A 286,639-nucleotide genomic window follows, 5' to 3' on the forward strand; every position below is an offset into this window, starting at 1 on the left:
TTTGTTTAGGTCATTGCATCATTAATTCAAGGGGTTAATTTTGTCACTTCCAATGTCTTGTGGAATGGAGAAATTGAAGTCTTCTTTTGATGTGGAAAGATTTTTTTTTTAATTCAAGCAGAAAGTCATTTTGGTCCTTAAATTTGTGCATCAACATCTATTAACTCATACTCACTGAATCTTAAGACAATGATTTCTATGTTTAGGTAAATCAAGGACAAAATTGTACAAAATAAACAAATTCATGGATCAAAATGATCAAATTTTATTTCTATTTAATTTAAAAATAAAAAGTATATTGTTCTTGATTGACCTAACAATAGAGAGTATTAATAAAAAATAAAAACAATGATTAAAATAATTGAGTGTGAGTTAATTGATTTTAATGCATAAATTCAGAGACTATGATAACACTTTATCTTTTTAATTCTTATTTTGAGAAACTGATATTGTTAAATATTGCATTATTATCTGCACCCTATGACCTAAACCTTGAGCTCTCCTCATGAATTCCTTTAGGTTGAGCTTTTTGTAAAGGTGGTTAGGGTCAATAAGTTTAGTAGTAGAGATAGGTCAAATTTACAATAATAATTGAGTACTAATGTGTCATAAAATAACTTATAAATAAGGGTACTAGTTATTAGCAGCTGTACAATTTAGCAGGCTTTCAAAAATATATTCTTACTCTTCTATATCTAATTGAATTTCTTCAATTAAATATCATATTCTGCCTATTTCTTTAATTAAACATTATATTGTAGTCAAAATGTCCTTTTTGTGATTTCCGTATTGACACTCTTCTCTTGTGCTCTACTACTGCTACTGCTGCAGCTACCTCTTGATTTATTGCTTACCTACTTCTTCTACTTCTAATTTCCGGGTTATATATTTTTACGGTTATTGAACTATTTTTTTAACAAAACAGTTAATAAATTTTAAGAAATTATAAAACGGTTATTTAAAAGAAAAATTTACAAAATAGTTACCAGATTATAGTTTTTTTAATAAAACGGATACCAAATTATAAATGTGAATGAGGTAAAATTGTACATCCATACAGTAAGTCGGTTACTATTTTATAAAAGAAATATAGATCGATAACCATTTCATAATTTTTTATAATACGATAACCGATTATTAACGTATGCTTATTTTCTGAAACAGAAGCAAATGGGTCCAAAGTGCCTAAGCTATGAGAAAATATCAGAAGTAAGCTCACCAATTTTGTCCCTCAAGAAACCTAATTTAGAATTTACTTTGGGAGTTGAAGGTCATATAATTAAGTGATCACAAAATGATCATGATATCCATGGGGGGGCTGGCTGAGGCTTTATGTAGTGAAGAGAGAATCAGGTGAGAAAATAAGAAAAGAAAAAGAGAGAAAAGTAAAAGAAAAAGAGAAGCAGACAAGAAAGCAAAAAAAGAGTGGAATATCTTTCTAGTCAAGCTCTCTGTGTCATCATTTATTATATTCCTACGTAAATATCAAATCTAATTCATTTTCTTTTTTACTATTTTCTGTTTATATAGAAAGCAAATGATCTGAAAAGAAAAACAAAATAGTTTTTCTTTTCCCACTTTTGAGGTAATACATTTTGAGAGTTGTTGTTCTTTGCTTATATTTTATTTTGATGACTGTATTATATTTGGTAACCAAGTTTGCATTTAAGTGACAACCGAATAATTTTTTTTTTTGGATAAATGATAGATATATTAGCACAACCTCAAAATGAGGTTGGCAAAAAACGAAACGAGAAACAACTAAGCATTGTTACAGAAGAAATCTATACAACGAAAAACATCATTTCCCGAGTAGCTGAAACTTTGGTTTTTAACCCTGTAGAACTCGACTGCTTGATGAATGCATACGATGAAGAGTGACTGAATATTCGATTGCTCATTATGCGTTTGTGGCAATCGGTTTTTGATATTTATGTCAAATTATGTAAACATAATAAGTCAAGAATCGATTTGATTTTTATGTGTTTATTGATCCAAAAACACTTGTTGTCACTTCAATGCAAGTTTACCCAATCGATATGAATTAAAGTATACTCACCAAAATGAAATATAAGAAAAGTATAGCCATGGCTAGAATCTAGTACAAAAAAGAGGGCTTTAGCCATTTTAAAGTATGAAGTGATCCTTAATACAGTGTAATGGAGCACATTTACTTTTTAAAAAATTTGTTAATTTCACCAATGATAATATTTGAATAAAGGGTTTACGCAACCCTTAAATTTGTATCGCATGGTCAAATAAATAAATTTTAACTTTTTGGGTTAATTACATTTCAAATTTGTATTTTCAGAGTCAAATACATTAATTTAGTCAAATAGGTCCCTAAATTTGTGTCTCATGATCAAAAAATCGATGTTTAAGGTATACAATTTTGGGGTTCCTTGATCGATATTAAAAGAGTTTGGTGATCTAATTGACTGATAAAATTAAAATAACTTATTAATTTGATTCCGAAAATACAAATTTAAGACCTAATTAACCTATAAAAGTTAATTGTATTTAGTTGATTCCTAAACACAAATTTTTAAACCACGTTGATTTTTTGTTTGGATTATTTAGACGCTCTTTGTACATCCATTCCAAGATATTCTCACATTTTATATACTTTTCACTTTACGAACCAAAAAAGGGGAGTGGCTCCCCTCAAGTTCATAATCCCTTCTATTTTTCTCAAGTCCATTTAGATGGACGACACATAAGCAAATATCATTTTGCTTATGTGTCATCCATCTAAATGAATTTGAGGAAAATAAAGGGGATTATGGACTTGAGGGGAGCCATTCCCCCAAAAAAGTATTGCAAAGCCTTTGAGAGTCCGGAAAAAGGCTCAGATACAAAAGCATAATTGGTAATAATAATATAAAGCTGGTAAAGCCGTTCGTGCTTTAGTTATAAATAAGAAAAATATATAATATAACATATTTATTTTAATATTTAAATTGTTGATTGTTTTAAATATTATGTAAATTTCTTTTAAATTAACCATGTGAATATGAGTTGTATGTAATAATTATTCTTTAAAGAATATAACTAATAAAATATACGTTCAAGTTATATTTCAATTGCATAATAAAATTTCATTCTATTAAAGGCACACTATACGCTATAGCTGATGATCAGCACATGCATGCATGGCGATACATTCAATTTTATATCAGATAATGCCGAAATTCTAAATCTTTGATGTCATTTAAAGAATATTATTATTTGCAATGATTAACTTTATCATTACATTCAATTTAGTATTTGGATAAAGTTTGGACTGTCATAATTCAGCTTTACAAAAAGAAGATTGCATCCCGCAATCTGTAACCATGCACCAAGGAAGCTTCTTTGAAAGTCCCATTATCTATAGTAAACCCTAATTACTTCACCGGGCAAAAGTTATTGAAGTAGTAGTTTATTTAAGTGTCATTGGTAGCTATTAGAGATTATCCACCATTTGTTTATAATTTTCAATTAATTTATTTCCTCTTATAAAAATTATAGGTGTAGACATTGTTAAATAGGTTATTATGTTTTTTATTATATAGGATAATATAGTCGTTTTTTTCTTTTTCCTTTTAATAATCGGGAAGGGGTGAGCGCTTATGGAGGATTTGAACTCACGACTTAATAATTTTGCCGTTCAGCATTTGAGATATAATTCATTGTTAGTTCTCTTTTTTTTTTATCTTAGTCTATACAACCGACCCTCTAATGATTAATATATACGATGGATTAAAAAATTATTATTAGAATTATTAATTTATTGAATACTTCATAAGACATAATATTAAAATTGATTCCCTGAAATTTTATTAATTATTAAAATTATTAATTTATTGCGTATTAATTATTAGAAAGTCTAATGTGTATATATATATATCATATTTTGTATTGTTTAATGGTTAAAGTTTTCTATTCTAATTTTGGCCTCCATCTACTTAGATATCTTTTTCTTTTCTATAAATTGTAGATTCAATCTTGGAGTTTTCTTTTTGGTTTCTCGCCTTTTGTGTCGGTTGATCATTTGTTTGATTACACGTCTATTCCGGTTGCTCGTCTTTGGTTGTGCGTTTGTTTAATTGCTCGTCTTTTCTATTGGTTACTCATCTGTTTGGTTGCTCGTCTTCTTTTAGTTGCTTGTCTCTTGGATTTTTCAATTAATTTGTGTTCTCTATTGACAATTCTCTTAGTTATGGATGAAAATACAGATGATTCGCTTCAAGCATTTAATGTTCAGTTAAATGGTAAACATTATTTATATTGGGGTTATTCAATGAAATAAACAAAAGTAGGGATATGCTTCATATGCTTTTCTTAAGCCTAAGGATTGCACAACGATTATATATGTGACATTAGTAGATAACTTGGAGATAGATAATTCCAAAATCATTACTTGAATCAATGATTTTGTTAGGCATTTGATAGATACCCAGTTAGCAAAATATGAGACAACTAAATAAGTTTGTGATCGTCTAGTTAGACTGTATACACAGTCTAAGTTTCAAAACAGTACCAGTTGGAATTTGAAATACGTGTTCTTCACTAGAAACATATGAATATTCAAGTTTTATAATGCTATGATATATTTGTGGGAGCAATTGGCCCTCACATAATATGCTTAATTACGAGTCTTTTGGGATTTATAATGAACCAAGAGAGGAGTAGAGGTTGGTACAATTTTTAATGGCTCTTCGTGATGAGTTTGAAGACTTCGAGTGCCCATTCTACATCGTCATCCTTTTTTGTTTTGTACGATGAATACTGATCTTGACAACATCCTTTCTGGCTTTGAAGTAAACTTATCTGATCGGATAATTCTGCAAGTATATAAAATCTGATACATCTTATGGGGTATGGCAAACCGGATTTTGAGTTGTGAATCGGAAGATTAAAATTCTTTAATGCGGAAATAATAATTTAAAGGAGTTAAGAGTTTAGGGATTGACACAAGAGATTTAGAGTGGTCAGATCACAAATCGATCCTACTCCACTACTTAATCAAAGATTGAGATTTAGAATCCACTAAAAAAGATTCACAAGAAGTTTTCTAAGATAACTTCAAACTTAGTGTTTTATAGCTAAACACCAACTATGAGATTTTTCAAAGTTAATCTCTAACTTACAAGGGTTGAGTTTTCTCAAAGCTAAACTCTAACTCACACTTGATTTTCTAAGGCTAATCAAGAACCCACAATGATTTAAGAGTTTACAAGCTTACTCCAAAACTACAACAAAACAAATGTAAATTTTAGATGTGTATTTGTTGTTTCAAGGTGTGGAAATCATTAGCCTTGAAACATTGCAAATGAGTTTATATTTATATCCAAAGAAATCCTCAAACAAAGCACTAACAAACAAAATAAATCTTGCTCTCAGCAAAAATATCTCCCCCGAGATGAAAATATAACAGTTGAGATATTTGAATAGGCCAAAAACCTTCAACGGCTAGTGCCACGTGTTAACGCTTCATTGGGTCTTCAAAAATATATGTTGGATCTTCAACGGTCTCATTTATCGCGCCCGAGATGTATTTGTCGAACCCATGATTCGTTCCAACGGTCGACTAGGATTTTGTCAGCTCTAATATCTCCCCCGTGATATTTCTATCTCCCCCTTGATATATATCTCCCTCGAGATGGTCTTTTCATCACGGGCAAGATATGCTACTGGACAACTTGCTATTCAAAAACTCGATTTTTGCTAGAGAGCCCCGAATTGACTTTTAATTGTTCCTATGAGTTCCTATACACTAATGAACAAGATTAGATCATTCATAGTTGATTGTCAAAATCAAAATAAAGGAGTTTAAAAGGACAAGGATCCAACAAAATCAATTATAGGCGTAAAGCGGTTTGGTTAAGTTTATTTGGGTTTGGTTTGAATGGTTGGGTTGTTTTAAGTTTTAGTTTTTTTTAATTGTATTATTGGGGGTATTTTAGAATTTTTGGGGTTTTTGGTGAGGTGTCACCTGACACCTAACATGGCCTGACATGAAGTCAGAATTTGTTCAGTCTGACATTTGAAAATCGCTGCCACGTCACCCTTTTTTAACAAAAATCGATGATTTTGGTTTTAGGAGGTTTTGTGAGCGCCGCCACAAAGATCAGGGGGTTTAGCGCCCGTAGCCCTTAAACTCGGGGGCAATGGGTAATTATTATCCCCCGTTTTTAGTTTTTTCCAAATCCATACATGATGTTTAGATGATACTCATTCATTGGTGTAATTTGCTGAGGTGAAAGTCATTTTTCAGCTGCCATCTCGGCAAACTATAATTTCGTGTATGAATTCGGAAAAAAAATTAAAGTTGGTGTCCAAATATGATACTTTTTAAAAGACGTAATTAAATTTAAAAACGTGTAAAGTTGGTGTATTTTTATGATATTAACACTAATATAAATTGATTACTTTCTAATCATGTAATTATTAGTTTGTATAAACCGTTTATTATAAACGATTAATTATTAGAATTAAATTAAGTAAGAATCAGATAAAAAAATTCAATTTAACATATTTTAATTAAATTTATTCTTATTTTCTTCATTAATAATGGAGTCTGTCTTCTGATCCGGTGATTTAACCTGCAAAATAAGGTAGAAGCTAACCGGACGGTGGTCCGATTAACTCTCCGATGCTAAAGTCAGTTTAGGCTTTAAGCAGCGTTTTTAATATATGAATGTCATTGTGTGTTTAGGCATACCTCAAACTCTTTATATAGTAGTTGATCGTATACCTTGTAGAGTCGGAATAGGAAAGTGAATCCTATTTAGTAGGGTTTCACTCTGATTGGGAGTATAATTCCTTATTCGAACATGAGTCCTATTTACGAACGTCTTCCTAAATAGTCTCGTCTTATTAAGTTAGAGGTTATCTTTCTAAGCTGGAGTTTGTATCTAAATAGAAAAGATATTCGAGAATCATTGCAGATCTATTATCTACCTGAATTCCAGGGTCGACGCGCTTTGTCCGACTCCTCAGGGATTCGGTTTTTATCCTCGTGATCGAGATTATATATTCCAATCGAGGCAGAAATCATAGATTCAGCCACCAGTTTTGTCTGGCTTACCCCTTTGGCGGGAGTCCGATATCATTTAAAAGTGGATCTCCTGCGACTCGGCTCCATAGTTATGGTAGGATTCGGTATCCCTCAATTGATGATGAGTAAATAAAAAACATTACCATTGAAAATCCTTCAAAATAATTGCTACAAAATGATACAATATAGGGCAAATGAATATAAAAAGCCAAACCTTGTATGAACGTTTCACCAAAGTTTAAATTTTTCAATTTTATCCAATTTATCTTGAAACGCAGGATTTCGTTCTAATTATGTTCAACTACGCGATTTTGCTTGTGTGGCATGCCACATCAGCAAAATCGCGTAGTTGGACATTATTGAAACGAAAACCTGCGTTTTTTGACGATACATATAAAATTGAAAGGTTTGAATTTTTGTGAAATTTTCATGAAAGATGTGGCCTTATTTAATTATTTGATTTAAAATATAAATGTAATTTTTCAAAAAAAAAAATTCGTAATCTAAACTAGTTTTATAAATGGTACGTTATTTTCTTAAAATGTTATCAATCATAAATTTTAATTGAGAATTGTAAAAAAAAAGACCACACAAGTAATTCTTTAAATTTAATAATCATGGTACCTGATCCAAATTTTTCATAAGAAGTAACCAAATTTTTCATAAGAAGTAAGTATATGAAAATATTTATGAGGAAATAAAGTCATATAAGGAGAAAATAAAAATATTTTGACACCAAAAAATATATAAAAATATAAATACATTTGGTTTTTTTATATTATTTTAAGAGTATAAAAATTATATTTTTTTTGTGTTTTAGGGATCATTGAATGTTTATAAATAAAATTATTATTACAAAACTAATACTACTATTTAAAGAAAATTATGAGTACAGGGATGATGGAGCTTTGTATGTGATTTAATAAAACAAATCTTGCAAGCTTTTGGCCTGATCATCCTATAGTGCAAGGACTGAGGCCACGTTCTTCTTATTTGAGTTATGATGGCACTTGACAACTTCTCAAGTAAATAATCTAAGATACTAAATTCATTACGCTATCTAAACAATTACATTTATATATCAGCCCTACTTTCAAGAGATAGATTTTCGGAGCAGTAGATGCATGCACATTAAAACCACTAAAGAATTACATCACACAACAGCATAGTGCTTTGCATCGTTTTCTTTGATCCCAACAGCAGTAGATGCACATGGATACATACAGGTCAGCTGAAGGTTTTAAATGAACGGTGGATCCAAATTATACTAGAGGCACCTGAACTGAAGGTAGGATCATTGGAGTTCCAGTACGGCGGCCAAAGTGATCAGGTGAAGCTGCAGATAAGCTACAAAGATTAGAAGATCAGATAGAGGTTCTTTATTTGTTTTCCAAATATGCATATTGACTAAAAGTCTTTGTTCCTGAAAAGCATTTTGTTTTGTAATATCAAACTTCTATTCTTGTCCTCATATATATATATATATATATATATATACCCAAATTAGTTGTACAGTTAAAGAAAAAGTGGGACCATATATGATATTTGCCCGAGTTTATATATGTTATAGAAACATAAATTTGGTTCAAACACTACAATTTTTTAATGTTAGTGTTAAGTTTTTCTGAAAACTCATTGTGAGGTCTTAGAGTGAGCTTAAGCAAAACTCTTGCAAAGGTTACTTGTTTGTATGATCCTATCAAATATATTTTAAAGTTTAGAATTCGCCAAGAAAATCTCAGGTTTTTTATGAACGCGTAGGACACATTAATTATATGATGATTAAGCATGACCCGGAAAAATACTTATAGTTTGTGATTCACCTAAGAAAACATAAACTATGTGTGCACTTGTTAAAACATTGAGTGTAACTTCTAGCTGAGCTAGAGAGAGGGAACGTGTGAAAGTTTTCTCTGTACCACAATAAGAGTGTGTATGTTGTTCTCAAATTTCTAATCGTCCATCAATCATCATTGCCATAACCTGCAGGTCAAAGATTTTGGTTTTGAAGACATGGAATTCTTTTATGAATATATACTTCCGCAAAGCATAATCCAGGGCTTAATCTGACCCGAACATGATTTCATTCTATTCACCAATGCCGACATCAGAAATGTTGCCTACTGAATTCATCTGAAAAATGATAAATCTAAAAAGTGTTAAATAACAACATTTACTGCTAAATGAACACAAACAATAAGGAAGCTTTGCTTCACCATAAACTCTGCTTAAGGAAGTTGCAAGAAGTTGAGACCAAAGTAAGATGGAAGTGTTAGTCCGACGCTACCATTAAGTTGCATGGGATCACTAAATATGAGAGTTGAGAGGTTTTGATGAGTAGAGTGAAAAGTTTCTCTAATATGAAACAATAAACAAACAACCTATATTCTTATAAAAAAAGTCATCGTTTACAAGTCACGGAAGTGAGTTATTCTGAAATATCATTTTTTGGTAATTTGCAAACAAACAAATTTTCACTTGGAACCTTCAATTTGCTTTTGATAACACATTTTCTCTATAATAATATATTATTATTATGAAGTATATATAAAATTATGACAATAATACATAATATTCTACTTTTCTAAATTTTCTCTATTTTAAATTTATAATATACAAACATGCTCATACCAGTAAACATGATAGTATAGTCGTTTTTTTCTTTTTCCTTTTAATAATCGGGAAGGGGTGAGCGCTTATGGAGGATTTGAACTCACGACTTAATAATTTTGCCGTTCAGCACTTATATCATTTGAGATATAATTCATTGTTAGTTCTCTTTTTTTTATCTTAGTCTATACAACCGACCCTCTAATGATTAATATATACGATGGATTAAAAAATTATTATTAGAATTATTAATTTATTGAATACTTCATAAGACATAATATTAAAATTGATTCCCTGAAATTTTATTAATTATTAAAATTATTAATTTATTGCGTATTAATTATTAGAAAGTCTAATGTATATATATATATATATATATATATATATATATATATATATATATATATATATATATATATATATATATATATATATATATATATATCATATTTTGTATTGTTTAATGGTTAAAGTTTTCTATTCTAATTTTGGCCTCCATCTACTTAGATATCTTTTTCTTTTCTATAGATTGTAGATTCAATCTTGGAGTTTTCTTTTTGGTTTCTCGCCTTTTGTGTCGGTTGATCATTTGTTTGATTACTCGTCTATTCCGGTTGCTCGTCTTTGGTTGTGCGTTTGTTTAATTGCTCGTCTTTTCTATTGGTTGCTCATCTGTTTGGTTGCTCGTCTTCTTTTAGTTGCTTGTCTCTTGGATTTTTCAATTAATTTGTGTTCTCTATTGACAATTCTCTTAGTTATGGATGAAAATACAGATGATTCGCTTCAAGCAGTTAATGTTCAGTTAAATGGTAAACATTATTTATATTGGGGTTATTCAATGAAATAAACAAAAGTAGGGATATGCTTCATATGCTTTTCTTAAGCTTAAGGATTGCACAACGATTATATATGTGACATTAGTAGATAACTTGGAGATAGATAACTCCAAAATCATTACTTGAATCAATGATTTTGTTAGGCATTTGATAGATACCCAGTTAGCAAAATATGAGACAACTAAATAAGTTTGTGATCGTCTAGTTAGACTGTATACACAGTCTAAGTTTCAAAACAGTACCAGTTGGAATTTGAAATACGTGTTCTTCACTAGAAACATATGAATATTCAAGTTTTATAATGCTATGATATATTTGTGGGAGCAATTGGCCCTCACATAATATGCTTAATTACGAGTCTTTTGGGATTTATAATGAACCAAGAGAGGAGTAGAGGTTGGTACAATTTTTAATGGCTCTTCGTGATGAGTTTGAAGACTTCGAGTGCCCATTCTACATCGTCATCCTTTTTTGTTTTGTACGATGAATACTGATCTTGACAACATCCTTTCTGGCTTTGAAGTAAACTTATCTGATCGGATAATTCTGCAAGTATATAAAATCTGATACATCTTATGGGGTATGGCAAACCGGATTTTGAGTTGTGAATCGGAAGATTAAAATTCTTTAATGCGGAAATAATAATTTAAAGGAGTTAAGAGTTTAGAGGATTGACACAAGAGATTTAGAGTGGTCAGATCACAAATCGATCCTACTCCACTACTTAATCAAAGATTGAGATTTAGAATCCACTAAAAAAGATTCACAAGAAGTTTTCTAAGATAACTTCAAACTTAGTGTTTTATAGCTAAACACCAACTATGAGATTTTTCAAAGCTAATCTCTAACTTATAAGGGTTGAGTTTTCTCAAAGCTAAACTCTAACTCACACTTGATTTTCTAAGGCTAATCAAGAACCCACAATGATTTAAGAGTTTACAAGCTTACTCCAAAACTACAACAAAACAAATGTAAATTTTAGATGTGTATTTGTTGTTTCAAGGTGTGGAAATCATTAGCCTTGAAACATTGCAAATGAGTTTATATTTATATCCAAAGAAATCCTCAAACAAAGCACTAACAAACAAAATAAATTTTGCTCTCAGCAAAAATATCTCCCCCGAGATGAAAATATAACAGTTGAGATATTTGAATAGGCCAAAAACCTTCAACGGCTAGTGCCACGTGTTAACGCTTCATTGGGTCTTCAAAAATATATGTTGGATCTTCAACGGTCTCATTTATCGCGCCCGAGATGTATTTGTCGAACCCATGATTCGTTCCAACGGTCGACTAGGATTTTGTCAGCTCTAATATCTCCCCCGTGATATTTCTATCTCCCCCTTGATATATATCTCCCTCGAGATGGTCTTTTCATCACGGGCGAGATATGCTACTGGACAACTTGCTATTCAAAAACTCGATTTTTGCTAGAGAGCCCCGAATTGACTTTTAATTGTTCCTATGAGTTCCTATACACTAATGAACAAGATTAGATCATTCATAGTTGATTGTCAAAATCAAAATAAAGGAGTTTAAAAGGACAAAGATCCAACAAAATCAATTATAGGGGTAAAGCGGTTTGGTTAAGTTTATTTGGGTTTGGTTTGAATGGTTGGGTTGTTTTAAGTTTTAGTTTTTTTTAATTGTATTATTGGGGGTATTTTAGAATTTTTGGGGTTTTTGGTGAGGTGTCACCTGACACCTAACATGGCCTGACATGAAGTCAGAATTTGTTCAGTCTGACATTTGAAAATCGCTGCCACGTCACCCTTTTTTAACAAAAATCGATGATTTTGGTTTTAGGGGGTTTTGTGAGCGCCGCCACAAAGATCAGGGGGTTTAGCGCCCGTAGCCCTTAAACTCAGGGGCTATGGGTAATTATTATCCCCCGTTTTCAGTTTTTTCCAAATCCATACATGATGTTTAGGTGATACTCATTCATTGGTGTAATTTGCTGAGGTGAAAGTCATTTTTCAGCTGCCATCTCGGCAAACTATGATTTCGTGTATGAATTCGGAAAAAAAATTAAAGTTGGTGTCCAAATATGATACTTTTTGAAAGACGTAATTAAATTTAAAAACGTGTAAAGTTGGTGTATTTTTATGATATTAACACTAATATAAATTGATTACTTTCTAATCATGTAATTATTAGTTTGTATAAACCGTTTATTATAAACGATTAATTATTAGAATATCAGATAAAAAAATTCAATTTAACATATTTTAATTAAATTTATTCTTATTTTCTTCATTAATAATGGAGTCTGTCTTCTGATCCGGTGATTTAACCTGCAAAATAAGGTAGAAGCTAACCGGACGGTGGTCCGATTAACTCTCCGATGCTAAAGTCAGTTTAGGCTTTAAGCAGTTTTAATATATGAATGTCATTATATGTTTAGGCATACCTCAAACTCTTTATATAGTAGTTGATCGTATACCTTGTAGAGTCGGAATAGGAAAGTGAATCCTATTTAGTAGGGTTTCACCCTGATTGGGAGTATAATTCCTTATTCAAACATGAGTCATATTTACGAACGTCTTCCTAAATAGTCTCGTCTTATTAAGTTAGAGGTTATCTTTCTAAGCTGGAGTTTGTATCTAAATAGAAAAGATATTCGAGAATCATTGCAGATCTATTGATCTACCTGAATTCCAGGGTCGACGCGCTTTGTCCGACTCCTCAGGGATTCAGTTTTTATCCTCGTGATCGAGATTATATTCCAATCGAGGCAGAAATCATAGATTCAGCCACCAGTTTTGTCTGGCTTACCCCTTTGGCGGGAGTCCGATATCATTTAAGAGTGGATCTTCTGCGACTCGGCTCCATAGTTATGGTAGGATTCGGTATCCCTCAATTGATGATGAGTAAATAAAAAAACATTACCATTGAAAATCCTTCAAAATAATTGCTACAAAATGATACAATATAGGGCAAATGAATATAAAAAGCCAAACCTTGTATGAACGTTTCACCAAAGTTTAAATTTTTCAATTTTATCCAATTTATCTTGAAACGCAGGATTTCGTTCTAATTATGTTCAACTACGCGATTTTGCTTGTGTGGCATGCCACATCAGCAAAATCGCGTAGTTGGACATTATTGAAACGAAAACCTGCGTTTTTTGACGATACAGATAAAATTGAAAGGTTTGAATTTTTGTGAATTTTCATGAAAGATGTGGCCTTATTTAATTATTTGATTTAAAATATAAATGTAATTTTTCAAAAAAAAAATTCGTAATCTTAACTAGTTTTATAAATGGTACGTTATTTTCTTAAAATGTTATCAATCATAAATTTTAATTGAGAATTGTAAAAAAAAAGACCACACAAGTAATTCTTTAAATTTAATAATCATGGTACCTGATCCAAATTTTTCATAAGAAGTAACCAAATTTTTCATAAGAAGTAAGTATATGAAAATATTTATGAGGAAATAAAGTCATATAAGGAGAAAATAAAAATATTTTGACACCAAAAAATATATAAAAATATAAATACATTTGGTTTTTTTATATTATTTTAAGAGTATAAAAATTATATTTTTTTTGTGTTTTAGGGATCATTGAATGTTTATAAATAAAATTATTATTACAAAACTAATACTACTATTTAAAGAAAATTATGAGTACAGGGATGATGGAGCTTTGTATGTGATTTAATAAAACAAATCTTGCAAGCTTTTGGCCTGATCATCCTATAGTGCAAGGACTGAGGCCACGTTCTTCTTATTTGAGTTATGATGGCACTTGATAACTTCTCAAGTAAATAATCTAAGATACTAAATTCATTACGCTATCTAAACAATTACATTTATATATCAGCCCTACTTTTAAGAGATAGATTTTCGGAGCAGTAGATGCATGCACATTAAAACCACTAAAGAATTACATCACACAACAGCATAGTGCTTTGCATCGTTTTCTTTGATCCCAACAGCAGTAGATGCACATGGATACATACAGGTCAGCTGAAGGTTTTAAATGAACGGTGGATCCAAATTATACTAGAGGCACCTGAACTGAAGGTAGGATCATTGGAGTTCCAGTACGGCGGCCAAAGTGATCAGGTGAAGCTGCAGATAAGCTACATAGATTAGAAGATCATCAGATAGAGGTTCTTTATTTGTTTTCCAAATATGCATATTGACTAAAAGTCTTTGTTCCTGAAAAGCATTTTGTTTTGTAATATCAAACTTCTATTCTTGTCCTCATATATATATATATATATACCCAAATTAGTTGTACAGTTAAAGAAAAAGTGGGACCATATATGACATTTGCCCGAGTTTATATATGTTATAGAAACATAAATTTGGTTCAAACACTACAATTTTTTAATGTTAGTGTTAAGTTTTTCTGAAAACTCATTGTGAGGTCTTAGAGTGAGCTTAAGCAAAACTCTTGCAAAGGTTACTTGTTTGTATGATCCTATCAAATATATTTTAAAGTTTAGAATTCGCCAAGAAAATCTCAGGTTTTTTATGAACGCGTAGGACACATTAATTATATGATGATTAAGCATGACCCGGAAAAATACTTATAGTTTGTGATTCACCTAAGAAAACATAAACTGTGTGTGCACTTGTTAAAACATTGAGTGTAACTTCTAGCTGAGCTAGAGAGAGGGAACGTGTGAAAGTTTTCTCTGTACCACAATAAGAGTGTGTATGTTGTTCTCAAATTTCTAATCGTCCATCAATCATCATTGCCATAACCTGCAGGTCAAAGATTTTGGTTTTGAAGACATGGAATTCTTTTTTGAATATATACTTCCGCAAAGCATAATCCAGGGCTTAATCTGACCCGAACATGATTTCATTCTATTCACCAATGCCGACATCAGAAATGTTCCTTACTGAATTCATCTGAAAAATGATAAATCTAAAAAGTATTAAATAACAACATTTACTGCTAAATGAACACAAACAATAAGGAAGCTTTGCTTCACCATAAACTCTGCTTAAGGAAGTTGCAAGAAGTTGAGACCAAAGTAAGATGGAAGTGTTAGTCCGACGCTACCATTAAGTTGTATGGGATCACTAAATATGAGAGTTGAGAGGTTTTGATGAGTAGAGTGAAAAGTTTCTCTAATATGAAACAATAAACAAACAACCTATATTCTTATAAAAAAGTCATCGTTTACAAGTCACGGAAGTGAGTTATTCTGAAATATCATTTTTTGGTAATTTGCAAACAAACAAATTTTCACTTGGAACCTTCAATATGTTTTTGATAACACATTTTCTCTATAATAATATATTATTATTATGAAGTATATATAAAATTATGACAATAATACATAATATTCTACTTTTCTAAATTTTCTCTATTTTAAATTTATAATATACAAACATGCTCATACCAGTAATGACATACTAAGATCATCAATGCTAGAAACAGCACGGGTTTGGCTCCTCCGCCTTGAGCGACGTTTACGACTTTGATGGCTACCACCAAATTTCAATCTTCCGGTGTCTCTGTAACGATTCTTCTCATTCTGATCAATAACACATTCTGGCAGTGGCACGGAATACCTTAAACTATCATAACAATACGAATAATACATAAATCGTTGACGAAATTGCCGCATTGCCGCACGTTGTTTGCGAGTGATGGTGGCGTAATCGGCGGTTAGCATTCGAGCATTGATCTCGTAACAGCCAGAAGGCATTGGAATTTGTTGGATGGGATCGACAGGGCAACCTTCGAGAACGAGATCCTTGTACTCGGACACAAATGGTGCATACTTGTAGTTCACTTTGTGTTTCCCCCCTGAGGTTGCCCAATTTGAGGCATCCCATATTGTGGCATATAGGGACATTGGCTTTGATGGATACTCGCTGCCCATTGCATCATTGCGTATCACCTCTCGGATCGGAACATCGTCGATAAAAAATCTGAAAATCGCAAAACATAAAATATATATGGTATTAGCTATTTACCAATGTCGTGCATCAACATTTAAATTATTATTTTATATGAGAATACAACTAACTTATGCATGGTTGATTTTTTTATTGATTTTTAACTATAATTTTATATTTTTAAAATATATAAAACAAATTCTTTGCATATATCTTTACTTTATGAAAATATTATCAAAAATATCATTTGAAAATTTCAAGAGGAAGTAAATATATTAAACTTCCAAAAACGGAGAACAACAGATGCAAGCGGGAGGAAAAACACTCCAATACGCAACATCAGAAAAAGAAATTGAAACAATTATAATTGTTTAAATATTTTAAAGTTATTTATTCTAATATTTTGAAACATTCTTTTTACCATTGGTGAAAATAATATTAACCATATTTATCGTGATTATTTTCTTTAAATCAATGAAAAGTCAATAAAAATCAAAAAAGTTAGATTCTCATTTACATTTACATAGACAACTTATATCAAATATTTGAAATATTATGCAAATAAATTTTAAATCAAACTACTATCAACCATTAGATCAAAAGTTTTTATTTTAAAGATTATACTAGCTAATTTGTATATAACTTTATATGTTATATATTAATAAGTAATAAAAACATTATAGTACTACGTTCTTAAAAAGTGATGTTGTAGAATAATCCTCGAATATTTAAATTTAAATTTCGGTTAATTTGGATCATGTGCCATTATTAGTCCGCTCAGCTAATATCTTTGATTGGGGACCTAAACCGTTTAGATCAGTGGATGCTTGGTGGGATCACGTAGAATTTGAGAAGTTTGTTGATGATAGTTGGGCCACGGTCTGCACAAGAAAGCTGGGTTTGACAAGCAAACTGAAAGAGTTGCGTTACCTGATTAAAGCTTGGAACCAAGACACGTTCGGAGATCAGAGAAAAAAGATCAAAGAACTTACGTCTATGATTTTTGAGAAAGAAGCGCAGATTGACCTTCAGAGATGCACGGAAGAGGAGAAGGCTATGTTATGGAATCTCAAATCCGAGTTATGGACAGCAGAAAAAAGGAACGAATCAATGTGGATGCAAAAATCAAGGCTGCGATGGAGTACAGCAGGAGACAGAAATACAAAGTTTTTCCATAGTGTTTCTTCTAAACATTATAGAAATAACCACATTTCGACTATCCAAGTGGACGACTCAGCTTTTTCTAAACCTAGTGATATTCGATTTTATATTAGAGATTTCTTTAAATCTTTGTATAGTGCTAAAGAGGGTGTGGATTTTGACATCACGGGGTTATCTTTTGAGAAATTAACTGATATTCAGGCTAATGGTCTTGTTCGAGCTTTTAGTCATGATGAGATATTCAACGCTCTTTCATCTTGTGGAGAAAAAAAGGCTCCGGGTCCAGACGGATTTAATTTTTACTTCTACAAAAAGGCGTGGACAATTATGAAGAAGGACTTCTTGGATTTCTTTGATGATTTTTACGTCAAGGGTGTCCTGCCTAAGGGGATAAATACTTCTTTCATGGTTTTGGTTCCTAAAGTGGCAGGTTCGGCGAGTATTTCAGATTATAGACCTATAAGTTTGGTTAATGGCTTCTTTAAACTTCTATCGAAATCTCTTTCTCTGAGGTTGGCTCCTATGCTTAATAAGGTTATCTCTGGCAACCAGCATGCTTTTATAAAGGGCAGAAGCATCTTAGAGTGTTCTATGATTGCTAATGATCTCATTCATTTAGCAACAAGGAGGAAGGATAGTTTGCTTGTCCTTAAACTTGATTTTCATAAAGCGTTTGATAGCATTGACTGGACTTACTTGATGTCTGTCATGCGCTGCATGAACTTTCCGCAAAAATGGTTGGATTGGATGATGGTCTGCTTATCTACAGGTACGACATCAGTTTTGGTAAACGGAAGTCCTGTAGAGCCGTTTGTATTGAGGCGAGGAGTAAGGCAAGGAGATCCTATATCTCCTTACCTATTTTTAATCGCGGTGGAGGGTTTAAAATGCCTGCTTGATAAATCGGCTGCTCTGGGATTTATTAATGGCTTCCGCTTTTCTACAGACTATGAGCCGCTCTCGATTCTTCAGTTTGCAGATGATACGTTGCTCTACATTCCTTATGATATAGATCAGCTGCACAATCTGACACGGATTCTTCGCTGCTTTGAATTGATTTCAGGATTGACAATAAATTTTCATAAGAGTTCCATTATGGGAATTAATGTTTCTGAGATTGATTTACTAGTTGCGGCTGAAATAGTGGGGTGTAAGATTGATTCTTTCCCTATCAGATATTTGGGTCTTCCTCTATCCAACCGAAAATTATCAATGGGGACATGGGACTATGTTATCGAACGGTTCAAGGGTCGGCTAGCTCTCTGGAAAGGAAATCTTCTGTCTCCAGCTGGGAGACTGATTCTAATCAAATCAGTTCTTTTCAGCATACCGGTTTATTTTATGTCAGTTCATAGCATGCCGAAACAAGTTATCAAGACGCTGGAGTCCTACATGTCTCGTTTTCTTTGGAAAGGTAATATTGCTAATCGAGTTCTCAGTAAAGTTTCTTGGGCGAAGATTTGTCGGGATTATGATACAGGAGGCTTGGGAATTACTAATCTTCTCATTCGAAATCAAAGTCTTCTCTTTAAATGGGTGTGGAAGTTGCGGATTAACAGAGATGGTTCCTTGTGGTTCAATATTATCTCGTCATGCTCAGAGATTTATAGCTGGGACAGTTTACATAATGGGAGCGTCAGAAAGTTTTCTTATGTTTGGAAAGGAATACGGAAGTGTTGTTGCATGGATACGGCTGCCTGGAATACCTTCATCACCAATGTTAGATATGAAATTGGTATCGGTAATTCTGTTTCCCTCTGGAGCGATAATTGGATGATAAATGGTCCAGCCTCTTCTCTATTTCCTCGGCTATTTAATCTGTCTAACCAGAAGCAAGCTTCTATCCGTGATATATGGAACTCAGGTTGGCGTTGGCGTAGGCGATTGCGCAATGCTGAATCTTCTTTACTACAGGCATTTCAAGATTTGTTAAATCATCTCGATGATAACTTAACCCATGCGGACAGTGTTCGCTGGAATTCAAGTTCTGGAATTTATTCTCCTTACTCTTTTTGTAAAGCCTGTTCTATTATGCTTGGGAGAGCAGAAGTGGATTTGAATTCTGTTGTTAGCTTAAGGGATTCTACTGCTGCTGCTTTACTTCCTGAACAACCAGCTCCTATTTTTGATGAGAACAATGTTGCAGCCCGTCGTTCCTCATTATTGATGGAGCTGACACGATTTGGTAGTGAGACGGATTCAGATTCAGCAAGGGGAAATGTGGCAATTCATCATTCAACTGCGAGGAACTTTCATAATGGTGAGGAAGCTAATTTTCTGAACAATGATGTTATAAGACCTGCTGCTGCTATTTATCGTGTTGGTGATGATGGTGTTGAGAGATCTTCTGTCGCTGCTGTTGTTGAGAATGCGGCTGCCGTTGCTGGTTACTATGATGAGGAGGAGATGCCTGCTACTTTCAATGCTGCCGCCGCTGTTGATATTCTGTATGAAGGGTTAGAGAGACCTGCTGCTGCTGATTCTGTTCATTATACTGGGGATTTTGGGTCTACTACTGCTGCTGATTTTGGTTCTACTGCTGCAAATCTTGGTTCTGCTGCTGCGGATTTCTTAAGACCAGCTAATATGGAGTCTCGTGATATACCAGGCATTGTGGATTTACCATTTAAGCAAATCTGGAAATCATTGGTTCCTCCTAGGATTAAATTCTTTATATGGCTTTCTCTCCACAATAGTATTCCTTCTCTCGATTTCTTGGCGAGACGTTCGATATTACATGTGGATAATTCTCTTTGCTCTATTTGTGGGGTTGTGGAGACTCAAGATCACATTCTTATACATTGTGATTTTGCTAGAAGTGTGTGGTGTGCTATTATTGAGAAGATTGGAGTAGCATGGACTTTTCCTAGAGTTTTTTCAGATTTCTGGATTCAATGGAAGGTCATCGTTGGCAGAGGTGATTATAAGATTCTTTGGCAAACATTATGGTTCTTGGTGGTATGGGAATTATGGAAGTGTCGGAATGAGCGTATTTATTCGAATTCAATAGCGAATAAGGAGTCGCTTATTTTTAACTGCTTTTCTCAAGCAGTTTTTCATTACAAAATTTGTAATAAGGATTTTTGCTACTCCAGTTTGGATTTTTTTAGAAATCCTCATTGTATTTTGTTTTCGGACTCTTGATTTTGCCATTTCACTATTCCGTAGCCTCTAGTGTGCTTCCTTATGTTGCCACTTCTTGTGCGAAAGTTTTAGTGTTTTGGTTTTGCCCTTTGTGGCTTTTTTAATATATTTATTCATCAAAAAAAAAATGTTAAAACTTCGTTTTAACTTTAAATGAAACAGGAATAAACTAATATAAAATTTTAAAATAGAAGAATGGTAAGATAATAATAAGGGATAATGTAAAAAAAAAATTATAAACTATACATGTTTTTTTAATTTAATCCAAATTTTAAAATGTCTCAATTCTATGTAAAAAGTTCCATTTTTTCTCAATTTGTTTCACGGGATCATAATATGCTCAGGTGGCGCTGTCAAAAATGATGCCCACCTCAGTAAAATCACACCAACTAATGAGTGTCATATGTATCGAATTGAACAAAAATGCAACTTTTTCATACAATTGAGCCGTTTTAAAGTTCGTGATTAAATTGAGAAAGTAGGTATAGTTTATTAATTTATTTATCACTCCTAATAATAATGAACTTCTAAAATGTTGGTTTTGCTTTTATTTTTTATTATTTTTCTTTAATTTTATTATCTTTATTAATGGAGATTAAATTCATTGTTAAGAATAAGGTAAAAATAGATGAATACAAAGAACAGATAACACCATGAATAAGAAACAGGAACAATATAAATTAGTTAAAAAATAACACTATTTAATTTAAAAAAATTACCTTAATTTATTATAGTGCCTATCATTAATAAATGTAGTTTTGTTATTTTTATCATATACATAGTTTAAAGAAAATAAATAAAAAATTGGATATTTATTTAAATAAAATTCAACAAACAAATAAATTAATATTGTCATGCATGATTAAGGGATCGAAATTGGTAACATTCAGATACATGCATAATATTCCAAAACTTTTTAAAGAACACAATTCAAGTTGGAAACTTCCTCCGTTTGCCTAACGACTTTATTTATAGCCATGATTAAGACAAATCAGCAAGACTAAATTTGGTCATAAATAAAAAAACTAATTTAAAATCCTTTCAATTTTATTAAATATAATAGATTATGCTAATAAATATATACTCTTCTTTATAAAATAATTTTTTAATTTAATTTAATTTCATTTTTATTTTAAAAAACTAATATAAATCTATTGAATGATCTGTTATATTTAATAAAATTCTGATCAAAAAATGTTTACGAGAAACAAAAAAAAGAGGATGAATAAAAAATAAGGCAACTTTTTAGAATAAATTGGAATTGTATTTCATAATATTTGACAAAACGGTTGTCCACTAGTTATCCATTATATTAGCATCCCACACGCAACTCCCATCTTTTCTCTCCCTTTATTTGACTGTCTCTTGTAAAATTTGTAAATTTAAATAAACCTAATCGATTTTTCTTACTATATTGATACCTATATGAATTTAGATAAATATCATTTCAATTGGTTAATTTTACATTAAAAGAATAGCTTTAAATGCATCAAATATATAATCTTTTAGTAATATTTTTATTTTATTATTAAATTCAAGACAAACTCGAGAAATCAAATGGCATTCAATTTCGAACTGGATATTGTATAACACATAAGAATTTAAGCTCAAATTTGGCATAGCTCAAACTCGCCTGGTTCACAACCATAGATCAAGCATTCTCATTATCATCAACATTAATAATTTTAATTTTATTCAATTAATTTATTCTAATAAAAATTTACGTTTCTAGCCTGAAACTTTTTATCTTATTCATTGATCATAATTAAAAATCAATTAAATAATAATAAGGATGAAGAGTTTAGAGGGATATAGAATAAATGAGGAGAAAAAGACTTACATAATTTTATGGTGTGTCCAGAGAATGCTGTATCTATGGAATTCTTTAGAGGGATCGAACCATAATCTATATCTTTCTTCTCTGCCATGGCCTGTGCTTCCATTACCATACAAGTTTGTCTGAAATCTCCATGGTTTTCCTGGTATGTTTCCTAAGAACTCAAAGTCTAATTCGTCGTGATTCTTCTCGAACACTTCTTGATTTGATGTCTGCAGTTCAATCAATTATTAATATGCCTAGTTCAACAACTTCTTAGAGGTATTTATAGTAATATAATTTATCATCCACACACTTACGGATTATTTACACTAACTGTTTGTTTATTAACTAATTCGAATTCTAATTGTTTCTAAATGTTTATTCAATAATTTGATTATTCATACCAGTATTCATGCGTTGTTTTCATCAATTTTATGCCAACTGGAGTTCTATATGATCGTCGTGAAAATAGAAAAGAAAGCAAAAAATAAATGAGAAAAGAAAAAGAGAATGATGAATGAGTTACGTAGAAGGCAACACATAAACCGGCTGTATAATCTCCGGGCAACTTGATGTTAGCGCTGAAGAATCCATATTTGTACATTCTCGATGAAATAAAACCCGAGCCTGAAAATAAATTTATTTATAAATCAAACTCAAACTCAAAATCAAAGTATATTAAAATGATCAAGATACCGGTGAAGCGATCGAGAAGCAATCGGACGCTTCTGGCGTTGGGAGAGCGAACGAGATTGGAATCTCCAAAGAGAGGACTGTAACCTTCATCGAAAGAAATGGTGGAGACGTTGAAATCTGCATTTGCGACGGCAAATATGAGATTGAAGAAGATGAAAAAATATTTTCTGATGATCATTGATGATTTTCTCAGATTACAAATCAATCTTGTCTTCATTTCCTGACTTCCTATTTATATATCAAACAAACAAGCTACGTTAAGGAGGTGCAATTGTATTATGTGTGTACGTTAATGCCCTTTGTAATCTTCTTGTATTGCCAATTTGAGATGATGTGTGTTTTAAATTTATTGTGTTTTTTCTTTCATTTTGTCATTCAATATAACAAACTCAGTACAAATGAATGGATAACTTTTTTGAAATATTGTTAAATTCTCAATTGTAACCTAAAAATCGACTGACTCCCCACAAAAATTAATACATTGACTCTTAAAATCATCAACTTTTGGAAACCGGCAATTTATTATCCAAAAATATTACTATTTTTATAATCTATTATGGATTAGTATTAAATTAATTATTCATAATGGTGAAGTGATGTCATAAAATAATCTACTATATATATATAAAACGGGTTTTTTTCCATGATTTGAGAAATTGACACTTGGCATGTTTCTATTCGTTTTGAAAAAATACTCTTAATAATTTACACATTTTTTAGCACCTAAACCAAATTAACCATGAAACACAGGACACCTTCTAATGACCTCACTAAATATTACTTACGTTACTGCATGATTTTAAAAGACATGAATAAATATCAAGAGAAGGTTTCATTTTTTGCACTTAACATTTTGATAATCACCTCCTTCAGAATTATAAATGCTTTTGCAATAATTGACCAACTTCTTAAATTGCTTACGTTTTAAAATTTCCTATAATACTATAAATATCACAATAAGATGCAAACTTTTGTATTCTAGCTCAAAATCTTTTTGTGAACAAAATCAATTCTTGCATTTCCTTGTAATATCGCATATATAATATTGAAAGAAGCCCAAGCAAATTGCTGAGAATAGCTCTGATCAGATGATTCTTTATAAGCAGGAGCCTCCTTAAAATTTGTTGCTTCATCATTGTATGTTAACATACAACGTTAATTGCTATTCCACAAGCAATTAACGGGAAATCAATACCAAAATCCGAGCATTACCATTGAGTTGAGGACATTCTCATCTGTGTTTATGAGAGTTTGGGAAGCGAAAAATGAGGCATAAAAGATGAGGTCTATCTTTTGTATTATTTTTATTTGTTCTTCATTCTTATATTTGTTCATTTTTTCAGATTTTGTTTTATGATACATCGTCTTATTACTATTCATTCATTATTATATAGGTTAAATATTTTTGCGGTGAAAAGTTATAAAATGGTTATCAATTTTTTTTTATATAAAACACTTATCTTTTTGTAAAACAACTATAGCTCAATAACATTTTTTGTAATTTTTTTTATAATAATAGGAATTGGAAGATTTTCTTATACAAACGAACACTTGAAAAAATAATTAATAGTTCGGTAAACATTAAGATATTTAACCCATTATTATCTTCAACAACTTTAGCCATTTGTTATTTCACTTTTTTATCATTAAAAATTATAGTGTATAATTTTATTAATAAACGTAATAATAGATGTATTACATTTAAATTTAAATATTTTGAATAAAATATATATAAATTTTTAAAATAAACAATAGTATTTCTACAATAGATGAGAAGCAATTGATATCCTTTTTCATGTACAAAAAGCAATAAATTTATCCAAAAAAATAAATTAAACCACTAAATCTTTCTCATTTTGGCTCATAAAATGATTCAATTAATTTCTTTCAAAAGTTTATAGTTATTTGCATTCTTTTTTTGTTATATTTTAATTGTATAAATAAAGAAAAAGAATAGAATTTACGACGGTTTCTTGCAAGAGTCTGAATTGAAATTTCTGGAGTTTATAATGCATAATGAAAGAGAAAGATGAAGCAACAATTTCTATAATTGAGTTAAAGATTATACTGCTGCTCATATATATATTGATGATCATGATGATGTAAAGAAAAGGTTGGACTAAGAAGAAAGGGCACAACAAAAAACCAAATTGTTATATCAAATGTTTCAAATGGACTGCTTCTATTACATTCATATGAAATTGTGCATTATGCATTGTGTTAATGGGGAAAAAATTCATAAATTAAAATTTAATTGATGATAAGTAAATAAAAATTTATCGGAGATGTATATTATGCTAAAAATAATAGTAGCATATCAAATATATTATAAACAATTAAATGAAAGATTAACAAAAAAAAAACATAAACCATGGTACGGGGATTATATATAATAGGTCTAATGGCAAAAAAAATCCAAACCTTTACGATTTGTTGCAATTATATCCAAATCTTTTAATTTTTGCAATAATATCCAAATTGCATGTTTTGGTTGCAATAATATCCAAATTGTATTTTTTGTAGCAATAATAGTCAAATTGATGGCTAGACTTGTTGTTTTTAATTAAGATATTAGACTATTATTATGTTTTGATGTATAATAATATAGTAAAAGTCCCAAAAAATGACAAAATACTCAAAAAAATTCACATAAAAAGTACAATTTGGATATTATTGCAACAAAATAATGCAACTTGGATATTATTGCAAAAATTAAAAGGTTTGGATATAATTGCAACAAGTCGTAAAGGTTTGGGTTTTTTTTGCCATTAAGCCTATATAATAATATAGAATTTTAGATAAGAAAATATTTACAAGGTGGTACCAAAACAATTAACTAAAGGAATAATATTTCATATTTTAAGATTATATTTTGTTATTTTTATTATTGTAAATTAGGGTACTTTCGATGTTAGTTGTTGGCGTTTAAAGAAATATTTAAATTTAGTTTTGCATGTTTTTTACGTTTTTATTTCTTTAAATTGTAATTCCACTTCTTTTCGGTGATATTATCATACACTTGGAGACTAAAATTGAATTTAATTTGGACTAATATTTTTCAGGCAAAATTTTATCCGAAATCATCTATTTTTTTTCAATAGCACACCGAGCTTATATATAAAATCACAAATCTTATTCTGTTTTGCATTTCTACTTTCACATGTACTATAAATTGAAAATTTTGAACATTTTATTACCTTTGAATGAAACCAATAAAAACAACTAAACACAAAGCTAATCATATTCTATCTATTTGGGCGGCGGCGGGGTCGAAATAGAACCGTGGCAAATTTAATAAAAAAATATTATTATTTGAAATTGAGGGGAAAAGGGTTTTTGTTATATTTATAATATTAAAAGTTATTTAAAGTATATGCTATATATGGAGAATTTATTTATATTTTTTTGAGTGAAGAAAGACCAATTTGGTGCTTTAAGATACAACTGAAAGTTGAAAATGTAAAATAGAGTAAAATTGACGATTTTACAACATTCAAGTACAATTGAAAAAAATAGTATTTTTAAGACATTTTATTTATTTTTTTAATAGTGTGAAAGTCATAAAATATTTAAATAAAAAATAAAATTAATAACACTAATTTTTTTAATAAGAACGTGCAACGCACGGGCAAACGCTAGTTAAATAACTATGGCTAGTACAATTTGGAGTGTTTTTTCTATTTTTGTCAAAATTTATAATTAGATTAAAAATAAATTATGATAAAACCTTTCCATATACCATAATTAACAATTCGATATATATTCTATATTTTCAAATCTTATTTAATGATCTCTTTTAATTCCGTTAACTATTACACCTCTCTGATAATTTTAGCACTTACTTTCAAACAATTTAATATCCCATTTTTAAAACGATCTAGCCCCTCACGTTTAATTTTGTTAACGATTCGGTACTTCATTTTTAAATAATTTCGTAACTCGCTCTTAATTATATACACGATTTGGTGTACCAAATTAACAGAAGAGCCTAATAGTTAACGGAATTGAAAGTGGATGACCATTAAGTAAGATTTTTAAATAAGTGGTATTAAATTATTAATTATGATATATATAGGGAACTCAGAGTAATTTGCTCAAAATATATTTATCCAATATGAGTTGTTATAAAAGAAAAAGGATTAATCTATTTTAAGATTCCTTAACTTTATAAGTTTTATTTATTTGATCCCTAAATTTTCATTTGATGTTATCCGATCCTTTAATTTTTATATTTTTTATTTATCTGGTCTCTGAACTTCCATTTAGTCTTATGAGTTCCTGAACTTTAATTTTTCTATTCTCAAATCCTCAAAAATATAAAATTAAAGGACTAGATAAAAAAAAGGCTTATCCCCTTAAAAACCCCTCACCTTTTACCTCCAATTCGTTTGCACCCTCACATTGCAAAACCACCAAATATTCAAGCATTAATTTGATCTCTTTTCACTTGAAAAAATAGGTTTATTTTTCTTTTAAATAAAACATTAAGTCCTATTTTAAAATATATGTTAAAATTTAAAGAATTTATTTGAATATTTTTCAAGTGAAAAGAGGTCAATTTAATATTTGAGGGTGCAATTGAAAGTGAAAGGTCGTAATTTGGGTATATTTGGTGGTTTTACAACGTGGGGGTGCAAACGAATTGAGTGTAAAAGGTGGGGAATTTTAAGGAATAAGCCTAAGAAAAACATAAAATTGGGGGATTATATAAAAAAACAAATATAAAGTCAAGGGATCAGATAAGTTCAAATGAAAATTTAAAAACCGGATAAATAAAACATGTACAGTTAAAAGACCAGATAAATGTAAATAAGAGTCTAGAGAAATCTGTGACTTTAAAATAGGTTAATCCAAATAGAAAGCATAAGTAAGTATTTGTATTGGGCTAAAGCGGGTTGGGTTGTGTTTGATAAGCAAAAAAGCTGCCCTGTTGTGTATATTGTTTGGTTGGAGAGAAAATAAAAAAGGAAAAGGGAAGAAAGAATGAAGATAACAGTTGGTGAAGTTATTCCGTCCACTTCTGTTGCTACCGCCGCTGCTGCTTCTGGTTTTAGACAACACCACCACCACCACCACCACCACTTCCATTTCTCCTCTTCCTCTGCCCTTTTTAACGTAACTTTTCTATGCCTTTCCCTTCTCTGTGTTACATGTTCTGATAACATAGTTTTGGTTTGAGCTAAAATTATTGTATGCTGCTGCTTCTTTTCATTGCTCTTTAAATACTTATTTATCTGCTTAGACTAAATTTTGCTGATTGAATGTGCTCTCTTTCTTAATATCTACCTATGTCTATGTCTTTGCACAACTGGGTTTTCTACTAATCTCTAAATTCTTTCAATTCTAAATGAGGAAGCAATGATTATAAAGGAAAAGGGTTATAATTTATGCTCATAGTTTTACTAATTTTAGTTTCAAATTATGTTTTTTAGTCCTTTATTCATTCTTGAATTTCGTAGAGATGCTCTTCATTTGGCTTGCCAAGGCAAAGAATTGGAACGAGTAAGTTCCGAGATAGAGGGTTTACTGTGCGAGCATCCGGGGATGCTTTGGATCCTGTTCCTCCTCTTCAGTTTGAGTCCCCAGTTGGTCAGCTTTTGGCACAGATATTGCAAACACATCCCCATCTTCTCCCTTCAGCTATCGATCAGCAGCTTGACAATCTTCAAACTGACCAGATGGAGGAATCTCAAGATCCCCTTTACAAGTCAGTACCTAATGCTCATCTTTCATAGTTCAAATTTCATTTTTTTGTGCAATTTTTTATTAAACTCACTCAACTATAACAATGAATTGACTAATAGAATATATTATGGAGAACTACATAGGAAGCCTATCTTGACCAAGCCCTTTTATGAGGTGAATTTTAATACTTTCCTTGAAAATCTTAGGCAAACCCTTTACTGCTTAGTTCATGAAAAAATTGACTGTGTGGCGTCTACCATGGAAATTTTGTTCCTCCATTAATTAAATAATTTATACGTTTGCAAGTCAAAGTACTGGTCAGATTGCTAGTATGACTTCTGCTGCATCATTGTTATAAAACTACAATAATAGTTGATCTTATTCTTTGTTTTTTCCTTACCATCAAGGATATCCCACCTAACCTTCATGGATCCATCTTCCATGTATACAAATCGACAATAATAAATTACTGGTAGATTGAGATATAAAAGTATGACTTTCTATCGCGTTATTCTTAGGATGAGCAAAGAAAAATGTACTTGTAAGTTATCTTATTCTTTTAACCACATTTTTTATGCAATTGTAGCCTAGCTTTTCAGTATCATATACAATTAAATCATAAAAATAGTTGTACATCGAAACAGTGCATATGTTGATACTTTCTTTAAACTAGTATGCATGTAAAACTAATTTGGACCCATCAATAAAGATTGATGAAACTAGCAATTTACTTGATTGTTATAGTCTTAATACTTGTCAAACTGAAAGAAGAATAAGAAACTACAAAGTAGCTAACTAATTTTCTTTTTTCGTCAATAAACCAAAAGGAGTCTTAGTACACTTAAAGAACAAAATACATATGCCTTAGTAGTTAGTAATAGAAACAACTTCGCTAACAGAAGCTGATTACAATAAAGAAACATCCCCAACAAGCACAGCTTATCAACTTTCTATTTTGTTTTATTTATTTATTTTGTAATATGTTTAGTAAAGTAGTCAGTTAGTTGGATGCCTGAAACAATAAATATCGTGGGAAATGGCATTCCAATTTTAGATTCTACTGCTCAATGGATTGTGATTAACAAAAACATAACAGACTATCAGTTGATTCCATTTACTGATTGGAAGAGACTGAATGAATATTTTGTTCACTGTTACTTATTGTGTTCTACAACAATTTAATACTTATTTTACTCATTGAAATATGTATAACCTGTACTAGTGAGATCAGTAAAACTTCAATAGTGTTTATTGATCTATTTAGTATGCTTCCTTGATTCACCTATAACACATAGGTGCTGGTCATGAATAAATGTTGTGTAGCAGTGTAGGTGATTCATGGATCATAAGAAATTAAAAGACACCAATGCTCAGACTTCAGTTCCAACACATAAAAGGACTGTTGCCTTTGCCTCTCCTCCATGACTCTGGTTGTGTTGATCTCCTTCAATTGTGATAAAGGAAGATATAGTTACCCTTAAGCTGTCTTAAGTGTGACGTTTTCTGTATCAACTCATGTCTGTTCTACTCGGTAATAATCAAAACCTAGAAATGATTGGATTCTTAGTTGAGTTATGGCTAATATTATCAGACTATGAACCCGGAAGACCTTTTTTCAGTTTTAGTTACACTGGACGTAGTAAGAAAGCATCTTGAATTCAAGAAATAAATGGTCAACTTTGTCCTAGTTTTGTGGCACATTTCAATTACTTGTTCTTTGAAGGGTAGATTCCACACAAATTTATTCAAGTTGAAGCAATATTACTCTGGATTCTTTTGGAGTTGCCAAACTTTAATTTGTTCAATTTTGATTGTACAAAATTTCTGTTTTACTCTGGTGAAGTCGCAAGCTCCAATTATGATGGAATTAGCAGCTGATATGGAAACTGGACATGATGTAGTTTATTGAAATTGTGCATAACATTTCATGAAATTCAAGCAAAATTCTCATATTAAATATCTTTAAGAAAATGTAACCTTCTGTCTACTCATGTTCAGGCAGCACGCCACATGCTCGGTCCAGCCACTATTTTTACTGGAATCCGAGCTATTAATTTGATCACAAAACTTAGTCTTTAGGGACTTATGATTGAATGACTCGACATATGTGACTCCAATAGAGTTTAGGTTATGCTTTAGTGATCACGGTTGTATTTTCTTTCATCTGACTAAAAGTTAGTGAATTTGATTGCATCATAAAAGGTCAGAAACCATATAGAACCAAAGTTTTAAGAAGTTTATTTGTTTGCTTGCATTATCTTTGTGAGTAATGAAATAAGTTATATAACTAAAGATTCTTTTGTTTTCTGTAATTAGGAGAATAGCTGAAGTCAAGAAGAAGGAAAGGCGGAAGACACTGGAGGAGATCATTTACTCATTGATAGTGCAGAAATTTTCAGATAAAGCCATTTTAATGATCCCTAAAATATCTGCAACCTCAGACCCAACTGGACGAATAGATTTCTGGCCAAACCAGGAACAAAAACTAGAATCTGTTCATTCCCCTGAAGCTTTTGAAATGATTCAGAGCCACTTAGCTCTCGTACTGGGAGATCGAGGAGTGGGACCCCTTGAGACCATTGTTCAGATTAGCAAAATAAAACTCGGAAAGCTGTATGCTGCTTCTATAATGTATGGATATTTCCTGAGAAGAGTTGATCAGCGGTATCAACTTGATCGAAGCATGAATAGCTTACCGAAGGATTATGATGAAAACAGGGCAAATCCGATGAGGCAGCTTTGGGATCCTGAATCCTTGATAGTTATTCAACCTGAAGACGGAGGTGAAGGAAAACCATATAGACTGAGGTCATATGTGATGTATTTGGATGCCGAAACTCTTCAAAATTACGCGACGATAAGATCCAAGGAAGCTATGTCTTTGATTGAAAAGCAAACTCAAGCTTTATTTGGGAGGCCTGACATAAGGGTTTCGGAGGATGGTTCCGTAGATACTGCGAATGATGAAGTGCTGTCCATCACTTTCTCAGGATTGACTATGTTGGTATTGGAAGCAGTAGCATTTGGATCATTCTTATGGGATGCAGAAACCTATGTTGAATCCAAATACCATTTTGTTAACACCTAAAATTATTATTTTTCGCAGTCTGAGTCTGTAATTATAGTGCGCTAGCTTTGCCTTCTGTTCTGGCTGCTAAAATGTTAAATATTTAGTTAGACAGATAGGTGGGGGCATGAATCTGATGTCGTAAATACGAAAATTCTTATTAGATTATGCACACAAGGCTTATCATTCAATTGAAACATTACAGTATTTCCTTGCGACCTTAGTAGGGACTTCTTTAGTAGGTGTTTCTGGTTCAAGTTGGTTATAAATATTGTTTATGCAGTAGTTAATTATTTAGGATTTTAGAGAAGTTAGATTGTATTTAAATTTGTTTATACATGATTACTTTCATTTTAGATTTTAGATTTTTTTTATTTCTCTGAATGTTGAGTAAGAATTATGGCTAAAAGGATGAAATTCAAAACTACTGTATCACACATGCCATTTGGTCCATATTTAGAGCTAGAGATGTGGAAATCGCCCTATTCCAAAGCCTACAAATAAAATACTTCAAGGCCTACAACTCTAAAACCAACAAGTCCCTTGCTACTAGAAATGCTAAAAATTGAACATTATTTTCTTTGGTACTTGTTACAACTTAATAACAATTTTATTTCAATATTAATCCAAATGATTGTCTATGAATATATATTTATTTTTCTTTTATTTATTTGATGATCGCTTTGATGCATTTACTTCCATAGCATGTTTGACATTAATTACACTGAACAAATCTAAGATAATCTAGGTATTGTCTGGAAAGGATGTGATATATTTCTTCTTCGAGAAACTTAACCCTTGAAAGCAAGGAAACGAGAAAAAGAAAGAAAGAAAAACGATTAAGGAATAGTTTCTCGCAGTGTTGTCAGGATCGGCCTTCTGATTGAGCCTCTCACTCTTGAGCTTCTATTCTCATCGGATCGGGTTTGATAACATTGTTGTCTGGTGACATTCAAAATCTTCAAATATGATGCAAGGAAAGGGTTCAAATATGAGGAAATGAATTAAAAAGGTGCAACTAATGAGGATATTTGGAATAACATCACATGCTCCACCTTTGCGCATTGTCTTTAATAGGGATTAATGTCTGATAATCGCTATGAGACAAATTTATACAAAATTATCTTTCAAGCAAACCACGCATCATGTTGGTCCATGGGATATTCAAGAAACACTTCGGCACACCTTTTGCTTGTGTTGAACGTTGCATGGGATAATCAAGTTAAGAATACTATTTTGGAGAGTTTTTTTTAAAAAGAAATAAACTCAACTAATCTTTTCAACAATTAACTTTTGACAATTGCACTATGTTTTTATTTTATTGTAGAAAAATAATTTGATTCCAGCTAGTAGATATAGCACTTTCAAAAAGAAAATAAAAGTTGAAAGGTAGCAAGAATAAAAGGTTTAATTACTTAAAATTACCTAACTTTTTTCAATCAAAAAATACTTATCAAAATTGGCTGCAATTGATAAAATTGAAAAATTAATCATAAATAAATAGAAAATTTGAAAAAAGTAGACCATGTTTTGAAAAAAAAATTGAATAATTACCTATAATTGAAATATATTAATCGAAACTATGCCAAAATTGACGTTTTCAAATTGGTGGGACCATAAATAGAAACATTCAAAAATTGATATTCTTCGGTGATCATACCTTCAAAAAGATGTGGCTTTTTTATAATGTTTCGTGTGTTTATGTTATTTAAGTCAAAATCCCAAAATCTTATGCTAATTTGGCTTATTTTTAGTCAAAGAATTCGATTACTTTACAAACAAGAAAAGAATGGTAATTTAATAGTTTTGCAACAAATATTAAGATTTCATCACTTGCCTTAGGATTAGTGAAAAACAAAAACTCCAATTTTGGGTATCTCAATTTATGATATTAATCCACCAAAGGCCAATATCTAAACGAGCTCATCATAGAATCACTAGTTTGAAAAGATATCCAATTATGTTAAAAAATGACCACTACTTAGCAGGTGTTAGTACTTTAAATTCTGCAAAATCTATACAAACCTTGTTATCATCATCAGCAGCAGCTTTCCTGTTTCCCACTATGCATCCCCACACAGCACCTCCAACTTCGGCACCCGCCTCTCCAACAACATTTAATACACTTTGGCTTACAGCATTCCGAGCATTTGGGTCGACTAAAACACTTTATGCACTTTGGTATGAAACATTTAGGGCATCTTGGTCGCCATACCTTAAACCTACAACACTTCTTAGAAGTAGGAGTTCGGGACCTTGGTCTTAGTCTTAGATTTTGCCGTATTTTTTTTAGCCGGGTTTTTGTGGTTATACTCTCCATTTCTTGAATAAATTTGCTAAGATGACTGATATAATCAGGGTATAATTCCAAGTTACAATGCCCGCCTCCTTTGATCCACAGTGGCTCATATGGTTCTCTAGCCAATTCCCATAGTCCACTGCCATGTAACCAATTCACGACATCATCCTCCGTACCCTGGAAGAGAACATGAACCTTTTCAACATTTCCTACGTATAAGTTATGATCAAAGTCAAACAGAACAAATTCATTGAAGTATCACAGTCAATTACAACGAGCACGTATGCCATATTTGTTCACTTGAAATAGCTCAGAAAGATGATTTGAATCCAAAATAGTTATATTGTTTAGGTACAGCATTCCAATTTTGCACATTGGAAAGAAAAAGCCATCTAGATGTTAAATCATAAATATTTAAGAAACTTTTGTTGTCATAGAGATCTAAATGACCACCAAAATATATCAACCATGTCATTTGTATACCGTCTATATTAGATACAGGACACCAGAAAAAGAAAGTAATTATCATTTTGAAAATTCGAAAAGGTCGTCATTCATGCATAATAATACAAAAGAGAGTTAGGAAGAGTTGGACATGGACATGCAACGAATATGAGCATGCGTGCAAAGATGCAACAATACTTTAGATTCTTTGAACAATACTTTAGATCCTTTTAATTATTTAACTTTTCAAATTTTCAAAGCTGCTCTTTGAAAAAAGCAGGTAAATAGATGCTTTTCCAAAAAGTATGTTTCCTTAAAAGCAAGTTACAAAAATCAACTAATTTAAAGTAATTCCAAAAATACTTTTTTACTCCCCAAACAGCAATATCAAACAGAGACTCCTAGCGAGAAAAGAAAAAAAACAGCTTGGTATCGGTCACTCTTTTAAAATGTTGATTTATACTTTTGAAAGAATGAGAAATGCTTAAGATAGGTATGAATTAGAATGAACCTTCAAGAAATCCAACAACTCTTTTCAGCTAACTTTGTACATTTTGTTTAAGATATTTGTAAATGCATGTTGTCCCGTTAATATACATACAAAATTTTCCCCGATATCCAATTAGCAATTTTTTTTAGTTAGGAATTATTTTCATTTCAAATGACCAACATCTTCAAATCCCTTGAACAAAACAAATACTTTAAGACTTCCATAACATAACTTATTGGAAAGTTACAGTCTCAGCAAGAAAAAAGATCCACATGATGACTAAGCCATAAATCTTAAAGACTATTCACAAGCAGTTGAATGGCATAACTGCAACTTCCAAGAAATTATGACATTCTAATAGAAACACATAAAGCAATTCTTGCAGAGAAAAATATAAACTAATGCGAGTCCTTGAAAAATAATCAAGGGTGTAAATTTTTTTATCTAACACGGTCAATAATTTATTGCATAACCAGAAATTAGCATATCAAGGAAAACATTCCATGTAGATACACCAAAAAGAGTGAAAGGAGAAACTTACATGTATCACAAGCACAGGGCATTTTACCGCCTTAATTTTGTTTATGTTCTGCAATTTTAAGAGAGAAAGTTGTAAACCAATGGCAGAGATAGTATTAACACATGCATGATGCTCATTTAGTCATTTATAGCGTCGAGCAATGAGATTTTATATAGTACACTGATATGCTCATGGGAAACACATGTTTCACGAGCTACATCAACCAAGATGACTCGCTCACCTTATATATGTCAAAGCAACACGCAAACTTTACATGGCAGAGCACACGAAGACCGGAGAGAATAGCACTATGCAAAACTACGCCTCTCAGCCTTGGCAACTTAGCTGCCAAGTGCAATGTTGGACCACTACCGACCGACTGACCATATAATATCAAGTCTTCCTGACTAACTCCGTACTCTGTCTGAAGACATTGATAAACAGCCTCGATATCTGAGTAAGTATTAGATTCACTGGGCTGCACATCACAAATCACAACCACAAAACATAGTTAATCACTTCAGTGACCTAAACCAAAGAATTAAAAAATTAAAAAAAAAATCTGCAATTAGTAAAATTGCTTGAATGTGTAATGTAGCTAGCCCCATGATTCCGTAAATGAATGTCTCCTTCGGATATCCCATTTCAGACATTATGCTAAACTGTAACATAGTTAATACGAAAAATGTCCAACACGAACCAAAGACCATATTCTGAAACGTCACAGATATTCGTAGGCAATTAAAAGAGTTCCTAGTGAGCCCCGGATGTCAAAGTTTAGATATATGAAAGACCAAGATTGAACATTCATAAAAGAAAGATGAAGTTTTGATTTCATATGCTAACAGATCAATTGCAAACCTCCCCAAAAATCCGAGAAGTTGGCAGGATGAGAGTAAATTACAACTTGGTTTTTCTATCCAAATAACTTTCCTAGTTGCAGAACATTTGCATCACATGGACGGCTCAATCTTTCTAGAGTGTTACAGTAAAATGTGAGAAATGATAGGCTTACCTTACCGGTAGAGGCTCCATAACCGGAATAATCATATCTGCAATCACAAAACAACCCACTTATGAAAATAAAACAAGTTTCAGACTTTGGAGTAAAATCAATAATTGTGAAGAGAAATTTAAGAATGTGTTTTCAAGATCTGATTTATAAAATGAATGAAGTTTATATATGAGAAGACAAGAAGAGAGCCCAAAAAGGAGCAATTTTACCAATGCTATCCAAATAAATGCAATTTACTTTTTATGAGAGTAGTAAATGATAAGAAGGAAGAGCAAGAAAAAGAGTGGTAACATTTTAAAAGAATAAAAAAACAAATTTAAACTCAGCAACTAATGCTTAATGAAACCCTAATCAGCAATCACAGATCTAAACCCAAAAAGCTTAAAAAAAATGATAAAATAAAAAAAGAGAGAGAGAGAAACCAACCCCATAATATTAACTCTGAGGTTGATCTTGAGCTGAACAAAGAGATCATAAAGGTGGCCAAGGTCAGCAGCATTTCCATGAGAGTACAAAAGAGTGAGCCTGGCATAAGGATTTTTCAAGTAGAAAGCAACAATCTTGTTCCCTTTTTGAGTGTCGATTAAAAGAACATCAAATGAGTTATCATTAGGAAGAGGAAGTGGCATGGAAGTGGAGGAGGCAGATGAAGAGTGCACAGTGAGCTTGCCATTTTGCTTGTGGTTGATCTGATAAGTGGGTGGGGAAGGAGGAAAAAATGCAAACTTTGCAGCTAACTGAGAAAACATGCACCCCATTCACTTCCAATACTTAGTTAATTAATACATTTTGGGTTTATGTTTTGGATAAGCTTAACAAAGAACTTTCATGGTGAACTGATGGGTTAGTGTAAGCTTAAGTGAGTGTTGAAAAGTAACTTTTTAGAGAGAAGAAACTAAGAAAGGGAAAGTGTAAGTTCAGAAGGAAACAGACAAGGTGGTGTGCCTGTGTATGTAGAATTCATTTTCAACTAAATATTTTAAATTCATTTCATGAGCTTAATTAATTTAATATTTTTATAATTTTATGAATAATTGAATTGCGTTCAACTTAATTTTTTAATTCTTGTGTCAAGCTTCATAAATTTTTATCAAATTCGAATCAATTTTTAAATTTTTTAATGTTAAAATAGAAATTAAAAGCATTTTAACTTGCCATGACTAGATTATCTTTACTATATTAAGAGAAATTTATGTAATTATTGTGTAGTTTTAATATTTTACATAAGACTTTGTGGGATATTTAACATCATACAAAGTCATCTTAGAAATTTTCTTACACTCGCCATTTCTCGTATATCACTTTTATATCATTATAGTAGTTTTTAAATTTCAATTTATTTAATCTCCAATTAATTTTTTACACTCACCTTTACCGTTAGATTAAGTAAAATTTAGGCTAAATTATTTTAAAACTCCTGTATTTTGATATTTTTTTAGAAAATTTCTTCTATGAAATTATTTAATTTTTAATTATATAGATAGTTTAAATATAACTTACAATCTGAAGATAGTTTCTATTGTTCAAACAAAAACTAAATCTAAATATTATTTTAAGAAAAACTAAATATTTTGAAAATTAACTCGTGAAATTTGAAGGAAATTATATTAAAAATATAAAAGGGTTAAGAGTGTGTGTGGTGTTTTGAATAAGAGAGAGAGTATGTAAATTGTAACGTGTGGTAGTTGATGTGGAGTGCAGTGCATGACTTCATAGCTTGTCAGTAGAGAAAGAGTCAACATACACTCCAAAAGGCATCAACATAACTCTTTTACATTTACTCTACGCCTATTTTGGCACTTTTTTGCCTTACTCTCGTGCGGAACAAAAATTATTTCACGTTATACCATTTTATTTTATTTTTGCTACACCGTTATACCATGTTATTTACTCCCTCCGTCCCAATAGAGTTGTCCACTTTAAGAAATTTTTTTGTCCCAAAACTCTTGTCCACTTTCAAAAAGTAACAAACTATTACACTCAATTTTTTTATATTACGCCTATTTAAAATCCATTGATGAGTACATTGTAAGTGGGCCCTATATTAAATAGGGGTATGACAAGAAAAGTAAGAAAAAATTTATAAAATCCATAAACAATAATTGCTTTTCTTAAACTATGTGATAAAGGTAAAGTGGACAACTCTATTGGAACGAAGGGAGTATATAATAAATCGATGATATATTAGTCATATAAAAAAATTATCTATCACAAAAATTTATTGATTTGTTATAAATATGACATAGAACGATCAATAAAATAAATCTTATAAAAGTATACATTTCTTTATAATCGTCTATTCTTTTTAAACCAAGAATTTCAACCTTTTGGACTTTTTGTTTTTTTTTGTTGGAAATTACCTTAACTTTCTTTTTGTTTTAGTGGGACATAATCATTCTATAACTTCCCCAAATTCTCAATCACCTCATGCTAATTCTAATCATGCTTAATAATTCTCTTTTGTTTGCCTCTGCTCATTATCTTTAACTCAATTTAAATGATTTAAATTTGGATTATGGGCTACATTTTCTACATGCCAGGGACAAACTGACAAATTTGCGAAATTAGAGTAGGATCGAAAAAAAGTTATAAGATCAGAATTTTTTAAGGTATTAGGCCTTAATTTAATTATATTTTTCATATCATATGCATGTTTAGAAGGGTGACTACATAATTTGATAAAAATAATATTGAAAATACTCGTGTGATGAATGGATTCCATATCCAAAATCTTAGATCTGGTAAACGGTGTTGGATGATTCATAATGGAATTCAATACGCATTATATTAGAAAAGATACCTAGTGCTAATAAGATGGCGATTTCATTTTTTTCATGTTACTCGATAGACTAACTACGTGATTTCAAGTCACTATAGACGAGAGATGCAGTTATCATAGCCTAAGGTTACGCGACATCAAACATGTTGACCTGCACCGCCCTTTCATATTTTCGACTTATTGAGATTACATTTTTTTTCATGTGCCCTAATATTTTTCTAGTTTGCTCTCTTTTTTATCTTCTCATTTTTTTACCTTTTGTGGCTGTAAAGGTAGCAGGAAGTGTTTTTCCCTTTTGAAATTTATGTCTTTGATGTGTCCATTGTTTAATTGTAATTTATCTCAGAGGTCTTGAAAGATTTATCGAACTATTTTATTCTGATGTATAAATTTATGTATTATCCTGCATTTTATACTTAACTTGGGCCTCATTTGGGACTTCTGGAACGTTGACGGTCATATTGAATCATAAGTTGGATCATAGAGGTCCTATTAGGAGAATGAATGAATGCTCAAACTGTGATGATCGTTCATATCAAATCCCTCTATTTGTCAAGATTTTGTTATCTCATGTTGTCAATGAGACCCTGACCTCTAACATTTGTTTTTCAGTATACATAAAAAGTAAATGATGCGTGTTTTCACCCATAATTGGATGAGTTTGAAAATACAGTATTTACGACCTATTTGAGGCATTTGTGAACGTTAAAAAATTGATAGATATGCAGATTTAAGGATTACTGGGACCATAAAAAGTGAGAGTTTGTTTGGCTGCCGGTATAGGGGTCGGAAAAACCATATTAATTGATGATTAACTGATTCGTTAGGATTTTAGACCTTTTCAAGAGAAAATGATTAATTTTGAATAACAATGGGCGAGCATATTGTGATCCTACCCATCATAACATTGATATATGGATTCAGGATTGACTCAGGATCCTCATATCGTCCCAAATACTTTGTAAAATATTGATCGAAATAATAATTTTCTTCAATCCAAGTAATCAATCAAGCGACTGAAATTAATTTTGATTTAATTAAATAATCTGCATTCCATCCTACCATGATGTTCTAATATTCTGAAGCCTTAGAAAATCATCCCGGAATTAATATCCTACCCAAATCGGCATATGTGCTGCTTCATAACAGACAAGCATGCGTTTAAAAAAGCAAGAGGCACACACCAATTGACGGGGTGTGAGCTTGTCCATAACAAAGAAGTGAATTTAAATGTGAATTTGATTGATTAGCATGAAAATATTGATTGAAAACTGATTCAACCACCTTCCTTAACTCATTGAAGTCGGAGGAGATCATTTTATCTCATTAACTTATATTAAAATTCAAATCCCATTCAAACAAGCTAGTGTGCCAAATGTGGGAACATGCCGATTGCTGAGTATCAAGCATCAGGTCATTAGCACGGCGCAAACATGTGATAGTTTTGCGCAAATTTCATTGCAACTTCAGTTTTGATACTACATTTTACCTTTCTGAAAAGATTTTCTCAAATGATATTGCACATTACAATAATTGTTATATATATATATATATATATATATGATAAACTCCTAAAGTTTATGTATTTAATTTAGGTATAAATAACCCCAAAAAAACAAAATCGTTGATTTCATTTAATTTTGTGGCTGAGGTGAGACATGAGAAAGAACAAAAAAATTGGTGTGCATGATCCTACTACCAAGACAACACGAAAGAACAAAATCTCTTTTCTAAAACAACCAGAACCTAAATCGGAAGAAAAACCAATGTTCCTGCATATCCTCTTAATCTCATAAGAAATTGTAAGACTAAAAGAATACCTATTAAGCAATTGGCTCAAAAGATGTGATCCCATACAAATATAAAAACTTTGAATGAATATACACATTATCGTAGAAACTTTCGACTTACTAGGAATTATCTGTACATGCCTAACTCCTTCAAGAGCTCCTCTATGGTCATCAATTCAGCTATCAAGCTACTGCATAGCGCTTCATCTTTTGGCTTCAAAAAAAAAACGTACGCAGACAAAAAACAGGTTGAATTCTATATGTTTGTTTTTGAGTTGCAAGACTTAACATACTACTCCAATATATGTAAGCTTCACTTTTAACATATAAAAGAGTCCGTTAAAATATGATATCAAAATGAAAACATCTAACAGTTGTGCAAGTGTTATATCCAGTAGAATCCTTAAGAACCAAAAAAAAAAAGCAAAATAACTCACTTTTGTCGAGCTTAAATAGAAGATTCTAGAGAGTAGAGGTGCAAAAACCGATCTAACAAATTCGATTTGGTTACTTTGACATTATAATGAAATTTCTTTGGTTCCATTCAAAACAATAAAAAAACCAGTTCATTTAATTCACACCGAACCGATAACCCGAACCAGCCGGTTCAATATGATTAGAATAGATTAAGATATTTAAATCATTTGTAAATTCGATTTAATTTGATTTTAAAAATATCTAAACTTTGGTTTGGTTCGAACTGAATGCATACCCATAGTAAAAACACTGTCCTTTCCAAACATGTGATTAACAGAACAATAATTAATTGAATCTTTGCACCTTCCAAACACATTCATGTGCCAGTCTCTTGTGCAATGTCAGACACACACCTTCCAAACACATAATAGGATAAATAAAGTTTAGATGCACAGCTACAAATATAAATCTGCATCAAAAGACTCTTGCGGTCCTTTTATTCAATTATTAAAATTCCAGACAAATTTCTAAAGAGCTGAATTTTTAGCAAACCCCATTAGGAGGAGAAACAAAGCAAAGAACCTAGTGGAAGTAGGATAATTTTTGACATGTCAAAATGATTTTAATAGAACTTGCAACACAACAACTTGGCAAAATCTCTCATGTGGCTGATGAATTCAGGTGTTTTGTCTTTGGATTTCTAAACCCAGACGAATAACTGAGCGTAAAATTGTAACCATACAACTGAACCAACTATTAATCAAACTGAATCAAGTCAATTCAGTTATTTGGTTTTAATTGAAAATTTCTCACCCAAGTTTCAGAAGAAAAAAATAAATCTCACCCCTAAGCATAAGGGAGCGCATGATTTGTACCCTATCTAGAAGGATCCTAATGATGCTTTATAATGCACCTTTCTCCCAGTTAGAAACCTTTGTGTAACTCTACCAGATCAATTACCATTAGCTGTGACGCCTGTCATGACTTGCATAGTTCTGCTGAGGCTAAAGGGATTCTTTCAGGACCATCAATGGCATTAGATCCTCATCCCAACTTTATATGTTTTAAGGAAGAAGAGATTACCTAATTAAGCATATAGAGGTTAACTAATTCCATGGTTGTGACAGTAAGACTCTAGAAGTTGATGCAGCCAGTCCTCGTTTGCCATGTATTGCAGATTTAAGCACATTGTATTGCTCAGCCACAGAACCGTATAAAAACTGTGCATACGCCTCCGCAGCCTGTTCCACAAAAGCAACCCATTTAAAAACATCGGTACTACAACACAGAAGTGCTTCTATTTCTTTAAATAATAATAATAAATAGGCTTACAATTGAAATTATCATATTAGTTCAAATATTGTACAGGTACACAGAAGATTGGTTTAAAATAGAGCAAATGAATCATATGTCTTATTTTAAACAACTTGTACTAACTTTTGCAAGAAAGGAATAGTTTGCTGGTCTGAATTATTTTGGTTAGTGCAAGATAAATGGATGCGGAGTATCTCTAAGGATGATTACCTTACCAACCAATGATACTTGCGAGGAATGGCTGAGAGCGATTCCCACTTATTTAGCAAATCAAGACTTCCATTGATATATATTAGTGTATATGATCAATTACTGTTAGTATGTCAAAGAACTGATGGAATGTTTAGAATTCTGTATTTTTTGAGGAAGGGAATATTTAATCTATTTAATCAAACGTGCTGAGCAGTAAGATCAGTCAATTCAGGCCTGTTTTATGACCGTCAACACTCAGCAGAACATATGAAGAACTGAATGTTCTGCTACCTATAGTCCTAACAACAAAGTTCAGCAAACCCAATGAGAACAAATGGCGGTAATGAGTTATTTGATTTGGCTTAATTATCAGATTGAGATAGCTAAATTCTAGATTCTCTCAAGTCCTGAGATCTCCTCCTTATAGGAATCCTCTATACTAAAAACTATTGTGCGAGTAAAATCACTCGTGCCTTAAATTGTTATCTCATTTTTTCATAAGCATTGCCTCTTACAGGAGATAAAGAAGCTTATTGGTAAAGGATATGAATTATGCAGTCTTGATGCTCAAGTGTAAAAAGGTATAAAAAAGAAATGCAGTTATCGCATTGTTGTTTTATCTTTCTGTCAAAATATTTTTCAAATTCAAATCAAATTGCTTACAAGTATGAATTATAGAACTCTCATCAATCTTTGCATTTAGTAGGAGAGAAACGTTCTAATAATTGTGAAGCAAACATACAAAATTATCTACTCTTCATGGCGGCAAAGTTCATTCTTACAGTAAGTAAATAACTCGCTCAAAAACCACGTTTCCACATATATGAGCACCTAAGGAAAGCCTTTCTTGATAACAGCTAAAGGCATTTACTTATTCTATCATCTTCACTAGGGTAAGAGCACATTAAAAAATAAACTAGCTACCAGGTAGGCAATACTACAAAATTTTGATTTCTAGATAACTGCACATGGGGAATATTGCCACTAAATATCAGTTAGTTTGTCAATGGAAGGAAAACTAATCCATATGATAAAAGAAAGCATGACACAGTATAGATATTTAGTTTCTTACCTGTAATACTTCTTTCACGGTAGTTACCATATTTAAATGAAAACTAAGATTCATAACTTTCAAGGAATGAGATAGAGGGATAACATGTGAAAATGTGTATATAAAGAAAAGCATAACAGGCGGATTAACTATAACCAACCTCCTCATGATTTTCACAAGCAGCAGCAATTTCAGAGAAACTCATTTTCGGCGCGATTGAGAATCCAGTTCCATGATAGGAGATCACTCTTCTTTCTCCAATTTCCTTTTGCACCTGAACATCCCAAGGAATTAATGTGTAATGCTGGGGAAAAAATTAAAAAGCTAGGAAGCAAACCAAAAACACTGACAAGAGAATCAGCACAAGAGGGATATACACCTCAGCTGGAGGAGGCATAATGTCATGGCATAACAATGCTAATGGATATATATGTCCCGGAACACCAGAATGTTCAGTAAGCCTTCTCATGTTGTCCACTGTTGAAGCATCAAAGTACGCCTGCCACTCTTACATCAGCATCGGTGAGTAAAAAAGGCATCATAAAAAATTTTATTCACGTCAATACATCAAATTTCATTGTATTCTGATAATTTGAGATCTTTCTACGAAGATAGGAAGTAAGATCTATAATCACTATCCAATAAGCAGGAAAGTGATTCCTCAGAAGCATGCATCAAGCATGTTCAAATAGTGCATTACTAACATCTTTAAGCAAAATTGATGATATTTAAATTCAGATCAAGAAAGAAAAGACTAATTCAAAAGAAGCGGTGAAGTTAATTCATCTACCCGCCCAGGATATAGTAGTGCCTTGCCCCAATATTATGAGGAAAACAGAAGAAAACAAATATGGACAATTTGGTACTTCATATATGCCTTTTGAGCATACTCTTCAACTGGAATGCTGAATGTAGCAGCACTAGCAAGGAAAAGAATATGCATGACACAATTTTTCGCCACAAAAATGCTACAATTAGTCTCCTTCTGCAGTCATTTAAAACTATATTTCTTATAAGCTAAACTATGAATTGAACTCCATACTTATAACTAATCAGAAGACTCTGTCCATTTTTCAAGTGTGGTTTGTATTCTTACAATCCTGGTTACCTGGAAGGCTGGAACGTAGTTTTCCTCAGATCATGGCATAGGTACAGGAACATGGTACATCACAATACGAAAATCGGGTACATGGGAGGTAGGCTTAGTTGGTATGTCAATTCGAATACGCAGTTTGTGAAGCGCACTTGCTCTGGTCACCTGTTATATTAATACTTAAGTTCTACATCTACATAGAGTATTGTTTTAAGAATTTTAGTTATTGTCGTCAACTTTGTAGAAAATCAAATTAATAAAAAAACTGTATTCAAAATGAGTAATTTGATTCATATACAAATACAACAATACTTTCATAAACCAGACATAATACTCGGACCCTGTTGATTAAAATTTCATAATAATTATTCTTTAAAAATAAGTTATTATCATTACTATCAGTAAAAATATTATTGTAATTATCATGAATTAAGAAAATTATATCCTTGGTTGTTTTCAATTACAGTTCTATTGCAACTTCCAAAAATAAAACAACAATAACAGAGTAATTAGGGACCTTATAATTATTGTCTCCACCTTCAGCTAATCTTCTCTATTGTTTTGACTTGCATTTCACACTTCCACTTTTCTCTCACTTATTTTCCTTTCTTCTACTTCAATTCAGCAGTTAGGGTTTTATCATCTACTCTCTCTATTACTCCAACACATTTATAGAAGAGCACAAGTAAATACAGCAAAAACTGAAAAGAGCCAAGTCTGTAAATCGCACTTGTGAGGATCCAAATTGTGTACCAGCACAATCTAGAACTCCAGTGAGCCATGATCTGGAATGTGCGAGCCGGATCACGGTTCCTTAGGGGAGTAGCAAATAAGGTAAAAGTCTGACAAAACAAAATTCCAATACAGCAAGCACAAAGATTTATTAAGGGAAAGATAAAACAATTGGTTCTTTGGTCTTCATTTTTTACATTCGCCAAAAGATCAACAAAAAATGTTCAAACAAGAAATGTTGGTTGTATGGGTGAAATCTAGGGGTGTAACCGAGTCAATCTTGCTCGCGAGCTACTCGAAACCCGGCTCGACAAAACTGACTCGAACTCAAATTTTTAATGCTCGTTTAGTAGACGAGTCAATCTCAATTTTAGTGATACTCGACTTGGAAGCTCGTGAGTAAACTCGTTTATATATTTATATGCTAATTTGATATATTATTATTTTAATTTCAAACTTTAAATATTTAATTATACATTTTTTTTAAAATAATATTAATATAGATAATTTAAATTTATTTTTATATATAAGGAAATAAAGTATTTGAACTCTATTCAATTTTTAAATAATTTAGTTTTGACTTAAATTTATTAAATAAAATGAGACTCGATTAAACTCGTTAACCTTGTGAGCTTTTGATAAGATCGAGAAATACTCGATATATAAACTCAAAACTTGACTGGAAAATAAACGAGTCAATCTCAATCTTTTCAATACGCGACTTGATTTGACGCGTTTTACACCCTTAGAGAAGTCCATAGAGCGAGGTCCGTGTAAGAATTCTAGAAAGTATAAAGGAACAACCCTATATTATTCACACCTCTATGTAGTGGCAAAACATCTCAAATGATTAAAAGGAGCTGGAATATATATTTTTTATCGTAATATGAAAAATGATATAACATAAGAATAAGATTAAGTGTTTTGACTTCAACTAATTCCAAGCAAAAGAAAAGAATTGATTATTAATTGTTCGGGCCATTCATTTCACACTGATAAATAATGTGTTTACTGAATTGAAGTATAGACAGTCCCGTTCTATATGTCAATATTCACAGCAAGAGAAAATTTATAATAGCTGTAAGAATCCAAAGTCTATCCCCAAAAGAGTTTGTGCATGTGTTAATTTATCATGCACCAAACAAATTTGTTGCGAATTCTGACTGTAACAATTAATCAAAATAAAGATTTTACAAATCATTATTTTCAGAGTAGACCCATAATTAGATGTGATGACACTTACGGACTTGACCAGTTAACATATTTTCGATAATGCTTCATATAATAAGAAGTAAGCTATGGTGCACAAACACAATCAAACTCCAGAATTACAACAAACCAATAGCTATGAGAAAACAAGTACAAAAGAATCAAACTTCGGGATTACAATAGACCAGCCTATGAAGAACCTGCAGCTATTTAAACCTTCTCCAAACAAATGATGTCGAAAATGACAAGTTGAAGTTTAAGGACATCTAAAAGCAACATAACTCTTCATTTTCAAGAAGCAAATGCGAAAAGATAAAACAATTGAAAGAAAATGGATTTGTACTTACAGGAAACCATTCTCCTGTCAAAGAATCTGGGCGGTCCCTTCCACCACTAGGAGCAATCCAAATAATTCGTGACCCATCCCTGTATTAATGGGATATACATTCAAATGATTCTCATATAGAAGACCAGTAAGTCAATTTGAGCACATTAACCAATGAAGTGTATGCCAAATTTATAAATTGCATGACAGTTGCAAGTGGCAAGCATGATAGAATTTTATTCAGAAAGTATTTTATGGTTTGGTGATATCAAAATGGTGTCAAACAAAAGTCAAGTAGCAACCATAGTTGCTAAAGGCAAGAGGCGTTCCGAAACGGGAAGGGGTTCTAATGCCCTGGCACGAGGTGAGGTGTGTGCCCTCGGAAGAAAGACGCCGAAAAGAAAAACCTTCACACTATAAAGTTCATAGAAATCAAAAATAAATAATATAATCATGTGTCATATGTATTCTAAATGTGAAATAAAAAAACATACACAAATAATGAACTTAAGTAAATTAAAAGTTTTCTAAACCTATATTGAGAACTAAAGATTACCATCATCAGATTTCTAAAACTCGCCTCATGAATGAGGCGCTTAGAGGCGTGTGCCTTTGAAATTTCAATGACCTTAAGCCGGGTGAGGCATCGAGGCTGTGGCGCCTCTCACCCGAGGCCTGCCTGAGTGCGCACCTTTAACGACTATGGTAGCAACATCAATTGCATAATTGCATTTACAGATAATGTACTACTGCTTTCATTACAAAATCCATATATTTTGAACACAGATATAGTAGTTATACTTCTCTTGTTCGTCTATTTTTCTTTTAAATTATGTTTCTTTCCTCCACTATTTCAGTCTAAAGTTACATTTATAATGCCAAGTCCAACACAGAAAATGTGAGCAGGAGTAGCTCAGCCAAACAATCCTTCTGATTCCCAAATTGTATTTACATAAACAAATTATTACAATCCAAGCCTACAATGTATTCATAGTTAAACATTTGACTGGTACAAGCACTTTTCAATCTTGAAAAAAGATTACCACATTGACTGAACTTGATAGCACATACTTACCCCTCGATTTTGTTATTTAAGGCCCCATCTACAGTGCCCGTCGAAAGATTTTGACTTTCAAATAATAGAGGAAGAAAATGATGTCAATGAACACTGTATCTGTTCTGAATTATATTAGAGGGATCCTTTTTAACTCCCAGTCATCCATGAAATCTTCTTTTATATTTTTAAACCATTTGTTTACATGTCTATAGAAATACTAAATACACGAGCCATTTTTTTATAAACTGCCAATAGAAATACTAAGTATACGAGCCAGTCATTTATATACGTCCAATAGATATACTAAATATACAAACCATGTAAGACAACAAAATATACATGAACAAAATAGTGGAAAAAATTAAACCAAAAACGGATGACCAAGGGAAACAAGGTGCTTTTAAATTCCATAATAGCGTGACATTCAACCCCACTATTTCATTGTACCCTCACTTATATTTTTGTAAACTTAACATAATGGTTATAGGCTGGTAATCATGTAATAATTTAAATACCTTAAAATCATGGCCATCTCCTTTAAACTTCGAATGTTCGCTTTTCTCTTCATCTTAGTAAGCTTAGGATCATCACCCATGTGCTTTTTCGAGTATACACAGATGAGATTCCTGAAATCATGCAAAGTTTAAAATTACTAATATGGACCTAATCATTTGCACCATAGAGCAACAAGCGTTGAAAAGATCTAAATGCTTTGCGAGCACCTTCCCATGCTGAATGGCTTGCATAGAGGATCTGTCACAACTCTATCACCTGCTATGTATATCTGCAATAGAATAGAAAACATTAGTTATATAAGCATTTCAAACAAGAAAACAGTTGTATAATGTAAGCAACAAGTGTGAGCCGAAAGGGCTAAGATTTACCAGGTTCTCAGCAATGCGAGGGTATGTTTTTTCAAGCAACAACGCAATGACAGCTGGATCTGCTTCAGTTTGGTGGTTTGACATCAATATAATATTGTGTCCCTGCAATTAATGACATTAAAGTAACTATTTGACTCAAAATTTCTATTTAGCGGATAAATATTCAATTTCTTCACAATTGCTAGTAAAAATTAGGGTACATAGATAAAGATACCTTCTAAAAGACAGTAGCTAAATTAACATAAAATTAACATCTTGAGAATCAAATATATTGGGCTATGGTTTCTTAAAATTATTATTTGAATTAGATGAGAATGATTAATTATAAATGGATAGAGTGCAAGAGTCCATATGCATATGAAATAGGTTTGAGTTCAACTACAACCAGTATGACTAGACCTAATCATTTAAATAGTTGGCTCCTCATCATAATTGTAAATGGATAGTTTTTTGTATTTTAGCAATGTAGGATATTTTAACACTCCCCTTAGCCCTGGTCACGGGCCGGTTTGGATTTGAAATCAGCCCTGTCAAAACTATTTCACTCAGCGGTTTTGTGCTTGTCCACAGTTGTTAGGATACATGAAACAGCGTTCAGAACCAACACCGTCGGTTCACAAACCGTGGCCAAGGCTACTCCCCCTCAAGTGCAACCAAGACTGTACATCAGATTGTCACTTGAAAGGAAATTAACATAGCGAATAACGGATAGCTGGGTCAGATCTTCTCTAGTACCATATTAATTGTTCAATTTCTGATAATTTTAGACAAATACACAGATTATTCATAATCTTAGTGTGATGCAAAGGGATGTCATCTAGAGATGCCATTAAGAATTCTCATGTTGTCGATCCCTTTCTAAAATGGAAGGGGGGGAGGGGGAAAGAGAAGTAGGACGCCGAATATATATGCACATAAAATGAAGACGAAAAAAATGAAGATAACTTGATTCTTTATCCTGTCATGCTTAGTATAGTATTAAGTAATCAATACATAAAGACATGTTTAATATGTATCTAGGAGAAAATAAAAATGAAGACTGGTTGATTATTCAAATAATCTTAGTGTGATGTAAACGGATGTGGCTCTAAAAACAAATGTGGGTACCTGCTCAAGCTTTTCTTCCACTTCATGGAAAATGGAAACATTGCCAACATATGAGTTCCTATAATCAATATGGTTTAAAGGTAAGGATATCATTAAATTTAAAGAAAAACAATGACAGAAAGAGGATAGACCACATCTGAAAGCCATAAAATAAATCAATCAACTTCGATAAAATTAAACATGTGAGATTGTTATGTGACACATAAGCAAGAAAGAAATATGCGGACTCCGATCGTAACATTCTGTGCATTAATTGCCATAAAAAGGTTAATTAATGCAGTTTCGTAAGGAATATAATCAAAACTGAGTTTTAGTTGATTTGATTTGATACAGTTAAATAAGGACATTTAACGGGTGCTTGTTTCATATGACCACAGCGACAAATCAAATTGCTGTTACATCACTAGATAAAACTGCTAGTAAGTTGTAAACACAAGAGAGGGATTTCCTTATTCAAGAGTAATAAGTATCAGCAAATTGCTTAACCTTATTATTAGAACTGTTAACTAACAAAAAGGCAAATCCATGATTACCTCCTTATATCCATCAAAAAGAGCATTGTCCAGTTAAAATTGACTTAATCAACCAAGCTAATGGATTTTGTAAATCTTAGCCGGACCAGTAAAAGATAACACAATTTTTTTAAAATTACGTTCAGATTTTCAAATCTTAAAACAAAGCCAAAAGTAGTACTGAATTTTCATTTTCCAAAAGTTTAAAGTTTTGTGATGTTTTGTATATGAAATTAAGCGCGAAAACAAAAGCTCATTTGCTCTTAGCAAGAACCACACGTAATTCAGAAACCATATAACGACAGCGCCAGTTTGTTTCAGAATGCACAGTACCAGCATAGTTCAGTGCCTTGATATATAATAACAGGTCTTTTGGATAACGTAAATCTGGAAACCAAATATACCAAACCAACTGAATGCATTTACTTCACCAGAAGACAAGTTCAATGGTTATGAAATTCCTATTTCTCTGAAGCGTCAATTTATCTTGAGATAACTCGACATCTTAAACATTCATCAATATCTTAAGTTATTGCAATTATGTCAAGTCAGATATAAAATTGATGCTTGACTATTTGAAAGGGACATAAAAAGAATGTGAAAACTGTAAATACAAATTTCGCAACAAGATCTGGACAAGCATGATTTGATTATGATATCCTCAAAAGAAAACTAGAATAAACAAAGAAAAAATGCCACCTACATCATGCTTAGACACTTGTAATAGCATAAATAGTCTCTCCTTAAATTCTACATTTCGACAAAAAAGACTTGGACATTAAGTTTAAGCATTCCTTACTCTCTTAAGCTTAAGACCACTACTTGCTGAACACATCAAATATACCATTGAAACTAAATGAACAGGGAAAACATAACAGTCCTCGACTCACCTAAAATCAAGCAGGGGACGGATATAATTTTGACCAAAATTATAGTAGTCAAAAGGTTCTCTCAATGCTTTGTGAAAAGATGAAAAGACAAAAGGATCCTGAAAAAGCGCTGCACCAATTCACATAAGTTGTTCATACGAAAAAATAATAGTACCATCTGATACTGAAGCATCTTGATGAAGTATATGCAATCCAAATACCTCAACATCCATTAACATTCGATCCAATGCAACAGCCATATTTGACACTATAATCTCTTCTGCATTTGAAATTCCACTTTGAAAAACCTGAAAAGCAACCCTGTGAATACCATGAACTACATGAACAATAAGAGAATTCCAGGAAAAATGTAAAATGCAATAACTAACATTAAAAGATATGCCAAAATCCTAAATAATCTTATCTTTCATGGACAACTTCTACAAAAAAACTTGAAGCAATTAGGGACCTGCTGTGCAGGAAATATAAGGAAAAGTTTTGTGATGAATACTGTAAGGCCAAAAAATAGTTGACTAATTGTATAGGAAATGACAGTTTGAGAAACTTTTACCCTGACAACAATGCATTAAAATTTACAATAGGAGAAGATGAGGAGTTATTCCGACAAGAGTCCTTTAAAGCATATGAAAGTTTCCAATATATATAAAGTTTGAAAAAGAATAAAGAAGAAGAAAGAAGAGAATATCATTTTGAATGAATAAAGCCATTAGTACATTACCACCGAGTCTTTGCAGAATAACAAATCAAATAGCATCCCTTGCTTTGGGAAAATTGGCTATTTATTGCTTAATATATTTGGTCCATGGAATGATAAGGATTGACAGCCAAAACTCAGAGCACAAGAATGATGAGAATCAACCAATTTGAATAAAAGAAAATCAAAATTAACCAAAGTTCTTTCCTTCAAAAGTCTAAAAAATAGAAACACTGAAGTCACTAGGAGAAGAAAATTTCAAAGAAACAAAATGTAAACAAGTGGAAAAAAAGCATCAAAAGGACGCAAATATGGAATCAGAACATTACAGGCAGCAACACTTTTTATGAAGGCTAGAAAAAAAAAAATTAGAAGATGAGGCATGTCTTCCCAAATATTTATCCCAAAGAAAATGAGAGATTTATGGGGGAAAGGAACATGTTACTAATGAAAATTTGATTTCCATTAATGGGCATCACTAAATATACATTTCATGAGTACAAAAACTTCTGCTTCTGGATTCTACCAGAGCAATAAAGGAGAGAAAAGAATGAGATTGCCAAAGACCCAGCATATGTTAATAAAATTAATAAGAGTAATGCACAGAAAACTAAATGAAACTAACTTTAGTTGGCAAGATGATGACTCATAAAGCTGAGTGAAAGATAAGTCATCCATTTCTTTAATTACTTATTTTGACATAGGTTTTAATGCTATAATGCTATTACTCAAACTATCATATGTTCAGGACTAAGACATGTCGTGCGTGACTCTCTTGTGAAAGAGAGATAAGAATAATTGGACACTTCTTCTCATTTGTTCAGATAATATGAAGATATCAGGAGCGTCAAAAAAGATATGGGCACTTGATACATGGTTCCCTGTCTTTAATAGTGAATGAGAAGATTTGAAACGCTGAAAGCCATAAATAATCTAGCTGATACTTATAAGACCTTAGGCATCTCATGTCAAGAAGCTAGAGTAAAATTGCATCACAATCTAAAGTATGGAGATTGCAGTATTTACTATTAGCTAATCTCAGCGTTAACCACTACAGTTACATTTTCCATATAGCAAAGGTAAACCTGAACTCTTGTGGCATTGAACACAGGCACTAGACCTAATAAACTTCTAAGCGAAAAATAAGAATTAACTATCCTAAGCAAACAAAGGCACAAATACGACTTTAAAGTGAAAACGAAAGCTTCTAAAGACGTCTAGTTTACTTTCCCAAAAAGAAATTCTGAAAAATACAAAAGAACACCTGGATCCTAAAGCTCTAAAATACTGGAATAGCTGCTGGCTTATTTAAATGGACATAAAATAAAACTATAGAAACCATAAAAAGTTTTTCAAAAATCCCAAATAAAAAATATAATATCTAGACCATGATTCTGAGTCTCTTAATTTTTTTTAATTGTTGATCACAACAAGAAAAGGAGTACACTTCATTTCATAAACAAATGCTAAGAGGAAAAAGCAAGCGAAATTTATATAGTCACAAAAAGAGTCAGAGAGAATACTAATCAGTAGTCTATCCCATATTAGTATGCAGGTTCAGAAATCGAATGCTACTAGAACATACATTAATGTGTGCACTAAGAGTATGTGTTTCAGGTTTAATATTTACTGCATTTCTATAATTCTGTAGAAGAACTTCCATCCCTGCTGCAACATTTAAAGGCAATCTTCCAGCCTCTGCTTCCTCCCTAATTCCGGTCAGCAACTCTGCAAAGATTTTCAACATAAGCAAACCAATTAACCTCGTGTTGCCGTTATACACACAACTAATCAATTTATATTATAAGCGAAGAGAAATTTAAAAAGAAACCGACTCATCTCTGTCACTACACATAAACAAAAACACAAAACAAGATCAAGATGAAGAAGTAAGAATAAGCAGAGCAATATGTATGATTGAATGTAAGAGTAAAAACAAAAACCTTGTTCAGTTGTAGCATCAAGAAAAGTAGGCTTATTAGTATTACTATCCTTCTTCGGGTTCACATTATGCGGAGAAGAAAGAAGAGATTCTTTATCATCGCCGTCGTGGTTAATAAGTTGAGGGATTGGATTAGCGTTGAGAGGAGACGGAGAAGAAGAAGAAGAGGAAAAGAAACAAGGACAAATAGACCTGGACTTGAGTGATGGAAACGATAAAGAAGAAGAGTGGAAGAATATAGAAACCCTAGTTAATGGCGGTGAGAAGAGAGCAGGAGAAACAGTGTAAGCTATCATCTCTGTTAATACTCATAAACAACAAAATCAAACAATTTTCAATTCTTCTTCTTATTCTTATTGTTATCTGTTAGTAGTTAGTATTTTTCAAGAAAACGGTGGATGTGTGTGTGTTTTTGTTCGCTGCTTTCTTTCTTTCTTTTATCTTTCCTTTTTCGGTAAAACCCACTTTTAACCCATAAACTTGTTAAATTTAGCGTTAATTACAGTTACAATGTGAATTTCGAAATTTGGCAATATCAATTATCGACTTTCATTTTTGGGGAAATCGAAACACCGGACAATCATACAACAACAAAAGTATCGACATGGGTATATATTATTATGTCCACGTCAATATTTTTTTACCGCGGTATTCTGATTTGCCGAAAAATAAAAGTCGCTTTGTCAAATTTCAAAATTTATAGTGTAATTACAAATCACGCTACAATTTGTAATTTGATTTACAATTAATCTTTAAATTTTTCATTTGCACCTTTTAACTTTAGTTTTGTACTATATGTAAGTTTCAAAAACATATGAGTAAAACATGACCAATATAATAATATTTCATTATAATTGTCAGCCAGTTCAATGGTTGGTTCAGAGAGAATTTTAAGTTAATAAAACATGATCATTTTGATAAATTAAACGATATGAGTAAAACAGCGTCGTTTTACGGCCCGACTTGTAGCTTATATAGCAGTCTGGTATCACTTAGACGGCCATTTTGGAGTGTGTATGCACGCAACAGACGGATATCCAATTAAGTAGCCAATTGTTGGAAAAATAGAAGTTCGGAAACTGGAGAAAGGCGAAATTAAAAACGAGGGACGGGATATATAAAAGTCGTATAGTATAGGGACCTAAAATATGTTTAGCCAATTTTAATCTATTTATATCCATGAGCATCAAGTTGATCGGCGATGTGGCATTTCAACTTAAATCCCTAAATCGAAATAGCAAAGTAACCTATGAGCACAACAAACAGTGAAAACAAATAAAAATCTCAGAATGCAGAGATTTTGCACCAAGTTCCGATGTTTCGCCGAAAAATCAATCAAAACTTCACTCATCTCCAGTCGCCAACTACACTCTTCTCCCCAGCTTCTTCATCAGCCTCTCCGTTTCACATCTGCTACTCATAAGTGGAGCCTTAATGCAAATTTTATCCCAACTCCTGTCAACTTCCCACTCGCTTCTTCCGGATCCCTTCTCTCTGTACGTTAATTGGTTTTTCTTTTTTATTCTTTAACGTGATTGTTTGCCGTTTATTAATTGTCTGTAAACTGTTTGATGAAATCTCATAGAGAGAAGAAACATTAGCATGTTTTTAATTTGTAAATTTGGTAAACTCTGAAGAGTTTTATTAACTTGCAAGTCTTATAAACAAGTAGAAATGTTACAGCTTCTATTCATTTTACTTCTATTGGACTGATTTAAGTAGCTTAAGTTATTCATGTGGCAGTCATCAACATTATCCTAACACATTCATTTGATTTGAATTTAGTTAGTTCAGGTGCGTCATGTTTCGTCAAGAGAACGGAAAAAGAGGAGGAAGCCCATGACACCAGTTACCTCCAAAGTCAAGAAAATCAAAATGAAGTCTTATTCGTAGGTTTAATCAATTTAGTTACTCTCCTTGCTTTGATATGTAGGCACTTGTATATCTCGTCAAATATTTGATTCCACTTATATTGTTCAGGTCCTACAAGTCCAGATTTCGGACAATGAAAGATGGATCTATCCGCCGTTGGAGGGAGGGCAAGAGTCATAATGCGCACCTGAAGGTATGGTTCATATGTTTAAGGCACGAGTCTTTTCTTCTTAGTTTTGTGTGAAATGCAGCATGTATTTTGCAACATGCATCCCTGAAAGAATAAGTTGACAGATATAGTTCATTATCTCGATTGTTTAAATAGTGAGCTGATTCTACTTCCCTTGCCATATAGTATTAGTTTCTCATGTATGTAGTAGAGAGGATGGTGATTACCACCTAACTGCTCCTCCTCTTACATTATACGTGTCTATATTGGCATGACATATTACCTCCACTGTATTCCAAGAACAAGGTTAAATTGCTCTTATATTGTTTGGTGTTAAGAAATTTTATGAAGTTAACTTTTTAATATTATTCTTTGAGCGAGTAAATTTGTCTACTATCCTTGCTGTGTCTGGGTTTAAGGTAACTCTGCAATATCTAGTATTGGGTTTTATTTGATTAAGTGTCGCATATGAATTCAGGAAGATATTGAGATTTGAGCTGGACATAAGAAATGTTGGATGTAATTAAAAAATTATGCTGGGGTGAATAAATTAGGTGATGCAGCAGATCTTTTTTCTTCTATTCAACCCCTTCTCATTGTCATGCAAGCAGAGATAGCTCCAATTATGTCATAGATAATGGGCCTTATACTAAAACCAACCTTCATCTAAATCCCCATTCCCAATGACCACCTAAGTTGACCCTAACTTGCAAAAAGGTAAATTTTAGTTTGGACACATGATATAGACAGAAATATTCAATGTGAGTTTGAACTAAATTAACTACACTAAGATCAATTGTTGCATATTAGTCTGCGGCTGCTTTCTGGTTGTCACTGTAACCAGAAAAAAATTGAAGCTCATAGAATCTTTTTTTAATTTATTATTATTAAAATTATTTTATAACTTCTCCATATCATAGTAATTTACAAGTGCAAACAACTCCTTATGGTAGGAAATTTAAGTGATTTTTATGGAGAGGATCGAGAACTAGAGAGAAATTTTAATGTTTTTCTTTCCTGCCTTGTACCTCGGGGAAAGCCTCCGTCTCTACTCAAAGACTTTGCACAGATTCAGTATCATAACATTTCTGAAAGTTTTTAAAAAAAAAATTTGCTTAAAATTTCTTTGTGGAATAATTCTTGGCTAGCTGCAAGTCTTTGGACAATGCTACAAGTTTGGTCATTACATGTGCATGACATTGGCATAGATTCAACATGACTTTGACCATTTTATATTCATTTAGTCACTTCTCCGTGCATCTTCTCGTTAGAAACAGGCTTGATTGCCTCTTCTACGACCTGCACCATATCCAAGCATAGGATGCGAACTGGAATAGATTCCGAAGATGTAATTTAGGAACTAAAAAACCCTACATCTACTTACGGATTTCTTTCTTTATGATACAAATTGAGAAGTTGAGATGAAGGCAGCAAAAATATATTGCAGAATTGTACTTATTTGTAAGCCCGAATAAAGATGGAAGAAAATAAATATACAAGGGTCATATAAAAGCCTCAAACCAGAACTAGGATTTCACTAATAAGATGAATCCTACAAAAAAAAAAGTTGTCCTGGATAACTTTTTTGTACTGAATGTGACGTTAAGCTACTGCTGTTTTAAATTACAGTATCATGGTATATTCATGACCTTTGTTTGACTTACCCATAAACTATATTGCATGTAAGTGGAAATGCTGACACGAGAAAATGTTGAAAAGAAAAATGGCGAAATAAAATAATATTTTTTGTAAGAATATGTTATGAATACAAACTTTTGAAGTTTCAAAAGGTTTCGAAAATGTAGTACTCGATAATATTCCGTGCAATATAGGCCATAAAGGAATAGTCGGGCTACACAGATGCTATAATCAATTTACTTAGACGAAAATGGCATGCCCCTGCATCATTCTCATATCCTATCTAATACTGATAATTATAGTTAGTAGTTTTTGTAATTGAAAATTCCTTGCCGAGAAGTCCTTTCTGCTTGTAATTGATATATGTTGGTGTTCAATGCAGTCGACGAAAGCAAAGCGTAGACTCAGAAAACCTTCAACAGTTCCAGTAGCATATGCCAAAGTTATGAAGAAACTTAATTTCTGTGGTTGAAGCTGTCAGCAGCTGTCAGCAATTATCTGACTTGAGGAAAAAAAATGTTGGAGAATTCGTATTAGCAACAATTTGAGCCTGAGCCGGAAGAAATTGTAGCACTGATGTTCTGAAGCTGTGAGCCTATTGTTTGAACAACTTACGGCTTATAATAGGTGTTAGGCTGCTTTACTGTCTATTAGGTAATAGATTGACTGCATGACAAGTTCTAGTACTGGATAAACTTTTTGGCTTTAGCAGTATAATTTGGTTAATAAATTTTGTTGGATTGATGGTGGTGAAGAGTTCAAGATTGTGGTTAATTAAATTGACCAAATTTTTTAAGCCTTTTTATATATTTTTAATAATTATTCTTTATCGGATAATATTTTTGAACTTCTAATAATTTAGTTGATTCTGTTATTGATGATTCAGTTCAATTTTAGTCGAAGTGACAGTACATTACTAGCTTGGTGTATGGACAGAGCAAAGAGGATAGAAAGCGTAGATGATATGAAATGCGTTTCAGGTGTTGGCCGGAAGATGGCATTGTGGGAGGCTTAAAGAAGCGTTTCATCATTAGACATTATCCTTAGTGAGACTTCTATTTGTAGCTGCATAAGCATTACACGAGAGATTAAATTTATTTGAGTTTTTGGCATTTGAACTTTTTGAAGTAACTATTTGAATGTCTGAACTTTTAATGTTTTAATTCTTTAAAAAAGTTCACCAAACAAATATTTTTCATACGAGTTTACCACAATAGTCGACTGAAAAAATAATACTCCAAAATTGTAAATTAATAGTATATCAAAGAACAAATTACAAAAGCAATTGTAAGTTGCCATGCTACAGCCACTATCAAAACGATAGATAATAAATAACCCCCTCACCAAAAAATTTAATTATTCCAATTGATACACTTCCAGGATGAGGTAATATCAATCTTCTTGTAAAGCTTTCATCAAGTACAACCGGCTAAAGCTTTGCCCAGTAACCCTGCATGCATTGTTAGATGATGAAGACCAATTAGTCCCAAAAAAACAAACGTTACAGAATTTAAGTTCTGAAACATGATCACCCTTGGAAACTAAATCAGACTTCTCGCCCTTAATTGAAATAATCATATTTCATTCTTTGTACAGAAGAGATCAGAAAATTATAACTATGCAGCAAGAGGCACTATCTACATAACTATCTCTTGCCAAGAACGATTTGAAGAACTAGACAAAAATCCATCATATAAACCTTCATGTTCTAAGCATCAGTTAAAATAAATGAAAAACTATGCAAACCGCTGCATCAGAAAAAATTAATGGAGCAAGATACTTGTGTATTTATCTACACAAAGGGCATGGATAAGGACAATAGGATGTAGGACTTACGTACAAGCATCGTCATGGGAACAAGTCAAACATCACTAGTTAGAAAAGTACTAGTTCGCAGTAAAGGATATTCAAGGCAAGTCAAAGGACTAGAAAGAAATTGATAAGTAGAGGAAATAGACTCAGATAATAGTCCAAATACAATATGTAAGAAACCTAAGTAGCCGTAAACAAAGACAGCAGAAATTATCCGACATTTGACAAAATAAATACTTGGCTTCCTAGCAAAAAGAAATGTCAGAAAGAGACAGTTTCTGTATATAAAACATACCCATTAATTTGGTTGCAAAAGTTGGAAATTTGATTTGTGATGAGGAAGCTATCCAAACGTGATGGTTCAGGTATTGGCTTGAAGACGGCGTTTGAAGGATCTTCCTCAGGCAAAAGCTCCTCTCCTGCAGCTTTACGTGCCATGTTCTCTGACCTGCAACACCATAATGTCGGATATAGAAATTTTACACTTAGAAACTATAAACTAATGAACATATAAGAAGAAACATATTGTACCACTAATGTTGCATCAAAGAAGATCATATAAGGAAAAAACTATGCTGTATCATTAATGTTGCATCAAAGGGAAATGCTAAAAAAGAGAAGTAAACAATAGCCAACAAATGAACAAAACCAATGCTTCAAAAGTTCATACAAATACAGACCGATTAAAAAACAGCATTTTTCGCTTAAACGGATGAGCATTGTTCCAAATTATATTTTCAAAATTCAGATAGACTAGCACAATGTCAAATTATCAAGCCTGCATAATAACCCTCCTTCAAATTCCTTCAACATTATGAAAAGCTAAATTACAATAATTAGATATTCTAAGACAAGCATCCCTTGATGAAAACTGTTCTTATCCTAAAATAAATACACATTACCTTCTCTTCTGAAGCCAAGCTTGCTGCTGAGCTTGTTGCCGTGAAAGATTCCGATAGTAAAATTGGAACTGCAAGAGAATGGTAATTTGCACATTATTTTACAGGTCACTGAAAGCTGGGATATGAAAAAAGAAAAATACTAACCTTCTGCTGTTCAATTGACAATTCATCCATGCATTCGACCAAAAATTCGACATTTCTCTCCAAAAATGGACTGGTTGATAATTGGAGGCGATCATAATCACACTAATACAAGAAATGAAAGAGGAAAAGTAAAACTAATAGAACCAACATTTACATAAAATTTGTCAAAAAAAAAAGTTGATAGCTTACTTGGGTGACAGGTGAATCAGCCTCTTGCTCAGTCATGAAGGCGCTGATAAGCGCAGAATTTGAAACCTTGATCTGTAAGAAGAGGAAACTATTATGAAATGATATCATAAGATAAGCCTTCTTTCAGTAGCATTAAAACGCACTATTAGTTAACAAAATAAAGAGCTAAGTTATTCTTCAGGATAGGTTTCAAAAGCTTACAGGAATTTCCTCAAAGATATCAACCCATGACAAGTTTTTCTCTCTCAGCCTATGGAGCAAAAGAAGCATTAAGACAATATATGTTCACCATTTTAATAACCATGCCATGTCAGAAACAGAAAGAATTATACTCACTTCTCCCCAGTAAAATTGTTAGTTCGGTACAGATCCATGAAAGCATCAGAAAGCTTCAAGGCCTTGAGAGCTAAGACACCTTGATTGGATCTTGAAGGATCATATATAATACAAACACATCGACTAATATTTTCCTGCAATTACCAACATATAATCACTGAAATTATAAACAAAATATGACATGGAACATTAAGCCAATCAAAGAACTGAACGACTATGAAACACGTGTATTGAATAGAACCAAATATGTAGGAATTACATTTTTTTTAACTCATTAAAACCAGGACCAACAATAAATGATTAATACAATATTCACCAAAGCCTTGTGGCAAATACTGGTGAAATTATCTTCAATTGAATTACCGACAAAAGCTAAATCAGAATTCCAGTGTCTATTTTGGTAGCAAGAATACAATTCCAATTTCCTTAGCCATCACAGTAGCTGCAATAAATATAATTTGGGGGCCAGTATTTAATTGACATTTAAAATCTAAGAAGTTGATATTAAGGTAGATGTCTAGATTTATCCATCCGCAGAAAAAGTATGGGATGAATATGATGACATTAAGTTAGGATCATGACCTTGCTAAATTTCATAACTGCAACAAGTGGATGCTAAAGCTAAAGATTTCCAATAAGCAAACAGCAAAAAAGTATGAATTTTGACATATAAGGTTTAAGGGAAAAGGGAAGGAGCAGTGCATCAAGTCAGCTCAATAAACTGCATCTTATTTCATTCTCTTGATTACTTGCCTATTTCAATGACTGTTTCGCAACAACTCATTACATATGGATGGACCTTCAGAGTTCAACAAATTTATTAAAAGATATTGCATCTAGGCAGCTTTAAAACCTTCATCTTCCCATCTTACTAGGGAGAAAAGAAGCCTTATGAAACTACTGTTTCCTGACTAGAAAATAAAGTTATAACGCCTTTAAAATTAAAGCTCATGCTGAACCTTTTCAAACCAATTAAAATACTTTGAAGAAGACATTTTAAAAAACCATATTTGGCCAGTTAGGATTTTCTTTTGATAAACTAATCTGAATCCTAAGTAGAAGCACAACCTGTATATGTCTTGCAGTACAATACAAAACCTTATTAGATGTCAAGAAATTTTACATATAAACATGAAATTTGGATAGACATAGTTAAAAAAATAGAAATCAAAGGATTTGAATCATTTGGCATAGTCATCACCGTTTAGAAGTCTTTGCTTAGAATTACTCCTCAGAGTTTAGTTTTCACAAAGAGCATTTTCTTGAGTTTCTGAACATTGTATCAAATCCTTAGGTCCAGAACGGGCGAACCTCTCTGAAAATGGCTATCAATCAGTTCCTAGAAAATTAAAATCACAGAACAGCCCTTCGTACTTGGAAAATTCTTGCCTGTCTTGGGTTTATGTCAATTCACATACACAAGATTTTTCCAGTGTATCAAGATAGTTGATGCTATGTGAGTGTGGTCTATGAGAGCCAAGACGAAGCAAGAAATTCCATTTTCCCCTTCTCTCTACTTACTGTGGCAATGTGCATGTTTAAGAAAATTCAAAAGCATTGCTACGTGCAAATCTTAAATAATTTTTAGCACGTCAATCCCAGCTTACACATGGACAGAAAATCCATACTTAAAATATTGGTGTTTCCTCAATTTTACTCGGCATTTGAACTTTAACCAGGATTTTCAATCATATAGAAAGAAAATAAGCAAAGAGAAAAATTGCATTGAAAAGGAAGAAACCACTAAAAATGAATGCATTCACAAACATGATAAAACCCAGTAGTACCTGATAATTCATAAAAGTTTCGATCAATTCCACAGTTTGGAAAGACCCTAACAACGTTGATTGATACCTGAAATTAATTTGAAAAGAAAAAATACAAAATAAATTCCAAGTGCAATCATCAATAACATCAGCAAAGAAAAACATCATAAATTTGACATACCAGCCAACAGTGTTATTGTCAACATTAACTTCCCTTAAGCATCTCATCATTTCAAGCTGGTAATTAGCCCCATCAGCTTCAATCTCTTCATCCTCCTCTCGAATCTATTTCGGCATTATAAGAGTAAATAATTCAAAATAAATACAAACATAAACACCAAAATAAAAACAGCCAAAAAAACAAAAGAACTAAAATATCATATTTAATTTTTAAAGATTGAAGTAAAAAAATATAGAGAGTACCGGGAAAGGAAAACAATTGGTAACTTCAAGAACACTGCCAACATCCAAACCAAGAAGCTGACCAGTTACTAAAGCTGGAGAAAATTCCTTGCAGTGCTTTATAATCTTCAAAATTACCTGTTTCCCGTTAATCCAAATTTATAATACAGGATCAGATAAATCTTCTAGGGTTTATTAATTAAGATAGTAAAAAATAAAGAGTGAATTACCAGTCCTTCGATCTGAACGACACGAAGAGGAGGAGCAACCTCCTCCGTCGCCGCTACTTGAAGGAATGACCTCGGAACACCTGTAACCCCCAACAAACAAAAAATTAACAAAAAATTCTACAAATTATATAATTCATAGATGGATGTAAATACGCATACATACTGGTGGTGTTGGGGTTGGTGTTCGCCATTACTCTGAAATTCAACAAAGCGTTTCTGAGCGAGACCTAACCAACCTGTGCTGCGTCGGGTTAGTGAAATAGAGAAGAAGAAGATGACGCAATTAGGGTTTATGTCCAATTTAGAACCAACCTACGTCGTTTTTGGAGTTCCAAAGTGTCGCAGCTAAATGGGCAGGACTCGACTAAAAAGTTTCATATACAGTCCTACCTGTAAAAATATAAAATATATTTTAAAACATCTATATTTATAAATCTAATATTAATATTATATTATATTATAAAAAAACTAATTAAATACACTTTATAATTATTCAATTTAAAAAAATTATATTCAGTTCAAAAATATCAATTTGGAGTAAAATAATTTTCAATATCTTTTTATATTAGAAATGCTTCACTTGCTTTTGCTTTTCATCTAATAATTTCCCTTGAAATTTTTCAAACGAACAAAAAAATCATTATTTGATGGTATTTCGGTTTTTACCATTGGAAACTTGAGTAAGGAGTAGCTCTTTTTTTGTTTTTTATCGATTTTGAAATTGAAAAACAGGGGCCTACGACAATGACAGAACGCCCCGAATAATCGACCCGTTTTCCAAGCATAGTCTCACGAAATCTTCCTTCTTTGCCTTCAATTACTCGGCCATCTCTCCGAAAGATAATTTCTATTTTACTTTCTTATTTTTATTTTGCCGAATAGAATAGAAGCCATCGGAGTTGATATCATCACTGTACTATAAACAGATATTTGGTATGGGTCGATAAGTCTATTTATATATCTAATAGATAGATAGATGCAGGATCTAGCATGACCATTTGTGAAGTAAAAAACGACGCTTGACCCCCTAAAATGGGAAAGGGTGGTCATAAGTCATATAGAATCAATTTATGAATTAAGATTAGTGTTGCCCCAAATAAATCACCAATTGTTATATATTTCTTTACAAAAAGATCTCTAATAATTAATATTTCTATAAAATATATTTTAAATTTTATTAATTATTAAATAATAGAATTATTAATTATCAGACGTGGAACGAAGTTGTTTTCTTTAATTTTCTATTAATTATTAGAATTATTAATTTATTGAATATTTACTATTAGAAAGTCTACTGTAGTTAAAGCTGAGCAGGAACCAAACCAGACCGAAAAATTAAACTGAACTGAACCAAAATTCGTTGTTTGGTTCGGTTTTTTGGTGAAAACATTTTGGCTCGGTTCTTACTTTAGGTACAGTTTGGTGAATGGTGTTCGGTTTGGTTTTGATGTATGGAAAACCAAAAAATCGAAAAAACTGAATTAGCCGAACTTTGATATAAAATATATATATTTTTTAAAAATAATGTACTTATATCTATATATTTTTTATCTTTAAATCTTAATTATTGTTGATATAAGTTATAATCATTATTTAAACATATATGGAAGTTTACTAAACTCTAATTATTTAATATTTGAATTAACTTTAATATAAAATAAAAAAAGAACCGAACCGAAATTTTTGAGTCAATACAGTTCGATTTTTTTATCTCCAAACTAAAAGTTCGGCTCTATTCGGCGTGAAAATTTTTCAAACGAAAACCAAAAAAACCGAAAATTCCAACCGAACTGAACGGACTGATCCTCACCCCCTACATATAGTAACCTAAAATTAAAAGGAAAAACGACTAATTTGGCGTCCAAAATTTCTCTAAAATGACAATTTAATATTTAAATAACTATTTAGTATTTAAAACACCCAAAAAATGGAAAACATGTATTTTTATTTTGTCATATCATATGTTGTTTTTTCGGTTTAGAAACTAATAAACTTAGAAAATAGAACAAACTATAATGTGAGTGAAGTCGGGGTCCCGCCTCCTACTTTCCTCCAAGCCGTTGTTTGCCTGTTTACAATATGAATAATAATACTAATTAATTTTCACTAACCTCAGCTAATAACTAATGTAGAATAAAATTTTCTCTGTTAAAAAAATAGAAGAATTATCATTTTACCTCCTTAACTTGAGATCAATATCAAAAATGATAAATTGCAATAATTCGATAAAGAATCGACAACATTATACGATTAAATCATTAGATGAGAATGTGATAATAACTCTTTAAATAGAAATATTTAAATGTTAAATTAATTAAAAATAATTATAATAATTATTTAACCTAAATTTATTTATAGTTAGATTTCAACCTAAATCGTTTTATTATAATTTTTTGGCTAATTTAAACTACAATTTGCACCACCATCCTTCTCCCCCCGTCATCACTCTTGCGCTAATATTGATGTCGCTTTACCCCAACTCGTATCGATGTGGTTGTGCTGCTAATGTTGTTTTCGATATTCTCATTGATGGTGTGATTGTTATTATTATCATTGACGTTGATGTTGCCACGATTATTGTTGTTGTTGTCGTTATTGTTGTTATTTATGGCCTTTTAGTGGTGATGATGGCGGGGCATGGGTTAAAGTGGGAGATGGATTATAGTAACGACTGTATAAGATATAAATTAGTTTATAGAAAAATTAAAATTAATTATGATTAGCTTTAGTTTAAAAATCAACTATAAATCTTTATATATCTTTTTTCTTTTTACAGAACACCTAAAATCATTTATTGCCCAAACTACTGAAAGAAACACAATCAAGCCAAAATATAACTAGAATCACTCAAGATTCATTATAAAACTAAGCAAAGCAAAAGAGCTATAATTTATAAGAATTGATTGATGTTTCTCCAAATTCAGCTTAGCCACTATAAATTTTTTAATTTGCTTCTGAACATGATCTTTCTCCATGCCATTTTATTAAAGATCAAATTGTTTCTAACTTTCCAAATTTGATAAACAAATGATGCAAAAATCAATATATTCACATCTTTAAGGCTAGATTTACCATGTGACTTTCTGCACATCCAGCTGATAAGAGTCTCTACCAACTTCTGATATTGCCTGGAATTTTAGTAGCATGCTGATCACTTTTCCACACATTCAACACTTCTCTACTATCAAATAAAAAATGCTCTAAATATTGAGAAGTTTGAGTTTCATTCTTGATATTACCCGCGTATTCGATAACCCTCAGTCGTACTTACGACTTAACGAATACTGCTCCTCGTATTCGCGAATAGTGTAACGTTCTTAATCAAATTCTTACTTATTACATTAACATCCATCTCTATATTGTTTTATATCCATTTCAAGACATTTGACTGAGTTCTATACCGTATCAAGCTATCAGAAGCCAATTTTCAGTGGCGCACGTATTGCACCCCTGGTGGTGCACGTCGTGCCCCAACACGACGTGCTGAAATTTCAGAAAGGGCACAACATTTTTGACGTCTCCGGACCGTTTCCGAGGCCCCAAATCATTCCAAATTCATTCCAAAACATACCTAGATCATTTAAACACGTTGTAAACACTTTTATCAATTCAAAATCAACCGTAAACGTCTCAATTCCGACATATACAAATCAAACATAGTCTTTTGTAAAAACAGCCCCCATTTCTTCATTTTTCGTGGTAAAAACATATAACTCATCTTGTTTTGATGCTCGGGGGAGGTAGAGGCTTGAATTCCGAAGAGATCGACGCGAAAATCGTCCGAAATGGACGTCGAACGGCGAAACGGCGAGCGAACGATAATGATCGATGGTTTATAGCTTCTGGACTCTTCCTCTTCTTCTGATCAATTCTTTCAAATGAAACCTATATATATTTATAGTTAAAAGTTCGTTTTAGTCCTTCTTTTCTTTCTTTGTTACAAAATATCTTTTAAATTTTTCTTTTGTTCGATTTAGTCCATAACTAAATCAATTAATACTTTAATCATAACTTATACATATTATTTATATCCAATAAATAATACGACCCGGATTTATATTTTCCCGTCAAAATTTATAATTTTCATTCTTGAGGCGTAATTGACTAAATTACCACTTTAGTCCCTGAACTTTATTTTGGAACTTTTCTTGACATTTTTTCTTTTAATTCTAATTCTAACTTTAGAACTGAAATATAACATTAAATTCTTCACTATAATCTTTTCCGAAGCCGACCTACTAAAACTTATTTATCTTAATTTCTCGGAAACCCTTCCGATATTGCCACTCCGTCATCTCAAAACTGGACACGTGGTCCAATAAAATAATTGAATCTTTTGGGGTATTACAATTACATCTCTAAATATTATTATTAAACTCTTCATCATTATTTTGTACTTCTTATGTCTGAGAAATAGATGTCTATATTTATAACTATAATAAAGTCTTACGAACAAGGCTAAAAAGACTGAGAATTTCTTTATTTGAATATATATTTATGGCTAATAATCACCCATGGCCCCTGACTTTTGGGCCTGTAATCACTAAATCCCCTAATATTTAAAACGGTTCCTAAATCTCTTAATTTTTGTGGCGGCGCTTTGTAAGCCCCTTGAGACCAAAAATCGCCGATTTTCTTAAAAATTCATAACGCTGGAGTGATTTACTTGTGTGAGAGACCAGCAAAATCTGCTCCTATGTCAGATGTCAGTTAACACCTTAGATGTGAGCCGTTTTGAACAATTACAGGATGTGAAGTGAGTCAACCTTGACCTTAGGGGCTTATTTATTCTTTTAGCCGATCTTAGCGCCGGTCTCGGCCCATGAGATTGGGTCGTGACAATTAATCATAAATTTTAAAAATTTAAATTTATACCTAAACTCTTAGACATGTTAACCATAGTTTTCAGTTCGATTTTCGATTTTGGTTTGATTGGTTACTGCCTCGTGCTCATGAAGTTCTGGTTTGATTTTCGATTTTTAGTTTTTGTTTTATGAGCTACCTATACTAGTTCGCACTCGTGAAGTTTTTGGTTTTGCCTTCACAAATTATCCTCATCGTCATATTTCAAAATTATTCAAGTTTTGTGCTTACCAGCATGGTCCTTCGTCGCTAGAGAATTATATATAAAGTTGGCTTAAGAGAAATTTATGGTTCTCGAGGATGAACACCTTTTTCTTCGTAAACTGGCCTTTGAAGCCTTCCGCCCATATCAACTTTGCATTCGCGATATAGGAACTTCGCACCCATATGATATCTTTTAGCCTTTAAAATAGCTATGCCCAAAGAAGTTCGCGTGGAGGACTTATACTTTGCATCGCCAACTATACTTCATTTCATTGGGGCGAGGAAGACGTCTTGCATGCTAATTTTGCCTTTCGTGTCTGTGAGGTTCTTCTATATACTTAGACATTTTCAATTACAAGACTTCACGTTGGTGGCTCGATCTTCACGGTTGCGAAGTAATGATCTGTGAGCTTTGGAAGTTTTAATCCAAAAACTATCTTTCTCTCACTTAAGTCAAATACTCGACTCTTACATTTCTGCTCCTCAATTTGATTTCATGTATCTTTTTAATCTTATACATTTAAATGAAATATCCGAATGCACATTGTTGATTGGGATATCAAAAAAATAAAAAGTGGATTGGATTATAAAATACACCAATTTTTGTTGAGTCCGTTTATGCATATTTACCTTTATTGTTTTCTTACAATAAACTGTATATGACTCTTTAGTTAGCTCTAAATTTTAGAATCAATTTGCACCATCTAGAAAGATCACTACCTTAACATGGGATCAATAATCTAATTAATTATTGGTATAACTATTGAATTAACTCACAAACTATTCAAAATTGACTACAATATATTTTAAATCGATTTGATATAATCGACTTGAACTCGAATTTGTGCTGTTGGAAACAATTATCATGTTGAATCGATATTAAGATACTCGATTCGAAAAGTTTGATACCTTACCGAGATTCAATTAGATTACTTGTTTTTGTTTATTTTTAAAATTATACACACTCATACATAAATTAAATTTTTAATTTTTTTATACATATAATACAATCGAACCGAATAAATCTCGATTCTCAATTATTTTACTGAATTCAAGCTCCCAAAATAAATTTCGTTTAAGTCGAGTTGCAAATTTCATATTTAAAATTAAGTTGAGGTTAAACTTGACAATATTTCAATCCGACTGGATTACGATCCTAAATTAAAGGCATATTACATGAATTAAAATATGAGTTTGCATGTAAGTTGTGGCCCAGTTGGTACACTCACAGAACTGAGGAATTTGCACAAAAAACTCTTTTTTTTAAAAAAACTTATTTGTTCTCAGTACCTCAATTTTAAAAATTTATTTTTTACTTTATTTTTCTATTGTTTTTAGCTGTACTCTCAATTAGCAAAATAACTTATTTGCATTTTTATTCTCCTTTTCACGCACATCTTCTTTTTTCCTTTTTTTTCTCTTTCCTCATTCCTCTTATTCTTCTTCTTCATCTTTGCAACTTTTTTTCTCTTTGCAACTTTTTTTCTCTCTCTTTCTTTTTTCTCTTTCTTCTCTCTTATCTCTTTTTTCCTTCTTATTCTTCTTCTCTATTTTTTTTACGTTTTTTTTATTTTAATAAATTTTTTAAACAAATTCTATCTATAAATACAAGATAAAGAAAAATTCATTATGAAAAAATCGATCTAATTCGTCTCAAAAAATTGAAATAACGAAGTTTTATGACATCGCCATCGTTTTTTTGCAGAATTTTTTTTTCTTCTTCTTATTTCTATGTTATTTTAAATTATTGTAGCATCATTTTCTGGAGTTTTTTCATTTTTTTTTAAAAATTGTCATTTTCTTCATTAATGATATTTTCACCTTGTTTTCAAACGTTTTTTAAATTAATTTTAAAAATCGCTTGAAACTGTTTTATACTATTTGAAATTTTTGTAAACGGTTTGAAACTGTTTGTTTGAAACTGTTATTTTTAGATTGTTTGAAAGTGCTTTTTAGAAACTGTTTTAAACTGTTTTAAACCTTTGTAAACGGTTTGAAACTCTTTTTTTGAGACCGTTTGAAAGGGTTTTTAGAAACCGTTTTAAACTGTTTGAAGCTGTTTTTTTTGAAACTGTTTGATACGTTCTAAATTGTTTGAAACCATTATATAATTTTTTTAAATGATATTTTTTAAACTGTTTGATACGCTTGTAAACGGTTTGAAACCGTTTGAAACTTTGTTTGAAACTGTTTGAAACCATTTTTAATAGATTTTTAATGAGAACAAATAAATTAAAAATTTGCAGTTTCCTTTGTTTTTGGAGAAAGTTATGATCGTTGGATTTGAATTCCAAGTGAAATTTGAAGCGATTTGATTACAAATTAAAAATTCGAGCGGATTGGAAACTAGGTTTGAAACTAACAATAAAATATTAAGAAATAATAATAAAATCGCATGAATTAATTTCTTGAAATATTTTGAGCTGAAGATTAAAACTGATTTATTGATTTGTTAAGTTTTTTTAAGAATAAACTGAAAAAGATGAAGAAAAAAAGAAGAAGAAGAAGAAAGAAGAAGATGATGAAGAAGAAACGGTGATGTAGAATAAATATGAAATATATAAGCAAAAGAGAAGAGTAAAAAAATAAACATACAATACGCGGAGATAGACAAATAAAGATGAAGAATCATGATTAACAAATGCTAATATTTTTTCTTTTTAGATATTTTGCTAATTCTCTCATTCCATTTCTCAGAGGACAGGGGTTCGACCCTCCCTCTGCCAGCCAGTGGACTGTTTACTAACATAATTAATCTTACTAATTCATGCTAACAATTAAAATAGGTCTATGCTAAAAACAAAAAATAAGGGTTTAAAGATTAAGGACAAACTTTTATGATATGTGTATGAGGTTGGAGGTTCGACCCCCAACACTCACAGGCAGTGTTGTTACCTATTTAAAACATGTCTAACAGTAATTAATTTCACTAATCTTCGCTAACAATTAGAGTAAACTATCTTTGATAAAAAAAAAGGCCTAATGCCTCAAAACCCCCGACCTCTTAGCCCCTTTTAAATTCTATCCTGACGTTGAAAACTGTTCAATTTTACCCTATTTTGCATTTTTGTGTTTCAATTGTACCCTAAAATATTAAATTGACGTTTTTTTTTGTTTGGAAAAAAATTAAAAAACGTTCTCCATGTCTAGCATATATTAATTGTATATGTTGAAAATTTATTTAGATTTAGTTAAATTAATTAAAAATTTAAATTAGTTTTAATTTGATTATAATTTTTAGTTAGTTTTTAAAAATAAAAAATTTATTTGTACTTTTTTGAATGGAAATAAATTTAATTTAATCTTTAAACTTAGTTAATTAAATAATTTTATCATTTAAATAAAAAAATTGAAAAATTAGAGTACAATTAGAATGAAAAAAATTCAAAATAGGATAAAATTGATCAGTTTTCAATGTCAGAGTTGAATTGAAAAGGGTTAGAAAGTCGGGTTTTTTTTGAAGTATTAGGCCAAAAAAATTGTAGTTTGGCAACAGAATTAAAATAAGACAGTATTGTTGAGTTGAAAGAGAGAGAGCGCACTTAAATAAAATGAGTGACACTAATGCCAAGTATTTGTATCTGCTCAACAGAAATCAACACTCCAATTCACAGTTCACACTCTCTCTTTTCGCATTCTTCTTTGTTTTTTATCTTGTTGTAAAAATTTACATGCAAACTCAGAAAAAGAAAACAAATCAAAAGAAAATAAGATAGGAGTGTTGTCGTTGTTGTTGTGAATCAATGACGAAATCCAAATCTTGTTTATCTCTAGCTTTACTTCAAACTCAAACTCAAACTCAAAATGAAACCCAAGAAGCGGTTCCTTTACAAATTCATTTTCCGTTGAGAAGATCTCCCAGGCTTTTTACCATTCCTCAAATGCGCAATGTACCTTTCCCAAACCCTAATTCTCACCTCTATTTCCCTCACCAACCACGCTCTTCTTCTTCTTCTCTTTCTCCTAAGCCCTTATTAATCAAACAAGCTAATTCTCATCGAAACGTTTCGGACAGTCCCACTAGAAGAACCTCTCCTCGAAACGTTTCGGCTCCCAAGGTTTGTTTGTTCTTGAAATGTTTCGTTTTGTTACTGCCTTGTTTGGCTGCTATGTATTTGTTTACTCACTATATTACTCATTTCTTCTATTAATGCAGAGTCACAGTCAACGTCAAAGCTTCACTTCCAGGTAAATTAAATATCCGTGAATTGTATGTTTCTTGATTTTCTCTGTCATTATATGTACGTGCTATTCAATCCACTGTATTATTATTATAATTGTTATTGCTGTTTTTTTGTTTCATTATAGAGAAGATAATGGATTGAAAACATCTCCTAGACTGTCCTCAGCTGCTAATAGAAGTGAAAACAGCTGCTCAAAAGCTACATTGTCAGTGAGTAGTAATTCCTCAAGAAATCACGGTTTTAAACAAAGGGCATCTGTCGAATTGAAAGCGAAATCGTTAATTTCATGGCATGCTGATGATAGTAATACAAATACAATGCCTTTGCTTGAAGCTTCTCCCGATATGTATTTGATAAAATGTGATGCAGCTGGAGAAATTGAATCAAGAAGAAGCTCAGGGAACTTGTTTTGTGTCGATGAGACTTTGAGCTTGAAAGCCAAGTTTGATTGCTGTGGACTGTGTGATTCTTTGGATGAAGGAAAACCCTGTAAGAGGGTTAAGACCATTTCTGATAATGTTGATATGGGAGTGAATGACGACGACTTGAGGCTGTTTACCTCAACAAACAATTCTTCTGTTTGTGTAGAGAATGGTGAAACAGGGTGTAGTTTGATTAAGTTACCTGAAACAGTGAAGAAGCATTCTCCTAACTCTAAGAATAAAAAGTCAGGTAAACATGTTAAGAACCAACGAGTCTGTAGCCTAATTGGAGATCCTGTTCCCAGTGAAGAAGCACAAGAGAAGTGGCAGTGGCGTTATGAAATGAAGGTAATACACCTTCCTCTTCTTCAAAATGCGGAAACTTCCCTGTATTAGCCATTTATGGGTCATAGAACATGATCATTAATTCATTATTCTACGTGGGTTTTCTTTGGTTGAAATTTCAATCTTCATTATTCATTAACTATCACATGGATTAGCTATCTTATAATTTCAGCTTATGTTTGAAAATTGAAAAATACATAACAATATTCAATTTACTTGATGTCCTTTTCTTGAATATATTTATTTTGTTAATAAGTGAAGAACAACTATTTCATGACATGGAAAATGTTTACCATTAAACCAAACTTGTATTCCTAACGCCAAAACTAAATTAGTAAGAAATAAAAACAATGTCTAGCTTATTTAACTAGGATTTATTTATGATAATATAATTGCAGCTAATTTTCATTCTAAAAATATATATTTTTGTTGTGTTACTTGCAAAATCGACCTCATCAGTCGGCTGCTGTAATATGTGGTTATGGCATGCATTTCTACAAAATGAGTGGCAATTGAAAATACTCGGACAGTAAGACATACATTTAATCTGCTCTATTTTCTATACATATGGACCATAGATAGAATATAAACATAAGAAAGCAGTTCAAAGAATGAGTGCGTCATTTGAAGGTGAAAATGATAAGACGAAATGCTAGTCAAGATGATTTTACCATGTCTAGTAGAGACTAGTGGATGATTGGTACTGTGATCAAGTATGCCCCGGTTATAATAATTTAAATGACACATGATGATCACAGTTGGAGAGTAAAGAAGTGCATCATTGCATCTTATTGGAAATCCAGCCCCAAATTTATGGGAACGGAGAAAGGGTTCCATTTAGCTAATCTTGACAATTGGGGTGGAGTCTAAGTCTAAAATAAGTGAATTGATTGAAATGTTAAGTTTTGGAATTAACACATGAAAATTATTGCTCAACATTTTGCTCTTAATTTTTTTTTTTACTTTTTTATTTATTTTCATTTTAGAGTTCTTGAAACCAATTATAGTGAAGGTGCTGTTTGCTTGTGTGACTTGGTCTTCTTGTGTTTATAGAAATCCAAATTTGTAATGGGTTTGATATCTATTTACTTGACATATATTTTATACATACAGACACTCAAATTCGGATACAATAACACCTTTATTTTTATGTCTTTGGTTCCTCTGCTTCCTTATCTAAACTTTATATGTAACTAAAAATTGAAGAATGTTACGCTTATGTTTTGGTAGTAACTAATTCCAATAAGATTGGAGTGGTCAGAGGACTTGTTTTGTCTGTTTGCTCTCTCTAGAGTTGCATCCTTGGTCTTGGGTGCTAATTTGATTGAAAATTTCCACCAAATAATATTTATGGTTAAGTTTAAATTAAACTTATTCCTAAATGCATCTTCATCAGAGTTCTCTAAAAGATGCACATAGTTGAGCGGATCTTGTAGAATGAAGCTCTATACCACAGAAAATCAAGTGTTATTTTAGCTGAATGAATATGATGACTTCCTTCCACTTTTTGCAATTAGCAAAAGAGAAATAATGTGAGTAAGAATCACATAAATAATGAATGTCAAAACTCAAAAAGAATTTTCCAACTGCTTCCACCTCTATTCCAAATTTAATATTGAAGTAACAACGGATGTATTCTTTTTGGAGTCATATGAAGTTTATATGATAACTTGTTTCTCTATTGATGTGTGTTTGTGATCACTTGTTAATTGCATGAGAATTATAATATTTTTCCTCAGTTGGCAATTTAGTAATCCTCCAAAAGGATTTAATGCTGATCAAATTTAAATTACTGCTTATTATATATAAAGGATGTCTCCTTCTCTTTTCTAGTGTTTCATTAATACTAATGACACAAATGTTTGCAGAGTCAAAGATCCAAATCTCGAAGGCTCGTTTTAAAGTAAGCAACAATTTGTGAGCCTATCTCCATTGCTGTTTATTATTAGTTATTTCTTGTTTGACTTTTTTCTTCTATCATTTGTCTTTGCTTTTTTCACCCCAATCAATATTTTATTTTTCCTAGTGATGATGATGATGAAGATAAGATTGTTTGGAATGTGGAATGTCATTACACTCAAGCTGAAATTGATGGGTCTGTTTTTAGTCTTGGAGATTGTGCAAGTGTGGAGGTAACCCTCACCGAGTATCCTTTTTTCTCATGTCATTTCACCTATTCTTGTATTTTTTGTTTTCTATTTGCTATGTCATAATTTTATGTTTGCCTTTTGTTTTGATGTTATATGATACCATGGTGTATCAAAATGCTCTTAAAAAATGACGTTTCGAAATAGAACATATGCTTTAGGCCATAGGTTCTTGTAGGTCTTTCTCTATTTTTTCAATTGAATTTCTTTTATTTTTTAGTAGCAAAAGTTCATGGAATAGTTGATGGCATAGCCATAAGAAGTGGAAGAAAAGGAGACCTTGTGAAGAATTCTCGTGCAATGTGCATTTTTCTGTTGTCCTGTGTTCTACATCTCTTTTAAAACACAATGGGTGAAGAATTGTCAATTTGTGCTTGGAATGACATGATTAACTCGGATGATTGCTTCTTGGATTTTGTTGCTAGTTGGGCTCTCAATATTATATTCTACATGGTTGCGCTGATACCAGGACATTGTGAGAACTGAGAAGAATGATATATGTTGAGCACACTTGGCATAGCATATGATTAAATCCCAAGCTTGACCTTGACACCTTGTGCTAGGAATTTCCTTTTCCCAGTTTTGTCTTGAGTTGAGTTTCTTTTTTGTTTTCAGTTGATTTAAGAAATCAAAATAGTGGACAAACTTATGCCCTGTTTGCCTGGTCCAATCCTTTGATGTGACCTCTCCACTTATCTTTGGTATTATCTCTGTTCCCCTTGAGATAGAGAAGAAAAAAGATAAGCTAGATGACTTTGAACTTTTAGAGTTGAATTTTTCCTCAGTTGGCTGGAGTTTGCATCTAGGAACTCCCAAATGCTGAAGATGTGGAATTCTGTCTTTTGCCCTTCTAGTTTGATGGATATTTGTTTTGCTAAAGAAGAAGACGCCTTCAATTCCTTTTCGAAGAGTTAGTTAAATTATTTTTGGTGATAGTGATAATGAAATCATAGTTGGAGACTCACCTAATAGCTTGTGTTTTTGATGGATAGATTACTTAATATGGTATGAAAAGCCCCTATGATCAAAAGGTCTAGAATTTGATCCTTGGTAACTCCATATGATTAATTATAGATTTGAGCGTAAGATGAGTTTGTGTGTTTGTTCACATTTCAAAGCCCAGTGGCATGCGAGAGTTTCTTTGAAATAATAAATTCATAGTTAAAGTCTCACCTAATAGCTTGAGATTTCGAGTTTACTTTTTTTGGAGTTATCAGGTCAAGTTCATCCTTTAGTACCTGCCCTGAATTTTTTTTTGAAGTCTTTGCTTATCTGCTACTAGTTTGCTTGTATGTTTTGTCTGAATTTATGGCTGCTCTGGAATGCTTTACTTGTTTATCTGCTAAAGTATGAAGAAAAAATGTTCTGTGTTCATCCTTGATTAATACATTACAGAGCATATGAACAAGAAAAGAATACTGGTTATTGAAGAAACATAATGATCAAAATTTATTTGAAGTTAGTTTCAATGTGATTGCAGTTGAACTACCAAAAGATTTGAAACTCTCACGATTTCTCTAGTTTTATTACCTGGACCATTATTTACCTGTATGATAGTGCCTTCAAACTTTCTAGAAAGATGTGTTTTCCTCCATCCCTTTCTAATTTGATTCGTTAATTGTCTTTTTTTCTTTTGCAAAATCAACAAATTGTATTAACTGACAGTTATTCATCTAAAAACTTCCAATTCATGCTGTCTGATTATATGAAGACTTTGAGGGTCCTCTCCCATAGATGACCCGAACCCCACCCAATTTGAACGCCTCCCCTCCTTCCTCAATCCTCCCAACCCCCAAGTACTATATGAATAGTCCATGAGGAAGGCAAAATATGCTGAATAAGCTTAATGAATAAATTCAGTGAGCTGTCTAAAGGACTTTAATTTTTTTTTTTTGCTTCAGGGTGATGGAGGGCTAATGCATGTTGGCAGAATTATTGAGTTTTTCAAAACAACAGATGGAGAAGATTATTTCAGGGTCCAATGGTTTTACAGAGCTGAAGATACAGTGAGCAGCATAATTTTGTGGTTTACTTGTTTGGTCAATTTCTCATGGTTACATTGTAATGCTTTCCTTCATTTGTTTCCTCAGGTTATAAAACAAGAGGCTAGTTTTCATGACAAGAAGCGATTATTTTATTCAAAAGTAATGAATGATAATCCAATAAATTGCATTATTTCAAAAGTCGATGTTGTACAGGTATCATCTATGGTATGGTTCAAGCCCGGCTCTATCTTTTTTGGTAGCTTCTTTACGTTTCTGTACTATCTTGTAATGCTTTTGAGATATATCTTCCCAAGCATAGATTCTTTATAATGATTTGATGTTAATGCATCAGTAATATACACTTTTCAGAAAGGTTCAAAGGCTTCTGTTCGTTCATCTGATTTCTATTTTGACATGGAGTACGATGTGGATTATTCCTCATTTCAGACATTGCTGATTGGTAAGTAATTTTGTCCGGTATGATTCCAAGTTTTTAATCAGACGCAATACACGTTTTTCAGTTTCTAATGAGTTCTCCAAAAATCTTACCCAAACATCTTACCGTGGTATACTTTTTTCTTTATATAAGGCCTATTTGTTTTCAGTTTTCTTCCCTATTTTTGGTTTCTACTTTTCAAATTTAAAATGCTGATTTATGGAAAACTAGAAAACTCCTTGTTATGGTTTTCAATGCTGTGTAGACTTCCAAATATTTTAAGCTATCAAATAGGGATTGCCAAGAATCAAACTCTAGACTTTTCAATCATAAAGGCTATGATACCATGTCAAATAACCAATTCATCCAATAGTTGAATGTGTTTCGTGAGGCTCCAATTATAGTTTTATTATCTTAAGTGTCCCAAAGGGAATTGGGTAGGCTTTGTGGATCCTTTTTTTATTTTCTGTCAGTGCCGAGTTTTTTTGTTGATGTATTTGTGACGGCCCAATTTTGGTCAATACAGCATTTGAGAATTTAACTATTTGCGACAGCATTCCTCTCGTTAATCTCCCCCGCACAGTCCTCTATCTTCTAAAATGTTTTTGTTTCTTGTCATATCTTTTGCTATCTCATTCTGTTCGCTGTGACATTCTCCATCTGACTCCCCATCAAATGACTTTGCTCTTCTTTACTTCCTATTATTCTCCACTTGATGTAGTCAACTTGGTCTCGGTATCTTAGGTCTTTATCTTTTTTGCCTGATAGAGAATTTGCAGTGATAAGGGTGGTTATGCTCCTCCATCTCAATCACTCTGTTTGATTTCTGCTGACACATATATCATTGCAATAAATGACCTTTTTGAAGATATGCAAAGCATATTGAAATTTAGTCCATTACTGGAAATAATTCATGGTTGTTTTTTGGTGCCTCGTGTACAATTTAATAGAGGTCCCCGAGTTAATAATGCATGTCCATTCATTTCAGAAAGACGTGTATTCTATGGCGGCCGATTCAATATCTTGTTGTGGGATGATATGGATGGAGGGTGAGGAGTTATCTAGTTAAAAGCAGTGTGATCAGATGCTCGTTCAGATCTACTTAAAATGATTCATCTAGGGATGTTGTTTGTTATCATTTTCATGTCAAGTTAGTATCTGGTAGAATTATACGGGAGTTAAAATCTCATTTATGTTACCTTATCATCCTTAGGATGGTGGATACACCTGAATTGGTGTCCAAAATGAGGTTTTTGGTTTTCAAATTATATTGCTTTCTTGTGAAGACAAGGGTTTGACTGAAGGAGCTAGCTAACACAGCATGATACTAACAAGCACCTTAGAGAAGTTTTAGTTTGTCTGAAGAAGTACAACAATTATTCAAAGTTTGGTATGTTGTTGATGCTAGAAGCAGAGTCCCATCCCTCATTATGATTGTTCTCTGTTTTCTTTGTCCAATATTAGATGACAGTTCTGAAAAGTTAGGCTTATTTGAATTTATTAACGTTGACTCACAGCTCATAAATCTTTAAGATTGAGTTGTGTGAAAGACTAAAAGTTCTTCAGAAATGCTGATATTCTCAATAGGATTATCTATGCACCTTGACCTATAATTATTGTTTGCCTTTTCATAACTTCAGGATATTCTTTTGCTTTTGCACTTCTGGAAACATTTATGTAATTTCATGGTTTTACATTTACTTCAATAAAAAGTACTGAAAAACTATAGGTTATAGAGAAGCTTGTGATGTTTCTCAGCTCTCATTTTCTATCTCTTCAGATGATTCTATCAAGCGGCATGACTCAGTATCACCAAATAGGATTAAGACGGTTGCCAGAACAGCTAGTGATTCGTCATTGGAAAATATGCCCATTTGTGAAAGTTACAAAGCAGAGCTGGCTCTATTAGATCTATTTTCTGGTTGCGGTGGAATGTCAACAGGGTTGTGCCTTGGTGCCAAACTTTCTTGTGTTGATCTTGTAACGGTATGCTATTTGTACAGGAAAAAAAATTAATTTCTTGGTTTGTCATCCTTGAGCTACTTCCAACATTTTCTGTAGATTTTTATTTGGCTTCTGCATTTTGGTTTAGAGATGGGCCCTTGATAGTAATAAGTTTGCATGTGAAAGCCTGAAGTTAAATCATCCAGAAACAAATGTGAGTATGCCCAAAATTATCTTATGCATTCCTTATCTAATTGCAAACTTTTCAATTATTCAGTCATTATATACGACGCAATTATCTTCTCGTATAGATCAGAAATGAGGCTGCTGAAGATTTTCTTGAACTATTGAAACAATGGGAAAAGCTTTGCAAAAAGTATGCACTCAAAGACGTAGAAAGGATGCATCAGTCAAGATCAAATACCTCAAGTTCAGTCAAAGAACCTGATTCTCTCGACGATGTTAACACTACACCAGGTGAATACGAAGTCTCGAGACTAGTTGACATATGTTATGGCGATCCTAATGATACAGGAAAGCGTGGACTGCATTTTAAGGTACCTGATGAAAATGCCATGTTCTGTCAGTTTGACTGTACCTGCATCCATGATTGAGAAACATATGGCCCTTATTTGCTGTTATCGACAACTCTGACCTGATCAATATAACATTCCAAGTGATTGTTTACCATTTTGAAGCCAAGGGTCGCCCAGTCCATCTAAGATGTATCAGTTGACCTTTTGGATATCTTCTTTAGGACCTGTATGATATATAACTGTATGCTGATAAGAAAAGTATCCTATCTTACTGGATAGCTGTTGATATTGCAAGTTAAGGTAAAAAAATGTAATATGAAGGGGTTAACCAGCTTGTAATATTATATATCATAAGTATCCTCTCTCATTACAAACTATTTTCATTTAATGTCGTATTATCTCTTAAATTAACTTTATGCTGCATTTTTTGAGCTTTTTCATTCTCTATGCTGGTGTACACCTAGCCACATGTACATACAAACGTCAATGGATGGAAATTCTTTTCCTTAATTATTTATGACAACCTTTAGGTCAAGAGTTTTAGCTTATTATGAGCATTTGTCTGTTGTTAGTTACAACCATCTAAGAATCTGTATCCTGGTCAATAACTTGTTCATAATTTTACTTTCTGAAAGTCAATCTAACATGTTAGTTTTTAATATATTTAAATATTTTTTTATATATTTTCCTACCAATATTGCTGTTCGCGATGTTGATTTTCCAGTTGTTACTGTATTGTTAGGTGCATTGGAAGGGTTATAGCACAAGCGAAGATACCTGGGAACCAATTGCAGGCTTAAGGTATGCTCCTTGCATTTTTAGTAATTTTCTGCTTGAGCTGTAGCACTTTTTCTTATTATACTTCATATATATATATTAGTGATTGTCAAGAATGCATACGGGATTTTGTAAGAAACGGGTTCAAGTCCAAGATCTTGCCACTTCCTGTAAGTTTTCATATACTGATGATACAAGTAGGTTGCAAACCAATTATGTGTTTATTCACTGATTTTGAATCTTCATTTAATCAATTCAAGTCCAATGATAAAGCAATTCAAAAATTTACATTAGCTTGCAGTCGGTTTCTCCTAATCATTTTAATTCTGCCAATTGTAGCCAAATTAGAACTACAAATTACAATTTTCCCACTTGGTCAAATAATAATATTCCATTTTAACTAAGGCAAATGATGTGGAAAGATTCTTGTCCTCTTTGCTTCCTCGCCCTTTCCCCTCTCACTGTCCATTTGTGTCCTTTTTCTCGTTTCTAAGATTAGTTTACATCTTGGCACTGAACTTTCTTGATGCTGAGGAAGCCTGCATGTTGGCTGTCTACATTTGGGACAATAACAATGTGAGAGGGCTGAGATTGCATCTATAATGCAGAAGAATTTTCTTGCCATTTACATATGCTTCCAATAACATGAGCATCACTGAGACCTCTATGTCCTCCATTAACAAACAACCTACCCTGCTTCCATGTTGATTTTCCTCTGTCTGTTAAGGTGGAGAATCTTGATAGGTGTTGCTTAGTTTTTTTTTTGTTTTTTTGGTTGTTGCAGAAAACTAATAAAATACCCATTTTTAGATAATGACAATGGAAATTTAAATTGGCTTTTACAATCGATAGATAGGTTCTGTTGATGCATTTGCGAGACTGAATAGGCCTGGTTAATTTAATCTTGACCATTGGGGAACATGGAGACTGCTATTTTAAATTTAGATTTAATTTAATAGTTGAAATATTGGATATAATTGTGACATCACAAAAACGTTTAGATATTTTTCAAGTCATCAGGTCATTAATTTATTTATTCCAGGGTGATGCTGATGTGATTTGTGGTGGACCTCCATGCCAAGGAATTAGTGGCTATAATCGCTTCAGAAATGTCAATTCTCCACTTTCTGATGAAAGAAATCGTCAGATTGTTGTCTTTATGGACATAGTGCAGTTCTTGAAACCTAAATTTGTGCTGATGGAAAATGTTGTTGACATTCTTAAATTTGATAAAGCTTCTTTTGCAAGATATGCGTTGAGTCGTTTGGTACATATGAAGTACCAAGCAAGGCTTGGAACCATTGCAGCTGGCTGTTATGGCCTTCCACAGTTTCGGCTGCGTGTTTTCTTGTGGGGAGCTCATCCCAGTGAGGCAAGTTTCTATTTTATATGTTTCAATTAAAATAATGGAACTTGCAGGGGTTGGTTTACAAAATCTAGTATCATTTTGAATCTTTCGGGGACTGTTTACCATATCTCAAATCATTTCTTATAAAAATAGGAAATAAATTTTGGCCATCTTGTTGTAGTGTAAATTAAAAGCTCTGCATCATATGTGCTATCTTTGTTTCTTTTCTGACCAGTAGATATAGAAAATACTTCATTTTTCATTTATACTATTGGTACTTGCTGTTTAAAGAAGATGAACATAGTACTCTATCCTTAATCACGTTCACATATGTTAAGCTAAGCTGCTTGGAATAGTATTCAAATCTGCTAGGAAATAAATTCAACAAAATGTTTTTATAAACACTCCCTTGTTTTTTTTCTATTCCATATTTCATTGAACTTGTCCTCCTACAGAAATTGCCCCAGTTTCCACTTCCTACACATGATGTTATTGTCAGATATTGGCCTCCGTCTGAGTTTGAGGTATCAATTTTATTTCAGCAAGTTTGCAAGATCATGGTAACAAGCATTCTATACCTATGTGATTGATGATTAATTAAATATTTGTGCTGCAGCGGAATACTGTTGCCTACGACGAAGGCCAACCTCGTGAATTAGAAAAGGCTCTAGTTCTTGAAGATGCCATTTCTGATCTTCCACCTGTAACTTCATCATACTCTGCTATATTTTAATTTTTTGAACTGCTTAATGCATTTTATAGGTGTTAAGATAATAAAACAATAATTGGAGACTAGCCTAATAATTTGAATTTTTGGGTGGATTACTTATTTGATAACAAGTTATTAAACTAAATATTGTAGGTTACAACCCATGAGACCCGTGAGGAAATGGCATATGAAAAGCCTCCAGAAAGTGACTTTCAAAGGCTTATACGATCCACAGAATATGGTAATGTATTCTATTCGTTGAAGAATGATTATTTTATCTTAACTATAACTTGTGCATTACTGTAATATTCTAAGTCTGGGTAATGAAATATAATTCCGTAGTTTTCATGATAAGCCAGTTTTAGATTTTGCAGAGATGCAACTATAGTTGGCTGTTTCTAAACCCACAATTGTCCTTAATTTAAATACAAGAAACGAAGTTGTATAGATCTACTGCTGTTTGTGTAATTGATATGACCTCTTTATTATGTTAGATGCAGGTCTTGACATTTTTTTTGCTTTGCTTGTGTGCTTGAAATCTGGATTCAATATCGCCAACTAATGGTATGCATACATAAAGGAGTAGCTCTGTTACCAAATTAAAATTTTAAGATTCATAATGCTTTTTAACCCAAAAAAATAAACTGGCAGATTGGAGCCTTTTTTTCATGCATTTCGGCACAATCATTAACCAGTATACATTTGATAAATAATTGTCTACTCATTGAATTGCTTGCGCCCTGTTCTATTCTTCATAATTATGCTATCCATGTCTTTGAAGTATTTATATATTAAGGTTTATACTTAACAGAAATGTCAACTGCATTCACTTTGCAGCTTACCATAATAGTTTTTGCAGTATACTTGCTTAGACTGGAATCAATGATAGCCTACATTATTTATGTATTTGAATATTATTTTCCCAGTGCAGAACAGTAAGATATTAATAGAACTCAGCGAAAATTATTACACTTCTCTAGAAATGGCATTGCTAATGTCAGCTTTCTGATTTTTAGCTTCAGGAATATTCAAATCTTTCTGCATGTTTCTCTGCTAAATCTGTTGTACTGTAAATAAGCGGTCATGTAAATGGTGCTCTCTGGAAATTTTTCCCCCAGACATCCTTATGAGCAAACATCAGTTGTATACTTGGAATTTGGTTAGTTATGATTAGATATTGAGAAAGAATTACCAGGTACTAACCATAATTGTTTTTCTTGTTTATTTTTGGCTCTCTATGGCTGTTTAGATACGACCGCTTCTTCATCAAGAGGCAGCACAAAAGTGAACAATCTGCTTTATGATCATCGTCCATACACATTGACTGAAGATGATTGTGCTCGAGTTGGCTTAATTCCTAAAAGAAAGGTTGGATAGACATAAACTTGTTAGATTGGTGATTTGTGCTTTAATACCTACTTTTTTTTTAATATAGAATATTTGTAGGGGGCCAACTTCAGGGACCTCCCTGGCGTAGTTGTAGGACACGATAATGTTGTCCGGCGGGATCCAACAAAGAAGAAAGAACTGTTACCATCTGGAAAGCCACTGGTGAGTGTTTTATTTCATGTCTAATTTTAGAAGCAAAGCAATGGGATTTTTTCACTGAATATGCATTTCCAAATTGAGAGTTGAGACAATAAAAATGTGTTAGATTATGAGCTCTTGTAAAGACAATGCCGCACTGTCTTTTACTTGTACCCAGTTTTATAAATTTACCTCAAGAGGTAATATAGTAAGAAACGAAACGTATCTACTTAACAATTTATCTCCATGTACATGCACACACTTTTTAACAACCCAAAAAAGGAACACTTGTTCTATTCAATGAATGTCATGCCCCTGACCCTGGTAGTAGAATTCAATGAATGAAACCTAGTATCCTTTCTGCATACTATTTGAGATAAACTGCAGCTGCTTCAAGCTTGTGCATCTTCAGGCAAAAAAAACTCTACAAAAATGAGCTTTTGCCAGCCTTAGACTATCTGGTCAGTGTCAAATGCATATGCACTTCCACTTGTTCACAAACCAACACATGAGTGTAACCTCTAGATAATTGACATTGATATCTGGAACAAGAGCAACTTGTATGTCTTCTTTCCTGCATTGGTCATCACAACCAAGCATTTGTCTCTGTCACTCCATTTTGCAACTGGTTGCTATTCATCATCTGTTAAATCTTTTTATTTGGGGCTGACCCATGTTAAATACTCATAAGTATTACACAGTGTTGTAACCTGGTATTTTGAAATTAATTCTATATCTAAACCTGATCCAGTTTTCCTGTTGTCATACTTAAATTTATCAGTTGCAACATTTCTCTATCTCCACTTTCCATGGCCTTCTATGCATTGCAACCCCTATTTTATTTCCTTTCCCCAATTCTCACCACTTATCCAACCTGATTTTTTTTTTTAACATTTAGAAGATCAATTTTTAAATCAAAATTCACGGGCTCTGCTCTTCATCAATTTTTGATTTGAAACCTGTAGACTAAAACTCCAAATGACAAGGATTGATTCTACCTGTTTTTCTTTCTTGGTCAGAAAATCCCTAGGTATTTCTTCTCCTCTGCTAGAAAGGAAATTCCCGCCTCTATTAATTAAATATGTTTTTTTCCTTTGTTTCAGGAATTTGTGTTTTGATTTGCTGTTAAATTAAAATAGAAAAATTATTCTTTAACTTCATGTTATTTGCTTGTGAGAATCAAATTCATTAAGTTTATCTTTTGGTGTGGGTATTTATTTTTTCTGACTTGTTGCACTCCATAACATATGAATCTGACACAGAATTTGGATTAGATTCCACTTCATTTCTCTCCTTTTGTCAATGTTAGGTCCAATGTTTTCAAACCTGGTCTAGTCATAGAACTGAATAAGCAAGAAGGTTAAGAACTAGAGGTTCAACTAGGCCTGAAATGCAATTTATTTGAATAATAAATTTGTATTTTAAGTTTACAAATCCGATATATGAATTTGGAAACTAGAGGTTAAGGATTAGAGTTCAACATGGATTAATGAAAACTAATTTGAGTATGATATTCTTACAGGTACCAGATTTTGCTTTCACGTTTGAGCAAGGAAAATCCAAAAGGTTTGTTCCATAGTCCTTCTGATTTATAACATTTATTTGTTCAAACTCAATCCAATAACCTTAACTATGTATAGGCCATATGCAAGGTTATGGTGGGATGAGACAGTGCCAACTTTAGTGACTTACCCAAGTATTCACAGCCAGGTACCTCCTTGCTCTTGTCATTAGATATTGAGTGATGCCTAGATACTGTCATGAGTTCTTAATTATGTGCATTTGTAGGCAATGCTACACCCGGAGCAGGACAGAGTCCTCACCATACGAGAATGTGCAAGGCTTCAAGGTTTTCCTGATTACTACAGGTTCTGTGGGACGGTTAAAGAAAGGTATAGAAGGACTCATCTGAAATGTGATCTTTTTCTTTCTTTCCGTCAAAAGCAGGTTGCAAAGGTAGATCTTTTAGGTTTCTTCCAATTAGGAAACAGATATCATTGACTAACCAAGTCTCTGCATAAGCTCTCATAATTCTAGAGAATTAGAAACGTTGGACATGAACAAAACCGTCTCTTCAGTGTTTAGAATCAAAGTACCCATGCAGCTTGAGCCTGACAGGGTTTAAACCATTAGCTTCATAGCGGTTCCGTTGACTTAATTGGAGAAGAAACAGCAAATGGGAGCTCAAAATTTAATTTAAAGTTCATTTTAACATTTAGTAAAATGCTAGTAATTATACTAAGCTATGTCGAGTTACTAAGTTCAAAACTGGTAAATAAAGTTCGGTATATACAATTCATAACCAACCTTGTTTTGGCTAACAATTTTTAACTTTAAACTAGAAGAGGTATCTTAATCCAGCTTGGTAGGCCTTAGGCTGAAACTAGTTGGAACTAGTGACTCTCAGGTACTAGTGCTCTGCAGTGAGACTATTTAGATGACGAATATTTGGTACAATATAAACATCTTGGGCTATCAGAAGGAAAGGGAGAAGAGAAGTTTAAATTTCATACTTTTGGTTGTATTATTCCTTTGGTACAAGCATTGTAAACTAGTAATTCGTTTTTCTTGGCTTCAAACATCTATGCTACTTGTACTTTATGCAGGTATCGTCAAGTTGGGAATGCAGTTGCTGTTCCCGTAGGTCGAGGTTTAGGATATGCACTAGGGATGGCATTCCAAAAGCTCTGTGGGGATGGACCACTGATGACCCTCCCACCTAAGTTCTCACATTCAACTAATCTCCAATTAGCTACATCCTTGCTTCAGAAGACCGATTAGAATTGTTTCATTCAGCCTACAATTCATCTCATTATTTGCAGCGAGGACATAAAGCGTTCATGTACATTGTACACTAGCTCTTCTGTTCATGATAGCCGAGCCTGCTTTCTGTTCAGAGCAATGTAACCAAGAAGATGTGTACAATTTTTTTAAGTTTGTATGTTTGCGGTCATTAAAGCAAAGTTGTAACATTCTTTCGGGTGACTTCATTGTCAAAAATATTTCCGGGGGAAAGTATAAATGTCACAGGAAAGTTGATTGAATAATTGTTTCCAGCAAGTTTGTAGAGGTGCAAAGGTTGATGTATAAGTGAAGGGCGAAATAAGGTGATAATCAATCAATGACAGTTACTCGCCTCTTTAAAAGTCTATAACTTCTTACAGTAATAGATCTTCATTGATTTGATGTTTCTCAAGCATAGTTGCTTTTGATGTGCCATTGTCTCTACGTAGAAGTATTTAAGTATCTTCTGTTACTGACAATCAGATTAAAACAGCAAACTTTTGGTGATCTGTGTATGTTTATTGAGATTCAAAATGAGAAACTAACTGATATGGAGTCTAGTATGTGCCCTTAAGGCTTTTTCTTTCTTTCTTTCTTTCAATGATGTTTCGACTGACTGACGGTGAATTTTCATCTTAAACTTGTAGTTACTGATGCTCAGGCTACATATTTCAAAAGAAATTTCAGACTCTACTTTTTCAGCCAAAAGATTTCATTTTTTTTTGTTTTGCTGATAATAACCAGATATTAACATTTTTGGAATTGACGGACCCAATAGTTTGAATTATTTTGTAAGATGTATACAGGCATGACGACTCCCTCTCCCAATTTGTGAAAAGAGAGGGCTCGCCTGCATCATTTATCTCATATTTGCTTCGAATAGCTACAAATAAAAAATGGCTTCAATCGAGTCACAACAAAGAAGCGAAGTAAGGCATTGAAATGCATACTGGTTCTCAAAGAAGGGACCAAAACATATTTGACTTGTGTCCCAAGAATTCCTCAGCAGAGAAAAAGTGTTAGATTGGTTAGCTATCTCGAAAGAGAATTCTAATGTTAAATCATTTTTAATGCTAATCACTTTCAAATCCGCCTAATATCATATATGTGCCAAGTTAAGAAGGTTGGGTTATACATTACAGACTATAATAAGTCTTCTTTTTCCCTATATCATCTTGTGTTCTTCTATTCCTTGTAGTGGTCAACCCAATTATAGTATGAATTTTATTTAAAATTATAACTTTTTGTAATATATATAGTTGTTATGCTGTTTATCTTAACATGTGTATCAAGTGAGATGGCTTTCTCTCTAAAAAAATTCTCTCCTTTATCTTTAAATTTTTATTCATCTTCATCCTTTAAAGGATGGGAGAAGGTGATTATCCGATTTCGATCGGAAATCACATCTTCTCCGGCCATAAATAATAAATAATATATAGCTTTAATTTTTATTTAATAAAATCTCTACGCTGTGTATTTATCAATATTTATAAAATTTAAAAAAATTAGCAGTCTATTTGTAAAATTCAAAATTTAGTTTTACAAACCCAAAAAATAAAATCTAAATTTAGATTCTTTTAATAAATGATGTAATTTTGACTTAAATAAAACACTATTAAGGTCATTAGAATCACCTATCTCTATTATGAGAAAGCATCTTGAGATCCAATTCAGAGCCCCTTAGAGAAAGTATGTCATAGCTACTTTTTGTATTTAAATCTAAAGCCATGGGATGTTCAATCTTATGCTTAAAATCTTTATTTTCTTCAACATTAACACTACCCTTCATATCAAGTGATGATAGGCTCTTCTGGGCTTTCTCTAGTAAATCTTGCAAGTACTTCCCTTGTGCTTCTATTCTCATTTGTACTTTCTTTTGCACCTATTTTGCAAAACAATTTAAAGTTTGTTAACTGAATACTTTCTTTAAAAATGCTTTTTTTTGTCAATTAGTATTGGATTTGATCATTTATACTGATTAGATCAAATTAAAATAAATGTTAATTGCAAAATAAATTGTAAATTCCAGCGTATTATGCAATTCTAATACGAGCTTTTAATTTTCATAATTTAAAACATAAACTATTAAATTTTTGCAATCCGAAATACCAATCAATTTTTCAATAAAAATGCAGATGTGGACATTGGGGTATATATTACTTTCACTGTCTTACGTCCATATCATCATTTTTAACAAAAAATTGCTTTGTATTCTGAATTGTAAAAAGATAACAATTAGTGTTTTAAATGGCCAAAAAATTTATGTTAAAATTGCAAAATATGTTAAATTTCATATTTTATTTTATAATTATCCTTTAAAATAAATGTAGAGTGTAGTTGACCAAACACATGGATAGCTTGATCATATTTTGAACTAGTTACTAAAAATTATAAGCTCAAAAAACTAATAGATGTTTTTTAGGTTCACCAAGTTAAAGTCATGATAGTTGTACCTCAAGCTGTTCTTGTAATCTTTTATGTGCTTCAATCTGGGACTTCAATGACTCAGCAATTTGTATTTCTCTGGTTTGGATGAACATAATCTTATATGATTAGTTTTAATGTAAAGAATATAAGAAGTCATAGATAGTGAAGTAACATTTATCAAATAAATTAATTGCTTCCATTTTCACTTTTATAGTCTAATTACATTACATAATAGAAAAACAAACATATATTATGAACATTAGATATTTAAAGGCCAAATACAATTTTATCCCCCAAAATTTATTTTATGGGTTAGTTATACACCGCAATTTAGATGATAGCTATTCCATTGATTTAAGTTGTATAAATGATCATCTGAAAATGGAAGTAAGCAAATGCAAGTATTAAAGTGCTAAAGATATTCAAGTTTAGGGACACAAATTATATTTAGCCTATTTTATAATATACCAATCGCATTCATCCACAATTCGATTATACTTTACTTGATCTTGATCAATTAAATTAAATTTATTTAATAGTACGATATGAATTTATGGATTGAAATAAGTATTCTTTCATAGTTTATTATAGTTAAGTTTATTACAGTAAAGTAAGAAATGAAGCATGTAATTCATTGAAAATATAGTAAAATAATGGGATAGCAAGGCATACATACACTTGTTGGTTATCAATTGTAGATGAAGTGGGATTTGTTCCTAATGAAGAAGAATTGCTGAAATATCCATTGGAATCCCCTAATACATAATAATACACTATATCAGTATTTCATAAATCAAAACGGAGCAAATTAATAATAAAACTATTTTGTTAATAACTTTTTGAAAAATTATTCATAAATAAAAGAGATCAAACCTTAGGCAACCAAATCCAATTTTGAACAAATGCGTTATATTAACAAGACATTAACTGATTTAAAAATAAAATAAAAAACAAGACATTAATTGTTATTGAATGTTAATCTACCTTTAAAAGAAAGCTACAAGTAAAATGACAAACATATAAAGGGAAAATAATTATTTAGTTTCGGAAAAAAAAAAATTTGACAGTTTGCTCTGTCAATTTTATATATCCTCGCAATTATATCAAAACAATAAACTAAAAAAAATAAGAAATCTATAATTAATAAAAATAGAATATTTCTTGGTCACTAATTTATTTTCACGATAGATTAGTTCATAATTGAAGAAGAAGTCATAAAATTCTAAGAAATAATCTATTTATTTTTATAAAATGTGCATATTATTATTTTAAAAAATATAATCTTTTTAATATGGACTAATATATCATAAAAATAATGTAACATATTGAGTTCTACTTTAGTTTCATTAATTAGACTCTTTATTTTTTTTCATTTGCATTTCAAATAAATTTATCATGGTTGACAAATCAAACTGCCAAAATAATTTTTTATAAATATTTCTATCAATTTAGTCATAACTATAAATAATATATTGCCTAAATATAATTATGGTCATTTTTGTGATATAGTAAAATTTTGTTTTAAAAATGTGATAAACCAACTAACAAAGTACAGAGAATAACAGTAATGATAATCAGGAAACTCCTTCTGGGAGTAAACCTGTAACTGTTGCTAAGGGCAAAAACAAAGTGGTTAATCAGGCTAAATCTATAACTGTGCTGGGCAATCCAGGTGGGAATAGGTTGGGTTTGAACGTAGGTAAAAGTAATGTTGTGAATGAGATTACTGGAATAGGAAAGATAGGTGTGATTGGAGACAGGAGGCCTGCAAAGAACAATGTTCCCCCTGATAAGGGAAAATGATTGGTGTGTGGAATATCAGGGGTCTTAATGACCCTATTAAGCAGTTAGAGGTGAAGAAGCTTATTAGATCAAATCAGCTCTCTCTAATTGCTATAGTGGAAACCAGGGTTCGTGAGGTAAACATTAAAAAAGTCTGGGATTGTCTGAATTTGCAGGGATGGAGACTTGTTAATAATAATGAATGCTGTTTATTGGGGAGAATCTGGATTATGTTTAAGCAGGATATTTGGTCAGTGAATGTGTTGCATAAAACTGATCAGATGATTAATTGTGTAGTTGAGAACAGTAGTAAGAAGTTCAGGTGTACATTCATTTATGGGGCAAATGATCACCTGAAGAGAAGAGAATTATGGAAGGATTTGTGTAGTATTGCTATGAATCAGGAGATAGCTTGGGTGATCCTTGGTGATTTCAATGCTATTCTCAGAGATAGTGAGAGAATTGGGGGTAATTGTGCTAACCAGAATGATTCTGAGGAATTTCAGGCTTGTGTTGATAAAGCAAACCTTCTGGAATTGAAATGGTCTGGTAACCTTTACACTTGGACCAATAATCAGGATGCTTCTAGCAGGATTTGGAGGAAGCTGGACAGAGTTTTAGTGAATGAAGAATGGTTGAACAAATTCAACAATACAGAGGCTAGAGTTCTCAATTCAGGTATTTCTGATCATGCCCCTGTCATTATTGATTTCAATGAGGCTGTAGTGAATAGGCCAAAACCATTTAGATTCTGCAATATGTGGACAGAATGTGATGAGTTTTTGAATATGGTGAGAAATGTGTGGAGTAAACCTATAATAGGTCATCCTATGTTTAGAGTTGTTCAAAAGCTTAAATTGTTGAAACATGACTTAAAAGACCTTAATAAGGCTAAATTTTGTGATATTTCCATTCAAGTGGAGAGGGCTAGAAAAATGCTAGATGAAATTCAAGGCAGAATTCAGAATAATCCCCTAGAACCTGACCTACTAGATGAAGAACTGGCAGTTGGGAATCACTTGAAAAAATTATTGAAATGGGAGGAGGCTTTCCTAAGACAAAAATCTAGGGTACAATGGATAGAACTTGGTGATTTAAATACTAAATTTTTCCATAAAGCTTTGAAACAGAGGAATGCTAGCAACAAGATTAACCATCTTAAGATCAATGGTAGTATAATCACTGATCAAAAGGCTATTGCTAGTAACATTGTGGAGTATTACAGGAGTTTGTTTGGCACCAATAATACTAGGAATGCTAGTATAGACAATGTGATTTTATCAACAGGGAAAATGGTGTCTGAGGAGGATAGTATGAACATGTGTAAGCCTGTGACTGATGTAGAGATTAAAGAGGCTATGTTTGGGATTGGCAGTGATAAGGCCCCTGGTCCTGATGGATATAACAGTTTATTTTTCAAGAAGAGTTGGGAAATTATAGGGGTGGAGGTCTGTAATGCAGTTAGGGACTTTTTTGAATCTGGCTGTCTGCTGAAGCAGATCAATACCACTGTCATAACAATTATACCAAAAATAGAGAATGCTGAGACCTTGGGGGACTTTAGACCAATCTCTTGTTGCAATGTGATTTACAAATGCATAACAAAGATCATCTCAGCTAGAATGAAGAACTGTCTGGAAGATATTATTGACAAAGCACAATCTGCATTTGTACCTGGAAGGAAAATTGGTGACAACATCCTGATGGCTCATGAGCTTGTTCACAATTATCACAGAATTAATGGGAAGAAGGATTGTGCCTTAAAAATAGATTTAAGGAAAGCTTATGACTCAATAAACTGGGATTGTATTGAGGAGGTGTTGCTGGGGTTGAGATTTCCTGGAAAGTTTATCAAGTGGGTTATGCTGTGTGTTAGAACCCCAACCTTCTCTGTGATGATAAATGGCTGCCCTGAAGGTTTTTTTAAAGGAACCTGTGGAATCAGACAAGGGGACCCAATGTCCCCGCTACTGTTTGTCCTAGTAATGGAGTACCTGTCTAGAGAATTGAATGAAGCAAGTAGCAGAGGGTTTGATTTCCATTCAGGGTGCAAAGAGCTGAAAATTAATCACATGTGTTTTGCAGATGACTTATTTATTTTCTGCAAAGGAAATATGAGAACCATTAATCAGATTGATGGGATTTTGAAACATTTCAGAGATGTGTCTGGACTCCATATTAATGCTAACAAAAGTAATATCTACTTCAGTGGTGTTGAGAGGAGCATAAGGGATAATATTCTGCAGGCTTTGGAGTTCAAGGAGGGTAATCTACCTATCAAGTATTTAGGGGTTCCCCTAATTAGCAAAAGACTATGCAAAGAAGACTGTAAGGGTCTTATTGAGAAGATAACTAAAAGGGTCAACCACTGGACTGTGAAGCACCTCACTTATGCTGGGCGCTTACAACTCATTAAATCTGTTATGTTCAGTATGCAGGTTTATTGGGGATCTAGATTTATTCTGCCTCTTTCTGTTACTAGGGGTGTTGAGAAAATTTGCAGAAACTTCTTATGGAGAGGAGTACCTGAGTACAAAAGTGGTAGTTTGGTGGCTTGGGAAGAGGTTTGTAAACCTAAGAATGAAGGGGGATTGGGAGTAAAGAATTTGGTTCTGTGGAATAGAATTGCAGTAATGAAACATATTTGGGATCTTGTGGCTATTAAAAAGTCAATGTGGGCTCATTGGGTAATTAGAAATAAGCTGAAGTTGCTCAGTTTTTGGGGCATTACAAAGCCATTCAATGCCAGTTGGAATTGGAGGAGCTTAATCAAGCTTCGAGATGAGGTGAAATCCTGTTACTGTTACAAGCTTGGTAAGGGAGATATAATGTTCTGGCATGATCCTTGGGTGGATGGATGTTCTTTATTAGAACTGTATCCAAGTATGGTGATTGAAGATACTGATGTACCCTATACAGCAAAAGTAAAAGACCTTTGGAGGAGGGGTAGATGGAATTTGCCAGACCCAATGGATGAGATTACTGAAGAGGCTTGGGAAAGAGTTAAGAAGTTCAGTGTGAGCTCAATGGAGGATGTAGTGGTTTGGAAGCATAGCAAGAATGGGGCATTTAGTATTCAGAATGCTTGGAAGATCTTTAGACCTGTATCTGGTAAGGTCTCTTGGTGGAGATTAATTTGGAGTCCAGGGCTTGTTCCCAGACATAGCTTTATTGTCTGGCTGGCAATCAAGAAAAAACTGAGAACAAAAGATAAATTGAAAAGATGGGGCTGTGTAGGAAATGATAGTTGTGTGTTATGCGGTGATGAAACTGAAACTATTGAGCATCTGTTCTTTAGTTGTCAGGTCTCTACAACAATATTTCAGAAGGTGCTCCAAGCTTGTTTGATTAACAGGAATGTATTGGTATGGAGGAGAGAATGCTCTTGGTTTTCTAGAAGAGCTGCAGGTAAAGGCTTAATGGCAAGATTAAGGAGAGTAGCATTTGCGTGTTCAATTTACTATATCTGGAAAGGGAGGAACAGAAGTGTATTTGAAGAAGAAGCAGTGAATGTTGCAATGATACTGAGCTGGATTCGTAGAGACATGCTTTTGAAAATGTATAGCAGGAGGGATAATTCTCAGAGGTTCATGCAAGTTTATGAAAACTGGCAAAAATTTTGTTAGCTAGCATACTTCTTTGTATAGATAGGGGAATACAGGAAGTCATTTGTAAATAGATATATAGATGTCTGAGTTGGTAGTTGATGCTTAAGGGCAGTTTGTTTTGTTTGAATTCTGGCGTTTTGGGCCTTTTTAATCAAATTGGTGTTTACCAAAAAAAAAAAAAAGATCCCAACAAGTTATAGTTTTAAGACTCTTCAACGATTCAATTCAAGCATTAAAAAGGATTATATTTGAAGAATGAAGACATAAAGATAAATAAAGACTATGAATGTTGATTGTAACATCATTTCGCCGTAATGATGTATGCATTATAAACGATCTAAAAAAGTTATACAATTATTATTATTCAACTCTTTTATCCCAAAAAAAACTCAAAATTGTTGAAAGTAATTTGTACTGACCAGTGTTGTCTTGAAATTGCTGCTTCCTAGCTTGTTGCTGTCCCATCCTATATTTCTGCACATCGTAAATTATAAAATTGTGATTTTGTTTTTTGGAAAAAAGGGAAAGGTCTATTATGCCCTTCACCTGTAAATGGCTCTTTAAATGGAACAGTGTCAAACCCTTTAATCCCATCAGCTTCAGCACCGACTTTGGAGTTGCTTCTACCAAAACCCAAACTTTCTATCATTTTCAATCCAACTGGTTTCACCATTTCAATCCACTTATATACATATGCATCATTAATTTAGTCTACAAATTCTCATCTAAAATAAAAATTATACATACGTAATCAATTTTTAAGAAAAAATTAGAAAAATTTGATTGTCGCGTGCCAAAATTTGGCTTCTACATAGATATTTTGACCGGAAAAATTTTCTATTGAAAAAATATTAAAATATGATAAAAAAAATATTATAATTTGATAATCAAAGTAAAATAAAACGAAAGTTCGGAATCAATTATTTGTACGGGAAAATATAGAAAGGTGAACATACTATCGGGGCCGCCAAGTTTGGTAACAGCGTCAACGAAACGATGATGAAGATCAGGAGTCCATCGCAGCCTTGGCTTGGGGTCTCTGCTCATCATCACCACTCCATTCCCATAGTTCCCTCCAAATGCCTCCATACCCATAATTCTCTCTAATTAAATGTTTGTGTTTATGAGTCAGAGACAACTCTATTTTGCCTTTTCTTCAAAAGTTCAGGATTCATGTTAATCTATATATATATTGAAAATTTTAATTTGGTTCAAAATCTGGTACCAATTTTTTTATTATATATATACTTTTCATTTGTATGAAAATGGTGTCATAGTTTTTAATTTGTATGAAATGATATTATACGTTGTACATGTACGACGAAATGACGATCAACGCGACAATATAATATAAGAATATATATTTTCATTCTATATCATTATAAATCGGATAGGTAAAAATTAAATTTGCAATATCAGTTTAATATAATTGAGATGTAAATATTAAATTACAAAATAAAATAAAGTTTGGGTACTAGTTAGATTTTTAATCTGGTATTTTTAAATTGTAGAATAGATCATAGTGTGTGAGAAGAAATCTTGCAACTACAGAATATACATTTGGGTCAATAAAAAAAAATTATATTGAGGAAAATAGAGAGAAGAGCCTTTTGACAATCTATGTGCTCACCATGCATGTGCATCTCTAAAATAATTTAGCTATAATATATATATTAATGGTGGTGTTTGTATCTTTTTAAAAGTAAAATTTTACTATTTATTTAAATTAAAGTTGACTTTAAAATATATATGTATTTTTGATTATTTTTCTGTCATCACAAGAAAAAACAAAATAAATTTCATATCGATTAATTTTATCTATCATAATAACAAATAAAACGATGACCGTGTGTATGAATGATAAGCTTATAAATATAAAATCAAAATAGTAATTTCATCTTTAATTTTTATATTTATTTTTAACTTTAAAATAATAATATAATGTAAGCCTCACTTAACAGTTTTGCCTATTGAATAAATGATTATTTGATTTAATATTAGAGTTTCTATGATCAAAATATCTGGAATTCAATTTTTTATTTCTCCATTCAATTAATTTAAATGGTCAACTGTCAATTCTAGAGTTTCATATGACTAGACAATTAAGCAGTAAGCTTCCTATGAAACACGATGTTTTATTTTGTAAATTAATTACAAATAAATGTATAGAATTTAAATAAAACTGTAATTATATACGAAGTTCTCTTTTTACATACAACTGTAGTAGCTACATTAGTTAAAATTGCCATAATTTGAAAAGGTGATCAAATCAGAAAAAATAATGGTTAATGAAAAATCAAATTTTGAAGGGAGGTCATGGAAGTGTAATTTCATGCCACAATTGTAAACCTGTTTATATTTAAATTTTAATAAATATTAGATGACATAAATTGTATGTGTCAAGTTCAATATTTGCGTGGGGAAGTATGTAAGGCGACAATATTATTTCCAACTATGGAATGAGTTGATTATTTGACAGTTGGTATTTTTTTTCTTTTTGAGAAAAAAAGTTGGTACTTCAATAATTAGAATATAATAAGAAAAATTAATTTGTATATTTTTAGAAGTTTAAATATCAATTTAGACATTAGTACTAGTAGTATAATTTTTCAAATTCTTATCTTTAACTTGGTTCAATTTTATAGTCAAACTCATAATCTGACCAATGCATATGGAAGACAAAAGTTTATATATTTATTTTCATTGTAATTAAAAATAAAACCATCACCGTTTTAAAATTACAAACTGTTTAAATGAATGTTATAAAATATCGTTCGATTAGTTAAAATTAAATTTTTATTATTTTTGAACTTTTATATAGAGATTAATGATTAATTTTTTTAGCAGTGCATCTTACATAATTTACAATTTAAATGTTAAAATAATAAAATGGCCGATAAATTTGATAAAAAGTGTAAAGGGTGAAGAAGATAGGAGCAAAACTCGGCGGCGAATCTGAAACAACATCATCACAAATTCTATATTTTGGATAAGACATTTTACATTAGATCTCCTTGTAACCGTAGGATGAGAAAAGAATCCAAATTTTATGACAATCCAACGGTAACGCATCCAATGAGACAAATGGAAGAATTTCTGAATTATTCATAAAAAAAAATTAAGGTATAGACAAAAAGGTGACAGCGTGGAATATTCGGCGGTGAACAGGCGGAATCGAATATTCGAAGAGGCACATGGGGGACCCGCCAATTGCGTAGATGTAGTTTGAAAACTCAAAATATAGCCTATTATTTCTTTTGTTTTGTTTAGATAAATAATGAGTTTATTATCTCAATTATAAAGCTGTGATTAAAAGCTTAAAAGACACCAATATTTAATTATACTAGTCTCGCTTTGCGTGCTATGCACGTGACTTGTAACGTGACTCGTCAATTTATGAATTATTATTTTTAAATAAAATTAAAAAAATTAAATTAATTATTTTTTGTAGTTTTAGTGTTTTACACATAACTAATAAAGATTTGGACAATATTAATTGCGTTGCTAGTGTAGTCAAACCAAAAGATTGATATTCCTATTAATTTGGAAAAAATTAGCTATTTTTTCTATAATTAATTAGTATTCTTATGTCATGATACAATTTTATTTTAACTAAAACTCTAATTATAATAATTTTTAGTAATTAATTAAATAACTAATTTGTTAATGACTATAAAACCATTATTTAATATAAATTAAAAAGGATTATTCTGTAAATTTGTCTGTCCCCCCCCCCCATCCGTGCTTTTATATAAAACTCTAATTATAATAATTTTTAGTAATTAATTAAATAACTAATTTGTTAATGACTATAAAACCATTATTTAATATAAATTAAAAAGGATTATTCTGTAAATTTGTCTGTCCCCCCCCCCATCCGTACTTTTATATATAGTATAGATTTAAAAAAGAAGAAGTAAATTACTATAAACATCGTTTCTGAAATAAACAAAATTTTGATTGTTGTCCTTGAAAAATTTCACTACTTTGCAAATCGAAGTGAAGCCGCCGTTTCGACCTTAGTGTACCCATTGTTAAAAATTCTTTTATTTCTTGTTTTCACAAATCGAAGTGAAGCCGCCGTTTCGACCTTAGTGTACCCATTGTTAAAAATTCTTTTATTTCTTGTTTTCACAAATTCCAAATATGATAAGAACCAAATCGTCTACCATAAATCTCAATATCTCATGTGAGAAAGAGAATCCTAAAATTGAAAAAACTCTAGCACAAAAGAGGACAAAACCGAAAGGATACGAAGAAGTTTAGGTTGTCTTTCTCATGAGAACATAATAAGCAACCAGAATTTTCTTGAGAAATAATACCTTTGACGAATAGAACCGTACTAGAGAACTTCCATCTCTTGCCAACAATCACAAGAAAAAGAGAATGTGCGGAAAAAGTTTGAATTTTCAGAAGCTGAAACTACGGCATTGCCGAGTACCATAGATTTCCCAAATTCTCAAGGAGAGAGTGTCTCCAGCAACTACAGAAACTGTTTGCATCATCCCTGTAAATATCGGCGGCGAGTAACTCTCTCTGTTATTCCAACATATCAAGTCATTATCTAATGGTCTCGGCATTAAAAAAAATATGAAACTATACCTCTTATGTTTATCTTGGAAATAAATAATTATGTCCCTCTTAACATATTTAATTTAAGGGTTAATGTCATAAAATTTCACCAACTTCACACGTTTTCTCATTTTAATCACGTAGTTTAAATTTTCTCATTTTCATGCACGAACTACCACTTTTCTCAAATTCATGCGCGGTGCTGAGGTGTCACGGCTCTATTGGTGTAATTCGCTGGGGTGGAGGCCAATTTACACCAATGAATGAGTGTCATCTCAACACCGTGCATGAATTTTAGAAAAAGTGGTAGTTCGTGCATGAAAATGAGAAAATTTAAATTGCGTGATTAAAATACTAGACTGCTCGCTCGTACATTTCGAATCCATCACTAATTATCTCTAAATATTTAATGTTAGTTACAATCAAGTGAGATATTATACTATTTAATTTTAAGTTAATATTCAATTTTAAATTTAAATTAAAAAATATTTTTTAAACTGGCCGAAAACTTGAACTGGAATCGAATTCAGAACCGACTAGTTCTGAACCGCCCGCCCCAAAACCATCTACAGGGCGAGGTTGGATCCATTTTCTTTTTAACCATGATCCGGTCGAACCACTGGGTTGCGAATCGTAGCCACCTTTATATTTAATTATGTATCAAAAAATAGATTAAAGCTGAGAGTTGAATGTATTTATTTCAACTCGTAAAATTGACTATACCAAAATATTTAAATTATTTTTAAAAAGATATTTGATAAAATAATTAAAATTACAGATATAAGTAAAATATCATACTTATTTACAATTCTGGACGTCTATAGACTATAAATTATTAAGTTATTCTAAAGATTTAAATAGCAATTTACCCTCTCAACTTATAAGAAATAGGCAATTAACATATAAATTAACTTCATGGGCAGATCAGACACGAACTTGAAGATTATAAGCAATTAACCCATTTTGACAAATCAGCTTATAAGTTGAGAGGGCAAATTGTCAATTTAGAGAACAATTAGCTTATAAGTTGAGAGGACAAATTATCAAAATGGGGTTAATTGCTCAAGATCAACAAATTCATGATATTTACTCATAAAATTTTTATGTGTTAATTGTCCATTGCTTACAAGTTGAGGGGCAAATTGCTACTTAAGTTTATTCCAAATAACAATCATAAGAGTGAAAAACGACACAACATCCATATAAGCATACAACATATTTTATCACATTTTTTGTTAGGCTGAATACATAGTTTGACCCCTGAACTTGTACCCTTTTACCCATCTAACCCCTAAACTTAACGTCTCACCTATCGAACCCCTGAACTTGTTAAATAACCCGATTTGACCCCCGAACTTGATAAATACGTAAACATTGAACCCCTCCGTGCACAATTTCTTCTAGAATGTTTCAAGTGACAGGTGGACTCGAAGGGTTCAATATTTACAAATTTATCAAGTTCAGGGGTCAAATCGGATTATTTAACAAGTTTAGAGGTTCGATAGGTGAGACGTTAAGTTTAGAGGTTAGATGGGTAAAAGGGTATAATTTCAGGGGTCAAACTATGTATTAAGCCTTTTTTTTGTTATCAGACTATAATTAAAATAAAATTCTTCAAATCAAACTAAAATAAACATCTAATTTTTTCAATTAGAATTAATAGAAAATGAACAAATTTAAATTTATCAAATCATTAGGCCTTTTTAAAAATGATTTCCCTTTTGGTGATGGACTTAAAAAAAAAGATCTCACAGGTTTAAAATGGTCAAAATAAATTCATAAAGCATGATTTCGACCTTAATATAGGTTGGCATTTTCAAGCTAGACAGCCTTTAAAACCTTTTCTAAGAGCAGTTTCATCTAAATTTCTTCCTATGAATACAAGCTTGTTTATTCTCTTCTCATCAGCACCCCATTGTTCGCCCGGGCAGCCATCTAATGTAGAATGCACTCCCTGATATTAAACAGGGCCATAGCAAATATACGAATAAGAATTCATATAGATACACATAAGTATAGTCGTATTACTGAACGCATGATAGTGAAGGAACCAACCTGAAAAATATAACGTTGATCAGAACCCGTCACGGATAAGACGCCTTTCATCCTGTACAGATCCTCGCCTTTTTCTTCCATTAGTCTTTCAAACCAATCATCAACCTGAGCCATTGATAGCCAAATAAGATAGGATGCAAAATTGACTCGATTTATATACAGGAACATTTGTGCTGACACCAGCACTTAACACATATTAATATCAGGGTATGCTTGGATAATACATCTGAAAAGTTTGCATACAGTCTTATAATTGACCTACAACTCAATTTGTTACTAGAAAGCACACAGAACTGCAGATTCATTCTAGCACAGAGAAGAAGATTGTTTTCTCAACTATTTGGGATGCCAGATTTATAAGAATTTAAAATATTTCAAACCGAACAGTTTTCAGGCCATTTCGGTTTTTTCAGTTTGGTTTATACTAAAACTAAACTGTATTTTTTTACTTTTAAAACCAAACCGAACTAAACCCTTAATTGTTGGTTCTGTTTTTTAGTTTGATTCGATTTTTGGACACACCCTAAATGTCAAGCACCATAACTCATCAAAATACAATGCCTTGGCAAACAAGCTGTTCTAACAATGTAAATTGATCATTCGTAGAGATTGTGAAAAGAGAAAAGAGAGCATATCAAGTAATAGATGCTTTACCTCATCAAGATCCAGGATTCCCTCAGAGACAATGCTGACACTAGAGACAGAAGAGTCATGCACATGGTCGTGATGAGATTTGTGTTCCGTATGATGATGCTCCTTGTGATGCTCTGTAATATCAAATCTTAAGTAATCAGCAGTCAGCACACATTGGAAATTCTAGACACGCCATTTCAGTCACCATTAAATGTGATGAGATTAACTATATTTCCTAAACTGTGATGTATATATATTATATCTTTGAAAAAGTAATGGTTATCAATTGGAAATTGAACTCTATGATGCTTTATGAGATGATATTTTCAGACATCATTTGATAAAAAAAAATATAGTGATGGGATTCAATGTTATTATTTTGATAATTTTCAATGCTTGAATATGTTATCAAATAATAAGTTTTGATCCTGAACAGTTTTAGGATGACATGTTGAGATTTTATAGTATAAAATTTTATTATATTTTTTTTCATTTGCTAGTCATTATGATAATTTGTATATATGTTAACAAGATTATTTCAGAACAAAATTATTTCAAAAAACTGTGACATAAAATAATTATTTGAATGATGGTTCAAACTAAATTCAAATAAAAAATTATTAAACCAAACCCAATGAAACTTGTTGGTTTATTATCAATTTGATCTAGTTTCGATTTAAAAAATCATCAAACTAATATAATTTGTTTGGTAAATTGATCACATCAAACCATGTACACCCTAGACAGACAAACTATATCACTTATGGACTGCATCAACATAATATTTAAGACACGCGAACTTCTCCATTTACCATGTTAAAATCTAGTGTATTTCAAGTTCCTTAAAATTTCAGTAAATCAAAGGGAAAGGAATATAAAATTACATGAATATCCATGTTAGTATTCACGCATGCTCGTTCATGAACCAAAGCAACTCTATAACTTTCAAAAGTGTAAGTTAGCGTGCAAAAGAATAGCTACAGATCTAGTTAAAGAGACAACAGCCGGGACTAGTCAGTTTTGGCCAAAATCTATCACAAAGGATATTATGATAAGGGATCTTCATAAAAGATGTTAAACCGTAAACCAGAGGAGAATGTTTGAAAATTAAACATAAGTAGCAAAAGAAAGATCATTGGAAGATGAGAGTCATTTGCTGATATCCACTTCGCTTGAAGGTCAAATTCATATTAACAACAAAATTTATAATGAATTACAAGCTATATTTCTGACCTATAGGTAAGCATAGACGGAGAAACTAGCAGAACAAAAGGAAATAAAACATACAAAGGAAAAAAGAAAAAGAAAAAGGACCTTCTGCTGTCTCATGGTCATGTGTTCCAGAACAGGAATTTTCCAAATGAACTTCAGAATCAATTCTGCACAATTTAGAAACAAGAAAGTAATTTCGCATTAAGAAACAATGTAACATTATAGACTCGTATAGTTCACAATATTGATTGCACAATCAAGAACATTGAAGCCCTCATCAACAGATAACTACAATAAAAAAAAGAGAATGGTGAACGTCAGAAAAAAAAGTTATGATTGAAACAAAATCATTGCAAGATAAGGAGATGATGAGATAGCCAGGTGAAACAAGGAAGCAACCTTTCAAGATCATATCCTCCAACTCCCAAGACAAAGTCCATGTCAACAGATCCATATTTGGTCAACTTAATTGGAGCTATCCCATTTATATGCTGAAAAAAAAATATGCAAGTTGAGAAATTCAAAGGCACTTTCAACAGAATAAAGAAGTATATAACTTTTGAATTTGCACTCATTCACTCTGTTCGCTATGTGGAAAAAATAAACTTTCCTCTTTTCCTATTCATCAATTACTCGGCATAATATAAACTCCAAAAAGGTTTAAAGTTTTTCTGCTGTATACCCTAGCGCCACATTTAATTAATCAAATAGGTACCAAGGATCGAATCCAGCAATGTTAGCCCATATTCAAATATCATTTATGTCAAATTCATGATGATGCTTACACAGAATTTTACCTTAATTCTATTTTTTAATCTTTGTAATTCAGCTTCGGACACCAAATCTATCTGTCAAAAGAATAAACGAAAGTAAACTCGTGAGCATTAAATATTATTCTGTCAAAAAACTAGGACACAAAAACATCATGAAGTAGAAGTATAGACACAGCAAAAGCAATAATAGACAATACACCAATACTATCAAGGAAAATTTTGATGTCTACCTTGTTCAATATAATACGATCAGCATAAGCAATTTGTTCTACTGCCTCATTCACCACAAATCTTGGTTTAACTTCATTCAAATGTTGCATGGCATGTTTGCAGTCAACCATAGTAACAACTCCATCCAGTTTGACATGACGAGAAACTAGTTCATCTGAGCAGAATGTTTCGATTACAGGGCCTGGCTTGGCAAGTCCTGGGAAAGGGATCCCAGTTATTAATGAACAAATCAAACTTCATGTACAGTATGAAATGTGGTTGCGATATCAATTGCAATTTTTCATTGAGTATCAATGCTAACATAAGAATGAGAAGGCCATGTGTAAAATGCTTCCCGGGAATTGAACGCTACTAAAGTCCGGAAAGGGATAAAATAGTTTATCTTGAGCAGAGCAGATACGAATACAAATGGTTCTTTACTGGACCAGAAACTCACAAATAAATAACATTTCCATCAAATACTGCACAATTATGCATTAAAAGAGTATTTCTACACCAGAACTTTCAAAAATGCCACAGAGCTTCACAACAGCTGAGATTTGGACAACAGAGGTGTTAGAAGCACAAGCTGGTATAGTTTGAAGATTCAGTATTTGAAAAAAATAAAAGGAAAGAAGGCTATGAGCATAATTTACCTGTGGTTTCAATAACAATATGGTCAAATTTATCATGTTTTCTCTTAACCAGCTCCAACAGCATCTTAACTAAATCTCCCCTCACAGTACAGCACAGGCAACCATTGTTGACCATAACTATATCGTCAGTGGATGAGGAATGGCTAGCAACCAATGATCCATCAATATCCACCTCGCCAAACTGCATCCAAGGTTGTTATGTTAATAGCACAAATCAAAAGCATTGAACACAGAAAAACATAATGCATACCTCATTCTCTATTACAGCAATACGCTTGCCATGCTGAGATGTGAGAATATGATTCAACAGAGTAGTCTGCCACCAAAAGAAATGAAGTCAGTCAGATAACATTAACAATCAGAAAAAAATAGAAGTAGGGAGCTAACCTTTCCAGAACCAAGAAAGCCAGTAATAACAGTGGCCGGAACCCGATGATCAGGGGCAAGAGCTGCTTCTTCAACAGTGTAATCGGAGGTATTACTATGAGTAGTACCGGTGGCTATGGTCCTTAAAATGAAAGGACAGTATTTTTGGATAGTTTTGGAATGGACAATACCAGTAGTGAGTGAAGAAGAAGTTCTTGAAATTAGGAACCTCAACACCATTTTGGTTCTTGCTCCAAGAAGCACAACAACAACCAAACAGTCCAAACTAAAACCCTGCTATGTTCTTGGGTTCGCGATTTTAAGACCAAAGTTCAACCCGCTCCCTAAATTTCTAATAACTTACTTTCAATTATTTTAATTAATTAAGATTAATATTTTATATTTTTAGATCAATTCTAATATTATTCATACAATATAAAATTTTTCTTAACTAATCCAGAAATAGAAAATATTGTCCTCAATTGTCAAAATAGTTGAAAATAAATTACTCGACTCCTAATCATATATTCAAAGACTTAACTAACTCTCTACTTATAATTTTAACCTCTTATTGTTAAAGAATTTAATCGGTAAGAATAAAAATTAGTTTTAATCCTTTAACTTTCTTAACCATTCAATTAACTAAATTTGATTTTAAATTTCTTAATCAATTCTTCCAACTGTATATTAATTAACGAACAAAGGATCAATTCACCCCCTCAACTTGACACGAAATATCAAATGAGTCATTCTCGACACTTTTGGTACAAACAAACCCAAAATTTGCGTTTTCGTCTCAAAGAAGCCCCTCGGAGAGTGAGTTTCTTGATTTTATTTATTAAATAATCATAATTAATTATACTCTAATTAATCAAACTTTAATTATATCCTAATTTAATTAATAAAAAATTAATCCTAATTAATTATATTTTACTTAATCAAAAATTCTAATTATATCCTAATTTACCCTAATTAAACTAATAAAACACAATTAATCTTAATCATCTTCTTCCTCAAATTTCTGCCGCCACCGCCGCATATTCCGGCCACCTACTCCGGCTGTTAACTCCGACCATTTCGTCCAGAAAACTAAAACCGTTCATCTTCTAACGGTTGTTTTATCCAGAAAACCAAACCAAGAGGATGATCGTTCATCCTCCAAAAAGATGAAAAGATCTACTCATCCTGAAAAGGATAACAGATCCGTTCATCCTTAAGAGGATGAACGACGCACTGTTCATCCTCAAAAGGATGAACGTGTTGTTCATCCTTTTGAGGATGAGCAGATATGCTCATCCTCAAAAGGATGACAAATCCGTTCATGCTCAGGATGAACGGCGGCACGCTGTTCATCCATTGGATGAAGGTCGGTGTTCATCCTCTTTGAGGATGAAGAAGGGGAAAATATATTAAGAAGTGCCTAAATTTTTCTTTATGTATATTTTTGATGTTTTATATTTAGAATATTAAAAATTAAAATTGATGTAATTAAATGTTAATTTGGAATTAATTATAGGGGTTTTTTTAAACTTTTTCATGTTATAAATGGAGAGTGAAACTCACTCGAAAAGGTGAGACTGGGCAAAAGCTGAAAAAGGGTCTTTTTGAGACGAGAACGCAAGTTTTGGGTTTGTTTGTACTAAAAGCGACGAGATTGACTTATTTGATATTTCGTGCCAATTTGAGGGGGTGAATTGATCCTTTGTTCATTAATTAACTTACTATTTAGAAATAAAAATTTGCATCTCTATTTTTTATTTTTAGGATAATATTGAATGTCGCCTTTTTTTTGTTAAATTGAATGTCACCTTTTAGAATTAACATTTCTTTAAGAAAAAATTATACCAATGATGTTTTAACTTTTTTAAATTATCTACTTTGCTGCATGAACTTTTATTTATTTCATATTAGTGTTTAAAAAATATATCAAAAAGGTATTTTAGCCATTTTCTGTAACTACTATTTTAATTTAAATTTATGTCATACAGTTAAAAAATATGATGATTTTATGTACAATAATATATTTATATTATAAATAATATATATATATATATATATATATATAAAAATCATATTAGTAAATCAAAAAATTAATTTTTGACCTTGTTAGTGGTTGAATGAACGCAAATACATATTCAAAAGTTAGAACATTGATACACAATATAAAAAAAATTCAAACACTAATATAGAAGAATTAAAAAAATTCGCACACTTTATCGAAGAAGAAAAAAACCCGCATACTACTGGTGTAATATGTCCTTTTTTAAATAAGGTAATTATTATCGTCGAACTTAGAAAGATTAGTAGTTCCTAAAATTATACTCTCTTTGTCCCCAACTAATAGCACTATTTTAATTTATTTTTTTCTTAATTATAGGCGGTAATTTATTGTTTAAATGCTTAAATGACTTATATATCCTCATTAACTATAATATATTATTTTAAAAAAAGAGCAAAATCTCAAAATAAAATAAAATCGATACTACATTAAATAAGAATGAGTGTTGTATATTTTTATAAAAAATTCACTTTTCATAAATTTATTAAATTTCTTAATACTTGTATTTAACGGTGGGAATACTTAATGTTAAATATGGCTTCCGGATGATACCAATCCTTCTTTGTTTTATCATCGATACAATCTGTATCAGAATAATAACTCTTTGAGAAAAAAAGAATAATAAGAAATATCAATTAATTATTAATTATTAATATTATATATTAATTAAATATTGAAAATATAAAGCCACATGTCCAAAAGCTTACAACATAGCTCTGAAAGAAGTCTCGGCTAAAATTACATACCACTTCTGGCCGGCAACTACCTTACAATAGGATTGATAATCAAGAAGTTAAAAAGATCAATGGTCTTCCACCAAAATTTATGCTTCATCAAACTATCAATGTTCCATTCAATACAAAATCCATACTTGTTCATCACAAATTTGCAAATACTTCCTATCTTGCCAGTGATGAATACAACAATTATTGTGAAAATGCTCTACCTGTAACAGTTATTCAATCAGTATGTTTATTTATTGCTATGATCGGTTTTATTTCCAAAAGTCGATTCCGAACCTCCTTGGCCAATTCTTCAACGATCACATGCATCAATAAACACAAGCTTTATGTATGAGATCAATAAACCCGAGCTTTAGGCGGGAATGTCTCGATCTCATCATCTAATGTGTTCATGTGTACCGGCCTGTAATCCAGTCTGACCTTTTCATTTTCCCAATATCTGCATACCAAATTAGGTCAAAATATGGTAAATCATATACACTAATCAACTAAACTCAGCTTAATCACAAGCTAATTGGATCTGCTGTATGGATTCTCTATAATCAAAACAATTTTGTTACGGCATAATAGCAAGGAAAACTTGACTACAATGTCCAGCATTTTAGATTGCTACATAAATTTCACTACCCTCTCTTGTTAGTACAAAATACCAGGGGCATGATTCAATCTTAACGACACCTAATTGAATCGAAGTTGTATTTTTTTTTAAACAGAAGCAAACTGAAATTACAAGAATATATAATATTTCAAATGGAAACAAACCAAGCCAAACCAAAGCAGTTGGTTCAGTTTTTTTTCAATTCAGTTTGGTATTTTTTCCTCGGTTTGAACCAAAAGTAACCTGAAACCATTTTATTTTCAAAATCGAACTGAACTAAAAAGACCAAATTTTCTTATGTCAAACCAGACTGGAGTTGTCGGTTTGATTTGGTTCAATTTTTTCAAACCCCTATAAAATATCATAAATCCCACTGAAACATCCCTAAATGGAGTAGAAGGGTATAGCTAACTAAAGGAGCTCATGAAACAATTACGCCTTAACCAAAATGAAGCTACACTGCATACAGGAAATTGAATTTTACATCCTCGTAGAGCAAACGACATTGAAGGACATCATCTATTACATCCTAGACTTGTTCAGCAGGTTACTTATTTTGTTTTCCATCTCAAAACATTCTATTCGGTTATGTAGCTCTGAATTAAATGCGTTGCTACCAATTTATATATATTTTCCTAGGACAGAGCAAGTCTATGCTACATCAGCTTACGGCATCACATGAACTGCTAAATGCTAATAATACATTTATCAGATAAAGTAAAAATAATTAAAGCTCACAGTTCATTAAATTATAAGGCCTTAGAATATGATGGCACAATACTGTTTATGACGGAAACTTTTAAGTTTTTCTAGATTCTTGTCAGAAAGCAAGAGAAACAAAGTCAAATCTTGATGGAACTTTCTGTCATTGGTTAGGTTCTATGTCCATGACATTTTTGAGTTTTCTTTTGTTTTCTTTGTCTTCCCGAGTTATTAGGGTTAGGGGTGAACATCGATCGGTTTGGTTACTGAACCAATGGATCACCCTAAACCGATCAGTTTTCAATAAAAAATAGATCAAACTAAACCGAACTGACAAGGCTGGTTCAGTTAAAACTGATTGCTACTAAATTATTAAATTTTACACGTTCTGGAAAGGAATGTCACAAGTTTCTTGGTTGTATGAGCTTAAATAAAATGAATTATGCGTCTACGGTTCGATTCTCAGGTGCTGCAATTTTTTGTAAATATTATAATAAAAACAAGAAAAGTGAAATACAAATATTGTGTGAAATTGAAACCATGACCTAAAATAACTAATAAGAGAACTTGACAACTTAGACAAAAAAGAATGTTGATCGGTATTCTACCTATTATTTATATATAGATATGTTTCTATTAGTTCAGTTAAACCAAATTTTCCAGCAACTATACCGAAACCTAATCAAATTTTATTTGAAAAAGTTGGTTCAGTTTATTCGGTTTGATTCGGCTAGTCAATTCGGTTTTCACCACATACTGCACACACCTAATTAGGGCCACTTCCACTCAGACGTACTAAGTAACCTTAGCACCGTGCGGCCCTAAATGTATAGAATAGTCTTTTTCTTCTCCACATAGCAATTCCAAATTAATTCCTCAATGGAAATATGAATAGAACTTACCCCAAAGTGTGCTTCATCCAGTTCTCATCATCTCTTTTCTGCAAAAATCGAGAAGACGTAATTTGTTAAGAAAACTGGAAAAAAATAAGATAGTCTAATCAGCAAAATAAAGGGAAGTTTAACAAAACTCACATTGAAGTCTTCACGGGCATGTGCTCCTCTGCTCTCTTTCCGAGCCTCGGCAGAATGCATAGTAATACAGGCATTTATCAAAAGATTCTCCAGTTCTATGGTCTCTATCAAGTCAGAGTTCCTGTCAAGCAATACCATGACTAAAGATCACTTGATAGACCAATGAAGAAAACAATTTGATCATTGAATTATCAAATTACTATATACCATATCAAGCTTCGATCTTTCAACTTAACATCATGGAAGCTATCCCATGCCTTGTCAATCAGCTGGCAACCTGCAGTAGCAATAACGTAGGAAGATGTAGCAAAATGAGCCAAATACGATGATGCTAACCAACCGACTAAAAGATAAATAGTGAAGCCATTATCAAATACAATACGATGTAATTTTGAGCTTAAGACCTCGCAGTGAGTCCATGCAACTATGAAGGAAGTAGGAGGATGATTGTTAAGTTTAAGAGAAGATGAAGATTAACTTGAAAACAAGTACTTCCTAAAGAACCTATATCTACCTAGTCTAATAACTTTCAATTATAACCAGCACTACATACACTTCCAGTGACGGATTATAAGGATGGTTCACTAGCAAAGCAATCTAAAAGTAAGTTAAAACAGTTGGCTAAGAAATCATCACGCAGCACATAAAAACAAATTTGCTGGTGACATGCTTCATATCTTAACAAAGATGAACAGAGAGACAATAAGAGAAGGAAAAATAGGGAAAGAATCCCTGGTTTCCCTGAAAAGAGGTTATCACGTAACTTATCAAATGAAAGAAAAATTTAAAAAGAACAACCTTATTATGATACCAAGGCAAGCCTTCAAAAAAATAAGGAAAATAAGAGGAAAGAATTGACAAAATTATCTTAAGAAATGACTGCAAAACATTCACACAGCTCTTCAATTTATGGCATCTTAGCAACAATAACATAACAAATGATCTAAATCCAAATACCTTCTTCTAATGTTTCTTGTGTGCGGAAAACAGCTGCATTGTTTTGCATTATCCTCTGCATATTTAATCGAATATTTGAAGTTGGAGTTGATCCATTCGAATTTCTTAGTTTGTCCAGCCATGCAATAGTACTCTCACCGGCATCCTTTTCTAAAGGCTTTTGTTTCATACCTACAAAGATAACATCAAAGTCATCACGATTTGAACCTTTTTATTTAGGGATATTAGATTCTAACAGGTCATTCGTTGTAACCTGGTCTTTGGATCTGTGCAACTCTATTAGCACAAGCGCGACCAAAAACAACAATGTCAAGCAGAGAATTTGCACCAAGTCGATTGGCACCATGGACTGATGCGCAAGCTGCCTCTCCAGCAGCCATAAGTCCAGGAACTACAGTATCAGGGTCATTTCCTTTAATAGTTACCACCTATAGAATTTAAAACAAAAAACATGATTAAGAGAAAATATTGAAAGCAGGTAGCTGCCAGGTTCTTTAAAATTAAAAATGAAGAAGCTATAAAAATTAATTATCACTTCAGGGAGAAATTAAATCTTTCCATGACAGGCAGACAAAAATTTATGTTCATCCAATAGTTCTTCCATAAACACAAACTGAGAAGCATACTATTTAAACAAAGCATAAACAATTCACTAATACAGTCTCAACTCTAAGTGAAGTAATTTTTGGTCGAATGTACTATCAATGATAAGAAATTCCGACATATTCATGTTAGTAACTTACCTCTCCGTGGTAATTTGTGGGAATTCCACCCATGTTGTAATGCACAGTAGGTAAGACAGGGATGGGTTCCTTTGTAACATCAACACCAGCAAAAATGGCAGCAGTTTCAGAAATACCAGGAAGTCTCTCCTTCAAAACATCAGGGGGCAAGTGATTTAGATGCAGATAGATATGGTCCTTCAAAGGTCCTGCCCAGAATAAACATCAAACTTGCTTCACTTACTAACTCCCATCACCATGTAAGAAATAGTTTTTTTATGACATTATTCATTTACAAAATAATAATGGAAGCATAAATAAACATTTGCTATTAATGCATTATTAAATAAAGAAAACATTGGTGGAACTAAAAGTCTAATACCAGGTCTTTTTACACTTCCACGAGTCATGGACCAAGTTATTTAGGACAGAACCGTCATCAACTTGTGATTCAAAGACAATGCAGATATATATATCAGATGCAGATCTCGTTATAAAAAAAATGTGTGTTACTGTAAATGATACAGATCACTAGTTGTCGCATGGTTTTGAGATGAGGACAAAGGGAGTACTAAATCCTAAAGTGTAAACTAATAATCTTAAGTACCAAGGACAGGTAATAACATACAATTGTCTGCCGGACAGCCACGAAGATAAAAATATTAAATTTTGGGAAACAATCATACCTACACCACGACCCTCCCGAATTTCCATGGTCATAGACCTTGAAACAACATCTCTTGATGCAAGATCTTTTGCTGTTGGAGCATACCTTTCCATGAACCGCTCACCTTCACTATTCCTAAGAATACCACCTTCACCACGAGATCCTATAAATACACAAATGGTTATATAGGAATAGGACAATATTTAACCAGCAATCGACTGATTATACAAACTAATAATGTTAGCAACTACAGTCTGCAGATAAAATATGTAAATAAGTTTTTGCAATCAAATGCAGTATCAACCTTCAGTAATTAGGCAGCCAGCTCCATATATCCCTGTAGGATGAAATTGAACAAATTCTAAATCCTGTTGAAAAAATGTGCGAAGAAGAAATCAACTTCTGGAATAAATAAAGAAAATCTATAAAATTTTACTTGATGCATAAGAAACAAATCAAACCTGGAGTGGAAGTCCAGCCCGTGAAACCATAGCATTGCCATCTCCAGTGCATGTATGAGCTGAAGTTGCAGAAAAATATGTTCTGCCGTAACCCTAAAAGGAAACAAACAACAGAAACAAAGAAATGAGAAGATGTCTCTTTTCGAGTATTTAACATCAAATAGTCATTATCAATCACAAAAGTACCCCTGTAGCTAGAATTGTTGAAGCAGCACGGAAACGATGTAGTGTTCCATCCTCCATATTCAACGCAATTACTCCTTGGCAGCTACCTGAATATTATAGAAGTCATTGGCAGTTGTTTTTACAATATATTATCGATGTGCTTAATATAGAAAAGGCCCTAAATGAAAAATCAGATATCAGCTCAGTTAATTTTTTAACACCTAGCCTCTAAGCAATCAAGCCAAGAAAAATATTTTTAGTTTTCCCAAAAAAGAAAGCACCCTTTTCATAACCATATCTGCCTAGAGGATTAAGGCACATTTATGAAGAGTCCAAAGACAGAAGTACAAGTATAAATCAACATAAAAAATGAAAGTGAACTGACATCAGGATTAAAAGGAAAAAAACAACTTAAGCAGTTGTTTGGAAACTACTGAATATCACACTCCACCAAGCCTTAAATCTAAACTAGTTGAGGTCCTAGCAACGCAACATCCCAATCAATTTCAACGAATGCGAACAGAAAAAACCGTTTGTCCATGAATTCGAGATGTTTGCATGTGCACAATTTGTTTTAATAATGCTTGTTAATTGGATCTCTATAATTGATTCATATGTGGAGACCAACTTCCAGTTACAAAAGCTATTCAACTCCTCCCAATTTGTTGACATTATTGTACATGAGGATTTAACAAATGTGTGTATCCATTGTAGGCACAAATGCAACCATCTTGATCATATAAATATTTATATAAAGAAAAGTGCTAATCTAGGAAAGCCACATGTTACAAACCTTATCACACAAATTATAGAGGAACATATTTAGTCTATAAGAATCTGGTCATCTAACTATTTCAATAACTGTACCAAGTTAATTGCAAGGCACATCAAAAATCTTACCATCACTATTCATTAAGAGGTCCAAAGCAAAATATTCCACAAAAAATTGTGTATTATGTTTCATAGCTTGACCATAGAGAGTATGCAAAAGAGCATGTCCAGTTCGGTCAGCAGCACATGCACAACGATATGCTTGTCCACCTACAGGAGTTACCTCGTTAAGAATCCATATCAGAGAGCAATTGAAAAGGCATATGCAAATTGACATTAAAAAAAAGACATTATCTTCTTCACCTTTTCCAAAATTGAGACTCTGGCCGCCAAATGCACGTTGGTAAATTCGTCCATCTTCTGTTCGAGAAAATGGTAACCCATAGTTCTCAAGTTCAATGACTGCCTTTGGTGCCTCCCTACACATGTATTGAATAGCATCCTGATCACCTGCAGAAAGATTCTTAATCATTAATGTAAATATGGAATGAGGAAAAAAACGGAAAAAAGCTGCGTTTCTCATAGCCGAAAACTCAAGGTGGCACTTTATCAGGAGATCGCATTTACATGAGCACAGACAAAAGACCAAAGACAAGGTCATCGATCTAACTAATGCCAATATCAATTTATCTTCTGTTAATAAATGTTAAAAAAATAAGTAGAAAGGCAAACAAAATATCAATTAAATATATAATTCACGACATAAAATTATTTAGGTGGAATTGCTGCATGGTGCCAAAAAAAAACGCTGATTGATTTTTCTTTTTTTATTATTTGTTCGATTTTTCTAACTCTTTCAAAACTGCTGGTTCCAAAACCATTTATTTACCTGCTTGCTTTTCTCAAATAGCCGTTTGCAAAACTCAAAAGGCTTCTTTTTTTTTGGAAAGACGATCTTCCAACCACAATCCCAAACAACGCCTTACTTTGGTCCATTCTGAGGAATGCTTTGTATATGTTCTACTTTCGGCTCTTTATATGTTTTTCTTTTTAAAAAGTATTCAAATTATTTTTCTTTTTTCGAAAGTATTCAAATATCTTCCGTTATTTAAACAATAATTTTCCCACATATTGATCAAAAGGGACTTAAAAGTTTTAAGAACTCGGGTGAATCATATTTTCTAGTTATCTCAGTTCAATTTTTTAAAGATAAACATTTTGAATTCAGAAAATAAAACATGCAAAAAGCAGAAGATGAAATATGCAACACACCCTAAACTTCCCGTTTTCTTGGAATATCAACATATTTTTAGATTCAAATTTGAACAAGTGACTCACCCAACCAATCACTTCCCTTGACAGTGTCATACATATGCCATCTCCAATCGTCTTCTGACATATTTCCCAAAGCAGCATTGATTCCGCCCTACAACATATTAAAAATATACACAAAAATTAGAATTTACGTTGGCTCACTAATTTTGTTGGTGCAACTGATACTTAAACATGCAGTACCAGCCCCCAGTTTAGCATGTGTTAATTAAAACAAGCCCATGAAAAAACATGCCCTTTTTATACCGAATATGTGCCAAATTAAACACAACGGAACAATTGCCTAACAGTTTTTATGCTTCATAAGAGGGCCAACAATCAACCATAACTAACCACAGCTACAAAACACTAGCGTTTTCTTTTTAACGCCCAAGTGACAACCATTTGAGAAGGTTAGCACCTATATACAATTTCCCAATGCTGAGAACACAATCGATTTTTACTTTTAGTATGGACTAAAGACAACAGACTTATTCTCCAAGTAAAAATCGGCACGTACCTGAGCAGCAACAGTGTGTGACCTAGTTGGAAAAAGCTTAGTAATGCAAGCAGTGTTAAGTCCATGTTCCGAAAGCCCTATAGCAGCCCTCAATCCGGCACCGCCTGCTCCTACAACAACAGCATCATATGTATGATCAACCACTGTATAAGAAGATCGCCCAGATGTAGTCTGCCACACACACCATCGCAAGAAAAAAAAACATCATCAAAACATTGGAGGATAACGCAACATTTTAACCTGCTTAAAATAACATCCTCAAAAATATAAATAAATTCAACTTGTAAAATCAAAGCAACAATACCGAAAACAAAAACTTATTTAATCAAACCTACAGCGATACATAAAAATCAATAAAGAAATGGGCAGTTAATTATTGGGAAACTGAAAACCTAAGGAATAATTAGAAATGATAAGGTATACGTACAGATTCGGTAGAGAAGAATTTGGGAATTAGAGATCTAGCAGACGATGATGAAGAGGGGACGCGAAGGCCGCGAGCAAGACAACGCCACATCTTTGAAAAATGTATGAATTTTGGAAGGAATTATGATTATGTAATGTAATTGTAGTTTAAGGAGATAGAGACGAGAGCTTTTAAAGAAAAGTTTCACGGTTTTATTTGCGACACGCTTCTCACTTCTGAAATTAATTGAACCTCATGGATGAATTTGATTCCTTAACCACTTCACTAAAACTACCCTTCGCCTTCCAGGCTAATTACACAAGTGCCACTGCGTCTCGAGAAACCCAATCCCACCCCACAATTACCAAATAATGCAAACCCATCAAACAATCAATTTGGTTTCTACATTTACAATTCGAGATCAAATGATTCCTTTTGGACCATTTTAATCAATAAAATTCTAAACTCTCTAAAATCATATCAAATAACTCTTTATTTGTATAAAATATGCATGTGAGGCACAAATTATATGTGTTGAAAAGGGGTTAATTTCACTTGATTTTATAGAGTTTATGATCTAATTGATAAGATAGCTGAGAATAAGTTAGTTGATCTCACACAACAAATTTAGGAACCTAATTAATTTGTTATTCAATTCAAATCAATAAATTTGAACTGGACTTGTTCGTGGACTAATCTGGACAGTGGACTAACTCAGCTTGGGCGCAATTTTTTCGAAATTTAAGTTCAGTTCGGTTTGATTCTCAAAAGTGTTAAAAAAGAGCTTAAGGCCTCGCTTGGTTCGTTTTATAGCAATTTCTGGGAAGTAACTTTCCGGGGAGTGAAGTTCCTCAGAAATTAACTTTTCAAGAAGTTTGATAAATGTTACTTGTTTCAATTTTTACTTTTCAAGAAGTATAAAATTAATTTTAATATAATATACTATATTTTTAATTAAAAGACATAAATATCCTTTGATAATTTTTATATTGTTAAATAAATAATTTTAATTTAAAAATTGAGCAATAAATAATTTAATTTTTGGTTATTATCTCTTATTTTACGATTCAAGTACTATTTAGGAGAGTTTTTAAATATTAAAACTTAAAAATTATATTTTTTTATTTGAATTTTACATAATATAAAATATTTAATAAAAATATTTACTTATTATAAATTACAATTATAAAATAATATAAGTATATTTTTTGGAATAAATAAAAATATTTTTATAATGAATTTTAAAAGGAAAAAAAAGAATTAAGGTTAAATTAGGAAAAACCAAAAAAAGTGTTAGGGAAGTTCTATTTCCTTGGGTTTTGCTAGGAAAGTTACTTCCCTAGTCAAAGGGAAGTCAAACATCCAACTTCCCGGGAAGTGAAATGTAAAAATTGAACCAAGCAAAAAAAATTTGCTACTTCCCGAGAAATACAACTTTCCTAGTCTATTTACCCCCAACCAAGCAAGGCATAAGTCATAGATATCTAAATAAATAAAAATAATTAAAAATAGTGCTACTAACTTTTACAATTAACAAAATTGTTTTGAGGACTATTTTAATTACAAAAATATTGTACCGGTTATATAGTATTGACACTTATACGATTTGTAATATCTGTTAGTTATAACTTCCTATTTCACCTGAACCTCATTCTTTTTCTTATTTAGCTCAACTTCTTCTTTTTCTCTCTACGACCATTGTTTTTTCTCTGATAAATTCTTTTCTAGAGAAATTTCACATTCTCTTTACATGATTAATTATGCAACTTAACTGAATCTCATTGTACGTTGTTCGAAATCACAAATTGAAGCTCTTATCACGGATTATCAGTTTCAAATTTGATCAAAACACATAAAAAGTAATTATTTTTAAGTTTTATGTTTATGTAATCACCATGAAATAGGAATTCTTAGGTATAACTTTTGTTATAATGATAATAATCTGATCATCACATTAGTAAAGAAAAATTTATATAAATGATGATGATCTGATTTAATTTATTTTCTAAATATTATTAATTTTATTTAATATTTTTCTATTATTTTAAATTATACTTTTGGATAATAATCATATTTTTGAAATACTCTTTGTATAATTTTAGTTTAATATTGATTGTTTTGTGTTAGAAAAACTATAAGTACATCATTATCATCAATTTTTAGTTTATACATATTAGTATTTTTAGGATTAATGATGATGATGGCAGTATTTAGTATGCTTTTGTAATAGTGTTTGTATAATCTTAGTTTAATGTTGCTTATTTTGTATAAAAACTGTAGGAACGTCATCACTGATAACACTAATGATGATGTTATGTTTGTGTACTTTAATATTTTTATAATATTGTCTCTATAGTGTTAGTTTATGCAACTTGATTTTTTTTTTAGGTATAATGATGGTATGTTTGCAGTGTTAGTTTATAAAGATTTTTCCATACCTTAAGGAAGTTAGATATGAGAAATGGACAAGGGCACATGTGAGCTGTAATAGATTTTCAACAATGACTTCAAACATTGCAGATGCTATAAATAGAACAGCAAGAGAGTTACCGATATCGATATTGCTTGAATACCTAAGAGGTTTGATACAAGAATGGAGTTCAAAAAATAAACATATAGTGTAACACAACACCCCGTATATTTTCGAATAATTTCGTTAAACTTATAGATCGCTTTGGGGTTTGTTTGAGTGGTTCAACCACTTACCATGGTTTTCGAGTTCCAAACCTTTTATTATATGTATTGAGACGTCTTGGGTGTGGACTCGGGGTTTGAAGCGGTTTCGATTTCATTTTCAAAAAATTAATTATTTTCGGATCTAGAAGGATTTTGCGGGCGCGACTGGGATGAGTTGCGGGCGCGACACAAGTGTAGCGGGCGCGACTCGTAACTGTACAAATCGTCATTTTTCTATAAATACCACCTTAACTCAACCCCAATCACTTTCTAAACTTTTTTTAAAATTCTAATTTGGCTATTGCATTCTGAATATCATCTCCTATCATTTCTTGGTCCTTTATTGATCTATTGTAAGTATTTTAAACTTTATTTTCATTATTAAATCATTGGATTGTTGCTAAATCGTATTCCTACTCATGGTTCCCTTCTCATATGTTGTTATAGGCTGATTTGGGTCGTTATTTTTCTGGATTTTGTTGATCTTTATCTATTCAAGAGGTATGTTATTCTTTTCTCTTTTCTTATGTAGGTTAATTGTTAAGTTGTTGTTAGGTTTACACTTTGGGTGTTGTTTATTAAATCTGAAAACTTGATTTAATTATACTTGGCTTAAGGATGTTCCTTACACTTTGGGTGGATTGGTTTGGTTGAGCTATTTGAAATATTGTTTAATTGATTGGTATTTGAATTGTAAATTTTGATTTTAGGCTTATTTAAAATTTAGAATTTGTTATTTGAAATTGATCTTGCGTTGCTAGTTAAAAGTTATACATTGAATAGTTATAATTTTTGGGTTAGAATTAAGAATAGTGTTAATGGAGGTTTTTCTTAATAATAATTCGATGTTTTAAGAATCTATTTTAGTGGCTGGAAATTAATAAATTGAGGGTTGATTTCATAAATTAAAAATGTGTATTTTGGGTGCCTAATTCGGAAATCTCGTGTTTGTTTTGCTTAAATTATATGGCTTACCTTGGGTGATTTGATTAAGTGGTTAATGGCTGTAATTAAGATTTATAAACTATTTTTGACAATTATAAGAGGTTGGATTTATCTCGGATTGTAACTAGATGGTTGATCAAATTGTAAGTTATGTGAGGTTTCGCCTTGTGTTGGTCATTTGATTTCTAGGCTATTTCAGATCTGAATTGAATATGTAAAAAGTATTTAAATCTTTTGTGATTTCATTTAAGGTCGTTTATTAAGGGCCTAATGGTAAAAAAAACCCAAACCTTTGCGACTTGTTGCAATTATATCCAAACCTTTTAATTTTTACAATAATATCCAAATTGCATTTTTTGTAGCATTAATAGTCAAATTGATGGCTAAATTTGTTGTTTTCAATTAAGATATTAGGCTATTATTGTGTTTTGATGTATAATAATATAGTAAAAATCCCAAGAAAATGTCAAAAAAAACTCAAAAAAAATCACATTAAAAGTGCAATTTGGATATTATTGCAACAAAATAATGCAATTTGGATATTACTGCAAAAATTAAAAGGTTTGGATATAATTGTAACAAGTCGTAAAGGTTTGGGTTTGTTTTGCCACTAAACCTTTATTAAGTTGTATATACTTTGGGTTAAACTTGCCAAGTGTTGCAAGGTATGTGGCTTATTGCTCATTATGGTTTGATGTTGTTAAGTTTAGTATTAGATCTTGTTTTCAAATTAACTATGGTTTATTGAAGGATTTATATTTTGGGTTTTGCTTTGGCATAATTTAGGTCGGGTTAGACTTATGTCGCCCAACATGTTGTGTTGAGCTATATAATGGTTACGGCCAACACACTACTTTGGGAACTTCAATTGTTTTAAAAGGGCTATTTAAATATTTAAGAACTTCAAATTTGATTTCAAAGTAAGAACTCATCTAAGCTCAACTTGTTGATTGTTTGATATGGATTGTATGGATTCTTTAGGTTGAACTTTGGTTGTGGTTTGTGATGCTAGTCCTATATGATGTCTAGTATTCTTAGAGTCAGGTGTTGTATGGATTTTAACTTATATCTTATTTTTAGACTCGTCGTCTGCTCGTGCTTCGGAGTCTACGCAGGGTTAGCTTGCTTGCCAAGGTTATCACGTGGATACGCAAGCAGTGAGTTTATAGTGTTATTTTCCGCTTTATTAAGTATCGTAAATTATTTTAGTATCTCAATTGTTTTAAATGATTATCGATCTGGATTGGAACGAGCTACTCAATAGGCGAGTATCGAGACTGTGTGCACCGGTAAGTACTTTTTGGATTGACTGACTATATGTCCGGCGTAATTTGGGATCGATGAGAATTTGTTTCCATCTACTTTGGGCTATATAAGTATAAAAAGATTTGGTTTTAAGGGTTTTAATCTTAATAAATGTAAATAACATTATGAAATCAACTCAGTATATCTGAGCCCGCTGTTTTCCCAATTTTTAAGGTTTATGATTTGAAAGATTAGTCGTCTCCGATTCTTTGATTCTTCCGAGGTTTTATGTTATTTTAAACCAGTGAACTGTCCAAACTCTTAGACCGCAGTATAACTAGTTTATTATTTTGGTTATCGTACTTTGGATTGCCGGATTGGTCCGATTATTTTGTTATTACCTTTGGCATGTTACGCTTTGAATTATACTGTTATATATCAGGCATGTTGTTGAGTCTCGGGTTTTAGCCGAGCGTTTCAAATATTTAAGTTGTTGTTTATATTGTTATATAAGCTGCTAGACTTAGGTTCAAGTCTCGGTTTTCCCCGAGCAGTATTTTTTCTGCATGTTTATATGTTTGATTGTTTATCCGCGAGACTTGTTACGAGTTTTGAGCAAACTCAACATTCATAAAGTTGACACAAAAATCAGAGATTATGTTGATTGAAAATTACTCGTAATCATTGTCTCTGAAGGTAACTCTAAAAACTGAATCATATATTTATACAGTAGTTGGTATACTTTTGAAATATTGTTAGTATACTATTAGAATACATATGAAGTAATTTTAGTTTTGGAATTATATATTTATACAATTAATTCAAAGTTTATGGTGATTAGTTATGTATTTTGTTCTTTTTGAAATTGCTAATTTAGCTATTTGTTTCTTCTTGAAGCATATTGCCACTTTTTTGGTATATTAAAGGTATATTGTAAGTTTATTGTACTAACAACATACATTACAGGTTATACCATCGTCTGGAAATCTTTATAGTGTCATCAAAGGTATCAGGACCTATGTAGTGGACTTGAAAGAAAGAACGTGTACATACAACAGATTTCAAATTGATGAGATGTCATGCGCGCATGCAGTTGCAATATTAAAGTACCTACATCAAGATACATATCAAAACTGTTAAGAATTCTATGCTAAGGAGACAATGATTGCCACATATGCTTCAATAGTTTACCCAATTGCTAGTCAATCAACATTGAACATACCACATGAAGTGTAAAGAAACATTTGTCCTTTCTCCAGAAGGCAAAGTTCCGCCAGAAAGACCTAAAAAAAGAAGATTCAAGACAGCATGGGAGCACAAGCAAAAGATAAAATGTGGAACATGTGGAAACCAAGGTCACAATAAAAAGACTTGTAAAAGTTTACCTAAGTAAAACTGATGCATAGTTTTGTGCTTTTTTATTTCTTAGTTTATACATCATTTGAATTAATATTACAAACATATATTTGATATTGAATTCAATTTCACAATATGAATAACAATTTTATTCTTACTTATTGTATACTATTAAGGTATTGATGGTCTAATTATAAAATAAAATAGAAAAAATTTGAATAATATATAACTAAGAATTTTGTACTATATGTTTAGATATAAAAATAAAAATATTAGATGTGAATTAATATGATGAACAACGTTTGAAAATTAAAATATTATTTTTATTATATATACAGTTATTGATATATTTATTATAGAGATTATCTTCAAACTGTCCTATTTTTAAAAAATAACTATAAAATATTTGGTGATAAATTGCTAATTACGTCCAGTATCCAGTTTTATAAAATATTTACAAAAAAAAATAAGGCATAAAAATGACCCTAATGTTTATTTTGTGGCTCATCTGCCCCCTAATTTTTTCGAATCTCAAAAATGACCTAATCTTACCCAAGTGGAACAAATATATCCTCTACTATTAGACAAAAAGTATATTTGTTCCACTTTAATAACATTAGGGTTATACTTGTTCCACTTTAGTAACGTTAGGGTCATTTTTGAAACTCGAAAAATATTAGGGCAACAACTAATTGTATGTCATATCAGCCGAGTTAACGTTCAAACACGCTACCGTTAGACGGGGATATATTTGTTCCACTTTGCTAACGTAAGGGTTATTTTTAAGATTCGAAAAACATTAAGAGGCCAAGTGTGTCATAGAGTAAACATTAGGTCATTTTTGTACCTTATCCCTTTACAAAAATACCTTTTTCTAACCAACGTTTATTCACTATAAATACATTATAAATACACTATAAATATAGCATAAATACACCATAAATTTACTATAAATACACAGTAAAAACTCCAATAAAAAAATAAAAAAAGCACCAAAAATAATATTTTTGAAATTAAAAAAGCAATTTGGAAAATAAAAAAGGTATGAGATGTAATTATTACAAAAGGTGGGTACAATTATATTTATTTTCTAAAAATAAGGTATTCTGAGAATTATCTCTTTATTATATTTATTTCTATTTTTTAGGTAAAAAAATTTCAATTCAGTTTTATTACAAACTGAATTTTTAAAAACAATTATATGAAGTAAACAATCAATTAAATCTACTGGTTTAGTACAATTCGGTTTAGAATATTAATTTTTTTGATAAATTAATTTAATTTTACTGTAAATAAGATAAAAGGGATTAAATTGGTTAGGTACGATTTAAACTAAATACACACTCCTAAAATAGACTAAAAACTAAACATTTCAAATTTCAAACTCAACTCAATTAAAAACTAAATATTTAGTTAACTACAATTAATTATATGAAATATACTCACTTAACTTTAGAACAAATATTCATATATTTTAATTTTATTTAAAGTACAATTAATAGCAAGTATTAAATATTGATCTAATCTGAATTGAAATGCTAAATAAATAAGATTTCATATATTTACTGCCCTGATTAAATTGTTTTGCTTAATTGAGTGAATGGTATTATTGTTTATAGACCTAATTATATTTTTTTTAGGGGGAGGGGGGGGGGGGGGGGGGGGCATGGGGACGGTCTACCCTTGGAGGAGGGAGTACAATTTAGTTTTTTTTTGAACAAAGATTTTAATCATTATAAAAGTCAAAGAGTAGAACTTAACTAGAACAATAAGCAGCCTATGCAAAAATTTCAATCAAAGAACCTGTTTGGTCCAGAACCAACAGCCGGAGAGACGTGGTGCCAAAGGTATCCCGTGATTTGAACTTTGAAGTTGAGTAGGCAAATGTATTCAAACACCCTCGTACGTTTTTTAATCATTTCAAGCCACAATTTTTTATTTTCCAAACAATTTGATCTCTAAAACTACAAAATAAAATGTCAGTTTTTCTTGAGCAAATTATTTTCATATTTTCACAATGTCATAATTCATGGGTAAATCCATCGCTAAATTAGACGTGGTGCCAAAAGTATCTCGTTGGATTTTCATAAGGTCATAATACTACATATTTGACAACTTAGCGATGAAAATTCTATCGCAAATCCATCGCTAAATTAGACGTGGTGTCAAAAGTATCTCATCGGATTTTCATTATGTCATAATACTACAAATTTGACAACTTAGCGACGAAAATCCTATCGCAAATCCATCGCTAAATTATCGACGGATGAGATATTTCGTTGTCAACTGTTTAGCGGCACAAAATTTAGTAAAAGACAATTTTTGTTGTTAAATGATTTTAACGACGGTTAGTGATGAAAAAAATCTATCACTAAATATCAGTTTTCTAGTAGATGCACTTGAAAGTTGTAGGAGTTGAACTCATTCGAATATTGACAACCGAAAAGCTGTAGTCTGATTATGAACTTGTAAGAAATAGGTCTCTTTGTTTTTAAGGCAGCTTGATTAAGTGGCAAAATAAAGATTATGCAGGTTTATCAAAATTGACTTGAATTTTCGTACGAAAGAGAAAAGAATTTGAAAATGAATTGCAAAATTGATTTTATAGTTCCTGTTTTGAAACAATTGATTTTAATTTTTATATATTTTATGTTTTTAAAGTTATATTTTAAGAACGAAATTGTCTTTTTTTTATTATTGCTGTCTATATTTTTTTTAATAATATAAACTCTCTTGAATGTTTTATTTTCTTAAATAAATTAATAAGGAATTATTTACTTCTTATTAGTAATTACCAACGAATTACATTCAAATGATATAATCGATTAGCAGAAAACTGCCAAAACCGTGGGTACTCTTTTCATAAACATTTTCTCTCTACCAATTACATTAGAAAAAACATGTTTTAAATTAATTCAATAACAATGCAATAATTGATAAATGTATATACATTTCATGGTCAAATTAACATTCAAACCATTAAAATTTAGGTGTATGTGGCATTTAAAGATTGGCCTATAGTCCTTTGGATCTCTATATAAGATAAGACCATGTGAACTGAGTTGAAAGGCTTAACAGCATCTCTTACCTCTCTGTATAATAAATCACAAGCTAAGCTTCTATTAAGATTCAAACACTAAAGATGGAGGTCGAAAGAATTTCTGAAGACTTCATAAAACCTTCTTCACCAACACCACTTCATCTCAAAACCTTCAAAATTTGCCTGCTAGATCAATTCATGACACCCGCCTATGTTCCCATGATCTTTTTCTATCCAAATAATGATCTTGCCAGCAATGATCTCAATCTGATGATCACTAAACGATCTTTATTGCTTAAAAAATCCTTGTCGGAAAGCTTAACTCAGTTCTATCCACTCGCCGGTAAGCTTAAAGACGATATTTCCATCGACTGTAATGACGAAGGAGCATACTACGTAAATGCGAGAGTTCATAATATTACTCTCTATGATTATCTGGAGCATCCTCATCTCACTTCAATGCATAAGCTATTGCCGATACGGGAAATTCTTTTCACCCAATCGCCACCCGGATCACACGTTGCTATGGTACAAGAGACCACCTTTGCATGCGGTGGCGTGGCTGTCGGGGTTTCGGTATCTCACATGCTCATGGATGGAATATCTGCGTCTCGCTTCGTTAAACATTGGGCCGCCGCTGCCACTGCCACAGCTGGCTATTTGCCGAACTTTGATGCATCTGTCTCTATGTTTCCTCAGTTTCATCCGTTTCCGAAGCAGGCGAATTACAACTCGCTCATGGCTCCAATTTGCAGAATCGGCAAACTCGGTACGAGAAGGTTCGTGTTCGATGAATCATCTCTTTTGGCCCTGAAAGCTGAATCAAGAGTCGAAAATGCTACTCGTGTTGAAGCGGTTTCCGCGCTTCTTATGAAATGCATTATGTCCGTGTTTAAGACGTGCAGGTCGGGTATCGAAAAACCAGGTTTGAGTGTTCATCCTGTAAACCTACGAAGGAGAGCTACGCCGCCACTATCAGATGGTTTGATAGGGAATTTGATATGGTCAGCAGCTGCATTAGTAAAACCTGAGGAAACAGATTTAGCTACTTTAATTTGGGGTTTGAGGGAAGCCATCAAAAAACTGGACAGCGAATTGGTGAAGAAGATCCAAGGTGATGAAGGATTCTTCAAGCTGTATGAGAAAGTAAAAGAAATGGGAAATTTGATTGGCAGAAATGGAGGAGGAGTGGATGGTGTTTTGTTTAGCAGTTGGTGTAACTTTGGTCTGTACGACATTAATTTTGGGTGGGGAAAACCGATATGGACATCGTTTGTTGGGTCATCAGGTGGTAATAATGAAATTCCATTTCTGAATACAGTTGTTCTAATGGATGGAACAACCAAGAAAGGGATGGAAGCGTGGGTGTTTCTGAGTGAAGATGAGTTAGATTTGCTGGACAAAGATGAGCATCTGCTTTCATTTGCTTCTCTTAATCCAACACTTCCATTCTCTTTATAGTAATTGGGTGAATATGTTTTTTTTTGCCAATGGGTGTATATGTTTGATTTTTTAAAAAACTTATGTATGAGTGATTTTCAAAATTCTTTTTATTTAATATGTTTGGATTGTTTGACTTAAAGTGATTTTTTTAAATATTTTTTGTTTGAGTTATTTGGTTCATTGTTTGTGATTAGTTGCATAAAGTAATGAGTTTCTCTTTTTTTTTTCTTTTATTATTAACCTCCTCAGTCTTAACCTTAATTTTTTTTTTTTGCCAAAGATAGTAATATATAAATATATAAAAAGAAAGGTCATCTCTTGAAAATGATGAACCAATCTTAAACAAAAGAAATAAAAGTGGACTTTGCGGCTACTATTGAGCCATCCAAATACACATTCGTTTACCAAATTAGAATACGAAAGCATAAATAATTTGCTAAACGAACGGTAGCAATATAGAACAATAAAAACTTAAAAGAAGGAATTACTTACCGTTAAAAAAGATATTAGTATAAGTATTACCTTAATTGTAGAGTGCATTACTGAAATGTCGAGACCATTCAGAACAAAACACACCGCCATAGCTTACTTGAACATTTAAATTAAAAAATAGTATATAAAAAATTAATTTAAAGCTGACCTTATAGTAGAGGCGGTCCATTAGTAGAGAAATTCCACTAATTGTCAACGGAGAGAGTAAGAAGTGCTCATTTAGAAGTATATGTCCAAAAAAAAACAAAAAAACACAAACAAATAAAATATTAACATTTATATTTATAAATTAATATTTTGTAAAATATTTAGACTAGTTTAATACACCCATAAGGGGGACGTTTCAATTCCACTGCTTAGATATCACCACCATCTTATCTCTTTCTTCAAACGCGGGTTCAAAATTCTCTTTTGCCTCTGATAATAGCAGAGTTCCACTAGTAGCCGACATAAAAATGGGAGCTAGAGGGGCCATATGAGAAGCCCCTCTTGCCTAAGTAAAAATTGTAAAAATATTATGCATATGTGATCTTACACCCATAAAGGGGATATAAACACCCAATTGGGGGATGGAATTGAACTTAGTTGATAAGATATAACATATGTATTTAGTTGTTTCCAAAGAAAAATTTGAGTTAAAGTCTAAAATTTAGTGAAATTAGACCCAAAAACTGAAACAGTAAAAAGTATTGATATAGTGAAATTAGACCCAGAAATTCAAACATAAAAAAGAACACTTTTTTTTCACTCGGAATTATGGAAAAGCCTAACCTAAACTAAACTAATCCCAAACAAGTAATTAAAGACTGAATATTTAATGGAAGCATTAAAATCAAAATTCAAGAATAAGCGTAATGAAAAAGAAGAAATTCTTATCTTAAGATTAAAAGCGACAATTTTAAATGGCCAACCATGATGCAAAAATTGGACAAATAGTATGGTAATTCGATATAAGAATTAGAAGAAAAAATAAGAATTAAAAAAAATCATTTGATCATACAAAATATGAAAAATGAGAAGAAGTGAAATCATTGTTTGACAAAAACAAAAACGAGAAGAAAAAAAAAATATGAAAAAGGATTTCTTCTGTAAACAAACCAAAAGTAAAATACCTATTCAATATTGATGAACGAAAAAGATAATTTCATGCACATTACATATAATATAATAATGATTATCTAAATTGAAAATAAATATGCATGCATGCAGAAACATAGTAAAAGAGAGATTGACCTGTGTGTATAATCAGTGAGAAGTTGTAAATTTATAATCACAAACCGTCTCAAGATTGCTCCATTGGCCATGGTGATTAATGGAATAGAAGGAATAAAACTTCACAAGAAGTACTTTAACCTCACAAGGAGTACAAAACTTCACAAAAAGTACTTTAACCTCACAAGGAATACTTGAATGTTGAGAAAATTTCCACTTTTTTTTGCCGAGTACACAAAAAAACGTACTTGGTATTAAATTTGAACCAACTTTACCATATTCGTGTTGAAAATTTAAAAAGAAGTATAAACATATACCACTTTTAATAACTGCATTTTGTATTAAAAAAAAATAAAAAAGTTTAAATTTCCGACAAAAAGAAAACAACAAATCATTGTTTGTATTATAGCAAAATTCAAATTAAAAGTTCACTTTCCTTGATTAGGTGAGAATTAGTCGAAAATGAACAAAAAGTGATGGTAAATGATTTTATTCAAAAAACTGTTTCTCAAATTAAAATTGAAAAAGTTGTTACCGGAAAAAGTAAGAAATAGTGGCCACCATTGCAGCCGGAGCCTTACTTAAACATACAGATTACTACGAATTTAACTAATTTCAACAAAGCAAACAGAAAATGAATAAAATACTCATATCTGTTGAATATCTTCTTTAACTAAGACATTGATTATCCTTCAAACTATATAAAAGCAAACCTGTAATTATGCAACTAAATCTCTCGTTCAATATTTTGCAATATTCTTCTTTCCAAATTTGTGTAAGAATCATGGTCCTGATGCAAGTAGAAAGCCCTTCCCACAAGAAGATAATTTTTTTTTTTAATTCAAAAGTTTGAAAATGGCAAAAGCCAACATCCGAAAGAAAAATGGTAACAACGCAGAAAAATATGGCAGTTATGAAGTGTTAATATTTGACCAAAATCAAAAAATTTGAATATCAAAAGTTTGCAACACTCATTACTTGTGAAATAAATTATATAAAATAACATGAAAGAATAAAAATTAGAAAACTTACCTGTGGCATGCGGTGCAAATAATGGGACTGAAGCAGTAGCGTGCAGGCATCTGTTGATTTTTCAATGAGGAAACTCCTATAAGATTTGTCGCCTGCGGTGAAAACGATGAGGCTGATGCAGAGGAATGAAGGCATTTGGGCAAATTGGTGGAGATGACACAACATGTAATGCAGAAATGGGTTAGACTTTGACAGAACAATCGTCAACAAACAGCGGAGAAGAGGAGAGCAGTAGTGGCAACGGGCGGCAGCGGACGGAAATTTTGAGAAAAATCGACACTAACCGTCCGTCCATTCAACAACCGTTTGTCTTAAGATGAACACAGCCCCCGCCGCTGTCGCTACCCGCAGTGAAGTAACCGAACGGAGTTATGAATCAATTTGGATTCCGGTGACCTTTCAATATTTTGGTTTTCGGATTATTATTGATCCAATAATGGTTTGCATTTGATGAAGTTGGCAATGATATTAAATTTGGAACGGCTCTTATACCATAATCATTGGTGTTGATGATCGACCAAAAACTTGGCCGTCAAATTTTTGTCATTAACATATAGATAATTATGGATTTTTGAGTCATATCAACGACACCATCATAACTTGCTCATCATCTTCCCTTGATAAATTTGCGACAGTCATTGGTGGATTCCAAATAGATAACCGTCTCCGGCAGAAAATAACCGCTTCAAAAAATTTAATTAAGTGCTTTGATACTGTAAGCAACAATTTCTCCATCGTTCATACTTTATATTTTAAAGGGGTAAGATCAGAGCAAACAATGGAAGTAAGTTCGGGAGAGAAACTGTAATATTGATTAGATCTAAATTGCAAATCATTTGGTTAATTGTTTCAAACAACGAGTTTTTAATAAAAAATAGTCTCTGAAATTCATCAACCTCTTTGAAAAGTTACTATTTCGTAGAAGTGTTGGTTCATATGTTTAGCAAATAATTTTTTAAATTTTAAAAAATTCATCAACCTCTAGTGTTCATGATTAATTAATAGTTTTTCAAATTTTAAAATAGCAGGAAAACGAAACGAACACCGGTAAACCATATATCGCAAAAGTAAAGAATACAAAATGTGTGTGTAAATAATATGAACATAGAAAAATATAATATTTTCAAATAAAATAAAATTTATTACATATGTGAACTATAAAATTCGTCAAGATGTGTGTATTGATGGTTCATTAGCAAGGTACGGATGTTTGTTCATGTAATAAATATCAGATTATAAATAAAAATTATGCTGTTTACCTCATCAAGTAAACAAATGATCCCTCGCTTCTTTGACATAAAAATGATATGCCTCTTGACGAGGTAAACATCATAATTTTTATGATGTTTACGCTAAGGTCTCTGAGGTATATTATAATTGATAGTTTGATATTTCTTATTTTAAAATTTTATGCAATACTCCCTCAGTTTTAATTCCATTAACTATTATATCTCTCGGTTAATTTCGACACTTATTTTCAAATGATAGGTACCCCACCTTTACTTTTGTGAATGATTTGGTCCCTCACTTTTAATTTTATTAAACGATTTGGTCCCTCACTTTTAAACAATTTAATAACCAAGTTTCAATTCGCTAGACGATTTAGTCCCTCAAATTGACAGAAGAATCTCTCAGTTGACGGAATTAAAACTGAGGGACCATTAAATAGACTTTTGAAATAAGGGGTACCAAACTGTTAATTATGGTATACTCAGGGATCTTTAAGTAATTTGCTCTTAATTAAAACAAATTAATTCGTAAATTTGATAATTTAATTTTAATTAATTGTAAAAAAAAGTTAAATATTAATTTACAAATTTACAAATATATTTTGTACAAATTAATATGTTATAGAAATGTGACGGTAGTATTCTGATTAAATCCAGATATGCGGGTCAAAGTGTGTCAAAATGGAAAAGGAAGACACCCGCCCGCAGTAATAATTAATTATAGAAAAAGTGAAGACAAGAAGATAAGCAGCGATGGGGAGAGTCTAGCAACTTTTCTCCATGTCTTCTCCTACAATCACTCTCCTCTCCTCTCCACTTTTTCTTTCTCTATAAATTTCTGATTCCTCTTCTCAATTCCTCTCTCTCTACCAATTTCTTCACTATCATAATTATGAGGAGATGGAAGAATGTCAAGCAAATTGTTTCACCAGATCGATTCTCACCATCAAACACTCACCGGATTTTCAATCTCCACCGCTGGATGGCGCTTTCAACCATCTGCTCAGCAACGCATTTCAACATCGCATGCTGCAACAACAACCACCACCACCTCCATCTCCGCCGCACTAGTAGAGAATCACTCCTTGTCGGATTAAATCATCAGGAGCGTTACAAATGGGACGGAAGTAATTCCGATATCCGCAAAATTAGGGCAGAAGCTAACTGCCCTCGCTGCTCTAAGCATATGGATCTCCTTTTCTCTAATTATCGCAATGACACTAACCCTAATCTTGTTGATTTGAAGCAAAACAGCAGTAGTAATACTAATAGTAATAATAATTATCAGGCGGTTAATTTTTGCCCCAGTTGTAAAACTGCTTATTATTTCCGTCCTTACAAGATGACTCCCTTACAAGGTAGTTTCATTGAAATTGGAAGAGTAGCCAATAATAATAAATCTAAGAATAGTAATAACAATAAAATTGCCCCTTCTAAGGAATCTAATGGAACTTCTGATAATGATTCTAGTAATAATGCTAATGCTATTATCAGTAATCGACTTAGGGCTTCATTTTGGGATACGCTGAGGTCGTATGCAGGTGATCCTTTGCCCGAGAATTGGCATGGAAATGGAAATGGAAATGGAAATGGAAATGGGGATGGAAATGGGAATGGATTGGCCGTGCATACTCCGCCCGGACCACCATTTGCGCCTGGTGTTAATGCGATTAGGGCTCATGGACCCGGTGGTGGTGGTGGTGGTGATGGTGGGGAAAGGGGTGGTGGCAGCAGCAGTGGCGGTGTTGGATGGGGTGGGTCTAACTTAGGGAAGGATTTGCCTACTCCGAAAGAGATTTGCAAAGGTCTTGATAAATTTGTTATTGGTCAAGATAGAGCTAAAAAGGTTTGATCTTCTAAATAATGTATTTAATATTATGTTACATACGTCTTAATAGTCCATTATCATTATTTTTTTTATTACATTGTGTACTTCAGTGTTATAAATTGATAACTTCGTTTTTTTTGGATATTTATTCCTTATGAAGTAGAGATTGAAGCTTTTTTAGTTCTTATGAACTTTTGCTGATATTGCTTACATCTTATGTTAATTACTTGTTCTAGTCTATGACCTTTGAATGTGGAAGTTTTTGTGTGTGAGCATTTTTAAGTTTGATCTTAAGTATTTAAAACTTCTCATCGAGTTGTTCATTTGTTGTGTTTTAGGTTCTCTCTGTGGCTGTCTACAACCACTATAAAAGGATTTACCATGCCTCTTTGCCAAAAGGGTTAGTTTCTAGTTTCATTTCCTTACATATTGCTCCAAAGTTTGTTGCTGATGGTGCTTTCTTCATTTGCATTCATAATGATGCATTGTGGTACTAGGCCAGTGGCAGAATCAGGAAGTTCAGAGGCAGTTAATGATGACGACAATGTAGAGCTAGAAAAGAGCAATGTGCTTTTAATGGGCCCGACTGGTTCAGGTATCATATTCTTACTTTATGTTCATGCTTTATCTGCATTCAATACCGAGAATAGAAGCAGAAACCAGCATTCTCTGCATTGTTGAATTGTTATTAACCAGGACTCTTATTTTAACTTACATGTGAAACAGGCAAGACGTTGCTGGCAAAAACATTAGCACGTTTTGTCAATGTTCCATTTGTTATTGCTGATGCAACAGCCTTAACTCAGGCAAGTATATATTACAGTAGTGTCTAAATACTGAAAGTACTACATTGTTGATGTTTACTATTTCTAAGTTTTATTGGAAAAAGGAAAAGGATAATTTGGTACCACAGTGGTTGATATTCACTTGACTAAATATTATTGCCATAGTCTTTTAAGTGATTTTATCCATGACTGAGTTTACGTGTCTGATGTTGCATTGTTCATTATTGTTGAACTGAAAGTTACAAGTATTATTCTTTTTTCACAGGCTGGTTATGTTGGTGAAGATGTTGAATCAATACTGTATAAATTACTCACGGTACGCGTACCATTTTCGTTCTTGTTGCTGTAATGTTGTTTCGTACGTTTATTATACATTGCTGTATATGCTCATTCCTGTTCTTGAAGTACAAATATATGATCAGATGTTATTTTTGTATATAATTTTGTTTCAACTTTTTTATTGTCAAATGGACTATTTACATGGTGATCTGTTAATCATTGTTATATGTAGCAAAGTACCTGTTATTTTACTTGATGAAACGGGTGCTGAGAATTTTCAATTCTTTGAACCAGCAAAAATGATGTAACTTTATATAGGCTTAAATGAAGAAGACTAAAGAAATTATATTATATATGTCTACTTTGGCATGGAGGAGTTAGATTTGTACTCTCATGATTTTACGTTTTCCGCATGCATGCATTTTAAGAATATAGCTAGTAGTAATTTGTTTTTATGGAAATAAGTATTATGACACAAGCATTCTAAGAACATAGTTTTAAACCTACGTAAGAAGCAAGCCAAAGCGATCTCTTCTAGGAATTGATGCAAAAGCATTAAGATATTCATTTCCTATTTGAGCTCTTATATTTGTAGATTGATAAATTTAAGAATGGAAGATTGGGGTAGCCTACAGACTACAGTTATGAAGCACCAGCTCAAATTTGCTCATGGATCCCAAAGTGTATATGGGAAATGGAACTTTCAATAAAGTGAGATATGGATATTGTGGGGACGCATATATATATATATATATATATATATATATATATATATGCTGGTCTTCCAGCTTAACTTTTTCATCCAGTACAATTGTGAAAAGGGGACAGGTATAGCTGAAAGAGAAAGAGAGCCACGGTTTAAAATTTGTTACACGACCTTGTTATAAGGATTTTTGTTATTTCTATTGCTTGGAACTGTTCACAAGGGAAAGAGAAGGACTAATTTGTGTCAATATTCTTCTTCATTTGGATTTTGGTGGATTAGTTTGAAGGATGTTAAACATGTGAAGGATAGTTTACCAGCAAGGAAAAGCTCAAAAATAAATCATGATTAACAGGATTGTCACATCTTTTCCATTATTAATAAAGAAGTATGTGCTGTCAATAATCCTCTTGGCATTTCAGATTACCACGAAACATACAAATATATAAACTAATACTAATCTAGCTAACAGATTGCAAGAAATTAAGTCAAAGCTGAAAATAAAGACTGATTTGACATATCCTATGAAGTTATGAAGCTTAATTTCCTTTAATGATAAATTTTTTATAATAAATGCTTGTAGTGTAAACTGTAAAGTTATTCAATAAATGCCAAGTCATTTTGGTGTTACTGTTTAAAATACATTAAGGCTTCATCATTATTAGGGGAATTCTATGTTTTGGGTGGGCTGTAAAATGCAGTGTCAAATTGTAATATAGGAAGTTTGCGCTCTTGTATGCGGCTATTCCTCCTTTTTATTGCTAGTTTCAAGTGCATTACTGATTTTAGTCTTTTGGAATCTAGGTGGCTGAGTTTAATGTGCAAGCAGCTCAGCAAGGAATTGTTTACATTGATGAAGTTGATAAGATTACAAAAAAGGTGCTCTAAATTTATCATTGCATTTATGTATTTGGATTCTTTCCTTAAAATTCTTCCTAATTCTGGTGATTTGTAGGCTGAGAGCGTGAACATTAGCAGAGATGTCTCAGGCGAAGGTGTCCAGCAAGCACTATTGAAAATGCTAGAAGGAACTGTGAGTAATACATCTCAACAAAATTGATTAATTGACTGCTTCTTTATATATTCATCAAGTATTTTTACTCAGCTTTCAAAGATGCTAATTGTGGAAAATTGTCTGTAGTGCTTTTGCCCCTTAAAAAATTACCTAAAATATTTGTTATTGGGTTCTGCTATAATTGGGGATATTCCAAAAGTGTTCATCAGCCGCTTGCATTGGATTTTTATTTGCTATTAGCAAACACATCCATTTTTTATTATGTATTCACATGGTGGCGAGTGGTGTGTGTTCTTTATGGCTGGCAATTTTTAAGGGATGTGGCGATTATGGTGGATGGCAATGTTAGTAATCCCTGATGATTTAGATGAGTATTGATTGTGAATTTTTTTATTTTTATACATCTTATTACTTTCTAATCCTCCAACTGTTAGTTTGAGCAATTAAGAATTGCAAAATGATGCAGTTATGACCCTTTGTGGATCCGTCTCTAAATAGTGGTGAGGACAATAAAATAGTTTTCGAACCTATGATATTAGTTAATGATTCCAATGATCCAAAACCTATAAAGCCCCGACACATCTATTTCTATGTTTTTTACAAGTTATGTTGCTTTTTATTGTTTAAGATCTGGTGATGTTGATTTTTAGTGTTTAAGACTTGCTATTGGTGTTAATTATAATGAATTAAACTTCTTATTTTACTTATTTTGAATCAGTCATGAATGTTATTTACATAAAATGTATATATGCAACTTTGATTTATATAAATATGTATTTAAATATAATTAATTTGTCATGTCCCACTGTGTCCCTGTCTTTTTTTTTTTTTGAATATCATTTACCGCATCCGTACCCATTCCCATATCGTGTCTGTGATTGATAGTTCAAGACAAAATCAATTGATATAGGTTCAATTCAAGGTTGATCCTAGGTGTAAGTTAATTAAAAACAAATATGCTTTGAAATGCACCTGTTTCATGAAATTGATATCTGGTAAGTGAATGTGTTGCTCACCTGTTTCATCAAACAATTAGTCCTATTGCCTGCATCGTTTTTCTAACTCATTCTTAAACAAGATCAAAATGTCTAGGTTGATTGTCTTGTCAATTTTTTGCCTTTAGAACTACAAAATTAAGAGAAAAGAGATAGCAAGGAACAGTTTCCCATTTTACATGGTGCTTATAGAACGGATATTGTTCTTATGAAGATTATTCTCACTTCACTAGCAATGTTAAACTGATGTTCTTTGGTACTAGTTATACCGGTTTAACATATGCATTTTTCTTTCTTGAATGGTGTTTATATTGCTTTCTGGAGGAAATATCTTCTTTGAAATTGTCCATTTTATTTTAGCACTTCAGCTTTCCTTGGAAACAAAGTGGGACTATTTCTGAAATTGCTAGCACCAGGTACTAGCATTATTTTTTCTGGTGGAGTTTAAGTATTGTTCTCCTTTTGTCCAGATAGTCAATGTTCCTGAGAAGGGGGCAAGGAAGCATCCTCGTGGCGATAACATTCAGGTGCATCTAAAAGTTCTTTCCCTTTTGTAGAATTACCTATCTGGAAAATGCAGTCCGCTATGTTGATTTCATTTGTCAATGAAATAGTTTCTTGTGTTCTAGAAGCTGTTATTGATTAGTTACTTTCTTTCAGAATCTGGATTTCCATGTTTCTGTTCCATATTCTTTTTCTGGTTTGATCATAATTCTCTATTATGTATTACTATCTTTTTAGACCTCGCATCCTTTGCTTAAAATAAAATGGTAGTGGTCATATTATGTTATCTTATGGTATGTGGCTTTCTGCTTGGAGAGATTTCTCTTTGTATAAAAGAGAAAAAAAATTCCTTTTTTGGGGTCAAGTATGTCAAAGTAGTTGCTGCTAGATATGATAGAAAATTTTGTTTCAAGATACAATACCGAAGCAAAGGATGTCAAGGAGAGTTATAAAGAAACATAGTGCAACATTTGTGGGAAAACATTTTATTTTACTGATTTATGTTATTTACTTGTTTGAGGGTGTTGAAGGAGAGTTACAATGAAACATGGTGCAATATTTGCGTTTAAACATTCTTTTTACTGATTTATGTTATTTATTTGTTTGAGTGAGGCTTTAAATTGATTGATGACATTCATATCTGCCTTGGGTGCGTATGTGTGGTAGTCAGTAGATTCAAGTTCTAGGATCACATGATAGGCAAGGCAGAACAATCATGAAGTGGTTGACATGTTGGCAATTCATATTTCAGGAAAAAAAAACTTAGAACTGGGTACTTTTTCTTATTATTATTCTGATACGAGAATCTCTGTACTAATTGGCATTTTAATTCCATTCATAATTTAAAGTAACTAATTATATGCATTTATGTCGTACAGATAGATACAAAGGATATTCTTTTTATATGCGGTGGAGCATTTGTGGATCTTGAAAAGACAATTTCAGAGAGGTTACCTTTCAAAGTTCTAATATCAGTCCTGTGAGATGAATCATGTTTCTGTTTAAGGGAATTCTAAACTTGAAAGTGAAACTGCTTTGTGATATTTACCAGACGGCAGGATTCATCAATTGGATTCGGTGCACCTGTTCGTGCTAACATGAGAGCAGGTTTAGTAACCAATGCTGCAGTCACATCATCTTTACTTGAATCTGTAAGAGTGAAGATCCTCCCTTTCAGTTAAATGGGGACTTCCAAGATTTTAATTCTTTTTGTTCTCTGGACATAGTTATGGATGATAGTTATAAATCAAGGAAGAAGTGGCTAAAATAATTCTACAAGTCTGAATGCTCATTTTTCCTTGCAGGTTGAAAGTGCTGATCTAATAGCATATGGACTCATACCAGAGTTTATTGGGCGTTTCCCTATTTTAGTTAGTTTATCGGCTCTTTCAGAGGATCAACTTGTGCAGGTTTCATAGCTCTGGCATTACCTTAGACTTTTCCTTGCTACCATGTTTGGCTACATATCAGTGCTTATTAAAAGTAATTCGTGAATAAATGGAGCAGATATTTATAGTTTAATTATAATGTTACTTATAACTTTTTAGAATTCAGAATTTTACTTGAGGACTGGCCATTCATACAAAAACTATAAGTAAATTTGACATTTTATGCCTGTCCACTTCAGAACCCAGTGTCTCAATATGCTGGTATTGAACAAAGTTTGATTTCACATTAATTGTAAATGATTGTATGCGATGCCTTAAGGTGCTAATATATATTGTTTGCTTCCTTTTGTTTTTACCTGAAATAAGCAAACTAGACTAGAATTAGAACTTTCACGGTTCTTCTCGAGTTTAATTTTCTTGCTTTTCCATGCAGGTCTTAACAGAGCCTAGAAATGCTCTTGGCAAGCAGTACAAGAAACTATTTAGCATGAATAAAGTATGATGCTATTTATCTGTTCCTTTCTGTCAATTCTGCTCTCTTCCTTAGAGGAGGGATTTTTTTTTCTTCTATTCATCTTTTCTTCTAAAGTATTCTGAGCATGCAAAATGGATTTTTAGGTGAAGCTACATCTTACAGAAAAAGCTCTGAGATTGATTGCAGAAAAGGCTATGGCTAAGAATACCGGTGCCAGGGGTTTAAGAGCCATACTGGAGAGTATTCTAACTGAAGCCATGTATGAGGTATGCAAGACTCCGTTATCTGACTACTAAAATATAAATTTTCATAAAACATGCGATGCTATGAACTCACTTCGGTGCTCGCGTTTTCAGATCCCTGACATAAAAACTGGAAATGATAGAATAGATGCTGTTGTAGTTGATGAGGAGTCCATAGGTTCAGTAAATTCTTCTGGTTGTGGTGGGAAAATTCTCCGCGGGGATGCTGCATTGGAGAGTTACATAGCTGAATATAAGCTCAAGGAATCAGTGGTATATTTCTATTCATACTTTAGGATTGAGGTCCAAGGGTGTGCAAAAACTGAACTAAACCAAATCAAACCGACAAATTCGGTTCAATTTGGTTTTACATTATAAAAAACTTCAGTTTTTCGATTTTGATGGGTTCTGTAAGTAAAATGGTTTTGGTTAAGTTATGGTAGTACAAACCGAACTGAAAAAACCGAACTCACCGAAAAAGCAACAAAATTGACTAATTTTGCTGGGCTCGGTTTGAAAAATTTGAAATTCTTGTAAATTCGGTTGTGATTTGGGTTTGTTTAAATTCTTGTAAATCCAGTTCAATTTAATTTTAACTGAATGCACACCCTAATCGAGGTCTATGCACATATTTTGTTTTGGTTTACAGGGTGTAGTAATGGACACTTGCACATATCTTGTGGTATCTAATCAAATTAGCTTGTAGGCTGTAAAGTGGAACTTGCTATAATTTCTTTAGTTTTGAGGAGTGCAAGTAATATAGCCAATTAGACAAATAGAAATTTACTATGCAATTTATTGCAAAAATTAAATGTATTTTAATTGATCCAATTTTCGGCTGAAACGCTCGCAGGAAAACGTTGAGGCCGCTGATACGGAGTTGCAAGATGGAGAATCAGAAGTAGCATCCAGAGCCATGAGCATGTAACACGACTCTATACAGTAGTCAGTGATTGATAGTTTTTTAAATTGTGTTTTATGTAATTATTTCCTTGTATCACAGCATAGAAAAAAAAGTGTAAGAGGAAATGTACATTGCCAGTGAAGGCAACATTGTACAAAACATGTGTACACTTTAGTTGAATAATTAATGTATACCAGTACATTTCAATAATTTTTGAAGTGGCTAGATGGAAGAAGTTAAGTATCCAGAATTTTCATTCGTACCAAGCAATTTGACTTATTCTATCTTACAGATCCTGCTCAAATTTTGGTTTCATCTGTGACCAAGAAAGAAGGCCAAAAAAGAAACCAGCAAATAAATAGCACAACATAAAATGAGATGATGTAAACACCAAAATTCATTTTTACTAGCCAAATCAGATAGTAAAATGTCTCATTTAAAGCCACATATCATCCATATCAGCTTTGTGTACAAATAAAGCTCCATTTTATGCAGTGTTTAGATTTCATTTTTTAAATATGAGGGTCACATATGCGACTCAAAATTCATTAATAAGTGTCTAGTTGAGATGCAGAGTAAGTCCATTTTTGCGCCTTTCCCCAACCAATGATGTAATACAAGTATACACAGAGTCAATGGTGTCAACCATTTTACAGCAACTTTAATTCAACAAGTCACTCTTTCTGTTTGCTTGCTCATGGATAACCCGCAAGTTAGCGGCACGCCTCATCTTTAAACTGCATCAGCTTGCCACTGAAGTGGCCAGATTAGGTGCACATATCCTATTTGGCAAAGGTCTGGCAATGAGTCCATCAGCAACCCATCCCATCGCTACGCTATCGTTTCTCACATGGATGAATTCTCGTTGCATATATTCCAGCGATATTTGCAGTCTGCCACCCAATTTGCAATCAGCAGAGGTGCCTCTAGATTCGAGTCCTGCATTTTTCTCCAACCAGTACAAATAATTGACTTGGAAAAGTGCCTTGAGCATGTCTTGCACAGAATAACTTTCTTTAAGCACAACCTGAATCCAGCCAATAGTCAAAATACAACAGATAATGACATGTCTTGTACTTAGGAGTGACCAAAGCTGAATTAAACTGTTTATTTTAATCAAACACAAACCGAAATTAAAAGTAGTTTGGTCAAAATGGCTAAAAAAGAGTATAAAATTTAATTTTGGATTTTGATTTGATTTCTGCAATTGATTAAGCAAATCGACCGGAAAAAAAAAACTTTAAAACATCATCGTTTTGATAAATTAATATATATAGTCCACAGATAATTTATGATTTTTATTATTTAGACCATACACTTTTAGAAAGGAACGTAGCAAATAAAATGATGCCACATCAACTGGGATAAAAGTGTTGGGTTAAATAACATTTTCCAAACTATATATCCAGGTGATATAGCAACTAAATTTACTTCCAATCTCACTCTGCTTATTCAGCTGAGACACACAGCACAGATATTGAAATTCAAAACTGAAATAGCAAATGTCTTACGCAGAATTTTCCATTGTGCTCGGTCAAAATGTAGCCTTCATCTTTATACAGATTGAACAGTGCAACCACATCATTCTTGCTGTTTACGACATCGCTGAGCTTTGATCCCAGCTGCAATCGCAACTCAATTTCACTAGCTGCATCCCTTGCTTCTGAAGATAGTACAACTGATTGTGGCTGATATAGAAATCGAGTCATACAAATGCAAGTCACGACATAAAAAGAAAATAAGATTTTCCCCATCATAAGCAAATTTACTCAGAACCTGAATATTATTAAATATCTAAAAAAGAGAACTAAAGGCTTCCAGGTGAAGAAAAACAACGCAACTCACTTTGTCAGCAGACTTCAAATTAGGAAATATAGCTGGAAAAAGTGGCTCCTCATCATTCACCTCTTTGATGGAAGGTGCTTGACCACTGAGGAGATATTCACTAAAAATCAGACCTGCCAAAAGAAAGAGAGTGCTATCTGTCATTCAATGAACTCAAGTCCATTTACCATATTTTCTTTCCATTCTTCTATAATCTACATAAGATGCAACTGCAAGCTAAAGTAAATGATTGTAAATTTAAATTTTTCTTGTCTATTTTTCTACGAGAGAATGAGAACAACTTTTTCACTGAATTAAGTTCTTAAACACTGCATTTGAAAATTAAGAGTTTATTTTCGCCTCTGCAAATCAAGAGTAACTTAACGTATTTCTGACATAGTTTAAATGAGTTTGACTTCTAAGCCTTCAAGATATTAGATTTCAATATTTGATTACAAATTGAAAAACAGACGTATTTATCAATACTTTAATAGTTAAATTACACTGTCAAATCAACAAATTCAATAGAACAAATAATTAGCTGATTCATTTAATTTATACTCAGTCTGCCCCCGGTTAAGAAGGGACATGTCTCATTGTTGCATGTCCCAACTTAAAAGTCCATATCATGTCTTACTGTAGGGGTGAGAAACGGTCGGTTCAGTCACCAAACCGAAGCAAAACTGTAAACCGTTTTATGGTCGGTTCGGTCACTAAACCGAACCAAAATTGTGTTTAGCGTTGAAGTTTCCTGTAAGTAATGCATGCCAGCTAAAGCAATCTAAATATTTTATATTTAAACCAGTAAATCAAGTGCCTTAGCAATTAATTTACTCCATGACCTTTAAATTAATTCATTTTAAGAAATAGAATAAGGAAACCAGTAGTATGCATTCCAATAAGGGAAAGGAACAGAAAATGACAGAAAATTACTCGCGCGATAGGGGTTTAACGTCCTCAGTTGAATGGATTGATATGACTTCAAATTGCAGTACATGTGGATCCAAGTCACCACACTAAAAGAAGCAAGGGCAAGGGAAGTAGAAGAGCCTATGCAGTTAGCCAATCCTATACCAAGCATGATACCTATAAACTTGCTCACCATTCCTTGAGCTTCACCCTTTGCAATGACCTACAATTAAAAATCTCATTAAAAGGGTGCACAAGTGAAAAAGAACATGCCAACATCAGCTCAGATATATGCCACACAAATACAAAGTTCCGATGGTCCCAGAGGGCCAGAACTATGAAGCACTGATGATAGGGGAACAGGGGACATCATTTTTTTAAAAAATGAGACATGGACATTGCAAATTAATAATATATTTAAATAGATATGTGTATATATAGAGAGAGAAGTTATTTTCTATGACTTTTGGTAAATAATCATCACTTGCAACATTTAAAGAAGAAAAATCCATAAAATTGAAGAGAAATTATTAAATAAGTGGTTCTTTTGTGTTAAAATTGAAGAAATAAGAAAGAAATTATAAGAAATAATTAGCAGAAGAAGATTGAAGAGAGGGTTGCATTTTGTTTTATAAAAGAGAGGACTGTGTTGATGTTTTAAAGGAAAAATCAGAAGAGAGTGTTGTGCTTATTCTCCCTCCTTCAATAGTAAAAATTACGGGGACACATATTTATCAGAATCCCTTACATGTCCACGGTGTGTCGGGTGACCTTGAAGAGTCCTCCTGCATACAGCACCTCCAAGAAGTTTTGGTGCTTCATAGTCCCAGAACACTTAACTTTCAGAATTAAAATAAATAACATGATTTTACCTCAGCAAAGTTCCTCTGAGCAGCAAACCCAGCATAGAAACAGCTCCTGGTAGCAGCCTAAAATTATGTCAAAATTTCAGCAACTGTGCATCATGACAAATGCTGTAAGTTGACGATATAATAACTTGGATGATGCCAAGCAGAAAGTTCAGCTTAGGCTAATATTAACTCAAAAACAGAAAAATATACGAACAAATTATATATGTGTGAATAGTTTGGTTAAGCCTTTAAGCCATAAGTGTTTAAGTGAGCATATATATACACAGAAATGTATGATAGAACCAAGAAACCAATTAAACAGCCAAAACAAATTATTCCACTTGTCGTACCATGATATTTTCACTATAAATTTTTATAGAACACCACATCCAACATGAATACGAAAAAGCATATCAACTGTTAAGAAGTTAACAATTCAGAAACTTTGCCCTAATTTCAATCGGCGATACCATCTCCTATATCCTCATTAGTTAGAACATGTTTAAAATAACTAGCATAGAACTATAGTGCAAGTGTAAACAATTAATGTAATGTGCTAAACACTTAAAAGCTAAAGATGGTTTTGCATAAAGGTATAAAAGTTACCAGGTTTAGAAATTAGGAAGGTAGACATACCTGGATAAGAGCAGCAGCAGAGCGACCAGCTCCAGCAAGAGCACCGATAGAAACAAATAAATGAGGAAATGCAGGAGTTAAAATCTCAAGTCCAAATGCAGCATTTTCCAGAAGATCAGCAAACAACCTCCATCCTTTAGGATTGACATCAAAATGGCGTCCATATTTGGATAAGAAAATTTTACTTAAATACCCAATGCCATCCTTAAGCACCCAATTAATAGCAGCTGCTGTGGGAATAGCTCCTTTGCCCAATCCAACAGCATAAAGTAATGCCTAATTTATGCATAAGCAAATAATAAAGAAAATGAAATAACAGCAAATGAAGTAAGTTGCAGGTGAAAGAATAGGTGTACCTGAGTGGCAAGAACGCCGCTTATTTGGCTAGCAATACCTTGAACGGCACGCCAAAGAGAATAATCCAAGTAATCAGAAGTAACGCTAAGAGGATAGCCTTCAGGAAGCATAAGCTTAACAAATAAAGCTCTAGATTGTAACCACAAGTTCGCTCCAAGACGTGACCATGACGATAACGAAGTTAAGTAATCACCGTTAAACAAGGACGAGAATGATGAAGCAACAAGAAACTCATCTTTAGCAAAATCAGAAATAAGTTTAATCAATTTGCCTCCTCTAACTTCAAAAACACTCACATCTTCCCCTTCATCTAATTGTGTTGATGTTGTTCTTGCATATGCTAAAGAAGACGAATTTAACCACAATCCCACAAAGCAGCATAACAGCCACATAAAGTAATCACCTTTATTATTGTCATCATCATTGTTATCATTCCGCCACCACCGTGACGGATCATTGTTATTATTGTTGTTGTTATTTGAACCTCTACCACTACCACTACCACTACCGCTAGCAGTAGTAGCAATATCTAAAAATGAGAAATTAAAACAAGGGTTTTGCTTAGCAATTGTTAAATTCTGATTAGTTATTCGTGATGACTTCACATGAAATATAGGGAATGACAATGTCTTCAAATTTCGATTACTACTACTAGTATTAGTAGCTGAAGGAGAAATATAAGTTCCAGAGAGGAACAATGGCCTGCAACTGCAACTCATTTTATTATAAATTATTATTTGAATTGAAGAATGCCAAAGAAACGAAGTACCGAACTGGGGGAGCTGAGAGGCGGGTGTGACTGACGCGCCGCCGGACGTGAAGGCGGAAAAAGTTGACGGTGCAAGGGAATGAATAAAAGCATGAGAGTGAATTGAGGAAAATAGAATTTTGTTTGATGAAGATAGAGTTTATACTAGTATGACGAAAAGTATACAAGAAGTTTTAAAACATTATAGTATATGAATTTTCAGCCATTTTATGGACCATTCAGTTATACATTTACTTAACAAAAATTAAGTACAATAATAAGCGAATGATAAGTTATTAATAATGTAAGTTATCTCTGAAGATTTAATTTTTTCTTTTGCTGAAGATAATTTTGATTAACTAGTCGAAATAACTAGGAAGCTTCTTTGAAAGTCCCATTATCTATAGTAAACCCTAACTTCATTGGGCAAAAGTTATGGCTTAATATATAGTTTGACCTCTCAACTTGTATCATTTTACCCATTTAACCTTTAAATTTAACATTTTAACTACTCTCTCCGTCCCACAAAGATATGTCACCTTTCTATTTTTGGCATCCCAAATTATAGGCCACCTTCTATATTTGGTAAACAATTTAACAATTCAAAATCTTATATACCCCTCATAAATATGTCTAATTATCCTCAAATGAATTAATAATTTCATGTTCCAATACAAGACTCACCAATAAAGAAATTAGTCCTTAATATATTATTTATACATCTAATAATTATAGAAGGATCAAATTGGAAAGTTGAATAAAAAACTAATTTTAACAAACTTAACTATATTTTTTTTAAATCTTGTATTTGTCCAAATGGCCTATCTTTGTGGGACGGAGGGAGTATTAAACTTCTGAACTTGTAAAATAATTTAATTTGATCCCTGAACTTGTAAAATAATTTAATTTGACCCCTAAACTTGTAAAATAATTTAATTTGACCCCTAAACTTGATAAATACATAATCATTAAATCCCTCCGTACACAAATTCTTCTAGAATGTTTTAAGTGTCAGGTGGACAATGAGGGGTTCAATGTTTACATATTTATCAAAGTTCAGGGATCAAATAGAATTATTTTACAAGTTCAAAGGTTCGATAGGTTATACGTTAAGTTTAGGGGTTAGATGGGTAAATGGATACAAATTTAGAGGTCAAATTATATATTAAGCTCAAAAAGTTATTAAAGTAGTAGTTTATTTAGTGTCACTAGTAGCTATTAGAGATTATCCACCATTTGTTCATAATTTTCAATTAATTTATTTCCTCTTATAAAAGTTATAGGTGTAGACATTCTTAAATAGGTTATTATGTTTCTTATAATATAGGATAGTATAGTCTTTTTTTTTATTTTTTTTTATAATTGGAAAGGGGTGAGCGCTTATGGAGGATTTGAACTCACGACTTAACAGTTTTGCAGTTCAGCATTTATACCATTTGAGATATAGTTCATTGTTAGTCCTTTTTTTATCTTAGTTTATACAGCCGACCCTCTAATAATTAATATGCATGATGGATTAAAAAATTATTAATTTATTGAATACTTTATAAAACAATATTAATATTGGTTCCCTAAAATTTCATTAATTATTAAAATTATTAATTTATTGCATATTAATTATTAGAGGGTCTACTGTATATATTTCATATTTTGTATTGTTTAATGGTTAAAGTTTTCTATTATAATTTTGGCCTCCATCTACTTATATATCTTTCTCTTTTCTATAAATGGTAGATTCAATCTTGGAGTTTTCTTTTTGGTTTCTCGCCTTTTGTGTCGGTTGATCATTTGTTTGATTACTCGTCTATTCTGGTTGCTCGTCGTTGGTTGGGCGTCTGTTTAGTTGCTCGATTTTTCTATTGGTTGCTCATCTGTTTGGTTGCTCGTCTTTTTTTGGTTGCTTGTCTCTTGGATTTGTCAATTTAATTGATGCTCTCTGTTGACAATTCTCTTAGTTATAGCTGAAAATACAGATGATTCGCTTCAAGCAGATAGTGTTTAGTTAGATGGTAAACATTACTTATATTGGAGTTATGTAATAAAAAATTCCTGAAAGATAAACAAAAGTAGGGATATGCTTCATATGCTTTTCTTAAGCCTAAGGATTGCACGGCGATTATATATGTGACATTAGTAGATAAATTGGAGGTAGATAATTCCAAGATCATTACTTGGATCAATGATTTTGTTAAGCATTTGATAGGTACCCAGTTAGCAAAATATGAGACAACTAAATAAGTTTGTGATCGTCTAGTTAGACTGTATACACAGTCTAAGTTTGCAAAACAATACCAGTTGGAATTTGATATACGTGCTCTTCACCAGAAACATATGAATATTCAAAATTTTATAATGCTATGAAATATTTGTAGGAACAACTGGCTCTTACAGCGTATGCTTAATTATGAGTCTTTTGGGATTTATAATGAACCAAGAGAGGAGTAGAGGTTGGTACAATTTTTAATGGCTCTTCGTGATAAGTTTGAAGACTTCGAGGATCCATTCTACAACGTCATCCTTTTTTGTTTTGTAGGATGAATACTGATCTTGACAACATTCTTTCTGGCTATGAAGTAAGCTTATCTGATCGGTTAATTCTGCAAGTATACAAAATCAATTGTAGCAAGTGATACTCGGAGTATCCGAGGTCGAATACATAAGGACAAGCTCTTTAAAATGTTATTTGATTTAACTTTTATTTTAATAAAAAATGGACTAAAGTTGAAGATTTTTAAAAAGTGAGACCATAAACGAAAAAAATCGAAAAAAGTGAGATATTTTTGAGTGATTAGCCTTTTACAAATATACTTTTTACCATAAAAAAATCCTTGTAATTTTCTCAAAACTAAACCTTTAAAAAATGCTAAGTTCTTGAAGTGAATTGAATAATTAATCAAGAACTAGATAGAAACATTAGCCAATTTGTTCCAAATGTCAGTAAATGAATAGATGTAGGTTGGCAGCTTTTTAGGCTGTCATCTCTCCGAGATTCAGCTAAGAGCATCCACAATGGGTATAATAGAGGGTGTAATAGCTCTCTATTATACCCATCATTACACTTTCTCCCATAGTGGGAGAAAGTGTAATGAAAAGAGAAAATTACATGGAATCCCTCAAAATCTCAAATCTTTATGTTAGTGACTCAGAATTTTATTTTTTGCAGAAATCTCTCAATTTTAAAACATTCTTTTCATGTCTACCTTTCTATATTTGTCATTCCTATTTTATCCCTCCCTATGGTATATGTTGCTTATTGTGTTTCTATTACATTGAATAATTTGCCCCACTTTCTTCTTCACTTTGATTCCACGAGTTATCAACAGTACGATAATCACCTTCTCCATCAAACTATCCTCCTTCATCTTTGCCATTGCCGCCATCATAGTCCGATCCACAATCTAGCCTACCACTTAATTGATTATAATTTTTCCTAATTGCAATCTTTTTTTTTTCTATTTAAGCTAAAAAGTAAAGAAATTTTACTCAAATGCTTTTATTTCTGCTTGTGATTCTATTGTTTGCTAGCTTGACTCACATAGCTGAAGCAATGCGTGAGCTGTTTGGCAGGAGAAAGCTAGAGTATTATTTTTGTTAAGTACCCTTTTCATTTATATTTTTTAATTGAAAACTTTCTTAAACCTAATTTTAATTGATTTGGGATTTGATTGCAGGGGTTGAGCTAAAAGAATTAGGACAGATTGGGGAAATGTTGGTGATGTCGCAGAAATAGTGTGGTATCCGTTAAAAATCGATGGGCGAGCGGCTCCTACCTATAGAATGTCATATGAAACAAAGGGGAAAAAGTTGATTATCCCAGAAACAAAAGTTGAAGAGATAATTATACTACATTGTTAAATTTTGAAATATAGATAAAAAAAATTATTATTTGAATTGTAACATTATATGGTTGATTAATTCAATGCATATTATAGGAACTAAGTTTTAAAGTTAAGGTTTTTGAGAGAATGTGATCTCAGATGGCTATTGAATATGCTGCTATAATTAGGATAATTTGGTTAGATAGAGGCTATTGCGTAGAATGATAAATGTTGAGGAGACTAAACAAATTCATGATTTTTGTGCCTACACAATAATCATTTTAAATAAAAATATTATTTGTGAACCGCATGTGAACCGTTGTCAACTGAACTACTTTAATTTAATTTTTAATCAAATTTGTCTTGCTACTTTTTACAATCTTAAATGACATTTTATATAGAGAGAGTTTTGAGATTTAGTGTAATACTAATTGAATATCTCTTGTAAGTGAAATGTATTTGACATACTATAAAATCGAAAAATGAATCCGATGTGAACCTATATCAACTAACCTACTTTAATTCAATTTTTAATCAAATTTGTCAAACTGCACTTTATAATCTTATATGACATTTTATAAAGTGAACTGAATGTAAATTCAATGTGAACTAAATTTGAACTGAATGTGAATTAAATATGAACTGAATATGAACTCTAAATAAATTTAGTATATATTCAAAATCAACTTAATTTAAATTAATGTATTTATTTTTAATAATATTAAAATAATTTATATAGTGACAAATAAACTAATGAAAATTAATAACTATCTAAAGTTTATTGGATTTGAACTGAAAGTAAATTTAAAATAAACTAAAAATGAACTCAATGTAAACTTAATATGAACTCAATATGAACCATTTATCAGCCTAATGTCAACCTAATATTAACCTAATATCAATTTGAATAAAATTTATTTTGCAACTTTTTACAATTTTAACTTACATTTATATATAGATTTTGAGATATAGTCTATTATAAGAATTGAATAAATTTTTTAATTGAAATGTATATAACAGTCTATAAAACCAAAAATCAACCTGATGTGAACCTATATCAACTGAACTACCTTAATTTAATTTTTAATAAATTTTGTCTTACTGCTCTTTACAATTTTATCTGACAATTTATATAGAGAGACTTTGAAGATATAATCTATTATAAGAATTGAAAAATTGTTTTTAAGTGAAATGTAATTGACAATCTATAAAACTGAAAAGCAACCTGATGTGAACCGTATGTGAACCTAAAATAATACCACATACCGAACTATTTTTTCTTAGGCATACACTTGCAAGTCTTCACGTTGTGTTCATAAACATGACATCTGCTGCACCTGTTATGACATATAGTTTTCTAAACAGACTCGATTCTCTTCTTTTTATAACTATAGTAATTTAAACATTTAAGAATCACAATATTTCCACTATCCATCCAAAGAATGAAAAAGTCTTAATTGCTAACAGAGTTAATCTCAACAATATAAATAATAACAATTTAACAAAAACTTAAGTAATAGTATGATCATACACAGTGATCGTCACCTTAAAAAAGGGGCAACAAATCTAAAATTTATTTCTTTGTAAATAAATGAAGCATTATAATAGAAATTCATTCGAAAAATCACTAAATCAGCAGGGACATCCACAGATTTTGGTTCCCATTATTTAGGAGGCTCCCATAAAAGTGGGCAAACTTCATGGTGTTCACATAACATGATAAGAGCATAAACAATTTAGTATTATCGTTTAAGTAATTAAGAACTATGAACAGTATCTCTGATTTAAAATTGCATGATGATATGGAGTCCAAAATGAGGAGACTAAGATTAGAGCTGAAGCAAACAATGGACATGTATAGTTAAATATTCAAGGAGGCACTTTCAGCAAAACAGAAGGTACTTTCTTTTCTTTAATTTATATCAAGTCCAAATTAAAAAATGATGAATAGAAAAAAATTCTAAGGATATCTACATTTATAGACTAGAGAATATCAATGGTAGAAATTGGAAGAACAACATAGATTTGAAATAGCAAGAGTAGCAGTGAGATTAATAGAAAGAAAAAGCCAAGTGCAGGGTAGTCATTGAAGCAGCACAAACAACGAGAATCGGCGAGCAAACTCAAACCCAAAGCAAATTGGAGCAGAAGCCTTAGCCATTAACCCACCAGAGGTTGCTCCCTGCGGCACCTCCTCTAATTTTCGGTTTTCAGTCTGCCGCTCTCATCTACTACATATTCACCTTTCTATTTTTTAATTTTGATTTTTGTTCTTATTTTGGCGATACTGCCGGTGCCGGAGTCGGATTTGAAGTTGGGGAGTTTGGAGACAGTATTGGTACCGGAGACAACGATGGAGATTTTGAAGACAAAGATGCAGGAGACATCTCTAGAGCCAAAGATGGAGGCTTAGCCATCGGTGAATGAAGACGACAGAGGATTTGTAATTGGAACAGAGATTTTGGTGAAAGTGATACAGTTGGTGGGGCAAAACTGTCACATTTTATTATAAAATCAACATATTATGGGTTATGAGGGAATTGTGAAAACTTTTCTATTTTATTGAGAGATTACTGCAAAAATAAAAGAGCTGAGGTAAAAATATTAGATAGGACCATTTTTAGGGGATTTGTGTAGATTACCCTAATGAAAATTGCTATAGAACCGTTTCATGGTAGAAAACGGTTCTATAGCAATTATGTGGTTCCCACTTTTTACATGTATGTGTAAAAAGTGGGTTTTGGTCTATATATAAATATTGTAAAAACAAAAAGTAAATATTGTGGGGTCTATTCATTATACTTTAAAATATAATTGATAGTGGAGAAAAGTGTAATGGAGAAGAGTATAATAAAATGATGATGTGGCATGCTATTACACCCATTAGAGTATAAACTATTGTGGATGCTCTCATAATTTTTTTATTCTTATTTGACTATCAAAAATAGTTACGAGGTTAAAGAAATATTTTTGTCAAAACTTTCAAAAAAAAATAGACATTTTTGAAAAAAGCCCTTTTCTAATTAGTGAAGTTTTAAATATGAACTAATTTTGTCTATTAGTCTACATTGACGACCACTATTTTTCCATGCCATGTTGCCGGTTATTATTCGATTAAATAATCTAAATTCCATAATTATTAATATATTGCCATATTAATCTCTATTAAAAATTATAAATTTAATTCTAATAATTAAAAAATTTAGAAAGTTAAGTGTAAATTGAATTTTTTATAAAATACAGTATATAATTAAATAAGAATTTTATTTATATACATGTCTAATTTAAAAATAAATTAATTAAAAGTTTATTAAATTTGTTTTTTTTTGGAGAGAAACTATCAAATATGTTAAAGTTTAGTTTTTTGTTGAAGTAGAAAAATATGTTATGATCTGAATTAGGATTATTAATTTTATTGGAATTTCTAAAATCTTTTATGTTAAGTCAGTTGGTGATAATTCTATATAAGATCTTATATATTCCTAAAAAATATAGTAATATTTTTATTTGAAGTTTCTAGTTTAGATTTTACTGGATTATTAAGGAAACGAATTGATTTTGTTTTAGAAATCAAACTCTTAACATCGGTATTTAATACTGCAAAAGTCTTTAACGCATACACATCCTCTGGAAATCATGAAAAGAGCGTCAAAACAGAAAAAAAAAAATCGCAGGAAGAAGAAGATCAATAAAACTAGTTTGGTTTGCGGCGAAATATGTTCCCTGCCAAACGATATCTTAATCGGCATATTGAGTCGATTAAGGATAGAATGGGTTATGAGATGCAAGAGTGTGTGCAAGCACTGGAATTCATTAATCAAAGAAGCCGATTTTATGGACAAACATGTAGATCGTTGGAGGAAGAAATCGGCATACTGCAGCTTTAGCTGGAGTATCACAGGAGGCCCAAACCTGGACGAGGAATACCAAATAATAGCGGAGGCGCACGGAGTATTAGTGGAGAGATCGAGTTATGGGGAGCAATATCGTGTTCGAAACCCTACGACGAGACTGCTACTTTATCTTCCGAATCCGCGTTTCACTACCAACCATCAGATGGCCCTCTGCTATGACTACATAACCAAGATTTATAAGCTCATCTCCGTATATTATTATGAAGACGACAGCAAGAGAGCAGGAGGCTGCGAAATTCTAACACTGGGCGGTGCTACTCTTTCGTGGCGAACCCTTGATATCCCTAGCTTAAAAGATGTTAATCACGAGAGAGACAGAATAGGGTTTAACACGCAAATCCCGGACATGTATACTTTTCATTTGATGAGAGCAAGAGGCAACTTAGGTCAAGTGATATCCATAAGACTGCATAACGAGAAAGTGTTTGTGAGTGACATGCCTCAAGATATGCTCAGCAACGTGGTCAGGCTTACACCTTATTGGTACTATACTAGCTCGGACGAATACGGTGGGTCGGAGGATGATGATTGTGATTGGGAAGTGTCGCCCGGATTTGCAGATATAGAATGGGACTATCTACGCATTGTCTTTCTCAATCCGGCGATGAGGTTTTATCGAGTGACAGACCTTCCGCTCCTCTTCTTTGGAAGAGAGGAAGCAAAGCAGAGTTTACCATTGTTTTGGTTTAAAGGTTTCATGTGCTTTATGAATGAAAGACAAATATTTGGTTTTGATTTGCGGATCATGAGTGTGAAAAAGTTCAATGTCGTGAAGTTTGGAACCACTCAACCAAACAGACAACATTCAGGCACTTACACCCTCCTACATTTCCAAGGAATGCAACCTGCTTAATTTGCTCTTCCTAGCTTTCATTCATAACTTTGTTGGTTTTTAATATTATTGCAAGAGTAGAAAAGTTATATTTTTTGTGTTTTAGGGTTCAACATTTTTTATTTACACTCGTATTTTACGCCCATCACTCGTAAGTTCCCCGATAATGAATGTTTATTAATGAATTACTATTATTAATATTTAAAGCAAAGTCTGAATACAGGAGGGATGATGGTTAATTGTGCCAAGCTTTGTATGTGACTATAGAAAAAAAGTCTTATAATCTTTTGGCCCGATCATCCTATAGAGCAAGGACTGAGGATTTATTGCTGTAAGAAGTTATAATCCCAATAATTTGAACTTTTGGGTGGATTACTTATTTGATAGCAAGTTATCAAACTCAATATTCCCGCGAGGAAATGACATATGAAAAGCCTCCAGAAAGTGACTTTCAAAGGCTTATACGATCAAACAGAATATGGATTATTTTACTGTAATATTCTAAGTTTGGGTAATGAAATATATGATAAGCCAGATTTTAGATTTTGCGGAGATGCAACTATAGTTAGTTGGCCACAATTGTCCTTAATTTAAATACAAGAATCGAAGTTGTATAGATCTACTGCTGTTTGTGTAAATGAGATGACCTCTTTATTTTGTTAGTTATGATTAGATATTGGGACAGAAAGAGATTACCAGGGACTAACCATTATTGTTTTTCTAGTTTATTTTGGCTGTCTGTATTTGACTACTTCTTCATCAAGAGGCAGCACAAAAGTGAACAATCTGCTTTACGATCATCGTCCATACACATTGACTGAAGATGATTGTGCTCGAGTTGGCTTAATTCCTAAAACAAAGGTTGGATAGACATAAACTTGTTAGATTGGTGTTTTGTGCTTGTATACCTGCTTTTTTTTTTTATATAGAATATTGGTAGGGGGCCAAGTTCAGGGACCTCCCTGGCGTAGTTGTAGGACATGATAATGTTGTCCGGCGGGATCCAACAAAGAAGAAAGAACTGTTACCATCCACTGGTAGTGGTGAGTGTTTTATTTCATTACTAATTTTAGAAGCAAAGCATTGGGACTGAAAATGCATTTCCAATTTGAGAGCTGAGACAATAAAAATGTGTTAGATTATGAGCTCTTGTAAAGACAAAGCCGCACTGTCTTTTATAAATGAACGTCAGTAAGAAATGTGTTTGCTTAATAATTTGTCTCCATGTACATGCAAGCACTTATAAACAACCCATTGAATGTCATGCCCCTGTCCCTGGCAGTACTAGAATTCAAAGCATGAAACCTAGTATCCTTTCTGCATACTATTTGAGATAAACTGCAGCTTCTTCAAGCTTGCAGAATTAGTAATCAAATTTAGAAGATTAATCAAATTTCACAGGCTCTGCTCTTCATCATTTTTTGATTTGAAACCTGTAGACTAAAAATCAAAATGACAAGGAGATTGATTCTACCTGTTTTTCTTTCTTGGCCCAAGGTATTTCTTCTCCTCTGCTAGAAAGGAAAATTGAATATGTTTTTTTTCTTTGTTTCAGGAATTTGTGTTTTGACAAGGTGATGCTGTCATGAGTTCTTAATTATGTGCATTCGTAGGCGATGTTACACCCGGAGCAGGACAGAGTCCTCACCATACGAGAATGTGCAAGGCTTCAAGGTTTTCCCGATTACTACAGGTTCTGTGGGACGGTTAAAGAAAGGTATAGAGGGACTCATCTGAAATGTGATCTTTTTCTTTCTTCCCATCAAAAGCAGGTTGTGAAGGTAGATCTTTTAAATTAGGAAACAGGTATCATTGACTAACCAAGTCTCAGCATAATTGGACATGATCAAAACCGTCTTTTCAGTGTTTAGAATCAAAGTACCCATGCAGCTTGAGCCTGACAGGGTTTAAACCAATAAATTCATAGCGGTTCCGTTGACTTAATTGGAGAGAAACAGCAAATGGGAGCTTAAAATTTAATTTAAAGTTCATTTTAACATTTACTAACTAATGGTCGAGTTACTAAGTTCAAAACTGGTGAATAAAGTTGGGTATTCATAACTAACTTTCTTTCGGCTAACAATTTTTAATTTTAAACTAGAAGAGGTATCTTAATCTAGCTAGTCCTTAGGCTGAAACTAGTTGGAACTAGTGATACTTGATAGGAGTAGAATTGCTCCAATTTCCGAGGACTTTTTAGTGTGTTTATTGTACTTTTATTCTTGAATTTGAACTCGTTTTGGTACTTATTGTTGTGTTCGAGTATTGCAGGCGTATGCATGGAAATAGATGATTTATGGACTTAATGGAGCACTTTTGGATGAATTGGAAGAGTCGAGAAGCATCAGAGCGGTTTTGGAGTAAAATTAAATTTGAAGCGTCGCTCCTCCCTCTGTAGCGCTGTCGCGTCGCTCCTCTTGTTGTAGCGTCGCTCCTCTTGTTGTAGCGTCGCTCTGAAGTCGATGAGAAGTACGCATCTTGGGCAGAAGGTCTTTCGCATTAGAGAAGAGACGAGTTGCGCCCCTTGTAGCTTCGCTTCTCCTGGTGTAGCGTCGCTCCACCTACGATTTCTGCATGCTGACTTGACAGTTTTATCCCTTACGAGTTTGAGTTGAACTACTAAAGTCCCGGGGCATTCTAGACATTACATGGAGCTCGAAATTAGACTAAACCCTACTTGTTTAAGGGTATAAATAAGAAACAAAAACATCTTGTAAGGGTTCGCACAATTTACATTAGACATAACCTTAATTTCAGTATTAGTTATTTTATTCTTCGACTTGATTACTCTTTGAGCTGGATTTTTATCTTCGATGCTATATTGGGATTTTTATGCAATTAAGGTATATGATAATTCAGAGAGATCTTTATCATAGTTTATCTTATCAATTATAAATTTCATATATTATATTGTTGATTTATCTTTGATCATGAGTAGCTAAACCCATCGTCGGGGATTATTGATTGAATTTATGCTTCGTTAATTAATTGGTTTAATGGGTTCGTGTTATAATTGCGTATTGATTACTGTTCTTAATGCTTAGTTTACTTTGATCACCTAAACTATTGGCTTGTGTTTTAATTATAACTTGAGAGAGTTGAATTGAAATAGACAGTGTAATCGACAACGCAGGAGTTAACAACACGAGAGTGAATTAGCGAATGTGTGTTCTTTAGGTTTGCTTAACAAACATCAATCAATTAATTATTTAGATTAATTATAACACGAGAGTGAGTAGTTGCCTATTAATTGTTTAATTACTATTTTTGCCTGTAGCGGCTTGAGAGAAAGCTATAGGTGCCTTAGATCAGCCTGAACCGCAATTTGATAACAAATTCCATAAACCATGAGATTAATGGCATAATGAAGATTAATAATCCCTGATCTTTCTTATTATTGTTAAATCCTATTTTATTTACAGCCTTAGGTTACTTTAATATTTAATTGTTTAATTTAGCTTTAAAATTTACATAATTTAATCCAACTTATCTTTTTAACTATCCAAATCGAGTCTCCTAATTGGTTGTATTCAGTAGCTTTCCCTGTGGGTACGATATCCGGACTTCATAGTCTGTATTATGAGTTGGCATCCGTACGCTTGCGGATTTTTACCAACAAGTTTTGGGCGCCGTTGCCGGGGAAAGCATATCTTTAACATCTAAGTTAGGATAGCTTGGCTTGTTTTAGTTTTTATTTTTCTTGTTTTACGCGTGGTATTTTGTTGTTTGTGTTGTTTCAGGTACCCTTCTCATAGTGTATGCATAATACACGCGCAAAGGATTACCTCTAGAACCTTTTCAATAAGATCTCACTACCTTTGAGCGAAGTGTCTGAAAATCAGCTCAAAGGAATCTGAATATGGCAGACGAAGACGGTATTCCATCTGGTTTCAATCCTGTGGTGGATAATAGAGTTGTCCCACAAAATTAGCAGAATCCAGAGGATGCACAGGGAGAGAATAATGGCGGGCAGAGAGTGCAAACATTGATGGAGTTCTTTCAGCCAACTGTGGGAAATACTACTCATGGTTATTTTGCACATCTTGTGCAGGCAAACCACTATGAGATCAAGACAAGTGTCATTCAGCTGATAGAAGCGTGCTGTCAATTTTATGGGCTACCTAGTGAAGATCTGAATCAGCACATCTCCGATTTTCTAGAGGTGTGCATTACGTTCAAGCTTAGCAACATGACAGAAGATGAAGTTTGGGTGCGCTTATTCCCATTTTCTCTGAGGGATAAAGCGAAGAGTTGGATCCATGCTCTGCCTAGAGCGGGCATCAATGATTGGTCAGATTTGGTGAAAGCTTTCCTGAATAAGTACTTCTCCATGGCGAAGATTGCAAAGTTGACAAGGGATATTATGTTCTATCAGCAATTTCAGGGGGAATCAGTACATGAAGCTTAGGAGCGTTACAAGGAGATGCAGAGGAAAGTACCTCATCATCATATCACTCGCGAGAATCTGATCCAAAATTTCTACAATGGGTCAACTGAACTGGGCAGAAGTACTATTGATTCAGCTGCAACTGATGAGGAAGACGACCGACTCAGCATTTGATCTATTAGATAAGATGGCCATGAATGGATGTTCTTGGCCGAATGAGAGGGCGAAAGCGCCTGCACAGAGAGGAGTCATGGCAGTCGGTGTAGATCCAGCTGTGGAAGATCTGAAAGCGAAGAATACCGCACTGCAAGCTCAGGTTGATATTCTTATGAGACAAGCTGCAGGGATGAATATGGGCAATGTGGCTACAGTTCTGAGTAGTTGTGAAGTGTGTGGAGATCCGAACCACCTAACAACTAACTGCTATATGATGGGACAAGCTTTCAAGGAGCAAGTCAATTTTGTGGGAGGACAGAGATCAGGCAATGATCCATATGTTGCTAATTACAACCCAGGTTGGAGGAATCACCCGAATTTCTCATGGAAAGGATAATGGAGGCAATTCCAATGCTCAAGCGGGTTCCAACTTTCAGGGAGGACCTGGACCACAGCAAAATCAGGGGAACTTCCACAACCAGAACAATAGGCCACAACATTCACCTGGTTTTCAACAAAGAGAGCAGGGAGAGTTGTTTCATAGCAAGGTGGACAAGATGATGGAATTAATGTTGAAGAAGGAAGCAGAGACGCATCAAACACTGAGGAATCATGCTGCCACTATCCACAATCTTGAGTTGCAGAATCAACAGATGGCCCAAGCACTGCAGAGTCGAAATCAAGGAGGTTTACCATCCACTACTGAGGCAAATCCAAGAGAGCAAGTCAAGGCGATTACACTGAGGAGTTCAAAAGTATTGCCTGAACCTTATGCAAAGAAGGTTGTAGTAGAGGCAGAGAAGGAGCAGTGTGAGGGTGGTACCGCTGAGTTACAAGTTTCAAAACCATAGACACCACCTCCACCATATGTTCCTAAGATTCCGTTTCCGCACAGAATGAAGAAGCCACAAGACACTTGGAAGTTTCACAAGTTCTTAGAAACTTTCCAGAAGCTGCAGATCAACATCAGCCTGGCGGATGCACTTAGAGAGATGCCGCATTATGCAAAATTCTTGAAAGACATTCTGATGAACAAGCGAAGCTGGGACGAGAATACGGTTCCATTTACAGAGAATTACAGCTCAATCAGCTTGAGCAAGTTGCCTATAAAACTCGAAGATCCAGGGAGTTTTACTGTTCCCTGTACTATTGGTGATTTACAAACTGCTAATTGTTTATGTGATTTGGGTGCCAGCATAAATTTGATGCCTCTTTCTTTGTTTAGACAGCTGCTTGGTGATCAACAGGTGAAGACCACTCCTATGATGTTGCAGCTTGTTGACCACTCTATCAAGAAGCCGTATGGAATTGTCGAGGATGTTTTAATTAAGGTCAACAAATTCATATTTCCTGTGGATTTTGTCGTTCTTGACTATGAGATTGATAAGGAGTGCCCTCTAATTCTCGGACGACCATTCATGAATACCAACAGAGCTCTCATTGATGTGAATGCAGGCAAGTTGACTCTGAGAATAGAAGACGAAAGTGTAGAGTTTGAGATGACAAAGAGGGTGCGAAGCCTGAGTAGTGAGGAAAAATGCATGAGAATCGACTGCGTGGAGGAAAGTGAATGTGAGAGAATGAAGGATGTGTTGTACTTAGACTGTCCTACGACATGCCAAGAAGTCAACTCATCAAGAAAAGAAGAAACGTTGCACAAGCCTTTGTGTGATATGCCTGCGCAGTCAATGAAGAAGAGAGAACCTCCAAAACCTTCACTCTCCGCCAAACCGCGAAGGGGTAAACCCAAACAATGGGCAGGGTGGAAGTTGAAATTTGGCTCTACAGCGAGTAGTAGAGATTCAGTGCAACTCGAAAGCACCGATGTAAGTAAGCTTGTCATTCTGAATACTTCTCAAGTGCGTTCGTGTGCATGTAAGCTAGTATCGCAGTGGAGTGGACCATTCAAGCTTCGACGCAACATTGGTCCCGAAGTGGTGGAATTGGAAAGCGCAACTGGCGAAATCTTCAAGGTTCTTGAACAATAGTGCAAACCATCTTCTAAAACTTTTATTGCTCAAGGACATGAGCGAGTTGCTCTTTTTGATCCGCCATGATTTGTCTGCCATACAGTCAAGCTAATGACCATAAACAAGCGCGCTTGGGAGGCAATCCCAAGGGTTTCTTTCCTTTTCATTTTTTTTGTGTTTTATTTTCAGTTTTCTTTTATTTTCTTTTATTTCATTGCATTGGGGACAATGCATGAACTAGTGTGAGGGTGGGGGAAAAGAAAACTTCTTAGTTTAGCGTAGGATTGTTTTATTTTCTTGTCATGTTGCTTTATATTTCAGTTTTTCTTTATGTTGCTTTGTTTATAGGGTGGTATTTTATAGCGAACCTTATATGGATGTTTTGTTATGATGTGTGTGTTGAGCATTACCATGTCTCACATTCTGTAGTTGTTCGCTTTACCATGTCTTTGCGATTTTTGATATCTTGTCAGAAATTGTGGAATTTTAGTGTTTTCGTTCCCCCTATTTAATGAGTTGGTCAACCTTTGCCTTTGAGTTAGAACAGCATCTTGAAAATGACAGTTAAATAACTTTTGCTTTGTTAGCCAACATGAATTAATAGGACTGAGGTGAAATTTTGCACTCTGAAAAATATGACCTTTCTTTTGAACATTGTGATTTTTGGCATGACAGTCTTGGCAGGAGCACAGTTGAAATTTCAAAATTTTGAGCATTTAAAGAAGTCTGTAAAATAAATCACTTCATTTTCATTTAACCCATTTTATTGTGAGATGATTTTGAGCCTTATTGAGCATACTTTTTATGTCTCATTTTATTGTGGTGTGAGTCAATACATGTTGATTTTCTAGAACTTGCCTTGCGTTCGCAGTAAAGTTGCATTGTAGGTTGAATAATTTAAAAAGTGATAAATGGCATTTAGGATAACCCATTCTTTAAACTACTTTAAATAGTCTGCCCATTTTCCCTTAGTTTAACCAAGTTGAGCCTTAGCCTTATTTTTGTTATTTACACATGTTTTTACACACTTTACCGTTCTTCATATTCCTCTTTCTACCATTTTATGACTTGACAAATTTGACTGATATATGCAGAGAATTAGTGTGAGGATGTGTAACATCCTCAGCTCATGAATAGTAGATTGTTTATGTCTTATTTGCTATGTTTAGTGTTGCCTTTTGAAGTTCAGGAAAAGAGCTAATAGTGAAAGCTTGAAAAGAAAAAGAAAAGAAAAAGAAATAAAACAGAAATTCGAGCTTAAAAATATTTGAATATAGAAAAAAAAATTATGAACTCAAGGCATAAAAAGAGAAGAAAAAGAGATTGAATTAGTTGAAGAGCTGAATGTGATTATTTGTTTAGTTCATGTTGATGTTTTTCGGTTTGTAAAATCATTTTTACCATATCATTTACCTTTTTCCATACCCTAACCTAAGCCCCATTATAACCCTTCGAAAGTCCATTTTGATTTATTTTATTTAACTTAGCTTAACAGTAGAATTATGGACTAGAGGCAAACTTATGGCAAGATTACATGTGTTGATGTGAGAGTTTATTTGTTATACCTTAAACACTTATGTGTGCGAGAGATTACCTTGTGAGGTTGTACTTGGTGATTTCTTTATACATGCTTGTGATTTTTCTCAATTACTTGAACTTCGGTTGTTATTTTGAATTGATTGGATTGCCTTTTTGATCAATTTGATTTTGAAATCATGTTTTGAGGAGTGTATCTGTGAAGTCTCGGTGTTATCAGTTCATGTTGGTACTTAGCATTGTTATTTGACGTCATTTTCTTGGTTGTTGTGTGATTCAAAGGTACATTTTGATCAATTCATTATTTAGGGGGGATTGAAAATGCTTTAATTTTGTTATTCTGGCACGGTATTATGATTGGCAGGTGTGGCATTGTTTATGTTTGCTTGAGGACAAGCAAAAGGTAAGTGTGAGGATGTTTGATAGGAGTAGAATTGCTCCTATTTCCGAGGATTTTTTAGTGTGTTAATCGTCGGGGATTATTGATTGAATTTATGCTTCGTTAATTAATTGGTTTAATGGGTTCGTGTTATAATTGCGTATTGATTACTGTTCTTAATGCTTAGTTTACTTTGATCACCTAAACTATTGGCTTGTGTTTTAATTGTAACTTGAGAGAGTTGAATTGAAATAGACCGTGTAATCGACAACGCATGAGTTAACAACACGAGAGTGAATTAGCAAGTATGTGTTCTTTAGGTTTGCTTAACAAACATCAATCAATTAATTATTTAGGTTAATTATAACACGAGAGTGAGTAGTTGCCTATTAATTGTTTAATTGACTGTTTTTTCCTGTAGCGGCTTGAGAGAGAGCTATAGGAGTCTTAGATCAGCCTGAACCGCAATTTGATAACAAATTCCATAAACCATGAGATTAACGGCATAATGAAGATTAATAATCCCTGATCTTTCTCATTATTGTTAAATCCTATTTTATTTACAGCCTTAGGTTACTTTAATCTTTAATTGTTTAATTTAGCTTTAAAATTTACATAATTTAATCCAACTTATCTTTTTAACTATCCAAATCGAGTCTCCTAATTGTTTGTATTCAGTAGCTTTCCCTGTGGATACGATATCCGGATTTCACAGTCTGTATTACGAGTTGGCATCCGTACGCTTGCAGATTTTAACCAACAATACTCAGGTACTAATTAATGCTCAGCAGTGAGACTATTTAGATGACAAATATTTGGTACAATATAAAAATTTTGGGCTATCAGAAGGAAAGGGAGAAGAGAAGTTTAAATTTCATACTTTTGGTTGCATTACTCCTTTGATACAAGCATTGTAGATTAGTAGCTCGTTGTTTCTCGACTTCAAACATCTATGCTACTTGTACTTTATGCAGGTATCGTCAAGTTGGGAATGCGGCCGCTGTTCCCGTAGGTCGAGGTTTAGGATATGCAGTAGGGATGGCATTCCAAAAGCTCTATGGGGATGGACCACTGATGACCCTCCCCCCTAAGTTCTCACATTCAACTAATCTCCAATTAGCTACGTCCTTGTTTCAGAAGTCCGATTAGAATTGTTTCATTCAGCCTACCATTCATCTCATTATTTGCAGCGCAAACATAAAGCGTTTATCTTGTTGAGCCGTGATGTATATTGTACACTAGCTCTTCTGTTCATGATAGCCGAGCCTGCTTTCTGTCCAGAGCAATGTAACCAAGAAGATGTGTACAATTTTTTTAAGTTTGTATGTTTGCTGTCATTAAAGCAAAGTTGTAACATTCTTTCGGGTGACTTCATTGTCAAAAATTTTTTTGGGGGAAAGTAAAAGTCTTTAAAAGTCTATAACAATTCTCTTTTTGAATTCCTCGACGGAGAGGTATCCCTCAAAGGTATTCCATTCCGAATCTATCAATAAATGCTGGACTAGTCGTTGGTTTAAATATGAATGAATGAACGAATGAATGAATGAATATATTCAGGAGCTGAAGGTTTTAGATGAAAGTTGGATCCAAGTTATATTTGAGGCACCTGAACTGATGGTAGGATCATTGGAGTTCCAGTACGGCGGCCAAAGTGAGGTGAAGCTGCAGATAAGCTACATAGATGAGAAGATCATATAGAGGTTCTTTATTTGTTTTCCAAAGATGCATATAGACTAAAAGTCTTTGTTCCTGAAAAACCATTTTATTTTGTAAGTGCTCTAAGTATCAAACTTGTATTCTTGTCCTCATACATATATATAATCCAAATTAGTTGTACAGTCAAAGAAAAAGTGAGACCATATATGATAGAAAAATTACATAAAAATTCATAACTCTTTATAGCCCGAAAAATAATATTCTTCTCATTTCCGAATTTTAAGAACCATTGGCCGACACTCTTTTTTTCAAGCCCGGTTCATACTTCACTAATTCAACTTTTCCAAATACTTTTATAAACATATTATACTTGTCACATTTTATTTTACACCCATTTCCACTATTAAGGGCGACAGGCATCCATTTTATTTTACACCCAAATCTCATTTTTTTAACAAATACTTTTCCAAATCTCATTTTAATCGCGCTGTTTAAAAAGCATCAAGAGACAATTTTTCAAGACCATTGCAATTGCAGTTTAAAAGGTTAAAGGTGCAACAATTCATGATTATGAACAATAAATAATATAATAAATTTGCGGAATACAATTGTATTCAACTAATACATAACAATCACTGAAATTTGTCAATTACAGCTCAAAACCCAAACATCCAAAAATATCTAAAAGAGCAGCTTCATTTTTTTGTTCAACCGGCTATCTCCAATTAATGATGTGTGTCTGTGTCTTCATCCCTCGCGGCTTCGTTAATCTCTGCAATATTAAATTCAAATAAAAGCATGTGTTTGTTAATCTCGGTAATAATTTGTCAATATCTGCAATCTCTATTTAAAGAAGAAGAATAAGCGGGATAAGAGGAAATTAATTTGGAATATTATATATATATATATATATATATATATATATATATATATATATATATATATTTAGCAATGTGGTCGTCGGTTAGACCACCTGTCACCGAACAACCGACCACCATGGTCATCTGTTGAACCATCAACCACCGCCGGCCGGACCACCTCTGGCAGCCACCTATACACCAAACTCTAACATAGAGGGGTAAAATAGTAGTAAAATTATATTGAGGTACCATGAAAACAAATTTTAAAAAATGAGAGATTGTTGCAATAAAAAAAATCGGAGTCATTAACATAAATTTTTCAATTTTTGTATAATTTGGTGTAATTTTCTCAAGACAAAAGATACAAAATAACCTTTGATTTTTCTTCAAAAGTACATATTAGCCTTTTTACTTTGTTGGGCACAATTAAGCTCTCGTTCTTTTTAAATTGAACAATTAAATCCTCGTTGTTTTAAAATCAAACAAATAAACCCTTTTAGTTTACTTTTTGGACACTTAACCCTTAAATTTTCGGTAAATATTTTAAACATTAATTTTTTTTTGAACTTTTTTCTTATATGATTATGAAAGACATGTCAGCCATTAACGAGTGTGTTCTATTTGAAAATAAAGGGGGTTTAATTGTATCCAAAAAGGTAAAAGAGCTGATCTATACTTTTGTGAAAAACTACGAATTTTTTTGTACCTTTTTCCTTTTTTCAATAATAAATTTGGAATTTGAATCAAATTTAGGCCAGACTCAAACTTACTTTTGTAAATCCGTCCAGATCCGCCTTGAAATACAAGTCCATGTCGAAGTCCGACCTGAACACAGCCCTTGAAGATAGCGAAAATTAGGATACATATTCTATTTTTAAAAATAATTTGATTTTCTATTTCAATAAGAAAAAGATAAAAAAAATACTTCACTCTGTAGAAAATAATACAGAGAATAAAAAGAAGAGAAGATTTTTTTTCTTATCTTTATAAGATACAAGATACATCTATATATAGGCTAATTAACTTAATAAGGAAGTATACCTGGCCACTACTCCAAGTCTTATACTTGGCCACTACTCCAAATATTATACTTGTCATATATTCGACACTCCCCCTCAAGATGGAGCATAGATATCAATCATGCCCAACTTGTCAACTGCTTCATTAAAAACTCGTCCACGAACTCCTTTTGTAAGCATATCTGCAAGTTGATCTTCTGACTTTACAAATGGAAAATCTATGAACCCTTTGTCAATATTTTCTTGAATAAAGAACCGATCTATTTCAACATGTTTCATGCGATCATGTTGGATAGGATTGTGAGCAATCATAATTGCTGCTTTGTTGTCACAATATAGATCCATTGCTTTCACAAGATTAAAACCAAGATCCTTCAAAATATTTCGTATACAAAGAAGTTCGCATACTCCATGAGCCATACCACGAAACTCAGATTATGCACTTGATCTAGCAACAACTTTTTTCTTCTTGGCTCTAAATGTCACCAAATTTCGACATATAAACGTAAAATAACCAGAGGTTGACCTTCTGTTCATCATATCTCCTGCCCAATCTGCATCAGTGTATCCTATTACTTCCATATCACCACCTTTTCTGAATAGAAGATCCTTTCCTGGAGATTTCTTTAAATACCTAATAATTCGAACTACTGGCTTCATGTGATCTTCACTAGGATTATGCATGAACTGACTAACAACGCTAATGGCATATGCAATATCTGGTCGAGTATGAGAGAGATAAATCAACCTTCCCACTAGCCGTTGATACCTTGCTTTGTCACAAGCAACTTGTTCAGGAAAAATTCCCAAGTGATGGTTTGCTTCAATCGGAGTGTCTATCGGCTTGCAGTCAAGCATTCCAGTTTCTACAAGAAGATCTAATATGTACTTTTGTTGAGACATGAAAATACCTTGAGTCGATCTTACAACTTCAATGCCTAGAAAGTATTTTAATTGACCCAAATCCTTCATCTAAAATTCTTGAGATAAATAGTTTTTCAGTGCCTCCATTTCTACTGAGTCATTTCTAGGTAACAACCATATCATCAACATAAACAATAAGAGCAGTAAGCTTACCTGATTTTCTCTTTACAAACAAAGTATGATCAGAGTTACTTTGTTTATATTCAAAAATCTTCATGCTCTTCGTTAGTCGTCCAAACCAAGCTCGTGGTGATTGTTTCAAACCATATAAGGCCTTTTTTAATTTGCATACCTTGCCTTTCTCAGAGTTTGTAATTTCAGGTGGTAGCTCCATGTAAACTTCTTCTTCTAAGTCTTCATTGAGAAAAGCATTCTTCACATCAAACTGGTGTAATGGTCAATCTTGATTAGCTGCAAGAGAAATTAGTATCCGAATAGTATTTATCTTTGCTATTGGGGCAAAAGTCTCCTCATTATCTACACTATATGTTTGTGTATATCCTTTGGCAACCAGTCTTGCTTTATATCTATCAATGCTTCCATCAGAGTTGACCTTTACAGTAAAGATCCACCGACATCCCACAATACGATATCCATGGGGTTTATCAACAAGTTCCCAAGTGGAATTCTTCTGTAATGCATTCATTTCTTCATTCATGGCTTCTTTCCATTTTGGATCTGATAGTGCTTCCTGCAAATTACTGGGAATAGAAATAGAGGATAATTGATTCAAAGTGCATGCAAATGACTTAGACAACTTATTTGTGGATACAAAATCAGCAATTGGGTATTTGTCTTTTGAATTGATATCTGGCTCATAAGTGCATTTTAGAATACCTCTAGTGGGTCTTTCAGAACGCCTAAGCTGAATATCAATGTTAGGATTAGGTAATACCTGAGGTTCGACATTTGACGACAAGTGCTCAGTAGATGGTGTTAGGAAGTTGGATTCTTTATCAAAATCAATAGCTTTATCTTGATCCACCCTTGTTGTTTGATCCTCTTTATCATTGTTTTCTATATCCATATGATATCCATCGTCAATATCATGGTCTCCCCCTTTCATCTGTTTTTCATCACTTTCTTTTTCATTATCAGGTAGACTACTCTGTCTATTCAAATTATTTGTTACATCTTCTAGTTCTTGAAACAAATCTCCAGTAATGGAAGTCTTTCCTTCACCAATGTTATATTTCTCCCCCTGAAGGGAAGATTCCACAAAGTACGCCTCTATTTCTCGAAATGAAACATCTAACAAGATATACACCTTTCCTTCTATAGGATCATAACACCGATATCCCTTTTTAAAATCAGCATATCCCAAAAATATACACTTTCGAGCACAATGATCTAATTTTCCTCGTTGATGTTTAGGTATATGCACAAAGACAACACATCCAAAAACACGTGGTTCAAGGTTTGGCATTGCAGGAATAGTGATAAGGTTATGAAGTTTTTAGAAAGGGGTTTGAAATTCAATGACTCTAGATGGGGTGCGATTTATCAAGTAAGCAGCAAATTTTAATGCTTCTCCCCAATAATTCAGTGGTACATTCATTCCAAACAGAGATGCTCGAACGACTTCTAACAATTGTCTATTCATTCCACTACTAGAAATCTGTCATTTAGCGACGGAAAATGGCATAAATCCGTCGCTAAATGGCATTAGCGACGGATTAGCGACGGATTTAATCCGTCGCTAAATTCCTGGTCGCTAAATCATTTAGCTACGGAAAGAAAAAATTAGCGACGGATTTTAAAAAATTTAGCGACTGATTTAGCGACGGATTTTAATCCGTCACTAATATTTAAAAAAAAAAAAAATTTAATTAAAGCTAAAAATGAAATATTATTTAATCTATAGCCCACGGTCACCCACACATCCGCGATAGGTCACCTATCATCATCCTCCGGCAATTTTCGCAAACTTTCCAGTAGGTCACCCATCCTTTAATTACTCTCAGCCAAGCCTCTTTAACCTTCTAGTTCCCCCGCGCGTAACTCCATCTTATCCAGCTCAGATTCTTGATACATATTTATGTATATTATATTTAAATATAACTAAAAAGAACGAATATTTACTCCCGCAATTAACAGCCACATTATAAAATAATTATTTTTTCATACTAATTTTTTTAAATAAATAAATAATAATTCTTTTAATAATTATTTTAAATAAAAATAACAAATTATCACTTTTACACGTTACTACCGCATTCTAATATAATAAAATTTCTAATAAATAGTAATTTTTTAATAAATAATTTTTTAATGAATAATTATTTTTTATAAATAATTATTTTTTAATAAATAAATATTTTATTAATAAATAAATATTTTTTTAATAAATAAATATTTTTTTAATAAATAAATATTTTTTTAATAAATAAATATTTTTTTAATAAATAAATATTTTATTAATAAATAAATATTTTTTAACAAATAATTATTGTGAATAAATAATTATTTTTTAAATATATAATTGTTTCTTTAATAGAATTAATACTTTTAGCGATGGATTCTGGATCCGTCGCTAAAAGTAAGCATTTAGCGACGGATTCTGAAAACCGTTGCTAAATGTAACACTTTTAGCGACGGATTTTGAAATCCCTCGCTAAAAGTGAAAAAAATTGGCAGGATTTGTCCCGCCATTTTAGCGACGTAATTTCCGTCGCTAAAGTTCATCCCGCCAATTTTTTTAAGGATTTAGCGACGGATTCAAAATCTGTCGCTAAATCCGTCGCTAAATTTGATTTTAGCGACGGATTTCATATAATCGACTTCTAACAATTGTCTATTCATTATAATGTTTATACACCACAATAGAATGGGTTAGCTTTCGTTCAGCTAACCCATTTTATTGTGGTGTATAAACATTAGATGTTTGATGCCGAATTTCATTGTTTTTGAAGAATACAAGCATGGCATTGTTGAAAAATTCTCCTCCATTATCAGATTGATAAACTTGTATTTTTCTTTGAAAATTGGGCCAAAACCATATGAAAAAAGGTTTTGAAAACTTCAAAGACTTCACTCTTATGGGTAATTAGGGATACCCACAACATACGAGTACATTCATCAATAAAAGTCACAAAATAACGAGCTCCAGATAGAGACGGGATTCGTGCAGGACCCCACACGTCTGAGTGAATAATACTGAACGGTGTTGAACTTTTATTAAAATATGGAGAATATGTAACACGGTGACTTTTGGCAAGTTCACAAATATCACATTGAAACTCTGAAACGACACATTTTGAAAAAAGAGATGAGTTTAATTTTTTAAGGTACCCAAAAGAAAGATGACCTAGTCGCCTATGCCATAGCCATACATTAGCTTTAGCTTCTTCAATTCCTACAACTTTATTTACTTGATGAATTCTCTACTCTCCACTATTAGTCAAGTCCAAATAGTAGAGGTTTCCTTTCCTAACACTACAACCAAGAACATGTCGAGTCACTATGTCCTCAAAAATAAAAAAATGAGGCCAGAACGTCACTGCAAATAAAATTGTAGTAGTGATTCTACTAACAGACAAGATATTGTACTCAAGGGAAGGAACAACAAGGACCAAATTTAAGGACATGGATTCAGATTTATCAGTAGAACCTTCTCCAATCATAGGAGATGAACCACCATTAGCTGTATATATAGAGGTTTGAGTTGAGGGTGTAATGGAAGATAACATGTTAGAGTCATTTACCATATGATCTGATGCACCGGTATCAATTAGCCAGGCTCTATTCAAAGAATTTACAGAAAAAACACTACCTTTAGTTTTTATACCTGATTGGGCAACATTCACTGAAGGGGAGTTTTTAGTGACATCCTTATTCGCAGCTATGTTCTTCTTTGGTCGCCTTGTAAAATCCCACCATTCAAGATACCCAATAACTTCATAACACTTTTACTTTGTGTGGCCTTTTTCTCCACAGTGAGTACATTCAAGATCAAGGTGGAGATGTCAAGTCTCTTTATAAGAGTTCCACGAACCTTGAGGTTGTCCCTTTTTGATTGCCATGACTAAAGACTCAGTTAAAGGTGTTTGGACTCCCATTACATGTTTGAACTTCCATTACATGTTTGTGAATAGAAACCCTTCATACCATCTGATAAGACTGCTCCAAAGTAAGCGTAGGATCTTTCCGAAGAATTTCTCCACGAACTTGATCACACATAATATCCAATCCAGAGAGAAACATGTGAACCCTAAGACGTCCTACATATTTTTGAAGTAGAGCAATAGATTCAAAACTTTCTCCTTTCACCATGTTGCATTGGTCAATCTCTTGAAAGAGTTATGCTAATTCATCATAATAAGTTGCAAGAGATCGACCCATTTGTTTCGTTGAAAAACACTTCCTATGTAACTCAAAGATTTGAGTTTCATCAGAGGTGTCTGTATACATAGCGTCAAGAGCCCCAAACTTCCTTTGCAGTTTCCAAACATACATACCTGTTCATCAATGTTATGGACATAGAATCACACAGCATCTATGTATCTTGTCCAATACTCCAAGTCTTATAATTGGCCACTACTCCAATTGTCAAGAGCCCCAAACTTCCTTTGCAGTTTCCAAACATACATACCTGTTCATCAATGTTATGGACATAGAATCACACAGCATCTATGTATCTTGTCCAATACTCCAAGTCTTATAATTGGCCACTACTCCAATTCTTATATTTGGCCCCTACTCCAAGTATTATATTTGCCATATATTCAAAACACTCTTTTATTGTTTTTATTTTTTTACTCTAACATATGTTTATATTATAATTATACCTAACTTTTATTATTTCTATACTCTAATCATATATTTTTTACTTTTATTGGAGAACTCTTTCTCTCTCTCTCTCTCTCTCTCTCTCTCTCTCTCTCTCTCTCTCTCTCTCTCTCTCTCTCTCTCTCTCTCTCTTTTCTTCTTCTTCTTCTTCTTCTTCTTCTTCTTCTTCTCTGTTCGGCTTTTTTCGCCATTTTTTTTCTTCTCGTTTTTTCGTCGTTTCATCGGTCTGCCGTCGGTCCGCCATCATTCAACCTTTGCTCCTCCGTTTTTTTCATATTTGTTTTAGTGATTTTTTTAATTCGTGGTGATTAATACGATTTATTATTTTTATACTCTAATCATATATTTTTTCCCAAATTCATACACGGTATTGAGGTGTCACGACTCCATTGGTGTAATTCGCTGAGGTGGAGGTCATTTTGCACCAATAAATGAGTGTCACCTCAGCACCGTGCGTGAATTTGGGAAAAAATGGTAGTTTATGCATAAAAATGAGAAAATTTAAATTGCGTAATTAAAATGAGAAGACATGTAAAATTTGTGATTTTTTTTTGACATAAACCCAAATATCTAAATGTATCCAATCAAATTGGGGTAATGTTGTTTATGACAGTAGTAGTATGACGAATGAAATCATAAAAAAAAATGAAGAAATAGAAAAGAAAATGTATAGATTCAATCAACCCCACCAGTGGCAGTACCACCCACTACTACTTTTAGTCACATCTTCTTACGTAAACCTTATCTACATGTCTCTTTCCTTCCCAATAATTTATTATGAAATTCCAATTCTTTTCCCTATATCTTTTCTCAACTCATTCTTTACATTTTATAGCCAATTATTACGTCCCCTTAAAGTTGGATAAATTTATTCTTTCATACTCCATATTTTGTTTTTGATAATTTCATACTCCATATTAGTTTTAGTATAACTTAGCTAATTGTGCACCAAACCTACCACCGTCAAATCATTATTATTAATGGATCCGGAGATGAGATGAGGCTCGCTATGAACGGCTCTGTTAGACTAAAGATCGAGCTGCTTCTTCTACAAAAAATAAATGGAGAAATAATAAGGCCAAACCCATCTTCAGGTCCCTGTACTCTTCGTTTTTTGTTTATTAGGTCCCTTGTAAACCACTTTGTCTTCCTCACTCCCTGTACTATCAATTTCGGTTTTAATTGGTCCCTCAGTCAACAGAACACATCGCGTGGGTTCCACTTGCCGTTAACTGACGGTTGTTATTTTACACGTAAGCAATGGCAATTTTAAATAGGTCCACAGTGGAAATTACGAACGACATGGCATCTTTACTCATTTTTATATTCCCTCTTAAAATTAGGGTTAGGAATTTTAGTTTCCCTCATCGCGCTTTCTCTCTAAGTCCAGAAAAAAAATGTCTGACGAAACGAAGTACGAAGGTGTGATTCCTGCCGGAGATATACCTAACTGTAAGTGCGGTACCAAGGCAAGATTGTTTGTGTCTTGGTCGGACAAGAACCCCGGGAGGAGATTCTTTCGTTGTGAGGTAAGGTTTTCTGTTCAATGCAATAATTTTCAGGTTGAGGGTTATGCTTTAGGTTCGCCAATGAACTTCAGGTTATGGTTAATTTTGGGTTAGGGTTTATTAACTGAAATGAACTGTTAGATTTTTTATTATTGTTTATGAATTTCCAATGATAAGATTAGTTGTGTGTATTTCTTTAGGGTGGGAGATGTTCTTATTTTTATTGGTACGACGAAGAGTATGCTCCCCATCTGAAAGTGATGTTGAGGAACTTGAAGTGTGGTCAGACTGCCTTGAGTAAGGAGGTAGAATACCTACGGGGAGAAGTGTTTCGCCTGAAATACATAATGGAACATGCAAGCACTCTTGATTCTGTTCAAATGGAGAAGCAACTCAAGGAATTTAAGGCCACCAATATGAAAATGAGCTGAAAAATAAGGTTGAAGAGATGATTGAGTATGTCAAAGAGATGAACTCACTGAAAAGGAAGAAGGGCGACTTCATTTATTATCTTGCTATTGTGTTGCACGCAATGTTTGTTAGCATGGCTTCTATTATGAAATCGTAGATGTTGTAGTTTGAATTTGGTACTTTTAATGTATGAAGTTGTAGTAATCTGTAATGTTGTAGTTTGAATTTGGTACTTTTAATGTATGAAGTTGTAGTAATCTGTAGTGTTGTAGTGTACTGTATTTGGAATCAATTTGGTACTAGTAAGCTGTAAATTTGGTACTTCTTATCTCTTGGTTCATATTAAAATTGTTTATTAGCTCGAGACATTATCTATTAGCTTATTTTACAAATGACAATTTTTCTTCGCCTTCAAAGACATTGTTAACTAAACTTATGTTAGAAATGACAATTGAATTTTGCCTAAAAATTTCAATTTTAAGAAAATTCTTACATAATAGTAGCTTGAATAAATTGTAATCTGGTTAACAAAGCCTAACCAGTGGCAAAAAATATGCTCCACAACAGCATGTATAATGTGTAATAACATAAGTAATTCCTACCTGCCAAAGACCCTAATCTGGTTAACAAAACCTAACCAGTGGCAAAAAACATGCTTCATATAGCATATATAACATGTCCTAACATAAACCATACCTGCCAAAAGATCATAATCTGGTTAACAAAACCTAACCAGTGGCCAAAATATGCTATATTTCAGCATAATATAAAGTGAATTGTTCAGACAAAAGTTATCCACAATTCAAACTTGGTTAACAAAACATTTAGACTGTAAGAATGTTCACAACTATAACCAAGTTAACAAAACAACCACACTAGCATTTTCATTTCTTCTCAATCCTAGGTCAAGTGTTACGTCCAGGCATTTTCCATGGTTTTCTCACGGCTGCTTGTAACTGGCTCATGGTTATAGCTGGCTTCTCTTTCCATTTCTTCTCACCACTTGGCTGACTAACATAGCTCCCTGTAAATGGGCGAGGAGTTTCTGTTGAAGGTGTAGCCTGGGGGTGAGGAGTATCATACCTCCCATACAATGATGCAGCATGCTTAGTTCCAGGCTGCAAATTACAGCATATAACATAATTACACATTAACAACCATTAATTTATATAAAAACATATAACATCAATAAACAGTCACATATGTCAAATGAAATGAAAAATCACATCGATAGTTCCTTTGCCTGTATATTCACTGATGAATGTGCCGAATCCCACAACTGGTTTCCACTGTTTAGGGACATATGGCTTCTTTCCCTTGTTTTGTATTACCTTCCTTCCCTTGTTTCGTATTGGCTCCTTCCCCTTGTCAGCAGTAAAAGGAAAACAACAAGGGGAAGGAGCCAATACAAAACAAGGGAAGGAAGGTAATACAAAACAAGGGAAAGAAGCCATATGTCCCTAAACAGTGGAAACCAGTTGTGGGATTCGGCACATTCATCAGTGAATATACAGGCAAAGGAACTATCGATGTGAGTTTTCATTTCATTTGACATATGTGACTGTTTATTGATGTTATATGTTTTTATATAAATTAATGGTTGTTAATGTGTAATTATGTTATATGCTGTAATTTGCAGCCTGGAACTAAGCATGCTGCACCATTGTATGGGAGGTATGATACTCCTCACCCCCAGGCTACACCTTCAACAGAAACTCCTCGCCCATTTACAGGGAGCTATGTTAGTCAGCCAAGTGGTGAGAAGAAATGGAAAGGGAAGCCAGCTATAACCATGAGCCAGTTACAAGCAGCCGTGAGAAAACCATGGAAAATGCCTGGACGTAACACTTGACCTAGGATTGAGAAGAAATGAAAATGCTAGTGTGGTTGTTTTGTTAACTTGGTTATAGTTGTGAACATTCTTACAGTCTAAATGTTTTGTTAACCAAGTTTGAATTGTGGATAACTTTTGTCTGAACAATTCACTTTATATTATGCTGAAATATAGCATATTTTGGCCACTGGTTAGGTTTTGTTAACCAGATTAGGATCTTTTGGCAGGTATGGTTTATGTTAGGACATGTTATATATGCTATATGAAGCATGTTTTTTGCCACTGGTTAGGTTTTGTTAACCAGATTAGGGTCTTTGGCAGGTAGGAATTACTTATGTTATTACACATTATACATGCTGTTGTGGAGCATATTTTTTGCCACTGGTTAGGCTTTGTTAACCAGATTACAATTTATTCAAGCTACTATTATGTAAGAATTTTCTTAAAATTGAAATTTTTAGGCAAAATTCAATTGTCATTTCTAACATAAGTTTAGTTAACAATGTCTTTGAAGGCGAAGAAAAATTGTCATTTGTAAAATAAGCTAATAGATAATGTCTCGAGCTAATAAACAATTTTAATATGAACCAAGAGATAAGAAGTACCAAATTTACAGCTTACTAGTACCAAATTGATTCCAAATACAGTACACTACAACACTACAGATTACTACAACTTCATACATTAAAAGTACCAAATTCAAACTACAACATTACAGATTACTACAACTTCATACATTAAAAGTACCAAATTCAAACTACAACATCTACGATTTCATAATAGAAGCCATGCTAACAAACATTGCGTGCAACACAATAGCAAGATAATAAATGAAGTCGCCCTTCTTCCTTTTCAGTGAGTTCATCTCTTTGACATACTCAATCATCTCTTCAACCTTATTTTTCAGCTCATTTTCATATTGGTGGCCTTAAATTCCTTGAGTTGCTTCTCCATTTGAACAGAATCAAGAGTGCTTGCATGTTCCATTATGTATTTCAGGCGAAACACTTCTCCCCGTAGGTATTCTACCTCCTTACTCAAGGCAGTCTGACCACACTTCAAGTTCCTCAACATCACTTTCAGATGGGGAGCATACTCTTCGTCGTACCAATAAAAATAAGAACATCTCCCACCCTAAAGAAATACACACAACTAATCTTATCATTGGAAATTCATAAACAATAATAAAAAATCTAACAGTTCATTTCAGTTAATAAACCCTAACCCAAAATTAACCATAACCTGAAGTTCATTGGTGAACCTAAAGCATAACCCTCAACCTGAAAATTATTGCATTGAACAGAAAACCTTACCTCACAACGAAAGAATCTCCTCCCGGGGTTCTTGTCCGACCAAGACACAAACAATCTTGCCTTGGTACCGCACTTACAGTTAGGTATATCTCCGGCAGGAATCACACCTTCGTACTTTGTTTCGTCAGACTTTTTTTTTCTGGACTTAGAGAGAAAGCGCGATGAGGGAAACTAAAATTCCTAACCCTAATTTTAAGAGGGAATATAAAAATGAGTAAAGATGCCATGTCGTTCGTAATTTCCACTGTGGACCTATTTAAAATTGCCATTGCTTACGTGTAAAATAACAACCGTCAGTTAACGGCAAGTGGAACCCACGCGATGTGTTCTGTTGACTGAGGGACCAATTAAAACCGAAATTGGATAGTACAGGGAGTGAGGAAGACAAAGTGGTTTACAAGGGACCTAATAAACAAAAAACGAAGAGTACAGGGACCTGAAGATGGGTTTGGCCAAATAATAAAAAGGTAAAGTTTGAACTTTGGATTCCAAATTGGCGAATCCATTTCAATACTAAATTCAGTAAAATATTAATTATATAGTAATTAATGCCTATGTAGAAAAATGAGACTGTTGCTTTTTATTGGTCCCTTTACGTGGTTTTTCTCTTACTAGCAATGTGAAACTTTTGATTTTTATGGTGTTCCATCAATTATAATAACTTTATATATAGTTAATTTTTTGTAAATGAGACTTTTATAATAAAAATGCTTTCAAAAAAATCATAAATATTTTAAATTTCTAAATCTAATTATAATTGATGGATACCGAATCCTATTCTACTTATAATGGAGCCGAGTCGCAGGAGATCTATTCTCAGACGACACCTGACTCCCGCCCAAAGGGCCGAATCCACCGGATCCTCCTTGACCGAAATATATCATTCGACATCATAAAGACCGAATCCCTGAGGACTCGGACAAAGCACGTCGACCCCGGGATTCGGATAAGATCTCCAAGATCTACGCAATATTCGGAGTATCTGTCCTATTTGGATACAAACTCCAACTTAGGAAGATAGCCTCCAATTTAGGAAGACGAGACTATTTAGGAATATCTTCCTAAATAGGACTCCTGTCTGAATAAGGAAGGACACTCCTAATCAAGGTCAAACCCTACTAAATAGGAATCACTTTCCTACTACAACACTACTAGGTATGCAATCATCTACTATAAAAGGAGCTTGAGGTATGCCTAAACACACAACTGATAACAAATACAATTATTCTCCCTTAAGCCGAAACTGACTTAAGCATCGGAGAACTAATCGGACAAACCGTCCGATTAGCCATCTACACTGTTTTGCAGGATTAATGCCGTCGAGATGCCAGAATCCATCAATTGGCGCCGTCTGTGGGAAAAGCTTAAACTCAACTTCAATTTGAATGAGCTTTTCTGAACTCAAATAAATTCTCATTGAAGGATGGCATCCGAGGGGACTAATCTAAAATAATAATCTAATCGATCGAAAGAGGCAGAAGCATCAAGAATTATTATTGATCAAATGATTGATTGACCAAGAAAAAAGAAAACGAGCGATCATATATTAAAAATGGAAGCAGGTTCATATTCGGCAAAATTGGAAAAAGATCACGCTGTTTGGCTGAATTGAGAGAATAATGAAGTAAAAGAAAAAGATGGATTGGCCAAGAAAAGAAGAAGCAGGCACGTCAATTGAATTAAATTGGTTGCCAAAAAGCATGATGATGGAAGCAGGTTTGGCCATGATTACAAAATTACAATGGCCATCTAATATTTTGGAAGCATATCAATTTGCTTGCTGGATGAGACAATGACTCGCTTGAGACGTTTATATCTCGCTTGAAACACCGCGATAAAAATTATATTCGGAATTGACGAATCAGAGATATTATCTTATTATCAAAGGAAGTTAAATCACGATAAGTCTTTCTTTCTTGAATCTATTTATTTTTCTTATCGGTTATTGATTTTGACTCCAAAATCAAAGAGAAAATAAAATATAGTTTAAATTTCACTTTATAAGACTTTAAGTATATTTTGTTTTTAAATTAAAATTTGATAAATAAATTATACGATTGGAAAAAGTATAAAAAAGAAAAAATTAAGCGGAACCCCAAGAGGGAAAAAAGAGATAGATTCGGCCGAATCCTAAAGAGATAGATTCGGCCGAATCCTAAAGAGATAGATTCGGCCGAATCCTAAAAAGAGATTCGGCCGAATACTAAAAAGAGAGATTCGGCCGAATCCTAAAAAAAAGAGAGAGATTCGGCCGAATCCTAAAGAGAGAGATTCGGTTGAATCCTAAAGAGAGATTCGGCCGAATCCTAAAAAGAGAGATTCGGCCGAATCCTGAAAACCCCAAGAGGGAAAAAAGAGATAGATTCGGCCGAATCCTAAAAAGATAGATTCGGCCGAATCCTGAAAAAAAAAAAAAAAAAAAAAAAAAAAAAAAAAAAACCCCAAGAGGGAAGAAGAGACGAGATGTCCTAAATAACAGAAAACTAGGCGAACAACGCCCAACAAAAAGTAAAGAACGAAATGGATCGAGAGGCGAAAAGTGAAGCGACCCAAGACGCAAAGAAGGAGATGTTTCGAAAGACAAACCGAAGGCGAAACAAACATATAGATGAAGAAATGGTCCAAGAACCGAAGGTTAAGATGTCCCAGAAGGCAAATGAAAAAATCAAAATTGAAGAAACGATCCAGAAACCAAAAATTAAAGATCAAAAAATTAGAGGAAACACCACCGGAAAAATAAAGAAGAAGGGCGTAATACCCCTAAAAACAACAAAGCAAACGAGGAAAACGGAAGGAATGAGGAAAACAAAGGCGAAACGCCAAAAAACCAGAGTATAGATTTACTCTAAAATAAAGGCGAAACGCCCAAAAAACCAGAGTATAGATTTACTCTAAAATAAAGGCGAAACGCCCAAAAACCAGAGTATAGAATTACTCTAAAAATAAAAGCAAAACGCCAAAAACAGAGTTTAGATTAACTCTAAAAGCGAAATATCAAAGATCAAAATCAACTCGAAGCAAAATAAAACGAAAGGCGAATCAACTAAATAAAGCACAATAAAGCGACAGACGAAAATGTCAAGTAATAGAGGAATGCGAAAGAAAGAAAAAACGCCGAAAAATAAGAGAAATGCGAAAGAAAGGCAAAATGCCAATCAATAGAGGAATGCAAAAGATCTCAAAACTGAAGACCGAGTCTAAAATGATTCAGGTAAAAATAAGGCCAAGTGCTCAAATAAAGGCGACTCGTCCAGAACAAAAGAAATAAGGCCATAGGCCCAAAGCAACAAATAAAAGGCAACTCACCCAAACCAGAGGAACAAATCTTAAAAAGGAAGGCAACCCGTCCGAAAATAATCAAAATCAAGGAAAATCGACGAAATAAATTGAAGACATGATCTCAAAAACGGGCATAAATACCCTTTGAGATTAGTGTATTTATGGAGGGGGTCGAAGGACTCATAACTCTATCAGTGAATTGCATGAAAGAAAACAAGAAGAAACACCTTGAAGAAAGATAAAGACGAACACAAAAAAGACAGAAAAAAAAGAAATGAAATGAATATCGCCAAACAGGGATTCGCCAAAGAAGAAGGAACATAAAGAATAAAGAGGAATAAACAATAAACTTAAAATCACAAACAACGAAGATCAAAGTACTTGAAGACAAAAACACAGCAAACCAAATGGGAAATAATGAGCAATGCATTAAATAAAGAAAAGACTCAACCGAGTCCTAAACAAGAAAAGTTCAAAATCAAGAAGAAAAAAGAGAAACGCCGAAGGATGATATATTAGACAATCAAGATAAAGAAGAATCTATACGGATTCGCCATAATAAACAAAAGATGAAAAATGAAACAAGTCATGCAACAGTTTAAATATAAGGAAAATAAAAACAGACACTTGTCTTAAGTTCAAAAGCAACGAGGAATAGACGAACGATACGTGGAAGAAAGAAGAAAAATAGGAATCTTGCTGGAGAAGTAAAACGACTCGCCTCAAATAGAGCTGAAATACTCCAAGGCATAAAATACCATGACTTCAGCTCACTTGCGGGGGGGCTAATGATGGATACCGAATCCTATTCTACTTATAATGGAGCCGAGTCGCAGGAGATCTATTCTCAGACGACACCTGACTCCCGCCCAAAGGGCCGAATCCACCGGATCCTCCTTGACCGAAATATATCATTCGACATCATAAAGACCGAATCCCTGAGGACTCGGACAAAGCACGTCGACCCCGGGATTCGGATAAGATCTCCAAGATCTACGCAATATTCGGAGTATCTGTCCTATTTGGATACAAACTCCAACTTAGGAAGATAGCCTCCAATTTAGGAAGACGAGACTATTTAGGAATATCTTCCTAAATAGGACTCCTGTCTGAATAAGGAAGGACACTCCTAATCAAGGTCAAACCCTACTAAATAGGAATCACTTTCCTACTACAACACTACTAGGTATGCAATCATCTACTATAAAAGGAGCTTGAGGTATGCCTAAACACACAACTGATAACAAATACAATTATTCTCCCTTAAGCCGAAACTGACTTAAGCATCGGAGAACTAATCGGACAAACCGTCCGATTAGCCATCTACACTGTTTTGCAGGATTAATGCCGTCGAGATGCCAGAATCCATCAATAATATACTTAAATAACAATAGTTTTTATAATATAATATTAAATAGCTTAGCTAATTTGAAAACTTGTGAAAGATACTTATTAAAATAATATATTTTATAATAAATAATAATATAAATTAAATAAGTAGTTTATATACATTTGGAGCTCAAAAAGATATAAATTAATTGTAAAATTAAATATTTTTAAAATAATTTAGTTTATAATAAATAATAAAATTGAAAAATTGATTTATACAATTTTGGAATTCATTTGGCTGTTTTATTAATGATAATATTTATAAATAATAAGGTTTTTTAATAAATAAAATAAGTACTTTTACAAACAAAAAAATTTATAGTAAAATAAATAAATTAAAATAAAACTATTTATACAAATTAGAATTATGTGAGGATCATTTATGATAATAATCTAATAACAAAATAAAATAAAATAAGTTGAATAAATAGTTTACATAAATCGAAAAATTATAAAAATGTTGCATTAGTAATATTTTTTTATACTAAAAAAATAAAAATAAAATATTAATTTATACAAATGAAATTTCACGAGAATGCTTATATATACATGAATAGTTTATATAAATTATAAACCACTGCTAATTATTTAGTAATAATAATTTAAGAATAAAAAATTAATAAATAGTTTACAATATTTATTAAAAGAATCAATAATAAACTTCAAAATTAAAATATAATTGTAATCCTATACTTCCTCCATTTTATTTAAGAAATATCACTTTGTCTTATACATAGTAAGAAGACATAGTACATAATTTTTATTTTACTAATTACGTTAAAATTATATTTAATAAATAATTATAATTTGCTCTATGTTCAAATAGAAATAATAAGAAGAATAAAGATAACATTTCAATTAAGAATATATTAAAAATTCAATAACTTTATAAAAGTGACAATAGAATGAAGGTTGAATAATTAATTTAACTAGCAGTATACAATCTGATGTCTTTTATCCATTCAAAACAGTCAAAAAGGCAACATTTTTGAAAAATTTCTTTATATTAGAAAATGAAAAAAATAAGTAGTGAGCGTTATTATGACACGTTTTAAAGTATGTGCTGAAATTGTAAAAAGAGTTAAATGTTACAATTTTTTATGCAAATAACTTTTTTTTATAATTGTTGTTATTAAAAGCTTATAACAAAAAAAATAGTAATAATGTTGTATTTTTATTATTTCCGATTTAGTTTATTATAGTATTTTCAAATTTTTTATAAGAAATATTCTTTTTACAAAAGTGGTGTTTTCAGATTCTTAAATAAATCTTTGAGTTTTAATATATTCTTCAAACTTTTAATTGTATTTAGTTGATAAGTGATGAAGTCTGCCTTCTGAACCGGTGAATGAGACCTGCAAAATAGGGTAGAAGCTAACCGAACGGTGGTCCGATTAACTCTCCGATGCTAAAGTCAGTTTAGAGCTTTGAGCAACGTTTTGAGTATATAACGTAGTTGTGATTCTAGGCATACCCGATGCTCTTTTTATAATAGATGAATATACCTTGTAGAGTCATAGTAGGTAAGTGAATTCTACTTTGTAGGGATCAGGCTACTTTGTAGAGATTCACCCTGATTTGTCGTGATCTACCTTATTCAGACATGAGCCCTATTTAGGAACGTCTTCCTAAATAGTCTCGTCTTCCTAAGATAGAGCTTATCTTTCCATGTTTGGTGATTGTGTCCAAATAGGAAGATACTTCTAGATATGGCAATCTACCCGAATCCCGGATTAACGCGCTTTGAGCAGATCCTATGGGATTCAGTTTTCGTCGGTATATTGGCGAATCTCAAGGGATTCAGCGCCTTCTTCATATATTCAGGTCTTTATTGTGAGTCCAGTATCACCCGAGAATGGATCTCCTGTGACTCGGCTCCACTGTAGCTATTGTAGGATTCAGTATCCATCATTAGCCCCCCCGCAAGTGAGCTGAAGCGATTGGTATTCATGCTTTAGTAGATTTTAGCTCTTTTGGAGCTGAGTCTTTCTATATTCTGGGCGGGTCGCTTCATATTATAGGCGAGTCGTTTTGTATATCGACGAGTTGCATTTCTTCTCCGGTAAGATTCTCTTTATTGCCACGTGTCATTATTTAATGATTTGATAAATGTTCGTCTTTTTGAAACTCTTCGTATTTAACCTCTTCATATTTCTATTTTCTCTTTTCACTTCTATTTCGAAATTACTCTCATTACTCTCATTTCTTCAATTATCTTTTCCTTGTTCTTCATTTGCTTATTCTATTCTTCATAACTTGTTTCTCCAGATTTTCAGGTATGTTTCTTCTTGTTTGTTGTGTTTTGAAGATGTTGAAGATGCTTTTCTGCTTTCTTTATCTTCTCGCAATCGTTGTTCTGGGGAATGCTTTTCTGTCCTTGGTGTTCTTCAATATGTTCTTCAATATATTCTCTGTTTGATCTTTACTTTGTATTTATGTTTGTGATTTCCTGTTCTAGGATGCCTCTTAGTCGAGTGGAAAATGCACGCACTACTATGGCTATTACCAGATCAGGGCTTCGTAGAAGCGAAGTCTTGGATATATATTTTACGTATAGTTTTCCCTTTGACTATAGGGTGATATTACCTGGTGCCGATATGTCTGCTTCCGATTCCCCTGATTCATCTTGTAGGATGGTTGTTTTTGAAGAGCAGTTCGCTGCTGGTCTTAGATTTCCCTTAGATCCATTTTCGGTAGAAGTATGTAGGGATTTAAGAGTTGTCTTGGGGCAACTTTATCCTGGTACGATTAAGGTGGTGCTTGCCTTTGTAGAGGCGTGTAGGCTTCGGGGCTATGCCCCTTCTCTAAATGTGTTGTATTACTTTGTAGATTTTAGGAAATGTGACGGTTGTTTCGTCTTTGCTCTTGGTAGGAAAGGGCGGTCCCGTATTTATCTTCCTTGTTTGAACAGCCGCTGACGAAGGCGTTTCTTTATTGTTTATCATAATTTTGCTTTTTTTCATTTTTCGGATGGTTTTTCTTCTCATCAAGTCCGGAGCTGTCCGTCTCCTTTAAGTTTATCTGAGTCGACATTTGCTTCTGATTTATCATTCCATAGTGTCTTTCAACGTCATGTCTTAGATGTTTTAGTTAATAGTCATCTTCGGCATCGATGGTTTCCTTTGGAGGATCTTCCTCGAGGCCCGGCGGATCTTTGTTACTCCTTTCTTCAAGGTATATTTATTTGTTTTTAAGTTTACTTGATGTTTCTTTTTGTAGGATGTCTTCTTCTTCTGACGATTTCCTTTCCGAGTTTAAAGTAGATTTGGATGTTCCAATGGACGGTCCCGAAACTCACATCACCGAGCCTATTCCTGGCGACGTCGAAGTTGCTGTAATTCCTGCCGAGGCGACTGTAATTCCCGCCGAGGCAGTATTGCATGTTGGCGATGGTGTTATTGTTATAGACGACGATGATGCGGTTAAAGAACCGAAGGGTGATGAGGCCGTTACGTCTCCACTTCCCCCTCCAGCACCATTGCCTGTTTCGGAAGAGGTCGGGGAGGTGAATTCGGGCGGGTTGATTGTTGTTGATCCACAAGAAATTTCCCCGGATCGAAATATAGATTCTTCGTCTAGGAAGAGACGTCGAGTTAGCGATGATTCTCCTTCAAGGGAGAGTCTTCCCGGAGGTTCTTCATCTGCTCCCAATCTGGTGCAGTGGGTTGAAGGTCACGATCCGGCCAGTTTACTGAATCCTAGGGTGTTGGCGGAATACATCAGGACTTTAGCGATTCCTGAAGACATTACTTGGTTCTGCGCTAGGCCGGGGCAGGAACTCTCCGATCTTGCTTGTTTTCATGGCTTCTCTGTAAGTTGATTTTTCGTTGAGTATACTGTTTGTTGAATTCGTTATTTTCTTATTTATATTCGGTTTATTTTCTTGTGTTGTAGGCTCTTCAGTCTGTTTTGGTGTTGAATGACCGCCGTCAGTGTGCTGAGGAGGAGGTCGAGCGTCTATCTTCTCTTCTGGCGACGTCTGAGTCTGAGAGGGCGAAATTGAAGGCATCCTTAGAGGAGCATGATTCGCTTTTATCGCAACTTAAGGCGCATGATGCAATTAATGACCGCCAAGTCAAAGTGATCGAAAAGAGAACTAACGACTTGACTCAAGAGATCAAAGAGCTCATTCGAATCAATACTCTTGTTGGCGAGGAGAGAAATAAGCTAAGATCAGAGGTAGAAGGGCTTCATATCCGTCTACTTGATAGGAAGGCTTTTAGCGAGTATCGCCTTGCAATTGGGAGGAAGCTTCTGGAGCAGAACCCAAATATTGATCTTTCTGGAGTCAACGGGTTGGATCCTCAAGCCATCGCTCGCGATCTTCTTGATAGGATGTCTAAGGATCGTGCTAAATAGGTTTTGTGTATTTTGTTTTTTCTTATTGTATCTTGATTTCTATTTGTAATTCGCGATTTATGAATATATCTTCTTTTTGCTCCAATATAAGTGTGCTTCTGTTTTATTTAATGTTTCCGGCGTGCCTTTTGGATCCATTGGTTGTTTGTCTTTCAGGTTCACTCTTTCAGAAGTCATCTTCTTCAATAAATTTTGTTTTTGAGTTCAGAAAAACTCCTTCGAATTGAAGTTGAGTTAAGCCTTTCCACAGACGGCGCCAATTGATGGAGCCTGCCTTCTGAACCGGTGAATGAGACCTGCAAAACAGGGTAGAAGCTAAACGGACGGTGGTCTGATTAACTCTCCGATGCTAAAGTCAGTTTAGAGTTTTGAGCAGCGTTTTGAGTATATAATGTAGTTGTGATTCTAGGCATATCTCATATGCTCTTTTTATAGTAGATGAATATACCTTGTAGAGTCATAGTAGGTAAGTGAATCCTACTTTATATAGATCGGGCTACTTTGTAAAGATTCACACTGATTTGTCGTGATCTACCTTATTCAGACATGAGTTCTATTTAGGAACGTCTTCCTAAATAGTCTCGTCTTCCTAAGATAGAGCTTATCTTTCCATGTTTGGTGATTGTGTCCAAATAGGAAGATACTTCTAGATATGGCGATCTACCCGAATTCCGGATTAACGCGCTTTGGGCGGATCCTATGGGATTCGATCTTCGTCGGTATATTGGCGAATCTCAGAGGATTCGGCGCCTTCTTCATATATTAAGGTCTTTATTGTGAGTCCGGTATCACCCGAGAATGGATCTCCTGTGACTCGGCTCCACTGTAGCTATTGTAGGATTCGGTATCCATCAATAAGTATGCAATGAATTATTTTTGAATTAATTAATGAACAATTTAATTGGTCAACTTATATAATTAAAAAAGATATTGGAAGTAATATAATTTGTCAATAATAAGTGACCAAATAGTTGATTTTTAAAAAAAAGGTATGAAAAAATGAGTTTTGACTAAATTCTATAAAAGCATTAGTAATTAATTCTATTTAACATTTTTTTGTTACCGTTTTAAAAGGACATATTTCATTTGTGCATAATTATCTAATTTGTATTGATTTTTTTTTTTTATGAATGGTTATATAGAATTTTCAAAGTCATTTTATATGGATTTTTTCTTTATTCTTTTCAAACTTAATTATTATAATTCTAAACACAATTTATAAAAACATCATTAACAAAAATAAAATAAAAACAATTAATTATTGCTTGGCTAATACCTATTATCTTTCTAAATGAATTAAACATTGTGTATTTATTCTCTTTCTTTTGTTGTATTTTTACATAAATAATCATTATTGTTTTCTTACGTTAGATAAATTTAATTTTTTATTTGTTTTCTTCGGATTTTTAATTATGAGATAGTAGTAAATAAAATTATAAAAGCAACAACTTTGATAGAAAAATATTATCAAAATAATATATATATATATATATATAATAATCATCATCTCATTTTTCTTTTAATTTTGGTTTTGTATCAAAACTATCCTTAAATTGATTCCTAAAGTTTTAAATATTTTTACCATATTTTTCTATATTCCTTAATGTATTATATCAATATGACACTCTGAAGTCAATGTGTCTTAAAATAAATCCCCTTCCTTATAAAAGAAAATACAATTATCAAAAAAAAGGAAATACTATGGTTGTTTCATTTTTATTATATTTTATTCATATAATTATTGGAGGAAATGTGATAAATTGATAAAAAAAATAATTATTGATAAAAAATTCATAACATTAATGTCAATAGTAATATTAGATATCAAATTATAAGAATCTTAATAAAAACTAAAAAACGAACTATAATTCTTTCAACTTCTTAAATAAAAAAAAACATTAATAATTTAATTAATTTCATCACATGGTGTTTTTTTATATTTATACTAATTAGAAATAAGTATTCAACTCCATAATTTAATACAATCTCAACTATATTAAGTTTTTAATTACTAAAATAGAAATTAATAACTTTACATTAATTAAATTTAAACAAATATTTGTATATTTCTTTTTTTTTTGCCAAAGAATATTTGTATATTTCACATGTACATTTATTTTAATGAAATATAAACATTTTAATAATAATTGCTGACATTGAATTCCCAAATTAAATAAAATAATAGTTTTTTTGACAGTTAAATAATTATGTGAGTGCTAAACTTCATAGTCAAGCTGGACATTATTGACGGAATGAGGGGTGTGTACGATATATGGAGCCGGAAATTAATAAATTATCAAATTCGTACTAAATTTAATTTTTTCTATAGCCTATGAAAAATTGATTTTGTTTGGACATTTTGATACGAAAATTCGGTTTTAATGATTTAATATGATTCGATAATAGAAATCACTATATATGTTTCAAATTTAATTGTAAATATCAATTTAAAATAGATGAAAGATACACGACTTAAGTAACAGTCCTTCCTTTCAACTTGTAAGTAGTAAACAATTAACATATAAATTAATTTTGTGGGCAAACCAATTACGAACTTGGTGGTTATGGTCAATTACTCATATGTTGGCAATTTGTCTCTTCAACTTGTAAGCTAATTGCCCCTCAATTGTCAATTCACCCATTCAACTTGTAAACTAATTTGTCAAAATAGGTAATCACCAAATTCATGACTGATTTGCTCAGAAAATTAATTTACGTGTTTTGCTCACTGCTTACACATTAAGCGGATAAATTGCTATTTAATTTAAAAATATACACAAGCAACCATTTAAATTGTGTACTATATAAATTACGAGTTTAAAATTTTAAATTGATATCTTTCCAGTCTTTTATATAGTACATTTTATAAATCCTTTTGTGAAGCACATAAAAACTACATTACTTATATATTTTTATTAAATTGAACAAATCATAGATATAATTTAATTTAAATTAAAAATAAATATGTTTATTAAGTTTAAACTATTCAATGTAAAGAAAATCATATAATGTTAAGTAAAATAAATAAAATCCAAATACACATAATATATATATATAATTTATTATAATTATAGATTAATATTTTTGGTAAAATAATTAATAGCCATGGATTAATTTTAAGCCTAGTATTAATAATGTAATATAAATAAAAAATAATTATTTATATTGTATTAATAATTATATTTTAAATTAATTATAAATTTCTAAAATTTAAAATGGTGTTATTTATTGATAAGTAAAGTATAAATTATCATTTTTTATATAATATTGCAAACTTATATTAATGACCAATTTTAAAATAAAATTGTATAATTAAGAAACTACTATAACCTCATACTTATTTAGTATTTACTTATAGTGAATATTAATAATAATTTAATAGTATCAAATGTAAAATTATAGTTATAAATTTTGATCCTTAAATTTTAAGAATAGTCGATATGAATATTTATTTAACCTATAAATTAAATTATAAATTGGTTTTATTTGAAAAACATAACGGTCAACATATGTTTCTTGATTTTAAATGTTTTGGTTCGGTTTCTCTTTTGAAATGAGAAATATTCAGAACTCGTGCACAACTTAAAAGTAACGGTCTCTAAATCTTTATTTCTACTTTAGTAAAAACAATTATTTATACATTTTATTTTATATAGTACAAACAATAGAAACCAAATAAACTTAAATAAATGTTATAAAAAATCATTATCTCTTGGAATACCCATTTAAAGATTGCAAATTCCAAATATATTCTACTTTAAAATCCCATAATTTGATAGGATCTTTCATTTTTCCAATAGGGATGTGGTTGTATTTGTATTAAATTAATAAACTAACCTTTGTATAATGTAAAAACATAAGTTTGATAGGAATGGCATGGATAATGATTTATGATTTATGATTTATGATTTATGATTTATGAGTTATGATATTATATTATTTTAATTTCATGTTTATAATAATATAAATAAGTGGGGGAAGAATATGCATTATCATTGTGAACATCCAACTCTCTCTCTTTTCTATATTTTATTAAATTTTGTTTCTTCTTCCTTCTTCTTCATTTTCTTGTCTGTTATTTCAAAAAGTGGCTATTGGGTTTAAAGAAAGATCAAATCTTTATTAGTTAGAAGTCTTCAATTGTCCCATAAATCTAAAATTTGATGCATTATAATAGTAATCAATTGGACACCACCACCACCACCACCACCACCATCATCATCATCACTACTAACAAGAAGAGTGTGAGTATGGATTTTCAGAAATTTGTCATCAACAATAATAATAATTCATCTGGGTTTTGTTTTTCTGCTGCAAATTCATCATCTTTACACTCCTTGTCTTGTGGAAGTCAATTTCCAGTCCCCACTTCCATGGAATCTCACATTATTTGATTGAAGCAATTACCAATCTCTTTTCTTTTTTTATACATTCTTCCTCTTTCTTTTAAAGAAAAAAATGGTGCCTGCATCACTCATTTCTTTGTGTAATCCTTTAATGGTTCCTTGTACTACTACTTCAAAGAGAAGTATGTCAGCAATTCACTTTGATCATACACCCTTAAGGTAAATTTTTCACCTTCTTCTTGTTTGTTAATTAATTTATTATTTATTCTTTGCTTCTGATTTAATATCTTATGTCATACTTATTATTTGAATGTAATCGTTGCTTAATAGTTGAGTAAATGTATCGATATGCTTGTTAGTTTATGCTTAGAGGTGAAAAAAAAAGGATAAAACCCCCGAAAAGTATCCCTTTTATTCTTTACACGATGATGATCATCATCAGGTATGATCATGATCAACCTTGGATGTGGATGAGAAGAAGGACACTATTTCCATGGACTACTAGGAATGTGGATGTGAAAACTGCTATTCTTTCAGTTTCAGCTTCAGCTTCCCCTCTTTGTACCAGTCAGATGACCGTCGACTCACCCCGTCTCAATGTTTATAAGGAGGTTTATTTGTTTTACCAATGAATATTCACCTATTTGTTCCTTTTAATTTCTTATTCTTCCAATAATGATACTAATGACAACAATATACTATGTATTATGTATCTTTATTTTTCATTGCTGCCATCTATGTTGCACAGGAACTTGTCAAGTCTACGTTTCGGTGTTTCGTTTCCGTTTTTGAAAAATGGTTCTGAAACTCCGAAACTTAATTTTTATAATCTGTTCTTGTAAAATAATATCTTTTTGCTATTTCCTTTTCAGCGTTTCTATTTCTGTATAGAATAGGCTACCACAACCCGTTTTATGCTTATCTTGTTGCTATATTAAATACGCAGGTTGTCAAGTCTGCGAGGAAAAGTTTCACCCGTGAAATCTCCTTTCAATCTAAAGATAAGGACATCTCTCTTGCAAAGGTATATAAGTCCCCTTAGTCCAGCAAGTAAGATCATTATATCTCCTTTTACATTCAGTGATTTTTTATTATTACATGATTGTCTTTGAATTGCTCTTAGTATTGAACTTGTATTTTGTTGTTAACTGCAAGTTGAACTTGCTGCAATATATGGTTTTAGAAATCGAGATTTACATTCTCCCTCCTTTAGGTGCAGAATTATCCTTTTCTTTCTTGGTGTGATTCTTATTTATTCTATTTTTGTCTTGGCATAGGCTTTGCTGTACATTGCAGCCGAAGATGAAGCATTTATTGCTTTCAATAAAGAGATTGATGCTCGTTCCCTCCTAAATGAAAGGAGAACTGCTTCAATCTCATTGGACAACCAAGAGTGGGATTGCGTGGACCAAATGCCTTTGGCTGGAAAGAACATAACTGAGTGGCTTACCGAGCTGGACAACATAGCCAGAGAAGTTGAAGCAGAGCTAGTTTCAAGAGATATAGGATGCCATTTGTCTGAAGTTCTGGATGCCATAAATGTAGTTCTTTTTGAGTTAAGAGGCTTTAAAAGGTCACCGGTTGTTGTAGATTCAAAATATTCATACTTGCATTCTGTTCTCAGCACTGGATGCGGCAGTGGTAAAATATTGTTCTGCATCTATTTTGCATTAGCGTTTCTTATTTGTAGCTGCAGTTTAGTTAATTGTCTATTTGGGATTTATTCCATGGACATTTAAGGCAACCTGACAATTTGTTTTCCTGTCTAACAGCAATTTTGCTTAGCATAGTTTACATTGAAGTTTGTAAACGACTCAGTCTAACCATTGTGGGATCTCGGGTTGGGGAAGATTTTTTGATATGGCCCCAAACGGGGAACCTAGAGGTGCTTAAATTTTGCTAGCCTCTATTAGTCATCTTCTAATAATGCATCACTCTCTATATTTATGGTTTCTGTCATTTGAAATTTAGTTTGTTTCAATTTTGCCCTTTCTTTATGTAGGAGCTCTTCAAGGTGACTTCAGGGCACAGTTTATTTGCAATTGTTAATGGAAGGTGTGTGGAAGACCCTAGATCAAAGGCTTCAGATTTGACTAGCAATTCACTCTCAGCGCTTGAGATAGCTTCAAAGAGAGACATTATCGGGATTTCTCTAGCCAATTTGATTGTAAGTTCTAATCTCTGCAGATATGCCCGAGTACATTTAGAATATTTCTCTGACCAAGAATGAACAAAAAATTTAAACTTTTGCAGAGGCTTCACTGGAAACGTGCTTCAAGATCGAATCACGGATTGATGTTGACTTCTCCTCTGAGGCATGTTCATGTTGCTGATGAGAAGCATAACATGATTCATAACTCAAATATTCCTTTGCTTCGCCCGCGAGATCTGAGGTAGTTATCCATCTCTTTAGGAGTAGCAAATATTCTTAAATCAATATTCTTGCAGGCACCTTTTTCTAGTCTTTATAGACTTTTACTTTAGCAGTTAGCCTGCACGACATTGGCAAGAAAGTCGAATGAAGTGGGAGATGTAAGAGAAGCATCTCAATTTCCTTGAGTACTGCCAATTTTGTTTTTAATGATGCGGAACTATCGCAATATAGATTTCTTATATGTGGATTTACATTTGTATGTTTTTGTCTTAGTTGCATGCGCTTGTTTTTATCATCCACACATATGCTTATGTTCTATCATATTTTCTGTTAGTCGAATTCATGAGGATGGTAATATTGGCTGAATCGTGCTATTTGGCATTTTTTTTTGGGGCGTGTATTTCTTTAGCCTTTCTTAATAGTGAGGAACTAGGTGTGATTAAATTCATTTCGGTCATTGATTATGGGGTCAAGAGCCAAAGTTTCGAAAAAGATGGAGCTTGAGGTTATAAAATTAAAATTCAATTTATGACTGTTTTTCAAGTTGTGAGCAGTTACCGAGATGCTGTTTTTAGCTGAGCGAAAGAGTGGAAGACGGGATTTAGGAATGAGATACTGATTTGATTTTTCATGAATTGCCATTTTCATGCTGATAACTTCTGGCTAACTAAATTCTACAGAACACTGTTTGGTAGGAATGAGGATGAGGAACTCATGGCTCTTTGATTTAGCTATGAAATCTGTTATTTTTAATTATTACTGCTTAAATGTTGTTCACATTGTGTTTCTTGCTATAGTAAACTTTTTTTCTTTGGGTTGGGGTGGCGGTGCTTGTTTCCTACAAGCAATTGGGCACATATATTTTCAAAAAGAAAAATCACTTGAATCTGTTTGCTGCATGCGCTGTAGTTTGTGATTTTGAGATTTCAAATTTTGGCCATGATATGCATCTAAATGTTTGAAATTGTTCACTGTGTGGTTCTATTAGTCTTTTTATTCAGCATTGAAACTCACAGCATTTACTCATGAGGTATGTAGCACAAAGGACAGAACTACTGAAATGAAATAGGAAATATGTTTCAACTATAGAGTTTCAGGGTGTCTAAAGTGATTATAAAAACAGAAAAGAAACTCCGGAATGCAGGATTCGAAAAGTTTGCGAGTGCATCTAAAACAGCTCATATATGCTAAATTATACATGTCATGACAGGCTGGCGATCATGGCTTCAGAAAGATTGCTGATTCTGCAGCCACATAATTGGGCATTGAGGAGAGACCATGGGATGATGCTGTACTATAACAGGTAGGACAAGTTAGTTGAGTTTGATGCGTTTGAACAGTATGAATGAGTGGGGTATTTGTGAGACAGGGAATACGGAAAGGCGGTGCAAGAGCTGAGCATATGTATGGCGTTTGCCCCAGAAGAAGAGGCGGAGGTTTTGGAGCCATTCGTTGAGAAACTGCATTTGTTGCGCCTTGAATCTTCCTGGAACTCATTGGGTCATGTCACTCACCTTTCAGTTCCTTGACCTTTTCCTTTACTTGTAAATATTTCAATGTGCCCTTGCTTTTATTCTAAATTACTGGCAGCACTACAAATGTTAATATATGCAAGTTTTAGTTGGATAGTTCAGTCTTTTTTCTTTGCTAATTCTCATTCTTCTAACTTCTTACCCGCATTCTTCTTTCATTTCTTGTTCACATCATATTAAAATGTTTGTGCATTCTATTTTCTCAATTACTATTTTCACTTGTTTCTTAGAAGCAGACAAGTCTAAATTTTCATTGTTCGCATACTTAAATTGCTTCTATATTGTTGATCAAAACAATAATAATACTTCATAATCCGATAATGAGCAAATTACCATGAGCCCCCCACATATGTCAGAATACTCAATTGACTAACACCAAAAATGGACGGTAAGCTTGGACTATTGACAGAAACAAAAGTAAGAAATCATGTCGTTTGATTTTCAAAGATAATGGACTACAGTGTGAATTATAACACATGTGGTGAGTTTCAGAGTAATTTGCTCTAGGATACTTTTAAAGTAAAAGGTACAAAAAACGTTTTTAGTTATTCAAAAAGAACACATTAACTCTCAATATTTTTGGGCCATTTAGGCTCCCGTTGTTTACAAATTGGGCAAAATGGTCCTCTATTTTTTTTAGAAAGAGCGTTTAAGTCCTTTTAATTTACTTTTTGAACACTTAGCCCCTCTACTTTTTGAAAAATATTTTAAACATTAAGATTATTTTCGAACCTTTTTTCTATATGGTTATGAGAGACATGTCATCAATTAACAAGTAGTATTTCTAATGGTATTGGAAGTAAGGGGTTATTTCTTCTATTTAAAAAATAAAAAGGGCTTAATTGTTCCTATAATAGTTTAAGGGATAATTGTACCTTTCTAGAAACCTTGAGAATATGTTTCATACTTTTTACCAGATTTTAATAGAATTATGATTGTAATATGCCTTTATTAGCTAATAGAATTTAAATTATAATTATTTTATTATTATAAATAAAATAAAATTATTATGCTAGTATTAATTGAATTTAAATCTACATTATTATTATTATTATTATTATTATTATATACCATGGCATCCTTTTTACTTCCTTCTGTTATCATTATAATATAGATTAATATATACTATATATAAAAGCACGGATGGGGGGGGGAGACAGGCAAATTTACTGAATAATCCTTTTCAGTTTACTACTAAATAAAGATTTTATAGTCATTAACTAATTAGTTATTTAATTAATCACTATTGTAACTAAAGTCCTAATTAGAATAGGTAGCTAAATTATCTCCAATTTAGTTTTTAGTATGTAAAAAATAACTAAATTGTCTCCAAATTAGTAGGAATACCTATCTTTTAGTTTGATTGAACTACAAAATTAAAATATTGTATTTGGTCAATATATTATTATTTAAATTTCTATCTTATTATTTTTAAAGATATTATTAATAAAATTAAGTTAATTATTTAATTATGGTTATTATAAAACCAAAATAAGAATAATTTTAGTATGGAAAAAAATTTAATAGCCGAATATATTATATTTACTTTTACAAAAATTCTTAAATAATTTAATATTAATTATAAATAAAATTAAAATAGGTAGCTAAATTATGTCCAATTTAATTTTTAGTATGCAAAAAATAACTAAACTGTCTCCAAATTAGTAGGAATACCTATCTTTTAGTTTGATTGAACTACAAAATTAAAATTATTATATTTGGTCAATATATTATTATTTAAATTTCTATCTTATTATTTTTAAAGATATTATTAATAAAATTAAGTTAATTATTTAATTATGGTTATTATAAAACCAAAATAAGAATAAATTCAGTTTGGAAAAAAAATTTAATAACCGAATATATTATATTTACTTTTACAAAATTCTTAACTAATTTAATATTAATTATAAATAAAAAATTAATATAATTATAATAAATTTATTAATATGTTCATTGACGAGTTACGTTACGAGTCACGTGCATAGCACGTAATGCGAAACTAGTTGTAAAATAAAAGACATTGAAAGCATCAACTAACTGAATTTTACTATATGAGATAGATTCAAGTATTAGACATGAAATCCTAATAGAACTCATCTACCATTCTAAATCCTACCTATAAATTAAGTATGTTCATCATTCCTAATTAAGCTCAAGAGCTCTCAAACCTCCAAAAGATTAACTTAAGTACTGATTTATTCCTTGGACAAGATTTATTGGTTCCATTGTTTGGGGGGTACTTATCACTTTTTATTTTTCATGTATTTTCATAAGAAAATCCTAATAGAGTGGATAAATTATTAGAATCAACAAATTATAACTCTAATGCTAAGTGTTATGTTAAGATCGTGAATTCAATTTTTTCCATAATCACTTTTCCTTGCCAAATTGCCAATTATCAAGAAGAAGAGAAAAGAAATTCTTGTAAATACTACAACAAAATAAAAATAAAAATCTAGTATTTTTGATTTTATTAAGAAAAATAAGGCGCAACCGCCAAAGTTAAGAAATTGAATTTGATGTTCCAATTTGAAAGTGGGAAAACCGCCAAACAGGTCGCTATAAAATCCGTCTTCTTTTGTACTAATATAAAAACCTCGCTAAAACCTCTGTCTCTCCCTCTTCTGTATAACCACAAACGACAGCAATGGTAGTAAACGACAGGCCATTGAAGAAACCAAAAAGAAACAGAGTCACCGCTAATCTCTACGATTTCTTCGCTTTCCCCGAGGCGGCGGTGGTGGTCTTGCAAGAGAAGCCGTTTCGTCACACCATTCAAGATTTTCTATCCCGTTTCGCCCGCGTTTCTTCTTTCCCTCCACCGCCTCCGCTTTTTCCGTCCTTGCTTACTTGGCAGATCGTGTTTAGGCTCGGTGATCTTCTTGTCGACGAAGATCCCGTGGTGGCTGTGCTGGATATTGTTGAAGAGGATGTTACTACAACCACCAGCATTACCAGATCTGCTTACTGTAACCAGTGCCGAGTTGTTGGTGAGTCGAATCAGTCCCACTCAACTTTCTTTTTACCAATTGAGCTTATAATACATGTGGGTTTTGGTTTTTAAGGTTGGAGTGGGCATCCAGTATGCACAAAAAGGTACCATTTTATGATTAGAGCTTCAACCAGCAACACCTGCAAGTGTTCAAAATGCAGTAATTTGGTGGATTTATCTGATTCAAGGTCGGCAACTATTAGCTTATTTATCTTGTTAATCAGCTCCTACTGTACTAAAAAATTGAGCTGTTATTACTGCTAAATGTTAACTATTTACTTTGGGTTTAATATTAGTGTTTTATATGGTTAAAGTTTTAAGTTTTTAACATGTGGTGTTGGTGTTGGTGCTGATGGATTAGATGCAAGTGGTGTCATGCTAGTGACGATATTGAAGAACGGGTTTACTCACAATTTGAAGATAGCTCCCATTTATTGCATGCTGTTATTCACTCCAATGGCTTTGGCCACCTCCTTAGAGTTAATGGAAAAGAAGGCGGTTCTACTACTCTCACCGGATCTCATATCATGCACTTTTGGGACAGGCTTTGTGCAATACTCCGTGTCAGGTTTGCCCTTCTTCATTTTATTCACATTCTAAATGATTGCATGCCTTTAAATGCAATTTTGATACAAGTATTTACAATTATATAAACTGTTGTCAAACTCGTCAAAGGCAATCATGGATTTCCATTCAAAACAGTCTATGCTGCCTGACTGCTTAATTAGTCAGTGTTTTTTTATATTAATTCATAATATTGTCTCAGCTTGAGTTCCTTTGCGTCAAAGATAGTGTCTTGATTCAGAATTAATATACGATTTTAGATGTCAGTGTTTGTCTCTCTAATTGAGTATCCAAAGTAGGCAACACTTATTTTTTTGGTTTAGAACTCACAAATTACTCCATAGGAATTGGGGTTAATCATGATTTCTTTATATTAGCAAAGTTGATAGAATATAATCTGGGGGAAACTGCGCTGTTCAAGTATACTAGATGTTCTGATATAGGAAAACAAACAGTTTTGAGGTTCTATGCTTGTCTGGTTTAGCTAGGATTGCAAGCATTTAACTTCAAGCTTGCATTGGTCTCATGCTGTGCAGGAAGGTGTCAGTGATGGATGTATCGAGAAAATACGGAATAGAGTATCGATTGCTTCATGCAATCACCAAAGGTCATTCATGGTATGGTAATTGGGGATATAAATTTGAACGTGGAAGCTATGCTCTCACATCAGAATCTTATAATAAAGCTGCACAGATCCTATCAAATGTTTCCCTGGCCCCAATTTTATTTCAGAGGCGTAGATCACGAACACGTTTACAGGCAAATATTTCTTTTTATCAATCCTTGTCAGACTCGGAGCTTCTAACTTTAAAGGACCTTTCTTCCTTCATGTTGACCTTGATCCACAAGGGCAATGATTCATCATTTCATAAAGAAACAGGAAAGAACACAAGATCTAGCACAAAAAATATATTGTGTGCATGGACGAGGAATGATGTTGAATGTGTTCAACAAGCTATGCTCAAGGTGCTGGTGACAGCTTCTGGTGATAACAAGTGGGTGTCTAGGCATACTCTGAAAGGTGTCATGTGTAAGAAAGCATCTCCAGAGCTTCTTGATTATTGCCTCAAACACATGGGTGGGAAATTGGCAGCCAATAGTATGGTGGTTCAGGCGCGATGCAATCCTAATTCATATGATGCTGAATACAGGTGGTTGAGATTGGCACTATATTTGACATGTCATCTTTTGGACAAATATTCCTATGAACACATAATTACTTTTGTTTTTTCCATGATTACAGGCTTACACCACTAAGTTTTATGCATTATGGAGACGGGTTGGACAAAATGGATCCCTCAAAAGAGGATATCAAGTGTGATCTGAAATTTCTACTTGATTCCTTGCTCGACCCTGAAACTACACTAAACTATGGACCCAATCTAACAAGAGAAAGTGTGATTGATGCTGCGAGAAAGCTTCTCGACTGCAAACAATTTGTGAAGGATTACAGACCTAATGAAACGATAGTAGATCCAAATGCCATTCATATCACGTGTCATGTGGAGCTGTCAGATCAACCTAAAGACGACCCAGCCATACCGCCGGAATTAGTTATCCTACCAGAAAACTCTACTGTGGCCGACCTCAAGATTGAGGTATCCAAAGCTTTTCAAGAAGTATACGCCATGTTTAAAATGTTTGAAGCTCATGATCTCTATGAATTTGGCTCTCTGGAGGATTCATATACCGTCAAATTTCTTGTTGGAACAAGTGGGTCCGTTAAAATTAAAGGAACATGCCCATTGAAGCAAGCTCTTGGCCACTTTAGAATGGAACGGGGAACAGAGAGGTGGACGGTTGATTGTACGTGTGGGGCGAAGGATGACGATGGTGAAAAAATGCTATGCTGTGATAGCTGTGGTATTTGGCAGCACACTAGGTGCGCTGGGATTGATAATTCAGATAAAGTTCCGTCAATGTTTCTGTGCTTGAGATGCATGAATGCTTGCCGCAAGGAATGTGAAAGGATTGCCAATATTAAGGAGGTACCTTTTATATCTCGAACATCAACATGCAGGGACGAGGTGACACAAAGTGACAGTGTTAGAGTAGCATTTGGTGTTCCGTAGGATGTATATAATATAGTTGTAAATCTGCAGGCTTTTTGTTTTTGCTCGTTTGGGGTGGTTATTGGGGAAGATTTTTGGGTATCTCTTTTAAGCCATATTTTTTTGTCCCCTTGAGAAATGTAGCAATAGTTTGGTACTTAGAGCTGTTTTGTGCTGTATAGTTTTTGATCAGCTTATGTATGCAAATTACCTGTTAAGCTTTTAGTGTGACTGAGCCATCCGAGTTGGATTTTGAGTTCGAATGCTAACATTTGTCTCTCCCACATCAAAACATTAGTTGATTTGCTTTAGTTATTTTGTTTCAGTTTGCACCAACTCAACTCAAATTTATATGTTCAAAATCAAACCAAACTTTAAAAATTGTTTTCTTTTTTATAATATCGAATTGAATTGGTTCAATAATGCGGTTTGCACAGCCCAGCAAGATATACGGATATTTGATGGTGTAGGTATATAATAATTAATGGGAAATCTTTATAAATGGAAACTCTCAGATTTAGTTTCGGAAGTTATAAAATATCTGAGCAAGATAATGTACACTGCCATTGACATTAAAAACAAAACTAATCATAGGGTAGGAAGTCTCTCAGCATTACCAGAAAGAACAGTAAGCAAGTTGTTTCCGAAAGGATCGCTAAGGTGCTTTGCGAGGTTCTCAACAGGACCATCTCCGGTGACGTAAGCTTGGATGAAGAACCCTAGCATTGCAAACATTGCGAGTCTCCCATTTTTAATCTCCTTCACTTTCAAGATTGCAGCCTGGTCTGGATCCTTTGCCAATCCCAATGGGTCAAATGGTCCTCCTGGGTGAAGCTTGTCCTCAAAATCCAAGCCATTGGTAATTCTGTAATACTCAGCACCACCGACGAGGACGACCTCAGCAATGACAGCAACGACGAGGTTGATTGGGATTGAGTTTCCGAAGTAGTTCAAGGTGTTACCATCGAGAAGCAAAGCACCGGTCTGCAGTCAATTAAAGATGAGATTAATTAAGCAGGCTTAAGACATAATTATTGAGCAGTAGAGTTAAAATGATTACCTTAAACCAGACGGCTTCAGGACCACAGTTGGCACCATATTTGTTGAAAGCTTCAGGAATGATGAAACCAGCTGCTCCGAGCATTGCCCATCTTGCATGGATTAGCTCAAATGCCTGATACTTTGCGAAGTCCTCTGGCTTCTTGCTTAGCCCAAATGGGTCATATCCATAACTGCATTTTATCACTCTCTTACCAATTAGGTATAGCCAAAAAACAATAACAATATTAAGAGATGAATTATTTCATAAAATCGTAGAATAGCAATTTCATGGAGTTATTATTCTATGAACCTAAGTAAAGAATAACTATTCTATTCAAGACCTATTTTATAAACCAAACATAGCCTATTATTAGGGTAATTGATCCTAAAGATCACTGAATTTTCAAATTTTTTCATTTCAGTCACTAAACTATTTTTTTTTCATTTCGATCACTGAACTTTCATTTTTTTTTCATTTTGATATTTCAGGCCAAAAATGCTTAGGTGGCAGCCGGAAGTTGACATGTGACATCCGGATTTTACAAGTTTTACTTTGAAAATTTATCACACATACATAATTTCACTTTAAATATGACTTTTTGGATCAAATAATGCATATATAGCAACTTTTCAGGTTAAAAAAAATTAATTCTGACTGCCACCTAAGCATTTTTGGCCGGAAAATACCAAAATGAAAAAAAATGAAAGTTCAGTGACCAAAATAAAAAAAAATAGTTTAGTGACTGAAGTGAAAAAACTCGAAAGTTCAGTGATCTTCAGGATTAATTACCCCTATTATTAAGGTCCAATGTAAAATAGAAGAAATTAAAAGTGGATCAGAATTAATAAAGAAAAATTGAATTGTTTGTGGATGGTCAAGCATTTATAGAAAGGCAAAGTGCATATTTAGGTCTTTATACTTGTTCTATTTTTGGTATTAGATCCATGCACTTTTAATTGTCCGAATCCTTACACTTTTAATTCTATAAATACCGGTTTCCTTTGTCATAAAAATTCAAACTGAAAAAACCAATTTAAAAACTTAATGTCAACAAAATAGAAGTGCATGAATTGAAGTATGAAAACGAATAATTTTTTATGTCATTCGCATTAACGGGGTGTGAAGTACACGCATTTTATTTCTGCGACCGAGGAATCTAACATCTATAAAAATTAAAAGTGCAGGGACTCAATCTTAACAAGTAGAAGTGAAGAGATCTAATGCAAAAAAAGAGGATAAGTGCAGGACTCAAACATAAATATGAATATGTTACAAGTTACAGCAATGTCTTACTCTCCAGGTACTTCTCCGGTCAAGTATTCTGGGATCTCAGAGCGGTCCAAGAGTCCGTCAGGCAAGAAAATCCTCCTGTCAGGACCTGAAACCCAACCATCAGAGCAATTGAATTTCAGTCAATCACAGCTTAACACATAATGCACAACATACATCAAATAAACAAATAAAAAACTGGCTGAGACTTACCATACCACTTGGCAAGCTCATCGTCGACCGGGGATACAGCGACAGGCTTGGCCTTAGGAGCAGGTTTCTTCTTGGAGAAAAGAGCAACGGTCTTGAGAGATGAAGGGGTAGATGAGGTAGGAGCAGCAGAACGGGAAGCTCCGCTGAAGTTCAATGGGTTTCCGAGCATTTCCGACACTCCAAGGGAGGCTGCGGCCCTTGATGCTGCTAGGGAAGCCATTCTTTCTGATTATTTTTCACTCTGCTGCTGAATACAGGAAGAAGGTGAGAGATGTGAGACAGTAGCTATATGCTTGAGCTGGTGGACGTCGACATGCCACCTAGGATTCATATTGATAGGTTCTGATTGGTTGCAGAAGGAGAACTTGTAATCTGAAGCTCAACTTTGATAGGCCAGTTTTGGTTAAGTGGCAGATTATGGTGCTGACGTGGATTTGGATAATATTACAGATTGTGTTCTATCCACATTCTCATCACTCGGATTTTTTGTGTGGATCCTCTCAATTTGTTTTCAGGTTAAGACAAGGACGCTACCAGTTTTTTCCTTTTTGTGTTAAACGGTATCTACTCATCTTTAGAGCCCTTAATTTTCATTGTTGTTAAAAACTTATTGAGATAATTTCACAGTTATTTGACATTTATAAACCCAAAAACTGTGGTAAAAATTATAATAGATGAAAAATACATTTCACTTATTTAGTTTGCAATTTTTCCCCTACTGTTCAGCAATCTAGCTATTTGCCCTAGCTATTAGCGTTAGATTATTCGACTGCTTGAATTATAAGTTGGAACTCAAAATTATTAAGTTGAGGGGATGGTTAAAATAGACTAATTTAACTTATGAAACTCCATTGCCATGAAATAGGTCAATGGAATTCATTAGTATTTGCAGATGCAATTAAAAAAAATCTCATAAGTACTACTACATCCAATTTTTCACAAACCAAACAGTACCTCAGTAAACATCGACCAAAGGTAGGTAGTGAGAATATGCAAGCAGTGGCACAATCACTCCTAGCCTGGGGCGGGATCCAGCCCGGGGTGCCCTACATTATTTCATAAAAATAAGATAATATTTACAGTGAAGTCAGGACTATAAGGAGTTAAATTCAAATCGCCGGAAAGTCATAGTGGTCTAAATAGTTCAGGTATCATTTAGTCCGGGCTGGAATTCCGCCGCTGCATGCAAGTCTTCTTAAGCACTACTTCTTGACTACAGTGAGAAAGATTCAGAATATGCAACTCCGCCATCTCTAATAGCATAACATTTATAGTTCCAATCTCACATTTGGTTCCATTTTCCCAAAGTCGGCATTGCAAAACTCGGATATCCATCTCAAATTAAATTATGACCTACTCAAATGCAAGTGAAATCGAATAGAGACAAATTGAAGCACTATCAATTTCAAGCTCTTATTTGACTCTGAAATTTGAAATTCAAAACGGGATTCAAATTCGATCAACTTTTATTTTAGAAGCTAGTCATTCTATTGTATGTATAAAATTTTAATATAAATTACAAATATTATTGCAAATATATAAAGTTATATAAGAAAAAAAGATTGAATTAATCAACTGTTGATTAGACTCCAAAACTGTCAAACCGATATCTTTATACTCAAACTCGACTTGGTAGTTGGTTCTATTAACTCAAACTCGAGCTCCACTTGATTAACGTCGAGTCAATTTCAAATATTTTCCAAATCAATCTCGAGTAATCAGCGAGTTGGCTCACTTGAATACACTCCAACTCTCGCATATTACAAGTTGCCAAGAGCCCTATGATAACATGTAGCAGAGGTTGCTATGGTACCATATTGGTTGGGGCTTTTTACACAAACAACCTATATTGGCTAATTGTTTACTTTTATACATGTCATATTTTTCACTTACTAAACTACCATACACGGAGCTGATTATAACTTTTATACGGATCTTATATATTCAACCCTAATAGCACAATCATCATTATTTCATTTATTTTCTCTCTCCTCATCATTCAATTCTCTCTTCCCCTCAACTCATATTTCTCTCTTTTCCTCTCAGCTCATCTTCCTCTCTCTTCCTCTCCGTCGTCTTCCGCTTCGCCGTCCTCTATTCCTCCGCTCCTCCGTCATCGTTCTCATCATCGTTTCCGTTATCATATTCGCCAACGCCATCATCTCCTCTGCTCGCCGTGTCATCTATTTGATTTCAGATTTACAATTTATTCATTCTTCTTCTTTTTCTTTTTTTTTATTTTCAGATCTACAATTGATTTACTGTTTTTTCACCATTAAACATGTATATAGATTATATTTCAAGAATATAATGTTAATTTCATGTTATGTAATATAAAATTATGGTTATATGGAATAATTTTTTGTTATTTCTGCATTTTGTTTTTGTGTTTGGTTGTATTTCTGTGTTTATTTATTCTCCAGCTCGATTTTTTGATGATGGTTGATTGTTGAATTATTATAATATTACAGTGTTGTTGATTTGTTGTTGATTTTGTGTTGATAATCAGTTGGTATTTCCTTGATTTTAACATTGAAAAATTTTATTTTTTTAAAAAAAATTGGCAAATTAGATAACTTTGTCAGCGAAATAAACTAAATAAAATAAAATTTAACCGAGACTAGATATTTATATATTTGCATTATTATGTTGACATGTTGTTGATTTCTTGTTGATATTTTATCGATTGTCACAATTTTTCAAAAAATTATGTTTTATTTTATTCCTTATGTTGATTCGTTGTTGATTTATTGTTGACATTATGTTGATATGTATTTCAACTTTTTTTAATTTTCAATTTTATGTTGACATGTTGTTGATATACTGTTGATAACATGTTGATTTTTCAATCATTGAAAGAAAAATAAAGCTAGTCTTAAATTGATGTATTAATGAACTATTGATATGTTTTTGATAATATGTTGATTGTTTCTGACTTAAATCAATCAATGTTCTCATTTTACAAACATCTTGACTAAATTAGCATTAATTGTTGATTCGTTGTTGATTTATTGTTGACATAATGTTGATAAGTATTTTAACTTTTTTTGATTTTCAATTTTATGTTGATATGTTGTTGATATGTTGTTAATAACATGTTGATTTTTCATCATTAAAAGAAAAGTAAAGTTAGTCTTAAATTGCTGTATTGATGAGTTGTTGACATGTTTTTGATAATATGTTGATTGTTTTTGGCTTAAATTAATCGATGTTCTCATTTTACAAACATCTTGATTAAATTAGCATTAATTGTTGATATTATGTTGATAACGACGACAATAATTCAAATGAAAAAATAAAATTATTCTTACATATAAAAATAAAAATATATTAAATATACACCAACACAACAGTTCACAAATTAAAGAAATCTATTTCAAAATATATTTTTTCCTCAATTCTCTTTACAGCTGCACAGTTTCTTCAAAATCACTTGTATAATTGTTTTGCGTTCCACCTCTCATACCTAACTAAATTTCGACAAAGACGGTTATGATACAGTTTCATTTCATCCAACGAAAATTTATTTCATAGACAATATTATCTTATTTGTCAATGTTAAAATAAAAAGAATCAGTAGATATCAACATAATATCAACATAAAGTCAACATAAAATCAACAACACTGTAACATTATAATAATTCAGCAATCAATCATCATCAACAAATCGTTCTGCAGAATAAAAAAAACGCAGAAATACAACAAAACACAAAAAAATGCAGAAATAACAGAATTTTATAATATAAAATCACAAAATTATTCTATATAACATGAAATAAGTATTAGATTCTTTAAAAATACTTTTTATACATGTTTAATGGTGAATCAATAGTAAAAGATAAACAAATTACAGATCTGAAAATAAAAAAAAGAACAAAAAAATTCAGATCTAAAATTAAAAAAATAAAAGAAAGATGGCGCGACGAGATAAAGGCGGAACGATGGAGGCGAAACGGCGGAGGCGGAACGGCGGAAGCGAAGGAGTAGAAATCATGAATTTTTTTTTCACAACTCAAAAGAATTTATTGTTATATAAGCAAGAACGGTTGAGATAATGATGAAATAAAGATGAAAATGAGAGAAGCAAGAGGAGTCGTGCAGTAATGGAGATAACATACAGCAAAATCGTGGAGAAGAGAAGCGAAAATGGCGGAGAAGAATGAAGAAACCGCCAATTGAGAAGGAAAAGAAGAAAACGGTAAAAAAGAAAGAAATCAAAAAAAAAAAAGATTAGGTTTCATAAAATTGATGGTGTGAAAAGTAAAGATATGGATTGGGCCGTATAAAAGTAAAGTTTAGTCCAAATCCTGTATTTTATATAAAAAGCCCTATTGGTTGCCCTACCAAACTTTTGTTTCGAAAATTGATCTATTTCCAAATCATGCACAAAGAAAATCTGTAGCATCCAATTCTTGTTATTCTAGTCGAGTGGAATCAAACTAAAATTGATTTTCATAAATTTCACAGAAAATGGAAATTCCGTGGCAGTCAGCACAGAATTAAAACAAAATATAGTATATATAATGACATATATACATACAATCTCACCGACTAGCTGTGACAGTGTGATTATGAGGTCATAATAATTTGATTGTACATCAATAATCCCTTCAGCTCATTTTCTCCACTTCTCTATTTCTCTTGATGTTGCTTTGACTAGCTTCTTTGTGTTGATCACTAGCTCATCGATAACGCTAGCAATTTCATCCCTGGCAACAATAAGAAAAATAACAGTTAGAAGCATATGAATCCATAACTTCGACCATTATCATCCATAACTTTGCGGAACATAAATTACTCTAATTATGCGTTGGTTCAAATGAATTCCACAAATTCATTTGGAAATGAATATAGCTGTATTTGGTTATTTAAAAATTTATTTGTGGTGTATTTGGTTTAGACTATTTTAAAGTTTTGAAGAATTGGTCATTTTCATATGAAATGAATTACTAAATGAATGAGTTTCCAAACGAAATAAATTTTCGAGTAGAATTAAAGCAAATAACAAATAGAACTCGTAAATACTATTTTAGCGTTTCCGTTTCCATGCTATATAAAAAATAACCAAGAGATTGCACAACTCAAATATACTGCTTCGCCTGAAAATCTTATAAATTCTGAAAACAAGGCAAACTGCTGCATTATAGTCGATAAAACTGTGACCACCGCTGTCGGAGCTTGTTTTTCAATAAATAGCAACAAAACATATATGCATTATCAAACAGGGAAATTATGTGGCCTAACCCATACTAAAGCCCCTGTACAATATGACTTTTGTTCAGGAGGCCCTTATATCGAAAAACTTATTTCCCCGGTCCTTGTACTTGTCATTTTCAAAATTTTGATGCCCTTTTATGGACAGAACTCGGCAAGTGTATCTCACTTGCCGTTAACTAATGTAAATTGCCGTTAACTAACAAAAATCACCGTTAACTACAATTCTTTTATATATATAATTTTTACGTATACCACATCACACTTTTATTTAAAAGTTTGAGGGAGCAAATTTGCTATTTTACCATCTTCTCCAAAACTTCATTATTTTCTCCAAAACTCAATTTTGAACGGCACCACTGCCCCTCATGCCTCAGATCCCAATCTCCATTTACTATTCCTTGTCGTAACTATGATCTTCCTTTTCTTCTTCGTTAACTTCTTTACAGACCCTGATTCTCATCACAACAACAACAATAGTAACTCTGATCATCGCCGCTGCCAGTAAAGAAGACTTGGCCGGAATCTCTCATTCTTGTATTGTTTGATATCCTCTGTGGGATGTTAGTCCCTTACAACAAATTCACTCCCTTGTTATCACAAACCACGCATTTCTCACTACAGTTCTCATAAAAAATCTCAATTTGTCTTTAATCGATTATGCTCGCCAAGTGTTTGATTAAATTCCTCAACCAGGTCAAGTTCTTTATAACTCTCTTATTTCTAAATACTGTAAACTTTCTTTATATAAGGGAGTACTAAAATTATTTTGTTCAATGCATCGTAGTGATACTTCAGATTTGTTTTACAGCTCCGCTTGTTATCAAAGCTTACTCTTAATCCCTTGCTGTTGATGTAGGAAAACATGTTTATTCTTTGACTGTAACTTATGGTGTTGATTGCAATGTTTATGTTCCAACTTTTTTCATGGAATTTTATGCAAAAATTGGTGAGTTGGATTTTGGAAAACAAGTTTCTGATGGAATTTTGGTTTAGGATCTTATTAGTTATAACTGTTTGATTACTCGTATTCAAAAGGTGAGACGTTGTGACTGCGGGGAAGTTTACCCGAGTCAAGTTTTTATCAAACCTTTTACGTTTAATACATAGTTCATATAGAAAAGCAATTAAAGGCGATGAACATAGGCTAGTGACTTCCATGGAACTTTCTTTTTGACCATGCTCATTGTCTTCCTCTAATGTTTGATGTAGAAATTGTGTTAATAAAAAATAAATTGACTCAACTGTAGGAAAAACTATTTGTACACTTATAAGCATGAATTCCCTTTTTGTTAATAGTTCATCTATGAATGCGTTTGATGTTATTACTGGAAAAATAAAAAAAGATGTGTCAAGTGTTATAATTTTTGTTAAAAGGCTTAAAAGACCATTTTAATTTTATTAATCCAGTTTGTTTTTACCTTTTTAAACATTAAGGGCTAATTTATTCCCCCTGTATACATTAAGGGCATATCTGCCCTTTTTTCCTTGATTAACAACTTCATGACACGTGGATTTAAAATTTTCATGTGACATTTGTTTGCTTTCCAACTCTCGCTAACGGCAAGTGTGCTACACTTGCCGAATTCTGTCCAGAAAAGGGCATCAATATTTCAAAAATGACAAGTACAAGGACCGGGGAAATAAGTTTTTCGAGATAAGGGCCTCCTGAACAAAAGTCGTATAGTACAGGGGCCTTAGTATGGGTTTGGCCAAATTATGTACAAATAGAAAGTTCACATACAATAGCTGCAAACTTTAGCTGATATTACGTGGCAAGAAAGGAAGCAAAAGGACCTAGGCATTTCATATTCAATAGACCATGGAATTTTATATTGCTGTGCATCCAAAAATGCATGTGAACCCTTCCACCTAAAACTCAATAACAAACCAACCATACAATATTGCCTCAATCCCTTTTCACGTCTGTTTAAGAACTTCAAATGAATAAACAGTGTATGTTCATTGTCGAACTTTCCGAAACAAATAAAAGGCAGGCACATAATTCAGTGTAATTCTTAACCTACCGGTTCTTAAATTGCTTTTACAAAGTATCTCAAACTCAATTAAATTCAACATATTATCGCTAACTACGCCACTCGACCAAAGACTAAACTAACCTTCAGGAAACTTTTATATCCGGAATTATAAGGACATAACCCGACCTAGTGACGTCCTATTAAAGTTGATGTACTATTAAACATCCAAATAAACTAATTCCCTAGTTTGTTCTATTCTTTTAGGGTAATTGTGCTACATATAAAGGCCAGGCAAAAGAAAAATCCTTAAGATTCCTAATACAGAGTTTTAAAGGCAGCTGAAAGACTACACATTCCTATGCTCAAAAGACTTGGGACTAGAAAAACTTGCTATCTATCCAAGACTCAAAAACTCGCTTTCTTCGGCTAAACGCTTAAACCCACCATCCGACTATGCAATGCAACCCAAGTCATTTCAACTCATGGGATTGCGACTAGTGTCCTTAAGTCCAACCGAAGAACTCGATGGTAGAGCGATTAATATACTAACTAATAGATGAAAGGTTCAATTTTCGAACCCTATGCCGGAATGTTATGAAATAATGCTCATTATGTATCCCTAGTTTTGTCCAGATCATAATTTAGGATCAATGCTGATAAAGATGGAGAGAGAGTGGAAAACGAAGCAAGAAACTTACTGGGTAGGAAGATGGTTTGCGTGAGAATGAAAGAGGTTGCCAACATTAGAGTACCTTCTCTTGTCATCATGAGCTACGCCTTTACCCACTCCATACCCGAACCCATACCCGATTCCACATCCTGCTCCGAACCCGATGCCCATTTGCAATCCAGGAATTCCAGGTCCCAGTCCTATCCCTGTTCATCAATCCATCATTTTAAACAGTTTTCAAAGTGTAAAGAATTGTTCAGTACTTTGAGTTACCTCCGACGAGGCCAATGCCGAAGCCAACACCGCAGCCGGCGCCGAGGCCGAAAGCGGGGCCCAGTTTTCCAAATTCTTTGAATCTGACTTCTGGAAGCTTCCAAAGCAAACCCTTTTCATCATCATCATCGTTTCTTCTCAAAAAATTGTTCATCTCCCACTCTGTTTTGCCTTTATACCAATTTCAATAGTAGCAGTAGAACTTTGTTTTGATAACAAAAAGGGTTAAATACTATTACCCCCTGAATTTAGGTCATAATTATTACTTCATCACTTAATTTTAAAAAGTGAATTAGTTCCCCCCTGAGTATTCATTAAATTCATGACAAACCCCCTCCGTCTCTCATTCCGTCAAATGTACGTTAGTTTCGCCCCATCTGTTGGTCAAAGTAAACAAAATATTTTTAAAACCCAAAAATACCCTCCCTTGTTGAAATATTATACCCCCCCTGCTTTTTATGTTTATAAAATTATGTCCCCCCTGCTTTTTGGCTCTATTGCATTATATCCCCCCTGCTTTTTGGCTCTACTGAACTATATACCCCTGCATAATTACTTATAAAGTGACCTATAATTAAGAACTACAAATAAACACATTCACAGTTTAAATCAACAATGCTCAAACACAAAGCATGTAAATATCAGATTTTTGATTCACTGTTAGTTGCATTAACAATTTGCATACACGCTACCAAACAATAGCAATACTGCATGCTCCAAAAACTAGCAATATTGTATGCTACCAAAAATTAGCCATAATGTATGCTACCACAAAATTACAAACTATCAAAAGACTATAAAACCATAATGTTCCAAAAATTCAGCATTATGCACACGAAAATATATGCGCTATCCAGTTTGACGTTCTTGATCTTTTGCTCGAAGCAGTCTATGCATGGCTTTCTTGTGTTGCACCTTCAGTGACGTTTCTTGCTTTTCCAGTCCTCTTAGTCTGCCTTGGTGCCTGTAATTGACAATAAGAATCGATGTTATTTGTATGGAATGAAAACAGATAAATAGTTGATTATGAAAAAATAACTAAACTTACTCGTTGGTCATTGGTTGTTCGCTGACAGCCTCTTTTGTTGTGGCCTAATTGACCGCATGTTGTGCATCGAACTGTATTAACTCTCTTAGATGCTGTAGAAGGAGCGGGTTCTCCGGCTTCCCTACGTCTATTTTTTCTTGGTCTTCCAGGTAATCTCTTAAGAGGCGGGGCAGTAAATGTAGAAATGTATCATCCGTGGTCATATCCATTTCAGGCATGGGATGTAATGCACCATTATAAGTTTTTAAATATCTTTCGATTGAGTGGTAATCATCACAAAAATCCTCTGCATTCAGTCTTTTATAGCCAATGCAAATACATGCATGCTTACAAGGCATTCCAGAGATATCCCACCACTGGCAACTACATTTTCGCTCTCTAAGATTGACCGCAAATTTAGCTTTTCCCTCTTTAACTTCAAACTCATCATTTCTACCAGGTATAACTCTACATTGCCTCCTACTCTCATTAATGACTTTGTTTAACATCTTTTGTGCATGAGGTGTTAGCTTACCCTCCCAAGTACTTCCTACTGCATATCTCTTATGTCATCTAACCATGCATTTTTCCCTAAAACAGTCTAATAAGGTGGTAATAGGCATCCCTCGTAACTTTCCAATCCAAGCATTAAATGATTCAGACATATTATTACTAATAAGGTCACTTTTAGCATCTTTAGTAAAAGCATGTTTACACCAATGCTTTAGCTTTATCTTTAATAACCACTTACTAGCCTTACCATTATCAATTTTCTGTATCTCTTTCATTACAGCCCAAAATGAAAATCCAGTTGTGCTTCGTGCTGCCATCCAAAACTTCGGCCTTAGAGAAATTTCAGGAAATTGTTTGATGAAATTGGAGAAGATATGTCTACAACAATATCTGTGTGTAGCTGTTGGAAATATGTTGGACACTGCCTCAATCAACCCCTATAATGGAAATAAATTATCAAAATAAGTCACCTATATAAAAATAAAAGACATACAAATTGGAAATAAAAATATACCTTTTGTCTATCTGACATGAATGTATAGTGTTTGCCTTCATCTTCTCCTCCAATACATTGTTTTAAACAGTCTAGAAAAAACTCCCAGCTTTGATAACACTCCCCTTCAACAATTGCAATTGCTATAGGCAGGATTCCTCTATTTCCACCCAAAGCTACAGCATTAAGAAGACAGCCTCCATATGGACCTTTCAAATGACACCCATCAACTCCTATTAAAGGTCTACAACCCTCAAGAAATCCAATGATCAAAGGTTCAAATGCTATAAAAATTCTCTTGAATTGACCTGGTTCATCCATATTTTGTCTCTCATAATGCTCAAACTTTACAAATGTTCCAGGATTAATGTTCATTAGATTTTTGATATACACCTTTAAGAACTTATAAGACTCAGCGTGTGATCCCTCTACTGATTCTTTTACTGCATTTCTTGCTTTGTACAACTGCCATTTGGGAGGTTGAATGCCCCAATTCTGCTGCATTTCTTTCTCCATTAGATCATAGCTCATGTTCCCATCCACAGCTAGTTTCTCATGAAGTTTGCTTGTAACCCATTTTGTATTTGCATTTGGATTTTTATTATCAGTGGGTCTAATGCAGCTATGCTCATCAATCAAAGTTTTTATCATGAAGGTATGCTTATCACATAAAGCAGAGGCATGTACCCTCCATTGGCATCCATCCCCTTTGCAAAGTACTGTTACCCTATTTTTATCATTCACCTTCCAATGTAGCAAATATCCCCCTTTAATTGCATAATCCCTAAGAACCTTTCTATATTCATAGACATCATCAAACACCTGGTTCTCTTTCAAAATTATATCGCCGTCATCAGTGCGAGTAAAAGAAACGACTTCCATTTCTTTGAAAGGGTCAAAATTACCATTTCTTTTAGATGATCTCATTGATTCATACTCACCATCACTCTCACTGGTTGTGATTGCAGCAATTGACTTATCAGAACCTGCATCACTTAGTTTCTCATCACCACTTAATAAAATTTCATCCTCCATATATTCATCGTCTGTACTTACTAAGCTATCACTACCCATATCTTCTTCATTATCTGCATTCCATTCATGATCATCATCATTTGGAGGTTGCTGAAAATTCTCATCATTTAAGAAGACATTATCTTGGGTACATTTATTGCGAACCATCCTGGAAAACCTTCCTCTTAAAGTTTTACCCGTTCCTCTTCCCCTTTCTATTAGATTCCCAATACTTCCTCTAGCTGCCTCACCATTTCCTCTACCAGCCCTACCTCTTCTTCCACCTCTACCTTGATTTCCCCTTACATATACGTATTGAATATCCCTAAAAATTTCAGAACCATGAATTTCTTGTATTTGTCTTTCAGTTCTGTTTAACTCACCAACAACCCTTATAATTTCTGATTCTAATCCATTTTCATTTTCTGGTGCATTAGGCATTTCTATTTCTATTGTGTTTGATTCATATTGAGCATCTCTAATGGCTTCCTCTAACTCCAACTAAAAACAAAAATCAAAAATTACATAATTAATGTTTCAGTATAAAACTACACTCAAACTAATAGAGTAAAGATAGTTTTTGATATCTTGTAAATTTTTAAATAGCATAAATAACATTAATCTCAAGTTAATTCATTCAACTTAAACAAAAATTTAAAGAAAGTGCAGAGAAACAAAAATTAAGCAAATCCATTTATAAACCATAATCTAAATTGTACTGTACTCAAAATCTCAAGTTAATCCAATCAACTTAAATAAAAATTTAGCAAACAATACATACCTCATCAATTTGATACTCTCTGCTCATTTTAGGTCATCAAATAAAATTAAACAAAATTAGAAGTTGTTTAGTAGGAAAGGTAATTTAGAGAAAATGAAGAGAAAAGCTAAATCATGGTTCAAAAAGAGAAAGAGACGAAATAGAAAAAGAGATGGACAAAGCAAGGTAAAATATTAGGGTTCAGGGATTTATGAAAAAGACGAGAGAGGGTTAATAAAAATGGAAATAAAGAATTGATAAAAAAGATGGAAATGAATTTGTTTTCTCTTTAATTAAAAGGGCAATATTGTCCTTTTTACGTAATTAACAGACATTTGACGGACTGAGAGACGGAGGGGGTTTGTCATGAATTTAATAAATACTTAGGGGGGAACTAATTCACTTTTTAAAATTTAGTGATGAAGTAATAATTATGACCTAAACTCAGGGGGGTAATAGTATTTATCCCTAACAAAAATACAAATACTAATCACTACAAAAAATTCATTATATCGTGATAAAAAATTTAATGACAAAATAAATTTTGTCATAATATGCGGACTTATTGTGACAAAATTTATATTTTGTAGTAATTAAAATTAAAATAAACAATATTATGATAAATTTATATTTTGTCAAATATTTTTATCACCATAAAAGCATTTAATTTTTTAGTGACAAAATATTTGTCATAAAAATTGTTTTATCACTATTTATTATAAACATAATTGTGATGATATAATAAATTGTCATAATATAAAATAAATTTATTGTGACAATGTTTTTTTGTTACAATTAAGATAAAAACTAAATATTATTATGATAAATTTATATTTTATCAAACTTTTCTTGTCATAATAAAAAAAAGGCCTAATTACTTAAAAACCACTCACCTTGTAACTTTTTTTCATTTATACCACGACCTAGGAAAATTTTCAATTTTACCCTATTTTCGATTTTTATGTTTCGTTTATACCCCAAGAGTAATTTTTTTGATAATTTAATTAATTTAAAGATGAAAATATTAAAAATAAGATACATAAATGATTAACATTAATGTTTTATTAGAATATAGGTTAAAAATGAAGGACTAATTTAAACTTTTTTTCAAAAGAAAATAGGTCAATTGAACTCATTAGGGTAGAGATGAAACATAAAAATTAAAAATAGGGTACAATTGAAAATTTTCCTAGGTCATGGTATAAATGAAAAAAAGTTACAAGGTGGGTGGTTTTTAAGTAATTAAGCCTAAAAAAAACTAACATTTTCAAATTGTATTTGTTGCCCACGTCAGAACCGTTAAAACAAATTGTCCCACGTCCTAAATCCCTGCTAGACCACTCTCATTCATCTTCGTGTGTCTGTACATTTTAAACCAAATAACCCTAAAAATTAATTAGTCCCGCTGTTCCTTCTTTTTTCTACCGCCGCTGTTCTGACTGCCTCCAGTTGCTCCCTCATGCTTCCGGTGTTCTTTGCTGCCGCCAATTTTTTCGTGTGATGGTGCCGTTGGATTTTTCTCCTCTTTCCTTTTGACCTCGCCGCTTTAGATTCCTGGCTCCGCCTCTTTTTTATCGCCACTGCTGCTTCTCTTCAACAAGTTAGTAACTTTCGATCATTAACATAGCTAGTATTCTCTTTATCATAATTTATTTAGTTAATAATACAAGAATTTGATTTAGTACAGTTCTAATTATATGACATGCTATTAATTCCAGTCTTTGAAAAGACTTGAGGCGTTTTGAAAAGGTTGAAGCGATTGTAAATTACATGTTTTGGAGAAGAAATTTTTCTTATGAAATTCTGAATTTGTATGGAAAGTGACCAGCGCAAGAATTCATTTTAGTTTAAAGTTGTGTTTGATTGGCAAATATTTATAACCTCATGGTAAGGAATTAATTATTTAGAGTAACAACAACATGCTAAAATGTGGCTGAGATGATACAAATGAGTTCCTTTTATTTGTGGATTCTAAATTTGCTAATGGAACTTTCTTGTTTGTAACTACTATAGTTGTAATTGGAGGTCCTTTGCTCTTTTTCTCTGCTGTATAGGCTTTAACTTATGTGAACCCTATGAAGATCTAATCTTTGATGGAATATTGCTATTCATTTTCATATTTTGTGATTTTGATCAGCAAATTTTAAAGTTTTTGATTTGGTTTTAAATGGTTTTTTTTCCTTCACTAATTTTGTTGAACTAAGAAAAAACTTTCAATTTATAATCAAATCCAGTTCAAATTTGATCAAAATTGGGCTAAAGAAGAAGAATTAGGTAATATCATGATCAGAAGAGATAAGTTTGAACCTTAAAGCATAGGTGGTTGGTTGGAGAGAATAGTAATAGAAATTGTTGGTAATGCATGAAAAGGAATGCAAAGTGGCAGCTTTTGTTCGTTGCAATAAGATATTTGAATTTTTGAAACTCTAAAGTGTTGTTCTGTTTCTTTTTATGACTTCTATTTGTATGGTTGTTTTCGAGTGATACAAGGGAGCTGTGTGAAAATGCAACGGTTGTGTTATGTGTTAGAGGGTCCGCCGCAAATTGGGTTTGGAATTTGGAAGTATCTTTTACAGTGATAGTTTAACAAATAGGCTAATAGCAACAACAGAGTAGTGTTTTTTAGTCAAGTCAATGGATAAATAGATTGTTAAATCATACTAAAAATAAAATTATCAATTAAGTAAAGCGTCTTAATATTTCAACAATTTTAAGTAAATAATTTTTTTGTACAACATTCAATTTTAATCACTCTTTGTACATTATTCAATTCAATTTTAATGGTTGCACATGATTAGTGTTCCAAAGAAGCATGAGCAATTGTCAAGCTGTTATTTATACTTTGTTTACTTTTTCTTAGGTGATTGATTTAGGTGGTAATGGGGTTATTTTTTATATTAGAATATTTACATAGTTTAATTAAAAGGTTAAGTCTGTATTAAATTTTCGGATCTCTCTTTATATTCTTGCAGCTCTACTTATCAGGAGATTTAAGTTATGATGACCGAGGAGGAGTCTAAGAAGTTTAAAGGTGTAAATCAAATTCTTGCAATATTCTTTTAAATTTTTTAATACATTATTTAATATTCTGTTTGTCAAAGTAAGGAGAAATTATACAGTAGTGCCTTAAGTTTGCAATTTGGTGTATACAAATAAGAAAAACTTTTGCAGATCAGTTTCATTGCTGATGAGTGTTCATGGTAATTTACTATAAATTGTGCTCTGAATGCGGTATACTGTATGCTAATGTAGTTCTCTACATATAGAACTAGAGTTTTTTATATAACGGATTTGTTTTTTTCTTTCTAATATTGATCATATTGCTCTTTTGACTATAAGATCTTCAAGTCTAATTTTATTTTATTTATTTTTATTGCAGATGGAAGTAAATGATTTGGCAGTGGAATAGCAACAAAATCGACATCTCCATTTATCAAATTTATTGTTTAGTTGAGTTTTTATATTATTAGCAACATCTTGTATTTATTTGAATAATTTATTATTTTAGGATATCAACACTTTTGTAATTATCTCATGTAGTTAACTTTGTTGAATAATTATCTATCCTATTTATTTTGGAAGTAAAATTATGATTTTTTTATCGATTTAGTGCTTTATATTATATATTAGCAAAATAATATTGCACTGAATTTCTTTTTTATAAATAAAAATTAGAATAATAAAAAATATATAATAATGTTCTTAAAAATTTGTGACAAAATAAATTTTATCAAAATTAAAATTAATTTCGTCAAAATTGAAATTGTGACAAAATAATTTCATCAAGTAATTTAAATTCGTCACTAAAAATAAGATATTTGTTATGACAAATTAACATTAATAATGACAAAAATTTATTAATAGTGACATAATTAATTGTCATAATACCTAGTTAATATGACAAAAAAGAATTATCACAAGAATAAATTTATGGTGACGAATTATTATTTTGTCATAATAACGTTATTGAGACGGGCTTGTTTTGACGAACTCCGTGACAAACACAATTTGTCATAATATATCATTTGTGACAAATTTTGATTCTAATGTGATGAATTTTTTTATCACAATAAGCCGAATTTCTTGTAGTGAATATTCAGTAATGAAATTATTATGATTTAATGGGAACTAAATATCATTTTACCCCTCAACTTAGCACAAAATTTTTAAAAAAAATTATATTAGCGAAAGTGAATCATTTTTATTCTAAATTTGGCCAATATCGTATCAAATACTTTCCCCCACTCTCACTCTATATAGGTTTAATTACTTAAAAAATCCCCACCTTTAATCTTGTTTTCGTTTATACCCTGACCTAGAAAAAATTTCACGTATACCATTGACGTTGTATTTATGTTTTACCTGTACACCAAATTTCAAAAAATAAATGATTTATTAAAAACAACTAAATATGAGGGTTATTTATACTTTTTTCTATTAAAAAAACTACAAACAAATACTCTATTTTTAAAAACGTTCAAATAAATTCTAAAATTAATTAATTTTTTAATTTAAATAAAATAAAATAAATAAAATATTCGTTATTAATTTTAACTAATTAACATACTCCAATTCAAAAACCGCTAATTTTTTTTTCAAATTAAGGTTTTCAAGCTCCTCCTCCCATGGAGGAGGAGCTCACTTCCTCTATGGAGGAAGTGAGCTCCTTCCTCCATGGGAGGAAGGAGCAGATCTGCTCTTTCCTCCATGAGAGGAAGGAGCAGTCCATGGAGGGAAGGAGCTCGCTGCTCCTCCTTCCATGGAAGGAAGAAGCAGTGAAAGGAAGAGAGCTCCTCCTACATGGAAGGAGGAGCTCAAAAATTGAAAAACAAAATTATTAAATTTGATGGCGGATTTTAAGATTTGTTTTAAGGTGGTAAGTCGGAAATAAAAATATTTTATTTGTTTTATGTAAATTTTTTATGGGTTTTAATTTTTAAAAGATTATTGATAATTAATACAAAATAAATTATTATTATTAATTGAATGTTTTTAAAGAAGAATGTGTTTTAATTAATGACATTGACGTGTGATTAGAATATATTCTAAAATTGAAGGACTATTTTAAATTCTTTTTCAAATAAAAAAAGGTCAATTTAATACTTCGAGGGTAGAGGTGAAACATAAAGACATCGTCAAGGGTATGTGTGCTATTTTTTCTAGGTCATGGTATAAACGAAAAAAAGATTAAAGGTGAGAATGTTTTAAGTAATTAAGCCCTCTATATAACGAAACATACTATGCGGTATCAAATAGTAATTTTTTAAATAATCCTTTTATATTATTTTATTTTTCAAATCGATACTTAATGATTTTTAAATAAAAGTTTATTCCTTATAATTTAAATTCTTCAAATATTTAAACAAAAATTTAAAATACCTTTCTTTTTTTAGCTTTTTTTAAAAAAAAAATATATGGATCTTTTTATCCTTTTTTCTTTCTTTCTACTCCTTCCTCACATCTAAACAACCTTAAATCCTAAAATTATTTGTTCGCATTAAATTACACCTTTTGAAACTATAAGGGTTTGAGAAATCCCCGAACAATTAATATTTTACGTTGTCTTATTCAACGGTATTCTCCCAACTTGGTTTTCCTATTTGAAACCAAGTTGGTAACGGCAAGGACAAATCAAATTTTCTATTCTCTAGGTTACTATTCGCTTGTGGTGGATTGCATGGGAAGTAGAGGTTGGCTTGCTTTATGTTGGAAACAAGGAATGAAGGTGGCATTACATTCTTTATTAGATAACCATATTGATATCAATGTGAAGCAAATTCGGGGTGTTGTGAGTTAGAGGTATACTGGGTTTTATGGCTTCCCTGCCGAGTTTGATAAAGGAAAATCGTGTGGGACCTATTAGATAAACTTTATAGAGAGAATCATGATGCGTGGACTGTGGGGGTAATTTTAATGAGATATTATGCCTACATGAGAGAATTAATGGTCAGCTTTGGGAGGTAAACAAAATGTTTAACTTCAGAAATGTGTTGCAGCATTGTAATTTAACAAACATAGGCTTCAAAGGTAGTCAATTCAGTTGGCGTCGGGGTAATGGTTGCAGAGACCCTATTTTTTAGCGTTTGGATCGTGTTGTTGGAAACCATGAGTGGAAGCAATTTTTTTCGGGTTCAACGATTATCACTTTATTATGAGAGGCTTCAGATCATGCTTCTTTGTTACTTGATACATGTGGCAGTAGGTTAAGAGAAGGAATAAAATTCAAAGATTTGAGGCGATGTGGATTCGTTGGGATGACTATGAGCAGGTGGTCCAATTAGCTTGGACTGGGGGGGGGGGGGTTTCTGCCGATTAATGAGAGAATTTGGCTGTGTATCTAGAGGTTACAGATCTAGAATGTGAATCATGGGAAACTTAACTGGTCAGATTCGTTGTAAAAGGCAACATCTATTCTTGCTTCAACAAGTAGCCGTTGCTCACTCTGAATTTCAAACATGCAAGCCGTTGAAAAAGAGTTAGATGAACTCCTCTGTTGCGAGGAAACATATTGGATGCAAAGATCCAAAGCGCTTTGGCTTAAACATGGAGATAAGAATACCACCTATTTTCACCAGAAAGAAAATCAGCGTAAGAAAATAAATTATATTGGGGGCCTATTTAATGACCAGGGAATTTGGTGTGTGAGAGAGATAGAGATATCTTATGTTGTTCGAAATTATTTGCAGCATCTTTTCAACTCCTTAGGAGTTCTACAGTTTGATGAAGCTCTGAAAGCGTTTCCAAATTTCTATCGCAGGAGGCTAGAAGTACCCTTGACCGGAGATACTCCAAAGAAGAAGTGATATGTGCTCTTAATCAAATGCATCCATATAAATCTCTAGGTCCAGATGGTATGTCCCTATAAAAAATATTGGCACATTGTTGGTAATGATGTATGTTATGTTGTGTTGAATATTCTTCATGGTGCCCCTATGCCTAAGAACATTAATCACACCCATATTATGCTCATTCCAAAAATTAAAGATTACGTGTCATTAAAAGAGACCAATTAGTCTATGTAATGTGTTGTATAAAATAGTGTCTAAAGTGATCACTAATAGAATAAAATTAGTCCTGCCGGATTTGATTTCTGAATCTCAGAGTGCCTTTGTGAGGGGTAGGATTATCTCTGATAATATATTAATTGCTTTTGAATGGTTCAAGTCTATGAATAGCAAGCATAAATGTAGTAAAAGTTACATGGCGATGAAGCTCGATATGAGCAAAACCTATGATAGAGTAAAATGGAGTTTTTGTTAAGGAAACAACAACAGCTCATTTTGACTCAACAAATCAAGAAGATAGTGATCCCACTAATCATGCTGCAATCATTACAGTTAAGGAATGATTGCAAGATTCTCTACAATCATTACTTAATATAGAATATAAGTATTTGATATTTCCCTTGTAAATTCCTTTAACCATGGATGTATCTTGTGTATATATACTTTGAGAATGCAATGAAATGAGCAGAGCCTTCATTCATCATTTTTGCTTATTTTAGAAAAATTAACATGGTATCAGAGCCTTGTCCATTCACACAATTTGAGTTTGACCCGGCCCACGTGAGATTTACGTGAGGGGGGACTTTGTTGCTCGGCCCGTACACGCTATGCGTGAGGGGGAGTGTTAAAGTGGGAAATCCCACATTGGTTGTGTGTGTGAGTGGACATGTGTTTATATATTGGTTGGGCACCTCCACTTAATACCAATTGATTTTAAGATGGAATCTAACATGGTATCAAAGCAAGGTTAGTTGCTAAAGGGTTTACTCAAGTTTCTGGACTTGATTATGACGAAACTTTCAGCCCCGTTGTAAAGCCAACTACAATTCGTTTGGTTATTGCTATCTCTCTTTCGTTTAATTGGAACATGAAGCAACTCGATGTTAAGAACGTTTTTCTTCATGGAAATCTCAAAGAAACAGTGTACATGGAACAACCTCCTGGGTTCGTTGATAAAACTAAGTCAGATCATGTTTGCCTTCTTAAAAAATCTCTTTACGGGCTAAAACAAGCACCTCGCGCGTGGTTTGATCGACTTTCTCAATATCTCCTTCAGTTGGGTTTTTACTGCAGTAAGTCTGATCCTTCATTATTTGTGCTTCGAACAAGTGATATTACAGCTGTTCTACTTATTTACGTAGACGATATTCTCATGACTAGAAATAATGAAATCTTTCTTCAAGAGCTTATTCAAAAACTCAGTCATGAGTTTGCCGTTAAAGATCTTGGATCTCTTCACTATTTTCTTGGTGTGGAGATAAAACAATTCCCAGGTGGTGTTTTTCTTGGTCAACAGAAGTATATTACTGATCTGCTTCATAGAACAAAGATGCTGGAAAGTGCACCCTTTGCCACGCCAATGACCACAAAAGAAAAACCGACTTCTAGTGACTCTGAGCTTGTGGATGCCACTCTTTACCGTAGCATTGTAGGGGCCTTGCAGTACCTCACATTCACTCGCCCAGATATTGTTCATGCCGTCAATCGGGTTTGTCAATTTTTTGCGAATCCTACTTTAATTCATCTTAAAGCGGTAAAGCGTATCCTACGGTATTTAAAAGGTACCCAACATTTTGGCCTTCGATATACTTCTCAAAGCCCAAATTCACTATATGCGTTTAGCGACTCGGATTGGCAGGCTGTCAAATAACTCGAAGAAGCACTACATGATTTTGTGTTTCCTTAGGAGCTAATTGTATCTCTTGGTGTTCGAAGAAACAGCCAACAATTTCTCGCTCAAGTTCAGAAGCCGAGTATCGGTCTATGGCATCGACAGCTGCCGAACTTACTTGGCTCAGTTTTATTCTCTGAGACGTCGGCGTATCGCTTCCTCAATCTCCTCAACTATTTTGTGACAACATCAGTGCATTACATATGTCCGTTAATCCTACGTTTTATGCTCGCTCCAAACACATCGAACTAGACTACCATTTTGTTCGTGAGAAAGTGGCCATGGGACAGCTTGTTACTCGATATGTCTCAACATCAGTCCAACTAGCTGATATCTTCACCAAACCTCTCATTAAGCAGGTCTTTCAGTTTTTTCGTGACAAACTGGGTGTCTGTTCTTCCACCCACGCCAGTTTGAGGGGGCATGTTAAGGAAACAACAACGGCTCATTTTGACTCAACAAATCAAGAAGATAGTGATCCCACTAATCATGCTGCAATCATTACAGTTAAGGATTGATTGCAAGATTCTCTACAATCATTACTTAATATAGAATATAAGTATTTGATATTTCCCTTGTAAATTCCTTTAACCATGGATGTATCTTGTGTATATATACTTTGAGAATGCAATGAAACGAGCAGAGCCTTCATTCATCATTTTTGCTTATTTTAGAAAAATTAACAGTTTTAATGAAAATGGGGTTCTCTAATCAATTTCGCTGCCTTAATATAAAGTGTGTTACCTATATGTCTTTCTTGGTTATGCTGAACAGGGTCCCTCAAAAGACATTCTTTCCTAGTCGTGGTCTCAGGCAGGGTTCTTGTTTATTATTTGTGCTGAGGTGTCATCTGGCCTCCTATGTAAGACACTATAGGAGGGGGAAATTCATGGAGTTCATGTTGTTAGGAATGCTCCTATAATTTGTCACTTATTTTTGCTGACAATTCTATTATTTTCACAAGAGCTTTTGAGAGAGAAGCAATTGAAGTTGAAAGTATAGTCCACTGCTACGAAAAGGCTTCTGGGCAATTGATTAACTTCGATAAGATGACAGCTTGTTTGGCAAGAATTAAACAATGAAAACAAACAAAAAAAGCTTACCTTTCAGTCCCTCATGTAGGGTCACGCCAACACTAATGTCCAAGTAAGAATATTCCTCTTGTATTGATTGTTTATTGTCAGTTTAGGGTAAAAATTAAAAAAGGGAAACAATGGTGGGTGAGTTATTCAAGGGATGATAAAAACTGACAGGGAGTTCAGGATTTAGAATTTGGGTTTCTTTTATCCTTATTACCCAACAGTGATGTTTTGCTGACAGTGAATTAATGGCTGTGCCATGTCAGCGACGCAGTAACGTTAATGAGAGAGGGAAGTTAGTTTAACGGACATGTCAACATGTAAACAGAAGCAGATGGACGGAAGGGGTTTTTGTTCGAAAATGGAACTTAAAGGGGTTTATTGTGTCCAAAAAAAGAAAAAATGTTTAATTATCCTTTTGGTGAAATCTAAAGGTTTTTTTTACCTTTTACCTAATTAGGATATAAATCACACAATGGCCCTACAAAGTAATAATACTAATGACATGAGCCTACCTAAAACTTATAAGACAATCATGTCTAATAAGTAATAACACATTCAATAAAGGTTTTTTTGGATAAAATTTTTCTATAAAGGTTATGATGAACAATGGAAACAAAAGTAAAACATCCCCAATTTGCAACCTGTAAAGTTATCACCCCTAAAATTTTAAAGAAAAATAAAATTAAAACTAGATAAAGCGACAATTTATATTAAATTAAAATATTAAATCTAAGCTAAATAATAATATATTGTACATGAAATCATTTGAATACATATAAAAAATAATATTATTCTTAAAAAGTTCAATTATATAAATATAGTTTGATTTTCAGATTTTTGGTATTTAAAAAAAAAAACACATCAAGCCAAAAATTTATAATAAACGACCTATTATTTTGTTCAATTTTTATCCGGTTTGATTATTTGCACACCACTAATTACAAGTAGGGAAGCGATACTTGAGAATATGTTGTGACGGAATTAATGTACATGGCGGAATCAAAACCATTTAATATGTATACACTTATGAATTTCATCTAACAAATAATAATAATATAAACAAATAACACAGAACTTTACGTAATTTGGTAATAAGGCTACATTTTTGGGCAAAAAAATTAAAACATCCACTGATCATAAAAATAAAATAAAATTATAGAGAATGACCAGAGAGAGAACATATTGATAAACTATTCCTTTTAAACAAACACTCATAATTAATTTAACATTCTACAAATAATTTAGCGAGCGTATTCAATAACCTTTCATTTCATTCGAGTTCAACTCTATTGATTCTTGGTTTGAAAAAACCAGCAACTTTCGATCCAGCCTTGTTATTTTTAATACTAGGTTTATCGATATTGAAAAATATTTAACACACTTTGTTCCACTTTTTGAAAACATAAACACATCTATAATAGAATTTCAGTTCTTAGTGGTTAGTGTCGCTCTGGGAAAAGTGCGCTACCTTATCTCCTCGAAACTTCCTATTCTCCCACCTTCTTATGAAAGGTACTCTATTATATATCTATCTATATAGCGTCAGTAGGGCCCCAGAATGCTAAATGGAGAAATCATGACCGCAAGGTATAGAGAGAGAGGCCATATGTGTCTATACCGTAAAATCGATTTTTGACAGAATGAAAAAACATACGTCATTTATTGATAGATTTTTTTAGAATTTTTCTTTCTTAGAATTGGCCGAAAAAAAAAAGCAACGCTATGGATACTACAATGAGATTTTTGGGGATATTCCTTTTTTGGGGATACTCCTTTCTCATAATTGCCCGTATAAAAAATCCATGAATTCTGCACTTTCTATGGATTTCATCGAAATCCACCGTTTGATATGAAAAAATAGCTTGAGAATCCTGAATTGTGAAAATTCCTTGTCACTCAAAATCCATCATCTAAAATCCCACCTCATGGGTGGAAAAATTGGAATTCATCATTTTTAATGAATGGTGAATTGTTTTAAATTTTAATTATTTCAAATATATCCTTATAAATCTATGGATTTTATATTCAATCCAAATGGAATGCATAAATCCATGAATTTCTATGGATTCAAGAAAATCAATTGATTTTAAAAATCTTCAACCAAACCAAATAAATATGTTGTTTTGGTTTGGTTTACTTTGATTATTTAGTTTGGTACTCTCCTACAAATAACACCATAAAGCACGTTCATAATTGCAAAACGTTTTTGAAAAGTGGCATATAAGCTTGAGTGATTGAAGCAAAAGAATCCAAATATAATAAATGAGGTGGTAATGGTAGATATGGTGGTATATTACTCAAAGTTGTAGTGCTTGTCTACAGCTACCGAGACATCCCAAGTGCAGCTCATTCCCTTGGGGAACACAACCAAGTCACCAGCACCCATTTCAACACCCTCATCTGAACCATCAGGATAAACCTTCACTTTGCCTTGTAGTAGATAACATGTCTCTTTTGCAGAATATGTCCATGGGAATTTGCTTGGAGGGCAGCCCCACCTATTTCATGAAAACAGAAGATGACTGAACCTCCCTCCCTCCCTTATGCGAGAACATTTCATAGTCAGAAACAAATGAGGTCGGGAAACTTACTTAGGCCAAGAACGGACTCCAAGCTCAGTGAGGTTGGACTCGAGCGGGTTGGTAGTGATTTTGATTCCACATTTCTCAACAGTTATAGCCTCTGCTGCTGCCATAACTCTGACGCTTCTTCTTCTTGACAATACGCTCTTGCTACTAGTAAAACATAGGGTAGTACCGCTACAACTTATGCATCCCATTTTTTTGCTAATTTTAAACTTGTGCTTCTTTTTTTATTCCACCCACAACACAACCACAAGTGTAAGGCTCTCAGCTGCTCCACTCGTGTCTCATCCCCACACTGAAGGACAAAGGCTTCATTTCCTCCTTCCAACTTCCATCAAATTATCATATACCCCCCACCTTTACAATTTTCATTATTCAACACATTTCTCACAATTTTAGAATAAGGTATTCATGTTTTCACTCATATTTTCAGCTATAAAAATGCTTTTATATGGACTTACAATAAATTCAAAACAACCAAAATATAATTACATATTTAATTCTATAATAATTCCATTATTATTCCACTCAAATTAGAAAATATAAACTCATTAAATATTTAAGATTTAATCTTTAATTATTTCAACACTCTCTTAATTCAAGACTACAAAATTAATAAAAAAACTAAACTATTTTTCCTTTTCCTTTAATTGGAGCACATTTCTCCAATCTCTTAAAAAACATTTGACTTATTTGTCCAAAAAAAAAAATCTCACTTTTTTTAATAACATTCTGACGTAAGAAAAATCCCAATTTTACCTTACTTTGCTTTTGATTAACTTCTATGGAGAAGGAGTTGCTCGCTCCTTCAGGAGCAGCAGTAGCTCCTTCTCCAGATCGGAGAAGGAGCTCCGGTGGGTCGCCATTGTTTTTTTTGAAGGTCTAAGCCGCTCGACGGAATTTATTTTTTTGTTGGTTAAGCGTTTTAATTGTTTTGGTAAATCGATTTCGTTTTGTGTAAAGGAATTTTTTTACGGTTTTTATTCTAAAAAATTATTTATAATTAATATAAATTAAATAAAAAATTATAATTATTTGATTTTAGTGAGGAAAAAGTTTTTTTTTTTATACTATTAGTAACATTAGCATTTAATTAGAATGTAAGTTAAAAATGTGGGATTATTTTAAATCTTTTTTCAAATAAAAATAGATCAATTTAGTGTTTTGGTGTACAATTGAAACATAAAAATCTAAATTAGGGTAAAATTGAAGAAATTCCTACATCAGGGTGTAATTATAAATGTAAGGGATTTTGAGTGATTAAGTCTTCTTTTTTTTTTATAATATCACTAGATGCACATCTCATTACAATCAATCATACACTTCATCGTTATTTTTCTAAAAATTATTGGGCTGAATACATAGTTTGACCCTTGAACTTGTACCCTTTTACCCATCTAACCTCTAAACTTAACGTCTCACCTATCGAACCTCTGAACTTGTTAAATAATCCGATTTGACCCCTGAACTTGATAAAAACGTAAACATTGAACCCCTCCGTACACAATTTCTTCTAGAATGTTTCAAGTGACAGGTGGCACGGAGGGGTTCAATATTTACGTATTTATCAAGTTTAGGGGTTAAATCGGATTATTTAACAAGTTCAGAGGTTCGATAGGTGAGACGTTAAGTTTAGAGGTTAGATGGGTAAAAGTGTACAAGTTCAGGGGTCAAACTATGTATTAAGCCAAAATTATTGAAGCACTTCTCTCCCCCATACCTGAAAAAGCGAATCACTTTCTTATGTGCCATATTGACATGTTTTTCATCATTAATTCTGCTAGTTTTTAGATATTCCCAAATTTCTATCACGAAGCATCAAGGTTTTTCCCCGTGTGCCAACAATCTTCTTCTTCATTACCTATCATTTTATTGCAAATTTCACATTGAATTTTCTAACTTTTTCCTTTAAAGATGAAGTCTCGACTAGAATGATTTCTTCCTTACCAATGGGGTTTGATCCAAGTGGTAAACTGCTTGATATCGCTTAAGCAAAGTCTCGGGTTCGAGTCTTGTGAATACATAAAATCTCCACTGGTAAACTCACCCATCATGCAAGTGCGCGACGCGGCTCGGATCCGGATTAGTCAGGGCGAACCTTTGGAAACCGGATAGGCTTACCAAAAAAAATAGTATCTCGTTCACTTTTATTCTAAAATAAGTATGCAGTCTTATAAAAAGAAAAAGGGTTAATTACTTAAAAACCACCCACCTTAAACTTTTTTTTTTCGTTTATACCCTGATTTGGAAAAAATTCATTTATACCCTGACGTATGTGTTTATGTTTCACCTCTACCTCGAGGCACTAAATTAACCTTTTTTTATTTAGAAAAAAGTTTTAAATAATCCTTAGTTTTGAACATTTTTAAAGATAAAGTATTTCTTTGTATTTTTTTAATAGAAAAAAGTATAAAATAATCCTTATATTTAGTTGTTTCCAATAAATAATCTTTTTTTTTGAAATTTGAGGTAGAGGTGAAACATAAACACATACGTCAGGGTATAAATGAATTTTTTTCTAAGTCAGGGTATAAACGAAAAAAAAGTTTAAGGTGGGTGATTTTTAAATAATTAAGCCAAAGAAAAATAACTATGCAGCCTTCACCTATGCGGGTACACATTTTATAGTAAAAAGGGAACATTACAAATATTATCGATTGCAAAAGAATCAGATTACACAAATAAATTTGATGAATGTCTTAAAAATGAATACTATGGTTCCTGATTCATATTTTATTACGAGAAGAAGCCACACACAAATTTGCAAGGAAATAAAAGAAATCATTGGAGAAATACAAGACAAATTCCAACACAAGAAATTTATAATGCAAAAAATATATCATCAACATCCAATACTTTAGAACAATCTATTAGCAGAAATATTAGAATAGATTTATATTTTATTTAGTTATATTAGTTTAGAGATTATAAATTTTTGTTTTTAGCATTCTTCCTATGAAATATTTTTATAATAAAAATAATATTTAAATGAATATATTATTTTGATTTAGGAAATGTGCGAGCATAAGACTATAATGTTACATACCAGAGGTGGTATAGGAAGAGAGAAAGAAAAATGAAGAATGCAACAAGGACTAAAAGGCTTTTCCATCATATTCCTTCCATCGTTCTATTACAACCTTCAATTCATTATTCCTCTTCCTAACCTGCATGCATACATAGAGATAGAGGTGTAGAGTTCACATCCAAATTAATCCTTTTTAATCAAAACAAATAAACATCAGTGTGATCTGATTCGAGAAAAAGGATTTAGTTCGGTCCTAATTGCATCCTTCTAAATAAATTGCAGGTCAATGAACACTTTCAATTTGTTTTACATTGTCTTTCAGGTGAGTGTTTGCACTCTAAACTTGCCTTATAAGCTTATAGTACACAGTTCATTACTATTGGAAGAATCTTGCAGTGATTTAATATAAATGTGTTCAAACAGCAACTAAAATAATTACCTCAACTAATGGGTTTTTTCCACGAAGCAACATATCCACACTTTTCTCTGTCTGCGGAATGAAGCAAAGAATTTGGAGACATTAATACTTTCACTTTCACACGAAAATATTAAAGCAGTAATGCCATACTATTCAACATTCAAAAAATTTAGGAAAAGGTTCTTTAGGCTTGATATGCATTTACATAAAACTGCATAATTATTTATCAAACAATGAACAGGAAATAGTAAAATGGACGCTATATAGTTCACAAAAATCAGTTTTATACCAACTTTGTTAGGAATGAATAGTCATGTGACTTGATTCCAGTTTTATGATTTTAAAGGCCTTCTATAAGCTAACTCTACCATAAAGTTGTGCCACGATAAGGGGCTACAAGCGATGACTGTTTTTTTCGTTTTTTCAGGAAAGCAAGCGTGAAATGCCTTACATAATTACTTTGTGGCTATACACCTTACACTAAGAAACTCACGCAAGATTTGTCTGACTAGTTCAGAACCAAAACGGCTTAACTGTTTCAGATGAAGACTTCTCACTGAGAACTAATAGCAAGGGAAAAAATTAGAAGAAATACCAAATGAGTCACCCAATGGTGCCTCTCTCTCATCTCAATCAAGAAATAAAAAGTTGGAGAGCCTTTTCTTTCAAGAATGCTTTTCTGACTCCTCCTAGCTCGGGCTTCTTCATCTCCTAAGGTAACTGTTTCTACACCTCCAATCTGCAATAGCAAAGACATTAACAATAGAACAGAAGTTGCTTAGTATTTCCAAACCCAAATTAAGAAAAAATTAAAGTTAACTTCTGAAAGGTCAAAATCGAGGACTATTGGTATGTTACACAATCTCTTAATATGTGTTATATGAATAACAGAAAAATATTATAATAATGTGAGATAACACTGAAATAACATTTCATAATCAAGTGATTAACAGCATTTATAATTCCTAGGAAACTAAAGCAAGTTCAAGTCATCTGAGAAATATTCATGAATTTCCATGGATTACTGTGTTTAATAACAGTACAAAGTGTGTAATCGGAGATATATAATAATAATAATAAAGGAGGGGAAAACAAGCCAATAAACAAAGCTGTATTATCTGAGAAAGCTTCACATACAACATGAGCAGTCAATTCAAAAATACTTAAGATTGAAAAGAACAGAACAAACCAGATCAGAAAGAGTCGGATTCTTAATTATGTTTTCAAGTCGCTCTCCATGAGCAGTACCAATAAGCATAATGCCTCTCTCAGCTATTGACCGACAGGCAAGGGTTTCAGCCTCTGTGCCTATCTCATCAACAATAATGACTTCGGGCATATGATTTTCTACAGCCTCAATCATGACCTTGTGCTGTAAAGATGGATCTGGAACCTGCATTCTTCTTGCACCTCCTACTGCGGCATGTGGAATATTCCCATCCCCTCCTATTTCATTGCTTGTATCAACGATCACCTGCTCAATTACTAGCTAAGTAAACTCATCATACAGTTATGATACTAGCAGGCAAGAGCTTTAAAAGAATGCAAAAAACTCAAACCCACCACTCTTTTGTCAAATTTATCCGATAGGACACGTGCAATCTCTCGCATAACAGTAGTCTTGCCAACTCCTGGCCTTGAAAAGTTGAAACTAGTCAAAAAAGTGCAAATTTTGCATGGAATTATATTATAAAAATATGTTTCTTAGGAGCATTTTACATACAGAGCTTAACATGTTTACAATCACAAGAAAGCCTTAACGGTGTCCCTTGGGATTTGCAATGAAGAAACATAGAAGAAAAATTAAAACATAGAACACTAGCAAGTAGAAAATGCAAATAATAATATATTTATCTTATTTGTTACAAACTAGTCCTTCAAGTACGCATTACCTTGTTACCAAAGAAGAAACATTTCTCTAATAATAACCTATACATGAGGAACTGTACCTTCCAACAAATAAGATGCTCTTTCCATAATGAAGTAGATCATTAACCATGTCAGCCTGACCACTGACTGCCCTGCCAACTCGACAAGTTAAACCAACTATCACCCCTTTCCTACTCCGGATTGCAGATATTCTGTGCAGGGTCCCATCAATGCCAGCCCTGTTATCACCTCCAAATTCTCCAACAGCATTTTGAGCATACTCTAATTCTTCCACTGACACCTAGCTGATACAAATCCAAGAATCGGTAAACAAACTCACATAATAATAATTTTATCACTTCTTAAAATACTTAGCTACTTAATCGTATACTTCACATTGACAATATCAATTCATATAGTCAATTTTCTGTACACAACCAACTGGGGATAGATAATAAAAGAAATCGAATCAAATAACACGCTTAGAGCGGATGGAGAAACATTTTTTCCATAAAAAAAAATCAACTACTCCCTCAATTTGGCACATAAGAATGAAAGAAAGCAATTCACCTCAGTATTCCTTAAATATTGACCACCATATTCACCAAGATAGCGCGCCTCTGGGAAGCGACCCAAGTCCAATATGACCTTCATGTAATCATAGACAACTATCATTCTATATCAATGAATCATTACTCGGAAAAATTGGAAGACCAAGGTATATAAGTAGTATGGTAGTTCCATTTCTTGAAGGCGAGCAAAAGAGAAGACAGAGAGAATACTAGGGATAATTCATTATTGTCATTCCATTCTGCACATTATCTACTCAAATTGACTAAATGATCCAACTTTATTTACCATGTACTAAAAAAGAGTGAATTGAGATAGATATGATATAAATGATCTGCGAGAGACACAGTTAAATGAACACACTGCAACTACAACAGCAATAAATTGAGTATTCAATCACAACATATCTGAAAAGAGACCTCTAAAAGTTGAGGTCGTTTGGGATGATTGAGAAGAATCTGATGCAAATCAAATGGAAGAATCTGTGAATATGAATTCAAAGCAACTCGTCAAGTAATTAATTTACACAAACTTAAACCCCAGCCCCAGCCCCAGGTGAATATAAGTAATAAGCGTACATTGAGGAATGCTTGAAAGTCATCTGCCACAGTGACATTTGATGATGATGATGATGAATGGATTCTGGTTTTGGTTGTATGGGCCAACTTCAACTTCAACTTCAACTTCAACCCAATTGTTTTGTTAGTGTTGAATGGCAAGATAGAGCAGCAGCACACATTTGCGGAGTTCATCTCTACTTTTTCACACAAACAGATAAGCCTATTGCATGCCTTAGTCTTCCTTTTCTGTCAAACAATTAATAATTTGATAAATACTTGAATTATTTTTCAAATACCTGTTTTGGGTAAAGTATTTACACCGTTTGACTCATCTTTTCCTCTTATCCTATACTATCTAATAAGCTAACTTATTTACAAAAAATATCCACTATTTAAAGAAGTCTTATCTCATTTTAGTTTAAACTTTTACATAGCCACTTTTTTTCTCTCTCTTCTCTCTCCTCTTCTCTCTTCTTTTCTTCTTCTTTTCTTCTTTTTTTTTCATTTGATTTTCAGTTTATCTCTTCCGATTACTTTTCTGTTCGTCTTTTTCGTTCGTCTTTCCGGTCGCGCTTCCGTTCGTCTTCCGATGGATATTTCGTCGTTTCCGGTCGTTTTTCTGTTCATCTTTTCCGTTCGCGCTAGTCCGTTCGTCTTTTCTGTTCGCGTTATGGATTTCTCGACTCGTTTTTAGATTTGTGTAATTTTCGAGATTTTTGGTAATGATTTAAATATTTTGTAAATAGATTATTATAGATATATAATTTTTTGTTTATAAATTGTTCCATTATTCATATAATTATTTATTTTGTCTTCTCTTATTCATAGATTTGTTTAGTGCTACTGATTTTCTAAAGAAAAAAATTGATTGATGGTGCATTTATAGTAATTTTATAATATATTTACGTTTTAGTGTATTTTTTGTGTTTTTATAGTATATTTCTGCCGTTTTTTAGTATATTTATGGCGCATTTACAGTGTTTATGGTGTATTTGCAGTGTTTATGGTGTATTTGCAGTTTTATGCTGTATTTGCAGTGTTTCATGGTGTAAACCACAAAAAACACTACAAAATGCCATAAATACACTACTTATACACTATATATACACACTACTTATACACTAATCTTACACTATATAAACACCACAAAACACTATATATATACACTACTGTTACACTATAAAAAATAAAAAAAATTCCAGAAAAAAATCTATAAAAAATAAAAATTAACACTATATATACACTAATCTTACACTATATAAAAAACTGTCGGTCGACCGAACCTGAAAACCGAAACCGAAAAAAAGGTATTTTTGAAATTAAAAAAAAGGTATTTTTCGTAAATAAAAAAAGGTAAAAAAGAAAAATCAAAACTTGGCAGGTAAAAGTGTAAATAAATTATCAAAACATGTATTTCAGGAAATTACCGCTAAATACTTCAGTTTTATTAAAATAATTGGCCAAATGTCGTAAAAGCCCAAACCTTTCACAAAAATTTCACAAAAGTCTCGACCTTTCAATTTTGTCGATTTTGGCCAAAAATGGATTATTTGATTTTACAAAAGTCCTGATTTTTCAATATACGTGCATGCCACGTAGGCGCCATATAGGTAAAATTGAAATCAAATTAAGAGTTGGCCACAATTGAAACCAAATAATATGTTTTTGGCCAAAATCGACAAAATTGAAAGGTCTTGACTTTTGTAAAACTTTTATAAAAGGTTTGTACTTTTTACGACATTTGGCCAAAATAATTTGATTTCTTACCTCAATAAGAAAAAGATAAAAAAAATACCTCATTTTTTTATTTTTTTTTACTCTTTATATTATAATTATACCTTACTTTTATTATTATTTTATTTTATTCATATTTTTTTTACTCTCAAGTGACAATTAAGTGACAACTATCATTTTGTTTTTCTCTGTTCTTCTTCTTCTTCTTCTTTATTTCTTCTCTTCTTCTTCGTCGTTTCTTCATCGGTCCGTCGTCGCTCCACCATCATTCAACCATCGCTCCGCCGTTCTTTTCATATTTGATTTTAGTTTTTTTTAATTCGTGGTAATTAATACGATTTATGTTAACTTTCATATTTAAATAAATTATTTTTTGATTTTTTCAATTTTAGGTCAAAATCTGCATGAAAAACAATTTTATGATGAAAAAAATAATTTTCTGTACGAAAAACGATTTTCCAGCACAAAAATCAGCATTTGATTGTCATATCATAATATTATCATACACTGCAAAAAAAATGATTTTTTTTATTAAAGAACAGTCTGTGATTATCATATGAGTATCACTATATTATAATGTTGTTATCATAACAATTCAGGAAAACAAATTATGCACAAAATAGTGTTTAATTATCATATTTTTATCATAATATTATCAATGTCGTTATCATAACATTATCATATGATACTGAGATGATAATGTCATGATAATATATAGGCTTGATTATTTAAAAAAAATTCCACCTTCAACTTTTTTTTTGTTTATACCCCGATCATGTAAAAAGTCATTTGTACCCAATTTTGGGTTTTTAGGTTCCATCTCTACCCAAAAGTACTAAAATTGTCTCTTTCAACTTGAGAAAAAGTTGAAAGTAATCTTTTAATTTATGTTTATATACTAGTTAGACATATGATATAACCTTTTATTTAATTGTTTTTAATTTTTTCATCTTTTAATTCATTAAATTGTCAATTATAATTTTGTATTGGGTAAAAATGAAACCTAAAAACCCAAAATTGGGTACAAATGACTATTTTATAAGGTCAGGGTATAAACGAAAATAAAGTTCAAGGTGGATTTTTTTTACGTAATTAAGCCTAATATATATGATAATATCTATGATAATGTTATGATAAAAAGTGTCTGATTATCACATCAGTATCATTATATTATCAGGTCGCTATCATAACACTGCAATATGATAACTAGATGATAATGAAGTATGATAAGATTATAATAACTGTATAATAACCTAAGTAAAAAATAAATTATAGAAGGATTTATGATAATCAGATGATAACGGAATAAAATCATAAATATTTAAATAACCAGAGTAAAAAAATAAATCTGAAAAAAAAGAGATATTTTCTATAACTATTGAGGTATAAAATGCAGATATTTTTATTTTTAGAGTAAATACCTAAATTTCCCCTCATTTTTAAGTTTAAGGCCCACGAACCCATACTCAATATACAGCCTAAAACATGAATAGTAAATCTCTTAATATAAATTTTCACTATTCACACAAATCTGCATTTTATTTAATTGGTGTTTTTCTTTTTAATTACAACTTATAAAGTTAATTTTATATAAATATTTTTTTAGTCTAATTTTTCATTAAATTTATCTCTATAATAAAAATATAATATATAAATAAAAATTATTTTGATAAACCATACATGAAATTTAAATAACACAATATTTTACTTAAATATAAAAATTATATTACATTAAATATTAAAACGAATAAATTAACATTACAATTAAACTAACTTTAAAACAAAATATTAAACTAATATATGATAATATAGATTACATATTAAAATTAAAATAACTTATTAATATTTGAATACATCTATTATTTTAAATTTATCAATGTAATTTTAATTATTAATTTGTTTAATTGTTCTTTTTAATTTATAATTGATGGATAGGTGAACTTCACGATGGGCTGAACCTACAAAACTGAGTAAATAGCTTATCGGATGACGGTGTTCCGATTATCTCTCAGTGTTGAATTTAAGGGAGAATATTTGTATTCAAATTCAGTTGTGTGAGTAAGCAATACTCCAGTCCTATGTAGCACGGAAACGGAAACGGGAAACGAAAGTTTTTCAAAATGAAGGACACGAAACGTGGGGGAAACGTGTAAATAACAAAAATTTAGGGATATATTTATAAAAATATTATTTAAATATTTATGATAATTAACAAAATAATTCAATTTGATGTACTAAATATTTAAAATTTTATAAATATATAAAAAATATAATACAATTCAACACAAATAAGTATATTTGTTGTATTGTGGGCAATGCGAATGTAAAATTTATGGGTAACTAGTTAGATTTTTTTATTTGTGGGTAATAATTTTAAATTTTTTACAAATTTTAATTTTTATTATTTACAGAAACAGCCCGAAACGTTTCGTACGGGTGTCCAAGAGTTTCTGGTTTCCGAAACGTTTCCGAAACGGGAAACACAACTTTATCGAAGTTTCCGTGCTTCTTAGCTCCAGTCCTTTATATAGTGATGAAGGAAAATTTGGTAGTCCTAAAAAGAAAAAATTTCTTTTAAAAAGTTGAATATGAATGGGAAAGGGATTGCTATGCAGCTCGTTCTCCTTTATAAGAATGAATTCCATTTAAGAAAGAGTCCTAACTAGGGTAATATTCCTATATTGCATTTTAGTATCGAATAGAAGACTATCTTTGATTCTTCTATAAAATCTAGGTCTTCTAGAACTTTCTTCTTTATCGCCACTATAGTTGATTTAGGATTCGATCTCTTGATGAGAATCAGATCTGGTCTGATATTCGTTAATGACCGTGAATTCTAGAGTATCCATTCGTCATTTCTTCGAGGTGAACCTGCCTTGACTTCATTCTGTAACCGATGAATCTAGTAGGATTCACATTTGGCGTTTTGGGATTCTATCTTGTTTAGTTGCCCTGTGCTTTATATGGGCGAATCCTCTTGAGATTCGGTTTATCCGTATTGTGTGAAAAGTCAGTTTCCACCATTAGCTCCCCTGTAAGTAAACTAATGTTTAAGTATTTATGCTCGTTTTGAGTTTCAGATTTTTTTTTATTTTTTTCTAGCTTTTCTTTATTTGAGGCGAGTCTTTTTAGATTCAGGCGAGACGCTTCAGATTCTTAATTAATTTGTTATCTCGACACGTGTTGGTAAGGCCTCTTGAATTTTAACACCTGTCAATATATTTGCCACGTGTCTTCATTTTTAGCCTGAGTTCTAGGGTTTTGTCGCTCTAGTTTCTTAACCGTAATCATTATGTTTTTTAGATTTGTGCATGGTTATTTGCTATATCGTCCTCTTCTTCATTTCATCTTTTCTTTCACGTTTTTTCTATCTAATTATTTCTTCTTAAATCTGCAGTTTTCTGAATTCTTATAGTGCTATCATTTTAATCTTTGTTTCGTGTTTCTTTTATTTCAATGTAGCTTGTTTTACAGGTTTGTGTTTCTTCACATTCTTTGTTATTTGATTATTGTTGCTTTAATTTACCTTTATGCTTCGTGTTTTTGGAGATTTCTAATTTTGTTTTTTCAATTCACCCACCTTTTGAGATTTTGATCCATTTGTTTTATTATTATGTCATTTTTGTTCCTCCTCTTCTTCTCCCTCTAAATCATTAGAAATTTCCGCTAAAGCGTGGGAGGTCTGAAGTACTTTTGACATTTTAAATGAGGCTCATTGTTCGCTCTTTGAGCAACAAATTTATGATATGCGTACTAGGTTAATCAAAGTTACGCATGTGAACCAAAATTATGGACCGAGTCACGCATGTGAGCAAAAGTTATCGCGTTCATCCTTCATGTGTTGTGATCACGACGCCCATATGTCACAAGCGCGAAACCTAGTTTTTCAAAATCTAAAAATTTCGATTTTTGTTAGAAGACTCCAAATCGATCCACGGTGATTTTGATAAGTTCCTATATAGTAATAAACAATATTATAACCTTTAAATTGATTGACAAAGTCAAAATTAGAGAGATTAAAAGGTCTTGATCCAACAACAATGGACAAAACATTTAAGAGAACCTGATTAATCCGGTCTTTAAAATTGCGTTTCGAAATCAAATAATTTAATTTAATTTTTTCAATCAATTAAAATTACAAAATTTACAAATTAGAGTTAAAAATATTACAGATTAAGAGTTACTTGACTTAAAGACTAAAATCATACGAAAGCCCTTGTACGTTTTTTTAGAAGACCCTATCTCAAAAATTTTATTTTGCCGATCCGGTACTGATCATTTCGTGATAATCATTACCTTTTCCGTGGCTAGAGGAACAAACAATTGTAAGTAGAGGGACTGGAAAAATAACAAAAAAACATGAATATCACAAAATGACAAATAAAGGGATAAGGAAGACAACTTTTTCGAGGTAAGGACTTTCTGGAAAAAAATAAAAATACAGAAGCCTTAATTGGAATTAAGTCTTGACTTAAATTAAGAGAGTTTGAGATCTGATTGACTAAAAAAATTTAAAAGTGATTATTTGATCCCGAAATACAAATTTTAAAATATAATTGACTAGAAAAATTAAAAATAACTTATTTGATTTCGAGACATAAATTCGAAAACCATATTTTCTCTTTACTCGAACAGCTAATACAAATTTTTAATTCACAAAATATATGTGTAATTATTTTTACAGTTTACATATATAGTCTAATTTCTTTATTAGAAGAAAGGTTTGATCATTTTGAATAATTATTTGAAGTGTATTGAGATAGTTCTGATATTATACACTAAAGAAAAACAAAATTTAAATATGTTATAAATTGTAATAAAGGGTAATACTATAAAAATTCGCCAACTTTACATGTTCTCTCATTTTAATTACGCCGTTTAAACATCTTCATTTCCATACAACAACTATCAATTTTTTCCAAAATCCATATTCCGTTAAAAAAGGGGCAAAAATTGCCGACGTGTCACTATTCGGGTTTTTATGGGATGCCCTATCCGGTTGCCAAGTCAGCAATTTTCATCGAATTTTTGAATGGTGTATGAATGTGAGAAAAATTGGTAGTTCGTATATGAAAATGATAATTTTTAAACGCTGTGATTAAAATGAAAAAATTTATAAAGTTGATAAATTTTTTATGACCTTGACCCTTTTAATGATAATGAGCATATATTTAAAGATTAATTATTATTATTTGTATAAAATTTGGTCTAAACTACTATTTTTTTTCAAATTTTAACAATCACTATTTTTTTATTTATTAATTGAAATCCTCCTATAAAAAAACTTTAATTAAAAAAATATATTAAAATATGAGAATAAAAATAGTAATTTTTTAAAATTTACAAGAGAAACAATAGTTTGAACCTACAATCATGGCGGTAACCAAAAACTTTAAAGTTAAGATAGACTCCAGTCTAGACTAAGTCCATTTTTTTTGAAGAAAGATGTAGGATTTGTAGCGAATTAAGGGTTAAAGGAAGGTTAAACCCAAGTTGCCGGTAAGTCGAAAGTGATAAAAAAAAGGGTTAATTATATATAAAATCACCACCTTTACACGAATTTTTAAAAATAACACGATCTTTAAAACGTGTCAATTCAGGGCATCACCTTTCATTTTTTTTTTCAAAAACAACATGAGCACGTTTTTAGATAAAATTTTGCTGACTTGGACACCCGATGGGGGTGCCACGTGTCATGCCACGTCAGCAAAAATACCACTAAAAATGTGTCCATGTTGTTTTTGAAAAGAAATGAAAGGTGGTGCCTTGAATTGCCACGTTTTAAAAGCCGTGTTATTTTTGCAATTTTGTATAAAGGTGGTGATTTTATATGTAATTAACCCTAAAAAAATTAAACTGAATAGCGAAATAATTGTGGATCTGCCATTTACAATAATTAACCCCATATCAATATACTAGATATGAAAAGAAAAAAAAGAAGCGCAGGACCATTTCAAATAAAGAACACATACATTAACAAATAATTTATTGAATATTGATGGACAGAAAGTTGGATGAAAATTAATTAAGTAATTAGTTATAAAATAGAAACATTTGGATGAAATGATTGTCTGGTGGAAATTGTATTCAATGTAATACCGAGAGGATCTCCTCCGAGTTCTTCAAGTATGACTAAGAGGTTGTTAAGTTTTTTGAGAAAGGCTCGAGGGATATAATACCTATATATACATACATATATGAAAACTCAACGTTAATCATAAATGGATATGTAGTAATAATCGCAAAAAATTTAATATTTTTTTTTTAGATTTTTAAAACTATATTCAAACTTTTTAAAGGCAGTAAATTAATTTTGATTTGATTAATTTGTTAAAAGTCTATTTAATTTTTTCAAAATTAATTTATAATTGACAACTGCTCTTTTTTTTTTTTTTACATTCGATATTTATCACGTTAGCACATCAAAATTAATTTTGAAAAATTAGATAAATTTCCAATAAATCAAAATAGACTTAATTTTTTTTTAAGATTTACATAAATTTATGAAAAGTCGAAAGGAGTTGGATATTTAGCACCAATAAATATAATAATCATAAATAATTGGATTAATTGCAAATTAAATCACGAACTTTACTCTTTGTAATTACAACATAAATTTTGAAATTTGACAATTTCAATAAACAACTTTAATCTTTTGGCAATTGGTACATCAAGTTAAAAAAACACTAACGTGAACATTGTAATATATAGTCATATGTTGTTGCATGATAGGTCGGTGTGGCAATTTGCTAAAAATAAAAGTTGATTATTAACACTGTCAAATTTTAAAATTCGTGTTTTAATTGTAAATTACGCTAATTTTCGTGATTTAATTTGCAATTAACTCTAAATAATTTAAACTCACAATGTTTGGGAAGAGTGGCCTTTGGATGTAAGAAATGAAGTCCAATATCGACCGATGCTTTCCCCATTGATCCACACCTCACCTTTGCTCATTTTTGCAAGGTTTAAAACCACTGGATCATTTCCTTGAGGTGTCTCAAATTCTAACTGTACGATCATGATTTCTAATTATATATTTTTCATTGCAATTTCTTGTCTTTTATAATTAATTAATTAATTAATTCTTTGACTATGCGTATACCTTGTACCAAGTAAGCGGCTCATGATCACCACTCAAACCTTTAGTCCAATTAACTCTCTCCAAACCTTGCTCATTGTATATTTGCAAGTTTTCTCCTAGCAAACCCACCTACATTTCAAACAATTCAATAAACATAAATAATTCATACTATTTATAATCAAAAACAAATATATACAAAATTTGAGATATATAACCTGATATCCCCATTCAAAATTATTGGTAAGATTATAGAATTGTTTTTCTTCGGTGCATTCAACTTCAACTCTAGTTAAACCAGCATATCTCTTCTCCAGAAATGGTCCTGAATCCTTGATAACAAAAAATATAACACTCAAAGAAATGCATATGTAATAACAAATTATCAAATGCAACAAATGTGACACGTAAATATGCCACACATCTTTACAAATATATGAATCTTGTTTAGATATTTATTGGCCTAATGGTAAAAAATCCCAAACCTTTACTTCTTCTTGCAATTTAAATCAAATCTTTTAATTTTTGTAATAATAACCAAATTGCAATTTTTGTTGCAATAATAGTCAAATTGGTGGTCAAACTTATTGTTTTTAATTAAGATATTAGACTATTATTATATTTTAATGTATAATAATATATTAAAAGTCACAAGAAGTGGCAAAAAATTCAAAAACATTCACATAAAAAGTGCAATTTGGCTATTATTGTAAAAAAAATGCAATTTAGCTATTATTACAAAAATTAAAAAATTTGATTTAAATTGCAAAAAGTTGTAAAGGTTTGGATTTATTTTTTGCCATTAAGCCATATTTATTTATTTAATAAAAAATATAATTAGTTAACACAAGTAGTCGTGTCCAAATTAGTTTATTTAGATTATGAACATTGGATGAGTTGACATTTTGGGTTTAATAGACAAGTTAAAAAAAAAAAACGTAAACCAGTCAAATAATTTAAAATTATGTTTTTCCAATTTTTTATTCACTTTTATATGCTTTATATTTCTACTTTATATGTTCCGTATTAGAGATGTATCAAAAATATATAAATAATTTTTTTTACGGTATTCAATATGTATTTGTGATGCATCTTTTATTGGTAATAGTTATAGCGTAAAGTGAATTGTTTTTAGATAAAGATGAAAATTTTGAGATCAAAGCATTTTTTTGATAGTTAAAGTTTTTATTTATATCTTTATAATTTATCCTAAAACATTTGTATGTTAGACCACTAATTATTGAACCCTTACAAAAATGATAATCTAATTAAAGTTGAACACCCTAAACAGAGGAAAAAATGTATATATGTGTAAAAAAAAAAAAAATCAAAAAAAAAGAAAGTATATATGTTACCGGCAATCCAGCCATAACGCTGAGTATAGAAATAGCGGTGGCATCATTTACGATAATTGGTACGTGCATGGAAAATGGACCTTTATCATTTTTACTTCCATGAAATGATCCTGAAATGAAGAGTTTAAATTAAAAGGCAGTATTAATTATATTATATTACATATTAAAGTTTAGATTAATGATGGACGGACCTGAGTATTTCTTATCCACAAAAATATGTGCAAGGTGCGCAAGCGAGTCCACATGAAGAACCGGTTGGGTGCATGATGAGTTTGGTTTAAAGCTATTAAAAAAAGAAACGGAGATATTATATACAAAATACAAATGGTGTTTGAACTTTTATAGTTTTATATTTTGATATTTAAACTTTAACTTTTTTCTATATTAGTGTTTTAACTTTTTAAAAAGTGTTTATAGCTGATTTCAGGTCATCATTGTGTTAAAAGATAAAAACAATACCAACTTTTACTTAAATGTTGCGTCATATTAGTAGAAAAGATGATTGTGTGTATAATGAGACATTTGTATATATGGAATTAAAATGACAATCATATCGGTAAGTTTTAAATTTATTTTTTAGCTCTAGAATAATCGAATGACCGAAAATAACTGAACAGACTCATTTGACACGTTTTGAAAAAGTTGAAACATTAATATATAGAAAAAAGAAAAATTTAGATTCCGAGATAGAAGATTTGAAAAATGTCAGACACCGTAAATGTATTTTTTTGGCCAAACCCATATAGAGGTCCCTGTACTTTACACTTTTTTTTCTGTAGGTCCTTATACTTCATTTTTATATTATTTGGTCCCTCTACTTACCTATTTTTGATTTCCAGGTCCTTTTTGAGTTTTTTCCAGTCCCGCTACTTATAACTTTTGTTTCCTCCAGTCCTTCTACTTTCAATTTTTGTTTCCTCCAGCCACACAAAAGGACCGGAAAAAACTCATGAAGGACCTGAAAATCAAAAATAGATAAGTAGAGGGACTAAATAATACAAAAATGAAGTATAAGGACCTACGGAAAAAAATGTGTATAGTACAAGGACCTCTATATGGGTTAAGCCTATTTTTTTCCTTAAGAAGATAGAAACTAATGTTGGATGATGTAAAAAATAAATTAATAGATACCTAAGAGTATACCAAAGATAATCGGATGTATCTTTGGTGGTATTCATGTGTTCTAAGAGATGAGATGATTTGATTTTGGTATCTTCGTACTTTGGGATCACATCTTCGTATTTTTGCCATTTATCTGCAGCATTCAATTTTTGGTTTGATGTGATGATTCTCTTGTTGGGCGCCACATGTACCTGATGACAATACATATTCCTTTTACTGCATGCTGCTATAATCAGCCAAAACAATTTAATTCTTCTTTTTTTACCTTTGCAGTGTTGAATTTGATGTTTTCGCAGTCGGGTAAGATGCTGATTGATACCGGAGGCAATTCGAATGATTTATTTCTAAATTCGACCGTTGCATTCGTTGAATTATTATTATTTATAAGAAATGCTGCACATCCTGCTTCTGGTGCTTCAAATTTATACGCCTGCAGTGTTTTTAAAATGAATTAATGTAAATTATTTGAATTGATAAATAAGTATATAAGCACCTGTTGAAGGGGACCCAGTGAGAAGTTAGTTTGCACTCCCTGGAGTAGAGCTTTTGAGCAGGATTTGATTATAGCATGCAACTCTTTCAGATGGCCCCATTTTGGCTGCCTGATTAAACCTATTTTACATCAAATATATTATTACTAAAAGCAAAAGGTTAATTTGATCATTAAATTTACTACTCGGATAAAATAACTAACTCTCAGCAGCTTTAATCAATTAAAAATAATACTTCTTATTTTTAAGTAAATTAAGGACAATACTTTTAATTTTTAGGTCAATTAAGGATCAAATCAAGTCATTCCGGACACTAAACTTGTTCATACTATACAATTTTATGTTTAATTGATATAAAAATAGAGCGTATAATTCTAATAAATTAATCAAAATAACCGAAAGTGGGTTGTTTGATCCCGAGTCATAAATTTATGTACCGAGTTGACTCTTTACTCTTATTACTAATAATCCCATTTACATTAAACATGTTATTAGTAACTAAAAGAAATGAGCAGCTAGATACCATATTCATCAAGGGGAGCTTGATCATAATAACTTGTTATCACATAAGCTGCTGCTGTTCGGCCGAAATTTGTTCCACCATGGTACTGATTTTTTGTTTTTCCGAAAAGAAAATTCTCCATCAAAGAATATTCAATGTACGTGCAGTTAACTCATATAATCATTTAAATGATAATTTAGTATTATACCATGTAATAATTTATATAGCTCCCATTTCTTGCAATGAAAAGGGCCACATGAAATGCTATGTCCTGAGCTGACCTTATGTATGCTTCTCCCCCATATACTTGATAGCTGTTTTACATAAAATTTATTTTAATTGAGATATTAAGACACAAAAACATGGCTGGAATTAAAAGAAGATGAGAAAGGACATAAACAAAAAACATCAATGTTTACTCTCAAACTGATGTAAATGGTCAAGCGGGATAAACATATCAGTCATTTTCAATTATTTCTGATTTAAGTTTTTTTTTGAAAGAATTGTCAAGATATAATTAAGTATTTTACTAATACTAAAATATTCTCATTTAGTTATAATTTAAATTATCATTTTCCCTTAGAAATTTGCTGACGTGTCACATTCGGTTCGTTATGGCATGTCATTATCCGGTTGCCAGCTCAACAATTTTCATCGGATTTTTGAACGGTGTATGGATTTGAGAAAAATTGGTATTCATGTATGAAAATGACGATTTTTAAACGACGTAATTAAAATGAGAAACACGTAAAGTAAGTGAATTTTTATGAGATTAAACCATTAAAAATGATACAGTGTTAATACATACAATGATGTCCAATTCTCTGTCCAAAGTGATGGTTTCTTCGGCGAATTAGGCCCTTCAAAAGTTTCTCCACATTTCATTCCGTTACATGTATTTATCTGTCAATATATCAAATTAACATTTAAATTAGATAAAAGTGGAATTATAAATTATTTTTGGATCATAATTCTTTTTTAATTGATTGAACATGATATCTTATCAAAAATCTAGACTGCATCTCTAATTCCTTCAGATAATGGATCATGTCCTTAGCTCAATGAGATATTTGTTACTCTCCTTTGGTTGCAAATGAACAATACTTAGCTTCTTAGAGGCCATATTATAGTGCCTCAACTTCAACAATAATCACCTCTAACTTGTAATCTAGCAATTTTAATTCTGCATCCATGTCTCTTTCTTTATTGCAAATAACCATCCCCCACACCGATCTTGCGGGCATCAATATTTAACTTCACTAAGTCATCTTCAGTACTGATTGTAATTTTGGTATCAAACTCAGACAGTTCTATTTTCTCATAAGTTAATTTGTTGATTAGAAGTCCAATTGGACCCTGTCAGCTCCATCCATAATTATTGTGCAACTTACCTTATTCCTCTCAAAGCAAACCTGATTATTTGTATACCATATCATCGATCCATGTCAGTGTCCAAAACTGTTGGCTAAAGGCCCTACCTTTAAGGCCCATGTTTTGATGATAACAAAATATCCACTAATGTTTCTGTCAAGTGTTTGTGAAGGATACATTAGATAATGAAGGTTCTAGAAGTTTCATAAAACTACTAGCTCGGAGGCTAAGCCAAACCTAGAAGGACATTTCGATAATCAAATGGTTAATATATCCTTGGAGAAATATCAATGAACATGCCATCTATGGAGAGCACAATGACATATCATCCATGTGAAACAAAGGATAAGCAAAGACCTTAAATGGAGAAAACATAATTCATCAGTAAGCTAAAGGATTAGCTTAACGTTAACGGTCTCTCAACCTAATCCAACAGCTTACCAATTGTACGCACAAATCAGCCTCTGCCAGAAGAAGATAAAATTAGCTCAACGGTCTCTGATACCAGACCAGACAACTGACATATCAGTCTGGCAATCGTACGGACAGATCAGCCTTTGCTAGAAGAAGACAAAATTAGCTCAACGGTCTCTGACACCAGACCAGACAACCTGACACGTCAGTCCGCCATTCGTACGGACAAATCAGCCTCTGCCAGAATAAGACAGAACTAGCTCAACGGCTCTATTAGCTCGTCAGCAGACTAGTGATTTATCATCTTGCACACATATGGTTATGGACAAATAAAATATTGAAGGCCCATATTTATCTGAGTGCTTGCAAGGCCCACATTCTAGAAGAGTCTTGAATATTCTATCTTGAAGATCAAGTATATTGCCTAGAGGGCATTTTCGGAATTAGCATGAGGATCTCCAGCTCAGCAAACAAGAACAGGCTGACAGTGTACCTTGTACTATACAAATCAGGCTGCCAGCACTAGCAAACAAAAGTGAGCACAACCTGATTGGCCAAGTCAGCCTAGAAAAGGCTCCTCCTTTTGTCACCTTGTACACCTTGCCTTGAGGATAAGAATTAAAGAAAATAGGAGGATGACTCAGCCCTAATTCTAGAATATTCTATTCTCTCTATAAAAGGAAGACTTCACTCATTGTATATATTGTGTGTGGGATGTGAGAGCATCAAAGCACCACCAAAAAGAGCTTCATCTTTGGTTTCTCTCTCTATCTTTAAGGGTTTATCATGTATTAAATGAGAAAGTAAACACCCCATTTTATATGTATTTGTGAGAAGGTTTCAAGCTCCTTGTGAGAATAGCTTGTAGGAAGCAGACTAGTTCTGGGTAAAATTAGGCTGTGACCTGTTAATTGCTGGAGCTAACAAAAACCAGTGGTTCAGGGAGCAGATTAGTTTTGGGTGAAGCTGAAGTTGTGACCTGTTAGTTTCTGGAGCTAACGAAAACCAGTGGTTCGGGGGAGCAGAATAGTTTTGGGTAAAACTGAAGCTGTACCCCGTTAGTTTGCTGGAGCTAATGAAAACCAGTAGAGCATATTGGTTTTGGGTAAAGCTGAGGCTGTGAACCTATTAGTTTGCTGGAACTAATCAAAACCAGTAGGAAGGGCAGCAGATTAGGTTTTTGGTAGAACTAGGGATGTATCCTTTCAAGGCTTATCTCTAGCCCGTAATAGAGATTGAAGTGCAAGTTAAATACTTAAGGACGAGGTCCTTAAGGAGTGGATGTAGGCAGGGTTGCCGAACCACTATAAATCTGGTGTTCTTTCCATATGCTTTCAATACCGCTCCATTAGCTTGCTGTTTTACTAGCTTACTGTTTTACAAAAGGATTTTCTAAAAGACTTTAAATGTTTTATACCATTACTCTGAAATGCTTTACAAGTTATAATTAGCTTGTACATTTAACTGACCAAAGAGTTTATCAAAACAGTTTTCCAAAAGACTTTAGTTAGCTTATATTTGATTAGCTTTTAAAAGGTTTCTAATCAACCAGCTTGATAAGTATTTCAGTTTAGTATTATTTCAGAAAAGTTTTTAAAGTCTCAATTCACCCCCCCTCTTGAGCTATTGCCGGACCCAACAAAAACAAATCCACATCTACCTCTTGAATGTTGCTTAGCTATTGCTCCGACAAGTTGATAAATCCATCATAAGGCGAACTTTGAGTATCAAACCCCAATCTGCTAGCAAACCAGATTCCACGAAACCATAATAGAGAAGAATCCCATTTTACTGTAATGGCATAACCATTTGTTATTTAAGTTGCTTCTTCTCCAAGGCATACTATAATAACACTAGCATCACACTCTTTATAATTAGCATCATGGGCTTATCATTCCATCCCTCACCATCTAGTAACACCATATCACCTGCCAATATGTTTGAATTTGTATTCATCCTTTGTGAATTCCCCCAAAAGATTATCTCTAGGTAACTAGGGATCTTGAAATACTCGAGATGCTTTTCTATACCCTACTTTCATTCTCAATATTTAAACATTTAAGTAAAATTATTTTTTAATTTATATATTAAAAATAATAAGTTAAATACAATAAAATTAAAAATGTTACTTTCCTACCCTATTTTGAAATATTAGGCGGCAGTAGAGGTCAGCAACGTACTCATTGCGTTTTATTTGTCAAAACTCAAAATTTATGCCATCGTTAACAATGTGTCACCTATCAGCAGATATAATCAGAAGAAAGAATTTTCTTCAGCTTCAGAGGTTACTTGCTTCCTAAAATAGCTGACTTGGATAGCTGACTTGGCTTATTTTGATTGGCTAAACTGTGATGTCACATAGATAGTGTGTTAGTTTGTGATTAAGCAATTGTATGATGCCAAGTGTGTTTGGCAGTTAGCTTTGGATTCTCTTGTAACCTATATAAACAAGCCTAGCTTGTTTATTTCCAGCTAATTGATTTTTCTGCCATTTACAAAGTTTAATATGGTATCAGAGCATTAAGCTCTCAAAGGCAGTTATTTTTTTTCTCATTTTCTCGAGAAACAAACAGCTCATACCCAGTTGATTTTTTCTGATCAATCAAGAAACAAATTACTTTTTCAGATTCCTCACATCACTGTGATTTTGTTGATTGTGTTTTTCTTGAAGAAATGGCAACAAACAGTACACAAAACGCTTGGAGACAAGAAGAAAATCCTTAGAGTTTGTACTACATTCATCAAAATGAAAATCTTGCACTTGTTTTAGTAACTCCTGCATTGAATGGAGTCAATTATCATTCCTGGTCAAGGTCTATGAGAAGAGCTTTGCTTGCCGAGAACAAGATGAAATTTGTGGATGGATCAATCACAGTACCTTCAAAAGATAATCCGTTGTACTCTGTTTGGGGAAGGAGTAATAATCCGGTGATATCTTGGATCCAGAATTCTGTTTCTCCTCCTATTAGCAAAAGTATTGAATGGATTGATTCAGCATTGGAAGCATGGATAGATCTTGAATCCAGGTTTGCTCAAGGAGATTCTTATAGAGTTTCTGATTTACAAGAAGAACTTAATAATTTCAATCAAAATAGCTTGTCTGTGGTTGATTACTTTACTCATTTGAAAGAAATTTGGGATGAACTCAATAACCTAAGGCCATTTCCTATCTGCAATTGTAATCCACAGTGTAGTTGTGGTGTATTTGATAAACTTCAGAAGTATAGGGATAATGATGCTGCAATCAAATTCTTAAAAGGTTTAAATGAGAACTTTGGTACTTTGAGATCACAAGTGATGATAGTGGATCCTTTGCCTGCTGTTAACAAAGTTTTTGCTTTAGCTAGCCAACATGAAAGACAGATTATAGGAGGCAACTCAATGATGAAGATAGCTGAACCTAATGTGTTCTTTACCAAAGTAAACCAAAGCAGTCCAGGATTTCACAATGCAGAACCCTCTAATGTTCAAAATGCTGTTGTTTTTCCTGGTAACAATTACCAGAAGAAAACCAATTTTCAAGGAAGTCCAGGTAACACAAGCAACTTTACTGGTTATAGAGAATACAACAGTCAATTGAAGTGCACCCACTGTGACTATAATGGTCATTCAGTAGACTGGTGCTATAAAAAGCATGGTTATCCCCACTGGCTATAAGCCTAAATCAAAGCAGAATATTAGCTATGCTAATCAGATTGAATGCACTGGAAATGATTCTACTGAACTTAATTCATCATTCTCCTCACCTCAAGGAGTTTTTCACAAAGTCATTTCAGATTGTAATGACATATAAGAACAGGATCCACCTATGCAGTTTACTGCAGAACAATCAAATTATGCAACTTCTGCATAATTCTCAAAATGTTCAACCTTCTATAAACTCAGTCTCAACATCTTTCACTCCAGCATGCAATAATTCAGGTATAAAATCACTTTCTTATTTTGGAAATTCAAATTTACAAAAGAATATATGGATTATGGATAGTGGGGCCACTGACCACATCATTTGTTCTTTAGATTATTTTACAAACTATAAACCAATTTTAAATTGTTTTGTGCATATGCCTAACAGTCAAAAGCTAGAGTTACTCACATTGGAACCATTCACTTATCATCAACCTTTACTTTACAAAAAGCCCTTTTTGTTCCCAGCTTTACCTTTAATCTCATATCTGCAAGTCAACTAACTAACTCTGAACAATGTTACATTCTACTACATTCTAATTAGTGTTTCATTCAGGATTCAAACCTCGAAGAGGATTGGTTTAGCTAAGAAGTTTCAAGGTCTCTACTATTTGATTCAACCAGAATTCAGCAGACCAAAAATTACTACAAATTCTACTTCCAATATCAGTCAATTCTCTCCATCAATTGACACATCTCAATTGTGGCATTTTAGATTAGGACACCTTTCAAATCATAGATTAGCCATTCTACAAAACCTTGATTCCCAAATCACAAAACCAAAAATAGACCACTGTAGCATTTATCATTTTGCTAAGCAAAAGAAACTTTCTTTTCCTGTTAGTACTTCAATTGTACAAAGCAAATTTGATACATGTTGATATTTGGGGACCTTTCAAAGTTACTTCTATTTATGGCCATAAATATTTTCTGTCCATAGTTAAAGATAAAACCAGATATACCTGGATTTATATGCTTAAACTCAAATCAGATGTTCAAACTCACCTTCGAAGCTTCATTACACTTATAGAGACACATTTTGATTCCAAAGTAAAAATCATTAGAAGTGATAATGGATTGGAATTCAATATGCCTGTTTTTTTACAGAAACAAAGGTATAATACATCAAACCACTTGTGTGTATACCCCTCAACAAAATAGCATTGTTGAGAGAAAACATCAACACCTCCTGAATGTTGCTAGAGCTTTAAGATTTCAAGCTTCTTTACCCTTACATTTTTGGTCCGATTGCATTCTTCATGCAGCTTACCTAATAAACAAAACTCCCTCACCCATAATTGATAAATTTACTCCTGTTCAACTTCTCTATAATAAAATCCCTCTTTTTAGTAATCTCAAAACTTTTGGCTGTCTTGCATATGCATCAAATATAGATCACATGAGAACAAAATTTGATGCTAGAGCATCTCAATGCATTTTTTTAGGATTTCCTCCTTATACTAAAGGGTTATAGACTATATGATTTAACAACAAAAACTATTTTTCTTTCAAGAAATGTGATCTTTTATGAAACTATTTTTGCATTTTCAAAATCACCTAAAGCAACTGATTTGGCAAGTGTTCCTACTATCTGTGCTCCTAATTCTAATGAGGATGAATATTTTGATACTGAATTTAATATTATACCTGACTTATTGCCTGTCACCACAAATGAACCACAATTACATACTTCACCTACTTTGCCAAATTCTCCTATTCCATCCAACACTCAACCTAATGATCAACCTATAATTGAAACTAGAAAGTCTTCTAGAATCAAATATGCTCCCAGTTATCTTCAGGACTATCATTGTGCCTTGAAGACAAAACCTACTTTCAAACCTACCAACACCTCTACACCCCATTCTATTAATTCTGTTCTTTCTTACAATCATAATTCTGCTTCCTACAAAGCTTTCACTTTACAAATATCAACTTTTTCTGAACCAAAGAGTTACTCAGAAGCTGTAAAGCATTCTTGCTGGCAGCAAGCCATGAATGCAGAGCTTACTGCATTACAGAACAATAATACTTGGGATCTTTGCTCTCTACCTCATAACAAGAAAGCAATATAGGATGTAAATGGGTATATAAAGTGAAACATAATCCAGATGGATCCATTGAGATGTACAAGGACATATTGGTAGCTAAGGGTTATAACCGACAAGCTGACATTGATTACTTAGACACATTCTCACTTGTTGCTAAGATGATTACCGTTAAACTTTTACTTGTTGTTGCAGCTTCCAAACAGTGGTATCTTCATCAACTTGACATCAATAATGTCTTCCTTCATGGTGATCTTCATGAAGAGATTTATATGCAACCTCCTCCTGGCTTACAAGATTCTACTAATCAAGTTTGCCTTCTTAAAAAGTCTCTATATGGCCTGAAACAGGCAAGTAGGGAATGGAATTGTAAACTCACATCTGCTCTCTCTCAACAAGGTTACAATCAAGCTACTAGTGACACCAGTCTCTTTATCAAGACTAATTATGGCTCTTTCACATCTCTCCTTGTTTATGTAGATGATGTTATTCTTGCTGGTAATGACATGTCTGAAATTACAGCAGTTAAGAGGTTCCTTCATGATTGTTTCAAGATAAAGGATTTGGGTATTTTGAAGTTCTTCCTTGATCTTGAAGTAGCTCATTCCAAGAAAGGCATTTATCTTTCTCAAAGAAAGTACACTCTTGATCTCCTGCAAGATACTGGTTTTCTAGGATGCAAACCAGTTTCAACACCAATGCTTTCTACACACAAATTGTCTCATGATACTGGTGATCCTCTTCCTGATGCTTTTGTTTACAAAAGACTCATAGGCAAGCTTATCTATTTGTGTACCACCAGACCGGACATTTCCTTTGCTGTTCAACAGTTTTCACAATACCAGGACAAACCTACTACAACGCATTTGCAGTCTGTTCATCACCTTCTAAGATACTTAAAATCTGCTCCTGGTCAAGGTATTTTCTTTGCTGCAGACAATTCATTACTTCTTAAAGCCTTCTCAGATTCTGATTGGGCAGCTTGTTCAGACATTAGAGGGTTAGTAACTGGTTTTTGTGTGTTTCTTGGTTCTTCTTTGATTTCCTGGAAGTCCAAAAAGCAAACAACTGTTTCTAGAAGTTCATCTGAAGCAGAATATAGGGCCTTAGCTTCTGCCACATGTGAAGTTCAATGGTTGTTATATCTCCTTCATGATATTGACATTCCACATTCTTCTCCTGTTTCACTTTACTATGATAATCAATCAGCTCTTCATATTGCAAGAATCTAGTCTTTCATGAACGAACCAAACACATAGAAATCGATTGTCATTTGGTTCATATCAAGCTTCAAGAAAGAGTTATTCATCTTCTACCTGCTAGCTCTTCTAATCAGCTAGCAGATTGCTTCACAAAGGCTTTGGCTCCATCTTTATTCAAGCATTCCACTTCCAAGCTGCACTTACAAGACTTGTATAGTCCAGCTTGAGGGGGACTATCAGCAGATATTATCAGAAGAAAGAATTTTCTTCAGCTTAAGAGGTTACTTGCTTCCTAAGATAGCTGACTTGGATAGCTGACTTGACTTATGTTGATTGGCTAGACTGTGATGTCACAGATAATGTGTTAGTTTGTGATTAAACAATTGTATGATGCCAAGTGTGTTTGGCAGTTAGCTTTGGATTCTCTTGTAACCTATATAAACAAGTCTAGCTTGTTTATTTCCAGCTAATTGATTTTTCTGCCATTTACAAAGTTTAATATCACCATTTGCCCAAAACATTATGCCATTTTATTTGTTAAAATTACTTAAATATTACCGTTTTAATAATTAATTATGTCATTGATGATTTATGTCGTCCCGATTTAACTTTCATGTATAGTATAATATTACAACACGAGTAGAATATATAGAGGCTTACGAGTGGATCAGGAGCATCGACTTGCTTGCACATAATCCATGGAACGCCGGTTTGGAGATCAACTGCCATTTTTGCTGCCCAATGAACGTATGAGCTTCCTTTTTCATGAAATGCTGCCTCAATAATTCCATATTCATTTTCAATCTGTGTTATTATATTTAAGTACCAATCAACTACAGTTTAAAAACTATATTTTAAAAATTCCTCAAGAAAAGGAAAAAAACCACAGTTTCAAAACAATTAATGTTTTAGTTTATACAAACAAGTATGTTACACTGATTTTGTAGTAATTACATGCAGCAAATATAACAAAAGAGTTTATTAATAGAAATAAAACGTTTTAACAATAAACTAGTCCGTAATTAAAGAAAAATTCATACTATCAAATTTAAGAAATTATATATATACAGTTTTATCATCATTAATATGCTATACTATAATTTTTTTTATATGAATATTATTTTATTATCCAAAATTTATCACTTTTTTTCTTTCTAAGTTTTAGGTTAATTTATTGTAAAAATAACTGAAAGTATTAAATTGTATCATTTATCTAATTAAATAATTTATATTTTTATTTGCTATTTGGATATAATTGCTATAAAATATAAAATAATAAAATCAGAGTGATTTTTTTTTTATCCAAGACTTATTGGTAAATATATCATAATTATGGATATATTAATTTATTTTAGCAATAATATGTGATAACATGAGGTGCCCTGTTGTTTTACCTGTGATAAAATAATCGGTCCTCCTAGTGTAGCATATAATTGCTCCGACTTCATCAAGTTTACTATTTTGGTTGTAAAATTTTGCATATAGAGCTGCAAAATAATAATAAAAACCCCATAGCTAATTAGATATTGTTAAATGAATATTCAAATAATTCTTTTTTGTGCAGATATTAATTTGACTTAGAGAAAAGGAGTTGTGCATTACCTTGAAAGGCTCATTATCCGTTCGATAAACAATGTCAGGAACATCATGCAACCAAAATGGAAAACCTCTGCAATTAAATTATTTTATGACATTGTGTTTTTTTAACATTTAAATAACATTTAAAAAATTGATTATTTTCCACACATTTAATTTTGTTAAAATATTCATAATGAGAACTAAAAAAAAAAAAAAAAGGAGAAACTGACCCATAAGTCCATTCAGCATCAATGAAGGGTCCAATCCTAAGGCAAACATAAAGACCTTGTGCTTGAATTTCTTTAATAAATCTCACCAAATCATACCTTCCACTGAAATCATACTGCACAAACATACAATTAAATTGAGATCTAGAGAGGGAAAGAAGAGAGAGAGAGAGAGAGAGAGAGACTAACTTGTCCAGGTTGAGGTTCATGGAGGTTCCAAAACACATAGGTTTGGATGACATCTAGCCCCCCTTCCTTGGCCTTGGCTATCAAAGATGGCCACATCTGTACCAAAATTATACAGCTATATCAAAAATTTAGTCTCATGAAACTTTATTGTGACAGCACACGAGATTGCACAAAATCCTGTATATTTTTTTTATCAAATCCTGTATAACATGATTGCACCAGGGGCGGACCCAGTCGAATTTGATAGATGCACGGTCCCATACCCAAGTTTGAGAATAGCGAATAAAATGAGTCAACCTCTTTTTGGCTTCGGACAAAAAAGAACGGGGAAGCAAGCTATTAAGTTAGATGAAGCCCGGACCCGCTGTTTCCGATTCTCTCCTTATTGTCTCCATTTTAGGACCCGAAACGCATGTCAGACATCCGGATCCATCATTTGGCGCCGTCTGTGGAAACTGTTCCCAGAAAAAATTACAACTGATCGGATCACGAGATGACGGACGTTAACCAAAGACTCCCGGAGACAAATGGCCAAAAAGAAAGGCACGTAGCCAGGCGGACAAGGAGGATCTACCGAGGACAGCCCACGAACGCCCGTAGCACCATACCGTTATTCAAGTGTTGTAAATTATAGGGTTTCTTTGTCCAGAATTTCCCAATCAGACCGAGTGACACTTTTTCCTCCAATGAATCATCCACAACGTCCTCAAGAGTTATCATAATACTTCCCTCCTCAGTAAGACGGAGGCTTGCATACATATCCGTTAGGTTATCATCCATGGTGAAAACTCCACAAACCAGGTAACCAGATGTGAGCAAGAGCAAAACCACGCGAAAATAGACGTGAAAATAGCAAAAACGGAAAGAATCCAAGTGAAACTTCAAGGAAGAAGATAATTAAACCCTTGCCCTAAAAAAATCCTAGGGTAGAGAGAGAAAACTCCACAAAGTAATTGGGAAAGACAATTCACTGGTCTATTAGTAACTTTGTTTTTTCAAATGAATTATTAGTGACGTTATTTATTTGACATAATCCATGTACCTTTTCATTATAGGCACTATAATTCTATTATTACCGAATAAATTATGTCAAATAAATAATGTTTGACTCGTAGGGTGACATGCTTAATTTGTATAGTATCTTTTATAAATATAATGTGTGCATTATATATTATTTTGAGGATATTATTGACAGGAGTAGAAATACTCCTATTTATAGATCGTTTTATGAGTCGTTATTTGCATTTTATTAGTCATTTTTGAGTTTATTAGTGGCTTATTGTCTTTTTGAGAGTTTCAGAAGAAAAATGCAAATGTGGCGATTTTTGGAGCGTTTTTGGTGTTTTCTAGAAGTCCCGATGTTAAAGGAGCGGTTTAGAGCTGACATGGAGTTGAAAGGAGAAGTCTTGGACCTAAGGCAAGAATTACCCATTCGCACACTTATTGCCAAAAGAATGTGCGAGCTAAATTGGAAGGAGACGGTAGCAAATTTCAATAATTGAAGAAAGTTGGAGAATTGCCAAAGTGTGGGGGTGTGCGATCGCACACCTCAGTGTGCGTTCGCACACCACTGCACGATCGCACACTCCTTGCTGAAGGAGTGTGCGACCAAAAAGGGGAGTTACAGTAGCAATCAGAGAAAATGGAGTTTTGGCCAAGTGAGAGAGTGTGCGTTCGCGCACTCCTTACCCGTTCGCACACCTTCTTTAGATTTTCGCCAAACGAAAAATGCCCCTGAATCACTTCCGAAAAATAAAAAAACACGAGGGCACTTCTGGGTATTCACCAACTTCGACCTAATATCATATTTTAGTTCCGGGAGCCGTATAAATACCAATTTATAACATTGAACAAGGGTTCGCTAAATTTTGTATTAGACATAAACCCTAGATTAGTAGTTTTCTTATCTTTTCATTATCAAATTACTCAGTTCTTCATTATTCTACTGTCGATTATCATTAGTTTATTTTCGAACAAGGTACGATTATTATCAATTTCATATTCAGTATTTTATTTAATCTTAGTATGAATTCTTTAATGATTGCTTTTAGTACTTTTATTATTATGTCTAGCTAAACCTTTCGTTGGGGTTATTAATCAAATTATGTCTGTTTAGTAAAATAGAAATTATGGGTTTTTGTTATTGATATGTTCTTAGTTATTGTGCTTAATGCCTAGCCTAAATTGATCACTTAGTCTATGCCATTTGTTTTAATATTAGCTCGAGAGAGTAAAATTGAAATAGAACAACATAATTAGGAATGTAGGAGTTAATTGCGCGAGAGTGAATTAACGAGTGCGTCTTCTTAGGATTCACTTCGTAATCATTCATTTAATCAGTAATTAGGTTAATCATTGTGCGAGAGTGAGTAATTAACATGTTATTCATTAGTTTTATGCTTTTGCCTGTAATTGCTCGAGAGAGAATTTGAGGTGCCTTCGACTAGTCCGAACCATATCAGAACAATACAATCCATAACCCGAATTAAATAAACAGCATAACAAAAATTAATAATCCCTGCTTTTCTCATTATTGTTAAACACCATTTTAATTACAGCTTTAGTCTACTTAATCTACATTAGTTTAAATTTGTCTTTTAATTTACTCAAACAACAAAAATTGTTTTTTGTTGGAATCCCTCCCTTTTTTTCATTTTAAGAAATTGGTTAGTCATCCATTAAATTATTAAATTTAAAAGTACCACATAGTACAGAATACTAAAGAAGGATAACCAGAAAAAAGAATTGTAATAATCAATATTCGTGATGCACGTATTCGTGTATTAGATCTAAAAGTAAAAGGCCTTTCTTGACATTTAACTACAAAGAAAAAAGTTTTTTTCGTTTTAATATTCATATAATATGGAACGAAAAAATCAAAAATCTAGAAAAGAAAAGAATAATTGGAATTACAAGTCTTAGAATTTAGTTGTACAAAAAAAAGAAGAAATATTTTCTTTTTTGAGTGATGTGATCGTGCCATACTTTTTCTTCTTATTTTTAAGTATTGTATTGAAAATATTATGTGAATGAATCAACTAAAAAATCGAATAAGTTAAATTCAAATTTAAAATGAAAAAAATGAAAAAAAGTAAAAAGGAAAAGCTATTATAAAGAAAAATAGAGGTGCGTTTTTATTTGTCTGTGGGTACGAAATCTAGACTTCGCAGTCTATATTACAAATTGGCTACGTACGCTTGCGTATTTTTACCAACAATTATGCTTGGATAGGTGTTTTTTTGTAGGTTATTTATGCAAGAAATTCATGAACCGAGAATCGAATGAATTTGCAAAGAAACGAAGAAATTATATCAAATTGATACTTGTTCATGAATTTGTTGTTTTTTCCTTCTTCAAGACCTCCAATGAGAAAGAGTTCTTCATATTAATTGTAGTAGACATCCTAAAATTTCCAAAACATCAAGAGTTACATCATTCGGAGTTGTCTAGCTCAGGTTATGAAGTTTTCAAGATTGACAAAACTACATGTTGCATTAGTTTACTTACATATTTGACCCTTCTACCTTGATTGGATATTTCGGAATACTTAGAGACCTCTGATGAAATTCTGTTCTGCATTATAAATAAAGTAGACATCTCAAGCTTTCCAATGAATCAAGAACCAAGTCATTTTGTTGTGTATGCAAAGAGTTATGGCTTTCTGAAGTTGGTGGTTGCGCAGAAATCCTGCCGGGCGGCAGGAATGAGTACCTCGGCAAAAATCACTTCTGGAAAGAGGTCCCGCCGAGGTGAACGGATCGTGCTAGGCGGCAGGAATGCCTTGGGCGGCAGGAATCACGGCTGAACATAGAAAAAGTCATCCGGAATGCCCTAAATACATCGGGGATCAATCCTAATTCGAGTCGGACTTGTTTTACAACATAATGGGTGGAATCTTCTACTTCCAGAAGATTTAGAGTATCAAAGATCAAAGTCCAAATTGGATTAGGAGTGTCTCTCTACACATTCAACACTTAATCTTAATTCTAAAAGGAGATTGACTTAGGGCAAAACTCAAGTTTCAAAACCTCTATAAATAGAGCTCAGCTCAAATCTATTCAATCATTCAATTCATTATGTAAATAAAACATATTCGTTGTATATTAGTTTAGTTTAGTTTTAGTTTTTAGATTAGTTGTTCTTTAGCTTAAATTGTAAAATCATCCAAGCACAATTCAGATTTCAAGATTTCATTGAAGTGGATTATTTTCAAGTCAAATCAAGTTTGATTTCTTCTTCCTTCTCTTTAATTATGCAATTCTTAATTGTTTATTTTTTTGCTTTTACCATGTCTACCTAAATTAATTGACTTGAAATATTGTGAGTAGTATGAATGTTAGGTTTAAATTCTGAAAACTAAATCACATATCTTTTTTTGTTAATCAATTTTAGTTATTGAGTTTAATGCTTGCGATTAATTGGCAAATAATTACATGAAGTTTTATTGAATTGTGAGGAGGGAAGTTAAGCAATTTAATCGGAAGAGATAACCAATACATAATTATAAAATATGAGTCAAACCACCATATTTGCGTTATGTGGTTTATGTGGATAACTTGATCTTAATGCTTTGATTATAATTGCGGGTTATTTTCTGTAAGCCGTGACAATAAGGACGATTCGGCGTATTCGGGTTATAATTAATTGGCTAATTCGAGCCCGGAAGCGGGATTAATAATTTTCGATCTATCCTTCATTGCATGTAACAACTAAAATTGATTGATATGATTTAGATTTGTAAGGCGTCGATAATTCATATGAAAGAAATATTTTAGGTTGTTTGTTGTTATTGTTAATTTCTTTTGTTTAGTATTTTGTATTTTATTTAGTTTAATTAAAAATTCAAAAATATCAATTATTTGATTGCCCAAATAATAGTTTAACTAACTATTTTTATATTAAATTCATTTTTCGTGGGTTCGACACTCTACTTACACTTTATTATTTAATCACGATATTGTATACTTGCAATTTTGTGCAACATAAAGGTAAGACATCTTATAAACAAGGTAATCAGTTGACCATCTTTAAAAATAAAATTTGCATTTAAACAACTATATTAATTAGCCTAAATCACATATATTACACACGTTATTAGTATAGATTGGCCACCTTATTTTTCATTTATATCAAAATATAAAAATTTGAACCCTTTTATAATAGTTTCTGGCTTCGCGTAGAGTGATACAAAAGCTAGCATCGAAATTATTACTCCCTGTTAAAATTTATCTAAATATATTTGTATGTTCAAACTAGTGCAACTATACATAGTTATAGTTTTTTTTATCATTATTTAATTTTACTTAAATTTTATAAACTTTAGTTATAAATAAATTAGTATCTTATTTTAAAAAATTATTTTATATTTTATGTGTAAAATAAAATTTAAGTGCAAATACAATTTTTGAGAGTGATGATGAAGAGCATATGGAATGAGCTTCCGGAATTTGATGGAAAGTTTGGACATGATAAAGAGTGTATTTCTTAATTGATAACTAACTTAAATTTTCTCAAAAAAAAAAAACTAACTTAAGTATTAAATATTTTATATAATAAAATATATTTATTAATATTTTTATCATTTATTATTAATGAATATACATAGACAATTTTTTTTGAATAAATAGAAAAGTGATAAGGGACCAAGGTTGACATAAGTCTGGGCGAGCCTGATCTCTGCTACGCTTACAATATCAATAATTGTTTTTTACTAGTAGTAACTTCTAAAATAATGAAGTAGTATAAAATTATTTACAAAAATAAAAATGCAAAATTTAATAGTCTATTCGGATTTGGTCTGATGATTTAAATTTTATCCATTTGAGTGCTATGGTCACAAGTTTGACTATGTCCTTTCCATAAAAATATGGAGTAGTTGAGACTGAAATGTTGTCCACCATAATACGGATTTACTAGGTATGTGGATTTGTAGATGAAAAAAAAAGAATTGGTAGAAATCCTTAGGACGGGGTAAAGCTATTCTCCTTTTTGATTTCAACCATGTAACCGTCCAGCCCGAAAAGCCACGAGAATGGCGGTGCATAACCCGGAGTTTGATAATAATTCTGGGATTCGGCTCGAGATAGTGCATCCTCGTTATAAAAAATATATAATAAAAAAAAATTGATGAAATATTTTGTGTAAATAATTATTAATTGAAAATGAAATATTATATTGGACACAACTTCAGTGTAAAACTATATTAAACTCATAACTCTATTTTAAAATAGAACTTTCAGCGTAAAACTATTTCAAAGATATAGTCCTCGGTGTTAAAATAGGGTTATCACTTTCTGTGAAAAAGGACATGATCTTTGAAGAAGATGAATGGAACTTGAACAATATGATTATAATGTGAAAAAAAAAATTTGATTCTTGAGTTGGAAATAAAAAAATCTTTAATTCTTGAGCAGGTTTTATTTATTATTTTATAAAAAGAAAATTATTTAATGATATATTTGTCCAGCGGGTCGGATGGCGGCCACGGAGTCGTCAAATATCGAAATATTATTAATTAATAAAAATATATTTATTTAAATAAAATATTATTATTAAATTTTCTAATTTTTGGAAGGAGGATTTTTTATTTTATTTTAAATATAACATTAAACCTTATTAAAAATATGTATCAAAATATAAAATATTAATTTAAATTTTTTTGATGTTTGAAGGTGCATTTTTTTTTAAAGAAAATAAGCTTTATTTGAAGATGTATATATGATTTAATTCTACTTCAATCTTCAAAATGATGTCCAAATTAATGTAAAACATAGAAATTAAAAAGAAAAGAAAAGACGGGCATGTACCTCGGGGGTGCTTCGAGGATAGTGAATGGAACCTGAAAACAGAATCTTTCTTTGGCCGTCAATGATGAGAGATCTTCCATCGTATGTGATCTCATCTCCGACAACTCCACTGCCTTCCATGGCGGTTCTTGTAGCCACTAAGGCTGCCCCGATTGCCCAAATAAAGCGTACCCACTCTACCATCTCTCTTAAGATCTTTGCCTTATTGACCTTAGTTTTAGAACATATAGAATATATATCATATTTTTTGGGATATATGTTATATACATACATACGCACACGCTAAAATAATATATTATATCCTTAAAATTTTAGTTCGGTTTGAATTTGAAGAAATCAAATATTTTGTTTTAATTTGATATATTTAAAATTTTTAATTTTTGGCTCAGTTTAATTATCGACATCAAATTTTTATTTAAGTTTACAATCATCAAAATGAATAATTTTTTTTTTTGACAAAAATGAATGGTCTAGTTCAATATGAAAAAACTACATTTTTAAAATTTTGGTTCATTTTGAAAAGAATAAAATTTTTATGCAATTTGGTTTGGTTTGTACCGAACGTACGCTTCTATGAATGAGAATTGATGGAAACCAGAACCGGTGTGCCTGTGTTTAACTCATACCGGATCCATAAACAACTAATTGTCAATAGATTAGATTGCTTGGGATCTCCCTATTCAGGCAGGATCGCCAATAAAAGAAGACCGAGTCTCACAAGACTCGGAGAAAACGTTAATCACAAAAACTAATATGAGTTGGATCAAGATTCTGTTTTACGCATATCTGAATACAAATACAACCACCTGACCAATCTAGAAGGTTCTAAAATGATCTAGGAAACTTCAGCCTTTTAGAAGACTAACATGAGAATTTTACTTAAACTACAATAGCTATGTAGAAGGAATCTTAACCCATTTGGATAAAGATAAGGTTGATAAGGAGACCCTATTCCCACATGGACACTACTAGGTATATGCCCTCAGCTTACTATTATAAAAAGAGTTTGAAGTATGCTAATCAGGACATATTATCATAATATAACTATTGATATTCTTCCAATAAATACTGACTTCAGCATCGGTGCGCTTATCGGACAATTAACGTCCAATCAGCCTTCTAACCCTTGTTTTACTAGTGAAACCGTCACGAAGGTAGAATCTATCAATTGTCGCCGTCTGTGAAAAAACTTACAAAAAATTCGAACCGACCTTTCTATGAACCAATTAAATATCGCTAAAGGATGAACTCCAATGAAATGATCCCTAAAGCCAACTAAAAGTTACAAGGAGAAGTGAAACAGACCTAACCGTGGATTTACTGGGTATTTATCGCCAAATTTGGATAAAGATGTGGGCAAAAAAGGAATACAGAACGAGAAAACCAAAAAAGACGGAGGACGACAATCGAGGGATCCTCTACATGATAAGTGATAGAAGCAGAACCACCCTTCACGACAAGAAAAGTTGAAGGAATGAGATAATGAGTATCAAAAAGTGTCCCCTACAAGCGGTAACCTTTGAACTTGAGGATTTACAACATGTAAAGGGACCACACAATGATCCCCATCATCCCGTGGTAATAACTGCGACAATTGAAGACTAGAACGTGAAGAGAATACTAATCGATGAAGGAAGTGCAGTGAACTTGCTAACTGAAGATGCTTCCTAAGGACTAGGTAGCACCGCCACGGGACTCCAAGAGGTCCCAATCCCACTTACAGAATTCGACGGCCGCTGTTAGGATTCAACCGCAAGTAACGGTATCGTTCACAAGTAATAAAGTGGATAAAAGTCCGGGATGTCGAACCCACAGGGATAATGGCACTAATGAGGGTCGTTTCGAGTTGAGTTTAAATTCGTTAGCTATTGAAAAGTGATTTTGGTATTTGGAAAGATTACTAATGTCAAAACAATCATCAAACACGAAATTAACAATAATGGAAAAACGCCTAGAGGTTGCTAATCATGCCAAAACGATAAATAAGTAAGTTAGGGTCGGAGCTAAGGATTTTTGGGTCGGGTCAAGCTATTCTACGGAATCACTTCCGCTCTCTCGAGCCGGAAGCGGAGAATCGAACTTGATTAAAACACCGAAATCTAATCCACTCTCGTGCTCATAGATTTCGATAGAATCAATCAAGCCAATTAATAAGCAAATTACACAACCAAATTAGCCCTAGGTCACGCTAGTGCACCTAAGTCTCAAGCTTGTACTCCCCTAGGTATAATTTAATTAGTTAACTCTCGCCCTCCTAATTAAATCACAAATCATAGATTAAGAGATCACTTTAATCTAAGCACTAGGTCCAAGGAGCACAACAACCATCTTGATCCAAAACCCTAACCCTAATCACCTAGCTAAATAAATATGGCAATCATAACAACCCATAAACAAAGGGTCTAGCCACTATTATCATCACAACACAACTAATTAAACAATAACAAAGATTAAGCATAGAGTAAAGAATAAGTACCTTGGAATAATAAATGAACATTAAAAGCATGAACAAGATAATGAAGCTTCAATAAATAAACTAATACTTGTATTGAATAACTTTCCCAAAGTAGCAAAATCTGGAAATAGACTTCAAGAACACTAAGAACTATGATGATCTATTACTATAAATAGTAAGAACAATAAGAACTACAACTAAAAGCTATTACTACAACTAAAAGCTATAGAGAATGTTTGATTCCTACACTAATGAAGAGTGACTACTATTTTCTATCAAATCACCCTTAACCTAAAAAAAGAGATAAAAGTGTTTATATAGTGTTTACAAATGAGGAAATAGGAGACAACTATAAAAAAAGGTGCTTGGCCAAATTGGGGAAGTGGACTTCAAGCCATGTGCCTTTGTCTTGTGCTGAGATTCCTTATTTGCTCTTGTCTCGATTCGAGACAATCAACTAAAGGAGTATGTCTCGAATCGAGACACAAGTGAAGCACAATTCTGCTTCTAATTTCTTTGTGTCTCGATTCGAGACACCATCTTAAGTTGGTTGTCTCGAATCGAGACACATTTTCCACTGCACAACCATGAACTTCAAAACTTCATAATTCGGTGTAGAAATGTCCAAATGAGTTGGTTCTTGAACCTCTGGAAAGCTTAGGATGTCTACTTTATTTCTTGTGAAGAACACAAACTCGTTTGAAGCCTCGAACTAGTCCAAATTCATCAATGAGTGCAGCGTGTTCAGATTCTAAAATGTGATTTCAGCGTCTCTTTGCTTCAAGACTTTGCCCTTTTCCGAATTTGACGATTCTTCACTCTTTTGGCCTTAAAACACTCCACAATGCTCTTGATTCCCTGAAACACACACACACACTACAAGGTATACATTATCATAGAAAAGCGAGGTGAAAATATATGAAAGCATGCGGAAAAGCACTCTAAATATAGGAGTATCTTACTCCTATCAGCCGCCAATCAACCCCTTGGGAGCAGCGGAACTTACCATCTCCCTCGAACCAGAAAACGCAACGCAGAACCAAACTCACTTGAGAAATTATATTTCAATGATAGCATTAGCATATCTCTACCTTGAAAAACAGAGGGAATAATACCAACTTCGTACATAAATATACGAAAGACTCCGGGGGCGGGGGGGCTAGTGATAATTCAGTAAAGCAAAACAACCTCCAAAGACATAAATATGATTAAATCTAGCAAAATAATACTATCAGGCCCACGACAATGTCAATCTAGGTTGGCGTTACTCTCTATCTGGGATTGCCTTGAGCTGTATCTCGAACCAGAACTATTAGATACACTATCGAGATTCAGGTGTAATTCACTTTACTTGATAAGTAATGAAGGCCATATTAGCCTATGAGAACACAGAAGATTCTCTGATAACAGAAGAAGCACTCCCTACGCCCATTACGCATAGCACACATACTTCATCTACCTAAATAAAAGAAGAAAGACTTATATAAACTATTTTATCTAAAAATTCTAAAGTACTCTCTTTTTTATCACTATTTTTTCTCTTAATTTTTTTTCTTTTTTTTCACTGAATACTTATATGACCGTCGAAGTTAACACTCGAAACCCTTTTGTAGCGTTTTTTTTTACTGTGTTCCCTGTTTTTAAATCTCCAAAATTGATTAGATCATCTTCTGTTTTTGGTGATTTATCACTCTTCATACACAACTGGGTTAACCGCTATCTCTAAAAATGATGCACACCGACATTGCATGTAGAGAATAAATTGTCTAATTAATTAATTTGTAAAATTTATCAAGCAATTAACTTATTTCAAAATTGAAATTTTTATAAATTTAAAATTTAAAATCGTGTATAAAGTATTTCTTTAATTAATTAATTGAATTAAAAACAAGTTGAGAATATTCAATTGACACTTGAATGTAACTGTTGTTGAGTGGTTTTACATGATTGGTGGTGTTAAAGAAGAAGTGCACATTTACACTTGTCTTGCACGTCATGCAGCCGTGCCTGAAGCTTCAAGATACATCAACCTTCACCATCCGTAAAGCTTCAAGATTTCAAAGTGTGTTTTTATCAACGCATTATCCTTGCAGCCATTAAGAAGTCCAACAAAATTAAATTGTTTAAATATGTATATCTGTTTTCCAACACTATAATTTTGTTAGAAATTAATGCTGCAGTGACGTACAACCTATCCTCTCAGTCTCATCCCTTTCGTCACGTTGCAAGTTGAAGGATTTTCATATTTTTGACTAAAATAATAACATGTGAAATTTTAATGTTTATTAACTTTAGGAAAAACCTGCAGTATTATTAGTGTCTAACTTTGATGACCGCTTTGAAGTTTATGAATAGAACCGGAATCAAGAAGACCGGCACTATGGAGTTTTTAGAGGTTTTTACACAAATTCCCTTTATGAGCACCATCCTATTGTTTTTTCTTCATAAAATAAAAATGTGCAGAAATCACTCAAGAGAATCAAAAAGTTTACGGAAATCCCCTAATACCCCAAATAGGCTGATTTTATGATAAAATAGGACACATTTGCCTATGTCAAAACACGTGACTCTTGCAATGGGATTCAAAAATTGTTGGTTTTATTGTGTACGATCGACGAGGTCCTGCGGCGGTCTAGCGAGATTAGATTTCACTCATTTCTCCTTCACTTTCTTCCACAACACAATAGATTCTTTCGGTTTCGCTCTGTTTCACAAACGCAAATTAGATAATTGATTCAAGATTTGAACCAAATGAAACGCAAGAAGAAACTGAAACACCAGATTTTGAATTGTAGTGGTGAATTGAAGAGCAAACCCTATTTCTTAGAGGTGGTTGGCGTTGATTTGGGTTTATTGGGAAAATTCTACTCTTTAGGTAAATAAACTATATATTTAAGGTAGCTTCTTGTTTAATGAAGAAGTGTTTCACTTTTTCTTATATATTTTATTGATCTAATTGTGAATTGGTTGGTATTCTCTGATGCTTTGTATGTTTGATAAGAAGCTGCTTCACTATTGTTATAGTACACAGCCACACACATCTAGTTTGCTTGTCTTGATAGTTGACACACCTCACATCTTTGATGCGAAAATTAATATTTGTTTAATTGGCTCTTCTGCAACATTTCTTAATTTTATTAATTTCTTTTGCCTTTATAGGCATATTCTCATTACATTAGGTGATTATCGAGTATTTGGAGCTAATTAATGATGGATTAAGCGTTGGAGTAAAAGCGTAGCTTGCGGACGAAGGAATTAACATCGTAAAGAAAGGTTCAAACGGGACATTCCTATTTTCGAACGAACCTTATGCAGTAAAGCTTTGTTCCCGTTCGAAAAAACACAATTCTCGAACGTGAACCATGAAGAAAAGGCCAAGTCTCGAACGAGAAAGGCATTCTCGAACGAGACTCAAGAGGAAATATGAAGGTTTCGTTCGAACCATGGGAATTTGGCTTAAGTCTCGAACGGGAATTAAAATTCTCGAACGAGAAAAGAGGTGAAATTTGCCTAATCAGAATTGGATTTGGACTTAATCTCCTTTTCTGACTTTAAACGCGACTCCTACTACAAATTTGATTTGTAAATCGGCTTAGAAGATTGCAGAGCTTCCTCCACTATATAAAGACCTTGTAATAGACTAGTTTTACATATTAGAATACATTAGTTATATTTTCATTCTCTTAAAATAGCGTTTTAGCTTCTGTTTTCCAGCAGTTTATAGGTAGTTTATAATTAGTTTCTGCAAAGAACGATTGTGAAGATTTCAAGTTTAATCAAGACGATTCTTTCGAAATTGACAACTCCGGTATTTATTGTTCTAATTATGTTTTAATTCTTCATCTTCTTCTTTGTTTAATTTAAACTTGAGCATGAGTAACTAAATCTTTTGTTCGGAGATCGATATGAACACTTAGATTAGTTTTCGAATTGGATTAGGATTTATCAATTTATCGCCAAATTGCGTTTTAATTACTACGACTAATGCTTGAATTAATTTGATCATTTAGTTCATGATTTTGTGTTTAATTAACTAATTGAGAGATTGTTAATTAAATAGACATAGGTAATTAAGAACTTAGAGGAAAACACCGTGAGAGCTGGTTGGAATTTAGGTAGTCGTTGAGTTTGCTTCATAATTACAATTTAGTTATTTAATTCAGTTTTAATATTGTGAGAGCAAGTTAATAATTGATTAGTTAATTAGGTTGTGATTTTATTTAAATCTTTGAGACTTGAGAGAGCGGGATTCGGTGCATTAGAATAGCTCGATTCACAATAAAATCACTAAATAAGTATTAATCCATTCTTTTACTAGTTTATTTGGAATTATCAATCCTTGAACTTTTTGTCATTATTGTTTAAACCTCAATTTATTTGTTTGATTTCAGATTTTTAGTCTAATTACTTGAGTTAGTTTACCTTAGATTTTAATTAATTTACACAAATACATTTATTTTTCTACTAGCCAATTAAAGAATACTAGAAATTAGTTGTTTAATTCATTGTTCCTTGTAGGATCGATACTTGGTCTTCCAAGTTATATTACTTGCGCGATATCGTACACTTGCGATTATTTGCCAACATGGCGCCAGAAGGATCACAATTCAATACCAAGCAATATGATTCCAAAATGAAAGAATTGTGTGCCTCTCATTTCTAACATCTTGCTTTATGGCAGAAATGCCATTTTTTATGTTGCTAATCTAGTTTATATGAACAAGTGCTACTAGATGCTTCCTCATGCCCGATGCTCTTAATGCAAAATTCATTCTAGAGTTGATGTTAGCCGCTGGTGACACCGGCGAGATTGCTGAAGATTAAATGATCGCAAGAGTTGTAATAGTAGGAAGAGAAAGACCAAATATATAAAAATAAAGATATATCAGATAGATAATAATAGAATGTAGGAAAAAATTTGGTTGTAGAAATGTTTTTGAATGTTTGAGCAATGTTTAAGTTTCATTTATAAAATCTTGCCTTGAAAAATCTTTCTATCATATTTCGTGATTTCTGATCAAAGACAAGTATGTTGTTTGTATAATCTACTCTACATATTTGATGTTTTATAAATAATGCATTATTTATGCTTACACACAAAATTTGAATAAAGTTTATTTCAAGTTTATATAAGGTTGATAACAAGTTATAAAACTAATATTTTTAAACAAATATTATTTTATAAATTTCATCAAAAATAATATCAATATTTAGTTTGAATAAAAAACTATATATATTTTAGTTAAAATTGTAAAGAGCACTAAGATAAATTTAAAAAAAAAAGGCCTAATCACTCAAAAACCCCTCACCTTTAAACCTTTTTTCAATTCCACCCCGACGTTGAAAATTTGTCAATTTTACCCACTTTTGAATTTTTCGTTTTCAATTGTACCCCAATAAATTTTTGTTATTTTTTTACTTAAATGATGAAATCATTCAATTAATTAAGTCTAAACATGAAATTAAATTCTTTTTTATTCAAAAAAGTACAAATAAGTCCTTTATTTTTAAAAACTAACTAAAAACCATAATCATATTAACACTAATTTAAATTCTTAATTAATTTAACTAAATTTAAATAAATTTTAAAAATATACAATTAATATATGCGACACATGGAGAATGTTTTAAACAAATTTCCAAACACAAAAGACGTTAATTTAATTTTTCAGGGTACAATTGAAACACAAAAATGCAAAATAGGGTAAAATTGACAAATTTTCAACGTCAGGGTATGATTGAAAAGTGGCTAAAAGGTCGGGGTTTTTTAAGACATTAGCAAAAAAAAAAAATGAATTAAGGTAGTTCAATTAATATAGGTTCATATCATGTTCACATTTGGTTGATTTTTGATTTTATAGACTGTTAAATACAGTACATTTAAAAAAGATTTTCAATTTGTATATTACAATAAGTTTCAAAATTCTCTCTATATAAAATGTCATTTAAGATTGTAAAGAGCAGTAAGACAAAGTTTATTAAAAACTGAATTAAGAAAGTTCAGTTGATATCAGTTCACATCAAGTTCACATCAGGTTGATTTTTGGTTATATGGACTGTCAAATACATTTCATTTAAAAAAATATTCAATTTGTATATTACACTAAATCTCATAATTCTCTCTATATAAAATGTCATTTAAGATTGTTAAGAGCACTAAGACAAATATTATTTGAAATTGAATTAAAGTAGTTCAGTTGATATAGGTTCACTTCCGGTTCATATCAGGTTAATTTTCGGTTTTATAACTTAAATATATTTCACTTAAAGAAAAAATTAAATTTGTGATTACACTAAATCTCAAAACTCTCTGTATATAAATGTCATTTAAGTTTGCAAAAAGCAATAAGACAATTTTATTAAAAATAAATTGAGCTAGTTCAGTTGATATAGGTTCACATAAGGTTGATTTGCGATTTTATAAGTTGTCAAATACATTTTAATTAAAACGATTATTCAATTTTTATAAAAGATTTTATCTCAATATATATATCAGTTAAAAATTTAAAAAGCGACAAAATAAGTTCTATTAAAATTGGGCTTAACCCATATAGAGGTCCCTGTACTTTATACATTTTTTTCCGTAGGTCCTTATACTTCATTTTTGTATTATTTGGTCCCTCTACTTACCTATTTTTTATTTTTAGGTCCTTTATGAGTTTTTTTCGGTCCTTTTGTGTGGCTGGAGGAAACAAAAATTGTAAGTAAAAGGGCTGGAGGAAACAAAAATTGTAAGTAGAGGGACTGGAAAAACCTCACAAAGGACCTGATAATCAAAAATAGGTAAGTAGAGGGACCAGATAATACAAAAATGAAGTATAAGGACCTACCGGAAAAAAATGTAAAGTACAGGGACCTCTATATGGGTTTGTCCACTAAAATTGTGTCAAGGTTGATATTAGGTTCATAAATGGTTCATAAAATGTTATAAATACAATAATTCGTATTTATGCATTGATTGCTTTTTTTGTTCTAATTTCTTCAACTTTTTTCTATCTTTCTCTCTCTAATCATTATGCAAATATGCAGTTGCCTGTGCAATTTTTAGTGCCACCTTATACCTAACTGGCTAAGGAAGTGTTGCACCACCCTTCTTTCCTCTCTTCTTCTCTACAAAAAGAACAATCCATAAATCAATTAAATTCCAAAAAATTAACCAAAATGAAATGAAAATTACTAGTCAAAGAAGAAAACAAGTTGACATACCATGTAAATGACGCTCTAAGCTACCACCAGAGACATACTTGTACACCAAGAACAAAACCTCTTATGGTTCAATACAAAAACCAACAAGAGGCACAATATTTGAGTTATAAAGAGAGGCAGCAATCATCAATTCTCTACAAAATGCTTTTGATGATTCTTTATCATCCTTAAATTTGCAAAAATCCAATTCGCTCTCTAAAAACAAAGTTCATAGATCCTCTTTGCAAATCTCTATCTATCAAATACAACAATAATGATTCAAAAGCAGAATCAAAACATGAAAATTGAAATCAAATACTCATAACAGAATACCAAAAAATAGCATCTTTATTATACCTTTAGAGAAATTACAAGTACAACAATAATTTCACTATAATTAATCTAAACATTGAATTAAAAAGCACTGAAAATTACATAAGATTGGATCGATATAAATAATTGGCTTAAATGCATAAAAAATCATCAACTTTCTCGTGTTTTTGGTATTTAACATGAATTTTTAATTTTGGCATAAAAGTACACTAACTATCTGATTTTTGCAATAATAACACGAACATCATTTAGGGCATAAAACGACACCGTTTCTCCCCTAAAACGGCACCGTTTTTGCTTAAAACGACATCGTTTTTTGAAAAAAAAATGCAAATTTGGTCTTATATGCAAAAATTTGATAGTTCATGTATTTTTACGCCAAAATTAAAAGTTCGTGTTATATACCAAAAATACGTGAAAGTTTGTGATTGTTTGTGCATTTAAGCCTAAATAATTTAATAGAAATTCAAAAGAGATATATGTACCAGAAATCTAGCTAACTTTATAAACACAAACTACTACATTTTCATTCAAAACTTTTATCAAGCATCTAATGAGCATAAATAATAACTCAGTAAAATAAAATAATTTAAAATTTTGAGAACACATCAATTAAAACAAAAGCAATCAAAATCTAACCATATTCATTTTCTCCAAACTCATTCCCTGAAAATTTGTCTTGAAAGTCGTAGGATTTGAAAAACGCGGGCAAAAGACAAATATAAAGAGATTTTTGCTGGGTGAGTTCAGTTGTTGTGTGTAGAGACAACGATCTTGCTGCATCAGGAGCTGGCAGTGGTCCGACAAGTTCCGACGAGGTCCGACAGATGATCCTCTTTAAAAGTGTTTGCATGCAGCGGCAACAAGAATTAAATTAGGGGCAATTTAGTAATAGTAATAGAAAGAGGTATAACTGGAAATCTAACTTTAAAAAAAGGGAGATTTTTGCAAAAAAAAATTTTGTGGGTCACTAAAGTAATGTTTTCTGATTTTGGGTTATATGATGACATTTTCTCGAGTTTTTAATGGACTTCATTAGTTAGCCCTTTGAACCAGTGACGAAGCCAGATAACGATTTCAGGTAAGGCGTAATTTAATTATAAAAAATATAAATATAATATTATAAAAAAACATACTAAAAAAATATTAAAAAACTAATCAAATATTATAGATATTTTTGTTTTTGTTTTAGTTGGTTTAGCCAAATTAATCAAAATAACCGACTAATTCGGCCAGTTTAGTTTTTCATTTTCAATATTTTAGTTAATTCAATTAAAAAAGTTTTTAGTTAAAATTAATAATTTGATTAGTAAAAGAGATAATATAATTCGCATTGATTTGGTTTTATTAAATCTAGCGGTTCTTCCACTAATCATTTCATAACTATAAACGACGAAATAGGTAACATGGAAACGGATATGGGAAAACGGGACACTCGGACACGGTGAAACAATGTTATTTTAAAGTTTTCTGTGTAAAAAGTGAAGTTTCGTGTTTGAAACGTCAAATTTTTGAAACGTTTCAGAAACAGTATATGTTAATTGAATGACGTGTACGTGCTACCTAAACATTAACTAACTTATTATAGATTGCGTCTATGGCTGAGCAAATGGGCAATTAAATTAAATTATATGGGTAAAATTTAATTACAGGCTTTGATAATTTATTTGATTCGGCCCAGAAAATGTTATGGTTAAGAATTGTGAATTTGGGCTAACAGAATTACCTAAATATTTTATTTATTTTATATAGCTAATTAATTTTTTAATTTTTTTTAAAAATAAATTTTAATTTTTCTTGAGGTAGGGCCTAGGCACTGCCTGGCCCTACGTACCTTGTCTTCATCACTGCTTTGAATCAATGTGACTCTTGCGAATCCGTGTGGGCGAAGCATAATGCTATAAAATTTGGGTTTTTGACAAAAATGTTCCCCCCTTACAGGGGGAATTCCTTTTTTGTGCCCCAGAGCACAAAATTTCTCAATTTGTGCCTGGGGCCCACGCTGCCCGCAATGGCTCTTTACGGGCAGAAATCTGGCCCACAAAGAGCCATTGCGGGCCAGTTAATCCAGCTGATTAACAGCTGGATTAATTCTTATGCAGCCCGCAATGGCTCTTTGCGGGCTGCTTAAGAAACCAATGATTGGGGAGATTCTCTCCCCAATCATTGGCAGCAATATTATTTAAAAAAAAATAAATAATTTTGTTATTAATTTTTTAAAAAAACTTAAGAAATAAAAATTACAATATTATAAATAAAAATTATCTACAATTTCGATATTTAAAAGGAATCGAGCGTCTTTCCGAATAATATGCAAGCGATAAAAATAAATTAATAATGAAATTATACATAATTATATAAAAACCATACAACACAATTAAAAGTAACCCTAAATAAATTGATAATGCAAAAATAAAAAATTGTACAAAAATAATAAAACTACTCAGTAAAGTCTGATCTATCAGGACTCCGTAAGCGTGTCCTCATGTCGTAACCCTTGTTGACACGTCGACTCATCTGACTATCAGTCAATCGGCGGTAATGTCTTCCATGTGCTCCGGAGCTTCTCTCTCCACTATCAGTGACTGGACTGGCCACAGCCTCAATCTCGTCATCATCATGCACATCAGGAGCAGGAGCCTATGAGGAGGGGTCTAACCCTAATCCCAGTGAAAAAGATGGAGCCTGCATCCTTTGAAAGTCACTAAACGGCTGTGGGTCCTGAACCAAATTGTAAATCCAAGGGTCATCAAGAGAAAAATGCAGCTGGGAGGGACTCTGAGTCGGGCGAGAAGAGGACCCCGGATGTTGACTTGGCGGCGTCGGAATGTAGCCCTCCATAAGTCGGGACCGCTGTGAGGGAGTAGTGGTTAGGGAGCTGAAGTTCCAAGATTCGTCAAATACAGGAACAGTCGGCAAATATGTAGGTGTCTGAGGAGGAGGTGTCTGCGCCGTGTGAGTCCCCTGAAACGGGGTAAAAGCAGAAGCCGGATGCTGGGAGAACTGTGGAGGAGGCGTGGCCAGCGGCGTAATGTAATCTGCCTGCCTAAATGACGGGTCTACATAGGGTACAGATGAAGGCGGTACCGTAAAAGACGAAGTTGGATACCGGCGAATGAAGTCCTCGGTATCCCCAAATAAATCATCCTGAAAGAAAGAAAGTATTATTTATTATAATTGATATTATAATGGAAAATATTTAAATTGATATTGAAACGTACCTGTGCCGGGAGAGGGTTCGTAGGTGGTACCGAAAAGGATTCAGCTGGTGGGGACTGTGCCTGCGCTGAGGTACTCCCATAATACGTCGTAGACCCGTAATACTGTCGGACGAAATCCTCGGTATCCCCGTGAAAGTCGACCTAAAACAACAAATTGTTTATTAGAATTATTGTTTTAATATTAAATAAAAGAAAATTTTGATTAAAACGAACCGGGGGTGGCATAGGGTTCTCAGCCATCTCGCGCGTCGCCTCGTGAGGTCTGGCTCTAGCCCGACGACGACCTCGTATACGCTGTACGTCGACCGTCGGGGGATCTATATGAGGCAAGGGCTGTGGCAGAACAGCAGGCTCTGGGGGTGGCCACTGTGTGTCCCTCCGGTCCTCCATGGTGCCTAACTGGTGACTACGAGCGTAAGTACCAATACTTGACCCTGCCTCTGACTGTAAGCGAATCCTCTCCATGGCATCACGCTGAAAAAAATTAAAATAGAAAGTCAGTTAGCATATTGAATAAAAGAAAATTTAAATTAGAATTAGGGTTTAACATACAAAATTCCAGATACATTAAAAACATAGATAGATGAAAGCTCCAAAAATTATACACCAATTTGACATACGAAATAGGGAATACAAATTACATATGATAAGTTCGATACAAATTTAACATACGATTTTACAAATTTAAAACAAGGTCCAGTTACAAATTCATCACAATAGCTTTCACCAGTTATAGCACTGTGAACAACATCTTATTAAAGTCCAGGGGAGATATTTCACAAAATCATCAGAATTACTGTCGTCGTAATCCTGTAATTCTATACTATTCCATGACTGGGGGTTACTTTCATCAACATGAAAGCTTTGACCATCGCCCAAATTTTCGTGAAATGTCTTGAGCCGTAAAGACATCACATGCGTTTCAATCTGAAGGAGTTCCATCAATAATTGGATTGACGTTTCCGTGTTTCTCGAAATTGTTGCGGATATTGCCGCCGGTACAGATATGCTGTGAAAATCACAGTAGGCCTCCATCTCGCATCTGCGTTCCCACAACTTTCCCCACGCAGGCTCAGGTGAAACAACAACGTTTCCAAAATCATTCAAATTTTTTGTGTGCCGACCAACAAATATATGTCCGGCTTGTGATTTATCCATGCAAGGATGGATTGGGCTATTTTGAAAAGCTCGTTTTTTTTCCATACCAAACTTCACAAAAATGATCCTCATATTTCTGCACAACTTGAATTGTCGAAGAATTTTGACGTCTTGACGAACTCATACCTATATATTACACAATGCAAAATGCAAATAACATCAAAATTTGCAAGAGCAACTACTAAGACTTTAAATTTTAAAAGAGCAACTATTAAGATTTTATTCAATTCACATGTTTGCAAAATTAGTACAAGTCGAAGCATTATGGCCGGCGATACTACATCTACTGCAAAAATTAGGCTCGCTGTCCTCTCTATAGGTCTGGTCCATATCATTTCTAATCCTTTGGTTTACCGGTCGTCCCTTCTTTCTTATCAAGTTAATGTCTGGAATAAATGGCACCTCCCGAGAACCAATCCACATCTCGTCAGTAGGTAATTGATTAAATTGAGTATTCCATGCTTGTATGGCATTCTTGGTTTGGTACCGCCACCCTACGTAGTTGTGAGGGTTTAACTTTTCTTGCTGAATGACTGCCATGGCGTGGGAGCAAGGGATCTGGCGGTGTTAGAACTTCCCGCACGTGCACTTCATCATTTGAAGGTTGACCTTCTGAATATTTCCTCCCTTTCTTCGAAAATTGTCTTTCTTGGTAATCACTCGATAAGTCAGGGTGTCCGGGTTATATTTCTTGAGTTTATGTGTGCGGGCCTTTAATGTGGCATTTTTCATATGCGTGTTGCAGATCGGAGTGAACATGACGCCTTGGGCGATTATCCCTTTATACATTTCCCAACGCTTGACGAACATATCGCTGAGTCTGTCAAAGATAGCCTCTATCATCGCTGTGATTGGAAGCCCCCTTACATTCTTTAGAGTTGCATTAATGGACTCGGCGTAGTTCGTCGTCATTACACCGTTACTTTGCGCCTTAATGTCCCAACACAAAGCCCACTGTTCTTTCTTAAGATATCTCTCATCGGTCAAATAAGCATACCCCGCCGGAGATCTTATTGCCATAGTGGCCATGTATCGCTTGTACTTTTTCTCTTGAAAAGTCCGACCTACACGTTAATATGAGGTATTTGTTAGTGCAAAATTTATACTCTTTTTTTGTTCAATAACCAGAAATGTTGACGAGTAACAGCAAAATACCTGCTTTCTTAGCCAGCAACTTCATATCATTATTTCTGAAATGAGTGTGGAAATTAGCCATTAAATGCCGAATACAGAAAAAATGATCAATCCCTTCCCATTCCGGACGCCTCAAAACCGATATTAATCCGGGAGCACGATCTGATACAATGGCCACCTTTCGGTCGCGAATGACTTGATCTCCAAGATGATTCAAAAAATATTCAAAACTCTCACTAGATTCGGATTCAACTATTGCAAACGCCACTGGCATTATGTGGTTGTTGCCATCTACCGCCGACGCTATCAACATATGCAATTTTTATTTACCATATAAGTGCGTCTCGTCGATGAATAGAACTGGTTTGCAAAATGGAAATCCGCCAACCATCGGAAAGAAGGTCCAAAACATTCGTTTGAAAATTTTACATTGCACCCCACCGCAATCAGTTAGGCGGCCTGTTGGAAATGGATACAGTTAGGATATAATGTAAATTTAATTACATATTAAATTTATAAAAGTGATTTATTTTCATACCTTCACCATGCCAGAAGGATCCAGGATTCACTTGGACCACATTATCCATGAATTTTGTGATTTGCGTGTAGTTATATTCCCAGTCCCCGTAGACGCTGCTAATTTCTCTCTCCTTTCCATACCACACCCGCTTATATGGAAGGGCCAGTCCTAAGGATTCTAAAATCCCTGCCATAAGCGTCTTAATCCGAATATCACGCTGCCCCAACACTTGAGTCTTAATAAAATCGGCAATTTGAATAATTCCAAAATTTCTGTGGTTACGAGTTGACGCTAGCATATCGCATTTGTGTGGCCCGATATATTTCGTCAACGTCCATGTGTTGGTTTTCTGGAGCAGGGTGGCCCGCAGCCACCAATCGCACATTTCTCGATGCTTGCAAACTAGGACCAGTGTTGTTTTTGTTGTCCGGCGACTCTTAAACTCTCGTCCATTATCAACCGAATAAGTAATGGCACATGTTCGCACAGCCAATCGACTGGAGAAAATCATCCCGGTTTGAAATTCCATCCCACGCTGCCATTCAATGTTCGGCGCTTCCCATGTCTCGTCCACATCAAAGTCACTGAGATCGACACATCGTATGTGTTGCGGAAGTCGAGACTGGTAATGTGTAATATTACTTGGTTGTTCAGCGATTAGAATATCCTCCATATCCTCTTCCTCACTATCATAGTGCTCATCTTCTTCTTCTTCCACGCTGCCTCTCTCAGACTCACTAGAACATAAATCTAGTTGCATCGAAGTTTCATTAGAAGCCGAAATATGATACTCCACATAGAACTCTAACACGTTCAACGTCGGCATCCGAGCTGTCTGGTTCAGAATTGCAAATACGTGTTGGTCATCTTGCACTTCGAACAACGAGTATGAACATATCTCGTACCTTTCAACATGAGGTAGCCGAAAATAAATTTTCGTGACCTCCGGAGGGCTCACACTAGTAGATACTGCCGTTCTACAGATTTCGGCCAACTCCCCAAAATTTATTCTTCCATTAATCGGCACATGAACATATCTACCCCCCAAATATTCAACTCCACGAGGGGAGTTTATGATGCTACCATCACACCATATCACAAATAATATATTGTTTGACGCCATTACTACAAACATGCGTAATAAATTAATATTAAAGTAATTTCTACAAATGTACATTTCTAGGCTTAATTCATATTTTTAGATTAAAAAAATGATAAATTTAATTCACTTAGATATATTTATAAAGTAATATTTTTAACAATTTATAAACAATTTATTTAAAAATTTAAATTAATTTATTTAACTATTTAGCAAATCGTCCACATTTTAACCAAACTATTATATATTTTATCAAATATTTATGAGTAATGTTCATTCTATAATGTTTTTGTATTTTATATTCATACAAATCGTTTTAATATTTTAAATCTAAATCTAATAATACAAAAATTTTAAATCTAATATTAACTAAATTCTAAATCTAACAATACACATTTTAATATTTATTAATAAAAAAAATTAGCTATAAAAAGTAAAAAGTAATACGGACTTACCTCTTGTAGTCCTCGCAAAATAATAATAATAAAATTTTAAGCTCCAAAATAATCCGATTAAACTCCAATATAATCCGGTTAAGCTCCAAAAATAATCCGCCAAATTACTCCAAATCGGCCGAAACTAATCTAAAACAATTCTTTTTACTTGTAGTGTAAGTGTGGCGACATTAAATTCCCTGCCATGTGGCAGGGAATTTAATTACTGGCCCGCAATGAGCCTTTGCGGGCCAGTTAATCACCCTTAATCAGGGTGATTAACTGGCCCGCAAAGGCTCATTGCGGGCCAGATTGCTGCCCGCAATGGCTCTTTACGGGCAGCGTTGGCCCCAGGCACAAAAATGTAATTTTTGTGTTCTGGGACACAAAATCCGAATTACCCTTTGTAGAGGGGAACTTTTTTGTCAAAAACCCATAAAATTTTGTTTTAACAAAGAAGAAAAATAATTAGCTGTAGTTCGATTCAGTTCATTTCATTTCGATTTTGTTTAATATTATAAAAGATGGTTTTTTGGTTTCTTCTGTTTTTTGACATAATTCTTTTTAGTTAAGTTCTAATGAGAACCAAACCGAAATAACTGAGCCAAATCTGATCGAGCCGTCAGGTTTGATTTGATCTTAAAAAATTAAAAAAGGGAATCAACTAAATAAAGAGTTTGGATTAGAAATGAAAGAGCTCTATTATCATGTGAATAGCTTTAATACGATGCAATTAATTGGTACAAACTCTGTTTGTGTCATCCATATTTGCAAATCTTATAATAACCAAAAACTTAGGGGGGACAAAAGGGAATTGATAAATCACCAACGCCTGGACCGGTCAGATGAACCTGAAAGAACAAGAACCCAGAAAGTCAGACGAAGAACCGGTGGAGGTCACCGGTAATTCGCTCCGACGATCAAGTCAGTATTTACTTGGAGAAGAAGAAAGAAGAAGAGAAAAGAAGAGAAAAGAGTGTAGAGTGAGAAAAAAGATACCTTTAGGGTTTGTTGATAAGGTGGTTTATATAGTTTTGCCTGGCACGTGTATTCCGCTGTGGATTCCTACTCTTTTTGGTCCCCACAAAATCGGTTAGTAGACGTGTTTTGCTCACGTTGGGTCTCGCTTCTCGGGTAGGATATGCAGTACATGGAAACGCCTATGTGTCAGATTCTGTTCAGAGTTTGTTAGGGGAAGTGTTAGCTCGGTAAAACACCGTGCACCGAGCTATCTTGTACCTGTGTTGGAGGTATGGCCGTTCCGGGATAGTCAACCTATAGTTCGGTCTCTCCATGGTCTTTCTCTTTGTTAGATCGGTCGAAAATGGTCACTAGGTACCAGGTCCTTGTGTTCGCTTGACCTGGTAAGGTTTTATGTTAGTGAGGCTGTTTCACCGCCTTATTGCTTGTCTCGTTATCACTAGTCCCCCCCTTGGTAAAACGGGCATTTATGTCCGAGGTCTAGTAGTTCTGTGGATTGTGTTGATATTAGGTCGAAATAAAACATAGGTCCGACCAATAGCTCGGTATCGTGTTTTTGTATGTTGTGTCAGGCTGTGCGGTGCTTCAGACGTCTTATCCTGGCACAGTGTGTCGTGTTTCGACAGCTATTGCTGACGTGTTTGTCTCTATGTGGGCTGTAGCTTTGATGGCTGCCATCTGTCTTTTTTGCTCTTTTTAATTTTGAAAGTTCAATGGTTTAAAACAACAGAAAAAACTCTTCAATTTCCCTCCATTTTCCGTTACATCCTTTTTGTATATTTTTTCCTCTTTTTTTTTTTTTTTTCTAGTATTAATAACTGTTGTGTCCTTTGAGTTTTCTTTTTACAAGTCATTTGAAGGATCTTTCTTTTACTTTTCTTCCTCTTTTCTTTCTTATATTCTGTTCATCTTGTTGATCGATTGTTCTCTTGGGCAGTTCCTCAGTTTTTCTTTTGTTCGTGCGTGTTTGGGTGGTTCTCCTTTCTGTTGCGGTTTTTCGTTTGATTTCGGCGATTTTTGCAAGTAAGTTTCTCTTTTGGATGTTCTTCTTTTAATTCCTTTGTGCTTATCCGTTTTTGTGTGTTGTTTTGATTGTTTTTGTGAGAAATGCTGTTGTGTTTGTGAAAGTAGTGTTGTAATTGCTTAGGTGTGTTGTGTTGATGTATGAATTTGCTGTTTTATTTGTGAAGTTTCTCCTTCTCCCCCATTCTTTTGAAGGCTGGGTTTGGTTCTGTCATGTTCTTCGTGTTCTTCACCTTCGTCCTTAGCAGAAGTTGTGGATATTTGATTTTAATCTTATAGATCTGGAAAAAACTTTAGAGGTTTTGTTTTTATATCTCGGTATCTTTCTTTTATACTAGGAAATGTCTTCTCTAGATATGTCTGGCGAAGGTGATGAACATGAAGGGCAGGGGTACGCTGATGACCATTTGTGCGACTCAGATGGGGAAGACGCTAGTTCTCCCATTGAGAGGGTCGACCGGCCTTTAAAACGTTTACGTCGGGGTAAGGACCTAGAGGTATCGCCATCCGCCGAGCCAGAGGATTCGGTGGTGATTGTGAGGAAGAAAGCGGTCGCTGGTACAAAGGCGCTGCTAAACAAAACTTCTCGTAAGGGAAAAGAGAAGATCGTCGAGGAGGAGGATACTTTGGTCCCTTCCCGTTGCACACCGAAATATTTAGAGAAAGTAGCGGCGACGTTCGGTATTTCTGAACCTTACAAGTTGTCCCTGGTGCCCGAAGGCGAGCTGGCGAACGTGACCACGGCTTCGGATACCATAACTTTGCATACTGAACATCTTCAGTCCGGGATCCGATTTCCCCTGGACCCGTTGTACGAGCAATTGAGTCAAGCGTACCGGGTTCCGTTAGGTCAGATGCACCCCAACGCGATAAGGCATTTTAGTTGCTTTATCGCTCTTTGTAAAAAACATAGTATTGTTCCGGGCGTTCGGCTGTTTGCATGTTTGTATAGTATGACACTGGTAGACAATCAGCATTATGCTCACTTTCGTTTCCGGCCTGCTCGCAAAGGGTATATCGAAAAAGTCATTTTGGGAATGCAAGACTCTTTGAAGGAGTGGAGAGAAGACTTCTTCCGGGTTTCTAGGTCGGATAAGAAGAATTTTGAGTGTTGTAAACTGTGGGTGAATAAACCCCAGCCTTTGGAGAAACATTTTTTCAATCCTGGGGATATAGAGTTAGCTAGTATAGCTGTGTTGAATAACGCGAATAAAGCCTCTGGGATTCCCCATGCCAACCACGTATGTCCTAAATTGCCTTTTAAGTTTTGGCCGAGGAAGAGAAAAACAGCTTCTGAAGATGGTAAAGTTATTTTTGTTTTTTTTTTTTGTTTTTTGGCCGATATAGGTTTTTGCATGTGTTTGCCTTATTGCTTGTGAAAAATTGTTGTATGTTTATTCTAAAAAAAAAAAATTTCTTCTTTTTTTTTTTTGTAGTGGATATTGATCCTGAGAGGTTGCTGAGAAAACCAAAGGGAAAGAAAAGAAACCCGGTTCCGATCTCAAAGAAAAAGGATCCTGTACCGGTTTCTGAGGCTGCTATTGTTCCTGAAAATGATCCGGTCGGTCCGCGTGTTGTAGGACAAACGGATATTCCTGTTGACTTGGGGGGTCGTGTCCCCAGCCCGGGTCATACCGCAAATGACGACCCGGAGGGAAGAAATTTCGTTCAGCCAGCTAATTGCCATATTCCTGACCGAGTTTCTAACTCTGACGAGGCTCATCAAACGCTGCGCCCAACTGATAAACAAGGTATGGAAGTGATTAATATCGACTCTACTACTTTTACTGGTAGGGCGGGTAAAAGAAAAAGGGGGGAAACGAGTCATAGCACGTCTAGTGCTTCCGAGATCCCCATTATCACTCCTGCTTCGTTTTTCGAGTGGATGTCATTGTGCTGCTCAAAAAATCAACTTGCAGTGACATTGGAGACCTTGCCGGTGGCGGATGAGATTGCACGGGTAACTACCCTTCCCGAGGATTTGGAAGGATATATGAAACATTCTCCGAGGCTGTTTGGTCGGATGGTGTCTTCCCTTGGTCTGCAGGTACTGTTTTTTGATTAATTAATTTTTTTTTTTTTTTTTTTTTACCATTTATACATGTGTTTTTATTTTTCTCATTGGATTGTAGGTATCCCAGATCGGTCACTTAGCCACTAATGCCTATGAGAAAATCTATGGTGACTGGGAGGTTGTTACCGAGCAGTTGAAGGTGGAGAAAGACCGGGTGTTTTCTGCAAGGGAAGAGGTGGAGAGAAAGGAGGAGCTTTTAACCAAACAAGGCGACCGAATTAAAGAACTGGAAGATCGCAGTGCTGCTGATGCTAAGGAACTGGACCTTTTGCGATCACGGGTTGCTGGTTTTGAAGATGAGAAAAAGGTGTTAACCAAGGATTTTGCTGACCGAACCACTGAGCTGACGAATCGGAATGCCGTTGTAACAACTCGTCAACAAAATGAGATTAAACTTCTCAAGGAGCATGCTCAAGAGCAGAAGAAGGCGTTGGCTGATCAATTGACTGCCAAAGATGAAGAATGGGCAAAAAGGTTGGCCGAGAAAGAGGAGAAGATGTATGAGAACCTCCGTCAGATTTTACGGGCCGGGCAGTACAAGATGTCTCAAGCTGCTCGGGGCCTAGGAGGCGAGAAGGTGGATCTGGCGCCTTTTTTACTGGATGTGAAGGAGCTAATAGCTATGGTCCCGACCTTGCCCCCAGAGGAAGACGAAGACGAGGAGGAGGATTTCATCATGACCCCTGAAGACAATGAGAACCCTCCCGCTGTGTAACCCCCCCTTTTTTTGTTTTGTAATGTGAAATATCCGTACATTTTAATGTTTTTTGTTGGGTTCCGGGGTGGAATCTTAAGTGGGATTAATATCCCGGTACAATTGGTTTTGGTGGATGTGTGTTTTTAGTAATCTTTACTTTCTTGTATTCCCCTACTTTTTACTGTGATTT

At 32.8% G+C, this 286,639-nt stretch overlaps 24 protein-coding genes and 1 long non-coding RNA gene across 39 annotated transcripts in view; 11 read left to right on the top strand and 14 right to left on the bottom strand.

Annotated features, from left to right (window-relative positions):
• Positions 1-1,511, top strand: part of LOC126679908 (probable transcription factor KAN2) — a 5,701-nt gene extending 4,190 nt beyond the window's left edge. For both annotated transcript variants that reach the window (XM_050374929.2, XM_050374930.2), the window contains exon 6: positions 1,165-1,511. In XM_050374929.2, the coding sequence (XP_050230886.1) occupies positions 1,165-1,287 (123 nt within the window). In that variant the 3' untranslated portion in view covers positions 1,288-1,511. The remainder of the gene's footprint in view (positions 1-1,164) is intronic.
• Positions 1,512-15,784: 14,273 nt separating this feature from the next.
• Positions 15,785-23,509, bottom strand: LOC126680488 (probable xyloglucan endotransglucosylase/hydrolase protein 30). Its single transcript, XM_050375616.2, has 4 exons — positions 23,180-23,509; positions 23,010-23,110; positions 22,505-22,713; positions 15,785-16,392 (listed from the first exon to the last, which is right to left on the bottom strand). Exons 1-4 carry the CDS (start codon positions 23,394-23,396, stop codon positions 15,852-15,854), a joined length of 1,068 nt encoding a protein of 355 aa, XP_050231573.1. The 5' UTR covers positions 23,397-23,509; the 3' UTR covers positions 15,785-15,851.
• Positions 23,510-28,078: 4,569 nt separating this feature from the next.
• LOC126683117 (UV-B-induced protein At3g17800, chloroplastic) lies at positions 28,079-32,154 on the top strand. Its single transcript, XM_050378950.2, has 3 exons — positions 28,079-28,294; positions 28,639-28,886; positions 31,181-32,154. Exons 1-3 carry the CDS (start codon positions 28,163-28,165, stop codon positions 31,950-31,952), a joined length of 1,152 nt encoding a protein of 383 aa, XP_050234907.1. The 5' UTR covers positions 28,079-28,162; the 3' UTR covers positions 31,953-32,154.
• A 1,564-nt stretch (positions 32,155-33,718) lies between these two features.
• On the bottom strand, positions 33,719-37,656 carry LOC126683206 (uncharacterized). Its single transcript, XM_050379052.2, has 5 exons — positions 37,126-37,656; positions 36,700-36,736; positions 35,926-36,162; positions 35,706-35,753; positions 33,719-34,407 (listed from the first exon to the last, which is right to left on the bottom strand). The coding sequence occupies exons 1-5, from the start codon at positions 37,455-37,457 to the stop codon at positions 33,970-33,972; spliced, it is 1,092 nt and encodes a 363-aa protein (XP_050235009.1). The 5' UTR covers positions 37,458-37,656; the 3' UTR covers positions 33,719-33,969.
• Positions 37,657-41,188: 3,532 nt separating this feature from the next.
• On the bottom strand, positions 41,189-55,100 carry LOC126681220 (glycerol-3-phosphate acyltransferase ATS12, chloroplastic). Of its 2 annotated transcripts, XM_050376700.2 has the most exons (13): positions 54,689-55,100; positions 54,376-54,473; positions 52,252-52,338; positions 52,052-52,149; positions 50,650-50,707; positions 49,543-49,644; positions 49,381-49,442; positions 49,174-49,284; positions 47,624-47,702; positions 44,622-44,741; positions 44,403-44,516; positions 42,769-42,926; positions 41,189-41,482 (listed from the first exon to the last, which is right to left on the bottom strand). In XM_050376700.2, exons 1-12 carry the CDS (start codon positions 54,981-54,983, stop codon positions 42,792-42,794), a joined length of 1,359 nt encoding a protein of 452 aa, XP_050232657.1. In that variant the 5' UTR covers positions 54,984-55,100; the 3' UTR covers positions 41,189-41,482; positions 42,769-42,791. The 2 variants fall into 2 exon arrangements, with proteins under 2 accessions (XP_050232657.1, XP_050232658.1); XM_050376701.2 differs by lacking the exon at positions 54,689-55,100 and having other exon boundaries at positions 52,252-52,351; positions 54,376-54,450.
• Positions 55,101-55,870: 770 nt separating this feature from the next.
• On the top strand, positions 55,871-59,160 carry LOC126679901 (uncharacterized). The gene is made up of 4 exons (XM_050374920.2): positions 55,871-56,183; positions 56,473-56,576; positions 56,668-56,752; positions 58,749-59,160. The coding sequence occupies exons 1-4, from the start codon at positions 55,977-55,979 to the stop codon at positions 58,836-58,838; spliced, it is 486 nt and encodes a 161-aa protein (XP_050230877.1). The 5' UTR covers positions 55,871-55,976; the 3' UTR covers positions 58,839-59,160.
• A 428-nt stretch (positions 59,161-59,588) lies between these two features.
• LOC126679899 (eukaryotic translation initiation factor 3 subunit H) lies at positions 59,589-64,515 on the bottom strand. Of its 2 annotated transcripts, XM_050374917.2 has the most exons (13): positions 64,460-64,496; positions 64,311-64,383; positions 64,148-64,227; positions 63,939-64,055; positions 63,697-63,800; positions 63,537-63,603; positions 61,750-61,883; positions 61,615-61,663; positions 61,414-61,485; positions 61,225-61,326; positions 61,081-61,148; positions 60,474-60,626; positions 59,589-59,816 (listed from the first exon to the last, which is right to left on the bottom strand). In XM_050374917.2, the coding sequence occupies exons 2-13, from the start codon at positions 64,336-64,338 to the stop codon at positions 59,759-59,761; spliced, it is 1,032 nt and encodes a 343-aa protein (XP_050230874.1). In that variant the 5' UTR covers positions 64,339-64,383; positions 64,460-64,496; the 3' UTR covers positions 59,589-59,758. The 2 variants fall into 2 exon arrangements, with proteins under 2 accessions (XP_050230874.1, XP_055961796.1); XM_056105821.1 differs by having other exon boundaries at positions 64,311-64,515.
• Positions 64,516-72,744: 8,229 nt separating this feature from the next.
• On the top strand, positions 72,745-88,770 carry LOC126679892 (DNA (cytosine-5)-methyltransferase CMT2-like). 4 transcript variants are annotated; one of them, XM_050374907.2, is made up of 23 exons: positions 72,748-73,272; positions 73,371-73,402; positions 73,523-74,168; positions 76,034-76,068; positions 76,192-76,297; positions 78,214-78,318; positions 78,403-78,522; positions 78,667-78,757; positions 80,514-80,719; positions 80,826-80,891; positions 80,989-81,234; positions 81,956-82,014; positions 82,094-82,160; positions 83,033-83,362; positions 83,794-83,862; positions 83,955-84,041; positions 84,201-84,288; positions 85,297-85,415; positions 85,494-85,598; positions 87,097-87,140; positions 87,215-87,284; positions 87,363-87,466; positions 88,181-88,770. In XM_050374907.2, the coding sequence occupies exons 1-23, from the start codon at positions 72,958-72,960 to the stop codon at positions 88,353-88,355; spliced, it is 3,285 nt and encodes a 1,094-aa protein (XP_050230864.1). In that variant the 5' UTR covers positions 72,748-72,957; the 3' UTR covers positions 88,356-88,770. The 4 variants fall into 4 exon arrangements, 3 of the variants coding, with proteins under 3 accessions (XP_050230867.1, XP_050230864.1, XP_050230866.1); XM_050374909.2 differs by having other exon boundaries at positions 87,227-87,284; XR_007641003.2 differs by lacking the exons at positions 87,215-87,284; positions 87,363-87,466; positions 88,181-88,770 and having other exon boundaries at positions 72,746-73,272; positions 85,508-85,598.
• Positions 88,771-89,916: 1,146 nt separating this feature from the next.
• On the bottom strand, positions 89,917-97,454 carry LOC126679900 (myb family transcription factor PHL11). Its single transcript, XM_050374918.2, has 6 exons — positions 97,132-97,454; positions 96,722-96,798; positions 96,595-96,649; positions 91,462-91,540; positions 90,812-90,881; positions 89,917-90,240 (listed from the first exon to the last, which is right to left on the bottom strand). Exons 1-6 carry the CDS (start codon positions 97,268-97,270, stop codon positions 89,989-89,991), a joined length of 672 nt encoding a protein of 223 aa, XP_050230875.1. The 5' UTR covers positions 97,271-97,454; the 3' UTR covers positions 89,917-89,988.
• Positions 97,455-102,502: 5,048 nt separating this feature from the next.
• On the bottom strand, positions 102,503-106,975 carry LOC126679898 (uncharacterized). The gene is made up of 10 exons (XM_050374916.2): positions 106,674-106,975; positions 106,537-106,602; positions 106,287-106,467; positions 105,651-105,847; positions 105,445-105,495; positions 105,047-105,138; positions 104,750-104,814; positions 103,457-103,569; positions 102,803-102,907; positions 102,503-102,701 (listed from the first exon to the last, which is right to left on the bottom strand). Exons 1-10 carry the CDS (start codon positions 106,890-106,892, stop codon positions 102,564-102,566), a joined length of 1,227 nt encoding a protein of 408 aa, XP_050230873.1. The 5' UTR covers positions 106,893-106,975; the 3' UTR covers positions 102,503-102,563.
• Positions 106,976-109,504: 2,529 nt separating this feature from the next.
• Positions 109,505-117,984, bottom strand: LOC126679895 (succinate dehydrogenase [ubiquinone] flavoprotein subunit 1, mitochondrial). Its single transcript, XM_050374912.2, has 16 exons — positions 117,790-117,984; positions 117,363-117,533; positions 116,870-116,957; positions 115,895-116,041; positions 115,661-115,801; positions 114,782-114,867; positions 114,596-114,688; positions 114,439-114,502; positions 114,154-114,297; positions 113,489-113,676; positions 112,999-113,173; positions 112,746-112,916; positions 111,996-112,065; positions 111,789-111,909; positions 111,657-111,694; positions 109,505-109,893 (listed from the first exon to the last, which is right to left on the bottom strand). Exons 1-16 carry the CDS (start codon positions 117,877-117,879, stop codon positions 109,791-109,793), a joined length of 1,890 nt encoding a protein of 629 aa, XP_050230869.1. The 5' UTR covers positions 117,880-117,984; the 3' UTR covers positions 109,505-109,790.
• A 9,086-nt stretch (positions 117,985-127,070) lies between these two features.
• On the top strand, positions 127,071-128,516 carry LOC126679897 (stemmadenine O-acetyltransferase-like). The gene has a single exon (XM_050374914.2). The coding sequence runs from the start codon at positions 127,133-127,135 to the stop codon at positions 128,489-128,491; it is 1,359 nt and encodes a 452-aa protein (XP_050230871.1). The 5' UTR covers positions 127,071-127,132; the 3' UTR covers positions 128,492-128,516.
• Positions 128,517-133,136: 4,620 nt separating this feature from the next.
• On the top strand, positions 133,137-141,766 carry LOC126679893 (CLP protease regulatory subunit CLPX3, mitochondrial-like). The gene is made up of 15 exons (XM_050374911.2): positions 133,137-134,284; positions 134,605-134,666; positions 134,764-134,861; positions 134,993-135,072; positions 135,317-135,367; positions 136,838-136,912; positions 136,989-137,066; positions 138,514-138,570; positions 139,426-139,496; positions 139,599-139,698; positions 139,852-139,956; positions 140,369-140,431; positions 140,554-140,676; positions 140,767-140,925; positions 141,506-141,766. The coding sequence occupies exons 1-15, from the start codon at positions 133,331-133,333 to the stop codon at positions 141,578-141,580; spliced, it is 2,151 nt and encodes a 716-aa protein (XP_050230868.1). The 5' UTR covers positions 133,137-133,330; the 3' UTR covers positions 141,581-141,766.
• A 261-nt stretch (positions 141,767-142,027) lies between these two features.
• LOC126679896 (protein root UVB sensitive 1, chloroplastic) lies at positions 142,028-147,073 on the bottom strand. Its single transcript, XM_050374913.2, has 7 exons — positions 146,133-147,073; positions 145,777-146,052; positions 145,162-145,218; positions 144,314-144,512; positions 143,402-143,514; positions 143,068-143,244; positions 142,028-142,583 (listed from the first exon to the last, which is right to left on the bottom strand). Exons 1-7 carry the CDS (start codon positions 146,850-146,852, stop codon positions 142,299-142,301), a joined length of 1,827 nt encoding a protein of 608 aa, XP_050230870.1. The 5' UTR covers positions 146,853-147,073; the 3' UTR covers positions 142,028-142,298.
• An 8,798-nt stretch (positions 147,074-155,871) lies between these two features.
• On the top strand, positions 155,872-165,059 carry LOC130015572 (DNA (cytosine-5)-methyltransferase CMT2-like). Its single transcript, XM_056105944.1, has 7 exons — positions 155,872-155,938; positions 156,119-156,282; positions 156,386-156,488; positions 156,603-156,636; positions 156,885-156,942; positions 157,059-157,162; positions 164,848-165,059. The coding sequence occupies exons 1-7, from the start codon at positions 155,872-155,874 to the stop codon at positions 165,020-165,022; spliced, it is 705 nt and encodes a 234-aa protein (XP_055961919.1). The 3' UTR covers positions 165,023-165,059.
• Positions 165,060-174,328: 9,269 nt separating this feature from the next.
• On the top strand, positions 174,329-175,061 carry LOC126680240 (uncharacterized). Its single transcript, XM_050375323.2, has 2 exons — positions 174,329-174,649; positions 174,829-175,061. Exons 1-2 carry the CDS (start codon positions 174,518-174,520, stop codon positions 175,057-175,059), a joined length of 363 nt encoding a protein of 120 aa, XP_050231280.1. The 5' UTR covers positions 174,329-174,517; the 3' UTR covers positions 175,060-175,061.
• Positions 175,062-191,204: 16,143 nt separating this feature from the next.
• LOC126682305 (uncharacterized) lies at positions 191,205-195,561 on the top strand. Its single transcript, XM_050377943.2, has 9 exons — positions 191,205-191,778; positions 192,002-192,170; positions 192,506-192,583; positions 192,837-193,200; positions 193,332-193,444; positions 193,562-193,726; positions 193,813-193,952; positions 195,144-195,236; positions 195,303-195,561. The coding sequence occupies exons 1-9, from the start codon at positions 191,672-191,674 to the stop codon at positions 195,460-195,462; spliced, it is 1,389 nt and encodes a 462-aa protein (XP_050233900.1). The 5' UTR covers positions 191,205-191,671; the 3' UTR covers positions 195,463-195,561.
• A 2,475-nt stretch (positions 195,562-198,036) lies between these two features.
• LOC126682801 (PHD finger protein At1g33420-like) lies at positions 198,037-201,344 on the top strand. Its single transcript, XM_050378567.2, has 5 exons — positions 198,037-198,458; positions 198,534-198,648; positions 198,822-199,028; positions 199,561-200,175; positions 200,268-201,344. Exons 1-5 carry the CDS (start codon positions 198,116-198,118, stop codon positions 201,094-201,096), a joined length of 2,109 nt encoding a protein of 702 aa, XP_050234524.1. The 5' UTR covers positions 198,037-198,115; the 3' UTR covers positions 201,097-201,344.
• Positions 201,345-201,550: 206 nt separating this feature from the next.
• Positions 201,551-203,862, bottom strand: LOC126682802 (chlorophyll a-b binding protein CP26, chloroplastic). Its single transcript, XM_050378568.2, has 4 exons — positions 203,600-203,862; positions 203,411-203,495; positions 202,136-202,307; positions 201,551-202,059 (listed from the first exon to the last, which is right to left on the bottom strand). The coding sequence occupies exons 1-4, from the start codon at positions 203,817-203,819 to the stop codon at positions 201,664-201,666; spliced, it is 873 nt and encodes a 290-aa protein (XP_050234525.1). The 5' UTR covers positions 203,820-203,862; the 3' UTR covers positions 201,551-201,663.
• A 635-nt stretch (positions 203,863-204,497) lies between these two features.
• LOC126682804 (uncharacterized) lies at positions 204,498-211,963 on the bottom strand. 2 transcript variants are annotated; one of them, XR_007641516.2, is made up of 4 exons: positions 211,737-211,963; positions 211,492-211,669; positions 208,141-208,309; positions 204,498-204,645 (listed from the first exon to the last, which is right to left on the bottom strand). XR_007641516.2 is itself a non-coding variant. In XM_050378569.2 (3 exons), the coding sequence occupies exons 1-3, from the start codon at positions 211,888-211,890 to the stop codon at positions 208,216-208,218; spliced, it is 426 nt and encodes a 141-aa protein (XP_050234526.1). In that variant the 5' UTR covers positions 211,891-211,963; the 3' UTR covers positions 208,030-208,215. The 2 variants fall into 2 exon arrangements, 1 of the variants encoding a protein (XP_050234526.1); XM_050378569.2 differs by lacking the exon at positions 204,498-204,645 and having other exon boundaries at positions 208,030-208,309.
• Positions 211,964-212,369: 406 nt separating this feature from the next.
• On the bottom strand, positions 212,370-216,015 carry LOC126682088 (uncharacterized). The gene is made up of 4 exons (XM_050377639.2): positions 215,565-216,015; positions 213,791-215,284; positions 212,785-213,713; positions 212,370-212,700 (listed from the first exon to the last, which is right to left on the bottom strand). Exons 1-3 carry the CDS (start codon positions 215,589-215,591, stop codon positions 213,333-213,335), a joined length of 1,902 nt encoding a protein of 633 aa, XP_050233596.1. The 5' UTR covers positions 215,592-216,015; the 3' UTR covers positions 212,370-212,700; positions 212,785-213,332.
• A 797-nt stretch (positions 216,016-216,812) lies between these two features.
• LOC126680228 (uncharacterized) lies at positions 216,813-219,146 on the top strand. Its single transcript, XR_007641081.2, has 3 exons — positions 216,813-217,143; positions 218,516-218,574; positions 218,923-219,146. It is a non-coding gene; the product is annotated as an uncharacterized LOC126680228 (long non-coding RNA).
• An 8,324-nt stretch (positions 219,147-227,470) lies between these two features.
• On the bottom strand, positions 227,471-228,155 carry LOC126680136 (uncharacterized). The gene is made up of 2 exons (XM_050375191.2): positions 227,893-228,155; positions 227,471-227,799 (listed from the first exon to the last, which is right to left on the bottom strand). Exons 1-2 carry the CDS (start codon positions 228,078-228,080, stop codon positions 227,595-227,597), a joined length of 393 nt encoding a protein of 130 aa, XP_050231148.1. The 5' UTR covers positions 228,081-228,155; the 3' UTR covers positions 227,471-227,594.
• A 1,492-nt stretch (positions 228,156-229,647) lies between these two features.
• Positions 229,648-234,592, bottom strand: LOC126682968 (uncharacterized protein ycf45). Of its 7 annotated transcripts, XR_007641565.2 has the most exons (11): positions 234,350-234,590; positions 234,191-234,253; positions 233,772-233,849; positions 233,282-233,502; positions 232,896-232,983; positions 232,522-232,821; positions 231,928-232,071; positions 231,354-231,404; positions 230,933-231,053; positions 229,834-230,002; positions 229,648-229,747 (listed from the first exon to the last, which is right to left on the bottom strand). XR_007641565.2 is itself a non-coding variant. In XM_050378768.2 (10 exons), the coding sequence occupies exons 1-9, from the start codon at positions 234,521-234,523 to the stop codon at positions 230,982-230,984; spliced, it is 1,191 nt and encodes a 396-aa protein (XP_050234725.1). In that variant the 5' UTR covers positions 234,524-234,590; the 3' UTR covers positions 229,648-230,002; positions 230,933-230,981. The 7 variants fall into 7 exon arrangements, 6 of the variants coding, with proteins under 6 accessions (XP_050234725.1, XP_050234729.1, XP_050234724.1 ...); XM_050378768.2 differs by having other exon boundaries at positions 229,648-230,002; XM_050378772.2 differs by lacking the exons at positions 229,648-229,747; positions 229,834-230,002 and having other exon boundaries at positions 230,865-231,053; positions 234,191-234,229; positions 234,350-234,592.
• Positions 234,593-242,040: 7,448 nt separating this feature from the next.
• On the bottom strand, positions 242,041-264,388 carry LOC126682176 (beta-galactosidase 6-like). 2 transcript variants are annotated; one of them, XM_050377770.2, is made up of 18 exons: positions 264,136-264,387; positions 257,330-257,425; positions 257,144-257,256; positions 256,938-257,004; positions 256,730-256,822; positions 255,996-256,139; positions 247,425-247,519; positions 246,825-246,930; positions 246,638-246,722; positions 246,117-246,235; positions 245,889-246,053; positions 245,633-245,814; positions 244,693-244,784; positions 244,502-244,611; positions 243,365-243,478; positions 243,171-243,278; positions 242,931-243,076; positions 242,041-242,244 (listed from the first exon to the last, which is right to left on the bottom strand). In XM_050377770.2, exons 1-18 carry the CDS (start codon positions 264,316-264,318, stop codon positions 242,103-242,105), a joined length of 2,160 nt encoding a protein of 719 aa, XP_050233727.1. In that variant the 5' UTR covers positions 264,319-264,387; the 3' UTR covers positions 242,041-242,102. The 2 variants fall into 2 exon arrangements, 1 of the variants encoding a protein (XP_050233727.1); XR_007641415.2 differs by lacking the exons at positions 242,041-242,244; positions 242,931-243,076 and having other exon boundaries at positions 243,180-243,278; positions 243,365-243,471; positions 264,136-264,388.
• Between the last annotated feature and the right edge of the window lie 22,251 nt (positions 264,389-286,639).

Source organism: Mercurialis annua, linkage group LG5 (assembly GCF_937616625.2).
Source record: "Mercurialis annua linkage group LG5, ddMerAnnu1.2, whole genome shotgun sequence".
In the NCBI taxonomy this organism is placed as follows: domain Eukaryota; kingdom Viridiplantae; phylum Streptophyta; class Magnoliopsida; order Malpighiales; family Euphorbiaceae; genus Mercurialis; species Mercurialis annua.

What these genes read in the sequence shown, in the direction of transcription:
- LOC126680488 (XM_050375616.2), bottom strand. Translation starts at nt 23,396, where the DNA reads ATGAAGACAAGATTGATTTGTAATCTGAGAAAATCATCAATGATCATC. An exon ending in GTTTATGTGTTGCCTTCTAC is followed by an intron (nt 22,714 to 23,009) that starts GTAACTCATTCA and finishes ATTGAACTGCAG; the next exon opens with ACATCAAATCAAGAAGTGTT. An exon ending in TGGACACACCATAAAATTAT is followed by an intron (nt 16,393 to 22,504) that starts GTAAGTCTTTTT and finishes TGCGATTTTCAG; the next exon opens with ATTTTTTATCGACGATGTTC.
- LOC126683117 (XM_050378950.2), top strand. Translation starts at nt 28,163, where the DNA reads ATGAAGATAACAGTTGGTGAAGTTATTCCGTCCACTTCTGTTGCTACC. An exon ending in CTTCCTCTGCCCTTTTTAAC is followed by an intron (nt 28,295 to 28,638) that starts GTAACTTTTCTA and finishes TGAATTTCGTAG; the next exon opens with AGATGCTCTTCATTTGGCTT. An exon ending in TCTCAAGATCCCCTTTACAA is followed by an intron (nt 28,887 to 31,180) that starts GTCAGTACCTAA and finishes TTCTGTAATTAG; the next exon opens with GAGAATAGCTGAAGTCAAGA.
- LOC126683206 (XM_050379052.2), bottom strand. Translation starts at nt 37,457, where the DNA reads ATGGGGTGCATGTTTTCTCAGTTAGCTGCAAAGTTTGCATTTTTTCCT. An exon ending in ATGGAGCCTCTACCGGTAAG is followed by an intron (nt 36,163 to 36,699) that starts GTAAGCCTATCA and finishes TGTGATGTGCAG; the next exon opens with CCCAGTGAATCTAATACTTA. An exon ending in GTTGCTTTGACATATATAAG is followed by an intron (nt 35,754 to 35,925) that starts GTGAGCGAGTCA and finishes TTAAAATTGCAG; the next exon opens with AACATAAACAAAATTAAGGC.
- LOC126681220 (XM_050376700.2), bottom strand. Translation starts at nt 54,983, where the DNA reads ATGATAGCTTACACTGTTTCTCCTGCTCTCTTCTCACCGCCATTAACT. An exon ending in GAATGTTAATGGATGTTGAG is followed by an intron (nt 52,150 to 52,251) that starts GTATTTGGATTG and finishes GCGCTTTTTCAG; the next exon opens with GATCCTTTTGTCTTTTCATC. An exon ending in AAGCCATTCAGCATGGGAAG is followed by an intron (nt 49,285 to 49,380) that starts GTGCTCGCAAAG and finishes GCATGATTTCAG; the next exon opens with GAATCTCATCTGTGTATACT.
- LOC126679901 (XM_050374920.2), top strand. Translation starts at nt 55,977, where the DNA reads ATGCAGAGATTTTGCACCAAGTTCCGATGTTTCGCCGAAAAATCAATC. An exon ending in ATCAAAATGAAGTCTTATTC is followed by an intron (nt 56,577 to 56,667) that starts GTAGGTTTAATC and finishes TATATTGTTCAG; the next exon opens with GTCCTACAAGTCCAGATTTC. An exon ending in GTCATAATGCGCACCTGAAG is followed by an intron (nt 56,753 to 58,748) that starts GTATGGTTCATA and finishes TGTTCAATGCAG; the next exon opens with TCGACGAAAGCAAAGCGTAG.
- LOC126679899 (XM_056105821.1), bottom strand. Translation starts at nt 64,338, where the DNA reads ATGGCGAACACCAACCCCAACACCACCA. An exon ending in TGTCAATTGAACAGCAGAAG is followed by an intron (nt 61,149 to 61,224) that starts GTTAGTATTTTT and finishes ATTCTCTTGCAG; the next exon opens with TTCCAATTTTACTATCGGAA. An exon ending in GCTTGGCTTCAGAAGAGAAG is followed by an intron (nt 60,627 to 61,080) that starts GTAATGTGTATT and finishes ATGGTGTTGCAG; the next exon opens with GTCAGAGAACATGGCACGTA.
- LOC126679892 (XM_050374907.2), top strand. Translation starts at nt 72,958, where the DNA reads ATGACGAAATCCAAATCTTGTTTATCTCTAGCTTTACTTCAAACTCAA. An exon ending in AGCGTGGACTGCATTTTAAG is followed by an intron (nt 81,235 to 81,955) that starts GTACCTGATGAA and finishes CTGTATTGTTAG; the next exon opens with GTGCATTGGAAGGGTTATAG. An exon ending in GGCCTCCGTCTGAGTTTGAG is followed by an intron (nt 83,863 to 83,954) that starts GTATCAATTTTA and finishes TTTGTGCTGCAG; the next exon opens with CGGAATACTGTTGCCTACGA.
- LOC126679900 (XM_050374918.2), bottom strand. Translation starts at nt 97,270, where the DNA reads ATGGGTATGGAGGCATTTGGAGGGAACTATGGGAATGGAGTGGTGATG. An exon ending in GCAATTTCAAGACAACACTG is followed by an intron (nt 91,541 to 96,594) that starts GTCAGTACAAAT and finishes ATTATGTATTAG; the next exon opens with GGGATTCCAATGGATATTTC. An exon ending in ACAATTGATAACCAACAAGT is followed by an intron (nt 90,882 to 91,461) that starts GTATGTATGCCT and finishes CATCCAAACCAG; the next exon opens with AGAAATACAAATTGCTGAGT.
- LOC126679898 (XM_050374916.2), bottom strand. Translation starts at nt 106,892, where the DNA reads ATGGTGTTGAGGTTCCTAATTTCAAGAACTTCTTCTTCACTCACTACT. An exon ending in TATTGTTATTGAAACCACAG is followed by an intron (nt 105,848 to 106,286) that starts GTAAATTATGCT and finishes TCCCTTTCCCAG; the next exon opens with GACTTGCCAAGCCAGGCCCT. An exon ending in GAATCCTGGATCTTGATGAG is followed by an intron (nt 102,908 to 103,456) that starts GTAAAGCATCTA and finishes TCAATGGCTCAG; the next exon opens with GTTGATGATTGGTTTGAAAG.
- LOC126679895 (XM_050374912.2), bottom strand. Translation starts at nt 117,879, where the DNA reads ATGTGGCGTTGTCTTGCTCGCGGCCTTCGCGTCCCCTCTTCATCATCG. An exon ending in CAAGGGAAGTGATTGGTTGG is followed by an intron (nt 116,042 to 116,869) that starts GTGAGTCACTTG and finishes ATCTTTCTGCAG; the next exon opens with GTGATCAGGATGCTATTCAA. An exon ending in CAACAATTCTAGCTACAGGG is followed by an intron (nt 114,689 to 114,781) that starts GTACTTTTGTGA and finishes GTTTCCTTTTAG; the next exon opens with GGTTACGGCAGAACATATTT.
- LOC126679897 (XM_050374914.2), top strand. Translation starts at nt 127,133, where the DNA reads ATGGAGGTCGAAAGAATTTCTGAAGACTTCATAAAACCTTCTTCACCA.
- LOC126679893 (XM_050374911.2), top strand. Translation starts at nt 133,331, where the DNA reads ATGAGGAGATGGAAGAATGTCAAGCAAATTGTTTCACCAGATCGATTC. An exon ending in TACTGTATAAATTACTCACG is followed by an intron (nt 135,368 to 136,837) that starts GTACGCGTACCA and finishes TTTGGAATCTAG; the next exon opens with GTGGCTGAGTTTAATGTGCA. An exon ending in TAACTGAAGCCATGTATGAG is followed by an intron (nt 140,677 to 140,766) that starts GTATGCAAGACT and finishes TCGCGTTTTCAG; the next exon opens with ATCCCTGACATAAAAACTGG.
- LOC126679896 (XM_050374913.2), bottom strand. Translation starts at nt 146,852, where the DNA reads ATGAGTTGCAGTTGCAGGCCATTGTTCCTCTCTGGAACTTATATTTCT. An exon ending in CTCAGAGGAACTTTGCTGAG is followed by an intron (nt 144,513 to 145,161) that starts GTAAAATCATGT and finishes TTTTAATTGTAG; the next exon opens with GTCATTGCAAAGGGTGAAGC. An exon ending in GTTAAACCCCTATCGCGCGA is followed by an intron (nt 143,515 to 144,313) that starts GTAATTTTCTGT and finishes TTCTTTTGGCAG; the next exon opens with GTCTGATTTTTAGTGAATAT.
- LOC130015572 (XM_056105944.1), top strand. Translation starts at nt 155,872, where the DNA reads ATGAAAAGCCTCCAGAAAGTGACTTTCAAAGGCTTATACGATCAAACA. An exon ending in GTTACCATCCACTGGTAGTG is followed by an intron (nt 156,489 to 156,602) that starts GTGAGTGTTTTA and finishes GCTCTTGTAAAG; the next exon opens with ACAAAGCCGCACTGTCTTTT. An exon ending in TTTTTCTTTCTTGGCCCAAG is followed by an intron (nt 156,943 to 157,058) that starts GTATTTCTTCTC and finishes GTGCATTCGTAG; the next exon opens with GCGATGTTACACCCGGAGCA.
- LOC126680240 (XM_050375323.2), top strand. Translation starts at nt 174,518, where the DNA reads ATGTCTGACGAAACGAAGTACGAAGGTGTGATTCCTGCCGGAGATATA. An exon ending in GGAGATTCTTTCGTTGTGAG is followed by an intron (nt 174,650 to 174,828) that starts GTAAGGTTTTCT and finishes GTATTTCTTTAG; the next exon opens with GGTGGGAGATGTTCTTATTT.
- LOC126682305 (XM_050377943.2), top strand. Translation starts at nt 191,672, where the DNA reads ATGGTGCCTGCATCACTCATTTCTTTGTGTAATCCTTTAATGGTTCCT. An exon ending in TTTCTCTAGCCAATTTGATT is followed by an intron (nt 193,727 to 193,812) that starts GTAAGTTCTAAT and finishes AAACTTTTGCAG; the next exon opens with AGGCTTCACTGGAAACGTGC. An exon ending in CTTCGCCCGCGAGATCTGAG is followed by an intron (nt 193,953 to 195,143) that starts GTAGTTATCCAT and finishes ATGTCATGACAG; the next exon opens with GCTGGCGATCATGGCTTCAG.
- LOC126682801 (XM_050378567.2), top strand. Translation starts at nt 198,116, where the DNA reads ATGGTAGTAAACGACAGGCCATTGAAGAAACCAAAAAGAAACAGAGTC. An exon ending in GTGGATTTATCTGATTCAAG is followed by an intron (nt 198,649 to 198,821) that starts GTCGGCAACTAT and finishes CTGATGGATTAG; the next exon opens with ATGCAAGTGGTGTCATGCTA. An exon ending in TGTGCAATACTCCGTGTCAG is followed by an intron (nt 199,029 to 199,560) that starts GTTTGCCCTTCT and finishes CATGCTGTGCAG; the next exon opens with GAAGGTGTCAGTGATGGATG.
- LOC126682802 (XM_050378568.2), bottom strand. Translation starts at nt 203,819, where the DNA reads ATGGCTTCCCTAGCAGCATCAAGGGCCGCAGCCTCCCTTGGAGTGTCG. An exon ending in TGAGCTTGCCAAGTGGTATG is followed by an intron (nt 203,496 to 203,599) that starts GTAAGTCTCAGC and finishes GTTGGGTTTCAG; the next exon opens with GTCCTGACAGGAGGATTTTC. An exon ending in ACCGGAGAAGTACCTGGAGA is followed by an intron (nt 202,308 to 203,410) that starts GTAAGACATTGC and finishes GATAAAATGCAG; the next exon opens with TTATGGATATGACCCATTTG.
- LOC126682804 (XM_050378569.2), bottom strand. Translation starts at nt 211,890, where the DNA reads ATGAACAATTTTTTGAGAAGAAACGATGATGATGATGAAAAGGGTTTG. An exon ending in CGGCATTGGCCTCGTCGGAG is followed by an intron (nt 211,670 to 211,736) that starts GTAACTCAAAGT and finishes ATTGATGAACAG; the next exon opens with GGATAGGACTGGGACCTGGA. An exon ending in GCAAACCATCTTCCTACCCA is followed by an intron (nt 208,310 to 211,491) that starts GTAAGTTTCTTG and finishes TATTGTTGCCAG; the next exon opens with GGATGAAATTGCTAGCGTTA.
- LOC126682088 (XM_050377639.2), bottom strand. Translation starts at nt 215,591, where the DNA reads ATGAGCAGAGAGTATCAAATTGATGAG. An exon ending in GAGAGTATCAAATTGATGAG is followed by an intron (nt 215,285 to 215,564) that starts GTATGTATTGTT and finishes TTTTGTTTTTAG; the next exon opens with TTGGAGTTAGAGGAAGCCAT. An exon ending in TCATGTCAGATAGACAAAAG is followed by an intron (nt 213,714 to 213,790) that starts GTATATTTTTAT and finishes TTTCCATTATAG; the next exon opens with GGGTTGATTGAGGCAGTGTC.
- LOC126680136 (XM_050375191.2), bottom strand. Translation starts at nt 228,080, where the DNA reads ATGGGATGCATAAGTTGTAGCGGTACTACCCTATGTTTTACTAGTAGC. An exon ending in GGAGTCCGTTCTTGGCCTAA is followed by an intron (nt 227,800 to 227,892) that starts GTAAGTTTCCCG and finishes TTCATGAAATAG; the next exon opens with GTGGGGCTGCCCTCCAAGCA.
- LOC126682968 (XM_050378768.2), bottom strand. Translation starts at nt 234,523, where the DNA reads ATGAACTCCGCAAATGTGTGCTGCTGCTCTATCTTGCCATTCAACACT. An exon ending in AATATTTAAGGAATACTGAG is followed by an intron (nt 233,503 to 233,771) that starts GTGAATTGCTTT and finishes TGTATCAGCTAG; the next exon opens with GTGTCAGTGGAAGAATTAGA. An exon ending in ATAAATTTGACAAAAGAGTG is followed by an intron (nt 232,822 to 232,895) that starts GTGGGTTTGAGT and finishes GAGTTTACTTAG; the next exon opens with CTAGTAATTGAGCAGGTGAT.
- LOC126682176 (XM_050377770.2), bottom strand. Translation starts at nt 264,318, where the DNA reads ATGGTAGAGTGGGTACGCTTTATTTGGGCAATCGGGGCAGCCTTAGTG. An exon ending in ATCCTCGAAGCACCCCCGAG is followed by an intron (nt 257,426 to 264,135) that starts GTACATGCCCGT and finishes ATTTTGGTACAG; the next exon opens with ATGTGGCCATCTTTGATAGC. An exon ending in CACTGGGTCCCCTTCAACAG is followed by an intron (nt 246,054 to 246,116) that starts GTGCTTATATAC and finishes AAAACACTGCAG; the next exon opens with GCGTATAAATTTGAAGCACC.